Genomic DNA, 273818 nt, shown 5'->3' on the forward strand with positions numbered 1-273818 from the left:
TTACCCACCTGCAGTTTAGTCTTTTAATATGATGATATTACAAGCCAGCAAAAATTATAGGAATATGTGTAGTTAGGCATTCATTATTAAACAACCACAAGATTTATTTCCATATTGAATTTTTCCAAACTATACATGAGATCATTGTTCTCTTATAAATACACTGGGTTTTATCTGTACAATATGAGAGGCTCTACATATATATATATATATATATATATATATATATATATATGCAACATGTGTGTACATGTCTCACTAACTGGCAGCCAGAGACTATATAAGTGAATCTCTATTTCATTCTTACAAGTAACAGTTTAGGCTTGAACTATTATATTTTATGCAGCGACAATATTTTATGCAGCGACACATCCTGACTGCTGCTCAGTGCAACCCCCCCCCCCCCTCTTAACTTGGTGTAGGAAGTTCAGTGGATGGAGGAGTGGGTTATCCCATCATAACAATCAATAGTAGTCTGTCCATTCAAACTCCCACATTCCAACTATGATTACAGTTGATATGCAGTTGATAAATGCTAAATGTTTATTGCTGGAATATTAAAAACGTTGCAATATACTATTTTGATTACCTTGTTTACATTATACTGATAGGCAAAGACAGAAGTCTAGAAAAAACACTACTACTGTCTTGGAAAAACAGCTCCACCCCTGCCCCCATGTTGTGTGGTATTACAAGTCAGCTCCATTCATTTCAATGGAGCTGAGGTGCAAAACCACACCAAATCTGAGGACAGGAGAGGTGCTGTTTCTTTAAGAAAGTAGCCATGTTTTCTTAATCCTAGATAACCCCTTTATTTACTGAGAAATAAAATACATATAAAATGTCCAGGTTTTGAAAAATATCTTCTTAATCTGATCCAATACTTACTGATGTACGTTGTATTAAGCCGATCTAGGGAAGATTGTTTGGATTGGCAGTTTTCAATTATTGGAGGCTAAAAAGAAGAACATGCAGTGAACATAACATTTATGTATAAATATGATTTCATTTTCTGTTCTAATAAAAATAAAGCTAGAAGCATTTGCTGAATGTATTCTTACTTATTAGGGAGTGGCAAAAGTTATATACCTGTTATCAGAATGATTTACCGTTACAAACATGAGCACTCCACAGCAGATCAGAGCCTATTAAGACCTAGACTATCCCATGACAGCTTATACATGCCTGCAAAATATGTTGGCCTTAGAGGAACAGTCCTCACTATTTCCTTACTAACATGCATGTTTTACTGTTTTTATTGAAGCAGAACAAAATATCTATGATGCCGTAGACATTTGATCCTGTTGAAGTCGGAAAAATCGAATGTCTATGGGGGGCATTTACCATGTGGTGCAGAGTTCATTTTCTGGCACAGAGGGCTGAGATGCTAATAAATCTATTCGCAACCATTTGGCGGGATGTGGCCTCTGCATGCACCACATTTAACATTTTTGTTTTGCAATAAAATGTGCGCACAGGATCAATGTAGAAGCATTGCACCTCATACAATCACACATAAATCCTGTGAGCCTGTACACCGCAGTTATTAATAAATTCTCTGCTTATGTCTTGATACTCTCTAAGATTCACCCTTGTCTTGTGGCTTGTAAGAAATGACAGGAAGAAACCTAACACAGAGGAGACAGCCGGGAGCTGCATCATGTAGAAAACACTGAAGGGGAGATAAATAAATCTAGTCTAGTTCTTAGACAGTGTGAGCAGTGTAGACTAGACAGTCTAAGACTAAGGCCCCATATATAGGGGTCAGAATACCGAATACAGTATTCTACTGACTGGACCTCCGAGCTCCCTGCATCAGCATTCATGTGGGTATGGCCCCTAAGAATGAGCAATGGCTTGGGCTGTTTGAAATTTTTAAACTGTCTAGTCTGTTTAGACCAGTTTTATGTTCTCCTACTTTTAAGCCAAAAATGTCTGCTAAAGTCTGTTTAGTAATATTCACTAGCATTTTTGCGTAAACTGTGCTAAAATTCTGGTACTCACATGTTTATTTAGAGGTTTTTTTTTTAGATGTCTAGTAAGAGTTTGGGCACGGGGAAATGCAGCAGAAATCTAGAAGACAACTGTGTGAGGAGAAGACAATGGGAGATCGCAGATGGTTTTGTGAGGATCAGTATCAAGAGATTAATCAAATGCATAGAGGAGGCAGATTGTTGATGGCCTTGCAAGTCATTGTGAACACTTTAAACTGAATTTGTTGGGCAATGGCTCAGTTTGTCTATGTACATCTAATGCTACATTTTATGACCAATAAATCATCGTATCTTTTCATGGCCCTAGCCAATATGCTAAAAGTTCTATATCCTTTAGCATTTAGGTTATGATTAGTTTTAAGTAGAAATGAGCCCAACTCGGGCATGCTTAGGTTCGTCCGAGCCTGAGAGTTTGATATTTGATGATTTAGGACAAGGAGACACAAGGTCCCTTTCATATGTCTATCTGCGCTTTCAGAACGTAAAAATGCTTGTATTCTATAATACAAAGAGTCAAGCTTTCCTGAGCTCCTGAAATGCATTAAGCTGCAACAATCAAGCAGGGAAGTGAGGTGAGGAAGCATTCAAGCTTGTAGCTTTTTGAGTAAAAGCTGTATTACGCAGGCCAATATTCCGGATAAGTGAATGCCGATCTACTAGATTGGTGCTCACTTACTGAGCCTATTAAATGACTCAATAATCGTGCATACATACCTGTCCATATTCCCCAGTGTTCTCCCAGCTTCTGCCCTCTCCCCACAGCCGCCACTGAAACTTCAGTGCTGGTCTCTAAAGTGACAGGCTGCTAAGCCAATCACTGGCTGAGATGAGAGTTGTGATTGGCCAGTGATTGGCTAATCAGCCTGTCACTTCAAAGACCGACCGGAGTAGAAGCCTCAGTGGCGGCGGCAGCTTCATTAGCCATTGGCCATGCATTGCTATTACACTTAGCGATGTGCGGTTGGCTACCAATGATTTTTAGGCAGGACCAAAAGACACAATCAGCCAATGATCGTTTTTGTTAGCTGCTTGTTTTCTTTCTTACACTGAGCGATAATCTGCCAAATCGGCCTGATTCGACATATTTTTGCTCCGTGTAATGGGGTCTAAACAGCGAACAGTGATTGGATTTTAACAGTGTCTGGATTCTTTTTAGCAGGGCATTTTACAGTTTTCTTAAATGTCTAGTTTGCATACAAGCCATAGTATGACTCCTTATGCTATAGAACCGTGCAAGGCAGTTTCTAAGGCATTTAGGCAACAGGGCAAATCCTGATAAAAGCGGTTACTAGGAAGAAGCAGTTGTGTATTGGGTGTACCGTCCTATCCCCGGCAGCGAGCGTATAAGAGAACGCCCTGTGTGCCGGAGCTGGAACTTCCGGCACAGGGAGCATCTTTAACAAGCGCTCCCTGTGCCGGAAGTCACAGCCACAGGCACACAGGGAGCTCTTTGATGCACGCGCTGCCGGGGGTGTCCCGTTCTATCCCCAGCAGCGTGTGCATCAGAGAGCTCCTTGTGCGCCTGTGGCTGTGACTTCCAAGCATCAACCAGGGGCCAGTAAGAGCCGGCCTCTTGGGACACAAAACAATGCTTGTGGTCACAACAGAGTGTGGCGGCCGGCGGTCCGTTGCCCCTCCCCCCCCGTTGAACGCCGATGATGCAGATGCGGTGAATGCGCTGGGGCCACCGGGCGCCTCCAAGCTGTCAGCACTCCGTGCGGTCGCCCGGCCTGCCCGGTCCTGGAAACAGCCCTGGAAACGGCCCTGGAACAGTGATTGTAGTCCAAGTAGCTTAAAACCAAAAAAAAGGGGTACTCTGGGCAAACGTAAAAAAAACCTAGATGTGGATGTTAACATAATAATGAAGTTATACTTACCCGTCCTGGTGCCACTGCTTATTGTAACCCGCTGGTCTCCTCTATCTCCTGGTTCCTGTGCCATCACATCATAGGGACTATCCGTGCAGGCTGTCAGTGACTACAGAGGTGTCCTGTCTCAGTTGCTAACTGGCTAAGTGGGTATTTTTGGGTGTGGACGTGACATTACAGGAAAGGGAGATACATGTTATTTATGTTTGCCCAAAGTATCCCTTTAACTCCAAGGGGCCATTGTATACCTGTACGTCATGAAGCTCCTAAGGGGACACAGAAAGGGATCACGCAGTGACCCCGCTCTGTATTACACCTCTCCCATCTGCTATCAGAAGCTGGGGACTGTGGCTAATGGCTGTCATGGCACAATCACCCCGCCGACTAATTAACCATTTAAATCCTGCTGTTAAAAATGGTGGTCTAGTGGTGGGATTGCCCAGATGTAATGCGATCTCGAAGGGGTGATCCTTCCTACTTGCTGGGTTGGGCCTCAGTGATGCTATGTCACTGATCCACATAATTTAAAACTGCAGCACAAAGTCTGAACAAAACCTGATCAAAACTGCACTGTGTAAGAGCACTTTCAGGTAAATTATATTTTTTCAATAATTCTGACATGCATCCCTCATCAGGGATATGTGGTAAATAATTGCCATTATTTGAAAACAATGGTTTTGAAATAACTTGGAGGCCATTCACTTAATTTCAACAGTGTGTGAACAAAGGCTTTATGTATTTTCTGTACTATGTATCTTTGTAATACTAAGCAAAAATACTTTGTGGGAACAAAGGCTATGACAAGAATGGCTGTTGTTTTCAATTAAAACGATGGCCATTCTGTTCATAGTAAAATTCATTGCATTAAAGTTGATGCAAACAACATCTGTCGTTCACACAATGCATTGAAAAACGTCCGTAGTTTGAACCGGCCGTCGAAATAATGTGCATGTCAATTATTTCCACCCATTGTGGGCCCTGCCCCCCTGTCAGGGTACATAGGGCTGGAGACTGCAGCAAAGTGGTCTCCATCTATCAAGCCCATCTGGGGCCCTGTGCTACTGGGGGGGCCCACTCGGTCGACGGGTGCCACACCTTCCTTTTTAACTGAAAGCGATTGCAACAATCGCTTCCAGTAAATGTAGTGTTCTGATTGACAGCGTGAGAAGCCATGGCCTGTCAATCACTCTTGTGACCGCAAGCAGCGTTTTGCTTGCGATCACAAGAGTGTCGCCCCTGACAGATCAGCAGCTCCCTGGTGGAGTCCCGGTCAGCGTGTCGCCTCTGAGCTAACTGTGCATTGTGGCGCCTGAGACTTCCGGTACAGGGAGCCCATACCGGAAGTCCCAGCCGCCGCAGCGCACACAGAGCTAAGTGATGGCGCTTGCCGGGACTTCACCAGGTAGCAGCTCATCTGTCCGGGAAGAGAGAAGAAGAGACCCGCGACCGACGGGGTGAGTTGGTTGTAAGGTGAGTTTTGTTCTTTTTGGGTTTTTTTCAGAGGAGGACAACATAAGAGGGCTATATATGGGGGGTGGACAACATAAGGGCGCTATATATGGGGAAGGACAACATAAGGGGGCTATACATGGGGGAAGGACAACATAAGAGGGCTATATATAGGGGAACGACAACATAAGGGGGCTATATATGGGGGAAGGACAACATAAGGGGGCTATATATGGGGGAAGGATAACATAAGGGGGCTACTTATATGGGGGATGGATAACACAGGGAGGTCATTTATAAGGGGGACAACACAGGAAGCCATTTATAATGGGGACAGCCATCTATAACAGGGACAACACAGGGGGGTGTATACAATAGGGCATGCACAGAGGGCGGGCATCTACTATAGTGGACTACACAGAGGGGGCCATTTTCTATAGTGCAGGGATAGGGAACCTTGGCTCTCCAGCTATTGAAAAACTACAGCCTTAGCTTTGGCTGACCAGGCATGATGGGAGTTGTAGTTTTGCAACAGCGGGAGAGCCGAGGTTCCCTACCCCTGGTATAGCGGATGCACAGAGGGTGTCATCTACTATAAAGGGACTACTCATATGCACTAAATGCACATGGGACCATCTATATGGAAGACTGAGCAAGAGACCATCTAAGGTGTCTACACAGAGGGGGGAATATACTATAAGGTGGATATATATCATATAGTGTCAGGGTTACCCACTAAATGAGGGCTTAAAGGGACCAATACAGATGTGCAGTTTGTAAAGAGATGAAGATGGTGCTGGAGTGAGGAACCTAATATGTCTGTCTGGCACATTCTGTGGATTCGTGGTTTAGAGAAGTTCTTATGATGGCCCAGGGCAGATGGAGGAGAAAATGAAAAGGGAAAAACTCTAATCAGAGAAGACATCCCCTGTGAGTCACCTGATGTAACTGCACTGTAATGTATATAGTGTACAGAACCTGTGTAGAGCTGGGTCTGCCTCTATATGACTGTATGAGGTGATAGTAATCTATGTACAGTGGATGTTATTCAGTAGCAGTGGGGATGTTAGTCAATATGTGATTGTATTATTCGGAAGCAGCAAAGGTGTTAGTCAGTAAGCAGTGATATTGGTCAGTATGTGGTGGTGTTAGTCAGTATGTGGTGGTGTTAATCAGTATATGGTGGTATTAGTCAGTATGTGGTGGTAATATTTGTCACTTGTTATCTGGTACTGTGTTTTATTGGATTTAGTATACTGGATTTAGTCAGTAACAATATGGGGGTGATGGTAGTGCTTGTGCTGTGGCGGTAATATTTCTCCCATGTATACTGGTAATATTAGTCAGCACCAGTATGACAGTAATATGTATGGTGATAATATTTCCCTACTATATACTGGTATTATTGGTAATATTGGTCTTGGTATACTGGATTTGGTCAGTAACAGTACGGTGGTAATATGTGTGGGGATATTTGCCCTTTATATACTGGTGTAATTGGTAGCTGTATGATTATTGTATCTAAGTATAAAGTGTTATCATGCAAAGACAATTGCGTTATAGCCCGATTACACAGGTCAATTATGGGTAACAAGCGCTCCTAGGAAGCCCTATGTAAAAGTGCCAGAGATCAGCTGACAAGCAAGCAAATGCCCGATAGTCGGCTAATTTGATCTTTTGTGCAGCTGTAATAATCATTGCTGTCGGCCGCACATCTCTATATATTTATGCCCTGCTGATTAGCAATCGTTTGCAGCCCTAGACTGCCCCATATCACGCCGTGTAAATGGACCCTTATTAATCTTAACATAGATAAGTATGGTGGCTGAAGGGTGGGCCCCAAGAATGATTTCCCCTGGTAGGCCCAAGGCACTCCAGTCCGACACTGGAACCAGACCTAATACCAGCTGTACATTCAATAGATACAGCATAACGCCAACAAAAAAGCATGCCTTATGTCTCCTCCTGTACAAAGAAGAGCCGATTATCACTGTAGAACAGTACAATGGAACAAAAAGTAGAAGACATACATACTGTATCTACAAAACCAGGCCAATATGTTTGTAAATCTATAGAGGCACCTCATTGTCTGTGAAATCCTGGACATCTAGACACATCAGAAACTTGATAAGAGTCTAATATTGTATATTGTAAATTTACATATAGCCATCATCCTTGCTGCCATCTTATATAGTTACCAATATATTTCTTATTGGTAATGTGTAATTCAGCCCAGACATTGACTGAGCATAATTGTGCAGGCGATACTAATGTTTAGAAGTGCCCAGCAGATGTGTCTATACGTTACAATTTTCTTTATTTTGTATTAATTTTGGTTCCTGAAAAAAAAACTTTGTACATTTTTATCTTTACGTTATTTAATATCTGCATTACACTCCGTTCATACTATCACCATTCTGGATTCTTTTTCCTTGTTTTCTTTTATTCTTACATTTTAATAGACAAATTATGAATTATATATATATATATATATATTTTATTTATTTATTTTTTCTATTCAACCAGCATGATGTAAAAATATTTTGACCCATTTGAAACATGTAGTGGGGGATAACTAAGTGGTCGTAGGGGGTCTGACTCCAGGACCCTCTGTGATCTCGAGAGCACAGACCCGACTGTTGCTGCTAAATAGAGTGGCAGTGCGAACATTCCATTGATTCTCTATGGTAGCTGCCAAAGATAGACAAGCATTGTACTATGCTATCTCAATCAGCTGTAGAGAATAAATGAGGCGGTGGTGGGCATGTGTGACTGCTGCTCAGTTCTCAGAAAAGACTTGAGAGACTTGGTTCCCCATTCTAGAGATTGTGGGGGTCCTAGCAGTCAGACCGTCGCCCTTCTACTTGCTTAATTCGTTATCCCTTATCCTGTGGAAAGGACATTGATGTTGTGGTATAAACCCCTTAACTGTGGTGATGCTGCTGCCAACAGTGCCAAAACATAGAACCAGAACTAATACCAGCTGTACATTCAATAGATATAGTATAACGCCAACAAAAAAGCATGCCTTATGTCCCCTCCTGTACAAAGAAGAGCCGATTATCAATGTAGAACAGTACAATGGAACAGAAAGTAGAAAACATATATACTGTATCTACAAAACCAGCCCAATATGGTTGTAAATCCGTAGAAGCACCTCACTGTCTGTGAAATCTTGAAAATCTAGACACATCAGAAACTTGATAAAAGTCTAATATTGTATATTGTACACTACTGTTCAAAAGTTTGGGGTCACATTGAAATGTCCTTATTTTTGAAGGAAAAGCACTGTACTTTTCAATGAAGATAACTTTAAACTAGTCCTAACTTTAAACAAATACACTCTATACATTGCTAATGTGGTAAATGACTATTCTACCTGCAAATGTCTGGTTTTTGGTGCAATATCTACATAGGTGTATAGAGGCCCATTTCCAGCAACTATCACTCCAGTGTTCTAATGGTACAATGTGTTTGCTCATTGGCTCAGAAGGCTAATTGATGATTAGAAAACCCTCGTGCAATCATGTTCACACCTGAAAACAGTCTAGCTCGTTACAGAAGCTACAAAACTGACCTTCCTTTGAGCAGATTGCGTTTCTTGAGCATCACATTTGTGGGGTCAATTAAACGCTCAAAATGGCCAGCAAAAGAGAACTTTCATCTGAAACTCGACAGTCTATTCTTGTTCTTAGAAATTAAGGCTATTCCATGCGAGAAATTGCTAAAAAATTGAAGATTTCCTACAACGTGTGTACTACTCCGTTCAGAGGACAGCACAAACAGCTCTAACCAGAGTAGAAAAAGAAGTGGGAGGCTGCGTTGCACAACTAAGCAAGAAGATTAGCACATTAGAGTCTCTAGTTTGGGAAACAGACACCTGACAGGTCCCCAACTGGCATCTTCATTAAATAGTACCCGCAAAACACCAGTGTGAACATCTACAGTGAAGAGGCAGCTGCGGGATTTTGGGCTTCAGGGCAGAGTGGCAAAGAAAAAGCCATATCTGAGAGTGGCCAATAAAAGAAAAAGATTAATATGGGCAAAAGAACACAGACATTGGACAGAGGAAGACTGGAAAAAAGTGTTGTGAACGGATGAATCCAAGTTTGAGGTGTTTGGATCACAAAGAAGAACGTTTGTGAGACACAGAACAAATGAAAAGATGCTGGAAGAATGCCTGACGCCATCTGTTAAGCATGGTGGAGGTAATGTGATGGTCTGGGGTTGCTTTGGTGCTGGTAAGGTGGGAGATTTGTACAGGGTAAAAGGGATTCTGAATAAGGAAGGCTATCACTCAATTTTGCAACACCATGCCATACCCAGTGGACAGCGCTTGATTGGAGCCAATTTCATCCTACAACAGGACAATGACCCTAAACACACCTCCAAATTGTGCAAGAACTATTTACAGCAGAAGCAGGCAGCTGGTATTCTATCGGTAATGGAGTGGCCAGCGCAGTCACCAGATCTGAACCCCATTAAGCTGTTGTGGGAGCAGCTTGACCGTATGGTACGCCAGAAGTGCCCATTCAACCAATCCAACTTGTGGGAGCTGCTTCTAGAAGTGCGGGGTGCAATTTCTCCAGCTTAATGCTGTAATTGCTGCAAAAGGAGGATTCTTTGACGAAAGAAAAGTTTGATGTAAAAACAATGTTATTTCAAATACAAATCATTATTTCTAACCTTGTCAATGTCTTGACTCTATTTCTATTCATTTTACAACGTATGGTGGTGAATAAGGGTGACTTTTCATGTAAAACACAAAATTGTTTGGATGACCCCAAACTTTTGAACGGTAGTGTATATTACATAAAGCCATCATCCTTGCTGCCATCTTATATAGTTACCAATATATTTCTCATTGGTAATGTGTAATTCAGACCCGACATTGACTGAGCATAATTGTGCAGGTGATACTAAAGTTCAGAAGTGCCCAGCAGATGTGTCTATATGTTACAATTTTCTTTATTTTGAAATAATTTTAGTACCTGAAAATTATTCTAATAAATTTGAGAGATATGCTTTTGGGGCCAAAAGTTACAGCGAAAAATAGACATAACGTTCTGGTACTCACCATCACAGGAGGTTTCCCAGCTGTTCTGTTCACCTGTTGTCTTATAACGGTATATAATATTTTTGAGCAGTTTTGATTTTCCTTATCCAGGCTGGCATACTTGCTTTTCAACTGAGAGTAATTGCCATTTAGCCAGGCATAATCGATTGTCAGGTTTTGGTAGCGATTCTCTACACTCATCAGCCGACCTTCTGTGGTGGCATGGGCGTTTCCATATAGCATGAACAGAACTAGACCAAGGATAATTAGGAATTGGATTATAGATAGAAAAAAGAAGAAATATTTTGTATAATACCAGCAGCCCCTGTGCTTGGTTTTGAGAATATTTTTGGACTCCAATCCAAACTTTGCCATTGCATAGTTTGGGTCCATGGTTGGCAATCTGCAGTTAATCCTTCCTTACTGGAGACTTCTCACATTTGGCAGTCTGTACTCTTTATCTAGAAGAAGGTTGTGGGACAAGGCGGGGTCACTCACATTACATTTTCGTACTTACTGTTTATATAACTCTTTTTTTTTTTTTTAAAGTTCCCATGTCTGGCTCCTTCCTGCTGCTCAGGATGCACACAATTTCCTTGAATTTGTCATAACAGTCAGACCTGTGAAAAGACAATTTATTTAGAGTAATGGACAGCAAACAAGCTAACACTTTGGTAACAATTATAACCCAATAAAAAAAAAAAGAAGATAAATCTAAAAAAAGAAGATAATGGATCACCTTAAAATCAGCAATTTGATAGATCCAAACCAGCATGACATTACTGCAGGCAGATCATGTCAGACTAATCTCACTGATTTCTTTGATTATGTCACAAAAGTGCTGGATGAAGGTGGCGTTGTGGATATCACCTAATAGAGTTCCCCATAAAAACATGATAGAGAAGTTAGAAAAAATTGGACTTAACCCCTGGATAGTTCAGTGGATTTGTGGTTGTGATAGATATGTTATAGATATCAGAGGGTTGTTGTTAATGGTGTATATTCCGAACAGAGACTGGTTACAAATGGTGTGCCATAAGGGTCTGTTCTGGGTGCTGTTCTATTTAATATGTTTCTAAGTGACATTGGAGAAGGTTTAGTGGTAAAATGTGTCTCTTTGCTGATGACACAAAAGTGTGCAACAGGGTTTACATTCCTGGAGGTGTCAGTAATATGAAAAATGATTTGCTAGATAAGTGGTCCAAACACTGGAAATTGAAGTTCAATGCTTCCAAATGTAAAATAATGCACTTGGGGAGGAGCAATCCTCTATCCGAGTATCATATCGGCAGTTTTGTGGTGGCAAAGACTTCAGAAGAGAAGGATTTAGGGGTAGTGATTTCTGACAGCCTTAAAATGAGTCACCAGTGCTACTAGGCGGTGGGGAAAGCAAATGGTATGCTGGGCTAGAGGTATAACCAGTAGGAAGAGGGAGATTGTGATCCCGCTATATAGAGCTTTAGTGAGACCACATCTAGAATACTGTGTCCAGTTTTGGAGACCTCACCTAAGAAAGTGCAAAAGAAAAGCCCGTGGAGCCTCATTTAAGAGTCTCGAAACACTGGACTAGCCAGATATCCCTTCGGGAAGGACCCAACCAAGGGTTGGCTCCTGTAGGGAAACCACCAAAACCACCATATGAAGTGGCCCTATAAGTCAATGTAATGACGAGGAAAAAACAAAGGCCTTCATCAGTGTGGAGCAGGATTCTGGCTAGATGGGAGCAATGCCTAGTAGAGCCATAAGAGAAACAGATCACTGATCTCAAGGAGACCAGCCAAATGATAACACTGCCGGCTGCTAGTTAAACAGAATTTAAACATGCAAGTATAAAGTAGTAGAGTTTCAAAGATAAAGTGCACAATACTGGACAGTGACAACCAAAATGTGCAGAGCTATCCCAGAGTGAGTGATGCAAAAATAATCTAATGCAATGCACACTAAGCTTGGGTAATCATACTGTAGGCATGACACTAGTGAAGTGTAGTGTAGTGTAGTGGGACAGCAGCCCCCCACCTTCTGATGTCTCGTAGCGGAGCTTGTGTACCCAGTGTAACCAGATATTGGATGAAGAAAAGTGGTGGATTCAGTAGGTGCACAGTCCTCAACATAAGGCCGATAGATGGGTTCCAAATAAGTAGGAAAATGAACCCGGACAAAAACTTTAAAGTGTCAATGTTGTTATAACTTTCAAAATCTAAATCAGCAAGATGTGATATAAAGCAAGTTTGCAATTTACATTCATTATTTTTTTGTTTTGTTATCACGCTATGAAACAAAGCTGAACTTACTCGAAATCCAGGTCCAGTCTCCTGAAGGCAGATTTTTAGACTGCTGGTTGTAAAAAAACGACTAAAGACAGGTTGTCTGTAGAAGTGCAGAAGCACGAAACAGCTGTAGCAATCAGCAACGGGGTGTTGGCATGGACAGCCATCCGATGTAGCAAGCTACGAAAGTTGGACTTTTTTACTGTTTGATGTAAGAAAAATAAAGTTTACATGAACTACAACGATGAGTGCCCTCCTCTAATCTCTTCACATTTTCACATACAGTACATGTATCCCACCTGTGCAGCCACACACAGTACATGTATCCACGGCCGGACTGGCCATTTGGCAATTCAGGCAAATGCCAGAGGGGCCGATCCCCTCTGTGGGCCGGTCCCCACCCTCTCCAGGATGACTACTTCCTCCACCAACTAACAGCTGCACAGCCAATCATTTGGCTGTGCAGCACCATGAATATAACTCAGCACTCATCAGGCTTTTACTTATCTGGGATGTTCCCCTCTGTCTACAGGCCGCCTACTGTTGGGGGTGATGTGTAGCTGCTCTTTTTAGTCTCCGATATCACAACTCACACGTTTCCAAGGCAGCACCCCCCCCCTCCATATCACCGACGCTGTCCTCAGGTCCGCACACCTCACCAACACTCCTGCTCATACCTCCCAACTTTTGCAAAGAGCAAAGAGGGACATGTGCCCTGCGGTCCCCATAGCCACGCCCCCATAGCGACCCTCCATAGCCACGCCCCCATATCAACCCTCCATAGCCACGCCCCCATAGCAACTCTCCATAGCCATGCCCCCATAGCAACCCTCCATAGCCACTCCCCTACAGTCACCACATGCTGCTGACTGAATAGTGCCCTATACAGTATCCAATCCCGCCAAAAATGCCCTATATAGTATCCAATCCCCCATTATAGTGCCCCACATAGTATCCAATGCCCCCATATAGTGACCAACATAGTATCCAATCCCCCACATAGTGCCCAATCCCCCACATAGTGCCCCACATAGAATCCAATCCCCCACATAGTGCCCCACATAGTGTCCAATCCCCCACATAGTGCCCCACATAGAATCCAATCCCCCACATAGTATCCAATGCCCCCATATAGAGCCCCACATAGTAGCCTATGCCCCCATATAGTGCCCCACATAGTATCCAATGCCCCCATATAGAGCCCCACATAGTAGCCTATGCCCCCATGTAGTGCCCCACATAGTAGCCAATGCCCCCATATAGTGCCCCACATAGTAGCCAATCCCCATATAGTACCCCACATAGTAGCCAATCCCCCCATATAGTGCCCACATAGTAGCCAATCCCCATATAGTGTCCCACATAGTAGCCAATCCCCCATATAGTGACCCACATAGTATCCAATCCCCTCATATAGTGCCCCACATAGTAGCCAATCCCCATATAGTGCCCCACATAGTAGCCAATGCCCCCATATAGTGCCCCACATATTATCCAATCCCCCATATAGTGCCCCCATAGTAGCCAATGCCCCATATAGTGCCCCACATAGTAGCCAATCCCCCATATATGCCCACATAGTAGCCAATCCCCCCATATAGTGCCCACATAGTATCCAATCCCCCATTATAGTGCCCCACATAGTAGCCAATCCCCATATAGTGCCCCACATAGTAGCCAATCCCCATATAGTGCCCCACATAGTAGCCAAACCCCCATAGAGTGCTCACATAGTAGCCAATGCCCCCATATATGCCCCACATAGTAGCCAATCTCCCATATATGCCCCACATAGTAGCCAATCCCCCATATAGTGCCCCACATAGTAGCCAATCCCCCATATATGCCCCACATAGTAGCCAATGCCCCCATATATGCCCCACATAGTAGCCAATCCCCCATATAGTGCCCCACATAGTAGCCAATCCCCCATATATGCCCCACATAGTAGCCAATGCCCCATATAGTAGCCAATCCCCCATATAGTGCCCCACATAGTAGCCAATCCCCCATACATGCCCCACATAGTAGCCAATGCCCCCAAATATCCCCCACATAGTAGCCAATCCCCCATATAGTGCCCCACATATTATCCAATCCCCCCCATATAGTAGCCAATCCCCCATATAGTGCCCCACATAGTAGCCAATCCCCCATATATGCCCCACATAGTAGCCAATGCCCCCAAATATGCCCCACATAGTAGCCAATGCCCCCATATATGCCCCACATAGTAGCCAATCCCCCATATAGTGCCCCACATATTATCCAATCCCCCCATATAGTAGCCAATGCCCCATATAGCGACCCACATAGTAGCAATACCCCCCATTAGTGTGGCCCCAGCGGAAAAAACAATAAACCAGTAACTCACCTGTCCTCCGGTCCCAGCAGCTCCTCTCCCGGCAGAGCGCGCACTCCTGTCATCCTCCGGGGCAGGCAGCGGGGGTATACAGACACTGACTGTGCCGGAAGTGACTCTTGATGGAGGCTGCAGGTCACTTCCGGCACAGTCAGTGACTCTGTACTCCGCTGCCCGCCCCAGAGGATGACGGGAGTGCGTGCTCTGCCGGGAGAGGAGCTGCTGGGGCCGGCGGACAGGTGAGTTACTGGTTTATTGTTTTTTCCGCTGGGGCCACATATAATGGAGGAAAATACACAGCACTCCTTGGTAAGCTTCAAAAAAAGTGCGGTTTATTCAAAAGACTTGTGCAGCATACAAGCGCGACGTTTCAGCGGCTACTGCCACTATTTTCAAGCGTGCTCAGTGAAACACATGTGAGTTATTTATATCCAAACTTCATTCTGTGATTGGTGAAAGTTAAATTATACATTCATTACAGCTGTGATTAAGGATCACGAGGGTTGCTACAGGCATCCCCAGTGATTTACATACATCAGGTGATTGTTACGTGATCACTTGTACATAGTGTCCATTCCGTGTCCGTGATAGAATCGCTTGAAAGTTCATATAGGCAAATAGCCGTATTTGGGGCCACATATAATGCGGGACACGGGGGGCCGTTCCAGGACCGCGGGACAGCACCCCGAAAACGGGACTGTCCCGCGGAATCCGGGACGGTTGGGAGGTATGCTCCTGCTTGCTGTATCCCTCCCCACAGGTAGTCCCCAGGGAGCAAGGGAAAAAAGTTCTGTTTCTTTAACTCTCCCTCCTACTTCTCAGACTTGCTGGTCAATCCGGTCTCTTTTCAGGGTGCTGGTATGTAGCACGTAGAGGGAGATAAAGCTCCTCTGCTCCCCCTCCCTCTCTCCCCCGTCACTATGGTGCAGCACAGTGAGGAGACGTCTCTGCTTCTGCAGCTAGAGGCCGCTCCGTTATCTGGCCTCTCAGCTGCCCCGCTGTGGATGGATGACCTCTGACCCCCTCTCCTGCCAGGACCTCAGTGATGGCTCCTGTGTAAGTATATGCAGAACACTATCACTGATAAAGGGAGGGGAAAGGGGGCACTGGTGGCTGCTTACAACTGCTGCCAGCAGCATAAGGAGGTGGTTTAGTCCTACAGGAGCTGTGATAATGTAGGACTACAACTCCCAATGTGACTGCTGTCTGTGCCCTCTCCCCCCAAGAATAAAGGTTGTAAAGGACAAAGGCTGCATAGACAGACGACACTGGGAGTTGTAGTCTCACACAGTGTACAAAGTTTACCCTGTGACTTCAGCTTCACAGTATGGTGGTATTGGTCAGGTATGGTTCTGTTATAAAGTGACAGTATGGCGGTATTGGTCAGGTATAGTGCTGTTATAAAGTGACAGTATGGTGGTATTGGTCAGGTATGGTTCTGTTATAAAGTGACAGTATGGTGGTATTGGTCAGGTATGGTGCTTTTTTAAAGTGACAGTATGGCGGTATTGGTCAGGTATGGTGCTGTTATACAGTCACAGTATGGCAGAATTGGTCAGCTCTAGTGTGGCAGTGTTATACATTCACATTATGCTGTTATACAATGACAGTATGGCGATATTGTTCAGGCCTGGTATGGCGGTGTTATACAATGACAGTATGGCGGTATTGTTCAGGTCAGGTATGGTGATATTATACAGTCACTGTACGGTGGTATTGTTCAGGTCAGGTATGGTGCTGTTATACAGTCAGAGTATGGCAGTATTGGTCAGAAGAGGTATAGTGCTGTTATACAGTCACAGTATAGCTGTGTTGTTCAGGTCAGGTATGGCGCTGTTATCCAGTCACAGCATGGTGGTATTGTTCAGGTCAGGTATGGCGCTGTTATCCAGTCACAGTATGGCGGTATTGTTCAGGCCTGCTGTGGCAGTGTTGCAAATGTGCATGGTCTGAAGCTATTACCTACCAATACTGTGGTGGGAATTCCTTCAGACAATATGCAGAATATTCTGATCATTGATCAATGTGCACTTGTGTTTATATTTTAAGCATTCAAAACCACGATTCAGACAATGGGGGAGATTTATCAAACATGGTGTAAAGTGAAACTGGCTCAGTTGCCACTAGCAACCAATCAGATTCCACCTTTCATTTTCCAAAGAGTCTGTGAGGAATGAGTAGTGGAACCTGATTGGTTGGTAGGGGCAACTGAGCCAGTTTCACTTTACACCATGTTTGATAAATCTCCCCCAATGTATCTACATGTAGAGAAATACATGTGGCCAAAACCACGCTCCCATTTCTTCACCAATAGTTGTGTGATGTTACCAGGATTATTGGCAACGTGACTATTGTTTATCACATGGGGTTTGGTTTTATCTGCATGTGGTGGTGTAAATGTAGGAACATGGCCTGAGACCTTTTTCCCATGTTCCGCTGCAAATCATCCGTGCATATAATGGGTGCACAGAAGATTTAAACACTGGGCAGATTTAAACACATTCAGCTCTCTCAGCATCATAATAATACATGATGCCAGGAGTTCCGATACTCTGTTCTGTTGCACACCATCCGTATATACGGTGGGTGCACGGAACGTGGAAATAGGGCCTTGGACTGATCAATTTTTTAGCAAGAGCCGAGGAGGGGGAGGATAAAAAAAATAACATGCTCTTACCTCCCCCGCTCAAGCACTGGTGGCCGCATACCGCCTCTGGTCAGTGGATTTTTTTTTTTCCTTTTTAATTATTTTTGTTTGTAAAATTGAAATGTGGGGGTGATTTCAGCTTTTACTGGGGGAGGGGCTTTGTAAGCCCTCGTTGGCAGGGTCCTCTCTCCTCATGTACCAGTCTGCTATTTGCCTTCATGTAATGTGTTTTGATCGTGTAATGCTCCTGTTTGTCACCACTATCACTTGTATAGCGCTCTGGAATTATGGGCGCTTTATAAATAAATAATAATAATTTTGAAAGATTATCCTTATGGCCTGTGTGCTTTTGAAATACCAGGTCTGATTTTGAGTCCAAGTCCGGCCCTGCATGTCTCCCACCTGTGCAGCCCCACACAGTACATGTATGCCTTCTGTGCAGCCACATACAGTACATGTCTCCCCCTTGTGCCCCAACAGTGATTAAGGGCCCATTGGATCTCTCCCCTATTAGTGCTGTTCTGGGCTCACTTCCCCACTCTGAGCTATATATTCTGATCCCCCATCCCCCCTGTACAATGCACCTAGGACCCTCCAAGTACAACAGCTGCAGGCACTACAACTCCCAGCATTTACTGCAGTCCACAGCCCTCAGGATATGCTAAGATTTGAATTACAAATGAGTAGACAACTTAAGGGGAGTGTCCCCTCGGAAACTACAATTCCCAGCATTCTCTGAGAGCTTCATAAGTGTAAGGCAGTCTGAGAGTTGTAGTTATTGTTATTCCAGGAGTTGTTGTCACAGATACATCAGTCCAAGATGGAACAAGGTCTGCATGTCACTTCTCACGGGTTCTTTATTTCAGTGCCCCCCATGATCAGTTCTATTGGTTTGCCACAGGTACCCCAGTCCCACACTGGGGCCTGCATAGACCAGTAAAGTCCTTTAGTGGGCCCTGGCATCTGTTCTGTAGGGCCCTCCCGAGAAACCAGGACACATGTACTGGATACCTGGGCATATGTGTGCGCCTTTAAGGCAGGAAAGTTGAGAAATAAATAGCTTATGGGGGCCCAAACACATTTTTTGCACAGGGGCCCTTTGCAGTCTGTGTCCGCCCCTGCTCCTCTATATAGCCTCCTTATAATCTTAGGCCCCTCTGTGCAGTCCTCATATAGTATTAGGCTCCTCTGTACAGTCTTATATAATATTAGGCCCCTGTGCATTCCCAATATAGTATTAGGTCCCTCTGTGCAGCCCCATATAGTAATAGGCTTTATGGCACAACCCCCATTTAGTAATAGGCCCCTTTGTGCAGCCACCATATTTTAATAGACTCCTCTGTGCAGTAACCCTGTATAGCAATAGGCCCCTCTTTGCAGCTTCCAAGAACAAAAAAAAACCTCCCACACAACTCCACTGCTGCTCCTTTCTTTTCTGGGGAAGGCAGCATGTTATAGGGTTGCTGCTTGCTTCAGAAGTCCTTGTCATCCAGTCACTGATTTAATGGTGCGTGCATCTTAAGGCTGGGTTCACACTACGTATACAGTATTTCAGTCAGTATTGTGGTCCTCATATTGCAACCAAAACCAGGAGTGGATTAAAAACACAGAAAGGCTCTGTCCACACAATGTTGAAATTGAGTGGATGGACGCCATTTAATGGCAAATATTTGCTGTTATTTTGAAACAACGGCCGTTGTATTGAAATAATGGCAGTTATTTACTGTTATATGGCGGCCATCCACTCAATTTCACCATTGTGTGGACAGAGCCTTTCTGTGTTTTTAATCCACTCCTGGTTTTGGTTGCAATATGAGGACCACAATACTGACTTAAATATATGTAGTGTGAACCCAGCCTTCGGAAAGGCGTACATGGTCAAATGTTCACCATTAGAAAAAACTAAATGTTTTACCTTCATCCTTAATGCCATCTTTGTGCAATTAGAGGTTTAATCTTTGTGCTAATTAGGCATTTTGGTGCACTAAGGGACAACCCCCAGTGCACCAATTTGCCCCAGTCCACTCCGCTGATAATTATTAGAATGGGAGGGCCTGCCAGGGGTGGATCAGTGCACTTAGGGTGGTAGTCCTGCCCCCAGTGCACCAAAATGCCTAACTAGCATAAAGTTCAAGAGCAACTTGACCTTAGATTAACCCTTCCAGCATTTGGAAGAATTTATATGTGAATATGCGGTAGTGGGGCATTTTGGTATATATACTCACCTTGTTCTTCCAATGCCCATATTGTGTGGTAACATTGATTGTATAGGGATCCCACCCACAGGGCTGGTGGGAGATCCTTATTTACCTTGTACATAGTTTTTTTTTAAATTTATTTTGGTTATTTGAACACTTTTTGTGGTGTATATTAAAGCAGACCAATAAAAGCTATGTTTTAAGCACTATCCTATATTTTATACTGTACGCTTCTAGCGCTATAGTGTTGCAGATAAAGCTAGCCAGGGACTTGTTTACATCAGCTGTCCCAAAAGGGAGGAGGAGGGGGAGACAGAGAGAAAAGCTCATATACAGATTTTTGTGTCTTCAGCAGAAAGCAGCAGCTCAGAATCAAGGGAAGGAGACTGAATAGATATTAACAAGTATGGAGTGAATTGTTAGTCTCACCATGGGCAGCAACATATCAAAAGTTATGTTTGAGTGGAATACCCCTTTAATAGTAATTATTGGGATACTTAACCCCACTCCAGCAAGAGAAAGAATTTGGCACTCACCCATAGTGAGCCATGGGCGTCTTGTGTCCTCTCCATTGATACGTGTATATGAGTGCCATATTCTTTCTCTTGCTGTAGGACTATGTATCACTTGTTACCATTTATATAGAACACCACCAACTTATCACTATTGTCAGAATACTGTGAGTAAAATTAAGTAACTGCATATTGGAAGAATAGGAAGCATGGTGGAATGGGCAGCTACCATGTTCACAATGGATCATCTTGGTCAGTAAATCATCAAACAGAAACATAGTTAAGAGTAAAGAGATAAGTGTTTGCATGTAGTAATAGATACAGATACGTACAGTATATAGATATGTGCACACTTCCGCAGCTCGTACCCTCTCGCTGACTGTGTTGGGCGCGCGTCTCTGCTCGTGTCATAGACTCCATTTTATGCACAGGCGGACTTCGTTGTTTGCGCAAAGAATGAACAGATTCATTCTTTGGACAGAGGGTGTAATCCACCCGTGCATAGAATGTAGTCTATGACAAAGCCAGGTCATACAACATTCTACAACATTTTTTAGACTCCTTCTGAAAATCTCAATATTTTTTGTTCTGACTTCTTTATGCATTTGGCTGAATTCTTACATTTATTTTTTTAGATATTAGATATTTTTAGATATATAAGATATAGATATTTTACTTTTACTATTTTTTTGGACTACAGCAAAAAAAAAAAAACTAACATAAATTGGCTACTTTCAAATGATACTTTTTTAGATATATGTATGTCCCAAAATATATGCCAAAGTATGACTATTTTGGGGTTTGTTTTAAAAAGTAAAATGAACATTTTTGGCCCAAAAGCATAATATAAAGCCATCTTAGGGAAAGCCATCTGGATGACAAAAGAAAAGAGGTAAAATAGTAAATTCAAGTGGATACAGCTATGTGTGTTTTGCCATTTTGAATGTGACAAGAGATTAGTAAAATTACATTGCTTCATCATTCACTGTATAATTATTTTACATAAGTAATATAACATATCTTTGTATGACAGCTTATTCCCACCAATGACCATCATCTTGAACCTCGTGAATTGAGGTTGTTGAATTGTTTGAAATCGAATTCTCAATGAATACCCCTTCAGTTTTGGTGTGCTACTTCCATCTAGTGGAACACTCTGTAAATACATGCAGCTTTGTCACAAATGTAGATCTGGTTATAGCACAGTAAAGTCTTATTTCAATTTTTTTCCATTGAGTGGCACTCAGGGCAAAAATTTTACTGGGACATAAAGCTTTTCTTTCGGGAGTGGGAGGGGACATATGGCAGTGGTATTTTCATGGAGCACAGAGTATGACATTGTTATTTTCATAGGGCACACTGTGTGGCAGTGTTCTCTTCAGGAGGCACAATGTGTCGAATCCTTGTTTTTTTTTATTTTCATTGATGCTTTTTAAATTAAATAATGAAATGTTACAATTAAACCATAATAACAGCTGAATTCCCGATGAAAGAATGAATAACAGCACTTATTTAAAACTCTGAAAGAATCCTGGTGATTACAAAAATGAATTACAAATGCTGGGGGGGGGGGGGGGGGGGGGGAGGGGGGGGGGAATCAGCCACTATGTGGGGCACTCTGGGGGGGGGGACAATTGGCCACTATATGGGGCACTATGGAGGGGGGGGGAATTGGCTACTATTTGGGGCACTGGCTACTATATGGGGCACTATGGGGGGGGACTGGCTACTATATGGGGCACTATGGGGGGGGGAATTGGCCCCTATATGGGGCACTATGGGGGGGAGAATTGGCTACTATATGGGGCACTGTGGAGGGGACAATTGGCCACTATATGGGGCACTATGGAGGGGGGGGGGGAATTGGCTACGATATGGGGCACTATACGGGGGAATTGGCCACTATATGGGACACTATGAAGGGGGGGGGGAATTGACCACTATATGGGGCACTATGGAGGGGGGGATTGACCACTATTTGGGGCACTATGGAGGGGGGGTCGGGGAATTGGCTACTATATGGGGCACTATGGAGGGGGGGATTGGCTACTCTATGGGGAACTATGGAGGGGGGGTATTAGCTACTATATTGGACACTATTTGTGTAAATGTGTTGTAGCCCGTCTATGAGAGAGATTGCGATCCTCTGCTGCCGCCGCTCTCCGCGCATAGAAGTGCATGTCACTTCTTTGAGAGGGGAGAGCGGCGGCAGCGGGGGACCGCGCGCTCTCCTATAGACGGGCTACAACACATTGAGGCAGGCGGAATTCCGTGGCGGAACTATTTTGTGAATATACCCTTAGTGATGTTCTGGGTTCACCTCCCCACACTGAGCCTCAAGAGCACTATGTAATCTGATCTTCCACAAAGCGTCCAGTGTACAATACACCTAGGATCCTCCAACTATTACAGCTGCAGACATTACAACTCCCAGCATTTACTGACAGTCTGAAGCCCTCAGGATATGCTGGGAGTTGTAGTACATATGAACAGACAATCCTCTAACAACTGAAACTGTAGAGATTTAGTGCTGGACCTTTAGGGGCTGATGGTTGTACCAGGAGAAGAGGGGCAATATGGAACCATAATATCCAATAGATATATATTTTGGGATAGCTCTCATTACATACTATAAAGCATGTGAGAGGGCACTAGGTTTAAAGAAATACTTGGGGGCTTGAGACATCTCGTCCGGAGGTGAGCCGTGGCCGTCTTGGTGTGATGCCACAACCCACGACCGGATGGACTGCTAGCCGGCTACTCATCGGCCAGTGCTGTGTGCTTCCTCCCCAGGCTAAAATTTGCCAGCCAGCCCCTGATGTCTGACATGACGGTAGGTAGGATATGAATAGAAAAGGAGCTGCCTAGGCGACTGTGGACAACCACTGAGATGCTCTCTTCTTAAGGCTACGGTGAAACACAGAACAATAGACAAGACAGACTCACATACAGGGGAGATCATAGGACTGGGGTCAGAACTAAACAGGTAGCAAAGTATAAGAACAGGATCCAATAGTCAGGTAACAGAGCTGAGGTCAGGAAAAGCCAGGAAACAATACAGTAAAATATGCATGAATGCTATGCCTGTTTGATAAAGTCTAATAGCCAGTGTGGATATTAGGGCACTAATATACCTGATAGGAGGCCAGGGACCCAGTCCAAGACATGATTGGACCAGACACACACACACACACACACACACACACAGCAAGGGTGACTGGAAGAACCAGATGTCAATTAGATGTCTAACAGGTTAACTGTTAGACTATGTTCACACACAGTTTTTGCGTCAGTCTTTAGGTCTTCAGTATTTTTTCAACCAAAATTCAGAATTGTAACTAACAGGGCAAAATTATAATAGATAGATTTGCACAGCTTCTTTGTTTTTAACCCACTCCTGGTTTTGGTTAAACAAATACTGACGAAAAGACTGAAGAAAATACTATGTCTAAAATACTAGCCTTAAAGTGTAATGATAAGTGTAATTACCACATATGATAGTAGACATTAGAGTGACTTCAGTGTCAGTTGTAACAATAGAGCTGGTTAAAGATGTGCACAGTTTTGCTGTAGGTAATAAACCTATAATTCATATGGCTAATTTGATCATAGCTTTTTGCAAAATGTATTTTGTAACAAATTTTATGTTACAATATTTAAGGAAGAATGTAGAATTGTAGAATGAAGAATTTTTAAATAACGGACATTATTTGCTATTAAATGACAGCCATCCACTCAATTTGAACAGTGTGTGCAATTTCTGTGTTTTCAATCCACTCCTGGTTTTGGTTGAAAAATACTGAGCAAAAATACTGTGTTGGAACATAGCCTTAAAGTGTAACTGTCATTTAAACCCTTTTTGCAGAAATTAATAGTAGAAGTGATTTTAAGAAAATCTAATAGGATTTATTAGGCAAAAAATCCTCCCCCCCCCCATCCCTCACCCTTCACTTCCTATCTGTTCATTTTCAAAGGCACAGTCTTCTACATTGGGATATGATCATACTGAGCAAAACAGACGGAATCCTGTCTGCCTCCACTTGCGTCGCTCTCCGCTCAAAGAATTGACATGTCGATTCTTTGAGAGGAGAGTGGCGGGAACGGAGGTGCATGAGTTCTCCCATAGAGACACTGAGGTGGCGGGATTTAGCGGCGGATATTGGATATGTTGGTTTTGACTTTCAGTTCCCAATTAAATTATATTAGAAACATTGTACCTAAGTATTCACTTATGCTTGTGACTGATGTAAAACTTTATTTTGTTACCCCGCCCTTAGTTACATGGGTTTGAAATGGCTATATTGATTTTTTTTTTTTTGGTAGACACAGGAGAACAAAATACCAGCTACTCTATACAGCAAAAAAATAAAAAGTGTAACAATGAATTTATACTGTACACACGTGTGTATCTCTCTCTCTCTCTCTCTCTCTCTCTCTATATATATATATATATATATATATATATATATATATATATCTTCCTAAGAATGTAAGATTAAGCCAACTAAAGTTTCATTAGATAAGTAATCAAGACCTTCCCTCCTGCTCATAATAGGTTTTACCACTGCATGTAACCTACGGGCTTGTTGCGGGTAGAGATGAGTGAACCGGCCGAGGTTCGGGTTCGTATGAACCTGAACTCTCGGCTTCTGATGCCCGCTGTCTGCCCGCTCTGTGGAGAGGGTGGATGCAGCCTGAGGACCGCCTGGAAAACTGGGATAAAGCCATAGCCATAGGCTGTATCCCAGTTTTCTAGGCGGTCCTCAGGCCATATCCACCCTCTCCACGGAGCGGGCAGACAGCGGGAATCAGAAGCCGAGAGTTCAGGTTCATACGAACCCGAACCTCGGCTGGTTCGCTCATCTCTAGTTGCGGGTCCCTTGGGCACTTGTCACGGCAACCTGTAGCCGTAGTGGACCCACCCGGGATGTCGGTACCGCCACCCACAGAAAAGGGTAAAAAATAACCCAAGGTAGACGGTGGTGTGCGTATGGGTGCAGAACAGAGGAAACAGAGTTCTGTGCGTTTCGTATAAAAATATAACAGTTTACTGAATAACGCTACAGATAGACAGTACACTCTATGCAGATAAAGCAAAATCTTTGATAAACTTGGGTGTTGACAATAACGTAGACTTAGTGCTTTCAGAAATAGGTGTTTGAAGAAAGTAAGGACTTTGGTAGGAATAGTAGTGCTTTGTAGGGGTAGAGAGAAGAGGAGAAAAGTTGCCAGAGGAGCCCTTGCCCTATGTACATCCTGTACTCTGCCAGGACTAAAGAGTAGATATAAGTAGACCTATGTCTGACCGCTTCCTGCCCTCTAAAGTCATAGAACCCGTCCTAGGTGGGTAGCATGAGCCCCAGTCATCGGTTATCTGGGTGTAGCAGGTGCCCGAGACTTCCTAGTTGACCTGCACTGCGGCGGCAATGTTAGGAAGGAGGAGACAGCCCGGGTACTGCCTGGAATTCCGGGATTCAGCCTAGGTATTAGACATCCATTGAATCCATAGAGTGTCCAGCAGGGGGCGCACTATATATAGAAGTCAATGGTACTCATTGACTTCTATATATATTGCGCCCCCTGCTGGACACTCCATAGGGATTACAACTGATTCGTGATGTCACAGTTTTTGAGAGAATTTAAACACTCAATGATCTTCTAAATTAAGGGAAATAACAGTGTATGTGCATTTCCCATAATTAATGTTAGGAATTTGTCTAACTTTCCATTAGTAATTACATATTATAAAATACATTTTGGCCGGAGTTGTCCTTTAACCTCTTAGGGACATATGCCACACCCGTACGGCTTATGCCTGCAAGAGGAGTTCAGAGCGGGGCCGCGCGGCAACCCCACTCTTAACTGCCGCGATCCCAACTGCTATCTTTAGCACGGGACCGCGGTCCGATCGCCGCTCCCGCTAATTAACACCGTTGGATGCAGCTTTCAAACATGACAGCTGCATCTAACAGTGTTAAATGCAGCCCATCCCTGGTGTCTAGTGGCGGATCCCCCCCCCGCGAGGTGTCACATCGCGGAGGGGGGAATCCCTTCATCTTACCGGCCTGGCCTCAGCGACATAATGACGTCGATCCCGGCTCGTTAATCTATTGTATTGGCCTGCAGCAGGCCAAAGCAATAGAGCACCGATCTCAGAGATCAGTGTAGCTGTATTAGAAGTCCCCCAGGGAGACTTCAAATTAAAGTGAAAGTGAAAGAAAAAAAGTGTTTCCATTAATAAAAAATCCCTTCCCCTAATAAAAGTTTGAATCACCCCCCTTTTCCCATTTTATAAATAAATAAATAAATAAACAAACATGTTTGGTATCGATGCGTGCATAATCACGCGAACTATTAGTTTATCACAGATCTCGGACGGAAAACGGCAAAAGCGCAAAGACCCACCAAAGTGCAAAAATTTCGCATTTTTGGTCACATCAAATCCAGAAAAAAATGACACCTCAATCAGCCTCATACCAAAGGATAAAAGCGTTATAAGCATGAGAATAGAGCAATTTTAGGGAACTTTTTTGCTGTAGAAGGTTTTATTTTTTTAAAAGCCATCAAATAAAGGTTATGCAAGTTGCATATCGTTTTAATCATACTTGAGGAACATGTATAACTTGTCAGTTTTTCCATAGGACAAACAGCGTAAAAACGAAAAAACCCCAAAGAAAAAGAATTGCGTTTATTTTTCAATTTCACCGCACATATAATTTTTTTCTGGTTTCGCAGCATATTTTATGAAAAAATTAAGTCTGCCATTGCAAAGTACAATTAGTGATGCAAAAAATAAGGGCTCATGTGGGTTTCTAGGTGAAAAAATGCAAGTGCTATGGCCTTTTAAACATAAGGAGGAAAAAATGAACACGCAAAAACGAAAATTGGCTCCGTCCTTAAGAGGTTAATGCACAAGCCTGGAGAACAAAAATGGCTGCACATAGCACCCAGCTTGTTCAGCTACATTAAAAACCAACATCAGAAGTTAGTATATAATTTGATCAAACCATATTGCCTCATGTACCACATGCAGGTCTGTGATATACATAAGTCCCTACGCTAAACAACACTGTGGCGGTCAGCGAACGCCAACCCCGCAAAGCAAGTGCAAGTAGTGTATCAGAAGACCTGCACGTGGTAGATGAGGCAATATGGTTTGGTCAAATTATATACTAAGTTCTGATGTTGGTTTTTAACCCCTTAAAGACCAAGCCTATTTGCACCTAAAAGCCCAGGCTCATTTTTCAAAATCTGACCTGTCTCACTTTATGTGCTTATAGCTCAGTGATGCTTTAACGTATGCTAGTGATTCTGAGATAGTTTTTTTGTCACATATGGCACTTTATATTAGTGGCAAAATTTGGTCACTACTTTGTGTGTTTTTTGTGAAAAACATCAAAATATCATGAAAAATTTTAAAAAAATTGCATTTTATGAACTTTGAAATTCTCTGCTTCGAAAAAAAGAAAGTCGTATCACATAAATTAGTTACTAAGTCACATTACCGATATGTCCTCTTTATTCTGGCTTCATTTCATAAACATATTTTACTTTTTTAGGGTGTTACAGGGCTTAGAAATTTATCAGCAAATTACCACATTTTCGTGAAAGTTTCCAAAACTGATTTTTTTAGGGACCAGTTCTTTTTTTAAGTTGATTTAGGAGGTTTGTATACTGGAAACCCCCATAAGTGACCCCATTTTGGAAACTAGACACCTTAAAGAAATAATCTAGGGGTATAATGAGCATTTTAACCCTACAAGGGCTGGAGGAAAGTATTCACCATTAGGCCGTAAAAAAATGAAAAATTAAAATTTTCCAATAATATATATGTTTAGATTAAAGTTTCTCATTTTCAAAAGGAACATGAGAGAAAAAGCACCCCAAAATTTGTAACGCAGGTTCTCTTGAGTACTACGGTACCCCATATGTGGGCGTAAACCACTGTATGGGCACACAGCGGAGCTCAGAAGGAAGGGAGCGCCAATTAGCTTTTCCATTGCAGATTTTTCTGAAGAAGTTTCCGAGCGCCAGGTGCATTTGCAGAGCCCCTGTAGTGTCAGCAGAGAGAAAAAAACCCATAAGTCACCCCATTTTGGAAAGCACACCCCTCAAAGAATTCATCTTGGGGTAGGATGAGCATTTTGACCCCACAGGTGTTAGAGGAAAGTATTCAAAATTAGACAGTAAAAATGAAAAACTCAAATTTTTCCAATAATATGTTCCTTTAGTTTGAAATTTTTCAATTTCCCGAGGAACAAGAGAAAAAAAGTACCCCAAAATTTGTAACGCAGGTTCTCCTGAGTAAAAAGGTACCTCATATGTGGGCATAAACCACTGCATGGGCACACAGAGGGGCTCAGAAGGAAAGGAGCGGCAATTAGCATTTTCCGTGCAGATTTTTTTGAAGAAGTTTCTGAGCGCCAGGTGCTTTTGCAGCGCCCCTGTAATGTCTACAGAATAGAACCCCCCCCAAAAGTCACCCCATTTTGGAAAGTACATCCCTCAAAGAATTCATCTTGGGGTAGGATGAGCATTTTGGCCCCACAGGTATTAGAGGAAAGTATTCAAATTTGGCCAGTAAAAATGAAAAACTTGAATTTTTCCAATAATATGTTGGTTTAGTTTGAAATTTCTAAATTTCACAAGGAACAGGAGAAAAAATGTACCCCAAAATCTTTAACGCAGGTTCTCCTGAGTACAACGGTACCCCATATGTGGGCATAAACCACTGTATGGGCACACAGCAGGGCTCAGAAGGGAAGGAGTGCCAATTTGCTGGAGCAAAACCGCAGCTAGTAATAGTTATTAGAATAGCGCAGTTACTAAAATAAAATAAAAAAAAAATGAGATTACAGGTAATGTGGGGTGTTACGGACAATCTGGGGTCGTTACGGATAAACTGAAGTGCTAATAGGTAATCTGAGGTGGGTACCTGTAATCTGGCGCGGTTACGGGCAATCTGGAGGGGGTCACTGGCAATTTGGGGTGGTTAGAGGTAAGGTGCAGTGTTCAGAGGCAAGGTGCGGTGGTCAGAGGCAACCTGCTTTGGTTACGGCAACCTGTGGTGGTTACGGGCAACGTGGGGTGGATACGGACAACCTGCTGTGGTAACAGACAATCTAGGGTGGTTACAGGCAACCTGCTGTGGTTACAGGCAACGTGGGGTGGTTACGGACAATCTGGGGTGGTTACGGACAATCTGGGGTGGTTACGGATAAACTGAAGTGCTAATAGGTAATCTGAGGTGGGTACCTGTAATCTGGCGTGGTTACTGGCAATCTGGACGGGGTCACTGGCAATTTGGGGTGGTTAAAGGCAAGGTGCAGTGGTCAGAGGCAAGGAGCGGTGGTCAGAGGCAAGGTGCGGTGGTCAGAGGCAAGGTGTGGTGGTCAGTGGCAACGTGCGGTGGTCAGAGGCGACGTGCGGTGGTCAGAGGCAATGTGCGGTGGTCAGATGCGACGTGCGGTGGTCAGAGGCAACCTGCGGTGGTTGCGTGCAATCTGGGGGGTTACATATAATCTGGGGGTTACATGTAATCTGGCATGATTACGTGCAACCTGGGGTGGTTATGCGCAACCTGCGGTGGTTACGGGCAATCTGGAGGGGTTACAGACAATCTAGAATTGTTACGGATATACTGAAGTGCTTATAGGTAATCTGGGGTGGGTACATGTAATTTGGGGTGGTTACAGGCAATCTGGGGTGATTACGGATAATCTGGAGGGGGTCACTGGCAACGTGTGGTGATTACGGGCAACGTGCGGTGGTTACGGGCAACGTGCGTTGGTTACGGGCAACGTGCGTTGGTTACGTGTAATCTGGGGGGTTACGTGCAATCTGACGTGATTACGGACAACGGAGGGTTACGGGCAACCTGCGGTGGTTACAGGTAATCTGGGGGGGTTAGGGGTAATTTGGGAGTAAACAATTATTACTATAAATTATTACTAGTAATATTGCAATTATTACTATAATAAAAAGTGTGTGTTTTATTTTTTTCTATGTTTTTCACTTTTTGCACTTTTACACATTTATTTTCACTGTATTACTATGATTACTGTGATATTTTCTATCACAGTAATCATAGTTCAGTGACAGAGAACAAATTGGTCTCTGTCACTTTAAATTTTCAGAGTTGGCTGGTTGTGGAGCGCATGCGCACTTCATAACCAGCCATGACGTCGAGGAGGAAGGAGCTCCCAGGATCAGGTGAGTATATGGGGTGGGGGGGTGACTGGGGGACCGGGGTGACTGGGGGGTGGGGGGCGACTTGGGGGGGGGCACAGTATCACTTTTTATCCCCTGTCACAAATCATTTATGGTGACAGGGGATAAAAAGTGCTGGGGAGCACATGGCACAAGTGATGAGCGGTATATAGTATATACCGCTGATCCCTTGTACTGGGACCCCACAGGGGGTCCCCGATCACTGCCCCATGCTCTCCGCTACCTCCGGTGGCGGAGAGCATGGGGCTTTCATTCATTTTTACTTTAAATCACTGTGAACAGACATTAGTCTGTTCACAGTGATGGCGGCTGCCATCTTGGATCTGATGGCCACCGCGGGGAGGGGGGGGTTAGTTACTGGGGCACTTGGGTGGCTGATCTGGGGTCTGATTTTACTTATTTCACCTCCCCCCACCGTGGATTCACGGTGGGGGGGGAGATGAAATACAGCGGTGGCACCGGCCCATTAGTGACCGCCGCATCGGCGGTCACTAAGGGGTTCATGGGGGCTCAGCTGCGGGATCGCAGCTGATTCTCATTATCTCCGGTGCTGTACTCAGATGAGAGCGGGATCGCTATCCCTGCAGCGATCCCGCTCTCATCATTAACCCCGCCAGTAACAGGAACGTATATATACATTCCTACTGCACGGGGTATGTGCAATAGGAATGTATATATACATGTTACTGACGTTAAGGGGTTAATGTAGCTGAACAAGCTTTAGTATCAACCATGGGTGCTATGTGCAGCCATTTTTGTTCTCCAGGCTTGTACATACACCTTAGGGCTATGTTCACACTACGTGTATGTCCGGCCGCATATTTTTCGCGGCCGGACATATACGTGTAAAACTCCGGCAGGGATTTACGCAAGTTGCGGCCGGCTACGTACGGTCCACGAACTTACGCCCGTAAGCTACGTACGCTTCCCGAGCGGCTTACGTAGCGATCTGACAGCGGTATTTTACTTGGATATCTTCGGCTAGCCCCGGACACCCCACAGAACCTTTTGGATCGGCAAATCAAAGTGTAAAAATGAAGAAATCACTACTCCGTACGGGACCGCATGTTACGCTACGGGCGTAAGTTACAGCATTTCCATCCCGAAACAATGGTCTGGTTCATTTTTTACGGCGCTGCATACGATCCGGGCGTAAGTTCTTACGTAGTGTGAACTGTGCAGCCATAGATCCTATACTTTCCATTGTACGCAAACTACGTAAATCTCCAGCCGCTTATTCACGGAGTGCGCTACGGCCGGAAACTAGTAGTGTGAACCTAGCCCCGAAGCTGACCTGTCAGCAGGAAAACAGGGTTGTAAATTAGCAATTCTAGATTGGGCTTTCAAGTAATATATTAAAGTGAATGTACCATCAGGGTTTCACATGGATAGAATGGTGCCACTGGGAAGCTGGTCCTGTGGTCCTTTTTTTGAACCGCAGCCCAGTTCTCGCGTACGGCACTGTACTTTTCCCGGGCACCCGCCAGAGATGACGTGGCTCCATTAGAATCAATGGAGTCGCATCGTACAGGGGTGAGGTTTTCTTTCCACTGGGGACAGGCTGGCCCACCTCCAGTGCTTCACCCCTTGCCGCTGCCCGGTAATAGAACAGCTGAGGTTCAAAAAAAGGACCACGGCACCGGCTTCCCCGTGGCACCATTCTATAAACTGTCAAAAATGGTAGTGATAATGTGATGCAACCAGTAATTCTACCTTCTATGAGAATATTATGAAGAAGAATGTTGTAAAAAAAAAGAATGCTCAATGCTGTTTCAGTGGTGCCCAGGTTCTGCTAAATCCCTACTTCTTCCTGCTGCCATTTTGCTTGCTTGAGTATTTCCTTGTCCGGTGTGCAGGAACAGATGTGCCAGTGCTAAGTGTCTTCATATGGTCAGTCGGCACTGAGGCATTTTGCTAAAGGTTCCTGTGCTCCCTTGTACTGTAGAGCTGTAGTATTCACTCTTGGCCACATGTCGCCAGAGAATATTTCTATGTTAAAAATGCCAGCACATTAAAAGTCCATTTGGGAATAATATATTATATGTTTATGCTGTTTTATGGTGCCTGAGTACGATTGCCAGCCATGTCCTATCTTCATTGTCTATCACAGGCCTGTTCTAGAAAGTTCCCACCAATAGGACGTTAAGTTGCCTCACAGTTTGGCCCAGATTTAGCCCTTATATTTGGAGGTTGGTCAAGTGTAGGGAGTAGATAATCAATCTCCTGGATAGTGATTCTCACAAATGCTGCTGCGGTACACCAACACTTGCCCTTGCAAGATCCAACCCCTGGCTTACTACAATATACCACAGAATATTTATACAGAAGGAGGAGGAAGGAGTGGTGAGGCGTGCCAGAGTTGATATTGTGCAGCATCGCCTCCACGGACATAATAGCAAAAGATAACGTGCTACTACCACCTATTACACACTGGAGGAATAAAGAGAAAGGGGAAAATGATCAAAACCTTTAAAAAAGGTTCTGGAGGGAAGTGAAAGTGAGAGGTTACTTAGGGGAAAGATCAGAAGCAATGTAAGAAAGTAATGGGGGGGAGTGACAAGGCCTCTACCCTCGCCTCATTTATCATGATCCCAATCTACACTTGCTGGAAGGAGTGCGCCTCTTAGTAAATCTTGCCGAGGAAAAGGGGGCGGGACCTAATATAAGACCATTGTACTAGTACGCCAGTCTTCATAACCCCCCCCCCCCCCCCCCCCCCCGAACTCAAGTGTGATCATCTCAAGCTGAAAGTTTAAAGAAAGCAATATGGAGGCCCTTCGAGAGAAAAGTATGTTCAGTCATAGGATTTTGCTGGTCACAAAAATCCCACATGCAGTACTTTGTACAGTATTTTGTACTAACATGTAAGCCCTTCCATTATACTGGCTGCTTGACAACTAGTTTTTTTAAGGGCCCACAGTTCTTTGGTTAACTCAATTTCTGCTTACACTTTGTAAGAGAAATTTACCACCTCATTCTAGTACTACAGTAGACAGCCAAGGAATACTAATGCATATCCTAGAAGCTAATCCATTGGCTAATGTGCTGTATGCCATGTCCAGGACAAGCAAATTACATTTTTATCAAAGAATGGCAAAAACCCTTAATATTTAAAAATCAGAAGCATTTATATATATATATGTGTGTTTACCTTAAAAGTATAATTGTAGCTGGTTATGTGCACATATACTAACTTTGTTGTTAGACTCAGAGATCCTTGTGTTCTAAGGTTTCTGAAATCCCTATTGGTAGATCTGCCTTTCTCATTAGTACAAACATCCATATGGAGTGAACATATGGACCATCCATCTGTCTGCACTGTAACCTTATAAAACAATAGGGACTTTATTAGAGAGAGTACACAGAGAAATTTGTCACTGACCATACCAACTTTTAAATCCCACATTGTTCCCATGTCAGATCCACAAGTTCTTTGTTATATCAAAACTGACATTTGAATTACTAAATATTTCGTAAAAGATCTTCCAAAACATACTTTGAAACTTTGAAACACAGTATTACCTTATACTAATTATAAAATCATGGCCTTATGGTATTTTACAGAGCCTTTATCTCCCCAGCTGTGAAATTTAAAGTGTCCCCAGTCAGCTCCTATACTTGTACTAGGTGCTCCCATTCCTCTGCAGGTATTTTTCACTGTCTCTGGGATTGTCCAAGAATTGAAAGTGTGACTGACTCTTGAATTACTTTTATTGGTTATGCTGGTATATTAAAACTCAAACACTTTCCACATGCCTGCAAATCATTCATTGTTTCTAGTAGGGATGGTCCGAACCTGGTTCGGACAAACCCGAACCCTCCGCAATGATAACCGATGTCTGCCTGCTCCGTGCAGCGGGCGGATCCAGCGGGAGGGGTGCCTGGAAAACTGGCATATAGCCATAACCTTGGAGGGTTCGGACCATCCCTAGTTTCTAGATTATTGATTGTCAGGGGTGTAGCTAGGATGTATGGGGCCCTATAGCAAAAAAAACTGTACAAAACCCCATGAATCCTGCAAGGATCGTTATTTTACTGCTACTTAGTTTCCACTTAGGCCAAAACAAGCATTTTCCACACTGACATTTATAATTTTTCAATAAAGCATTTGGTAGCAGAGAAATAAACACACAGAAAACCACAAAGCAATGAAGTGTGAAGTATTTTCATGGCAAAGCTGCTAGTTAACTCTTCCAAAACATATATAGAAACTGAACGATTTGACAGTGTACAATAGAATAAAATCCTGCCTTCTTCTGTATACCTAACCAAAGGAGGTTAAGATCTATCTATCTATCTATCTATCTATCTATCTATCTATCTATCTATCTATCTATCTATCTATCTATCTATCTATCTATCTGTCTATCTATATATCCTTCTATCTATCTTATATATCTATATTGCTCAAAAAATTAATGGCACACTTAAACAACACAATATATTTCCAAGTAAATCAAACTTCTGTGAAATCAAACTGTCCAATTAGGAAGCAACACTGATTGACAATCAATTTTACATGCTGTTGTGCAAATGGAATAGAAAACATGTGGAATTTTTTGGCAGGTGGGGACCACAGACTACTTCTCTGTACCTATGCTTTCTGGCTGATGCTTTGGTTACTTTTGAATGTCGGTGGTGCTTTCACACTTGTGGTGGCATGAGACAGACTCTGCAACCCACACAAGTGGCTCAGGTAGTGCAGCTCATCCAGGATGGGACATCAGTGTAAGGTGTAGCAAGAAGGTTTGCTGTGTCTGTCAGCGTAGTGTCCAGAGGCTGGAGGTGCTACCAGGAGACAGGCCAGTACACCAGGAGATGTGGAGGAGACCGTAGGAGGGCAATAACTCAGCAGCAGGACCCCTACCTCCACCTTTGTGCAGGGGGAAATAGGAGAGCTGCCAAAGCCCTTCAAAATTACCTCCAGGGGGCCACAAATGTGCATGTGTCTGCACAAACGGTTAGAAACCGATTCCATGAGGATGGTATGAGGGCCCGACGTCCACAGATGGGGGTTGTGCTCACAGCCCAACAGCATGTAGGACGCTTGACATTTGTCAGTGAACACCAGGATTGACAAAATCGCTACTGGCACCCTGTACTCTTCACAGATGAAAGCAGGTTCACACTGAGCATTAGACAGGTGTGACAAAGAGCAAAGCGCTGCCTGCAACATCCTTCAGCATGACCGGTTTGGCAGTGGGTAAGTAATGGTGTGGGGTGGCATTTCTTTGGAGGGCTGCATAGCCCTCCATGTGCTCACCAGAGGTAGCCTAACTGCCATCAGGTACTGAGATGGGATCCTCAGACACCTTGTGAGACCATATGCTGGTGCCGTTGGCCCTGGGTTCCTCCTAATGCAGGACAATTCTAGACCTCATGTGGCTGGCGTATGTCAGCAGTTCCTGCAAGATGAAGGCATTGAAGCTATGGACTGGCTGCCCATTCCCCAGACCTGAATCTGATTGAGCACATCTGGGACATCATGTCTCACTCCATCCACCAACGTCACACTGGACCACAGACTGTCCAGGAGTTGGCAGATGCTTTAGTCCAGGTCTGGGATTGATACCCTCAGGAGACCATCTGCCACCTCATCAGGAGCATGCCCGGGCCTTGTAGGGAGGTCATACAGGCATGTGGAGGCCACACACAATAGTGAGCCTCATTTTAACTTGTTTCAAGAACATAACATTAAAGTTGGATCGGCCTGTAGTGTGTTTTTCCACTTTAATTTGAGCTAAATTGTGATGGCTTCTGGTAGAGATGGCTGTATCCATGTTTTCCAGGCAGACCCCAGGTGGTATCCTCCCCTTGCACAGAACAGCAAGCCTGAGGGATACGAGCGCAGATCAGTTTTGCTTTCGGACAATGCAAAACAAATCTGCTTCGCTCATCTCTACGTTGTGGACTGGGTGAGAGCGTCTCCAAAATGGAAGTTGTTGGAAGCTGTCCCTGGTTTGCAGTGGTTAGTACCTACAAATATGTCACCAGCACCAAAAAACGCATTGATGCATACATTATTGCAAGTAATCTCTAATGGCAGTTGTCCCTTTCAGTAGAGTGCACCCTTGAACTTTATATAATGTTTATCTAAATAACTGAGTAGCACTTACAGAGGGTCAGTTCCTCTGCCTAGGATGCCGCCCTGCACTGTGTAGAGAGGTTCACGGCGTGGGTCCGGGTGTTCTCTGACTTGTCCTTCTTAAGTGCTTAGCACTGCATCTTGATTGTAAGTGTAGCTGTTAGGAAAAGAGTCTCTGTGTTCTCCATACATGTGTCCACTATCACAGCTGGTGTGTCCTGGACAGGAAACCAGGGTAGGTGTAACAGTCCCTGTGGGTGTTGGAGAAGAGAGTGTGCAGAAGAGAAGAGAATAGAGATAGGTAAGAAGAGAAGAGCATCTCTCAATGGTGCACAGAATCACATAACACATTAACCCTTGAATGACTACAGCTGTGCAATTCATACAAAACGATACATAGTGACATCTTGTGGTGAAACCTACATACACCTTGATCACCACTTTTACTCTAAAGTACAGGGCTTTTGAGACAGGTGCCCAAACTAGAAACACCCGTGGTGGGATAGCACATAGGAATGTCTTTATGATGAAGGCATTGTTGCCATCATATGGCCTTCATGTACCCCATACCTGAATCCCCTGGGACATTTTTCAATGCATGTGACCCTGCCAAGTGACACCACAGATCAGGCTGTAGGGTGAGGTCTCTTTGTCAGTCATCAGGAACATGACCAGATGGTGTCAGGTTTCCTATGTTTACATATAGTATTTCTGTCAATCTTTTAGTCAGTCTTTTTTCAACCAAAACTAGATGTGTACAGATTCAGTGTTTTCAACCCACTCCTGGTTTTGGTTTAAAAAGGCTGACCAAAAGACTGATGGAATTACTATGTGTTAACATAGCCTTAACATTATGACTGCACTTGATGGGTTTGTGGTCAGTTGGAGCCCAGCCTTTTCAAGTTACACACCTGTTCAAGATTCAGTGTGTGTTTTAAAGGGGTTATCCAGCACTGCAAAAACATGGCCACTTTTTCCCCTCTCTTGTCTCCAGTTTGGGTGGGGTTTTAAACTCTGTTCCATTGAAGTAAATTGAGCTTAATTGCATACCGCACATGAACTGGAGACAAGAGAGGGGGAAAAGTGGCCATGTTTTTGTAGCGCTGGATAACCCCTTTAACCCTTTAGCGACCCATGACGTATCTGATACGTCATGGTGCCGCTCGGGGTGTTCAGAGCGGGGTCCCGCCGGGACCCCGCTCTGAACGGCGCTGATCCCGGCTGACACGTGCAGCCGGGCAGTGCCTCTATTAGCCGGCGCGGGTCCCATTGCCGTGCCGGCTAATTAAGCCTCTAAGTGCAGCTGTCAAACCTGACAGCTGCACTTAGAGGCTTCAGACCTCACGTCCCTGGTGTCTAGTGGGACGGATCTCCCCCCCGCGATGCGATCGCGGGGGGGAGATCCGTTCTTCTGCCCGTGCCGGGCCTCAGCGTCGGAATGACGCTGATCCCGGCTCGGCAATAGATTGCTATGGCCTGCAGCAGGCCATAGTAATCTAAGACCGATCTAATCGATCTTTGCTGTGTATATACACAGCATTGATCTCTATGAGAGATCAGTGCTGTCTATATACAAGTCCCCCAGGGGGGCTTCTAGTTACAGTAAAAAAAAAAGTAAAAAAGTGTTTTTATTAATAAAAAATCCCCTCCCCTAATAAAAGTCCAAATCACCCCCCTTTTCCCATTTTATAAATATAAATTAATAAATAAATAAACATATTTAGTATCGCTGCGCGCGTAATCGCCCGAACTATTAATTAATCACATTCCTGATCTCGCACGGTAAACGGCGTCAGCGCAAAAAAATTCCAAAGTGCAAAATTGCGCATTTTTGGTCGCATCAAATCCAGAAAAAATGTAATAAAAAAACGATCAAAAAGTCGTATATGCGCAATCAAGGTACCGATAGAAAGAACACATCATGGCACAATAACTGACACCTCACACAGCCCCATAGACCAAAGGATAAAAGCGCTATAAGCCTGGGAATGGAGCGATTTTAAGGAACGTATATTTGTTAACAATGGTTTGAATTTTTTACAGGCCATCCGATACAATATAAGTTATACATGTTATATATCATAGTAATCGTAACGACTTGAGGAACATGAATAACAAGTCAGTTTTACCATAGGACGGACGGCGTAAATGCAAAACTCCCCGAAATCAAAACAAATTCGTTTTTTTTTTCAATTTGACAGCGCAAATGATTTTTTTCCGGTTTCGCAGCATATGTTATGGAAAAATAATGCCTGTCATTGCAAAGTACAATTGGTTTCGCAAAAAATAAGCACTCATATAAGTCTCTAGGTGAAAAAATGCAAGCGCTATGGACTTTTAAACTTAAAATGGAATAAGCAAAAGCGCAAAAACGAAAATAGGCTTTGACCTTAAGGGGTTAAGGGTTTCCTTAATTTTCTGCAGAATATAAAAAATCTTGAAATCTTGTACTTTTCACACTAACCACTAAGGCTTATAATAGGCTGTTCTGTAATCATCACTTTTCAGTAGTCATCTCATCATCATCATCATCATCAACATCATCACAGGCTGATGATACAAGGGATCTCCCAGCAACTATAATCCCAGTAGCAGGTGTAAAACATATGTCTGAACACTGTTACCAGCAGTTCAGACAGGATTGCTTCCTTCATAATTGTGCACAGAAAACATAATTAAAACATAATTTTTTTTATTAGTATATGTTTTTGTTATGTAAAAAATAGATATGCTCCCTATAAAGACAGACTTGAACAGTTTCCAGAACCCTATCTAAGACAGAAATGCCTTATTTTTTAGTTGACAGATATATTGAGGCTGTGTGTTTAAAAGCAGTAAGTACTGCAAATGGTAGTATTGTCCATCTGGTACAATCATCTGACTTTTATGTTTTATCCTCTTCCCCATCCCTTCATCAAATGAATGGAACAGATGAATAAATATTACACTCTAATTTTGTCTGAATAACATTTCCTTTCAGTTACTCTGCCTTTTTTAGTAACTTTGCCCAGATTGGCCATTTAGGGTCCATTTTCACAAAAAGATTATATGAGATTGTCTGCCAAATATTTGAAGCCAAAGCCAGAAATGGATTTAAAAAGAGGAGAAATCTCAGACTTTCCTTTATGACCTGATCTTTCTTTATAGTCTGTTTCTGGCTTTGGCTTCAAATCTCTGTCAGATAATCGGTCAGATAATCTTTCTTAGGGTAAATGGACCATAAGGTTTTCTGATTATTATGTTTATGGAATTTTCATTTAGTATGTATGTGTATATCTTTTAATCGGGGTAAAACATTTAAAACTTCACTTTTAATTAATCAATAAAATGTAACAAAAAAATCTTCAGTATCTGGTCTCTATTCACTATGAAGGTCCAATGCTCATCAGGCTGCGACCATCCAGGGCTATTGGGTATCAGCTTTTCCTTGTCATACCCTAAATAAACAGTTACTACCCCTTCACTCACAGTATCAGTTGGGGCCGTATTAACAGCTACTGCTGCTGCCCTAGGCAGTGAACCTGAAGACGCCCCATCTTCACTCACCAATTAGGGTCATGATTTTCTAGTTTCTGAACGTCATATTGATATCTGATCGGTCCTAGGCCGTGTTCCCACATTTACTGTACGTCACCACATGCAGCCGAAACCAGACCCTCATGCAGTAACGTATATAACATGTCAGTTTTTCCATAGGACACACGGCGTAAAAACGACCCCCCCCCCCCCACCAAAGAAAAAGAATTGTGTTTTTTCAATCTCACTGCGCATATAATTTTTTTCTGGTTTTGCAGCATATTTTATGCAAAAGTTCAGCCTGTCATTACAAAGTACAATTAGTGAAGCAAAAAATAAGGGCTCATGTGTGTCTGTAGGTGTAAAAAATGCAAGTGCTATGGCCTTTTAAGCACAAGGAGGAAAGAACGAAAACGCAAAAACGAAAATTAGCCTGGTCCTGAAGGGGTTAACGGCTTAAAACAAACAAATTTCCACATTTGAATCAATGATTAGAGCAGTCTGCATATTGTCTGACGGAATTCTCACCACAGGATTGGAAGATTGGTAGGTAATAGCACCAGACGTCACATTTAACACCGCCACACCAGACCTGAACAACACCGCCATAATGTGACTAGATAACACTGCCACACCAGACCTGACCAATACTGCCATACTGTGATTGAATAACACTGGCACACCAGACCTGACCAATCCCGCCATACTGTGACTGGATAACACCGCCATACCAGACCTGAACAACACCGCCATACTGTGAGTAGATAACACTGCCACACCAGACCTGACCAATACCACCATATTGTGACTGGATAACACTGGCACGCCAGATCTGACCAATACCGCCATATTGTAACTGGATAACACCGCCATACCAGACCTGACCAATTCTGCCATACTGTTACTTGATAACAACGCCATACCAGACCTGACCAATACTGCCATATTGTGACTAAATAACACCAGCACACCAGATCTGACCAATACCGTCATATTGTAACTGGATAACACCGGCACACCAGATCTGGCCAATACCACCATATTGTGACTGGATAACACTGCCATACCAGACCTGACCAATACCACCATACTGTGACTGGATAACACCGCCATACCAGATCTGACCAATACCACCATACTGTGACTGGATAACACCGCCATACCAGACCTGACCAATACCGCTATACTGTTACTGAATAACACTGCCATACCAGACTTGACCAATACCACCATAGTGGTAGACACCAGATTTACTGTCTAGTCTGAATGGGAGATGGGAGACTAAAAAAATAAAAACAACCCAAAAAGTATTTTCCTTCTCCCTACTCCCTGGTACTGCTCCCCTGCAAGGAGCTGCCCTAGGCACCGGACCACAGGTGCCTAGTGGTGAATACAGCCCTTTGTAGATCCCTAAAATATGCTGCCTCACTCTACTAACATGACACATAACTTTCAGTGGATATAAAAAATATGCAAGGTCCAGTCACAAACCACACAAATGTTCTGGGTACCTGATAGACCATTGTGGTTGGAGCAGTGTCCCTCCCACTTATTAAAAGTTTCAAACTTTTGGCGTAAGTCTGCAGAGATTATGTCCAGTACAGGGGCAAACTCACTATGTAAAACAGGAACCGAAGCAGTTATTTTTCAGTTCTGAAGCAGTATATGGGACAGTAGAGGATATCAGCACCTTGTTACATTTGATACTGTGTTTTGCTATAGTCAAGGCATATAACTTGATGTAACTGGTACACCTATAGATAGAGGTGGATCCGTTTTTTAGGTGTTTACCTCAATTTGTTCTTTCTAATTGCTGTTAGGATGTATTCCACAGTGGCAGATCATTGATGACATGTATATATCTTGGTTTTCACATATCTTGGTGAAATATACTATAGGAATATGCAAATAAACGGTTGCTTTTGTCTCAACCCTCCCCATTGTTAGGAAATATAATATGAGAATAGTCCAGATGGAGTCAGCTATCAGTAATGGTCATGCAGGCCATCATGACGTACCAGCATGCCATTTGGGGTATATGGGGCACGTTCAGGCATCCTGCCCATTTTATATCTGGCAACTAATGCATAGAAAGATTGCTCTGTGCAGGATATTAACTATTTAAATGCCAATTTCAAAATCAATAGCGCCATTTAACCCCTTAAGGACAGAGCCTAAAATGGCCTTAAGGACCGGACCAAATTTCAGGAATATGACATGTGTCACTTTATCCATTAATAACTTCGGGATGCTTTTACTTATCCGGCTGATTCTGAGATTGTTTTCTCGTGACATATGGTACTTTATTTTTTTGGTAAAATTGAGTCGATACTTGTAGCCTATCTTTATGAAATACCCCGAAATAACGTGAAAAATTGAAAAAATTTGAATTTTTCTAGCTTTGAAATTTTGTGCTTGTAAGGAAAATGGTTATGCCACATAAATTATATATGAAATAGCATTAGCAACATGTCTACTTCATGTTGGCAGCATTTCTTAAACTTGCGTTCAATTGTTTAAGACAATAGAAAGCTTCAAAGTTTAGCAGCGTTTTTCCAAATTTTCACAAGAATTTCAAAATCTGATTTTTCAAGGGACCAGTTCACATTAGAAGTGGATTTGAGGGGGCTTTATTTCATGAAGCCCCACAAAGCACCCCATTTGAGAAACTGCACCCCCAAAACTGTTCAAAATCAATTCAAGAAAGTTTTTTCACCCTTTAGGTGATTCACAAAAATAAAAGCTAAGTGTGTGGGAAAATTGAAAATTTCAATTTTCTTTGCAGAAATTATATTGTGATCAAATATCTCTCATAATAGAAAACCTATTTTCAGAGAAATGCACCACAATTTTTATCGCCCCATGTCTGCAGTTTATAGAAATGTATGATATGTGGCCCTATTGCGCTGTTTGACGCAACCACAAGCCTCAGATGTAAAGGAGCACCTAGTGACTTTTGAAGCCTCCTTACAATTGGCCAATTTTCAAAGTACCACTTCTGGTTGGCAGAGGCTCAGGGGTGCCAAAACCTAACAAACACCCCTAAAGGGACACCATTTAGGAAACTAGACCCCTGGGGGAACGTAACAAGGGGTATAGTGAGCACATTGACCCCACTAGTGACAGACACAATGTGCCGTGAAATTAAAAAATTTAATTTTTTTTTACACTAAAACTTGGTCTAGCCTTAAATTTTTCAAGGGGTTAAAAGGGAAAAAAAAACATAAAACTTGTAGAGGAATTTACCCCGAGTACAAAAATACCCCACATGGGGACATAATGTATCATGCGGGCGCAGGACACGCCTCAAAAAACCACTCGGCTTTTGGAAGCTGGATTTGGCCAGAAAGGAGGACGGAGGCCATGTCGGGTTCGCAGAGCCCCCGTGCTGCCAAAACATTGAAAACCCCCCACAAGTGACCCCATTATGGAAACTGCACACCTCAAAGAATTTAACAAGGGGTATAGTGAGCACATGGACCCCACTGGTGACAGACACAAATGTGGAACAATGTGGGTGAAAATGAAAAAATAAATTTTTTACACTAAAACGTTGGTGTAACTTTGAATTTTTCATGTTCACAAGGGGTTAAAAGAAAAAATAAACCACTAATCATGTAGAGCAATTTCCCCCGATTACAGGAATACCCCACATATGGACACAAAGTGCAAAGTCGGCGTACGGAAAGCCTCCAAAGGGAAAGAGCAATTTGGATTTTGGAAGCTGGATTTGGCCAGAATGAAGGACGGAGGCCATGTCTGGTTTGCAGAGCCCCCGTGCTGCCAAAACATTGGAAACCCCCCACAAGTGACCCCATTATGAAAACTACACCCCTCATGTAATGTAACAAGAAGTATAGTGAGCACATGGACCCCACTGGTGAAAGACACAAATGTGGAACAATGTGCTGTGAAAATGAAAAATAAAATTTTTTACACTAAAATATTAATGTAACTTTGAATTTTTCATGTTCACAAGGGGTTAAAAGAAAAAAAACAACCACTAATCACGTAGCGCAATTTCCCCCGATTACAGGAGTACCCCACATGTGGACACAAAGTGAAAAGTCGGCGCACAGAAAGCCTCCAAAGGGAAGCAGCGCAATTTGGATTTTGGAAGCTGGATTTGGCCAGAATGGAGGACTAAGGCCATGTCGGGTTCGCAGAGCCCCCGTGCTGCCAAATCATTGGAACCCCCCCCACAAGTGACCCCATTATGGAAACTATAAACTGTGCATATGGACCCCACTGGTGACAGGCACAATGTACCGTGAAAATGAAAAATTTTATTCTTTACACTAAAATATTGATGTAACTTTGAATTTTTCCTGTTCACAAGGGGTTAAAAGAAAAAAATAAACCACTAGTCATGTAAAGCAATTTCCCCCGATTACAGGAGTCCCCCACATGTGGACACAAAGTGCAAAGTCGGCGCATGGAAAGCCTCCAAAGGGAAGCAGCGCAATTTGGATTTTGGAAGCTGGATTTGGCCAGAATGGAGGACTAGGGGTTCTCAGAGCCCCCGGGCTGCCAAATCATTGGAAACCCCCCACAAGTGACCCCAACAAACTCAGGAATCTGTGGCTCGTATGGGTTGGGGTCACTTGAGGGGGTTTGTGGGGCTTCCTGGGGCCTAGTCCTTGGGGGCTTATCATCACTAAATGATGATGACGATGAGGAAGAAGAGGAAGGCAGAAGGAACGAGAGATCTTCCTCTTCTCCCTCATTGGTTGTCTTAGTATTGGAGGCAATCCAGGCAAATGCCTTCTCAGCCGAGAACAACCTGTGGCCATTTTTATTTTTTTTTTCTTTAGGATGCCTTCACACACACCGGATCACGCTGTGGATTCGCAGTGAAATCTGCTGCGGATCCAGTGTCAGTGCATCCCTATGAGAATACATACTCGCAGCAGGAATGACATCCTTCTGCGTGTATGTAAGTTAACCCCCTGTTGGGCGGAGCATACATCACCTCCTTCCCGCTCCGGCTTCAGGGCTCCCGGTGTCTGCTTATCCTGCGCAGCCAATCAGTGTGCTGCCCCGCCACAGCCACTGATTGGCTGAGCAGGACGTCCAGCTGAGAACCCCCGAAGCAAGCCGTAGCAGGGAGGAGGTAATGTATGCTGGCAGGATGCAGAGGCTGGCGGGACACAGGGGTGGGGTGGCAGAACGCAGAGGCTGGCAAGATGCAAGGGGGGTGGCAGGACGCAGGGGGTGGTGTGGCAGGGGGTGGTGTGGCAGGACGCAGGGGGGGTGGCAGGGTGCAGGGGGTGGTATGACTGAGGGGGAGGGGTGGCAGGACTGAGGGGGGGTGGGGGTGGCAGGACTGGGGGGGGGGGGGGGTGGCAAGACGCAGGGGGGTGGTGGCAGGATTAAGGGGGGCCTGGCAGGACGGCGGCAGTGCAGTAGCGCAGGGAGGAGCGGCGGAGGAGGAGAGGGGAGGAAGCAGCCGGTACCGGCCGGCACCGGAAGGTACGAGAGGGGGAGGAGGAGGAGAGAGGAGGACGCAGCTGGCACCGGCCGGCACCCGAGGGGGCGAACCGCTACCGGGGTGGGGGAGGAGGAGGCAGAACAGGGAGATCAGCTAGCTAGCTGATCTCCCTGCAACCGGAGATAGTTCGGGGGGGGGGGGGGGCGGCCAGAGGAGGAGGCACCATGGGGGGAGGAGGCGCCCGGCACCCTCCAGGACCGCACCGGGTGCCGGGCACAGGGCTCACCCCCCCCATCATCACCTGCTGCTGATTCTCAGCAAGCAGAAAAGGTGATAATGGGGGTAGTAGTGTGGATCCCCCGTGATTGGCCGGCTGGCGGCAGCTGGCCAATTTGCAGGGTGCTAACACCCAGCACCCCTGCCAATCAGCTGTTCAGGACCCTCAGTACAGAGAGACCAGAGCCAGAAGAAATTTGACTCCATTCCCTGCGTAGGGGTATTGAAGTGAATGGAAACTGAGGCTGCCTATGAAGCAATTGCTTCATCCTGGACGACCTCTTTAGTAATGTTATATAATAATAATTATAGTGCTTGAAAAGCACTATATTGTAATCCGTATTCTTCTTCTTCTTCTTCTTCCAGCCATTTTTCTGCGCGTAATACAGCCCGAACCGCTTTGCGCACAGACTCCATTCAAACTGCGCTTCGAAGCCCTCGGCGGTGTGTGGTGTGCTATCTATTTTTCGTTTTGATCGGATTTGTCGCTTTTAAGAAATTTACGTTTAAAGACCCCGAATTTCCCATAGAAAATAATGGCCCATTGAAAATAGTGGCCACACTCTAACCGCTGACAGCCAATCACAGCACATATGCAAATAGCTGAAATATAGCAGCCAATAGGAACTCTAAGGTCTCGTCATGCATTGTATCACACCATCCACAGTCACATGTCCACTATTAGCCAATAGAAGATGTAATATATGGAAGGTCCTTAACGATTTTGTCCCTCTGACATGAGTAAGATTGTCATGGTAACCGAGCAATGATCTTTACCATTATAAGTAGCAGAGGTCAGTCAGTAAAATAGCAGAGCTGAGGCAGGCGTGTAGCAGGGACGGTACACAAGCCGCTCTTAAAGACACGGTACCCAAGCCGCTCTTAAAGGGACGGTACCCAAGCCGCTCTTAAAGGGATGGTAGACAAGCCGCTCTTAAAGAGACGGTACGCAGGCCACTCTTAAAAGGGATGGTACCCAAGCCGCTCTTAAAGGGACGATACCCAAGCCGCTCTTAAAGGGACGGTACCCAAGCCACTCTTAAAGGGACGGTACCCAAGCTGCTCTTAAAGGGATGGTTCCCAAGCCGATCTTAAAGGGACGGTACCCAAGCCGCTCTTAAAGGGGCGGTACCCTAGCAGCTCTTAAAGGGGCGGTACCCAAGCCGCTGTGTAAGAGGAATTACATAAGTCGCTCTTACAGGGACAGTACCCAAGTCGCTCTTAAAAGGACGGTACCCAAGTCGCTCTTAAAGGGACGGTACCCAAGTCGCTCTTAAAGGGACCCAAGTCGCTCTAATTGGGTCCCTTTAAGAGCGACCTGGGTCCCTTTAAGAGCGACCTGGGTCCCTTTAAGAGCGACCTGGGTCCCTTTAAGAGCGAAATATGTCCCTTTAAGAGCGAAATATGTCCCTTTAAGAGCAACCTGGGTCCCTTTAAGAGCGACCTGGGTCCCTTTAAGAGCGAAATGGGTCCCTTTTAGAGCAAAATTGGTCCCTTTAAGAGCGACCTGGGTCCCTTTAAGAGCGAAATATGTCCCTTTAAGAGCGAAATGGGTCCCTTTAAGAGTGAAATTGGTTCCTTTAAGAGTGAAATGGGTCCCTCTAAGAGCGACCTGGGTCCCTTTAAGAGCGACCTGGGTCCCTTTAAGAGCGACCTGAGTCCCTTTAAGAGCGACCTGGGTCCCTTTAAGAGCGACCTGGGTCCCTTTAAGAGCGAAATATGTCCCTTTAAGAGCAAAATGGGTCCCTTTAAGAGCGAAATATGTTCCTTTAAGAGCAACCTGGGTCCCTTTAAGAGCAAAATCTGTCCCTTTTAGAGCGAAATATGTCCCTTTAAGAGCAAAATATGTCCCTTTAAGAGCGACCTGGGTCCCTTTAAGAGCGACCTGGGTCCCTTTAAGAGCAAAATGGCTCCCTTTAAGAGCAAAATGGGTCCCTTTAAGAGCGACCTTGGTCCCTTTTAGAGCGAAATATGTCCCTTTAAGAGCGCCCTGGGTCCCTTTAAGGGACCCAGGTCGCTCTTAAAGGGATCCAAGTCGCTCTTAAAGGGATCTATGTAGCTCTTAAAGGGACGGGACCCAAGTCACTCTTAAAGGGACCCAAGTCACTCTTAAAGGTATGGGACCCAAGTCACTCTTATAGGGACGGGACCCATGTCGCTCTTAAAGGAATGGGATCCAACTTTCTCTTAAATGGAAGTCACTGGTAAAGGGGCGCTCTTTTCAAGCACTATGTATTTTCCTGGAAATGCAAATCTAGTTTTTATTGATATACAGAGGCTTTCTATAGGAATACCATTAGAAAACCTAACCTGCTCTGGACAGTTCCTGTCTCGGCCAGAGATGTCAGCAGAGAGCAGTGTGTCTGAATGTAAATAAAACAACATTTCCTGCATGACATACAGCAGCTGATAAGTATGGAAAGACTTGAGAAGTAAATTATATTATTCTTTATAACTTTCTGACACCAGTTGATTTGAAAGAAAAAGATTTTTGCTGGACAACCCCTTTAAGCTCCAACCAGCCAGATTGACACTCTCTTGTAATGCGTTTAAAAGGCGCAATCAATTGCACGGCTGGATGATCACTGTATTGTTTGTGCAGCCATTAACATGCCTTATCGGCTGTTTAGACAAAGACATGTGCGGCCCATAATGATGGTTTTTACAGACGCACAATGTGCTGTGAAAATGAAAAATAAAATTTTTTACACTAAAATATTAATGTAACTTTGAATTTTTCATGTTCACAAGGGGTTAAAAGAAAAAACCAACCACTAATCACGTAGCGCAATTTCCCCCACATGTACCCCACATGTGGACACAAAGTGAAAAGTCGGCGGACAGAAAGCCTCCTAAGGGAAGCAGCGCAGATAATCTGTCCAAGGAATACTTGTTAGCAATAATTGGCCCATGTAATGCTGCGTTTACATGGAACGATTATTGTTCGAATTTGCAGGATAACGATCGAATTCGAACGATAATCGTACGTGTAAACGCAGCGAACGATCAAACAACGAGCGAAAAATCGTTCATTTTGATCTTACAACATGTTCTTAAATCGTTGTTTATCGTTCGCAAAAAATTCGCAGATCGTTCCGTGTAAACAGTCGTTCACCGATTTAACCTATGTGCGAGATAGGCTTAAGCAATCACAAAACGATCGCAAAACGATTTTTCTGTACGATATATCGTTCCGTCTAAACGCTGATCGTTATAAAAAAAATCTGTTACTTCGAAATCATCGTACGATCGGGCGAATTATCGCTACGTGTAAACCCAGCATGAGATACCTGTATATATGTACTCAATTTATTGTCTGTTCCTGGCTTTGCATTCATTATTTGCTATTAAAAACCTAAGGATGTATTCACACAGTCATGTTTTTAATTGCAGTTATTGAAGCCAAAGTCAAGAACGAATTATAAATGGAGGACAGGTCATAAAGTAAAGACTGAGATTTAGTCTTTTTTCAGATCCATTCCTGGCTTTGTTTTCATTAATTGCAATTGAAAACGTGAATATGTAAACATACAATAAACACGAAACACCCTTAGGCCATGTTTAAACAGTGTATTTTTTAAGACAACGGCCGTTTTTGCCTTAAAATAAGGCATTGAAGTCTATGGGGAACAACAGCTGTTGTTCACACATTGTATTGAACAACGGCAATTGAACAATATGGCCGGGGAAATAATTGGCCATTGTTCTGCAATGTTCACACAATATATGGCCATTCTGATGGACATACATTGAATAGATGTCTATATTCAAAGGAGGGTAGTTAAGAACGGCACTACATGTGTATCCAACTAGGACTCGGGGCACACAATGCTTCTTGGCAAAATACAATTACTTCAGACTCTTCGGGTGGTGCTCTATGTTTAAATCAATACAGTTCTATACAGGTTCATAGAGAAAGCAAAGACATGGCACTCACCACTTGAAATCTTCTCTGTTTCTTTATTTAATGCATTAAACAAATAATAACGTGTCATACCACCTATGTTGTGTATGCGGTAATCTGCCCATGCCAATAATATTATATAGGGAAAACAAAAAGAAAATTGTACTACAGAATAAAAGAACATTTCCATTCCCTTATTACAGGCAAAGGCTCAATAAGATTTATAGAGCATATACATTTAACACATAATGGTGACAAAAATCTGCTTAAATTTGCGGAACTGGAAAGAATCCATACACCGGAGGGAGGCAGGGACAGACATACCCTGTTATTGCAAAGAGAAGCTTACCTGATAGCACACTTTGAGGCAAATGGACCTGCGGGTAATGATAGAAATGAATTAAGTGCCTTCATATAGTTGTTTTAATGGATTTTAACTGCACTATGTTTTTGTCTATGTAAATGAGTAGTTCACACTATTTAAATGCTTAGATACACGCAAGACGTCATTACGCAGCCATGACGAAGTGCCGGATAGGAATAAAACAGCTGTCGCTGTAACGCAGATGGCGTCCTCTCGCTTACCTGTCTGTACACCTTTTTGTATGCATTAAATATAGAAACAGAGAAGACTTCAAGTGGTGAGTGCCATGTCTTTGCTTTCTCTATAAACCTATACATCGAATAGACTTTTACAGTATTTTGCATTCCAGGCACCCCCAAATGTGCTCACAATCCAAATAAAATAAAATGATATGATAGTATCGGCCGCAGGAACATGTCAAAAAGCAAAAGTTGTCAAACAACAGCCGTTGTCTTAACACTCTGTGGCATTTTTTTTTGCGTTAGTCATGCTTTTTTTTTTTGCAGCAAATTGCGCAATCCTATTAAAATAGCATAATAGCACAAAATAAAGCCATGTTTGAACAAAGCCTTAGGCCATATTCACACTGTATAAGAACACCCCCACTTAAACTTTACTTGGAAAATATCTTCACTGCAATGCAAAAATGTAACAGTGCTTTGGTGCAATAAACAGTAGATATGTCAACAGTAGCTTTAAGGAAAGATAAAGTAGGAATAAACTGTAGCAGTAGATAGGGGCCGGATAGGAGCCCTTGCCTAAGTAGTACTGTGCTCTGCCAGGATGCGTGTGAAGTGTATCTCGAAGAACTCCTCGTACTCACGTTTAAATACGTCTGCGTTATCTGACCACCTTCTGCCTACACAGTATTGGTCATGGCCCTGTGAGACTCAGGGTGAAGCTAACTAGTGGAAGTTCTCCCACGTAGTAGAGTGTAGTCAGTAGAGAGTGGCTAATTTGCATCTGTGCTCTACTGCGGATTAGTCCCACTGCCTCTCTTGCCTAGGGGGTGACTGTCCTGAAGTGAAGACTCCACAGCCTTGGCAAGGGTTATTCCTGTAACTCCGATTACCCCAATGTTAAGTTTAGCAGCATGACTGCTGTAGTCTCTCACACTGGAACTGTTCTGACTACTCTCTCCCCTGACAGGAACTAGACTGGAGCTAGTCTAGCCAGGGACTATTCCCCAACAACCACTAACCAGGAAACCCCCATCTTATATAGGGCTGTGTGACAGGAAGCGTGTGTATGAGAGAGTGAAAACAGGCTAAGCTTTCTACCTGTACTGCAGCAGTGCAAAGAGGATGTGAGACACCTATTGACTGTTGTAGGGCATAGCAACTAACTAACCTAGCTGTGGCACCTAAGTGAACTAGTTAACCTGGGTGTGTGTAAGACAAGGAGAACCACCCACAGTGGGACACTACACTAGGGGCAGGTTACATCAGTTTCTAATTTATACACTTTGATAAATCTGAGGCATTTCTATATGTAAGGTGTATATAAGTACATAATAAGTGCATAATTTGAATATATGTGTAATGTCTACATACATGTGAATTATGTAAATAATATATATGCATCTGTATGTGCATATTTTATAGATCTGTATTATGTGTTTAACCCCTTAAAGACTGTGACCACACCTCTTATGCCATACCCATAGATCATTATTAGCTACAGTGCTATGAAGCGAGCTCAGCTGCCAGGTAATGACAGAAAGCTGCGATCGTGCTGCAGCCCATCAGTAACGCCTTAAACGCAGCAATAAGAAAAAGTCTAAAGATTAGAAAAGCAGTTTTACCCCCCAAAAGTTACAAAATTGCATTTTCTTTCAATATCCCCTCAAAAATAATATTTTTGGGGTTCCGCTCCACATTTTATGGTAGATTGAAAGGTTCCATTACAAAGTACACTTGATCCTGAAAAAATTAAGCCCTTGCAGATGGATAAAAAAAATCCTATAGCTCTTAGACGGCAAGAAGGATAAAAGGAAGATGCAAAAATGAAAATTGGTGCAGTGATTTAGGTCATTTTGGGCTGGATTATGAAGGGGTCAATGTATTTGCGTGTGTGGAAGATATATCTCTAGATATGCATGTGTATGTGCACAAAGGGAGTGGTGGCCCAGACACACTTTGGCACATGGCCCCTTTGCTGTTTTTTTTTAATTCTTTCACTCTAGTTATGGGTTTACAGTAACACTAATATATTCATGATTGACATTATATACTGCACACACAATCCATTTGCTAGAATATGATTTTTTTAGGATTGCAAAGACTACTAAAATGGCAAGCCACTGGAGAGATCTTGAATGTCGGCTTGGCTCTTGTTGGGCTCTATTGGGAGGTAATGTTTCACAGCTCAGCCTTAAAATACATTCAAACTGATTTCCTGATGTCTGTTGCAGACAAGTAAAAGGCTGTTGTCATTTATCTCAGAGGAAATGTGTTACTGCAGCCAGATGACTTGGCAGAAGTCATAAATGAAAAGGAATGTCTGTAGGTGTAGAGACTGAAAGACCAGTGATCATTGTGTTAATAACTGTATGAAAACATAATATTCATGTGTGAACACAGTCATATTTTAGGTTCATTATTTCACATATTGGGGCAAATGTATTAAGATTTGTGCTTCATAATAACTAAATTGTAGGAACAAATGTATCACTGTCTTGTAAGGTTATGCACTTTGGCCATAGAAAACATAAGAACAGTTATGTGCTAAATAATAAAACACTGGGTAAAGGTACTTCCGAAAAGGACCTTGGGGTTTTTGTGGACTCAACTTTAGTGATCAGTGCCAGGCAGCAGCTGCCAAGGCCTATAAAGCTAAGGGATGCATCAAAAGAGGCATAGACGCTAAGGGTGAGAACATAGTTTTGCCTATTTACAAATCACTGGTCAGACCACACATGGAATACTGTGTACAGTTTTGGGCACTTGTGTTCAAGAAGGACACCGCTGAACTGGAGCAGGTTCAGAGGACTGTAAGTACCAAGACAGATTATCAAGCTTGGGGCTATTTAGTTTAGAAAAAAAAGGTTTATCTGATCACAATGTACAAAGATACGAATGGACAGTACAGAGATCTTTCTAGTGATCTTTTTACACCTAGACCTGTAACAATGACAAGGGGGCAACCTCTACATCTAGAAGAAAGAAGGTTTCACCACCATCACAGACAGGGATTCTTTACTGTATGAGCAGTGAGACTGTGGAACTCTCTGCCACATGGTGTTGTCATGGCTGATTCATAAAACATGTTGTTTTTCCACTATTTTGCCATGAATTGCACAAATGTGATAAAATAGAACCATTTTGGTGCTATCATTCTTAAAGTGTGCAATTTGCCACAAAATTGTGGGAAAATTGCAGCAAAAACTGTACTGACACAGCTGCATGGGTGTATCAGTACAGTCCCTTGAACATTTAAACACTTTTAGTGCTCTAAACTGGGAGGTCTGTCATTCTACTGCTGGGAGGTCTGTCATTCTCTGGCTGTAATTTATTTATTTCCTGTGTTGTCATGTTCACAGTCTCTGTTTCTTGTTCCTTCAGTAAGAATTAAAGAGGTTATCCAGTTCTCCAAAATTTTGCTGCCATATTAGTAAACATAATATATTATTATTAAATCTCCGCGTTCCCCCAGTATCCCGATATGGTCTTTAGCGGTCCCCTATTGCCTGTATGTTACTTTGACGTTACTTCGAAGACTAGTTTGTCTCGGGTGTGACAACCTGCTCAACCAATCACTGACTGAGACAGGACACGTAATTAGCTGTGTGGGCTGTCACTCCCAAAAAAAGCTTGTCTTTGAAGTAACAGCGTGTAACGCCTGGAATAGTGGATCCACTGGACCGACACCAGCGATGGCACTAACCTCACCAGGGGGCGGAGTCTAAGGGGCCGCTGGTTTTCACCAGAGCCCGCCGCAAGGCGGGATGGACTTGCTGCGGCAGGCGACCCCCAGGTCGCTACCCCTGGCTTGGTTGCTGGTGTCGGCAGGCGAGGCGTGGCAGGAGATGGCACAGGCAATGGTCTGCAGGTGAGAGCGCACGTGACAGGCTGAACACGGGAACAGATGGAGTGACAGGGGAACAGGAACCAGGAACAGGGACTAGGGACCAGGTAACGGATAGGACTCAGGAACAGGGACTTGGGACCAGGTAGCGGAATAGGACACAGGAACAACAGGGGGCTGGGCCAACGCTATGGGAAGCATGTAGAGGCTCCAACACAGGGGACAGGGCATGCTGGGATTTATAGGGGAGTGATTGGGTGCAACTACCAATTAGGAGCGCACTGCCCCTTTAAATCTGAGACAGCCGGCGCGCGCGCGCCCTAGGAGGCGGGGACGCGCGCGCCGGCCGGCACAGCGAGAGGCAGGAGCGTGGAGAGGTGAGGCGCCCCCCGGGGCCGAAGTAATAGCAGCGCCGGGTCCCTGACTATGGACACCGGCTGCTGCACGGGGCAGGAGGCGGTCGCGGCGGCGGCCCGGAACGCGGGACGCCGCCGCGGCCGTGACAGTACCCCCCCCCTTTGGCCTCCCCCTCTTTCTTGCCTGCAGATGGCACAGGAAGCCACAAAGTCTTTGACATCTTGGAACAGACTGGACCACCAGTAGTGGCGGGAGATCCGTTGGCCGGTCTTACGGACTCCAGAGTGCCCGGCCTCCAATGAGGAATGTCCCCACTTCAAAATACCTCTTTGAAGCGCAGGGTGAACATGGGTCTTTCCGGGGGGTACTTTCCGAAGAGTAGAGGTGACGACTGGTACTGGACGATCAGGAGATATAACGTGGCTAGGGGATGTGGGCTTGTGGAAGAGATCCTTCTGAAAGTTCTCCCGGTGGTAATAGGACATAGAGTGCTTGGTGCGGTGCTGAGGTGACTTGAGACACTGGCTGGAACAGTCCTGACCCCAACTGAGAATCTCCCCGGTTCTCCAGTCCAGCTTAGGGGCATGTAATTGCAGCCAAGGGAGTCCCAGGAGAACGGTGGGGGTAGAATGGGGCAGGACGTAGAAGGATATCTTTTCTTAATGTAAAGGACCCACCTGGAGGACTAAAGGTGCGGTCTGGTAGTACACACGGTCGGTAAGAATTTCGCCCGTGACCGAGGAGATAGTCAGGGGCCTGGCTAGGCGGGTCACGGGTAGCTGCCATCTTTGGACCAATGTAGCCGCAATGAAACTGCCTGCAGACCCAGAATCGAGAAAGGCAGTAGTCTGGTGATTTTGTCCTGAGGGAGTCCGGATGGAAACTGGCATAGACAGACTTAGAGGGGTTGCATTCACACCTAGGGACACCTGTCCCACCGGACCTAGGTGCAAGCATTTTCCGGACGTTTTAAGACGTAGGGGACATCTCAGCCGAAAGTGACCAGAACCACCGCAATAGAGACAGAGATTCAACTCCAGACGACGGATTCTTTCATCAGGCGTCAGGTGAGCCCGTTCCACCTCCATAGGAATATCAGGAGAGGGCTGGGACATCGGAAAGTCAGGATTCTGGAAAACCGGCGCCAGCTGGGGATGGCGACGGGAACGGCTTAGTAGATGTTCATGCCGAACCTCCTCCTCCCTCTCCGAAAAACGAGTATCAACTCTGGCGGCCAGTAGGATGAGTTCGTTCAGGGAGGTAGGTAGGTCTCGGGCGGAAAGCACGTCTTTCACTTGACTGGATAGGCCCTTCTTGAAGGTGGCTATTAGAGCGGCTTCATTCCAGTCCAATTCAGTCGCCAGGGTACGGAACTGGATGGCGTAGTCACCAACAGAGGAGCTCCCTGGAGAGAGGTTGAGGAGAGCAGTCTCGGCTGAAGAAGCACGGGCAGGTTCCTCAAAGACAGAGCGAAACTCGAATAGGAAGGCCCGGAGATTGGCAGCAACAGGATCATCACGGTCCCACAGTGGCGTGGCCCAGGCCAGGGCTCTACCCTCCAATAGGCTGATGATGAAAGCCACTTTAGAGCGCTCGGTGGAAAACTGACTACTTAAAAGTTCAATATGCATGGTGCACTGAGTCAGGAATCCTCTGCACAACTTAGAGTCACCAGAGTATTTGCTTGGGAGAGCAAGTCGGAGTGTAGAAACAGCGTCAGGAGGTGGTGTGCGCTGTAAGGCGGCAGTGAGTTGCTGGATCTGCTGCGACTGTTTCTGGATTTGTTGCGCCTGTTGAGCGACCACTCTGGCGACGTCACGGAGATCAGGCACCTCGCCGGGATCCATGGTTGGAGCCTACTGTAACGCCTGGAGTAGTGGATCCACTGGACCGACACCAGCGATGGCACTAACCTCACCAGGGGGCGGAGTCTAAGGGGCCGCTGGTGTTCACCAGAGCCCGCCGCAAGGCGGGATGGACTTGCTGCGGCAGGCGACCCCCAGGTCGCTACCCCTGGCTTGGTTGCTGGTGTTGGCAGGCGAGGCGTGGCAGGAGATGGCACAGGCAATGGTCTGCAGGTGAGAGCGCACGTGACAGGCTGAACACGGGAACAGATGGAGTGACAGGGGAACAGGAACCAGGAACAGGGACTAGGGACCAGGTAACGGATAGGACTCAGGAACAGGGACTTGGGACCAGGTAGCGGAATAGGACACAGGAACAACAGGGGGCTGGGCCAACGCTATGGGAAGCATGTAGAGGCTCCAACACAGGGGACAGGGCATGCTGGGATTTATAGGGGAGTGATTGGGTGCAACTACCAATTAGGAGCGCACTGCCCCTTTAAATCTGAGACAGCCGGCGCGCGCGCGCCCTAGGAGGCGGGGATGCGCGCGCCGGCCGGCACAGCGAGAGGCAGGAGCGTGGAGAGGTGAGGCGCCCCCCGGGGCCGAAGTAATAGCAGCGCCGGGTCCCTGACTATGGACACCGGCTGCTGCACGGGGCAGGAGGCGGTCGCGGCGGCGGCCCGGAACGCGGGCCGCCGCCGCGGCCGTGACACAGCGGCTACAGATGGGGGGAAACCGACAACTGCATAGGGACAACGGGGAAGCATGGAGAGGTAAGCATAACATGTTTATGTTTACTAATATGGCACCAACATGTTAAGAATTTTGGAATGCTGCATAAACCTTTTAAAACAGCATGCTAACAGGGTTAACAAGCCAAACAGCAGCAGTATCTGTCAAGCTGCATGCAGTTTTTAACCCTCTCACGACCAATACTTTTTTGTGCCATAATCTAACGTTTTTATTGTGGGCAAAAGAAAATTTTTGACTGCTTTTTTGTTGTATAATAATAAAAAAAAATAATAATTCAGCAATCCTGGTGTTTTTTCCCCCTCCTTTTGTTTATGCTGTTCACTGAGTGGGAATATTTGTATTGTTATATTTTAATAGATCAGACAACTACACATTCTACCAAATATGTTTATTTTTTAATTTTTTTTACATACAGTGGTACCTTGGTTTAGGAGTAACTTGGTTTAAGAGCGTTTTGTTTACGAGCTCAGTTTTTCAAAATTGTGACTTGGTTTAAGAGCATTGCTTTGGTTTAAGAGCTCCCTGTACTGGGTGGGAGCGGGAGTGGTGGAGGGGCATGGTCTGCATAGCGGGGTCTACAGCCCTGTACTCTGACCCAGAAAGTCTCCCTCACCTTCCAAATCATGGCAGGTCCCTTAACGATTTATGCTCGTAATCCAAGGAACCACTGTATTTGTATTTGTATAATGAGATAGGTGAGGAATTAAACTTTTATTGAGGGGGTTATATATAAATTATGCCATTTTGTGTAATAGAGGACAACGATCAGCCGAGATGAATTATGTCTGTTGATGTCTTTCAACATGTTGAAAGACAAACAACTAAGATAACAACGATCTGCTGCAGCTGCACCGAGGAATAGTAGCGGCGGCAGCAGACTGCCACTATCTTCTACGGGCTGCCCGGACAATCTGGCGATCACCCGGGCCGCCCCGCAGCTCTTCTCAGCTCCCCCGACTCTTACCCACTTGCTGCTGACGCGTGTAATAGCGTTGGCAGCAAGCGGGGAACGAGAAGCAAGCCAGCGATGCCATCGCTCATTTGCTCCTCTACATCGCCCTGTGTAATAGGGGCTTTAGGGAGAATAATTTATCTGATGATCTAAGTTATTGACAGATGCTAAAGATGGTTGTAGATACTACCTAGTACGAAATTATGAAGGACCTCCACCAGATTCTTCACCTTTCATAATCAGGCCCTATCTACAAATCAATGAATAAAGCCCAAACTCTCTATGAGCCAAAACTGAAGGCCACTTTGTAGTTTTGAAGGCATCTATAGGGTCCCCAAGCTTGTGGCACTGATAAAATTCAAATAGATAAATGTACACAGTACAATGATGCAGTTTCAAATGTTTCTGTTTTAATATGAGTCTGTTACAGACCACAAATAAGAAAAAAATAAATAACAAGTATTGAAAAACAATATTATTGTTCCTTTATAAAATTATTCATTCATGTTCGTAGTTACAGTAAAAGCACCAGGAAACATTATCAGAAACACAGTTTTTATCTTATGTCACAAGACCCATTTTATCATACACTGATATTGCTTTTATTTAATTATTTACATTTTTTGGAAATCACACAGAAAATAAAACCTATGCTGTGTTTACACTATGCCAGGACATTACACTTAACATGTATAGCAAAGTGTTCTCAGTCTATTATATATGCCAACATGCCTATAGACTTGATGCTCAACTACACTTGTGAACTTCAAAAATAATGTACACTGTATATAGCATTTCTGGTAAATACCAAAAATGTTTAAAAAATATATATTTTGTTATATTGCATATACATTTAGGCTATGTTCCCACAATGTCTTTTTAGACGAAAGTTTTTTTTTATAATGCGACTATTAATTATGATCGTGATTATTATTTATGGCCACCATTATAAAATAGCCGTTATTTCACCTAAAAAGACGTAAAAACATAGCCTAAAAAATGAAACATCTGCAGATTTTGATTAAGAATTCTCATCCATTTGGTTTCTGCAGCGTGCATGTATAAAATATGGCAGTACAATCCAAGCTGCACAATGTCTTTCTATGTTCGTCATGCAAGTTTTTGGTGGCTCAGTCTGCAGCCTCTTTCTCTCTTCCTTGATGATATCAGATCAAATAAGATTTCAACTTACATTGGCATTCAGAGGAGGTGAAAGAAAACTGAAGATTTTGATAGAACAATAGCAGCATCAAATTGATGGAACCAACAGCAAATGTATTGTGTATTTCTAAAGTACATGTGGTGCAATTTAAAAAAAAAGTATGTCCAATGGTGTTCATAGCCTTAAGGCTACGTTCTCACAATGTAAAAATTAAGGCAAATAACGTCCATTGTCCGGTGCAGTGGGAGGGTACAGAGAATTTAATTAAATGGTATTCCAAGGACCTCGTTTTGTCTATAGCAGTTTTAAAATTCTAAATATTTATATTAACCATTAACATTTGTACCTATGTCTTGCCATTTGGAGCTTGCTGTTCAACTTTAAAATTTTTTGTCTGTATTTCAGCCATAGCTGCATGCACCTACATAGCGTGAATGATGGCATTGGATGTGCTGGCCATTTTCTTGTTTGTCTTTGTTATGTAGGTGGGAGTGATTGCTTCCATTTGGCTCATGAACTTCACCCGTCCAAACTCAAGAGTGATTTAAGCAGATGCTGCATGCCCAGTTGTAGAACTAATATTAGCCCAGAAGAGGCCAGTGTAGGCTGACTGTATTCTGTATGCGAGGTCACCTTAATGTGGTGGTACACACTAATTGATTAAATGGTATGCTAAGAACTTTATTTTTTCCCCTATTTTTTTCTATTGCAGTTTTGCAATTTTTAATGTCTATATTACCATCTGTCTTGACATGTGCAGCTTGCTGTTGCACCTTTCTTTTTTTTTGACATGTCAAAAGATTTTCTGAAATAAAATTTATACACTTTAAACAGTAATAGATCATTTTCTGACAGCAAATTCATGTTAAATGTTTACTAGGCAGTACTGCAGTATATTTCCTACATCTAAGCCAATGATTTTGTCTATCATTATGATTATATTATAGACTCCAGCTTAATTAAAGATATAGAAAATGTATTATTTGAAAAATTATTTATCAGGTTTAAGTAAAAAAAAATTAAAATCATTAGATAGGTTATATGCATAGCATGGCACCTGTACAGCTGTGCCTACACAACTAAGTATAGAGCCATACAGATTCCATGAGCTGTTGCACAGAATGTGTTTGGCTATGTTTAACTGTGTGTGTGTGTGTGTGTACAGTCATGGCCAAAAGTTTTGAGAATGACACAAATATTATATTTTCACATGATCTGCTTGCCCTCTGGTTTTTATGTGTGTTTGTCAGATGTTTTTATCACATACAGAAATATAATTGCAATCATATTATGAGTAACAAAAGCTTATATTGACAGTCAGAATGAGTTAATGCAGCAAGTCAATATTTGCAGTGTTGACCCTTCTTCTTCAGGACCTCTGCAGTTCTCCCTGGCATGCTCTAAATCAACTTCTGGACCAAATCCTGACTGATAGCAGTCCATTCTTGCACAATCAATGCTTGCATTTTGTCAGAATTTGTTGGTTTTTGTTTGTCTACCCGTCTCTTAATGATTGACCACAAGTTCTCAATGGGATTAAGATCTGGGGAGTTTCCAGGCCATGGATCCAAAATCTCAATGTTTTGTTCCCTGAGCTATTTAGTTATCACCTTTGCTTTATGGCAAGGTGCTTCATCATGCTGGAAAAAGCATTGCTGATCGCCAAACTGCTCTTGGACGGTTGGGAGAAGTTGCTCTTGGAGGACATTCTGGTACCGTTCTTTATCCATTGCTGTGTTTTTAGGCAAGACTGTTAGAGAGCCGATTCCCTTGGCTGAGAAGCAACACCACACATGAATGGTTTCAGGATGCTTTACAGTTGGCATGAGACAAAACTGGTGGTAGCGATCACCTCATCTTCTCCGAATCAGCTGTTTTCCAGATGTCCCAATCAGAAAGGGGATTCATCAGTCCTCAGCAGTCCACTCCCTGTACCTTTTGCAGAATATCAGTCTGTCCTTGATGTTTTTTCTGGAGAGAAGTGGCTTCTTTGCTGCCCTCCTTGAGACCAGGCCTTGCTCCAAGAGTCTCCGCCTCAAAGTACGTGCAGATGCACTTACACCTGCCTGCTGTCATTCCTGAGCAAGCTCTACACTGCTGGTAGCCCCATCCCGCAGCTGAAACACTTTAAAGAGATGGTCCTGGCGCTTGCTGGTCTTTCGTGGGTGCCTTTCTTTTTGGCAACAATGGAACCTCTCTCCTTGAAGTTCTTGATGATGCGATAGATAGTTGACTGAGGTGTAATCTTTCTAGCTGCGATACTCTTCTCTGTTAGGCTATTTTTGTGCATTGCAATGGTGACTGCACGTTTCTTTAGAGATAACTATGGTTAACAGAAGAGAAACAATGATGCCAAGTAGGGATGGTCCGAACCGAGTTCGGTTCGAGTTCGTACAAACTCGAACTCTCGGTAATGATTACGGCTGTCTGCCCGCTCCGTGCAGCGTGCGGATCAAGCAGGAGGACTGCCTGGAAAAGTGGGATACAGCCATAGCCATAGGCTGTATCCCACTTTTCCAGGCGGTCCTCCCGCTGTATCCGGCCGTTCCACAGGGCGGGCAGACAACGGGAATCTGATGCCGAGCATTCGGGTTCATACGAACCCGAACCTCGGAGGGTTCGGACCATCCCTAATGCCAAGCACTAGCCTCCTTTTAAAGTGTCCAGTGGGGTCATTCTCACTTAATCATGACAGATTGATCTCCATCCCTGTCCTCATCAAAACCCACACCTGTGTTAATGGAGCAATCACTGAAACAATGTTAGCTGGTCCTTTTAAGGCAGGGCTGCAGTGATGTTGAAATGTGTTTTAGGGGATAAGGTTCATTTTCTAGGCAAATATTGACTTTGCAAGTAATTGCTATTAAGCTAGTCACTCTTTATAACATTCTGAAGTATATGCAAATTGCCATTTTAAAAACTAAAGCAGTAGACTTTGTAAAAATTTATATTTGTATCATTCTCAAAACTTTTGGCCATGACTGTATGTGTGTATGGAGATGTTGCACCCTAGAGGCAAGACCTGTACATAAGGGGGAACATTTATGAATGCTGCACCACTAATATACGCCAGGGAGAAGGTGCAGATTCGCCCCTTCTTTCTGGTATACGTCAGCCGTATCCCCCTCTTGCTCGATCAGCAGGCAGGGGGGAGCAGCAAGGCGGGGAGAAGGTGTGGCCGCCTCCTGCACCTAATTTACTATAATTTACACCCGCTCGCAGGCATAAATCATGGCAGTAGTCTACACCTGCTCAGGAGCAGGTGTAGATTTTTGCACCCGCCGTTCAGCAGGCGAAGGTCAGGCCTGAATCCAAAGGAGCAGTTTGGGGCAGGGCCTAATTTAAGACCGGCATACGAGTACGCTGGTCTTCATAAATGTCCCCCATGGAATCCAATAAAGAATGCTGTGATTTTTTTCCCCCCTACTGTAAGATTTATATGCAATCTGACAAAATACTTTTTCTTTGAGCCTTTGTATAAAATTAGAGACACTCAACTAAAGTTTAGGGCTCACACAATTTTTTTGCCACAATAAACTAGTTTGTGTGAATTATCCCTACACATCAATAATGTATAACAAAATCAATCAAAGTTTCCTCTTTGGTCAATAAGTCATTTAATCTTTCACATTAAATTATATTTATCATTGTTTCTATGGCTGACGAGATCTTCTTTGGTTGGCAATAGGTTGCCTATTACGTCTAGAAGTTAAAGAACTAAATACTGGATAAGGTACAATGCGTGAAGACGTGTCTCTTTGTTCATTTTCCTGCATACTACGTCGAATCTCACTGAGAGTTCCACCTGGGTTATTAAGCAAACGTTGGAAGAAGCTTTCTCTTGTAACTGGTTTCTCCTGGCAACGAAATGTTAATGCAACACCAACCTGGGATTTCATTTCTCTAGAAAACCCATCTGAAGTACCATCAAAACACCTACCAATAGCTATTTCTTTGGCTAACTTTGGATTTTGATCTGTGACTGTGTAAATTCCATAGTTATGTCCAAGGGGATCAACTGGAGCCAACATATTAAATGCCCCAGTATCATTTCCAAAAGCCAGTGGTGGATGGCGTCTGAAGTAGTCTTCCAAAAGCCTGTTTACCTCAACAACACGACAACTACCTTGAGGAGTCACTGTTACTAAAGTGCGATCTAGTAAATCTTGATCATAAAGCTTTCCACTACACTTGAATTCCAGACATGCTGCTGAACTGCCTTCTGCTGACATATCCCTAACACTTCGAGTGTCCCTCAATCCATAGAGCTGACCGATAGTCTCTGTATGCATTCCCCCAACATTTCGTGATCGGATCATATATTCCTGTTGACCCTGTATCCGAACCTTTAAATAGCAGGCCCGAAACTCTTGTGGATTTGGCCACCAAGACAGATAACTACCAATCCATGAGGTCAAGTCTGTTTCAGTAAAAGGGACAACATTGTATTCATACTTGTCTTCCTCTACCCTAAAAAATCGAAAATGATTATCAGAGAATGGAGCTTCTTCACATGCTCGCAAGTTTCTGTAAGCATATATTGGACCACTTGTCTCTTCAAAATTATTTGGGTTTGGCTTGGCAATATTGAATCTGAAAGCTGTCTTTTTACCAGCAGAGTCTTCATGATCACTTCGTTGATAGTTAAGTTTTGATAAATAAGGCTGGGACACTCCTATTACATTAGGGTTTAGTTTAGGGGAAGAAGGGACGGCTTCTAGCTCTTCACCACCCATTGTTGCAGTGACATATGCAGAGTAGGCATCTGACTGTTGAGCATCACAAAAAGCCGGAAGACAAGCTCCATTCCTTCCAGTTATTACACTATCAAATCTACCCCAAGCTCTAGGGTTTGATGAGAATCCCGGCATAGGTTCTAGATTTATAAGAGTCACCACAACTCCTTCTACCTGTTCACTAGGTATAAACTTCTCATTCATGTAGGCACGTACCTTTACAAAACATCTCCTAAATTCTGGCACATCCAAGTTAAAAAGTCTTCTCTCTCTTATTTCTAACTGCCCTATTAGAAACGATCGTTCCTCTCTCTTCTTCCTCTTACCCTCTTCTGCCATATGAAAAGTACTTTCTTCCTCCCATAGTCCAGTGTGTGGGTTTAAAGACCAGAGTTTCATCTCCTTTAGATGTTGAGGCATCTTTATCTGTTCTTTATTCAGCCGCACCTCAATTTTCCCAGTTTGAAGCACTGAATTTGTTTCTTTCTCCCGGAAGTCCACAGCAAACATTCCATAAGTCCTGAGTGGAGAGAGATCTCCATTTCTGTTGACAAAATTAAGATCACTTGATGCAGCAGATACAGTGCTGATGTTTCTGGGGTCTAAAAAAGTTAAACTGGCCTTCACTGTTCCACTGTATGATTCTCCATTGATCCTAGTAAAAGAGTTTGGGGGTATTACTAATTCAGCAATTGGATCTTCCCTAAGAACTTCTCCAAGGGGAATTATATTTGTCACTGAAGGTTCAAGATTAACTGGATTTTTTTTCCTCATTATTTTTATATCCTGGAAAATGGTATTTCCTTTTGGATCTAAAGGAATGACTTTCATAGCGTCCACAAATTTATCATGAGAATCTACAAATGTAACTACCAATCTCTTTGTTCCAACTGGTACTTCCAAGGTAAACTCTCCTTTGTAACCTGTAAAGCCAATGTTTTCTCCATTCATAAAAATTTGACCAAACTGAAGAGGTGCCCCTGTGTCATATGCAGTCACCCGACCTCGCACCAAAAACTTATGCTGTATGCATTTGGCACATCCACACTCTAGAACAACCATAACTGGGAGAGTATATCCTGGACACTTAACTTCTTTCAGTTTCATTCGCTTGACTCCACAACAATAATCTACTCTATCTCTACACTGAAGGTCAGAACTCAGATGACCAGCACACTGGGAATTTGAACACTTGCCTACATTGTAAAAATAAGAGCCAGTTTTAGTTTGTAGACAGTCAGTTGGTAGCTTGATAAGATGTTCATGAGGGGACTTGTTACAGTTGGATTCACCTTTACCTAAAATAAAAACAAATACAATAAAAAAATAGAAAACTATAAAAAAAAACAAAAAAAACAAGATCTTATGGTATTTTTGGTGTATTACCTATGACTGTTATATAGGCTATGGAAGACTTGATAACCCCCAGTCCATTACTGGTTTTGCATTGGTATGTACCAGCCTGTGCTTTTTGAATATTTAGCAAAATTAGGCTTTTGTCATATTTAATTTTGGTTTTGTCCACTAATGTACCATTGTGATACCTGTAAATGAAATAAATGAAGTGAAATATGGCAAACCTATGAAGAGAAACTCAACATATTTTTAAGCAGTATAAGTACACACTACAAACTATTTTGTTAATATATAGCTACCATAGATAATGGTGCACCTTTCTTATTCTCATCAATACACCCTCTCATAACCATGTGGACCACAAATATGTATCTTCCAAAATCTGCAAACCCACCTAACTGTGGATACATCTACTTACAATTCAGCTTACTGCCTGCTATAGGAAGATTCAATTAATTTTACAAAATTAATTGATGACATGTATGATAATTCTTTCTCTTTTAAAATATAAAAAACTGCAGAACAGTATGCGTGGTATAAAACTACTGAACATTATATACTCACCCATCCTGGTTTACTGCAGCACCTGTACCATTGTTTCTGGTCCCCTCTTTCTCCTGCTTTCTTGGATGTAAAATTACTTCCCACTTACCCAGTCAGTGACTGAGGTGAGACACTGCTGTCACAGATTGGCTGATCGGCAGTTCCTGTGATGATGTCACAAAAAATCAGGAGATAGAAACCAGTGGGGGACCGGGAGCACAGGTAACGCAAGTCTAGTGGACCAGCATGGTATTATCTTTACACATCTAGATCCCCCGCCACCACCACCACCCAGATGCTGTCCTGCAATATTTTTTAGTTTCCGCTTCTTCCCAGACAACTTTTTTTTTAACTAGGGCCCTTGCTTGTTCTTTGCATATCTTTTTTTTTTGTGCCTTATTTATCACCCAAGCTCCTCCTCCCATTTCCTTTTACCCAACTCAACCGGTGCTTCTTCCTTCAGATCTGTGTAGATAATTGCAACTAAATTGTTTCGTTTCTCAACTTCCCAGTCAAATTCTTTGCATATCTTTTCTCCAGCGTGGGGAGAAGTATTCCATGGTGGCTGGTACAGCTGCCAAGCGAATTCCTTGCAAAAGCCCATTTCTAATTAAAGGAATACTCCAGTATAAGAATATTCCATTTAAATAAAACCCCAAGATATATAACTTACTAATATAATGTTATCACTAATAGTCCTGTCTTCAGCTGCTTTTCTATGCTGACCACTGACCCCTTCACCACTGACAGGAAATGGAAAATAGAAGGACAAAATTTGTAGTGTCCTCAGCTCCTCCCTTTCTCCTGTGACAACGTATCATCCTCTGCTGACACAGGAGGCCTGTGTAGATCTTTCCTTTGAGCTCCACCTCCACTCCTGAGTGGTGTCAACACCTCTGACCAGCTTCTTCAGCCTACATGACTATCCCCCGTCATATACACAGATATATCTTTATTGGGACATTAAGGATGTGTTCACACTGTTAGGTTTTTACTTGCAATTACTGAAGCCAAAGCCAGAAACAGATTATAAATGGGGGACAGGTCATAAGGAAAGATCGAGGCTCTTTTCAAATTCATTCCTGGCTTAGCTATTATTAATTGCAATTAAAAACCTAAGTGTGTGAATATACCGTGTTCACACGTACAGGATCCGCAGCAGATTTTATGGAACAGATTTAATGCTGTATTCAGTTAATTAGTTACATTGATATCCGCACCATCAAATCTGCTGCGGATCCTGTACTGCAAATTGCAGTAAAATAGTACCATTTTTGCTACGACTCTTTCATAATCGCAGAAAAAATGTGTGAATTCACTTAAGTTCTGTTATTTGTGGAAAAATAGCGGGAAAACTGCAACAAAAATGCAAGACTACATCATTTCATTGCAGTATATACTGTGATGCAGCAAGCCGAAGTGTGAAAGAGAGGGAGAGGGTGAGGAGAGGATGATGATAGTAATAGTTGTGTAACGCCCGGAGTAGTGGATCCACTGGACCGGCACCAGCGATGACACAAACCTCACCAGGGAGCGGATTCTAAGGGGCCGCTGGTTTTCACCAGAGCCCGCCGCAAGGCGGGATGGACTTGCTGCGGCAGGCGACCCCCAGGTCGCTACCCCTGGCTTGGTTGCTGGTGTCGGCAGGCGAGGCGTGGCAGGAGATGGCACAGGCAATAGTCTGCAGATGAGAGAGCACGTGACAGGCTGGACACGGGAACAGGTGGAGTGACAGGGGAACAGGACTCAGGAACAGGGACTTGGGACCAGGTAACGGACAGGACACAGGAACAACCGGGAGCTGGGCCAAACGCTATGGGAAGCATGTAGAGGCTCCAACACAGGGAACAAGGCAAGCTGGGATTTATAGGGGAGTGATTAGGTGCAACTACCAATTAGGAGCGCACTGCCCCTTTAAATCTGAGACAGCCGGCGCGCGCGCGCCCTAGGAGGCGGGGACGCGCGCGCCGGCCGGCACAGCGGGAGACAGGAGCGTGGAGAGGTGAGGCGCCCCCCGGGGCCGAGGTGATAGCAGCGCCGGGTCCCCGACTATGGACACCGGCTGCTGCATGGGGCAGGAAGCGGTCGCGGCGGCGGCCCGGAACGCGGGACGCCGCCGCGGCTGTGACAAGTTGTAAGCAGGGCTGTGGAGTCGGAGTTGGAGTCGTGGAGTCGGAGTCAGAGCTAGTTTTGGCTGGAGTTGGAGTCGGAGCTAGTTTTGGCTGCAGTCAGAGTCGGAGATGGAGTTGGAAAAAGATGTACCGACTCCGACTCAGCTTTAAAAAAATCTTTGTAGAATTGAATTTTGATAGGAATTTTATTTATGAAGTTTTGCTCATGAATATTTATTATGAGCAACATTCTAATAGGACTCTGGCCCTATTACATAAGGGTGGTCGGGGGAAAGTTGTTGATCACTATTTGGCAGTTTGTTTCTGAGCTGGAAGAGTCCATTGTGTGGGGGGGAGATCTGTGCTGTTCTCTTCCTGGATGCTGGATGACTGTATATGAGCAGCAGTGTAATATGGAGATATCCTGTGCAATATGTGTAAAGGAGTAGGAGAAGACATAAGTAGCGTAGTAGTAACCTCTGTCCTCAGTGTGGTGTTTTCTCTCTGGGAGAAGATTGTGTGTTCAGTGTTCTATGGCTGCAGCTGTGTGTATGTGTGTGCGTGATATGGCTTCAGTAGGCTGTGTGTGTATGCTATAGCCGCAGCAGGCTGTGTGTGTGTGTGTGTGTGTGCTATTGTCAGGGTTGATATTGATTATTGATTATAGATTATGATTATAGAGAAACATTTCAATTTGTTTTGTCTTAATAGTTAATTCAGATATGCTTCAACTCCAGACAGCTCGAGACAGCTCATGCTAAAACCGCAAGACCAGACCTCCAGAACTTCCTCTTTCTGGATGACAAAAAGAATCTTGACAGCTTGCCAATTGCTATATACCATATCAATGCAATAATATAACCATCCGTTGCGCACTTTTATATACTATTTATATCTGAAAATCAGGTTATCCAATCATGCTATACCAAATAGATACATGTGACTATGTAACCACTCCTGTGTTCCGCGATTATAAAATGAAACATTTTTAATAAAGAGGAAGTTGGTGTGTGCACACATCCGTGGTATCTGGTTGTTCTGCGTCTAAGCTTCTAAAGTGGGCTATCCGCTGTACCACCTGTAAGCTAATTAGGACAGAGACAGTTAATTGATGCAAGGTGACTAAAAATAGACTCTATGGCTGCAGCAGGCTGTGTGTGTGTGTGTGTGCTATGGCTGCAGCAGGCTGTGTGTGTGTGCTATGACTGCAGCAGGCCTTGTGTGTGTGTGTGTGTGTGTGTGTGTGTGTGTGTGCTATAACTGCAGCAGGCTGTGTGTATGTGTGCTATGGCTGCAGCAAGCTGTGTGTGTGCACCATAGCTGCAGCAGGCTGTGTGTATGTGTGCTATGGCCACAGCAAGCCGAATGTGTGCGTGTGTATGTGTGTGTGGTGTGTGTTATGGCTGCAGCAAGCTATGTGTGTGTGTGCTATGGTTGCAGCAGGCTGTGTGTATGTGTGTGTGTATGTTATGGCTGCAGCAGGCTGTGTGTGTGTGTGTGTGTGTGTGTGCTATAGCTGCAGCAGGCTATGTGTGTGTGTGTATGCTATGGCTGCAGCAGGCTGTGTGTGTGTGTGTATGCTATGGCTGCAGCAGGCTGTGTGTGTGTGTGTGTGTGTGCTATTGCATGCCCCCACAGTGACCTTCTATATCACTGTGTGACCCCTCTCTATATCACTATGTGTGACCCCACTCTATATCACTATGTGTGACCCCCTGTATATCACTATGGCTGACCTCTATATTACAGGTATCTGGCATTGTTAGCAGTGTTTTCTTAAGTATGGTGAATATTTAGTTAGAAACAGAAGATTGTCAGCAGGAAAAGACCACCTGCTCCATCTAGTCTTGTGAGTAGTTCAGGACATGAATGCTACTTTATATACAGTATTCCTTTATTCACTCAGAAGTCGCCCCAGGATCATGTAGGACATTAGGGAGAAGCTGCTGAGCCAGTGTGATAAATAACTCCCCTGCTGTCTGACTGGCCATTTATGAAGGACCAGGAGTCGGAGTCTGAGTCAGGAGTTGGAGTCGGTCCTGATAAAATTCAGGAGTCGGAGTTGGAGTCGGTCCTGATAAAATTCAGGAGTCGGAGTTGGAGTAGAAGCTGCGGCTTACTGACTCCACAGTCCTGGTTGTAAGGCCTGTAGGTGGCTAGGCCTCTCCTGTGTGTAGCTATGAGCTCTGGAATGAGGGGATGCACTGAGGGCTGTAGAAAGAGAGTGCTGTACCTGCAGGATGGCTGGGCCTTGTGGTGCATCACAGCCTTACTCATAGACTTGTCACGGTCTGAGGTGGGTACAAGGGCTTCCACAGAAACAGGTTACTCTCTTGCGCTTTCCTGTCTTTTTCTTCTGTGGGCTGCTGTAGAGGTTTTCAGGGGGCTTCACCCGTGTGCCAACACAAACATTACTGTCTGGCAATATGGCCCTTGATGGTGTGGTGCACGTGACCAGACAACAGGGAGACAAGGAGGGAGGCGGTGTAACAATAACTCCTTTACTGATTAACTTGCAGGCTCTTGTACAGTCCAGTTGCTTACAATTGTTAAGAGTGGCAGCCTTGAATGGGTAACTGTGCTTCATCTGGTGGGTTGTGGAGACAGTCTGCCTCAGACCTTAGCCAGTCACTATGTGGGACACTGGTGGGCACTGTGATCCTCTTCCCCTATAGTGCTTGAATCTTTCCCTCCATCAGCTAGGGAGCTTTCTGCCTAGTATCTAGGCTGGGCCGTAGGCCACAATTTGCAGGTCCTAGAAGTATTCAAAGGTCCTTGTTCGACCTCCATTTTGAATCCCGGAAAGAGATGGTACAGAGGCCTAAGTTACCTCTGCTACCCAGTATATTCAAGTCCACTTCCTTAGGGTATCCTGTCCTTAGGATTCCCACTAACAGTAGAGAAATACCTTATGTTTCTCTCTCACTTACAGCTTTATGTTATGAACATACCAGCTGGAAAGTGGGGAGGCGTCTAGACTGTCTGACAGGCATGCTGTCAGAGTACAGAGACGCCGGTCCAATCAGAGCTGATGCTGCCCCCTTACTCCCTCCCTGCTCTGATTTAAACAGGTGGAGGCTTCCATGCCTCGCCCATGATCAAGTCTTTTGGCTGGCTGACCTGGCCTTGATTGGCCTGCTCACAAAACAGCAACCAGATGAGATAGGCACTGTATAGCCGAAAGCAATAGAGTGCTGAGCCGGAATCAGCGCCATTACGGGTCAGAAACCAGGGATCGCCCCTCCACGATTGCGTCCCGGGGGGGGGGGGGGGGGCATCCAACCACTAGACACCAGGGAATTGGATGCAGTTAGTATTCACATGCAGCTGTCAACTTTGACAGCTGCATCTGAATACCTAATTAGCGGGCACGGCGATCGAACCATGCCCGCTAATAGCCATGGTCCTGGGCTACAAGCGGCACCCGGGACCGTAGCGGTTCTGAGCCACGCGGCTCCGCTCTGAACTCCCCTAGTGACGCCAGGACGTACAGGTATGCCCTGGGTCGTCTAGGGGTTAATGTTCTAAATAAAATTACAAGATTTTAATCTCACAGGAGCTGGATTGCATCTTCCATTTATTTGCACGCTTTAAAAATAGTTATAATCTGTTAGTCACTTAGATCATATTTTTATTATTGTTAGCATAATATATTGTTTTCATGCAGCAGTCTATGCCAAGTTCATCTAGAACAAATAAGGCATCACATGTTCACTTTAAATCACCAGTATACATCAAGATACTTTCCAAATGTTATAGCAATAATAGCGGGACTTTTAACATACTCCTGACTGCTGGAGAAAGCAGAGGAAGGCTCAGGGCTCTGACGCCACATCGTAGGAGAACAGGCTCTGAATAGACAAAGGTGACTATACTTTTATTTTTTATTTATCTTGCACAGCGGGGGCCTATACAATTGTATATAGGAAATGCTGCAGGGGCAAGGGGGAAGATACTGCAGGGGGAACTATTCTATATGGGGGATGCCGTGAAGGGGGTGCTATACTATGTGGGGGATCCTCGGGGGGGGGGGGGGTAGGGCTATACTTTATGGGTGATACTGTAGAGGGGGCAGTACTTTGAGGTTATGGGGGATGCTGTAGAGGGGAGGCTATACTATATGAGGGGTGCTGTGCAGGAGGGGCTATACTATATGGGCGATGCTGTAAAGTGGGCTATACTATATGGGGATGCTGTGCAAAGAGGGCTATACTATATGTGGGATAATGTGCAGGTGGGGGATGCTGTGCAGGAGGGGCTATACTATATGGGGGATGCTGCAGGGGGCTATACTATATGGAGGATGCTTTGCAAGGGGGGTTATACTATATGGAGGATGCTGTGTAGGGGGGCTATATTATATGGGGTATGCTGTGCAGGTTGGTGTATACTCTGTGGGGGATGCTGTGCAGGGGGGCTATACTGTATGGGGATGCCATAGAGGGGGCTATACTATATGGGAAATGCTATAAGGGGCTATACTATATGGAGGATGCTGTGCAGGGGGCTAAACTATATGGAGGATGCTGTGCATGGGAGTGTATACTGTGTAAGGGATGCTGTGCAGGGGGTTATACCGTATGCAGTATGCTATAGATGGGGGCAGCACACTGATTGTCTGACTGCCGGAAGATGCCGGGAGCCCCCAAAGCAAGCCGTAGCGGGCACCCAGTATAGTATGTTCCCAGGCCGCGGGGGTTAATGGCACTGAGTTTGACATGCTCACAGCAGGATTATAATGTCATGAGTATGTCAGCCCATTGAAGTAAATGGGCAAGTATCCGCAGCGGGTTCGCAGCAAAAAAATCCGCTGAGGATAGGTTACATGTGAACCTAGCCTTCAAGAGGTTTTCCAAGGTTAAAAACAGGGCTGCTTTCTAAAAACAGCATCTCTATTAACCCTTAGACGACCCTGGACGTAAGGTTACGTCATGGAAGTCTGTCCCCAGACGACCCATGACGTAACCTTACGTCCTGGGTGTTTTTCCCGCTATGAAGCGCGCTCCGGAGCGGAGCGCGCTTCATAGCAGGTGGGGGCCGGCTGCAAACAGCAGCCGGGACCTCACCGGTAATGACACGCTGCAGCGATCGCGCTGCCGCGTGTCATTAACCCCTTAAACGCCGCGATCGCGGCGCGACCGCGGCGTTTAAGTGTAAGTGACAGGGGGAGTCCCCTGTCACTTACCGATCGGGACCCCCGCAGTGTGACTGTGGGGGTCCCGATCGGTAAAACGGACTGCCGGAGGTCTCTTACCTGCCTCCATGCGGTCCGATCGGCGATCTGCTACACTGAGCCTGCACAGGCAGGCTCAATGAGCAGAGCGCCGATAACACTGATCAATGCTATGTCTATGGCATAGCATTCATCAGTGTAGCAATCAAAGTAATGTATGTACAAGTCCCCCAAAGGGACTTCAAAAGTGTAAAAAAAAAAAAAGTTCAAAACACTATTACACTACCCCAAAGCCCCTCCCCCAATAAAAGTCTAAATCACCCCCCTTTCCCATTATATAAATAAAACATATAAAAATGAATAAATAGATAAACATATAATATACCGTAGCGTGCGTAATTGTCCGATCTATTAAAATATAACAAGCGTCATTGCGACCGGTAAACGGCGTACACGAAAAGAGGGGAAAAAGTGCGCAGATTACCAATTTTATGTTACATTATATATTAAAAAAATCAATAAAAAGTGATCAAAACGTCCGATCTTCACAAATATGGTATTAATAAAAACTAGAGATCATGGCGGAAAAAATTACACCCCATACAGCCCCGTAGGTGAAAAAATAAAACCGTTATAAGCGTCACAATAGGCCCATTTTATTAATATTTAATTGCCAAAAAAAAGGATTTCATAAAAAAATACATATATAACATTAGAGAATCTGTGTAACCTGCATATGGTTGTGTTCGGGCTGACCTATAGAATAATAGTGTCACGTCGCTGTTACCATATAGTGCATTACGTAGACACAGGAACCCCCCAAACGTTACCATATTGCATTCTTATTTACGATTTCACCTATTTATATCTTCATAAATAATATATTTGGAATTCCATCATACATGTTATGGTAAAATGAATGACGCCATTACACAGTACAACTATTCCTGAAAAAAACAAGCACTTACATGGCTTGTAGATAGAAAACTGAGAGTGCTAGAGCTCTTAGAAGGGGAGGAGGGAAAAACGGAAACACTAAGATCAAAATTTGCGCGGTCCACTGGGTCATTTTGGGCCTGGTCCTCAAAGGGTTAAAGTGAATGGACCTGAAATATAATACCACACATAACCTGAGGGAAAGGGTGGTGCTGTTTTTGCAAGAAAGTGACTGTGCTTTTTCTAATCCTGGATAATCCCTTTAAGTTTTATTACTTGTATGATGCTTCCTTTACTTTGTATTGTTTGTACATTTATCTTTGACAGTCCTGCCCTAACAATTGACATAATTTCAATAACAGTTACAGTTTTTATGCTATGTGCCTTATCTGTGCAATTCCCATTACAACTTACCAGTAATACTTAGATGGAACTGGATTTCCAATAGCTTCACAGCACAATGTCACCTTGTGTCCTTCTCTACGAATTTTGGAGTATGGGTGCAGTACAATGTATGGTTTTTCTGAAAATGTGCAAATATAAATACGGAGTAAAAGAAGAAAACATTAGATTTGGCCCAGCCCTGCCCTGTTTCTAAACTAATCATCTTCCCTTACGACTTGCAGGTCGTGCTTTCATCTGTATGCCATTATGTGATGTACAGTACTCTGGTTGGGTTTCTATAAAACTGGATTACACATAAATTAATCATCTGCATTTAAACTACACATTACACTGGGAACAGTGAACTTGTCCCAACCGTTTAAAGAGGTACCCTGGAAAGAAAAGTTTTACAATTAACTTATGTCAGAAAGTTATGCAGAGTTGTATTTTTTTTTAAATAAACTCAAGTCTTCCAGTACTTATCAGCTGCTATATGTCTTGCAGCAAGTGGTGCATTCTGACACAGTGCTCTCTGCTACCACCTCTGTCCATGACAGGAACTGTCCAGAACAGTAGCAAACCCCCCTTGGAAACCTCTTTTGCTCTGGACAGTTCCTGACATGAACATAAGTGGCAGTAGAGAGCACTGTGTCAGACTGGAGGGCATACAGCAGCTGATAAGTACTTAAAGGCTTGAGTTTTTTCCAAATAGAAGTAACTTAGACATTTTTGTTTCTTGAGTACCTAAAGGAAGAGCAAGATAATCTGGGTGGCCATGTGGCTGGGAAAACAACCCTATGTAAAGTAATACTTAATTAATTAATTCTCATCCTAGAAACTAACTGAACATTGGTGCACAATTAGCTAAACTTGCAGGATAGTTGTACAATCATTGCACACATGGATAGGAAGCCAATTTTGACTGTAGGTACATAACTGTAAACATACTTTTTACATTTTTAACCCAGTATAGTTTAGCATATCATATTATTAAAAAAAATCCATATCCATATCCTACCTAATCTTTTTAAAACAGCCTTAAAATAAGAAATATTGGGCTTAGTTTTCCAGCTTTGTAAATTTCCAGTAGAAAATCCATCCATCGTCACTGTGATATTTCTGTACACTTCTTTGCAGACACCTTTCAAGGTGAACATCCCATACTGATCGGTTGTGCCATAGATCTTGCCATTCAAGAAAACACTGGCATTGGGCTGGACATATCCATGTGTACCTTGAACTTTACTCACCAAGGTATGATTGGCACATATGCAATCATGGCATGATGATTCTGAGTTATTAAAAAGAGGCAAAAAGGAATTAGTTTTCTATTTTTATGTAATACACATTATACAACACAGCAACAAAACAGGTTAAGGGTACGTTCACACTTACCAGATCCGCAGCAGATTTCATTTAAATAACTGAACACAGCATCAAATCTGCACCATCAAATCTGCTGCGGATCCTGTAGGTGTGAACGCACCGCCGGCGGGTGCGCTCACATGTACAGGATCTGCAGCAGATCTGCAGCAGATTTGATGGCGCAGATTTAAATTTGCAGCAGATCTGCAGCAGATTTGATGGCCCAGAATTGATTTGCTTTGAATCTGCAGCTTCAACTCGGCGCCATCAAATCTGCTGCAGATCTGCTGCAGATCCTGTACGTGTGAACGCACCCTAAATAGGTACTCCAGGCAAAGGTCAGGTCCGGCATAAGTAGGTGGCAATATAATAAAGAAGCTAAACCTATCTGTCCCTGTGCTCACATATTGTCACCGCTCCCAGTCACCCACTAGGCTCCTCAAAGTCTTAAGTTCCTGTTTCGTCATGGCCGCATATTTTTCGCGTCCGGACATTTACGTGTAAAACTCCGGCCAGGATTTACGCAAGTTGCGGCCGGCTACGTACGGTCCGCGAACTTACGCCCGTAAGCTACGTACGCTTCCCGAGCAGCGTACGTAGCGATCTGACAGCGGTTAAGGCCACCTGTTGAAGTGTGGGGAGTATTAGAGTAACTACCCTGGTGAGGGCTTGGTTTGTAACCAAGGGGGTCCCAGTTCTCTAGTGAGCTAAGTGTTGGCATTATGTCAGAGGTTCCTTACATTTAAGTGTCCATGAGACCTGTAACCACTTAGTTTATTGTATCTCTTCATGAGCTGTAACTGCAAAGCCTTTTAGCCACTGTTTAATCAAATGTTATCTGTTTAACTGCAACAACATTGCCATCTTCTGGAGTAGTCCTGCTTTCACCCTGTTTACAAGCTCATACTTTGTAGGCTGCACACTCTGTATATACAGACAATGTGCAACAGAACGGATTATTGGAATTTCCAGCATCATGTATCGTTTATGATGCAGAGAACTCTGAAACAGTTTAGGGCTGCGTTCACACTACGTATATTTCAATCAGTATTGCAACCAAAACCAGGAGTGGAAAACACAGAAAGGATCTGTTCACACAATCTTGAAATTGAGTGGATGGCCGCCATATAACAGTAAATAACGGCCATTATTTCAATATAACAGCCGTTCTAAAATAACAGCAAATATTTGCCATTAAATGGCGGCCATCCACTCAATTTCAACATTGTGTGAACAGAGCCTTTCTGTGTTTTTAATCCACTCCTGGTTTTGGTTGCAATACTGACTGAAATATACTGACTGAAATATACATATACTGACTGAAATATACGTAGTGTGAACACAGCCTAAATCTTTGCTGTACTGTACTGATACAGCCCCGGAACAATACCATGACTATATAGTGGTACAAAGTGGGGCACTATTATTATGTTGAAAGATTATTTGATATTGCCTCTAATTTTGAACTAAACTTTGCACAAAATTGATTCAGAAATTCCCCATATCAAACCAAGAGACCCCCTTCCCATACAGGACCACAATGAAATGATAAAGTACTGCAATTACTTCAGTAACACAATGAAACTGCAATGTGTGAACACAGCCTAGATGTTATGCAACAGATTTGGGCAGGAAATGGGCAGGGTGGGGGACTTTGATTAACAGCTGAGGAAAAGCATTGCATTCTGGAACCTGTAGTACTGAGCAACTGCTCAACCAGGAAGTACAGCCACAAAATACAGAACAAAGACCTCCAAAACGAATAGATTTTTGGTAGTTTTAAAACTGGGTTAGACGGATAAGTATATGCTTCTGTTTTATTTTTTTTTACCTCTACTTTGGGTTCCCCTTTAATAGGTTACACGTGTTTCAGTATCTGCCCATGTTTCAATCTGCTTCTATCTTCTAATTGTAATTTTTTTTTTAGTTTTTAGTGCATTATTATGTGGGTAAGCAATCTTGCTTGACCCATTTTTAACAGTATTTAGTGATATACTTTACAACAAGGCCCATGAATACAGGCACAATGAACATCTCCAGGTCCTATACTGTACATGGGACGAATGTGTAAGCAAGTTTTGTGATCTGTGTATTGGTGGTTCTACAGAAGGGGGAAGGCTGAGCTACTCTTGTTTTTCTGTCTACAGGCAGGGGCGTAGCTAAAGGCTGATGGGCCCTGGTGCAAAATTTTAGCTTGGGGCCCCCCCATCTCCCCCCGATCAGGCAAAGTCCTATCTAACGTTATATCCAATTACTCTAATGTGCCACCATGTTCTAATGCACTGCCACTGCCTCCACCTCATGTACTGCACTACTGCCCCCAATAATTAATGGACTGTATGTGTCATTGTCTAATCATTGTATTCCAATCTTTGACTCTACAGCTGAAAAACTACAACTCTCATCATGAACTGCCATTTGGAAACGATGGGGGTTGTAGTGCTGCAACCTGAAGAGCCACATGCTGGAAAACTACAACTCCCATTATAAACTGTCAGCAGGGCATGATGAAGTTTGAACTTCTGCAACCTGGAGAAGTCACCTGATATCACCTGCAGTCCTATGTAACACCACAGATAACAGTGATATCCCTCTGAGTAAAGATAATGTAGTAGTCATCTGCAGTCCTATGTAACACCACAGATAACGCAGTGATATCTCTGAGTACAGATAATGTAGTAGATGTCCCCTGCAGTCCTATGTAACACCACAGATAACACAGTGATATCTCTGAGTACAGATAATGTAGATGCAGCATAAGCTGGAGCTCAACGCGGTAAAGATACGGTCATAGGACATAGCTTGGGCCGCCAAGGCAGATGTCTGGAGGAGGGGGCGCTGGTACTTGCTGTCATCTGATTAGGTAAGAGGCCCAATCAGATGACAGCATGTGCCAGCGGGCGCAGCGGGACAGATTAGCGCAGTGCTTCCCAACCTTTTCCACCTCGGGGCACCCCTACTAAATGATGTTCTACAAAATAAGAAAACCGTCATACAGTGACTCACCGGTGACGTCTTCTTTGATCTGAGGCGTCACTTTCCCTTTTCCTCTCCATCCGGCCCAGTCCTCCAAGATGATTCCTTCCAGATACGTTTCATCCCCTTAGAACCTGCGAGACAAACAATTTAGGCTTCGCACATTTCTAGCAACTTCCTTCCCTTCCTCCCTCCTGTAGGCTCCCATAGTAACCGCACTGTTTGGTGTAATGTGCAGTAAAGTGAGTAGGAATGTGGGATGCCCCCTGTATGTAGGATTCCCTGCTGTGCCCGCATGAGCTAATAATGCCCCCAGAGGTGCCCCCATACAATAATAATGCCCCCAGAGGTGCCCTCATGAGCTACTTATGCCCCCAGAGGTGCCCCCATGAACAAATAATGGCCCCAGAGGTGCCCTCATGGGCTAATAATGCCCCCAGAGGTGCCCTCATGAGCTAATAATGCCCCCAGAGGTGCCCCCATGGACTAATAATGCCCCCATGAACTAATAATGCCCCCAGAGGTGCCCCCATCAACTAATAATGCCCCCAGAGGTGCCCACATGAGCTAATAATGCCCCCAGAGGTGCCCCCATGTGCTAATAATGCCCCCAGAGGTGGCACCCATGAGCTAAAAATGCCCCCAGAGGTGCCCCCATGAACTAATAATGCCCCCATGAACTAATAATGCCTCCAGAGGTGCCCCCATGAACTAATAATGCCCCCAGAGTTGCCCCCTATGAACTAATAACGCCCCCAGAGGTGCCCCCATGAGCTAATAGTGCCTCCAGAGGTGCCCCCATGAACTAATAATGCCCCCAGAGGTGCCCCCATGAACTAATAATGCCTCCAGAGGTGCCCCCATGAACTAATAATGCCCCCAGAGGTGCCCCCATATACTAATAATGCCCCCAGAGGTGCCCCCATGAGCTAATAATGCCCCCAGAGTTGCCCCCATCAACTAATAATGCCCCCAGAGGTTCCCCCATGAGCTAATAATGCCCCCAGAGGTGCCCCCATGAGCTAATAATGCCCCCAGAGGTGGCCCCCATGAACTAATAACGCCCACAGAGTTGCCCCCATGAACTAATAATGCCCCCAGAGGTGCCCCCATACAATAATAATGCCCCCAGAGGTGCCCCCATATACTAATAATGCCCCCAGAGGTGCCCACATGAGCTAATAATGCCCCCAGAGGTGCCCCCATACAATAATAATGCCCCCAGAGGTGCCCCCATATACTAATAGTGCCCCCAGAGGTGCCCCCAAGAACTAATAATGCCCCCAGAGGTGCCCCCATACAATAATAATGCCCCCAGAGGTGCCCCCATACAATAATAATGCCCCCAGAGGTGCCCCCAAGAACTAATAATGCCCCCAGAGGTGCCCCCATACAATAATAATGCCCCCAGAGGTGCCCCCAAGAACTAATAATGCCCCCAGAGGTGCCCCCATACAATAATAATGCCCCCAGAGCTGCCCCCAAGAACTAATAATGCCCTCAGAGGTGCCCCCATATACTAATAATGCCCCCAGAGGTGCCACTAAAAAAACAAACATCCTACTCACCTAATCCGCGCTGTGTAGCTGCAGGCAGCAGCTCTTCCTCCTCCTCTTCGGGCTCCATCTTGCGAGCCGCAGGGACGGGACTTCCGGCAGACGTGATGACGTCACATCCTCACGCCTGCCGGAGAGGTCACCGCCCGGCCTCCCATAGGCTGCTGGTATGAAGTGCCGGCAGCCTATGGGAGAGAATACAGGAGGAGGACGCTGACAGGTCCTTCTCCTGTATTCTGATCGCTTTAATGTTCCGCCCACTCACTGTGCGGGCGGAACATCAAATCGATCTGTGCATCCTGAGAAGCTGCGCGGCCGCAGCTTCTCTGGATGCTCAAAAACAAGTGGCAAGGGGGGGCCGTGCGGGCCCCCCTAGCGTAGGGGCCCGGTCGCCATGGCGACCCCGGCGACCCCTATAGCTACGCCACTGTCTACAGGTGTCACCTAATTCTGTGCAGACTACTTTCCAGCATCTCCTCCTTATTATTATGAAGTCTCAGCTTAAAGTGTCACTGTTGTTATAACTTTCAAAACCAACAGGGAATGTGAAGTAAAGCATGTTTGCAATCTACATTATTATTTTTTAGTTATCATCAGGGCCGATTTTAGCTTCTCTGCTGCCTGAGGAGAGGACTGAAATAGCGCCCCCCCCCCCCCCCCAATACTGAGATTAACATCATATCATCATATAAACACCAAAATATACACGTCCTGAACACACTACCCCTGCTTAATGTCTGATCAATACCGCCAGTACTGCTAATGAATAAAAACCACTGTATAGAGTCAAACATTACCCCCACAAAGTGACAGTATAGTGGTCAGGGTGCATTTACATCTAGGCACTCACAGGTGATGTCTTCTCTCATCAGAGCCATTCACTTTCTCTTTTCTTCTCCATTCGGATTCGGCTCCATCATTAAGACATCTGTTAGCCATGACTTGTCCCTGCAGCATCTATTGGACAGACATCGGACAGACTCCACAATTTACCAACACTCTCCTAACCCCTATACAATTCCCTATACATAGTGCCCCAAAATGGATAGTTCCCCTTATCTGACACCCACACAGTAATTAGCCCCTTCTCTTCCTCCATGCTATAAATATCTCCCATTTGCCTAGTCACTTAATGAGATCCCTTCTGCACCTCCACACTATTATAACCCCCTAATCCCCCCATGTAGTCATAATCCCCCTCCTATGTCCCCATGTAGTTATAATCCCCCTATCTCCTCATGTAGTCATAATTCCCCTTCTATGTCCCCATGTAGTCATTATCCCCCTCCCATGTCCCCATGTAGTCATAATCCCCCCTCCCATGTTCCCATGTAGTTATAATTCTCCTGTCTTCCCATGTAGTCATAATCTCCCATCCTGTGCCCCTATATAGTCATAATCCCCCCTGTTGTGTCTCCATCTCCTAATGCCCCTGTGTCCCCCAATCTTATCATAATCCCCCATCTCCTCATAGTCCTCTCTGTGTGTCCCATAACCTTATAACCCCTTCCTCCTGTGCCCCCCAATTTCCTCATAATCCTCCGTGTCCCCATCTCCTCATATATCCCCCGTGTCACACATCTCTTTATATTCCCCCTGTGTCCCCCATCTCCTCATATTCCCCCCTGTGTCCCCATCTCCTCATATTCCCCCCGTGTCCCCAGCTCCTCATATTCCCTCCTGTGTCCCCATCTCCTCATTTTCCCCCCTGTGTCCCCCATCTCCTCATATTTCTCCTGTGTTCCCCATCTCCTCATATTCCCCCCTGTGTCCGCCATCACCTCATATTCCCCCCTGTGTCCCCATCTCCACATACTCCTCCTGTGTCCCCATCTCGTCATATTCCCCCTGTGTCCCCATCTCCTCATATTCCCCCCTGTGTCCCCATCTCCACATACTCCTCCTGTGTCCCCATCTCCTCATATTCCCCCTGTGTCCCCATCTCCTCATATCCCCCCCTGTGTCCCCATCTCCTCATATTTCCCCCCTGTGTCCCCATCTCCTCATATTTCCCCCTGTGTCCCCATCTCCTCATATTCCCCCGTGCCTCCCCATCTCCTCCTAACCCCCCCTCATGTGCCTCCCCATCTCCTCATATTCCCCCCTGTGTCCCAATCTCCTCATATTCCCCCCTGTAACCTCATCTCCTCATATTCCCCCCTGTAACCTCATCTCCTCATATTCCCCCCTGTGTCTCATCTCCTCATATTCCTCCCTATGTCCCCCATCACCTCATATTTAACCCTGTGTCCCCCATCTCCTCATATTTTCTCCTGTGTCCCCATCTCCTCATATTCCCGTGTCCCCCATCTCCTCATACTTCTCCTGTGTCCCCATCTCCTTATATTCCCCCCCCCTGTGTCCCCATCTCCTCATATTCCCCTGTGTCCCCCATCACCTCATATCCCCCCCTGTGTCCCCCATCTCCTTATATTCCCCCCCTGTGTCCCCATCTCCTCATACCCCCCCCCCCTGTGTCCCCATCTCCTCATATTCCCCCATGTGCCCCCCATCTCCTCATATCCCCCCCTGTGTCCCCATCTCCTCATATTCCCCCCCTGTGTCACGGCTCAATGCATGCATCTATCACATGACTGCCTTATCTTTCAGCACAGATTATTGTGACTTCCTGTGTTTAGTCTTTTTTCATTCAACCAGCACAAGACATCTGCCTTCAGGAAACTGGACCTGCCTACAAGTAAGTATAGTCTTGTTTTAAAGCATGATAACTAAGAAATATATTAATTAATGTAGATTGCAAACCTGCTTTACTTCACATCTACTGTTGATTTAGATTTTGAAAATTATATCAGTGAGACTTTAAAAGGGTAAATATCTTTCTTTCAAATAAACTGGTTTAAGAAAGTTTTATAGATTTGTAATTTACAAATCTTCCCTTGCCTGTTAGCTGCTGTATGTTGCGCAGGAAATTGTGTTTTTTCAGTCTGACACAGTGCACTCTGCTGACATCTCTGTCCGAGACAGGAACAAATCCCCTCAGAAAACCTCTCCTGCTCTGAATAGTTCCCATCTCAGACACAGAAGTCAGTAAAGAGAAGGCTGCGTCAGACTGGAAAGAAAACATCACTTTCTCCAGAAAATACAGCAGCTGATAAGTATGGGATGACTTGAGATTTTTAACCCCTAGGCGACCTAGGACGTACCGGTACGCCATGGGGGACTATCCCCAGATGACCCTGGACGTACCGGTATGTTCTGTGCTTTGAAGCACACTGCGAAGCGGAGCTAGCTTCATAGCAGGTGAGGGCCGGCTGCAGTGAGCAGCCGGGCCCTGACCGTTAATGACAGGCTGCAGTGATCGGGCTGCAGCGTGTTATTAACTCCTTAAATGCGGCAACCGTGGCATTAAAGTATAAGTGACCGGGGCAGTCCCCTGTCAGTTACCGATCGGGACCTCTGCAGTGTGACTGCGGGGGTCCCGATTGCTGTATCGGACAGCCAGAGGTCTCTTACCTTCCTCCGTGCGGTCCGATCGGCTTTTTTGCTCAATGAGTCTGCCACGGGCAGACTAAATGAGCAGAACGCCTATAACACTGATCATTGCTATGCCTATGGCATAGCATTGTACAGTGTCTGCCATCTAATGATTGCAGGTAAAAGGCCCCCAAGGGGACTCAAAGTGTCACTGTCGTTAAAATTTTTATTGCAGAAATCAATAGTACAGGCAATTTTAAGAAACTTTGTAATTGGTTTTATTAGCTGAAAAATGAATTTTTTACATGAAAAGCAGTTTGAATATCTCCCCTGTCTTTATGGTTTTCCTATGGAGAAAGTAAAGGCAGCAAAACAGGACAACAAAGAGTTAATTTACATTCACATCACAGGCTCTCTCCTCTGCAGTCACCACTGACCTCTCTGACCTCTGAATAGCACTCTGAATAGCTCCCCCATTGTGTAATCCTTTGTTCTCAGCTCTTAGCTGCCTGCTTATCTCGCTCCTTCCCCCTCCCCCCTCCCCTCTTCATAGAACAGACAGATCTGATGAAAAAACAGTCGAGATTTCCTGATTCTGAGCAATGGATGACAGACCTGACAGCTGCATTGAAGTGCTTTACACTTCACATCCCTGGTGTCTAGTGGCAATGACGCTGATCCCGGCTCGGCAATAGATTGCTGTGGCCTGCAGCAGGCCAAAGCAATCTATGACCGATGTAATCGATCTTTGCTGTGTATATACACAGCATTGATCTCTATGAGAGATCAGTGCTGTGTATATACAAGTCCCCCAGGGGGACTTCTAGTTTATGTAAAAAAAAAAAAAAGTAAAAAAGTGTTTTTATTAATAAAAAAATCCCCTCCCCTAATAAAAATCCAAATCACCCCCCTTTTCCCATTTTATAAATACAAATTAATAAATAAATAAACATATTTGGTATTGCCGCGCACGTAATCGCCCGAACTATTAATTAATCACATTCATGATCTCGCATGGTAAACGGCATCAGCGCAAAAAAATTTCAAAGTGCAAAAGTGCGCATTTTTGGTTGCATCAAATCCAGAAAAAAATTAATAAAAAGTGATCAAAAAGTCGTATATGCGCAATAAAGGTACCGATAGAAAGAAGACATCATGGCGCAAAAAATGACACCTCACACCACCCCATAGACCCAAGAATAAAAGCGCTATAAGCCTGGGAATAGAGTCATTTTAAGGAACATATATTTGTTAACAATGGTTTGAATTTTTTAAAAGCCATCAAATAATATAAAAGTTATACATGTTATACAACTTGAGGAACATGCATAACAAGTCAGTTTTACCATAGGGCGAACGGCATAAATGCAAAACTCCCCGAAATCAAAACAAATTATTATTTTTTTTTTCCCGGTTTCGCAGCATGTTTTATGGAAAAATAATGCCTGTCATTGCAAAGTACAATTGGTTTCGCAAAAAATAAGCGCTCATATAAGTCTCTAGGTGAAAAAATGCAAGTGCTATGGACTTTTAAACATAAAATGGAAAAAGGAAAAGCGCAAAAACGAAAATTGGCTTTGACCTTAAGGGGTTAAAATGTGTTAAAAAAAGTAAAAATGTTTTTATAAGTACCTCAAAGCCCCTCCCCCAATAAAAGATAAAATCACCCCCTTTCACATTATATAAATAAAACATATAAAAAAATAAATAAATTAATAAACATATTATATACCGTAGCGTGCGGCCGGTAGTTCACAGCGTGTGAACATAGCCTAAAAATGTATGAGGAATGCACCAAATTAATTATGTCTACCTTAACAGTTATAAAAAGAGTCTAAAAGGGCAATAATAAACATTGTGACATTTATTTTTTTTGTCACACAATATGAATGTTCACACAACGTCTTTTTTTCTGACCGCCAACATATTGAGGTGAAAATACAGACGTATTATGATAATTACTGTAACGGCAGACGGGTAGCCTTCTGGACTAGCCAAAGGTGTTCCTGTGCTATTATACTGTGAAAGCATTCCTTTGATTCCACACCTGTAAATACTCTGCCTGGTGTTCCTGTACCACTGTCCTGGTTCTCATGTTCCTGTTAATGTTCCTTCTATCTAGCCTGCACTCCCAGTTGTTTCCTGGTTCCCGTATTTCCACATGTTCCTGTCCTGAGTGTGAATCTGATCCTACCCGTGTTCATACTAGCTACCCATTCCTGCACCGAGTGACCTGTATTGTGTGAGCTGCACCTGTGTCTTCATCTCCAGCATCTGGCACCTGCATCTGGTTTGTCCTGTGTCTACGTATTTGCCTTTACTGTTTGTTTGGCAACTCGAGTGGTTACCACCCTTGCCATCTGGTCTGCCTGGACCAACTGTCCCATGTTCCATATACCTCAAGAGGTAGCGGGCTGGCATATAATCCGGGAAAGCCTATCTCCACCATCAGGAGTATCTTGTGAAGAACGGAGGATATATTTAGACAATGCCCTTAGGGATAGATGAGCACGTGGCACAATGAGCTCACATCTGCGGATCTTCACAATTACAGGCGTAATTTTCAAAATATGTGAACATAGCCTATAAATGTACATGTGCTGGATTATATTCTTTTGACAGCCACCAAGGTTTTGGGTTTTCCTGTATTTTCAAAATACCTGTACATGGAGATTTCCCACACTTCTGAATTTGGAAAGAACGTCCAAGGCACAATGTTGTGTTACTTGGACATATCCGACGTCGCACAGTATTCCCCTCACCACATGTTTTTGTACAGGGTGTCCAAGTGCTCCATGAAGACCACTTTCCTGTAAACAGACAGCAATGAAATTATTAAAGAGGTTGTCCAGCGTTAGAAAAACATGGCCACTTTTTTCCAGAGACAATAAGACTCTTGTCTCCAGTTCAGGGGGTTTACAATTAATCTACATTCACTTCAATGGAATTGAGTTCCGAAACTCCACCCAAACTGGAGTCGTGTTGTCTTTGGAAGATAGTGGCAACATTTTTCTAATGCTGGATACCCCTTTTAAGTTAAGCAAGCCATACACAGTGGTGGAATATAATAGGTCCATTTTGGCTGGCCATCCGAGACCTGGGTTTCTGGGCTCCTGGGGGGGGGGGGGGGCTATGGCTACCCAAACAGACATATATGTTATATAGACTCTCTGCTGCAATTTTAAAATTATTTGCACAGAATTGTGGGAAAACTTTAAAAAGCTGTGTTTTAAGGCAATTTTTACAGATCACAGCAGATCTGCCCCATGGTGACAATTCAGCAATTTTAATGCAAACTCTGAAGGACCATAGACATGTGACTTCATCTACTGAAAAAGTGTGCCTTTATCTGCACTGTACAGTGCAGATCCGCTGACGCTTACCATGCAATGTCACCCTAGGTGTCAGCATTTATGGACTGAGGTAGGATGAAGGGCAGAAAGGCTTAAACGCCCCAACCTCCATGACACTGTTCAGTGTGGATAACACTTTTTCAGTGAATGAAGCCACAGATCACATAATAAAAGGTATTTTACCATATATTTTAATATTGGGGTGTTGTCATCATGTGACAGTATAATTTTAAAGCAGCTACTGTTCCCAGCTGCTCTCTATTGTGGCTCATAGAGGTGTCACTTCGATATGCCCAGATACAGGTGACTGGGTTGGGGATAGGGATTGTCTTTACCTTTACCTCCTTGTACTCCTTGAACCCCATTCCCTTTTGATTACCTAGGATACATGACTGAGTGGTGCATACTCTTCGCTCAGTGGCTTTCCCTTTACATTTCTTTAGGCTTAGTGACATTACAGGTTGTACATTGATGCAGGTACGTTGTCTGATCTGGATGCCTTTAGTTCCACATTCTGTCTGAGAGCAAGAACTCCAAGGAGACCAAAGTGACCAAAAGAGAGGATCTGCAATGGTAAAAGTAATATAAAACAAGTCTAAATTTTAACACTGGCTTTGATATTGCTACCATACACTGCACACGCAGTAAGGAGGGGATCTTTTCCATCTCTTTTTTTTTTTTAGTAAACATTAAAGGGGTTATCCAGTGCTACAAAAACATGGCCACTTTCTTTCTGAGACAACATGACTCTTGTCTCCAGTTCAGGTGTGGTTTGCAATTAAGCTCCATTCACTTCAATGGAACTGAGCAGCAAAACCCCGCCCAAGCTGGAGACACGAGCGGGGCTGTCTCTGGAAGAAAGTGGCCATGTTTTTGTAGCGCTGGATAACCCCTTTAAAGGAGAAGTCCAGCCACCATTTTAAATGGCAGGGGCATGGGGGAAAATAACAAAGGTTACTAACTCAGCTCTCCCCGTGCCTCTTCAGTGCCTGTTCACCACACTGGGACCCCAGCCAGGCTCTGGGATTTCCTGTGCTGCCGATTTCACAAGTCAGCTGATGAAGTGGCCGTTCAGGAAGTTAATGACTGGGTCAGGATGCCGCTCCAGTCACTGATTGGCTGAACGGACAGTTCATTAGCTGGGGAGGGCATTTTCCCCCAAGCTGTGACGTCATCACAACTTGTGGGAAAATGCCTTCTGGCGGGTTCTGGAGCCAACCACGTGGTGGATCGCAGGCATGGGGAGAGGTAAGTAATCAGTGGACAGCCATTTTCAGGTCTCTCTAGAGATGTTCCATTGGGGTCAGGTCAGGGCTCTCGCTGGGCCACTCAAAGACATTTATAGAGTTGTTCCGAAGCTATTCCTCTATTGACTTGGCTGTGTGCTTAGGGTCATTGTCTGGTTGGAAGGAATCTTTGGCCCAGTGTGACCAGGCGTTCATTAATAATCTGTACTTTCAGCTTTCTGCTCCATTTAGCTTTTCTTCAAACCAGACCAGTGTCTCAGTCCCAGCCACTGAAAAATACCCCCACAACATGATGCTGCCACCACAATGCTTCACTATAGGGAAGGTATTGGGCAGGTGGTGAACATAGCCTGGTTTCCCCCAGACATGTTAGGCTCTAATTATGTAAACAAAGAAATGCAACAAAACTGCGAATGCGGGAACACAGCCTTACTATGAGAAATAAAAAAAGTATTTTAATTTTTACCCTCTTGGCTATAATCATATCTTACCTAGCGGACACTGAAACCGGACATGGTAGTTGGAACAATTCTGTCCTCTTCTCTGCTCCTTGTTAATGCACCAAAAGCCCTTTTCTGGACTGGAATGCACAACTTCCATTGTGTCCCTTACAGTGGCCCATTCTGTGGTTCTAGCTTCAAGTGCAATAGGTCTAAGGCATAAACGCTGTGGATAATAGAAGCGAATAGCTTCTACTGTTTCATAATCTCCGTCACCTTCTGGGTGATCTACATTAAACCAAGATGTCCACTCTGTAGCACCTAATAAAAGAAGATATCAGAATTATTTAGAGTTTATGTGGACATCACAGTAAGGTAATACTTAAAATTGTGTATATACTTGTACACACAACATATTCATTCGAACTAATGCGTGTCATCAAGCTAGATCCTCCAGGGCACTCCCTGTAAAGTGTCTGACCTGATGTCTTCTTGGGTTGCTTGCAACGGTGTGATGCAGTCAGGAGGCCAAACACAGTAGTGACTTAAAGGGGTTGTCTAACAATGAAACGAACCTACATTTTCAACTGTCTAATTAATAAACATATTTTGATAAATAAGGTTACTTTACTACCACTTTTCCTTTGCAAAATGCCAAAACTCAGCTCACTCTTTCTGACTCCCACTTTGTTGGGGGGGGGGGGGGGGAGGTATACACAAGCAAGTATAGTGGGAGGGAGATATAGTGGTCCTAATTTCTAGATTTCTAGAGTGAGAATGTGAATATAGTTTTGCCTACAGGTATTGAGAATAAAATACCCACCACCTAATCAGGAAGTCATACTTCCAAGATAACAGCAAGGCGAGTGGAGCACAGGGGGAGCTATGAAACATGATATGGAATCTTTTACAAATCAGATGTGTACAAAGGTACTGTACCTACAACTTGTGCTCTAGCAAGTGTCTCTTATCACTAGACCTTTCCCTAGTGACAATTGTATCCTAGTAAAACTCTGAGATAGGTCAGACTTTCACTTGTCTCCCCAATAATATATCTCCCATTTGTGGAGTGCCTGACAGTTGAGGACTGTTCACCATATGTCGTAGTACAATGACACAACATTTAAAATGGTTTACCCATAATCCAAGAGTCAAAATCAGGCATGATATGTCTATTAAACAGTTCTGAAAACAACTTAAGAATTCATGCATAGATTTTTTTTTTATTATTTCTTCTCGCCTAAACGATTCAGTCTGTAAATGTTTGAAGAAATGCGTAAAATTTCTACTAGAATATAACAAAATCTGTCTATGCAGGAAATCTGACTGACTTTCATGCAGACTGTTGCATGTATTATTTGTTACAAAGAAACCTGTAGTGAAACTGTGCCAATGGATACATTAGCCCTGCCCCAACATATTCTGCCCTGTCACAAAAACAAACACCTATATGTTACAAAATATCTTTGCATAATACAGCAATGCATTTACTAAATATTATCACTATATAAGGCCTAAACAGTAGCTCCACACTATGGCTACATATATTTCCTACAAAGGCAAATACAACTAATAAATATGTGCCCTTAAAGGTGGGGACATTCTCTGGCTCCTTGCAAGATATAATCTCACTGATCATCTTACAAATGATATTACAATGTTGTTACATCCAGTGACTCACATGGCAAGTCTTCTGTGATGGGAGTTGTTCTTTATTCTTTAGACGGCTGTAACCCCCCATCCCCTGCTAATGATCTCTCCCTAACTATCCCTGCTCAGTAATGACCTCACTGTGCTCTCACTGTGTATTAAAAATCAGAAGAAAAAAAAATCTTTCTAATCAACTGGTGCCAGAAAGTGCCAGAGTTTTGTATTTTACTTCTATTAAAGGATCTTACAGTACTTATCAGCAGCTGTATGTCCTGCAGGAAATGGTGTATTCTTTACAGTCTGGAGAGCAGGAGAGGTTTTCTATGGGGATTTGCTTCTGATCTCAGCGGTTCCTGTCAGGGACAGAGGTGGCTTCACAAAATATTGTGTCAGACTGAAAAGACTACACCACTTCCTGCATGACATACAGCCAGCTGATTGGAAGTATTGGAAGACTGGAATTTTTTTAATATAATTAAAGCTAGGTTCACATACAGTATATTTCAGGCAGTATTTGGTCCTCATGTCAGGTCCTCATTGCAACCAAAACCAGGAGTGGATTGAAAACACAGAAATTCTCTGTTCGCACAATGTTGAAATTGAGTGGATGGCCGCCATATAACGGTAAATAACTGCCATTATTTCAATACAACAGCCGTTGTTTTAAAATAACAGCAAATATTTGCCATTATATGACGGCCATCCACTCAATTACAACATTATGTGAACAGAGCCTTTCTGTGTATTCAATCCACTCCTGGTTTTGGTTGCTATGAGGACCTGACATGAGGACCAAATACTGCCTGAAATAAACTGTGTGTGAACCCAGCCTAAATTTACAAATCTCTCACTTTGTGGCACCAGTTGGGTTGAAAATTATTTTTTTTTTTTTGCTGAACTACCCCTTTAATGCTTAATGTGCTCACACTTTGCCCTTTCCACTCAAGGCTACCTCCAGTGTTCACTGTAAGCTGCGCAGTGCACGGCCACGCAGCCCAGAGGGAAGCCCTGTTCACTGCCGCCAGCCGCCTGCTCAGCAGCACAAAGTGTGTGACAATGCGTACTTTGTACGCATTGCCACTCACTACTTTAGAGTAGAGTGGTGCACGTCTTCTGCGGGCAACGCTTCCTGATGTAATTTCATCAAACGCTGCCTGTAGGAGAAGACCTGGAAGCTGCAGAGACTAGAGTGCCTAGAGTTTTTGGGGGAAGGGGGTGGGGGGAGAAGGGGGTCATTTAATATACTTGGTGCATCCAAAGGGGAGGGGGGTTATACCAGGGGCATCCTGAAGGGAAGGGGACTACAATACTAGGGGCATGCTGAAGGGGGCAGGGAGTTCCCCTACAATACTAGGGGCATCCTGGAGGGGGCAGGGGTTATGTACATTACTAGGGGCACCCTGGCAGTCAAGGGATTATATACATAACTAGGGACATCCTGTCAGTGAAGGGATTATATACATTACTAGGGGCATCCTGTCAGCGGAGGGGTTATATATATTACTAGGGGCACCCTTTCAGTAGAGGGGTTAACTCAGAGGCGGACATATCACTTGTGCAGCCTGCTCAGCTGCACAGGGGCCCATGCCAATAGAGGGGCCCGCCAGGCTCAAATTCTAAAGTGTCAGCTCGGCATGGCACATGTTTGAAGTGGGCCCCTTAGGTGGTGTCAGCAATTGGGAAGTGTGGACCCCCTGCTCCTGTGGGGCCCACTTAGTCAATGAATGCTTTTCCCGGCTGGGTCTGGTTCTTCTCTCTTCTCCTGCACACTGCTGCTGACAGCCCCTCCTGTACTCCACTGTCCGGTATACCTTGTGTGAGTAGGAGAGGAGAGAGTGTGTGATAACAGGGGCTGGAGGGATCCTACAGGAGGGTTATGGCTGCCAGGGACAGGACTGTGAAAAGGAGCAACAGCAGCAGCTCTGACAGTGAGTGATTATTGTCAGTGTGTCTGTCAGGCTGCTGGAAGTTGTAAGATAGAGAGTGGAAGAGAAAGCTCCCCCGATGCTGATGTTTTATTGTACGTTTATGCCTTTTTAGACAATATCTGTGCCCCCCTCCCCTCTGCAGCACGGTTGTTTTTCTCTTTCATCTCCCCCCAAAGCAGCCACATACAGTACATGTACCCCACCTGTGCAGCCACATGCAGTACATGTACCCCACCTGTGCAGCCACATACAGTACATGTATCCCACCTGTGCAGCCACATACAATACATGTATCCTACCTGTGCAGCCACATACAGTACATGTATTCCACCTGGGCCCCAACAGTGATTAAGAGCCCAAGTGTTCCATAGCCTATTAGTGCTGCTCTGGGGGTCACTTCCACACTCTGACCTATATACTCTCATCTCCCACACAGCATACAGTGTATAATGCACCCAGGACCCTCCAAGTACAACAGCTGCAAACACTACAACTCCCAGCATTTACTTCAGTCTGCAGTCCTTAGGATATGTTGTTATTTGAAGTACAAATGAGTGGACAACTCAAGGGGTTTTCCCCTCGGAAACTACAACTCCCAGCATTCTCTGAGAGCTTCATAAGTGTAAGGCATTCTGAGAGTTGTAGTTATTGTTATTGTGGTCACAGATACATCAGTCCAAGATGGGACAAGGTCTGCATGTCGCTTCTGACAGGTTCTTTATTTGGGTGCCCCCCATGATCAGTTATATTGGTTGGCCACAGGTACTCCAGTCCCACACTGGGGCCTGCACAGACTACAGTACAGTTTTCTATTGGGCCCTGGCATCTGTGCTGCGCTGTAGGGCCCTCCCGAGAGACCAGGACACGTACCAAATACCCGGGCTTACATATGTGCGAGAAAGGCAGAAAGATGGAGAAACAAATAGGTTATGGGGGTCCAAACACATTTTTTTCTCAGGGGCCCTTTGCAGTCTGTATCTGCCCCTGGGTAAACTATAATACTAAGGGCATCCTGGATGGGGCAGTGGTTATTACATTACTAGGGGCATCTTGGAGGGTAACTATAATTCTAGGGGCATCCTGGAGGGGGCAGGGGTTAACTATAGTATTAGGGGCATCTTGAAGAGGGCAGGGGTTAACTATAATATTAGGGGCATCCTGGAGGGGGTGGGGGTTAACTATAATACTAGGGGCATCCTGGCAGTGAAGGAGTTAACAATAATACTGGAGGGGGGTGCTTAACACTATATAGGAGCACAGAGGAGCTTAACTAATGTATGTGCTGGGGCAAGAACCCTAAAATGTTTTTCTCACAGATTCTGGAGAAAGGATTCATGGCCGGGAGATGTCTGTAAGATGGCCTGGTTGGAAAGGAAAAGTGAATGACTATTCTGAGAAGACGCCCCCACGTGAGTAACTGGATGTAACTGCACTGATCTGATGCTGTGTAAATGAATATAACTAAATTTCTAAATATTGCATTAAATCTGCAATAGATGTCCATGTGAATGTACACTAACTGTTCCACTAGAGTTAAGCTTAAAGGGAACAATGGGTGCCTTCTATGCACCCTTCTCAATAATAATGTGTCCTTTACCCCCAATAAGTAATAATGCCTCCTGTGCCCCCCAAACATGTGCACTAGCACCCCAGCCCATTCTGACAGCTCTTCTGATTGATTTCTCCTGACAACTCTTGTGCAGACCAGTGCCTGGAGCTGTCAGATATTGAGACAGCAGATATATGACCAGCTCTTGTCAGGGATTTGACAGTGTTCTCCCGCTCTGTGTGTTCTGTTTATTCTGTATAAACATAGGCCAATGATAGTAATGATTCAGACGCTTTTCACACATTAGTATTGTTTCTTTTCTGTCTGTGTCTAGTGTCTGCAATTTTTCATCTGTGTTCTGAAAAAACTCATCTGCACTGCAACTGTATTGTATCCATATTTTGCTGTTCTACAAAATAGTTGCCTAAAAAAGAAGGAAAAGTCAGGCAAAATGTGGATACTTATTGACACCAATTTGTAAGGTGTCTGCAATCTGCACAATCCTTGTCACAAAAACAGACAGTGCAATGGCTTTTTTGTTGCATGGATTACGGCCCCAGCATAGGTCAGTAGTAGGGATGAGCGAAGCAGCTGTGAGCTTCGTGAATTTTCGGTTAAATTTGTTAAAATTTGCAAATCGAATCTTAACGAATTTCATTAAAACCAATTCAGCCAAAACTATTGTCAGGAATGTGCGGTGAGCCTGGTGTGAACTGGGCCTGTGTCATGAATGCAACTTTGGCGCAGTCCTCGGTGCGTAAGGTACGACCGAGACTGCGTTTTTGGCCATAATCTTCTATTTATTCTGTGTTTTGTTTGCCTTTTGTTTTTGCCAGTCTGAACAGTGTCTTTTTCCTTCTGGTCTGCTCCACCCATGTCTGTTCTTCTAAGCTTCCATGGTCATGTAATGGTTAACCTGCCTTTGCCTCAGTGATTGACAGCTGGTCCCTCCTATCATCTTCTGGACTTGGTTCCTGGTGTCCTATTTAAGATTTCTGTTTCTGCCTGTGCCTTGAGGGTTTTTGACTAAGGGCCCTTTTACACAGAAAGATTATCTGACAGATTATCTGCCAAAGATTTGAAGCCAAAACCAGGAATGGATCTGAAAAGAGGAGAAATCTCAGGCTTTCCTTTATTACCTGATCTCTGTTTATAGTCCATTCCTGGCTTTGGCTTCAAATCTTTGGCAGATAATCTGTCAGATAATCTTTCTGTGTAAAAGGGCCCTTAGTCTCTGCCTGCTTGTGGTTCTGTTTCTTTGCTTCTCCTGATTTCTGCCTTGTATCTTTTGACCTCGCTTGCTTGCTGCCTGCCCCCGACCATATTGCCTGTTATTTGACTACTCTTTTGGATCCTGATTTTGTACCTTTGCTGCCAGACTGTTGTGACCCGGATTGCTGACCATTCTTATTGTGTTTGTTCGTTTTGTCTTGTCTATTGTTTCACGTATCCAAGCCAGGGATCGCCACCAAGTTGTCCGCTGCCATTTTAGGGCAGATTGCGGCAATTAGGTAGGGACAGTGGGAGGGTCTGAGCTCAGGGCTCACTGTCTCTGTGTGTTTGGTGTGACTGGTCCTGACAGCCTGTTTTTACTTTTTGTCTGACACTTTTCTTGCAGCCTCCTGGCAATGCAGGAGTTACATTGCTCACTGCTAGCCTTGATCGCTGCAGCTGAGCAGTGTTTTTGATTGACAGATGCCTCTGCCTGTCCGAAACCTTGAGGATCACAGTGCAGGTCCAATTGGGTTCCGGACCGGGGTCATGATCCTCATAAATGTAAGCTTAGACAGTTTTTCCCTGCTGGCAATTAAGGTTCATACCCTGATCCCAGCTCCCCCTTTCTACTCCTGCGATCCCCGTTCCTAATTCCTCTTATTGCTTGACTCATTACCTGACCTCCCGTCTGACCTTTGACTATCCGTTTGTTCTCTGATTTTGTACTGCGTTGCCGTTTGGTTCTGACTTGGCTTGTTGACTTCCCTTTATTGTGTTTGTCTGTCTTGTTCTGTGTTTCACTGTGTTTCTGTGTTGTACAAGGAATGTCTTTGTGGTTGCCCGCGGCTGCCTAGGGCCGATTGAGGCAAGTAGATAGGGACAGTGTGTGGGTTCAGGCTCAGGGCCCACTGTTTTATCTTGTCCCTACCTCTCCATCCTGACAACTATAGTAGCTACAATACTGGGACTACTACAGAAGGTCGAAAATGTTACAGCATGTTGTTGTAAAAGATAAATGTAAATGTAAAATTGTAAAAAAAAAATGTCATAAGCCAATCAATCATCCAATTTCCACCATTCCTCTGCCCTGCTCTAATCTAACTGCTTTCGGCAATCCTGCTCTTTCCTCCACACACAGCCAACTGGCCACCTCTGTTAATCAAGGGGAAGGTGCTGACATAACCCACAATCAGCCCTCCTTTCCTCTCCTTTCTGTCCCTAAATGGCCCTGATATTCTCTCCCTGCTCTGCTCTAACCGCCTGATGTGATCCTGCTCTCTCCTGCACACACAGCCGACTGGCCACCTCCGTTAATGAGCCGCCTTATATAGAGGGTGAGGTGCTGACATCACCCACAATCAGCTCTCCTATCCTCTCCTTTCCTCTCCTCTCTGTCCCGAAATTACTCTGTTAGTCTCTCCCTGCTCTGCTCTAACTGCCTGCTGCAATTCTGCTTTCTTCTCTGCACACAGCCAACTGGCCACCTCCGTTATCAAACCGCCTTATATAAAAGGTGAGGGGGAGGTGCTGCCATCGCAGAGGGGATCATACTTGCGTATTTCCTCAACAAATCAACAGGAATTTGCTTCGCAGAGCAAAGCGAATTGACACCGCGATTCACAGCAAACCTTGATTTGCCAGATTCGCTGCACTCATCTCTTATCAGATTTGAAAAATGGATTGCAAAAATGCAGTGTGAACCCAGCCTAAGTGTAAATTTGTACACTAGACTAGACCCCTAGAGCAGACAGCTAAACTGTTAGATTAACAGCAGCATTTCAAAAGGTGGTGCATTTATTTTACACAAGCAAAAACCACAATATTTCAATCCCTTGCTTGAAAAAGATCCAAGTCAGAGATTAAAACGTTGTGGGTTTGCGAAGGTGAAATAAACATGCCATAGAGTGCTACGGTGTTGTCAGAAGACATCTGTGGTACATCCGAAGACATGTGGAGCACCTGAACCCAGGTGAGGCGTGTCCTGAGTGGAGGCTAGCCACTGTCTAGGAGTTCAAAAAAACAAGGAGTAGGGCTTCCTAAGGGATCTCCAGACTGACCGTACTCGATTTGTTGTCAGGAGATCAATAAAAAGGGACTACCTCCCGGAGTTAATGCATAATCTTGAAGGTGGAGTACACTCCTATGCAAGGACCGCGTAGTTGGTGGGTTGCCACACTCATCCAAGAGTGTTGCCCCCAGAACCTTCCTCTTTCCACATGGGAAGGAGTGGGAAAAAGATCCTCAGCACCTGTGTCAAGCACTGACAGGCAGAGAGTCGTGTCTAGGACACTGCCTAGATGACTAGTCACGGATCTCTTCCTGATTGGTTCCCTTCAAAAGTTAAATGGGTACTCTGTAACATATTGGAAGCTGATTACAAGTGTTGTTCACAAGTTCCTCATGAGAGTTTTTCCCATTGGGCAGAAGCCCATTCTACTTTATGAGTTTTGTTTCTATTTATTGTGATATTTATTCCTATTGCACTATATTTGTAAAAATTAAGCTATGATACTATTCTATTACTTATGAAGTATATGTGTTGTATTTGAGGGATAATTTAGCACTTATTGCTATTAGTATTTAGGTCTAACATTTAAAAGTATAAATTAGGCTCCAGGATCCATCCTCGACCCAGCCAGCCACCCGTGGCCAGCCTTTTTTTCAGAGGGGGAACTTGCAGTATACTGACTGGTTAAGTTCATAAGGCTGGGCCTAGTATGGAACCTGTGTTAGATATTTAGGTGTATGTTGATGTATGTTTAATTCATTGTATACAAGAGAAATGGGTCATCTTTATCACATCTATCACTTGATCTGTCCCATTAGTATTGGCAGTTGGTTTTCACTTCCCATGCAAGCAAGGGGGATTGTGGGAAAGTGTCTGCACTGTTGTATGGCAACAGCAAGATCACAGTTCAGAGAGGAAACCAGGAAGTAATCAGATACATAGAGAAGAAAAATGGTGCAGTGAGGTAAGCATATTTGTTCTCCTTTACATATATGTATGTTGTACACATCACATGGGAGATCTATGGTGCTGAATTGGGGGTTGTCTATATATGGAATTCATACTGGGGGGGTATGCCAATACAGATTGGGGTGATGTGATGCACATCAGTGGAAAAAAAGAGACACAAATTAAAAAACTGATGCAATCACAAAAGGTTTTTCAGGGATCACAGATCTACTGTATCTAGTGGACTTAAATAGTCCTTAAAATTAACTGGACATGTGAATGAGGGCTAAATACACTTGTTTATTTTGTGCCTCCCTGCCTGCTGGAAAAAAAAAACATTTTTCCATAGACTTCTCTTTTAGTCCAGTTACTGCCCTACTTCTGCTATTCCTCGCATAGTACTCATAGTCCTCTACTAGTCCCACAGGATGACTATATTAAAATATGAGGAATTCATGTGTCAGTTTTATAGGGCTCGAAGTTACAGGATTATGTAAGCACTATATAAAATGTGGAAATACTGATGACTTGATTTTATGTAATTTATTTTCCACATGCAACCAGGTTATTATTTTTTTCAAGTGCTAAAAATACACACAATGCCAGCTCACTAAAGGTCAAAAATATGAGTATTCCAGACTATTTTCTCATTGTGGTGTTTAGGCAGACCAAAGGAATCTAAAAAGGAAGGTGTACTGACAAAATCAGTGGGTGTGGAGGCCTTTTAGGCTTAACTAATCCATGTTCCATTTTGTTATAAAATCCCCCACTCTCGAAATGTGGCTGTGTATCGTCTCCTGCTTTACAAGTAATAACATTGAAGATCTTTACCTATTTACCTATTATAAATAATATCATTAAGAAAACTGTTTTAGACTATGTTCACACGTAGTATTCCATCAGTCTTTTGGTCAGTCTTTTTTATAACCAAAATCAAAAGTGGAACTGACAGAGCAAAATTTTAATGGAAAGATTTGCATAGTTTCTGTGTTTTTAACTCCCGGATTTGGTTTATAAAAGACTGACCAAAAGACAGACGGAAATACTATGTGTGAACTTAACCCTAATGATTATATGAAATCTTTATACAGTGGTACCTCGGTTCTTAAACTGCTTTGAACTCAAACTATATTTTCAAGGAAATTTTCTTTGGTTCTCAAACTCTTGCTCGGTTCTCAAACACTTTTCGGGCTCCCAGTCTTGAAGTATTTGGTATTTGAACGTTTTTGCAAGCGTGGATGGTGGGCAGGCCCGGACTGGTAATCTGGCAAGCCGGGCAAATGCCCGCTGGGCTGGCCAGATTACCAGTCTGTGGGCCGCCTGGGCTGCATAAAAAAAAAAAATCACCGCCGCGGCCCGTTTCTCTTTCCGGTCCGCTTCTGCCCGCTCCGGTCACTGCAGCCCGCTCTGTCCGCCACCTGTCACCGGATCACAGCCTCTGCCCGCTCCGGTCACTGCAGCCCGCTCGGCCCGCCCCTGACGTGCTCCGCTAATCCAATCAACGTGGAGCAGCGTGTGGCCGCTGCGGCCGGCCATGGAACGCGCGTTACGTGCACCGCAGGCCCCACGCTGCTCCACGTTGATTGGATTAGCGCACGTCAGGGGCGGGCCGAGCGGGCTGCAGTGACCGGAGCGGGCAGAGGCTGTGATCCGGTGACAGGAGGCGGACCGAGCGGGCAGCGGTGACCGGAGCGGGCAGAGGCGGGCTGCGGTGACCGGAACGGGCAGAGGCGGGCTCCGGTGACAGGAGGCCACAGGAGCGAGCTGCGGTGATAGGAGGTAACAGGAGCGGGCTGCAGTGACCGGGGGCCATCTATAAAGGAGGGGGGAGAAGAAAGAGGGGGACATCTATAAAGGAGGGGGGAGAAGAGAGAGGGGGGACATCTATAAAGGAGGGGGGGACTTCTATAAAGGAGGGGGGAGAAGAGAGAGGGGGCACATCTATAAAGGAGGGGGGAGAAGAGAGAGGGGGGACATCTATAAAGGAGGGGGGAGAAGAGAGAGGGGGGACATCTATAAAGGAGGGGGGAGAAGAGAGAGGGGGCCATCTATAAAGGAGGGGGGAGAAGAGAGAGGGGGGACATCTATAAAGGAGGGGGGAGAAGAGAGAGGGGGGACATTTATAAAGGAGGGGGGAGAAGAGAGAGGGGGGACATCTATAAAGGAGGGGGGAGAAGAGAGAGGGGGGACATCTATAAAGGAGGGTGGAGAAGAGAGAGGGGGGCACATCTATAAAGGAGGGGGGAGAAGAGAGAGGGGGGCCATCTATAAAGGAGGGGGGAGAAGAGACAGGGGGGACATCTATAAAGGAGGGGGGAGAAGAGAGAGGGGGGACATTTATAAAGGAGGGGGGAGAAGAGAGAGGGGGACATCTATAAAGGAGGGGGGAGAAGAGAGAGGGGGGACATCTATAAAGGAGGGGGACATCTATAAAGGAGGGGGGAGAAGAGAGAGGGGGGCACATCTATAAAGGAGGGGGGAGAAGAGAGAGGGGGGCCATCTATAAAGGAGGGGGGAGAAGAGAGAGGGGGGCCATCTATAAAGGAGGGGGGAGAAGAGAGAGGGGGCCATCTATAAAGGAGGGGCGAGAAGAAGAGAGGGGGCACATCTATAAAGGAGGGGGGAGAAGAGAGAGGGGGGCATCTATAAAGGAGGGGGGAGAAGAGAGAGGGGGGACATTTATAAAGGAGGGGGGAGAAGAGAGAGGGGGGGACATTTATAAAGGAGGGGGGAGAAGAGAGAGGGGGGCATCTATAGAGGAGGGGGGAGAAGAGAGAGGGGGGCCATCTATAAAGGAGGGGGAGAAGAGAGAGGGGGGACATCTATAAAGGAGGGGCGAGAAGAGAGAGGGGGGACATTTATAAAGGAGGGGGGAGAAGAGAGAGGGGGGACATCTATAAAGGAGGGGGGAGAAGAAAGAGGGGGCCATCTATAAAGGAGGGGGGAGAAGAGAGAGGGGGGCATCTACAAAGGAGGGGGGAGAAGAGAGAGGGGGGACATCTATAAAGGAGGGGGGAGAAGAGAGAGGGGGGACATCTATAAAGGAGGGGCGAGAAGAGAGAGGGGGGACATTTATAAAGGAGGGGGGAGAAGAGAGAGGGGGGACATTTATAAAGGAGGGGGGAGAAGAGAGAAGGGGCACATCTATAAAGGAGGGGCGAGAAGAGAGAGGGGGGACATCTATAAAGGAGGGGGGAGAAGAGAGAGGGGGACATCTATAAAGGAGGGGGGAGAAGAGAGAGGGGGCACATCTATAAAGGAGGGGGGAGAAGAGAGAGGGGGGACATCTATAAAGGAGGGGGGAGAAGAGAGAGGGGGCACATCTATAAAGGAGGGGGGAGAAGAGAGAGGGGGGACATCTATAAAGGAGGGGGGACATCTATAAAGGAGGGGGGAGAAGAGAGAGGGGGCCATCTATAAAGGAGGGGGGAGAAGAGAGAGGGGGGACATCTATAAAGGAGGGGGGGAGAAGAGAGAGGGGGGACATTTATAAAGGAGGGGGGAGAAGAGAGAGGGGGGACATCTATAAAGGAGGGGGGAGAAGAGAGAGGGGGCACATCTATAAAGGAGGGGGGAGAAGAGAGAGGGGGGGACATCTATAAAGGAGGGGGGACATCTATAAAGGAGGGGGGAGAAGAGAGAGGGGGGACATCTATAAAGGAGGGGGGAGAAGAGAGAGGGGGGGACATCTATAAAGGAGGGGGGAGAAGAGAGAGGGGGGACATCTATAAAGGAGGGGGGAGAAGAGAGAGGGGGGACATCTATAAAGGAGGGGGGAGAAGAGAGAGGGGGCACATCTATAAAGGAGGGGGGAGAAGAGAGAGGGGGGACATCTATAAAGGAGGGGGGACATCTATAAAGGAGGGGGGAGAAGAGAGAGGGGGCCATCTATAAAGGAGGGGGGAGAAGAGAGAGGGGGGACATCTATAAAGGAGGGGGGGAGAAGAGAGAGGGGGGACATTTATAAAGGAGGGGGGAGAAGAGAGAGGGGGGACATCTATAAAGGAGGGGGGAGAAGAGAGAGGGGGCACATCTATAAAGGAGGGGGGAGAAGAGAGAGGGGGGGACATCTATAAAGGAGGGGGGACATCTATAAAGGAGGGGGGAGAAGAGAGAGGGGGGACATCTATAAAGGAGGGGGGAGAAGAGAGAGGGGGGACATCTATAAAGGAGGGGGGAGAAGAGAGAGAGGGGGGACATCTATAAAGGAGGGGGGAGAAGAGAGAGGGGGACATCTATAAAGGAGGGGGGAGAAGAGAGAGGGGGACATCTATAAAGGAGGGGGGGGGAGAAGAGAGAGGGGGCCATCTATAAAGGAGGGGGGAGAAGTGAGAGGGGCCATCTATAAGGGAGGGGGAGAAGAGAGAGGGGGCCATCTATAAGGGAGGGGGAGAAGAGACTGTATGAGGTGATAGTGATATATGTACAGTGGAAGTTATTTAGTAGCAGCGGTGGTGTTAGTCAGTATGTGATGGTATTAGTCAATGTGCGGTGGTATTAGCCAGTGTGCGGTGGTATTAGTCAGTGTGCGGTGGTATTAGTCAGTGTGCGGTGGTATTAGTCAGTGTGTGGTGGTATTAGTCAGTGTGTGGTGGTATTAGTCAGTATGTGTTGGTGGTGTTAAACTGAGCACAGTGACCGAGGGCAGAAGCAGTCTGTCTCTGTACACTGTGTAGTGGTGACAACCTGTAACTGCAGCTCAGCTACACAGTACAGAGACAGAAGCTTCTGACCCCATTTACTGTGCTATTATCTGTAATTCCAGTCATGGCCGTGATGATACAACATGTAGCCGCGCTGCACTCACAACATCGTCTCATAACCTATCACCGCACGGCGAGTGGGCCTGTGTGCTCGGAAATGCCAGGGCTGATTTTTAGTCCCAGTCCGGCCCTGATGGTGGGTTGTACCTGGTGAGTTTTTTACTGGTGAGGCTTCACATACAGTAAAGTACTGTATAAGACTGCTGGAGTGCATATACAGTGCAGTAGTAGTACCGTCAGTGCACCACCATCTCTCATACATTAGTGTGGGGGTGGGGGGGGACTCTATACAGTAATGGATAAATGAGGAGTTAGTGACTACTGTAATATAATTGCAGGTTTTGTTGAATATTTCTTGTGTATAATGTCCTGTACAGTATATAGTGCTGCTCTGAAATGTCCTGTACAGTACAGTGTTGCTCTGTACTGTACTGTAGTGATTAAACTGGGCACTTATCAATGTAATATATGGGTACTGTAGGTAATTATTAGTGGGTGCTGGAACCAATTAAACACAATTACATTATTTTTTATGGGAAGACATTGCTTGGTTCTCAAACTGCCTTCCGGAACCAATTAAGTTTGAGAACCGAGGTACCACTGTATAGGCAAACAAGGCAACATATAAATTAGTAACCCATAGTTACTAATATGGTATGTTCACATATTTCAGCATAATTGTTGTAGAAAAATATATATATATATATATAGTAGATACATGCCAATAGGGATGCTTCTTCAAGATATACATAGATTTCTGCAAGCACTATTCAGTTCAATAGGCAGTTGCAGAAATTTCCACAAATCTGTTACATGTGAATACATCCTAATGCCTTACTGCCTTTCCAGAGTAACAGGTGCAAAAAACAAGTAGCAAACAACTACACAGAATGTACAGTGACCATGTACTGTAAGTTGTAGTTTGTGTTTTTGGCTATGGTCCCACACAGTATTTTTGCTCAGTATTTTGCAACCAAAACCAAGAGTGGATTGAAAACACAAAAAGGCTATGTTCCCACACTGTTGTAATTGAGTGAATGACCATCAATTAATGGCAAATAATGGCCGTTATTTCTAAACCAAAATAAAAGTAATTATTTGTCATTAAATGGCAGCTATCCATTAAATTTCAACAGTGTGTGAACATAGCCTTTCTGTGTTTTCAATCCACTCCTGGTTTTGGTTGAAAAATACTGACCAAAATACTGAGCAAAAATACTGTGTGGGAACATAGCCTTTGTAAGTATTTCAGATTTTTCCAGTTAAACATTTAGTACTTCATTAAAAACTACCTAAACAACCACCTCATCAGCCTACAACCTACAATAACCCCACTACACTACCATATAATCAGCTTCTACCTTCACTTACTGTCTCCTTCCCATTACCTCTAAGCATTAGTGGACAGGGTCCTCTGTATCATTCTGTCACTTGTTTTTGTCTTCAATCCCCCTTTCCTATGTGCAGCATCTTGGAATTAATGGTGCTTTAAACAAAATAAGTAAAAGGTAACTCTGCAAGATGTGATACATGGCAGATCTTTCAGAGGCTGAGTGGGTGTGAGAAAAGTAAAAAAAGGAAATTGAGTAAAAATAAAATGTTTTCTTTTACTTACCAAAAGTGGCAGAGATGTTAACAAGGACAACAAGTAGCAGGGCAGGATGGAAGGCTGTCATGTCTGCCTTTAATAGAACACATGAACCTTGATCCACTTCTCTCTGGTGTTGAACAGGTAGTGATCTCAGAGAATGCTGAATATAAAGCCTCTTCCAGTCCCAAGTAGAGGGGTCTACATGTGAGAGGTGAAATAAGAACCCAAATAGACACAAAAAGGAACTGGAGACAACTCAAATTGTAAAACAACACTAACAGTTTATGTGTGTGACTTTTTTTTTTTTTTTTTTTTTTCATTTTTTAGTTACTTGCTATAGACAGCTTTTTTCCCCCCTTCTTTTGCTTCCCTGCCTTGTTTTGCATGCCATCCTTGTTTTCTTATTCCTATATGAGAGCTCCTAATTCACAGATGTGCCACTTACTGTTTTACATGCAAATGCCATCATAACTCTTTTTACTGGGATTTTACAACGTTTATCACAGACACCTGTGAAAGCATTCTTTTTTTATAACATTGTACTCATTTTGGTTTATTTATTTTTTTTTTTTCTGTTAATTGTTCTTTCCCTTTTTCTTCTGTAAACTGAATGTTTTTACATGCACAGGCTGCTCTGTTTGGCTTGGTCCATCAGAGAAGGTGTCTGGTGGCTCAATTTCTATCTCCCTTCCTTAGTCTTCAAGTTGATCACACACATTTCTGGTGAGTACCGCCATTTCTTTATCTCTTCACCTTCCTACACTGACAGACTCACTTTCTCTGTTCCATGCCACAATTAATTGTCTAAAATTTCCTAACACATTATGATAAGATATATAGCTGTCTGTGGATGGATACCTTGCTTAGGTGGTTTCCTTAATTGGAGACATTCCTTGGCTTGGTTGTTCCTTCCCGGAGGAAGGTCTGGCTAGTCCACTGACGTCGAGACACGTGATGGTGTCTCTGCAGTGTTCTTTTGCATATTTGATTTCCCAGGGGGCAATGTTCAAGAATACACTGACGTTGAGACACATGATGGTGTCTCTGCGGTGTTTTGGTTGATCTCCCTGAGGTCAACCAGCGTCCTTTTGCATTTCATGATGACAGTCATGATAATACAATTAATGGGTGTTGGTATGAAATACCATTTGTTATTTGGGCTCAAAATTATATCAGTAAACGAACAAAAAAAAATGTTGTGTGAACATAGCCCTATACTGTAATTCTAAACATTCCGCTTACCTTTGGCCAATGCCAGACTGGGTTGCCATGAGGAAATGAGTAACCCAGACTGGGTTGCCACCAGAGGAAATTATTCTCAGGGTGCATCCAATTCCTGTACAGATAGGGCGCCATGTATGAAACTTTGTAAATGCTGCCCTAAAAATAGGGATGGGGCTTTATTTAACCCCTTCAAGACCAAGGTCATTCATGCTAGGATGACAGGGCCAAACTAGTGCAATGTTCCTCCCCGCCTTCTAAGAGCCATAGGGCTTTTATTTTTCCACCTACAGAGCTGGTTGAGGGTGTCATATTTTGCGCCATGATCTCTACTTTTTATTAATATCATATTAGTGTAACAGAAAATTTTTGATCGCTTTTTATTATTTTTTTTTAAATAATTTTAAAAATTAGCAATCCTGGTACTTTTTTTTTTTTTTTTTTTACTACACTTTTTTTTTTACACTTTTTTTCACTTGAAAACATGCAATCATTAGATTGCATATACTGATCTATGCTATGCCATAGCATAACATAGATCAGTATTATCGGGGATCTATGAAAGCCTGAAAGCAGACCCTATGCACAGATCGCCAAACCGTCAGGATGGAGGTAAAAGGATTACCCCCGCCCATCGGTACATGCGATCAGGACCCCCACCGCATGGCTGCAGGGGTCCTAATCACTCAGTGACAGGAGTTTCTCCTGTCACTGAGTACCTATATCACAGCATTTAAGGGGTTAATGAGAGGCAACTGTGGGATCGCAGCTCCTTTCATTATCCTTGGCTCCCTGGACACTGATATGCGGGACGGCTCTCATTGCAGTGGTCCTGCATACATCTACAGCCCCTTCAGTCAGGAACGTGGATATATACGTTCCTGCGGCACTTGGTATGTGCATTAGGAATGTATATCTACATATTGCTGACGTGAAGAGGTCAAGGTCGGAGTCTTTGTAAATGTCCCTGAAAGTGTGCAACATGCATACTGTACCATATGAGCACTAAGGTGTCGGTCATCTTGTTCTCACTAAACTAAGGCTGAACTAAAAAAAAGAATGAAAAATACAGACTAAAATCCATGTGCTCCATTTTATTCAGGAGCTTTAGATCCATGTTTCCAGCCTTCTTTTGAACCATAAAACGTGTTATAAAAAGAAAAAAATCATATCATCCTCAATACACACAATTTCCTTATGTCACATGGCTGTTATTAGAGATGAGCGAACTGTTCGGACTTTTGGTACGAAAGCAGTTCGCTCTCTCGTCATGCCTGTGATCCCGGCTGCATAGCTGCGCTCCCGGGAATATGTGGTCAGGATATTCCAGGGAATCGATGTTGAAATCACTGAAATATCCTGGCTGCATATTCGCGGGAATCGCAACTATGCGGCCCGAATCACAGGCATGACGAGAGAGCGCCTATACCGCCGGACCAAAAGTCCGATGGTCCGCTCATCTCTAGCTGTTATATCAGCAGGTTCTTGTTGCTGTTGGTGGCTTGCAGAATACAGCCACCCAAAGGACTCTAATTAATAATTACAATGAAAACACCAGTTTTTTTGTCAGGTTTCTCTTTAATATCAAGATATAGAAACATTTACTCTTATATTTTGTAATGTTTTACAAAGGCTAGTTGAGTCCAGAGATAGTTGCTACCTGTTCTATATCTTCCATTGTAAGTTTAAGAAGATCATCTTCTGCAGTGGGAAAGTTTGAAGCTGGATGGGGAGTGTAGCTCTTAGACAAGTGCTTCCTCCAGCTCTTATTGTTCAGACCCTGATCAATCAAAACATTTGACAAGTTTCTAGGAAATAAAAACAAAAAAAACAATGGCCAAAAAACGGTTAGCCACGGCAGCCTGCGAACTGCACAGTGTGAACAAGTGTTAGTGGAGTGCTGGCTATTTCTTAAAGGGAATCTGTCAGCTCCTGGGCCCTACCTGAGATGCTGACAGTGTGTTGTAGCTGGCAGCCCCCAGTGAGCTTGGTGCCTTTTTGGTAATTTTCCATGCAGCGGATTATATACAATTTTATGTTTCCTACTGTACTAAAGAGTCAAAGAGTAGTTGTTCGTGCCACACTCTGTCATGCCTCCTCCTCCCTCTTCATGAATAATCAATGCTGGCTGGCCTCCTGCTCGCTCAGCTGTCAGAATGCAGATCAGTCCTCTGTAGGCAGTTTATGTCTGAAAGAAACACTCAGGTATAATTGAATCTCTGCTCTCAAATATGTTGGAGCTGTGGTCTAGGGGTAACTCAACTGTCTAGAGACCTGGCAGCAGTTTATTCTCTGGTTCAAATCCTCTGATGGCAATTAAATAGATGTCTTTTTTGTCTCATTATTGTTTCATTTGAAGGCTATGTTCACACGCAGTATTTTTGCTTTGTATTTTGGTCTGTATTTTGTAACCAAAACCAGGAGTGGATTGAGATCACAGAAAGGCTATGTTCTCACACTGTTGAAATTGAGCGGATGGCCATCATTTAATGGCAAATATTGGACGTTGTTTTAAAATAACAGAAATTATTTGCCATTAAATGGCAGCCATCCACTCAATTTCAACAGTGTGTGAACATAGCCTTTCTGTGTTTTTAATCCAATTCTGGTTTTGGTTGCAAAATACTGACCAAAATACTGAGCAAAAATACTGTGTGTGAACATAGCCTTAAAAATTATACAATAATGAGGAAAACATAAATAAATATATTTCATTCCCACCAGGGGATTTGAACTGTCTAGGTCTACTAGACAGGATAGTTACCCCTGGACCACAGCTTCAACTATAGCTGAGTGTTTCGTTTAGACTTAAACTTCCTACAGTGGACTGATCTGCAATCAAAGACACTGGCTGACAGCTGAGCGAGCAGGAGGCTGGGCAACACTGATTAGGGAGGAGGAAGGAATGGTGAGGTGTGCCAGAGTGTGGCACAAACAAGTCCTATTTGCATCTTCAGTACAGTAGGAGATATGAAATTGTGCATAATCCACTGCACGGAAAATTACCAAAACGCACCATGCTCACTAGGGGACTGCCAACTACAGCACACTTTAAGCACCTTAGATAGGGCCTGGGAGCTGACAGATTCCCTTTAAGTCTCTAGGAAATTTCAAAACTTTTTAAAGTGGCAGGGACACTAAAAAAAATTCAGGAAACTTTCATTGCACAAGTGAGTCATATATACTTTTTGCCGTACAGTGTGTAGAATATGAGATATTGCAGCAATCAGTCATGTAGTTGAGTGTATTTAGTATCTTTGCCTTTACAAAAATGTGCATTATTATTGATGTGGTCCTAAATAGAGATGAGCGAACCTTGAGCATGCTCGAGTTCATCCGAACCCGATCGTTCAGCATTTGATTAGGGATGGCTACTGAAGTTGGATAAAGCTCTAAGGTTGTTTGGAAAACATGGATACAGCCAATGACTATATCCATGTTTTCCACATAGCCTTAGGGCTTTATCCAACTTCAGCAGCCACCGCTAATCAAATGCCGAACGATCGGGTTCAGATGGATTCGAGCATGCTCAAGGTTCGCTCATCTCTAGAACATACCCATAGATATAATCTCTCTAGAACCCCCTTTATGAGCTGCTCAACAAGAAAAGATTCTACTTAGAGATGAGCGAACTTCGAGCATGTTCGAGTCCATCCGAACCCAATCATTCGGCATTTGATTAGCAGGGGCTGCTGAAGTTGGATAAAGTTAAAAGGTTGTCTGGAAAACATGGATACAGCCAATGACTATATCCATGTTTTCCACATAGCCTTAGGGCTTTATCCAACTTCAGAAGCCCCCGCTAATCAAATGTTGAGCGCTCGGGTTCGGATGAACTCGAGCATGCTCGAGGTTCGCTCATCTCTAGTCCTAAAGATAAAAAATATATTCATATGACTCCTGCAGTTTTTACAGACTTGAAATTCTTAATAATTTTATTATTTTATTTCCATTTCTCTAGCTATGTATACTGCTATTTTATTTTCAAGGCTGGCTACACATTAATGACAGGATGGCAGTGTGTGCCACCTACAGTAGGTAGTAGACTGGTCATTGGCAGTGACCTAGTGACATTTTAAACCTGCATTTCTTTATACATTTCCTTTTGGTTGTATATATTCCAAACTGCACAAGCCCAATGCCTTCTTTTTTATTAAAAACACACCATATAGAGCATAGTACAGAAATTTGCATTACATTTATTAACAGGTTGAAGTTTTGAAAGGTAGTTTATTCTAAAGCTCCTTTACATATTCTGTCCCAGGAAACTTTGGTAGGTTCAAGTCAAACTTCTTCTGTATATCATAAGGCAAAAATCTCCCAGCGATAAAGTGGTGCTTCCCGGAAAAATGAATGGCACACATCTTGGGGGCAGACAAAGAAATGAGTACTTCAGGATTAATGCCCTCAGAATTTCCAGCCTCTACATCCCATCCTGCCAGACATACAGATCAGCATTATTAATCAAATACTACAAATACAGCACAAATGTGTGCAAACATATATGGATGGACAGATGGATGGATGGATATTAAATATATAGTTTAATTTTGGAAGGATATATCCCCTTCAAAATAAACAATACAGTCTAGTGTCTTCTTGGGTTATAACTAGAGAGGAGCGCAACTTGATATAAAAAAAAGCAAGCAAATACATTTCGTTGAATGCAAATTTAAACAGAATAGAAATATAGCAAAGCAAAAAATAAGTTGCAACAAAAATAAGTATAGATTCTATGAAGAACTATATTGATTTAATCACTGCAAAGATTGCTTTCCTTTCTTGCCAATTCCTTTATGTAGCAGTAATGTGGTACACTGTTACTATATCATTCTTTATGGTATGTAGCATGTGTTTCTCTGCTCAGTACAATATAGTTAGGTAGAAAAGGAATTCACAATCCTCTTTTGCCCTTAGATTCTTTGGATCCATCTTCTGAATTCACCCTTTCTTCCTGCTCTTGAATGGATTTCCAGATGCAGCCTGGCAAGCGTTTGTTTTCTCATGACATCATGTCTACTGCCTCTCTTCTCATAGCTCATTACTCCAGAGAGTGCCATCAAAACCAGAAGGACGGACCCCATAATACTGACCTGTGCTCTCCTAAATCAGTAAACTTGTAAACATCAACTTTTTTCCTAGTTAGGTCATTTAACAAACCATTAAGTTTAGGTAGCTATAGAGGAAAACATGTTGGGCCTTGCACACTTGGGCCATTGAGCTCTTTTTACATGGTTAACAATATTTTAATCTAAGTAGAATATCTCAACTTCATTTTAAACTGTGAAAAGCTAAATTGGGAAATGTTTTCTTTCGCTGGTAGAATAAACTCTCCGTCTATGGCTAGTTGCCACTGCCTCAATAGCTTGTATGAAGCTGAGTCTATATAAAAAGATCACTATTTATCACAAGCAAAGTTCTTTAGTCAAGCACACGTAAAATGAAACAAAGAGCAGGGGTGTGACCGAGCAAGCAGCCAGGAAAGACGTGCTTTACCATCTCTCTTATCCTCACAATCCCATTCTTCCCACACTTTCCATCCTTCACCATCTCAAACCTCCTTAATCTTCTGCTCTGTACCCCGTCAAATGACAGTGAGAAGCCGGAGAGACTCCCCAAACCGGACTACTGCTGCAGCCTACAATACCTCTGGATTATGGTCTCTGGAGAGTGGTGGTGAAAGGGCCTTTCCAATTTGTGTGTTTGACAGGATTATCCATCTAAACTCTCTAGAAGCAGCCCTGGGAAGCTTCAAGAATGAATTGACGGGTAGCAGGTTAGCAGTGCATTATACTCATGGACTATATTCCTTTCTTCAGCAGGAACTCCTCCACCTGAAGGTAGCTGCTGTACTCCTCATCATTAGAACATACTTGCCATCTTACACTACTGCCCCCTAAACTGATGAAATACCATGTGAGTACCCAAGCAGGACCTGCCCTGTAATACTGACCAGTACCGTAACTGCCACAGAGGCAGACCACACCACTGCTTTTGGGGCCAGCGCATCAGGAGGCCCAGTAACTGGCTTCTCCAATAGACGGGGCCCCCGAGCCTGCATCATTTGCCTCCCCCCGATGCTGCAAATCTCTGCAAATGCTCCTGACGAGTGTGTTGTGTCTCCAGCCACAAGAGGCCTCTCTCCCTCAATGCTTTGGCCACCAGAGTACTGAGGGACGGAGGACTGAACAGCGAGAGAAGATGCGAGAGTCAAGTGATTATGAGTCACTCACAGAAGATGTCCCCTGTGAGTCACTGGATAAAAATGCACTGTATGAGGTGATATTGGTCTTTCTACTGTGGATTTTATTCAACAGTGGTGGAATTAGTTGGTATGTGGTGGTATCAGTAATTATGTTGTGGTAATATTTGTCTCTCTGTTGGCATTATTGGTCTTAATAAACTGGATTTGATCAGTAACAGTAGTGGTCATTGTATGACAGTAATATCTGCCCCATGTATACTGGTATTATTGGTCTCTTTATGCAGGATTTGGTCAGTAAAAGTATGGTACTAATAATTATGGTCTCAATAGTTGATCTTTATTTACTGGTATTATTTGGTAGCTGAATGACTAATGTTTTCAATGTTATTATGCATGGAAAATTGTCTTATCTTTGTTGAGAAGGGTCCTTTTAAAGGGAATATGTTATCAGAAAATTACTTTTTGTTTAAATAATGTTTTATGTTAAATATATTAAGAATTTTTATGACATTTTATGACATTTCCATTTTTCCATCTATATTATAAAATAATCCTAAAATCTTCCCGTTTTCAGTCTCACCACTGGGGCTAAAACTAAGCTGAGACTTCCTGTTGTGTAAATGGTTATAGGAGGAGGTAGCTGTAAAGTTATCTGTACAGCATTGCAACAGCATGTGACACCAGTAGATAGAGGAAACAATAGCAGCTCCCTGTGCAATGGCCTCTTCAAAGGTCATAGAGTGCGCTCAGCAATGTTTCACATTTATCTTAAGGGGACAGAGTTTGTCTATTGTTGTCTATGGCCATGAGGCTTGCTGTCAAGCATATTACTAAATAATGTTAAAAGGAGCTTAGGCAAAATGGCAGCCCTGAGTGGCAGGCATGATTCTGATTAGAATAAAAGAACAACTTGTTTGATGTAAGACCCACCGAGGCTCTGAGATACTCACAACCAACGTCTAAAAGAAAAACTGTTTTTCTTGTCTATAGCAACCAATCAGAGCGCAGCTTGGACAAGTGAGGCCCATTTACATCAACTTGTAATCTAAATCTATTTTATTTTATTTTAAATCTAATCTAAACGTAACACTACATTAGCGGAGAAGAAAGATGCGGGGGCACTCACCGTTTAGATGCGTAGACTTTATTTCATGTGTGCTTTAAAATACAGCAGGTAACATCTGAAGCGGGTGCAGACGCCAAACACTATACACACGAGCTCGTGTGTATAGTGTTTGGTGTCTGCACCCGCTTCAGATGTTACCTGCTGTATTTTAAAGCACACATGAAATAAAGTCTACGCATCTAAACGGTGAGTGCCCCCGCATCTTTCTTCTCCGCTAATGTAGATTTGTTAAAGTACCGTTTATTTTCAAAAGGGGAGCACCCCGTGGGCGAGACATCTCATCCAAAGCTTCAAGACGTGTTAGCCTGATAATCCACCTGTGCCCAGTGAGTAGTGCCGGTACTATATGCCTATAAGAAGGTTTTTAATCTAAACGTAAATCGTAAAGCGATCGCTGACCGACAGTGTGGAGATAGTGTAGGGACCCATGTGAACCAGGAGACCGGCATGTGGTACATGGGGCAATATGGTTTGATCAAATTATATACCAACATCCTGGCATTGGTTTTTAAATGTAGCCCAGTGGCATTAGTGTCAGCCATAGGTGTGATGTGATGAGCTTCATTCTCTCCATGTCGTAAATCTGAATATTATAACTTTTTACAATGATATCTTGTATTAAAAATGTTCTTTTCACATCGTACAGTGTTTTGATATGGATGGTAAAATAAAATTTCAGCATCTCACCTGAAGGAATGTCCAGACTAATAATTGGGATCTTTATCTGTTTAATTGTTGCCAAAATTGTTACCCATGGTTCTTTCAATTCCCCAGTGTCTTCTTCAATGCCCAGGACTGCATCCACCACCAAATTGTATGCATCATTGATTAGCTGCACCTGAAAAATAAAATATAAGAAGCAACTGCCCATACTTACAATGATACTCTTTATTTTAAGCGTTTTTGTTAAGCAGTTCGACAGCTGTCTTTGTGGACGGCCATGATTTTAAGGTCCGTAGTTTCAAAATAACGTCTGTTATTTGATCTCAAAATGATGGCCATCAATAAAGACAGCCACCTAACGGCTTTTAAAAGATGTGTGAACCTAGCCTAAAGTAATTGTATGTGAAATATTATATTATATTATTGTTATTATTATTATTATTATTTTCATCTCATTCTTACTTCTGTTGGAAGGTAAGACAGGAAAGGAATGTCCATCTTCTCACACTGAATTGTCAAGTCCTTGTAGACACTATCAACAGATCTCTTAGGATAGAATATTGTTGGTTCATAGTCCTAGAAAAGAAAATCTCAAGATTTTATTACAAGTAAAAAGACAGCAGTTACCATCCCTGCTGGTGTCCAACTACATAATATAATTATTCAATTAAGAGGCAAAAATAGATGTTCTATGTTAATGAAGAGCCATGTTATATGCCTGAAACCCTGCGGACATGTAAAGCAGTTTAATTAGATTTAGACATTTGTCCTATGGAATGAATAAGCAATGAACAGCAAATACTTTAATTATTTAAAAATAAAACGAAGAGAAAAAAAAAAAAACTGTTTTGTGCAGTACGGAATGTTGCTACCCAATATAGACAGAATTATTCCCACTGCTGAAAAACATTGATAAGTGTAGCTATTAAAGAAATTTGAAACTCTATAACAAAAACTGAAGGTGGAAGACTGTATAGATTTCCTGGCATCATGCTAAAAAGGACATTTAGAAGGGTCATTCTGAACTGCACTCAGACCTCAATGCTCCTCCTTGATGCCCTCCCAAATTACAGTTTAATCAGTCAATCATTTTATTCTTTATAGGCATTCTATACATTGTATGGTTTAGAAACCAATTTTCAAATAAAGGGGAGATATATATTGTTGACTTTTTATCAATGCAGCCAGAGCAGGTAGTAGCTACATTGGGTAAAGGGAACATCAGACAGGGTCGGTACAATCAGGCAGGCAGGCAGGAGATGGCCTAGGGCGCCATCTGGTGGTGAATTACAGTTGGCGCTATTCTATCCACCACATAGGGGCCTCCACAAGCCTGAACCCGGTAGCCGGGTTTGTGGTAGAAAAGCAAACAGTATAGGATGCACAACATCACTTACACTGTGTGTATCGTCCACTGTCTGCTGCTGTCCCTGAGGTTGCCCTGGCTGTCGGGTCCGGGGGATGGGGTAGGAGAGGACACACAGCACAAGCCTGTACAGCGTCATCAACAGAAAGGCCCCCTGCAGAGCTGTCTCCACTGCCTGACTATGGCTGTCCTTATCTGAGGTCCTGACCCTGCACAGCCAGGATGTCTGCCAGTGAGACCAGTATCAAGGAGGTTAGTGTATAACTGAGCATGTGTGTGCATGTTTGTGTGAGTGAGTGAGTGAGTGAGGGTGCATGTATCTATGTATGTATGAGTGTGTATGTATGTATGTATGTGTGTATGTGTGAGTGAGTGAGGGTGCATGTATCTATGTATGTATGAATGTATGTATGTATGTGTGTATGTATGAGTGAGTGAGGGTGCATGTATGTATGTGTGAGTGTGTGTGTGTGTGTGTATGTATGTGTGTGTGAACAAGTGAGGGTGCATGTATGTATGTATGTATGTGTGTATGTATGAGTGAGTGAGTGAGGGTGCATGTATGAGTGAGTGTGCATGTATCTATGTATGTGTGAGTGAGAGAGTGAGGGTGCATGTATGTATGATTGAGTGAGGGTGCATGTATTTATGTATGAGTGAGTGAGGGTGCATGTATGTAAGTATGTGTGAATGAGTGTGCATGTATGTATGATTGAGTGAGGGTGCATGTATGTGTGTATAAGTAAGTGAGGGTGTATGTGAGTGTATGTATGTACGTATGAGTGAGGGTGCATGTATGTATGCATGGGCACAATTTGCCTTCTTTGCCTAGCGCACCAGAACTCCTTGTCCCGACCCTGATATCGGATTGGTTATGCTGTTCTAACTGAGGGTCCCATAATACAGCAACAGAAACAATCTTTTCACCTGTCTGTAACTTATGCTAAATGTAGGATACAAACACTTATGCTTAAAAGTGCACAGCACATTGTTAGCATTGCTGCTCTCACCCATTTGTTGATAATTGACAGATTTCTCCCTATGTATAATTTACAAGTAGAGGTAAACAAACATGATTGTTTGAACTGACTATTCACTCGAATATCCCAGTACCTGAAAGTACTTGAACAAGTACCGCATGCTCAAATAAAATTAATAGTCTCCTCCCTGCATGTTTGGCGGCTTTAAAGGAGAAGTCAAGTGATGGGGTAAAAAGTAATTATGGACAGGCTATGGTGGGATAATAAAAAAGACACTATGCTTACCACTTTCAGTGCCTACACTGCACGGCATCACAGAGCTCCTGGACCCCGCTGGCTGTCATCTTCTTCCCAGTTCTGGGCATGTCACGACCTGGGTTCCACATCACAGATGGGTAGAATTTAGCCCGCTCAGCCAATCAGTGACTGCAGCGTTGTCCCACCCCAGTCACTGACTGGCTGAGCGGGACATCCGTCAGCCAGGTCATAACGTAGCCAGTGGGAATCTCAGAAGGCAGCCGGCGGGGTCCAGTAGTGGGACACGGCTCTGTGCAGGCACCGGGACAGATGACTATAACTTTTTTAATTCCCCCCCCCCACACTCCCTGACTGTAATGATTTTTTACTTCTTGGCTGGACTTCTCCTTTAATCAGCCAATAAACATGCGGTCTCCAGATGCTAAAATCGCGTGTGGTCTGTTAGCTTACAGTGGACAGAGAAGGTAAAGGGCATAAATTGGCTAGTAGTCCATACAATTCCATTTAATATACCAGTATTGTATATGGCAAACAGCTCACTGGTCTCAGGGACACCAGCCAAAAAGACACGGCTGGTATTTCCCTGGTCATATTATCAGACCCGAAATTGAGTTGTATATTGACTGAAGGGGCCACTTAATATGGTGGTTTTGGTGGTCTCCATACAAGAGCCATTCCTTTGCTAGGTCCTTCCCTTAAGGGATATCTGGCTTGTGCCATGTTTTGAGACTCGTAACTGAGGCTCTCCGGACCTTTTTGCACATTGATGTTTTGCAGGGGGCAATGCACATAGGATTTCACTGTATTGAGCACTTTAACCAGCCATAACAATCTAAGCAGTGTCATAGTGTGACAGTCTAGTGGCGGCGACTAAGTATACGACATGTAATCTGTGTTAATACAACACAATACCAAAACATGGGAAAAACGAATGTAAAAAGACGAAGATGTGGGCATATTGATGAGGGTGCAGGCACAAATCATGGGCGTGTTGAAAGAGAGCCTGCTGCTGAGGCACAACAACACCATGGCTTATGCTCCTGGTTAGCAGGGGAATGCAGTGCACCACTACTTAGTGCAGAGAAGCGCAAGCAGGTGTTGATGTGGCAGGCCATAGCAAGTGGTCCTGCAAGTGTTGCCTGGAGCACCGCTCACGGAGGAGGAGGCTTTCTGCAGTGTGGCATTTCTTTGATGAAAGTGCTGAAGACAAACTATTTTGTAAATTGTGCCGTTCGAAGATAATCAGTGGAGCCACCATCATCAGGCTGACACCACCAGCACGCACCGTCACATGTCAGCAAAGCACAGAAGTAGCCGGAATGTAGGCCATTCTCCTCAATGAGCACTTTTCTCCCGCCTTGCACCCACAATTTTTGAGAGGGTCACAAGAAGCTCTCACCCCCACAATTTTTGAGAGGGTCACAACAGACTCTTATCCACAATTGTTAACAAGGTCACAACAGGCTCCTACCCACAATTCTAATGAGGGTTACAACAGGCTCTTACCCACACTTATAAGGTGGGTCACAACATGCTCTTTTCTACAATTTTTACAGGGTCACCACTAGGCTCTCTTCCCCAATTATGAAAAAGGTCGCCACCAGGCTCTTGTACAAAATTTTTACAGTATGTGCATGAGGCCCTCCTTTATGTGTAATGAAGGGTGTATGGGATTCCTTTTTTTCTTTCAATTTTTGACAGCCCTTGCACTTGATAGTTACCAGTGGGTGTAGTTTGAGTTCCCCCTTGTCTATGGCATATACAGTTGTCAGAGCTGACGGTTGTGAGAGGGAACTAAGGTGAGAGATGGGACAGCTTTTCCTTTCCTTTTTGGGTCATATACAAGTAAATGTCCAGGAAAGAGTGCTTCCTCCCTTTTTCCCACTTTAAATTGGACTTTATCTTGGGTGTTGGTGCACAATAGTGTCAGTATGTAAAAGGGGCATAATTCAGGGGCCTGGGAGTCTTCAGTGTGTCCATGCATGCTCCCCCTTTTGTGCCAGGTCCATTTCCATGGTGTTGACATCACTTTCTGTGGTTTTCAAGTGCACTAGACACCCTCCTCTCTGCCTTGAGTCTTGAGTCTTTCATTAACTTTAATTGGGTTCGTTACTAGGATCAAGCACTTCAGCTCCAGAAAATACTTGACTCGCGTAACGAGTTTTGGAGCATTTTAGTATTCGCTCAGCTCTGTTTACAAGCAATAACTAACATCTAGTACACAGGTGTCAAACAGTGGCCCTCCAGCTGTTGCAAAACTACAATTCCCATCATGCCTGGGCACCTAAACCTTTGGCTGTAGCTGTCCAGGCTTGAGCTGTCCAATGGGAATTGTAGTTTTGCAACAGCTGGAGGCCCTTGAGTTTCACATCCCTGATCTAGTAAATGCTGTAATATACTGTATGGCTCCAAGTTTTGAGCTAATAATGAAGCGGGTATGGTAAAATTTTGTACAATACATTAGAGATTTTGACTCATTTGGTCAAGTACAACTGTATTTTATCAGTTTTCTCAGTTTGTGCCTTTAAAAAACTATTTACTCCCCACAAATAATTATGGTATTGGTACAATAAATTAAAATGGAGTGGATTATAAATGACTAAATAAATATTGTTAAAGCGGTTTTTATTGTTTAAAGCTAAGAAGAATTTACAGATAGAACAATTAAATCATTTTCAATCCTAAACAGAACCCAAATAATTATAAAGTGATTGACAATAATTTACTACTAAAATTGTAAAGCAAAATGGTCAAACTTACAAAGGTTCTAAAATTAGAGATGAGCAAACTTTTAAAAGTTTGGTTCAGCAGGTTCGACAAACTTTGAAGCTAATTTTGGCTTTGTCCGAAAAACAGATAAACGATTGCATGCATTTAGCTGTTTAAGTGTGGTTTAGCAAGTTTGCTCATCACTAGAGATGAGCGAACCTGGAGCATGCTCCAGTCCATCCGAACCGGAACTTTCGCATTTGATTAGCGGTGGCTGCTGAAGTTGGATAAAGCCCTAAGGCTATGTGGAAAACATGGATATAGTCATTGGCTGTATCCATGTTTTCCAGACAACCTTAGAGCTTTATCCAAGTTCAGCAGCCCCCGCTTATCAAATGCCGAAAGTTCGGGTTCGGATGGACTCGAAGAACCCGGTTCGCTTATCTCTACTCATCACTACTTACAGTACTTGTCCACGCTGCCCTGGTGTTCCCCACTGATCACAACCACTTCAACTTTCCGACTTAGACGACAGTGACAGAGTGCTCAGCCAATCACTGGTCACATTGCTATCCTGTCTCCGTCAGTCAGTAATTGGCTGAGCGGGCTGTCACTCAGAAGATGGCTGAGCAGGCTGTCATTCTCTGCTCAGTAAGAAAGTAGAGGCGGCTGCAACCAGTGGGGGACACCAGAGACCCGTAGATGGACACTGGGGTAAACATAGGTCCTTTTTTTCTTTTCTATTCGTATAAGGCTATGTTCACATTACGTAAGAGACCAGCTGTTCCATGACCCCGCCAGGTCACGGAACGGCCGGTCTCTGCAAAGATCATCCCAACCGGTACTGCAGTACCGACCGGATGATCTTTCCGGCCGCAATGTTCTGATGCGGGCACATCAGCGCGCGCCTGCAACAGAACACTCATAGCACACAATGAAGCCAGAGCCACTCGTTTCATTGTGTGAACTGACAGGTCTTTCTGCCGCTGCAATTCACTAAATTGCGGCCGCAGAAAACTGACATGTAAGTTCTTTGCAGTGCCGCATGGGCCGCAGTATCAAGTGTAAAGTATTGTATCATAGCAAAGCTATATAATTTGCTACCTGCTTCCAGTAACTTAAGAGTAAACAAAACTTTATTTATGCTAAAGAGACTCTGTCACCCCACCACACATATAGTAATAATGCCTCTATTGTACCCTCCATATAGTAATAATGTCCCTATTGTGCCCTCCATAGTAATAGTGTCCCCCATACATTGCCCCAACACACACACAAAAAAACAACAACATTATACTCACCTAATCCTGCAGACAGGGAGCCGGCCTTCCTCTCTTCTCGTTCTCTTTTCTTCTCTCCTGCCTGTCAGCTGCCGGGGGGATGCCCCAGCAGGTGCAATGATGTCATCACTGCGCCTGCTGGGGGATCCCTTTGCTGAAGAGAGCTATGTGAGGTGAGATCCGGAAGGGAGGAAAAGGTGGAGGAGAGGGCAGTAGAGGGGGGACGGGTGCTTCGGGCGGCCTAGGGAGATCAGAGGGGTATAGAGGGAAGGAGGGTGGTCCTGGCTGGTGCTGACATCAAGTCCAGGGTCCATTCTACTGCCGGTTGGGGGGGGGGGGGGTTTGCGGCGAGCCTACAAGTGCCCCTGCAAAACACATAACTGCAACAAAATTATCAGATTCATGGGACAATTTCTTAAACTCCAAAAAACATCTTGCATGGATTGTAAAAAGCAGAGATTTTGGTTCCCGGCTGGACTATAACATGTAGGGACTGTAAGGCTGATTTCACACGATCCAAACAGAACACAGACATGGAATGCCTGTGGGGGAACTGTATGAATATGTGCCGCGCTGTAATGAAGCAGCCACGTGGTTGGGTATTTGATAATTTAAAGTGAAGTGATATTTTGTACACTATACTGTATCAGATATAAGGGTTTTATTTTGCCAAGCCACAGACAAGCTAACTAATTTTCAAACATTTCCTTACATGCATTTAATCTACCAGACAATTTACTTATATATGTGTTATTTACATAATAGTGACATATACTACACTTTAGATTTCCAATCTATTATAGCTGGAATTAAAATCAAACACAATAGCATTACCAGAGCACTGACGAGATAGATAGGAATGTTATGTCTGCCAGTCAGTGTGTCTGTTTCTTCAGTTATTTTTCAACACAGAAAAATTAAAATAACTTAATGGTCATGTTCACACACTGTTTTTTTTTTCAATAAATAATGTCTGTTGCAGATTACAACACCAGCTGCTATTTATTGACAGTGTAGGTGAACATTATTTTCTATGGAACACCGGCCGCAGTGTATACACACTGTATACCCTACAGCCGGGATTCCGTGTAGCCTCACAGAAAACCCACATGTCTATTTTGTGCGTCTGCTATTCAGTGAACAGAGGCCGCACAAAATAGCGCGTGCACACAATGTAAAGTACAACTCACGGTCGTACTTTACATTGTGTTCTATGGTTAATTGGAGCCCGGGCACACCCGAAAGTGCCAGCATTCCAATTAACATGAAATGGTGTTCACCCAGTCAGTACTGCAGTACTGGGCAGGTAAACATCACAGACAGTGGTCGTTCTGTGACACGGCCATGTCACAGATCGGCCACTGTTTTTACAGTGTCTGAACGTGGCCTAAAGGAAGGAGTTGTTATAATAAAAAGTACTGCACAAAATGTTGACAATAGAAGCACACAGCTAAAAATACAGATGTTTGGTATGTCTTTTTCTTTTTTGCATGTCATATCCCTGTTTTAAAAACATTAAAACAAAGTTACTGATTTTTATGGCAGAATTAGATAAAAGGTCAGTGTATTTCACAAAGGTAAAAAATTACTTTGTATAGAGTTAAACTATTCAAATATAGTATATTTTCATAAAGGTTGAAGTGTGTTAAAAATGGATTGGAAATATAAAGGAAGGACTTTAACCTGTTAATGAGGCAGGACGAGTATACAGAGAGGGCTCACAATGCGGTCACGGTTGCTATGTGCAGCTGGGTAGCGCGTGTATTAGTGGGTGCGGACGATCGCTGCTCCCGGCTAATTAACTATTTAAAATGCAGCGGTCAAAGTTGACAGCTATATTTAAATAGTGTTTGTCCCCCATCACTCGTGTTTAGTGGCGGGGATCTCCCCTTCCCCCCGGGCGCGCACTGCGGTCACGTAGGGGAGATCCTTTGTACTGTGCCGGCCAGTGCTCAGGGTTGGACTGACGCTGATCCCGACTCGGCAATTGATGCATCTGCAGACCACACTAATACAGCACTGGATGGATATAGGGATGGGAATTGAGCAATTTTAAACACATTGGGGGACATTTATCAAGGGTTTTGTTCCTAATTTTTGGTGAATAATTGCATTTTTCACCCATTTTTTGGTCTAAGCTAAAATTATTATGTTAATTTGTTTTCCCTAAGACCCATTGGCATCACAACATATGGGGTAAATTCGCCCCTGCGAGCCCCTGGGACGAAGGAATATTTAATGAAAAAATAACAATTAAATTTTAATCCCCTCCTCCATGAGGTATAAATAGGCTCCACCTCCCCCTAGACCTCAGTCTAATTATAAAGAAACATAAAACACAGGGAGGGAGTCTTGTGATGCCAATGGGTCTTAGGGAAAACAAATTAACATAATAATTTTAGCTTCCCTTACGTCCCATTGGCATCACAACATATGGGGAATTAGCAAGCATTATCCCCAGTGGGCGGGTTATTTATTACGTCCGCATTAAGAACAGATCTTGCAAAGGTTGTTCTTGACAAGAAAGAAGTATCCAGCCTGAAATATCTCACAAAGGTAGTCAAAGACGACCAGGTAGCTGCCTGGCATATGTCCTCAAGTGGCACAGCGGCACGCTCTGCCCAAGTGGAGGCCACAGCTCTAGTAGAGTGAGCCCTGGTAAATTCTGGTGGATCCAGATCAGCAGAGGAGTAACATAAGGCAATGGAGTCACAGATCCATCTGTATATTGAAGGTTTTGAAGCCTTTCTCCCCTTGTTCTTTCCTGCGAAAGGGATAAAGAAATTCTCGTCTTTACGAAAATCACCTACTCTATGTAGATAGATCTTGATAGCTCTGGATACGTCCAATAAAGAAAGATCCAAGTCTTCTTTAGATGATCCAGTAGGAGAAATACAGGCAATACTATTGGCTGGTTGATGTTGGCAAATGAAGCCACCATAGGCAGGAATCCTGGAAGGAACCTAAGGATAACTTTGTCTTGAGAAAAAAAATCACGTATAGAGGTGCGGAGCCAAGGGCTTGAAGTTCTCCAACTCTCTTAGCAGAGGTAATGGCTAGTAAAAGAGAAACTTTCAATGTTAACTTGAAGTCTACTTCCTCCCAAGGCTTAAAGGGAGGAAGACACAGGCGTCTCAACACAAAGGATAAGTCCCATGGGTCTACCTGCTTTACCAGGTTAGGCATAGTCTAGCCTTAACAAAATTCTTTACCTCCAAGATCTGAAAGAAACGTGAGTTTAGGTGTGCAGAGAGGGCTGCTATCTGCACCTTGATGGAACTAGGTTTTAATCCTTTATAGAAGCCTTCCTTTAAAAACTCCAATGACTGTGGAGTAGAAGGTTTAAGTCCATCAATACTCCTGCTTGCACACCAATCTTGAAAATCTTCCAAATACGTGCATAAGATTTATTTGTAGTGCTACTACGAGCGTGAGAAAGAGTATACTATACCTTCTCAGAAAAACTAGAGTCTAATATGGTCCTCTCAGTCTCCAAGCTGTCAAGCTGAGGCTGGAAAGATTCCTGCACAGATGTTGACCCTGGAATATTAGATCCGGATGCAGAGGTAATCTCCAAAATTCCCCTCTGCTCATATTCATGGGCAGGGTGAACCATGACCCCTTCGGCCAGAAGGGAGTTATTATTACTGACGACTGATCTAGATTGATCTTCGTCAAACTCTGGGAATCATGGCTATGGGAGGAAAGATATACGCCAGCTGGTATGTCCATGGTATTGTCATTGAGTCCACTACCGTGGGATTGTCTGCCCTGTAAAGGGAACAGAAATTCCTCAAGTTGGCATTGCTTGCTGATGCCATGAGGTCTCTCTGAGGAAGCCCCCACCTCTGGGTTAACTGAATGAACACTCTCCTTGAGAGAGACCATTCCCCCGGTAATGTCAGGCCTCGACTCAATCTGCCAATATATTGTCGACACCCCTGATATGAATCGCAGAGAGTCTGGTTATTCTGGTTTCTGCCCAACAGAAAAATCTTCTCTACTTCCCTGAGGAGAGAAGGGGATCTGGTACCTCCCTGTTTAGGTACGCCACACAGGTCCTGTCGTTCATCCGGATTCTGACTGCTCTCTGTAAAATAGGAGGAGAAAAATGAAGAAGAGCTAGGTAAATCGCTCTGAGCTCCCTCACGTTGGAGGGCAGAGCGGATTCCTGTTGACTCCAAGATCCTGCAGTCGTGATGACTGTCAGATGAGCTCCCCAACCTGTTCCTGAAGCATCTGTCGTGATGGTTATCCAGTGTGGTTCTGAAAATAAAACTCCATGTTTAACTTGTCTCCACCACATTAGAGAATGTCTTGTTTGAGTCGATAGAACATCATCGCATCCAAGTCCTTCAGTCCTCGGTTCCATAGTGTTAGTGCTTCTCTCTGAAGAAATCTCATGTGCCATAACGCCCATGGCACCGCGTCCGCAGCTGAGGCAAGGAGCCCTAGAAAGCGCATTTATGTTCTTATGGATACCTGACGAGGAGGAATTAGGAATTAAGTCTGATTTCTCTATGTTGATAAGCCAACCTAATTGTTGAAGTATGTCCTGGACATAGTTCAACTGAACTCTCAGAAGATCCTGAGTCTGAGTCATAATCAACCAATCGTCCAGGTAAGGGATAACTTTATCCCCTGTAAACGGAAGCGAACCATCATGTTGACACTACCTTTGTGAAAACAAAGGGTGCGGAGGTATTCCGGATGGAAGGACTTTGAATTGTAAGTGTCTTACCTTCCCCTGGATTTGGATGGCGAAGGCTCTCCTGTGAGCCTTCAGAATCGGTACATGAAGATATGCATCCGGTAGATCTATGGTGACCATAAAATCTCCCTCCTGGAGGATAGATTTTACCGATCTTATGTTCTCCATGTGGAACGTCTTCTTTACGATGCACCTGTTGAGATATCGCAAATCTATAATAAGCCTCCAATTTCCGGATGGCTTCAGCACTAGTAACACTGGGGAGTAAACTCCCTGACCGATCTCAGATAGAGGAACATCCTCTAGAGCCTCAATGGAAAGGAGGTAAAGAATTTCTGTCTCTAGGACTAAGTGTCTTTCTGGCTTAAGATTTCTTGACAGAAGAAATCTTGGAGGAGGAAGAGATGATAAATGAAGGACATAACCATTTTGAATAATATTTAACACCCAGTGATCTTTTCTTAATTCTTCCCAGGCAGGGAGAAACAAACTCAGAAGTGTTCCCACTGGACAGCTTCTGCGTCAGAAGTCTGGTTTCTTGTTGGTGTCCTTATTCTGCTGCTTCCCGGAACCTCTTCTGGAATAGTTTCTTCCTCGACCTCTGTACTGGTATCTCCCTTTGCCTCACTGAGGAGATTTTGCTCTGCGAAAGGAATCACCGCTCTTATAGGACAATGGTAGGGACTTCCCCTCCTTGTCAGACAATTCCTCCATTAATTTATCCAGCTCAGAGCCAAACAGCCTACCTGGCTGGAACTCCATATTACAGAGCTGAATTTTGGAGTTAGCATCTCCAACCCAGGGTTTTAACCATAGCGCCCTTCGGCAGCGGTTGAGAGCGTACTAGTTTTTTTACGCTAACCTGGTTCCCTGAGATGCATCATCGCAGAGGAAGTCAATGGCCATAATGACCTTTTTTAAGGAGCGAAGGACCTTGTCCCTGCTAGCTCTACCTTCTAAATTTTCCTGGACCTTGGTCAGCCATCTTCTTAGGCTTCTAGAAACCTCAAAGAAGAAATGGAGACTGCCCCTTGGGCTGCCGCTGCCGTATATGATCTCTTGAGGGCTACCTCCACCCTTCTATCCATCGGATCCTTAAGATTGGATCCGTCCTCCGCAGGCAGCACAGTACATTTTGACAGTTTGGCTATGGCCGGGTCCACCTTTGGAGGCTCATTCCAGTCCTTACATTGTTCTTCCTTGAGAACATATAAGGTCTTAAACCTCTTGCTCAAACCCGGAGCCTTTTCCGGTTTCTTCCATTCCGCCTGTAACATAGACAATGAAGTCTTACCCACAGAAAAAGCCCTAGGCTTTTTTGAGGAGGACCAATCCTATCCTCTTCTATTTCCTCAGGGTGTATTTCAGCTTGCACAGCTTAGCAGAGCTTGTGAATTCTATCAGCTGTGAAATACCCCCTGAATAATTCTTTCTCATCTTCAGAAGTAGAAGAGGTTTCAGAAGAAGATGATGAGTTAACTTCATCAATCACAGTAAAACTGAAAATGACCATAATCCTACAGCCATAAAGTAATATACTCAAAGGCTGGGAGTAGAGAGAGAAATAAATTTGTTCTGAAACTTAGGACACGGGCGGCGAATCTCATTAGCCGCTAAAGTCTTTTGCACATAGTCCTTGACCCATACAACTACATCCTGAACATCAGGCTCCTCATAGGTTTAGGTCTGCATGAAGGACAGCGTACTTAGGCATTATAAATATTTTTTATATCTGGAAAAAATGATCCTCCTACGGTATCCATAGCCGTCAGGTAGTGGAGTCTCACACTCGGCACATGAAGTGCTTCCTTAGAAGGTCTTTTGCCAGCAGCAGGACTGGTCTCCATTTCAGACATCTGCAAATAATCAATGTATTACAATACATATAAACCACTAGCCTGGCTAGAGTGATATCGGAAAGAGACACTAGGTGGCAGCAACACTTACTTTTAAGTATATAGAAGAGAGATCACAGCACTTTGCACTCAGATGTTTTCTATTAGATCCAAATGAGCCACAGAAAATCCTTCCAGAGGAAGACAGCCAGACCTAGAGGTAGCAACAGCTTACCTTCTGCCTTGAACACACAGCTAATCCGGCATGCAGAGAGGGCGCGCCGCTGCCGGCCCCCGGAAGTGACATGACGCTGATGCCGCAGTGCTGAGACGCACGCAGCGCCGATGCGTTCCACAGTCGAACGCGACTGGAAGAAAAGCCAGCCGCTCGGGTGACACGCAGAGTGCGTTCCAAGACGCTTTAGGTAAGAAAAATTTAAAAGCTAAGACCTGTAGAAGCAAATATCAGGATACTACCTGGACACCGGCTCCAGCGGCATCCCAGCAATCATTACCTGGAGAGAAAACCTGAATGCAACAGGTTAACAAAGCATAAAAACGGAGGAGGGACAAAGTCCCCTAGGGCTAACAGCAACGAAGTAAAAAAAGACTGAGGTCTAGGGGGAGGTGGAGCCTATTTATACCTCATGGAGGAGGGGATTAAAATTTAATTGTTATTTTTTCAATAAATATTCCTTCGTCCCAGGGGCTCGCAGGGGCGAATTTACCCCATATGTTGTGATGCCAATGGGACGTAAGGGAAGTTCTATTTATGAACCAGTATTCGACAGGTGAACATTTTTAGATGCGCCTTTTTTTTAATCTGCCTGTTTTAGGTATTCACAAAAAAGTTCGCATAATCCGGCATTAGCAAGTGCTATGGCCTTTTAACCCCTTAACGACATTGGGCGTAAACTTACGCCCTGGCGCCATGGTACTTAGCGCATCAGGGCGTAAATTTACGCCCGATGTTTCCCCGATCGCTGCGTGTTCACACACAGCGGTCGGGGAAGATGGCCTGCTATAAATCATAGCAGGCCATCTTAGCTTCACGGCACGGGGGGTGGTTAACACCCCCCGTGCTTACGATCGCTGCTATAGGCTGATCAATTCAGATCAGCCAATAGCGGCGATCGGAACCTTTCCGGGTCATCGGTGACCCGATGACCCGGAAAAAAATGGCGGTCGGTGCTGTCCGAGGACGGCACCGACCGCCATTACTGTAAAAAGTAATGTTGATCGCCGTGCCACCGGCCCGATCGCCGTGAACGGCCGGCCGGCCGTTCACGGCGATCGGGGCCGGTGGCACGGCGATCAGAGTCCCACAAAATAGTAAATACCTGCCCTGGACCCCTCAGCTAGGTAGCCGAGGGGTCCAGAGCAGGTATTTGTACATTACTCACCTGTCCCGGGCTCCTGATCGGCGTCTTCCGGGTTCGCGGCGTCCTCCGTCATTCCGTTCGGTCTTCGGGTCTTTCCGGCGGTCCCCGTCGTCTTCTTTCGGCTATTTTCGGCTCCAGCCTCGTCATTTTCCGGATTTTGCGCTCTGCTGCCCCCTAGCGGCTGATATGTGTAATACACTTATCAGCAGCTACAGGGATATTCAGAATATAAAAAAAATTATTTTTTTTTCCCAAATTTTTTTTCTTCTATTTTCCGCACCCTATCGCCGCTGAGTGTTGATCAGCATCGCACGAAAGTGCGCTGCTAATCAGCAACTCCTCCTTTTTGGCGTAGGGTGTTTTTTTTCTATATCCTACTGCCACGGTCTGCTTATAAGTGCCGCACATTGCGGCATTTATCAGCAACTCCTTTGTTGGCGTAGGTTTTTTTTTTATACTTACTGTAAAAAAACACGTAAAAAACACTACATTACACCACACTACATTGAATAAAGTTTGACACTACACCACTACATACCCCATATACTAGTCCCCGTATAAAGATGGCCCCCAGGGTGTTTTCGGCGTCAGAGGGATACGTTATTATTGCCTCCGACACCAAAACAGCCAGTGAGGATGAATGGGGGGATCCTTCTTTCCTCCATTCATCCTCATCATCCAGTGACGTGTCTGGGGGTAGCGTAGTGTACGCTGCCCCCCAGACACGTCTTTTCCGCCAGTACCGTCCCAATAAGAGATGATGGTATGGAGTGAAATTCTACACACTCTGTGAGAGTACCTCAGGGTACACTTACAGATTTAGGGTACGTGCAAACTGCGGAATGGCGAAGGATAACCCTTTGTGCATTCCGCAGCTGGCACCCACCGGCGGACTGATGCGGGCGCATGTCTCCACCCGTGTCATAGACTCCATTCTATGCACGGGCGGAATCCGTCGTCCATCCAAAGAATGAACACGTTGGACGGAGAGCGGAATCCGCCCGTGCATAGAATGGAGTCTATGACACGTGTGGAGACGTGCGCCTGCATCAGTCCGCCGGTGGGTGCCAGCTGCGGAATGCACAAAGGGTTATCTGTCGCGATTCCGCAGTGTGCACGTACCCTTAGAGTGTATGTAGGAAGGGACACCCGAATCCAGCCCCCAGATGCCCCCTTCCCCCCCATCCTTGGAGTTAGTGGGGAGATCGTCCGGGAACTGATCTTCCCACTGCTGGATAAAGGTTACCACCTGTACGGGATAACTTTTATACCAGCACCCCCTCTTCCAGTCCCTCGCTGCCCTGTAGCTTGCGGCACGATCCGAAAATATCAGAAGTAGTAATAGAGCCCTAATATTTAGCAGCCATGGAGCGGACCCAGCGCTTCTGGATATGAAGGACCCCGTATCGCACCAGGACAACATTTTCCAGGTGACGTCCCCCACACTGGAGAAAGGGAGACCCCAGAAGAAGTGCAGAGTGTGGGGTAACAGGGGGATCAGGAAGGACACCATTTTCCAGTGTGACACCTGTCCTGATCCCCCCGGCCTCTGCATACAGGATCGCTCCAAGGCGCACCACACGTCACTGGGGTTCTACATTATCTAAATTCTGTCCCTTATTCCTATTTCAGGGGTCACGTTGATCCAGGGATTATTCTGATCGCCATTATGGAGTCAGGAAGGAATTTTTCCCCTGTGATGAGGCTACTGTCGTCTGCCTCACGAGGGGTTTTTGCCTTCCTCTGGATCAACACAGGTTGAATTTGATGGACACCTGTCATTTCCAACCTTATAAACCAATAATTGGCCTAATACCCCCAAATAAATTAGAATTGTCCCTTTTCCCCAGCTAAATAGGTATGGCCGCCATTCCCATTAGAGGAAGCCATGATGCAATTACAAAGCCTCTGTGCGGCCAGGACAGTAGAAACCCCCCACAAGTGACCCCATTCTGGAAACTACACCCCATAAGGAATCTAAGAAGGGGGGCAGCGGGGATATGGCCCCCTGGTGACGGCCACATTTGGGACGTGAAAATGAAAAAAATTGTATTTTTTATTTTCTCGGCACATGTTCTACGTAAGTGCCCGTCACCAGTGGGGTCCATATGCTCACTGCACCCCTTGTTAGATTCCTTATGGGGTGTAGTTTCCAGAATAGGGTCACTTGTCGGGGGTTTCTACTGTCCTGGCAGCACAGGAGCTTTGTAATTGCGACATGGCCTCCATCCTCCATTCCAGCCTCTAAATGGCGCTCTGTCCCTTTGGTGACTTGCCCTGTGCCCATATGGCACATTATGCCCACATGTGGGGTATTTTCGTACTCAGGGGACACTACCCTACACGTTTTGTGTTCATTTTCTTTTTTAACCCCTTGTGGAAATGGAAAAAAATCAAGGCTAGACCAACATTTAGTGTAATTTTTGTAAAATTTTTACTCTAAATTATTAATCTTGTCATGTTTTTTCATTTTCACAAGGGGTTAAAAGATAAAAAAAAACATTTAATATGTAGAGCAATTTCCCCTGAGTACGGAAATACCCCACATGTGGACATAAAGCGCCATGCGGGTGCAGGGTGAGCCTCCGAAGGGAAGAAGCGCCATTTGGTTTTTGAAGGCTGGATTTGGATGGAATGGATTTCGAGGGGCCATGTTGCATTCAAAAGGCCCCTGTGTTGCCAAGACAGTTGAAACCCCCCACAAGTGACCCCATTATGGAAACTGCACCCCTCAAGGAATGTAACAAGGGGTGTAGTGAGCATATGGACCCCACTGGTGACGGACACAAATGTGGAACAATGTGGTGTGAAAATGAAATATTACATTTTTTACACTATAATGTTGGTTTAGCCTTGAATATATCATTTTCACAAGGGGTTAAAAGAGGAGAAAAAAACAAAATGTGTAGCGCAATTTCCCCCGAGTCCGTAAATACCCCACATGTGGACATAAAGCGCCATGTGGGCGCAGGGCAAGCCTCCGAAGGGAAGGAGCGCCATTTCGTTTTTGAAGGCTGGATTTGGATGGAATGGATTTTGAGGGGCCATGTTGCATTCAAAAGGCCTCTGTGTTGCCAAGACAGTTGAAACCCCCCACAAGTGACCCCATTATGGAAACTACACCCCTCAAGGAATGTAACAAGGGGTGTAGTGAGCATATGGACCCCACTGGTGACGGGCACAAATGTGGAACAATGTGGCGTGAAAATGAAATATTACATTTTTTACACTATAATGTTGGTTTAGCCTTGAATTTATCATTTTCACAAGGGGTTAAAAGAGAAAAAAACACACAATATATGTAGAGCAATTTCCCCCGAGTCCGTAAATACCCCACATGTGGACATAAAGCGCCATGTGGGCGCAGGGCAAGCCTCCGAAGGGAAGGAGCGCCATTTGGATTTTGGAGGTTCGATTTGGCTAGAATGGATGATGAACGCCATGTCGCATTTACAGAGCCCTCGTGCTGCCAGGACAGTGGAAACCCCCCACAAGTGACCCCATTCTGGAAACTGCACCCCTCAAGGAATCTAACAAGGGGTGCAGTGAGGATATGAACCCCTTGATGACGGGCACATTTGTGCCATGAAAGTGAAAAAATGAAATTTTTCCCTTTCACGTCACATTGTTCCACATTTGTGCCCGTCACCAGTGGGGTCCATATCCTCACTGCACCCCTTGTTAGATTCCTTGAGGGGTGTAGTTTCCAGAATGGAATCACTTGTGGGGGGTTTCCAGTGTCTTGGCAGCACGAGGGCTCTGTAAATGCGACATGGCCCTTGAAATCCTTTTCAGTGAAATTCAGCTTCCAAAAGCCAATTGGCGTTCCTTCCCTTTGGAGGCTCGTCCTGCGCCCCCTTGGCACTTTATCGCCACATGTGGGGTATTTCTGTACTCGGGAGAAACTGCGCTACACATTTTTTGTCTTTTTTTGCCTCTTATCCCTTTAAGAAAATGAAAAATTGAAGGCTAGAACAACGTTTTAGTGTAAAAAATAAATTTTTCTTTTTTCACGCCATATTGTTCGGAAAATCTGTGAAGCACCTGTGGGGTCCAGATGCTCACCGCACCCCTTGTTACATTCCTTGAGGGGTGTATTTTTCTAAATGGTGTCCCTTTAGGGGTGTTTTTTAGGTTTTGACACCCCAGAGCCTCTGCCAACCTAAAGTGGTACAGTCAAAAATGACCAAATATAACGGAGGCGTTGAAATTCACTAGGCGCTCCCTTATATCTGAGGCTTGTGGTTGCGTCAAATAGCGCAATAGGGTCACATATAGGGGATTTCTATAAACTGCAGAAACGGGGCAATAATTATTGGGGTGCATTTCTCTGGTAATAGGTTTATAATTATGAAAAATATTGGATTACAATAAAATCTCTGCACAGAAAATTAAAATTTTCAAATTCCTTACACACTTCGCTTTTATTTCTGTGACTCCCCTAAAGGGTTAAAACACTTTCTGGATGTGCTTTTGCAGAGTTTGGGGGGTGCAGTTTCTGAAATGGGGTGCTTTGTGGGGCTTTCTAACATACAGGCCCCTCAAATACACTTTAAACCTGAACAGGTCCCTAAAAATATCTGATTTTGAAATTTTACTGAAAATTTGGAAAATTGCTGCTAATGTTTTAAGCTTCCTATCGTCTAAAAAAAATGAAAGATAGTTTAATAAATGCCGCCAACATAAAGTAGACATGTTGCTAATGCTATTTAATATATAATTTATGTGGTATAACCACTTTCTGTATACGCAAAAAAGTTTCAAAGTTGGAAAAATGCATTTTTTCACATTTTTTCACATTATTTGGTTTTTTTTCATAAAGATTTGTTATGAGTATCGACTCCAATTTACCAGAAATGTAAAGTACAATATGTCACGAGAAAACAATCTCAGAATCAGCCGGATAGGTAAAAGCATCCCGAAGGTATTAATGACTAAAGTGACACTGGTCATATTCATAAAATTTGTCTCTGTCATTAAGGCCATTTCAGGCTCTGTCCTTAAGGGGTTAAACATGAGGAGGAAAAAAATGAAAGCAAAAAAATTTAAATAGGCTTGGTCTTTAAGGGGTTAAAGTCTACCTATCATCATAAAAAAAAAATTGAGACGTCAGAGAGACATGTCAAAAGTTTTTATCTGTCAGGGCTTGACTGATTAGTATAATGAGCTGCACGCAATCCTCTCTCCACTCTATGTGACTTATGCTACGTTTACACGAAACGATAATTCGCCCGATCGTACGATTAACGATGTCGGAGTAACGATTTTTTTTTCATAAAGATCAGCGTTTAGATGGTACGATATATCATACGGAAAATTCATTTTGCTATCGTTTTGCGATCGCTTAAGCCTATCTCACACATTGGTTAAATCGTCGAACAACTGTTCACACGGAACGATCTGCAAATTTTTTGCAAACGATCAACGACGATTTGAGAAGTTGTTGAAAGATCAAAATGAAAGATTGCTCGCTCGTCGTTTGATCATTCGCTGCATTTACACGTACGATTATCGGTCGAATTCGAATTTGCACGATAATCGTTCCGTGTAAACGCAGCAGAGGCGTGTCCCATAGAATTAATTACATTATGTGGCCTCAGCTTGTGACAGAGAGCCCAGAGAGGAATGCACTGAGTGTCACTTCTCGCAACTCATTCTCCCGATCAGTTATAGTCTGAACACTCAGACCCTGACCAATCAAATCCTTTGACATTAATACAGGACATATTTTGTGCAAGAATAAGCGTTATTATTCAGCAATGATATTTTTATGTACAAATTCTCATGTACCCATTGTAATTCATTACATGACTTTCTTGCCTGTATGTTTTACATAAAATGTTAAAAATTCTATAAAAATATGTTTTAAAAAATGTTTTGCCATGTCTCATGTCAAATGTTCTTTTTTCATGACTCTTTCATTTTTTCCCCCTACCGGGCCATTTGAGGGCTTGTTTTTATCAGGAGCAGGTGTACTTTGTAATGGCATTTTTCAATGGGGGGCTTCCACGTTTACGTAATCCACTTTGCGGTAAAACTGGCATTTTTCCTTTATTCTATAGGTCGGTCTGAACACAGCGATATGCATGGTTACTAGGTTTTCTTATGTTTTACTATTTTTATTAGCAGTAAAGCTTTTTTTTTTGCAAATAGGCATATTTAAAATGATCCTATTGTGACTCCTATAGCGCATTTATTTTTTCACCTACGGGGTCGTATGGGGTGTAATTTTTTGCGTCATGATCCCTAGTTTTTATTAATAACATTGTTTTCTAGATCAAATGTATTGATCGCTTTTTATTACATTTTTTATACATAAAATGTCATTAAAAAAAGCAATCTCTGCAAATTTTTACCGCTTTTTTTTCCGCTACGGTGTATAATATGTTAATTAACTTTATTACCTTTTATGTGTTTTATGTATGCAATGGAAAGGGGGGGTGATTTACACTTTTAGGCTATGTTCACACTGCGTATATGTCCGGCCGCATATTTTCGCGGCCGGACATATACGCAGTAAACTCCGCTCTACGTAGCGATCTGACAGCGGTCTTTTACTTGGAAAGCTTCGCCTAGCCGGACACCCCACAGAACCTTATGGATCGGCACAAAAAGCTGCAAAAATGAAGAAATCACCGCTACGTACGGGACCGCATGTAACGCTACGGGCGTAAGTTACGGCATTTTCGTCCGCAAACAATGGTCTGGTTCATTTTTTACGGCGCCGCGTATGATCCGGGCGTAGGTTCGTACGTAGTGTGAACTGTGCAGCCGTACATCGTATACTTTCCATTGTACGCAAACTACGTAAGTCTCCGGCCGCTTATTCACGGAACGCGCTACGGCTGGAAACTTACGTAGTGTGAACATAGCCTTATATGGGGAGGGGCTTTGGGGCACTTTGTAAAACGTTTATTTATTTATTTTTTTACACTTTAATAGTTCCCTTAGGGAACTATCACTTACACATATTGGATCAGTAACACTGATCCCTGCTATGCCATAGCATTGCAGGGATCATTGTTATCTGTGATGTTCTGATTCAGCCTGCCTGTGGCAGGCTGAATCAGAGAACTGAACCGAGGTCTGCACGGAGGTAAGGAAAAGACTTTCGGTAGTCAGGAAAAGCGATCGGGACTCCCGCAGACACGCTGCGGGGGTCTCGATCGTTAAGTGACCGGAGATGCTCTGGTCACTCACACTTAAATGCCGCAATCGCGGTGTTTAAGGGGTTAATGGTGGGCAGCCGTGTGATCGCGGCGGCCCGCCATTGAGGATGAGGACATGGCTGCAGATAGCAGCTGGTCCTTACCCGGTATGGGGCGGGCTCAGCTCGTGAGCCCCCTCCATAGTCCGGGACCACGCCAGGGCGTACATTTACGTCCTCCTGCATTAAGTCCCTGGCGGTGAGGGTGTAAATGTACGCCCTTTGTCGTTAAGGGGTTAAAAATATCTACTATACCAAGAGCAGTATTTCACTCATACACTGACCCATACAGCGGTAGATACCAATGGTACAGAATCTCTGCACACCATATAAGTGATTACAGTGCAGTTATGTCTACTCTAATCAGAGTCATACATTTTTTTGGTTCTTCTCCATCTGACCTGGGTCATCATGAAGACTTCTCTTGGTTCTGACTTGCCTCGGCAGGACCTGTCAAACATTTTATGTTTCTTGATCCAGTGCCACCTCTATACAAACTCCCATTCTGTATTGCTCCACCCAGTATGAGTATGCCCCATATAGTATTTAGGCCTAATTTGGACCCTCAGTAACAGTCACTGCCCAGTTCCTTTCTCATATACCGGTGTGGCTGAATGCTTGCAATTCGTAGTAAACAGTATCCAATAGTGAAAATGCACACCAAGCAAAAATACTTTGTTGCAAACTTTTTCTTTTTTAAATGTTTAAATGCAAAACTGTACTTGGCAAAGCTTGAAAAAGAGAAAAACTACAAAAACTCCCACAATTGATGTTATCACACGCTATAGAAACATAAGTTGTACCAAAAAGAAAAAGAGCGTGTTGATAGTATATAAAACAAAAGATTTTATTCAAAAATATAAACCCACACAAGAAAAAAATTGAAAAACAATGGAAACAAAAAATACAAAATATGCTGAAAAAATAATAAGCATACACAACAACAATGGAATATGAACCCTACATACAGCAAAGAAATACAGGACTCTTATGACCAGTAAAAAAGCTCAGACAGTGAATGTAAGTAAAGACAGAGGCAGACTACCGACATATGCTAAAAGAATCATAATGAGGGACCAATCCAAAAGAATAGTAAGCACATGTAAAGAGAGAAAATAGTTCATAGAAAAACCATGGTCTAACGTGTAATAAGCAGAGTAATGATAAAGAATGGAACAATGTGAGTGCAAGTTCCAGGCATAGTGATAAGGTCTCCCAGTAACAAAAAAGCACTGTCGAAGTCAAACTTGCACTGTAAAAAGAAGTAAAGGGAGATAAAACGGAAGAGAGGTTTGGAGCCCCGAGACCCGACACTTGTTTCGCTGCCAGGTGCAGCTTCTTCTTGACAATCATAAGTTTAAAAAAAAAAAAAAAACTTTGTAGATGTCAATGCTCATTCCATCTAAGCCGAAAAATGACAGCAACTCAGCTCAGGCATTGAGCGGTTATGGAAGGTTTCTAATCTCGAACTATGCATCAAGATGAAAACATGTACTTTGTCGTGAATATAACCTGTACGGTTTTGCATTTAAAAATCTGAAAAGGATAACATTTGCAACAAGGTATTTTTGCTTTGTGTGTATTTTAACTATTGGATACTGTTCACTAATTTGGACCATCAAATAGTACTCAGGCCCCTCTGTACCTATATATATATATATATATACAGTATATATATATAATGAAACCTCTATGAGCCGACCACCCAATTTTGCACAAGAAATGGGCTTTGATGGTGGTGGTGGTCTGGTCAAAGGACAAAGTATAGGAAATGCAGAATTAAGAGTCTATTTGAAGTAGGAACATGTACAGCATACATGTATACATAAATAATGGTGAAAGAGCTCACAGTCATGTATTTTATCATGTCTGTAATCCCATACAATAGGTCGGTCTCTCTACGCCCCCATATAGTAGTTAACCCCTCTCTGCCCATATATAGTAGTTAAAGTCCTCTGTGCCCCAATATAGTAGTTAGACCATTTTTGTGCCCTCATATAGTAGTTTGCCCTTCTGTGTCCCCATATAGAAGTTAGGCCCCTCTCTGCCCCAATATAGTAGTTATGCCCCCTCTGTGTATCCATATAAAGGTTAGGCCCCTCTGTGTCTCCATATAGTAGTTGAGCCTCCTTTGTGTATCGGTATATTAAGTAGGACCCTGTTTGTCTCCATATAGTACGTAGGTCCCCTTGTGCATCCATATATTGGTTAGGACCCCTTTTTATGTCCATATAGTAGTTAGGCCTCTCTGTGTAGGTAACCCCTTGCCCCCCCCTCCCCCAGTTGGAAAATCCCCCATTTAGCTATTCCCCTGTAGTAAGTCATTTCAAAAGGTAGGTACCAATGTAGGCATCCCCCTGTAGGTAATTTTCCCTGGTAGATAAACCCCCAAGCCTTCCACCCACCTAGTAAATAGCATCCACCTGTGCAATCCACTGGTAAGATATGAAATGTCCAGAATATTAACTTAAGAATGGTGCTGAGTAATCCTTATATAAAAAGGGAGTGACAATATTGCTTTAATTACAATGATACACTATAGATTGCACACTGTTCATGAGGTTGTTAAGGTTGTGTTGTAGTAGAATGGAATCCTTTATTACAGGAGCTATTGCGGTTATGATGGATTCATTGTCTAATGCTAACAGATCCTGAGAGCTCCCACTGACTTATAATGGATCTGCCAGGCTTCCTTTTACAGGAAATATTCGTGCAAGAGACTTTGCTATACTGGCTGTCAATGAGCAATGGAAATAAGAAGCAGGAATGGACCCTAACAGTAGCGTGGACTTTTTTTTTATTGATTAACATTTACTAGAATTAATTTTTTTTATTTTATATAGGTTTATATATCTTGTTTAAACAGAAGCAATGAATTATCTAAATTGTATACATGCCACTGTATTATCTCAATCTACAGATAGAAGACAAGCATGTTTGTCCACTGCACACTGTTGTTGATTGTTAATCCAATTTTCTGTGTAAAAATGTGAATAAAAATGAATCCATTTCTATACATTTACATTCTACCCTACCGTATTACAGGATGAACAGGGCATGAATCAGAATCATGAGATGGGAAGCAAGAATGGTAGTTAAAAGGAAATATTTTTCTGTAAGAGCCACTACTCACATGCCAAACACTTGAATCATACATTCCAGTGCCATGAACTCTTATTTAAGCAAAGTAGAAAACAACATGATCTGTGACCCTGTAATGTCTAAAGCAGGCATCATAGTTCTGTAAATTTTAAGTTCAAGCGTAATGTGAGGAGAAAAATCCAAACAATCTGTAGAGGAAATATCTGTGTGACCAAGACTGCACTTTAATGCTTCATTAGAATAAATTATTTTGTGAAAATAACTCCCCAGGGTATAGTACTGTGCAATACGGTACTAGATACACAAAACAAGATCTTCCAGCTGGCATCCCATGGAGACTGCATCTGCTGTCTGAAACCTCAGGTGTGTGGAGGGAATTCATACTGTGCCAAGAATGGTTACTTAACTATTTCAGTAATACTGAATCACATATAACATTAAATTACTTAGATAAGTGAAAAAAATTTAGATAAAGTGGGTTAGGTAAGTGAAAAAAAATAGATAAAGTGATAACATGAAAAATAGAGCAGTGAAAGTTGAGATTATAATAAGGTATTATAGAGAACAGACTCTTCTTACAAGGAACTTTGAAAGGCTTAAAAATATGTTTGCAGTTACCTAGTCCAATGACAAACTATTGGGTTTCTTGTCTGGAGAAGTTAGGTTAGTGCAGCTGTAATGGCCCAGAACGGTATTTATTATCAGGCGTATGGAGGTATATTGTTGCCATTGGCAACCCTAGACTGTCTCTATTGGGGCCTATGTATTTGCTTCTTTTTCCTAGCTCTCTTTTAGTGATATTGTTTTCTGCCATATATTTATTTAATATGTTGTTATATATTATTCTCCAATGAAACAACTGTTGAGCTTGATCAGTGCTCCTCCCCTGCAACCTATCAGACTCTAGTGATTGGTCAGGGGAAAGCTAGCTCCGCCCACCTTCTACCCAGAGGGCTGTGCGGGTCTTGTCAGTAGGCAGTTGGGGATCTGGCTCTGACAGAGCCGCATCTGGCTCCCCTGCGTCACCTCAGTAATCCTGTCAGACTTCATATTTAGAGATAAGCGAACCGGGTTCGGGTTCGAGTCGATCCGAACCCGAACATTCGGTATTTGATTAGCGGGGGCTGCAGAACTTGGATAAAGCTCTAAGGTTGTCTGGAAAACATGGATACAGCCAATGACTATATCCATGTTTTCCAGATAGCCTTAGGGCTTTATCCAAGTTCACCAGCCACCGCTAATCAAATGCCGAAAGTTTGAGTTCGGATCGACTCGAGCATGCTCGAGGTTCCCTCATCTCTATTCATATTCAGTCTCCTAACCTGTTTCCAGGCAGCTATAAGAATCAATACGTGTCCTCAAAGTCTCAGCAGGACATTCTCTGTATTTATTAGTGCCTGCTGTCGGATAGGTGAGATGTTGGAGGGTCTCCCGCTCACCGTCCACATCTTCCTGGCTTCCAAGTCAGTGTGTTCATGCGTCTTCCTCCTACATGCTAGTGAGCGTCGACAGCGTCAATTTCTCTCAAGACAGTTTGTGTGTCTTTCTCCTGCAAGTCAGTGAGTGTTGGCAGCGTCATTTTCTCTTAGTAATTCAAGTATCTATTCACACGTACCTTATAAAGGCTGGAAACCACAAAGTCCCTGGAACAGGTCTGCCTACTTGAAATCCTATCTATCTATCCACCAAGTCTAAGTTATAGTAACCAAGGTAACCCCCCCTGAAGCTAAGGACTCTGATCAAGCTAACATAAATTCACCATCAGATGCCCCTGTATTGGATTGCACAAAGTTATCCCTCAAGTAAAGTTTCCATATATTTTCAGCGCTACTGTGTGAAGACTTTTATTAAAAATATTCCCTATTTTTCTTGGCGTCACAAACAGGATTCGAACTGTAAAACTGTAAGAAACCCCAAAAGTACATTTAAAGGCTTATTGTTGGAGTACAAGTGTTTTAACCTCTTAAGGACAGAGCCCAAAATGGCCTTAAGGACCAGACCAAATTTCAGGAATATGACATGTGTTACTTTATCCATTAATAACTTCGGGATGCTTTTACCTATCCTTCTGATTCTGAGATTGTTTTCACGTATACTTTATATTTCTGGAAAAATTGAGTCGATACTTGTAGCCTATCGTTATGAAAAACCTCAAAATAATGGGAAAAATTGAGAAAAATTGCATTTTTCTAACTTTGAAATGTTGTGCTTGTAAGGAAAATGCTTATGCCACATAAATTAGATATTAAATAGCATTAGTAAGATGTCGACTTTATGTTGGCAGCATTTATTAAACTTGTGTTCAATTTTTTAAAACAATAGAAAGTGTGTGAGAAAATTAAAAATGTAAATTTTCTTTGCAGAAAATATATTGTTATCCAATATCTCTCATAATAAAAAACCTATTTCCAGAGAAATGCACCAAAAATTTTGTTGCCCCATTCCTGCAGTTTATAGAAATATATGATATGTGGCCCTATTGCGCTATTTGACGCAACCACAAGCTTCAGATGTAAAGGAGTGCCTAGTGAATTTTAAAGCCTCCTTATAAATGGTGAATCTTCAAAGAACCACTTTTGGTTGGCAGAGGCTCAGGGGTGCCAAAACCTAACAAACACCCCTAAAGAGACACCATTTAGGAAACTACACCCCTTGGAAGCTGAATTTGGCCAAAATGGAGGACGAAGGCCATGTCGGGTTCGCAGATCCCTCGTGCTGCCAAATCATTGGAAACCCCCCACAAGTTACCCCACTATGGAAACTAGACCCATAAAGGAATCTAACAAAAGGTATAGTGAGCATATGGACCCCACCGGTGACAGACACAAATGTGGAACTATGTGACGTGAAAATGAAAAACTAAATTTTTTAAACTAAATTGTTGGCGTAATTTTTCATGTTCACAAGGGGTTAAAAGAAAAAAATAACCACTAATCATGTAGACAAAATTCCCCCGATTACAGGAGTACCCAACATGTGAACACAAAGTGCCAAGGGGGTGCATGGAAAGGCTCCAAAGGGAAGGAGCGCAATTTGGATTTTGGAAGCTGATTTTGGCCAGAATGGAGAGCGAAGGCCATGTTGGGTTCGCAGAGCCCCCGTGCTGCCAAAAAATTGTAAACCCCCCACAAGTGACCCCATTATGGAAACGACAACCCTCAAGGAATGTAACAAGAAGTATAGTGGCCATATGGACCCCACTGGTGACAGGCACAATATGCTGTGAAAATGAAAAATGTAAATTTTTACACTAAAACATTGGCGTAACTTTGAATTTTTCATGTTCACAAGGGGTTAAAAGAAAAAATAAACCACTAATCATGTAGAGCAATTTCCTCCGATTACAGGAGTACCTCACATGTGGACACAAAGTGCAAAGCCGGCGCACGGAAAGCCTCAAAAGGGAAGCAGTGCAATTTGGATTTTGGAAGCTGGATATGGCCAGAATGGAGGACGAAGGGTTCGCAGAGCCCCTGTGCTGCCAAAACATTGTAAACCCCCCACAAGTGACCCCAACGAACTCAGGAATCTGTGGTTCATACGGGGTGGGGTCACTTGAGGGGGCTTGTGGGGCTTCCTGGGGCGGTGCCTTGGGGGCCTGTCATCACTAAATGATGATGAGGAGGAGGAGGAGAAAGAAGAGGAAGGAAGAAGAAACGAGGGATCTTCCTCTTTTCCCTCACTGGTTGTCTCAGTATCGGAGGCAATCCAGGCGTATGCCTCCTTAGCCGAGAACAACTTGTGGGCCATTTTTTTGTTTTTTCTTTAGGATGCCTTGACACACACCGGATCTGCAGCGGATTTAACGCCGTGGATTCGCAGAGAAATCCGCTGCGGATTCAGTGTCAGTGCATCCCTATGAGAATACATATGACATCCCGCTGCCTGTATGTAAGTTAACTCCCCCGCTTGCCGGAGCATACATCACCTCCTCCCTGCTCTGACTTGCTTCGGAGCTCCCGGCGTCTGCTCATCCTGCGCAGCCAATCAGTGTGCTGCCCCGCTTCAGCCACTGATTGGCTGAGTGGGACGTCCTTCGAGAACCCCCGAAGCAAACCGGAGCAGGTGATGTATGCTCCGGTCAGCGGGGGGTAAACTTACATACATGCAGCAAGATGTCATTCCAGCTGCGAGTATGTTTTCTCATAGGGATGCACGGACACTGGATCCGCAGCGGATTTCACTGCAAATCCACAGCGTTTAATCCGCTGCGGATCCGGTGTGTAAAGGCATCCTTAGAGAGGGTGTGTAAGTGTTATACTTTTACACGTGTAAGTGTTAGTGTGTGTGTTTTATGTACTGTTTTTACATTTTATTTGTGTGTGTTTTTGACTTTTTTTTTTACATTTGTGGGGCACGCATCCAAATTCCAGTAAAAAAAAAAACAGGGGGGGGGCGGGGGGGAGAGGAGGACAGATGCAGGGGACATTAAATCACCACTAATCCAGGAGAGAGGCGGCAGAAAAGAGGGGAGAGGGTGGCAGGAGAGGGGCGGCATGACGGAGGGCAGAGGGTAAGAGGAGAGGGTGGCAGGACAGAGGGTGGCAGGAAAGAGGAGAGGGTGGCTGGAGAGGAGAGAGGGTAAGAGGAGAGGGTGGCAACGGACAGGGAAGAGGGTGGCAGGAGAGGGGTGGCAGGACGGAGGGGAGAGGGTAAGGGGAGAGGGTGGCAGGAAAGAGGAGAGAGGGTAAGAGGAGAGGGTGGCAGGACAGAGGGTAGCAGGACAGAGGAGAGGGTGGCAAGAGAGAGGAGAGGGGCAGCAGGATGGAGGGGAGAGTGTGGCAGGACAGAGGGGAGAGGGTGACAGGAGAGGCGAGAGGGGCGGCAGGAGAGGGGAAAGGGTAAGAGGAGAGAGGAGAGGTGGCAGCGGAGAGGGGATAGGTTGGCAGGAGATGGGAGAAAGTGGCAGGACAGAGGAGAGGGTGGCAAGAGAGAGGAGAGATTGGCAGGAAACAGGAAAGGTTGGCAAGAGATGAGAAAGGGTGGAAGGACGGAGGGTGGCATGACAGAGGGTAGCAGAAGAGAAGAGAGGGTGGCAAGAGAGAGTAGAGGGTGGCAGAAGAGAGGCGGAGGGGAGAGGGCCGGCAGGGCGAAGGGGCGGCAGGAGAGGGGCAACAGGTGGGGCAAGAGGGGCGGCAGGACGGAGGGGAGAGGGTGGCAAGAGAAGAGGGTGGCACGACAGAGGGGAGCAGGGTGGCACGACAGAGGAAAGCAGGGTGGCACGACAGAGGGGAGCAGGGTGGCACAACAGAGGGGAGCAGAGTGGCATGACAGAGGGGAGCAGGGTGGCACGACAGAGGGGAGCAGGGTGGCACAACAGAGGAAAGCAGGGTGGCAGGTAAGAGGGGTGGAGGGGAGCAGGGTGGCAGGACAGAGGGGTGGAGGGGAGCAGAGTGGCAGGACAGAGGGGTGGAGGGGAGCAGGGTGGCAGGACTGAGGGGTGGAGGGGGGTCTGGGTGGCAGGACTGAGGGGTGGAGGGGAGCAGGGTGGCAGGACTGAGGGGTGGAGGGGAGCAGGGTGGCAGGACTGAGGGGTGGAGGGGAGCAGGGTGGCAAGACTGAGGGGTGGAGGGTAGCATAGTGGCAGGACTGAGAGGTGGAGAGGAGCAGGGTGGCAGGACTGAGGGGTGGAGGGGGGTCTGGGTGGCAGGACTGAGGGGTGGAGGGGGGTCTGGGTGGCAGGACTGAGGGGTGGAGGGGAGCAGGGTGGCAGGACTGAGGGGTGGAGGGGGGGCTGGGTTGCAGGACTGAGGGGTGGAGGGGGGGCTTGGTGGAAGGGGGGCGCAGAGGAGGGGGCTGCACGGGGGAAGGAAGCACCCGGCACACTCCCGGACTGCAGCGGGCGCCGGGCACAGGACTCACCACCCCATCATCACCTTCTCTGCTGCTGATTCTCAGCAAGCAGAGAAGGTGATGATGGGAGTAGTACTTAAGATCGCCCGTGATTGGCCGGCTGGTGGTTACCGGCAAATCACGGGTGATCGGGAGCCGGCACCCACGGGCAGGTGATACCCAGTCACAGCTGTGATTGGTGCTGTCTCGGACAGCACCAATCACAGCTCTGTACCGGGGTCCGGTCCCGGAAATACAGCAAATTGCTGTGATTGGCCGAAGAGAAGTAATCGGCCAATCACAGCGATCGTTGTCACGGGGGGGCAGGGAAACTGCCCCCTACGTGACAAAGGAAGATGGCTGCTGAAAGAATCAGCAGCCATCTTCACCGGAGCGATTTCGCGCGGCGCCTGTTTAAAGGGCCTGCGTACCGGTACGTCATGGGTCCTTAAGTGACAGTGATCCATGACATACCAGTATGTCATGGGTCCCTAAGAGGTTAAATGCTTTGGCGCAATTTCGCGAAAATTGAACACTGTCTCTTTAAGAAGTGCGTTTTTACTGCGGTATCACAGAGCCGACCGCTTATCGCTCAGCTACCTTGTGGATTACAAATAATACCCCAGAGACTGTGGGAAACAAGCCGGGGAGTGGATTTGTTTGTTGTTACCCAGGACAAGTAAAAAGCGGGGAAACAGATCATCTTTATTTTATTACCCTGTGGATTACAATGTGTATAGCTGCAGTTTCGATACAGTGCGTCAGCGCAGCACTGCTAATTTATGCTGCATTACACACTTCTGTCCGCCCCAGGAGAGGTTAACGGCTCTACAGTGGAAGCACGGGAAGAGCCCAGCACTGTTTGTGACAGAAGTGACCGTTGGTGCTGCTGCCCTAAGAGCGGAACTAAAAGACTTACCCCAGCATTGTGCCGGGAACCGGAAGTCTGCTGCACCTTCCAGAGGATCGCATGGCGGCAGCTATTTTACTGGAGCCCATCGCCATAGACTACACCGCCATTCCTCAACTCCACCTACCAGAAGTTGTGATTCCCTCCTCACTTGCTTCTAAGATGGCGGAGGAGATGCAACATGCAGTCGAAGCTGAAATTCAAGCACTGCAAAACGTAGCCGGAAAGCTGTCCCAATTGCCTCTTGAACAGCGCTCATGGGCCACAGAACATGTGGAGAGGCAAGTGCTGGCCTCGCTGGTTGCGGCAGCACCCCAGCAGGTGATCACACCACCACCGGCTGCCGTCTGCTCACTAGATCCGGAGATGTCCGCGGACGCGGCATCCACTCTTAGTTCACTGAGCGGCTGCTCTCACCGGACGGGAGAATCGGAACCCAACTATTGGTTCACGGACACTGACGCTGCCTCAGACATCGATGTATCGGCGTCAGAATCAGATTGGGCTCAAAGTAAGCCCTTGACAGTACGTCCTCGATCTCTGACGGTTCTGTACTGGTATTTCGGAGATGAATCGAAGCTTCAACAATGGATCAAAGAGCTCCCGCCACTGCCTAAAACACAGCAGCGTGCAGCTGTGGAACCTCCTTCCTGCCCCGACATGACGGTGAAGAAGGAAACGGCAAAGTCTTCCCCATCACAGGCGATTATTGTTGAAAAGGAGCGAGATGACATTAGGTGCTGGAAGTACCCACTGCCAGGTGAACCACCACTTGAAAGGCGCTGTGGAACAGCATTAAAATTTGACATTCAGAGAGGATTTGGCCTACTACAGGACAGCTATACGGGAGAGTCCATACCAGTGTGTCGGAGGGCCATCAAGAGAGATTATTTGCCCAGGTCAAAATATAATCTCCGGCCCACGAAACCCCAAACAACATCCTTTCCAGCCAGCCCCATCTGATAACTGGGAAGAAACATGGGAAGACTACTACCAGCGAGGGGACGCTGGTCTGAGGTCACTACTATACCTCTTTCCACTACCTCTCTTTCTACTTCTGCAGCAACTGAACCAGCCACGACCGCCTCACTGGATACTGATAAGCCGTTCAGTGGTTACCGCTTCTGCAACGCCTGCAGTGAAAACTGCCTTATTAACCCCCATGGTTTCTGCAAAGTATAATTCTTTATCCGTGCCCTCAACTCCTGCAGTGAATACTGCTTCTCCAGCCAGTACTGCATCGTCAGCGTCCACTGACACATCATTGCCATGAGGGGGACCCAGAACCGCCAGAGTCACTGAAGCCTTTCTCCCAGGTACAAACATCAGAACCCTAGCGTTTCACTCTGAGAGACATGGAACATTGTATCTGGATCCTTTCTGGCGTTTGTAAGTAACTGAGTGCAAAGAGACGCTCCGCTGATTCAAAAGTGGACTAGGCCACGCTGGCCATAAAAGGTTATGGGTCCAGTTGACCATTATGTTTTGCTTGTGTGACCCCCATCCTGCAACGTTTAAGACCCTGTGCCCGGCCTAGCCGAGATCCCCTATTCCCTTTTTCCCCCTTTCTTGTGAAAAAGGACTCATATTGTTCTTTAACAAAAGGACTGACGCATAGTAGCCCAAGAGGTGCACATGGACTGATGCATCCAGTTAGTTTAATTCCAGTTATTTGCACTATGGACGATATGCTCTTATTGCCCACTGCATTTTAAATGTTTGCACTTTAGAGAAAGTGGTATGCAATCTATATCTTGTTTGATATATATTCTATGCAACAGTTACTTATTTATGTGACATTAACTCCTTTCTATATTTAAGTGTTATTATTATTGCATTGTTTTATTATATATGCTTAAATATGTGGTTTATTATTCAAGTAACCCTCCGCCTGCCAAAGGTCGCCAAGGACGGCTCATTCTTAGAGGGGGAGCATGTAATGGCCCAGAACGGTATTTATTGTCAGGCGACTGGAGGTATATTATTGCCATTGGAAACCCTAGACTGTCTGTATTGGGGCCTATGTATTTGCTTCTTTTTCCTAGCTCTCTTGTAGTGATATTGTTTTCTGCCATATATTTATTTAATATGTTGTTATTTATTAATCTCCAATGAAACAAGTGTTGAGCTTGATCAGTGCTCCTCCCCTGCAACCTATCAGACTCTAGTGATTGGTCAGGGGAAATCTAGCTCCGCCCACCTTTTACCCAGAGGGCTGTGCGGGTCTTGTCAGTTGGCAGTTGGGGATCTGTGACTCATATCTAGCAGTCGGCCATATTGAGAGATTTTAAGCACAAAGAAACTGTTCAAGTTATATACTTCTTATGCAATAAAAGTTACTGTTGTACCTCACTGCCTCGACTCCCTGTTGTCTACATTTATCTGCACCTTATCACCATCAAGGGCTTCCCTCATTAACCCCTCAGCTGTGCAATGTTCAGACAGGAGAAAATGTTCTAGGGGCATTCCTAATGATGAAGACGGTGGGAAGGAGCGATTGAGGGGTGGTGCAAAGTTAGGACACAGATACTCCAAGCCACGGGGGCACAGGGCTGCAAGTTTAAAAGTTGTTTTTTAGGACAATAACTGCATCACCTGCCGAACGGACCCCAGGACAGATCTTGGATTAAAAGCAGCTATCCGAAGGTACAAGTGGTTTGGGGGGGACAGATTGTAGGTACAGAGTCACTTTAAGAAAGCTGTTTCAGTGATGCAAAGTGCAGGTATGAAACCTCTGTACACTAGGATTACATGAAAACTTTGACCCTTCACTACAGGCAAAACATTTGATATGACACAGGCTGTAAAGTACTTGCAGGTAACATTTAAGATTTGGTCAGAGTTCCCTTTATCAACTGCTCTTTGAGCAGTTTTACTGGAATACAGTCTCTGGGTGCAGTGGAACACTTAATGGGTTATCTAGGTTAGAGATGAGCAAACCAAACTTCCTGTACCAAGACTCTTTCTGAAGTTTGCAAAAAAAATTGATTTGGGAACATATCAAATTTTTTGAAGGTTCGTACAAAAGTTTGTCCAAAAGGGAGGCCGCACATAGTGCATTACATTACAGCAAAAGTGCAGGTGCAAGGGGTTAGCCATAATCCCTTGCAGCTAGGCAATGGGTGAGTAAGTCAACTGTACAGTGATCTGAAAACATACATTTACACTAGCTAGCGCGAGATAGCTAGAGGCAGCGAGAGGGAGAGTTAGAGAGGGTTATAGAAGGTTAATTAGGTATCAGACACAGATAGAGGATGGTGTGAGGGTAGTAGTGTAAGATGTTTAGCTGTCAAATGGTTCACCTGTCAAGTTACCTCAGATGGCCGGTTCTAACATCGTGTCTGGCAGTAGCATATATGTCATTGCCAATTGCCAATGACAGTGACTTTAAAAAGTCTTTTAACTGTGGAGTACCTTAAAAATGGCCACCAGACAGAGATGGGTCAATAAATGCAGATTTCCCAAGGCAACACACCCAGCTGGGTGGTGTCAGCAGCCCACCATTCCATGCATTCATCACAACTTTGGATCTAGGTCTGATTGAGGTATGAGCCACCTTCATCCCTTAGACATTACATGATATTTTAGGAAATAGATATAGCCATGAATAAATTTAGGAACTGGTTGCTAAATCTCCATCGCCACTACCTCACTGAATGGTTAAATATAAAGTTAATGATGTGCTTTTACTCATTTGGTAAGTCACTTACAAATACACGCAGATTTCGGGCACAGACCAGACCAATAGCACCATTCTGCTCTGGACCACAAATGATCAGCACGGTTGGCTGCTTTTTAGGAAGTGTTCTTAAGGGATACACCTGTCAAGAAAGGAAAGTTGTTACTTTCTATATAATCCAATATACAGCATTTATATAAATCTCTTTAGATAAAGCAAATCCAAGCAAAAAAAAGCATGCAGAGGGAATTGTAATTTTTTTTCCCCCAGATCATTGTGAGGTTGTTTACAAAATGTATTGAACTTCAGTTGACCTACATTAAATTGATATAAGAAGCTGCAAACTGGTGTCAATATGATAGCAGTTTTTCAGTCAATAAGTGAATTGTAATATTACAGTAGAAGGCATTGTTATGATCTAATATCAGGGATACATGCACCATGGAAAAAAATAGCATAGCCCCTTTAGTGGTCTGTGGCCTATGACAGAAAGCTAACAGCTGTTTACCCTACAATAGCATTCAGCTGTATCTTTATACTTCAGATGCAGTACGGTTGTGAATAGTGGTTTCATAGAGATCTAGAGCACCAAACCAAAAATGCCTTGTATTGGGGATGACCCTACTGATAAGGCAAATAGATGCACTAAAGAGGAGCGCCAGGTATCAGTGATCTGGCCTGCTAAGGATTATGTAGATGACCATTCATACACCCTTGGTTTATTTTCATATTTAGGGTACAAACCCACTTGACGTATTTCCTGCGTGAATCAGTCTTAAAAATAAGCAGGCAAAATGCAGGTTGGCTTTATACGATTGTTCTGCATTAAAATACGCAATTGCGTATTTTTGAAGCGTGAAGCTTGTTGTTAGCAAAGCATCAGTTGTTAACAACCTGTGTGAAAAACACATGTAGCTTCACGCTTCAAAAATACGCAATTGCGTATTTTAATGCAGAACAATCGTATAAAGCCAACCTGCGTTTTGCCTGCTTATTTTTTAGACTGATTCACGCAGTAAATACGTCAAGTGGGTTTGTACCCTTAAAGGATTTTTTTAGTATATGTTGAAATTGTATCATTGGGCCACCTTGCTTTTCTAACACACCCTAAACAAGGCAAAAACTTTTGTACAATAAAATCCCTCTAACAATCCAGACCTTGGTTACTGCCATTGCACAGCTGTGTCCTAATATCTCAATAAGTTGTTGCTTCCCAAAGCGGTAATCTTCCAGTAATTCTGTTTCTAAGGCTTCAGCTTCCTGTTTACTGAAGAAAAAAGACATAATAATTAACATTCCAAATGCAGGAGCTATTTTTGTTTCAGACATTAAAACAACACCCAAAGTAGATCCGCTAATAAAACTTAACTTTTTTTTTCTTTTGGCTATCCCAAAAAAACTCTAAATTGTACTACAGATGAACGTTGTGCATCCATATCAATGTAAACTGGTTAATGTGAACCAGTTTGTTGAAAACCAGTTAGACAAAGGAAGGAAGCACTAAAGTGTCCTTTGCTGCCCGCTTCAATAAACACAGAAATCCTTGAAATTTATATATAGATAGTTATAAATAGCAGAGCTGCAATGTATTTTATAGATTACAAATTACGGTGTATTGTCTAGTTATCCATTTTCTGTCAGCTGTTGGGAAGAAAAGGTTCATCAGGAATTAAAACAGCTATTTGTATTGCTAGAGTGATATTACTGTTTATCTACATGTCTTTAGAATTAAAGGGGTGTGCCCAGGCCTCATTTAGCCTGGGTGTTGCAACCAAAGGTGGCCCCAATTCCAAAAATAGCCAGCAAGCTGTAATTCTGCTTCCAACACTGTTAAATAGTTGTTAGAATAAGGAGACACATGGTGCATTTATATATCAAACTGTGCATTCAAAATGTAGCACAAATATTTTATTCTCTGGCATAGAGAGGCTTTTCCAAGCTCCTGAAAAGCTGCAAGTTGGAATGCTCGCTTTCCCCGCTTGATTGACAGCCGGAGGCAGGGTCAGGTATAGGTAGGGGAAGTTAAGGGCTTACAGCTTGCGGCACTTTAGAAGCTTGGCAATGCTTCTTTGTACTAAATAATAAAATTTGAATAAAAGCATTTTTCTATGTTCTGGAAGCATAGATGGATATATGAAAGGTACCATGTGTCTCTAACAGTTAACAGTGTCAGCAGTTGGGTACATGAATTGCAGATCCCCTTTAACTACAACTAATAGAACAAAAACTCTTGTGTTTTCTTCTAGCTGGAAATAGGAAAGGGTGATAGAATAAAGCATCTATTAATATCCCAAGCACAAAAAGGACATGTCCTGGTGCGGATTGTGATTGTGGTACGGATTACCAATAAATGTCTACGGGATCTGTAATTTTTATGGACATCACGGATGTCACATCCGTGACATCTGCAAAAAACACGGATCAAATCCATGCAAACTAGTAATATTCACATTTTACAGAAACGGATTCAATTACGGATGGAAATACGGATGAATTTATATGGACCACAGAGAAAAAAAAAAACGGTTTAGCGGTCCAGAAAAATTACTGAACGTGTGAATAAGGCCTTAGTGTTAAGATATCCCATAAATAAGTATTGCCTAAATAACTTAAAACAAATTATAGAAACAAACAGAAACTTTTCGATGTGCCCTCATTGGTGATTTAAGAATAACTGGACTTTCACCCAAGTTAACAATTTATATAAACTGTGCATCAAATACTCATAAAGTAATTTAAGTTTTGCTTAAAATTTATTTATTGCCATTAAAGTTTAAGTTAGTTACATGTAGTCTTTTGAAATGAAACATCTCCCTCCAGTGGCAAAGATGAGGAACAGCATACAATCATTCGCCTGTATTAGAATGCAAATATGCCAGAAGGCAGACGAGGACACGGCATGGCAGGAGAGCTCCAGCAACTATAGGGGGACCATTTACTATAGGGGCAATTTACAGGGAGCCACCTACTACAGGGGGCCATCAACTATAGGGGGCCTACACAGAAGGCCATCTATTATAGGAGGATCTACAAAGGTGGCCATCTACTATTGAGGGACTATACAGAGAGCCATCTACTATAGCGGGACTTATACATGAGGCCATCTACTTTAGGGGGACATAAACAGCAGGTCATTTACTATAGGGACACTATACAGGGGGCCACCTACTTTAGGGGGAGTCTATAGTATACAGGTTTGTACAAAGGGGCCTATACTATATGGGGGCCTGCACACAGAGGGGGCTCATACGATATAGGGGCTACGCAGTGGGGCCTCATACTATATGAGGACTGCACAGAGGGACCTAACTAAGTAGAGACTGCATAGAGAAACTTATACTATATTCAAACTGCATGAGAGCATACCTAACTATTATGTGAGGGCATGGGGGGAGCCTTAAAACTATATAGGGGTACAGAAGGGCACTACTATATGTGCTGGAGCAAGAAACTTTAGATGTTTTCAACATTCCTGTGTTTAGTTTTTGGTTTGCCCAACTTTTCTTTAACATTGCCCAGCTCTCTTGCTATTCAGCTAAGCAGTGGTGGAGATGGACAGTTTCAAGAATGTGATGGCGGCGGCAGTCCTGCAGTAGGTCAGCCAACACTACTTTTCTAGGTGGGCCATCCTTCACCTGCACCAACAAGTTCACGTTACCACCGATACATGGACCAGTAAGCACAGTCCAGTCAGGGACATTACATCTCCCTAAGCTGCCCAATGGGAATTGTCTTGGCACATGACCTACCACCACCCAGGTATGCTGGACGGCAATCCTTGCATCCCACTGCCTCCTCCTCCTACCCTGCCTCCTCCTCTGCCACCTACTCATCTGGCCAGTGCAGCCCATGCACCACCAATTTCAGCACAGCTAGGGGGAAGTGACAGCAGGTGGTGCTGAAACTGATCTACCGGGGGGACAAACCCCACACTGTGCAGGAGCTGTGGGCAGAGATAGAACAGTAGACAGAAAAGTGGTTGCTGCTCCTGAACCTGAAGCCCGGCAAGGTGGTGTGCAACAACAGGCGAAATTGGGTAGCAGCTCTGGGCTAAGCCGGTTTGATGCACATCTCTTGCCTGGTGCATGTACTGAACTTGGTGGTGTAGAGCTTCCTGGAACATTACCCTGCAGTGCAGAACAGCACTTTACAACAAACAAGCCACCATGTGGGACATTTGCTCTGAGTTGGCATGCTTTGAGTACGCCACAATGATGGTAAGTGCTGAAGACGCCATCATCATGGCTGATTCACTAAATAAGTTTAAGGAAGGCCTGTATGTTTTTCTCAATAAATATAATATTACACGTATGATCACTAGATTTCATGTTATAGGATGTTGATTCAGGGCTTTATTAGGATTGCCATAGTGGAGTCTGTAAGGAATTTTTCTCCGTTTGATGGGACAATTGACATCTGCCTCATGATGGTTTTGGTCTCCTCTAGATCAACACAGTAGGGTTGTAGGTTGTACTTGATAGACTCTTGTCTATCAACCTTATTAACTATGTAACTATGAGAGCTGACCCCAGATTCTTAATTGGATCAAGGTCTGGGCTTTGACTAGGCCATTCCAATACATTTACACATCTCCCCTTGAACCACTCTATTGTTGTTTTAGCACTATGCTTTGGGTCATTGTCCTGTTGGAAGGAGAACCTCTATCCCAGCCTCAAATCACTGACAGACCAAAACAGGTTTTGCTTAAGAATATCCCTGTATTCAGCACTATCCATCCTAATCCCTGCTGCTGGAAAAGCATTCCTACAGCATTATGCTGCTACTATCATGTTTCATTAAAGGGATGATGATCTTGGGGGTGATGAGATATGTTGTTTTGCACCAGACATAGCATTTTCCTTGGTGTCTGAAAAGTTCAATTCTGGTCTCATCTGACCAGAGCACCTTCCTCTATATATTTACTCAAAATAAGCCTTTTCATTTTTACTGCAAGTAAAGGCTTTATTATGATCATTCTTCCATAAAGCCCAGCTTATTGTGGTAAGATGTACAGATGGGAACTCTGCAGCTCCTTCAGGATTAACTTTGGTCTCTGTGCTGCTTCTCTAATTAATGCCCTCCTTTCCCTCTCTGATTGTTTGGGTTGGTAGCCCTCTCTTGGTTTGTTGTGCTACCATGTTCTTTCCATTTAATGGATTTGATGATTTTGGACATTTTTTTTATAACCCAACCTTGACTGGTACTGGTCATTTACTAGGGTCCTTTCTACTATTCGGATGCACAGAGTGGGCCTAAAGACATTCAACCATCCTAGCTGCCTCAGAACCTTCTTCAGCAATGGGAGTCCACTCTTTGATGTATAAAAGGTGGTGAGGAGATGGTCTGAGGTTAGGTTAGAGAAGTTCTGAGTTGCTGCCAGAAACTCTGCTAGTCTGCACCCAGATAGCAAGTTGCCCTCTAGGGGCCTGTCATGATACCAGTACCTTCCCTGTAATGATGCTGACCTGTTCCCGTGTTCCTGAGTACTAGCCATGTCAGGCTTGTACACTTTGGGTGTGACTTGCCAACAAGGTTTAAAGATCTGTCTACGCTGAGGTGGTTACTCAAGCTCTCTAAGCCCTGCATTCCACAGTGAGCTTCAGTCAACAGATAGCATATTAGAGAAGAGCTTATGTGTCTGTAGGTTCCTGGTGGGCAGTTCAGTTTAGTCAAGTCAGTATAGAGAGAGAGTATACAAAATACACACAAATAGTATACACAAATAGTGTTGTTCCTTCAGAAGCTTACTCCAGGGCCTGGAGGCCAGGTCCCCTCACAGGGACTCTATGACAGATTCAGTATTTTTCTTAAGTAAAATTCACAAGTACTATGTAGTGCTAAAGCTAAAGGTGGGGTAACTACCATCCAGAGCACACCTTGCCTACAGCTGGAATGACTATGCTTCTACTTGTGTAAGTCAGGACGTTTCGAGCAACAGTGGTTCGTTTGCAGCGGAGCAAAGAGCAGATAAAGCCGAAGTACTCTGTTGATCTTCGCTCGGCCATCTTTGGGAACCTTGAGTAGCTAACTACACCCGGTTGTGCAAGCTCGGGCCTCGAGCTACTACAAATGGCCCTCCATGATCTTTCTGGCAGGAGGAGGTGGTATTCTCTTTTAAATCATGAGTACAAGTACTGTATCTTCTATCAATATTTCTACAAACCAGTCACCTGACAGAGTTCTACTACTATATAGGCAAGGCCCCTTAGTAGGCCACTAGCCTTCCACAAGTCAAGCCTAACCAAGCTTTAAACTAACCTACTAAGCCAAGCTCAAGTACACAGACATCCCTATATATATATATATATATATATATATATATATATATATATATATATGCCTATATACCTTAAGTACCCAGTTTTGTCTGTACCTTATTGCCAAGTTACTACTATTTTTCCTCTATTGCACTGAACTTCAGTAAACTGTTTACTTGTTTATGTACTGCACTCTGTGGTTACCTGGCTACACACCTACACCTGGTCTACTTTTTAAAGTTGTGGGTCAATATACCCAGGGCTGCGCTTACCACTCCTGGCCTTTGTGACAAGTGTCTGGTTAGGGCACTAACACCTAATCCAACACCTGGCAACCCCAGGTTCCTGCACCCATGCTTCTTGTTATTTTTAGTGCCATCCTCCTCCTCAGCCTCTATGCCCTCCTCCATACTCCCCTCAGTCTTCATACCTTTCTCCATCCTTGTCCTCAGCCTCTGTTTCCTCCTTCATTCTCCTCCTCAGCCTCTATGCCCCAGCCATCCTCCTTCTCAAACCCCATGCCTTTCGTTTTCCTCTGTTCTCTCTTCAGCCTCAGGGCCCTCTTCCATCCTCCTCCTTAGCTTCTGTGCCCTCCTCCATCCTCCTCTCAGCCTGCATGCCCTCCAACTTCTTTTCCAGCCTCTCCTCCTTCCTCATCTTCAGTGTAATTGCCATCATCCATCCTACTAATAAGATTCCTTACTCTCCTCCATCCTCCTCCTCTGTCATCATGCCCTTTTTCATTCTCTTCTTCAGCCTCCATGCCCTCCTCCGTTAATTCTCCTCTGCAGCCTTTATTTCCTCCTCCCTCCCTTTTACAGACTCCATTTTATTCTCCATCTTCTTCCTCGGTTTCAAAGCCCTTCTTCCTCATCCCACTCCACAGTCTTCATGACCTCCTTCTTCCTCATCCACAGCCTCCATGTCTTCTTTCCTCATCCTTTTCTGAAGTTGCTGAGCTGCTTGACTCCTACCTGCAGCCTACAAATAAGGTGGAGTAGGCTTTGGACTTTTTCCTGCTATGTCTGGCCCTCTTGTCACTTGACATTTATTAAAGCCAGACATCAATAATTGGAAAAACTACCTAGTGGGGGACTTGTCTACTTAATTAGGGAACCTACCTACCTACCTACCTACTTTAATGTGTATAAGTGTGAAGTATAGAGTCTTTGGCAAAAGACTAGTCATAGGTGGAAAAAGTCATCATGGCATTCTGGGCCTGAATGAAGAAGGTGTGGGAAAGAGAATGACTCTTATCAAAGAACAAGGCCCATATGATGCACTGATCAGTTGTTTTGTATATTTAGAAGATAAGGTTAAAAATAAATACAATAAAGACAATGAACACATTAATTGGTTGGTTTACATTTGGATTAAACAGATTGAGTAGCTGATCCAATGCAAAAGACATTACCTGGCATCAGCAGCTGTAAACATAGCTTCATAATGAAATTACTATTACATGTAATTTTCATCTGCTCTGCAGTTGTGACTCCTAACTATATTCCTAATGATTTCATTGAAAATACCCTCAGCACATAGTAGTTACTAAACAACCAGCTGCAATTTAGTAGCACGTAAATCCTAACCATTCCTAACCAAAGTTAAGCTTGATTAGCAAAGAGCAAGTTTTATCTTTATGTTTTGTCCTGAGCTCAAATGACAAGAGAATACTGAGAAGCAAGGGTTTTTCTAGAATTATTGAAAGTCAGTTGTTCTTCTAATTATATTATCTGGCAGCCCTGAAAACGATTGTCTTCACAAACATCAATCAGATGAGGCTATACTGCTTTATTAGGCCATTTTCACCAAATGACTGTGATTTACTGTGTAAGGCTAACATTAGGCCAGCTGGCAGCGCAATAGGCACTGATTCATATTATTTTTCAACAGATGTATATGTGCATGTGTGAATGCATGCCACACACATGACTCACATGCTGACAAGTGTGCCTAACCCCGAAACATAACTCACAATATCACCTTCCAGAATTACATGGACCTATTTCTATTCCTATTCCAAAAGCAGGCCAGACAGGGGAACTATAGGACCATATGCATTGGAGGGTCAAGGTTAGTAATATCTATGGCACAGCCTGTTTGCAAAAGGAATGTAAGAATGCCAAAAGCTTTGCCTCTCCCCCTCCTTCCTACTTTACTATAAAGCAGCTAGAAGTGATGTAGATACTGTTGGGTCCCAGCTCCACTCCTGTTGTGTTTTGAGGCTCCACTCCTAGTTTCTCATCCAAACATTTATAATGTAGAAAGGTGGCACATTGAGTAAATATAGTGAATTTACTTGATAATGGTATTAATGAATGAAAAGCACATGTCCACAGCAAGAGTGACGTAAAATGTGACAAACACATAATCTGCTCCTAGATCATAAGAATCCAGAGCCCTTACTGGCAACAGCAGGTAATATTGTATAGCATGCAAGCATTCAACCCAAATCAGGAAATAAAAGAGCCCTATTACACGGTCAGATATTCCAGATAAGCTAGCGCTGATCTACTAGATTGCCGCTCGCTTACTGAGCCTATTACAAGGCTCAATAACCATGCAGAAAGAGATACATGGCCATTGTTAGCGTAAAGTGTAAAATACTGATGATAGGCTGATCATTGTCTTTCAACACCATCGGAAAAGCATCGCTATGTTTATTAGTGCTGCACATCCAAAGCTTATAAACTTCATACATACCTTTCCACAATACTCTGCGTTCTTCTAGCTCCTACCCGTTCCCCACAGCTGTCACTGGAACTGTTGAGCCAGCCTCTAAAGTGGCAATCCGGTTAGCCAATCACTAGCCAAGACGAGCCACAACCAATTGGCTAAGCAGCCTGTCACTTCCGAAACTGGCTCAGAAGTTCCAGCGGCAGCTGTGGAGAGTAGACAGATGGTAAAAGCTAGAAGAACACCAGGGAGCGTGGACAGGTATGTATAAAGTTAATTATTTTCGTTACATACTCATCGGCCGTCGGATGCACAGTGCTAATACAAGCAGTGATGCGTGGTCGGTGGCCAACGATTTTTCAGTGATATTGAAAGACAATGATCAGCTGATGATTGTTTATTTGGCCGACAGTTGTCTTTATTACATGGAGTGATAATCTGCCAAATCCATGTGACTGGGCAGATTATTGCTCCATGTAATAGGGCCTTTATTTCAGAGAGGGGATGTATACAGAATGGGGGAGGAACTACAGAGGGGGAGGTATACAGTGTGGAGGCCTAACTACATTGGAACTTACAATATAGGAACCTAAAGGGCCTTTTACACAGGGCGATTATCATCCAGGGCTGTTGCTAGAAAGGCTCCACCCATGTAAAAGTGACAATGATCAGCTGAGTGTTCGACTGATTGTTCATTCAGAGCAGGCTTCAAAATTTCTCATCATCGGCCATCTTGCTATGTAAACAGAAGATATGAGGCCGATAAGGATAAAGGCAAACTGACACCACACATATACATCTATTTGTGCTGTAGTTTCCAGATCACACAGCAGTTGCATACTTACCTAGTGTGCTGCTGCTTGTGATCCGGAATCCTCCTCACCGGCTCTCCCATGCAGCTGCTATCCTCAGGCCCCGCTTACTCTGAAATTATTGACATTTGGAGGAGGCAGGGCCTGCAGACAGCAGCTGGACAGGAGATCTGAAGAAAAGGATGCCAGATCAAAAGTAGCAGAGCACTAGGTAAGTATGCAACTGCTGTGTGGGTTTGGCAAACATGGATCATTCATGCAGCCCATCCAACCGACTTCTTATGCCATATAAAACGGCCACGGTATAGGTTTCCAAAAATAAACCTTAGCCATTCTTTTAGAGGAAAAAAATAATATAAGACCCTGTCTTATTTTTAGAGAAACACAGAATGTTAAAAAAAATATTTAATACTTAAGTAAACACATAAACCTATACTGAATTTTACCATAAAAGCCCAAGGGGAACAGAGCTAAATGAATGTGAATTACTAACTCTCTAAAGGCTAAAAACACACCTAACCATGTATCTGTATAAGTGTCACAATGTTTGCAAAATGAGCTTTTAATGGCATTACTACCCACACACATTAACAAGATTTCAGATGATTACACAGACACTTTGTGAGCCCCTCCGGAGAAAAAGCAATATTATTTTTATTTATCTGTGTTCATTTCCCCAAGGCACACTTACAGTACAAAGGGCTTGCACTAGAGCAGCATCTGTGCTGTGGTTTTTAGAGATGTTGAATAGATTAGAGTATGTTATTAAAATGATCTTTTCAACACTGCCATACACAGTGCAAGCCCAAGCTGTGTACAGTAAAATAAAGGATGTGTTCCTAATGCTAGCATACATAGTATTCCTTGCAATTTATTGTCAGAATCACTATTACATGAATTGATTTAATGAATGTGTATCCAGTTCTAAATTTCTTCAATTCTATTTGTACTTTATGGATGGGTTACAGGGCAGTCAAAGCAGAACATTTATTAATAGCATCATCTGCCTCATGCGTAGGTGTAGTAAATAATAAACAATAATAATAATAAAATAAATAATATTCATTGTAGAAACCTAAACTGGAGCAACATAGATATTACCTCATGCACATGTGTAGAAAATTAGCGGCACTACAGGTACACAGTGTGGATATAGCTACTTGCTCGTGTCAGTTGGGGTTTGGCTACTACAGGCGGTGCTAACTGTATATAGCAAAATATGATCAACAAAAAAGAAAAAAGCCAGTTGCACTCACCAACGCTTTATTTTTCTCTTAAAAGCATGGACATGTGCGGACACAAGGTGAGCAGACGCTAGGTGAAAGGAGTGGTGACAGTCTGTTTCACGCTCACGGCGCTTCTACGGACCTCGAGAGCTTTAGAAGACAACGATAGATATTACCTCAGGAGACAAACTACCCCAAACTGTTGTGGTTATGTCACATAGAATGCAGCTTAATGGGTTCTCCGGGCACACAGCTTTTATTATATTTTGCTGTTGTTGCACAGAAAATAATAAAGAAAACATACTCACCTAATACACTCCCTCGGTGGTCCCCCTGTGATATCTTCAGGTCCCCCGCTGAAGGTTCCAGCCACTACTTCTGAGACTAATTTGTCTCAGCAGTGACAGCCTGCTCAGGAAATCACTGACTGAAATTAGACAAAGCTGCAGCCAGAATCAGGTAGACATGCTTTAACCCCTTCAGGATCGGGCAAATTTTCAACTTTGCACCTTCGTTTTTTCCACCTCTTGTTTAAAAGGCCATAGCACTTCCTTTTTTCACCTAAATACCAATATGAGCCCTTACTTTTTGCGCCACTAATTGTACTTTGCAATGCCAGACTTAATTTTCCATAAAACCGTAAAAAAAATTATTTGTGTGGTAAAATGAAAAATAAAATGCAATTTTTTTCGGTACGATTACAGTGAAATTAAACTTGTATAACTTTTATTTTGTTTTAAAAAATTAAAACCTTTTAGAAAATTTAAATGTTGCTTAATGTTGCTTCTTATAACGCTTTTATCCTTTGGTCTATGGGGCTGTGTGCAATGATCTGTGCAATGATCTGTACTTTCTATCGATACCTTGGTTGCGTGTATACAACTTTTCGATCACTTTTTATTGCAATTTTTCCGGATTTTATGTGACAAAAGATCATAAATTTTGCACTTTGGCAGTCTTTTGCGCTTACGCCATTTACCGTGCAAGATCAGGAATGTCATAATTTATTAATTCAGGCAATTATGCATGCTGGGATACCAAATATGTTTATTTATTTATTATTATGTATAATATATGAAAAGGGGGGGGGTGATTTAAATTTTTATTAGGGGAGGGGATTTTGTATTAATGAAAAAAGTTTATTTTTTATTTTTTTTTACACAGTGTATATAACACAGCACTGATTGATCAGTGTTGTATTACTCTGGTCTGCTGCAGACCAGATCTGTCAATTACTGAGCCAGGATCAATGTCATTCCGGCGCTGAGGTCCAATGCGGTAAGTTGAATGGATCGCCCCTCTGTGATCGCATCGCGGGGGAGCTATCCCCCCCCCCACTAGACCACCACGGATCCAGGGAAATAATTATTTAAATGCAGCTGTCAGTTTTGACAGCTTCAACTAAACAGCTAATTAGCGGGCACGGCGATCAGACCGTACCTGCTAACTCCTGGGCTCCTAATAGCAGCTCCTGATAGCAGCTGGGATTGCAGTGGTTCAGAGAACTCCCCTACCCGACCCAGGACGTACAGTTACATTCTGGGTCATGAAGGGGTTAAAGATGGGCTTTACAGATTCCTTTATTAAGACTCAAACTATGCAGATCCTGAACTCCTGCCACATCTCTCTCTTAAAGCCCATGTTTCTTAACCGCTTCTCGAGGAAGACCATCTCTGCTCCCTCACAAACAGTCTTTTCAGACATCTATGCCGTCAAAGACGTCCTGACCATGAAGATATTTGGAGGGCGGTGGTATTGGTGGACTGAAAAGATTTTGGTCCAGAGGAGAGGTCCTGGGAGTCCAACATTTTAGATCGAGGCCTCATCCAGAAGTTCTTAGAGGCATGAAGGAAGGCGAGGCCAAAGGGGGGGGTACTATCACGGCGGTGGCTCCTACCTTCTGCTGCAGTCGTGCTCCTGGCCACGGTTTCCCCATCCTCCGGCCAGTGTCCCTGGGTCCCAGTGCCCGCAGTTATGCCTGTGTTCCCAGCTGTCCTCCTTTCTGCCAGCATCCGTGGGTCCCGGGGTTCAGTCTCCTGCACATCCTGCCCCCTCCCCCACTCTGCAAGCTGGTGCATGAGCGTCCCTGCTCCCACAATATAATTTATGGGGTGAAATTGGGGAAAAAATGCTATTTTGTTTCCGTGTTTACATAATGCACTTTACCGTTAAACTGACATGATATCTTTATTCTATAGGTTAATCTTAATATATATGCATGTTTACATAGCTTTTCTAATGTTTTACTATTTTTTTAGCAGTAAAACTTTTTTGCAAATAGGTATGATTAAAATGGCTGTATTCTGACTCTTACAATGCTCTTAGTTTTTTACCTAACGGGCTGTATGAGGCATCATTTTATGCGTAATGATCTCTAGTTTTTATTATACCATATTTGTATATGTCGGACATATTGATCACTTTTTATAATTTTTTTTTATTTAAAAAATGTAATAAAAAATCAGCAATCTTTTTTTTTTACCACTTGTTCACATGGTTTACCGTGTGGGAACAATATCATTTTACTTTAATAGATTAGACAATTACGCATGCTGCGATATATTATGTTTGTTTATTTTATTATTTTTATGTGTTTTATTTAAAAAATGGGAAAGGGAGATGATTTAGTTTTAAAACATTTATATTTTTAGTTTTAACATTATATTTTTAAAAACATTTATTTTTAACACTTTTTAAGTTCCCCTAGGGGAGTATTACATGCAATCATGCAAAAGGCTACAACCTTCTGCAGCTGACAGCCAAAGTTAATGATTGCAACTGCAGCATCTAGGTGGTTAGCCACTGGTCACTTCTTCTGAAGATCTCTTTGACTGTCATATTAAGACAGCCTGCTATACATATGTATTGTAGTGGACTGTACAATCAATGACACAGTAACGGTCTCTATAGCAGTAATTTTCAACCAGTGTGCCGCGACACATGGTCGGGTGTGCCGCGGGGAAAGTTCCCCAAACTATGGTGCCCCTGTGTTTTGTTCCCCGGCAATGCGCAGCGATCAGTGGCAGGTTATAATGTGGGCGGTTGCGTGGTGCGCTGCGGCGGCCAGTAGGTGAGGCGACCATCTCAGAACAGGTGAGGAGGAAGGGGGGGAGAGAAACCTGGGGATGGGGGAGAGAAACAGCGGAGATAAGCAGGGGGGAAAGAAGTTTGGTGGAGAGAAGCACAGGAGAGAAGCACAGGAGAGAAGCATGGGGGAGAGAAGCAAAGGAGAGAAGCATGGGGGAAAGAAGCAAAGGAGAGAAGCATGGGGGAAAGAAGCACAGGAGAGAAGCATGGGGGAGAGAAGCAAAGGAGAGAAGCATGGAGGAGAGAAGCAGGGGGGAAAGAAGTTTGGTGGAGAGAAGCACAGGAGAGAAGCATGGGGGAGAGAAACACAGGAGAGAAGCATGGGGGAGAGAAGCAAAGGAGAGAAGCATGGGGGAGAGAAGCACAGGAGAGAAGCATGGGGGAGAGAAGCAAAGGAGAGAAGCATGGGGGAGAGAAGCAGGGGGGATAATTATGGTGGAGAGAAGCATGGGGGAGAGAAGCACAGGAGAGAAGCAGGGGGAGAAGTATGGTGGAGAGAAGCACAGGAGAGAAGCAGGGGGGAGAAGTATGGTGGATAGAGGTACAGGAGAGAAGCAGGGGGGAGAAGTATGGTGGAGAGAAGCACAGGAGAGAAGCAGGGGGGAGAAGTATGGTGGAGAGAGGCACAGGAGAGAAGCAGGGGGGAGAAGTATGGTGGAGAGAAGCACAGGAGAGAAGCATGGGGGAGAGAAGCACAGGAGAGAAGCAGGGGGAGAAGTATGGTGGAGAGAAGCATGGGGGAGAGAAGCACAGGAGAGAAGCAGAGGGGAGAAGTATGGTGGAGAGAAGCACAGGAGAGAAGCAGGGGGAGAAGTATGGTAGAGAGAAGCACAGGAGAGAAGCAGGGGGGAGAAGTATGGTGGAGAGTAGCACAGGAGAGAAGTAGTTGGAGAAGTATGGTGGAGAGAAGCACAGGAGAGAAGCGCAGGGGGGAGAAGAAAACAGGCCCAGGTTTCACACTAAATGAGTATAAATACATTTAGAATCTATATTATTAACTATATGTATAATATGTACTGTTTTATTGTCATTTTGTGCCATTTTGGTTGGTGGTGTGCCCCAGGATTTTTTAAGTATAAAAAGTGTGCCGGGGCTCAAAAAAGGTTTGAAATCACTACTCTATAGACTAAGGATTTAATGGGGGGGGAGGATGATAAAAATTCAAGTCAACCTTTTCCCTCTTTTAAAAAAAACAAACAAAAAAAACAGTCCTGTCTCCAGGACAAGCAATCATATGGCTCTTTCAATGGAGAATTAACAAGCAAAAATTAAAATAGTACAGGTCTCTTTCTGTAACCTCCTAAGAAGTCCTCTCTGTGCATTAGCATGCCCATTTTGTGGGCTACGGCTACGTTCACACGTAGCAAAACTAGCAGAGTTCCGCGGCAAAATTTTCCGCCGTGGAATGCCGTTAGCCTCCCTCTCATAATGGGAGTCTATGGGAGGCACGCGCTGCTGCTCTCCCCGCGCTGAAGAATGAAGACGCTGTGAGAACAGCAGCGTGCGCCTCCCATAGCCTCCCAGAACTCCCGGAATTCCGCTAGTTTTGCTACGTGTGAACGGGCCTTACAGTGGGGAAATGCAAAAAGAGTAGAAACTAAAAATGACAAATTTGTAATCAGTATTTTTTATCTTACTTACAGATTACTTTAGTTTTGGGGTGGAGGGGTATGGGATATGGCCCAATATAAAGGACAACATGGTAGAGTAGGTTTGTGAATCAGAACCATTGAGCCACTGTCTTGAGGTAAGAAGGAAGATGAATGAGGTTGCACAGTAACCCACTGTAAACAATTACCCCTATTTCCAGCCAGGGCTTGGTACTGGAGTAAGGGCTTCTAATTAAACATCTCTCAGGCATTCATCTGAAAATGCTGAATTGCATTGCAGCTCTATACATCAGTGCTTTGTAAATGTAATCTGTAACATATAAACAGATTCTAAATCGAGCAGTCTACCACAGTAAATTAATTTCTAGGATTTCTACCCATTACTAATGCTCCATGCAATCTGAACCCATTACTGAGCTTGAATTCCAAAATCAGCCATAAGAACAAAAAACAGTGTTATACCCTAGCAGCTGTAAATATGTAAATTAAAAGCATTAATAACTTTATGCAGTACTTCAGTCCCTGGACTAGAGTACCAGAGTCATTTTTCAATTTTCAGTATATTTAAATGGGATATTGGATGAATGAGCAAATTTTATATTAAATTTTAGAAGGTTAGGAATCTTTTAATTAAATCTTGAAAGTTGCAACATACCATTTCCATTACCTTACAGTTCCATTGGCTTATTGTAACGTATAGCTCAGGGACCATAGGATAAACATAGAACGGATTAGTGTGTTTTTACGGAGGGTTAAACTTCAACTGTGCCATAACCCCTATTTTGCCTATTATTGCCCTAAGCAAAATACTGCCACATTTCTGCCAAGTATTATACTGTTTCTTGCTGTATTACAGTTTACTTCTCCCTTTTGTTTACTGATGCCCTTCCTTTCAGGGTACACTACAGATGTTTTGTACAGATGAGAATGTTTTATTGTGCCTATACTCTTTGTGCTCATAATATTGCAGTATCCTGCTACTTATTTGAGTAAAGCTGAATCTAAGGTAAGCAGGGTTCACATTTCGTTTTTGCTGTCCATTTGATGGATCTGTTTAATGGAGGGGGGGGGGACTGATGAAAAAACCAATTGTGTTTTTTTTTTATTATTATTATTTTAGCATACACAAAAAACGAGGTTGACCAAGTTTTTGTATACGCAAAAAAAATCTGATCCATTTTGATGCCTATTTTATGTAAGTGTGGAAAAACACCACATAAATGCATCAATTTTTTCCATTAGACGAATACATTAAATGGACAGCAAAAATGCAGTGTGAACACAGACTTAGTTTACATGCTACAAATTGGAACATCAAATTTTCTAATGTTTGAATTGTACTTTACTTTATTATTAATAATAATATTATACTGTATAGCACCAACAGATTCCACAGCACTTTGACCTTTGCACCATGTGCTTGCAGTTTTGGACGTGCCTAGGGCCCACAAGTGAAATTGATTCTAAGGGCCCACCCTACAGTTACTGTACATGAAAGTATTATTTCATAATTTTTTAGGTCTCATGTACAGGGCCGTATTTACCATTAGGCACCTGTGGTCCGGTGCCTAGGTCAGCACCTTGCAGGGGGGCAGCACCAGGGAGCAGGGGGACAGAAAAAACTAATTTTTTTGTTTTTATTTTTTTTAGTTTCCCTCCTCCCGTTCAGACTTGCCAGTAAATCTGGTGTCTTTTTCAGGGGGGTGGGGGGTATGGTGGTTTTGGTCAGGTCTGGTATCGCCAATAGGTGCGTGAAGATGGGTCTTCAGGTTTAGTGCCAAGGGCAGCAGCAGCTGTTAATACAGCCCTGCTGATGTAAAAACACATTTTGCAAAATGCAGTGTGTAAATCAGACCAGTAATGTTCATCTCCCTATATCAAATACGTTTTCCATTACTGCCACTGGGCAGGGCACACACAGCTTTCAGTCATAATGTGCTGTGTGTCAGCTCTGTGCTGCCACCCCACTTCGACTTCCTCTCTGAATGGACACACAGCAAGCAGCTGAGGAAAGCTAGGGGATACATCCTTCCCTGCTCTGCTGCTGTTTATTTTCTTTGTGCTTCCAGAATGTAGAAAACTGCTTTTATTCTCTGTTACAAAGAGTCAAAAGAGGCTTTTCCAAGCTCCTGAATAGCTGCAAGCTGTAATGCTTTCTCTCTTCCGTCCCTGATTGATTAACACCTCAAAGCTGAGTTCAGGTATGGGAGGGGCAGTAAAGAGGTCTTACAGCTTGCAGAAGATCAGGAGCTTGGGAAAGCCTCTTTGACTCTTTGTACAAGAGAATGAAAGCATATTTCTACATTCTGGAAGCACAGACAGATTTTAACAGCTATTTAACAGTGTCATTAGTTTATAACATGATATGCAGCTGGCAGATTCCCTTTAAGGACAAGATACTGTTAGTAAAGGCCAGCATGTATAAATGTAGGAGGGGAATGAGCCTTCCCCAGTGGTAGATACAGGTAGCAAAAATGTTATCATGTTCCTATGGCTGCGTAAAGGGGAGCACAGAAAAAAGGTTCTGTCTTCATTAGGAACTGTGGTCCTATTGCCACTTCTTCCAGGATAACATTTAGTTACTTAAAGCAAGCATCAATTCAATGATAGTTCCCCAAACATAATCCATAACAGGAATGAATCCAGTGCACTGTAAAGGCCTCAGATATCAATCCAGTAAACCACCTTTGGGGTATAGTGAAACGTTAACAGGGATTGACAGCATAACTGTGCACATGATAAATCAAAGTCATTGTTTGATGCTATCATGTAAAAATGGATCTGGATCTCTGAGGGATATTTCCAAAGCCTTCTGGAATCCATAGAAATCCATGGCAATCCAGGGAACATAAAATAGCTTTCAGGGGGCTCCTACCCAGCACATATGCCTGTGTGTGAAGCAACATACAGTGCCCTTATTAATATTAAGCAGATGGTATGTCATTACAGTTTTCATGTAATCTGCTCCTGATCTGCTGCGTTTAGACATAAACACTCAGCAGTGATGTTTAACATGAATGAATTAAACCGCTTCTCCTGCTGAACATATTCTATTCTGCTGTCTGTTTTATTAAACCTCTGCCTCCGGTTTTCTGAATCATCTCAGTTGCAATGCTCTGAGCCAGAGGAGCAATGTAGCCATTGTAACCTTTAAGGTGAATAAATATAGGTCGATTGGCCTCCATGTGTCAAACAACATGCTAATGCTTATGTTCAACTGTTGCCTCTAGACAACAACCACTTGCGCTCAAACTTACTCTCACGGAAAGAGATAAAGAATAAATCAGATGTAAAAGAAAATGTTCCACCAGAGAATAAATACATATCAGTACTAGATAAATAGAGAAATCTTTTTTGTTTTAATTTTTTATTCCTTGTTTTATTCCTTGGTTTCTAAGAGCCATAACTCCTATAGTTCCATCTATAGAGACAAAAAGTGCTTGTTTTTTTAAAGGACCAGTGGTATCTTGAAATTATAAATTTCATTGTACCAAAAAAAATTTACAGCAAAACAAAATAAAATTATCTGTGGGGGTTAAAATAAGGTCCTATTCACATATCAATAATCCTGACCGCAAATAAAGACCCGCAACAAGATTCTGATGTGTATCTGTCCCCGTCGGCATTTGCACAAACCCGTTAATAAAAATGAGTGTATTTTATGTGGCATGGATCATTGCCCTTTCATGGATCTATAGCAACTACGGATGTGTAAAAAGGTCCATAGTAATCAATAGGTACTATTAGAGATTAGAGATAGCGAGTGAAGCACTTCGCTATCTCTGCAATCCGCTCATCAGCCGGTTGCCTTTTTACTGACTGCTTCTCTGTGCTGATCCTCCTGGGTGCTGGGAAAAGCTCAATCCAGTCCTGGGAAACTGGCAAATCCAGGACTGGGAGCAGCAGTCAGTTAAAAGGCAGCAGGCTGATGAGCGGATTGCAGAGCTAATGAAATGTTTTGCTTTTTTATTACTGTAAATGTATTAATCCCTAGGTACTGTACTGTCCACAATGACAAATCATAGTGAAATGTGAAAGGGGCCTATACATTTTCAAAAAGTTTCAATATGAGGTACAACTGACACATTGCTTTATTCTGTGAGTCAGAATAGTTACAGTGATGTCATATTCATGTTTTTGGTATATTTTCCTACTTTAAAAAAATGTAAATCTTAAAAAAAAATTGTATTTACTATTCTATGCAGTTATTTGAGGGTTTATTTTTTATGTGATTCTGGCATTGTTTTTTTTTTTTTTATGGTGTTCAATAATGTTATAATATTTTAGTTCAGACATTTCTGCATGTACAATTACCACATTTAATTTTATATATTTATTTATTTATTTTTTGGAGTTTAGCCAATGGTAGTTGATTAAAATATTTATTTGGGGAAATAAGTTTTATATTTTTAGGAACACTTTTTCCATTTTTTATAGTTTCCATCAATTATACAGAAAACTGCAATACTGTCGTAGCAGCTGACTGGTATTGGGGTCATTTCCAATGCGGGTCATTAACGGTTATTGTCCGCTGCTGATAGCCAATCTAAATTAAGAGTAGCTGTGATATTAAGCAAGTTTGCAATTTACATTTAATATTTTTTTGTTATCATGCTGAAAAACAAAGCTGAACTTTCCAGAAATTCAGCTCCAGTCTCCTGGATGCAGATTTTTAGTCTTGTGCTGGTTGAAAAAAAGAGACTAAACACATGACATCACGGCTCACTGTGTCCATCAGTTAAATTACTGCCTTCTCTGTGAGCACCCAAATGACCTGGGAAACACAGGACTTCCTGTGTTTAGACTCTTTAAAAAAGAGTCAGAACACAGGAAGTGCCATGTTTATATCACATCTACTGTTGATTTAGGTTTTTAAAGTTATAACGACAGTGACACTTTAAGCCCACCTAACAAGCCCACCTATACAGGAAAGTTATTAAGACCAAGAAAAGTAAATAACATTAATTATCTCATAGTATGTGTCAGGATATATTATGCAATAAGTCGACAGTCAGTTTTCAAAATGAATGGGTTGGAAGGAGGAGAATGGAAGATGAGCAAGCATGCTCTATTGAGTATAGTATTCACTCGAGTATCCTCAGCTAATCCGGAAGATCGGGTCTCCATGGATATGGAGACTTAATCAGATGATAATGCATCATCGTCTGACAGCATCTACATATCCATGGAGACGGGACCTTCCGGATTAGCAGAGACTCTCTTCGCGGTTCTGGAAAGTTCAGTTGTTACAGGTATACTTTAAATCACATGGGAGAGGAACGGGGAAAATACACTCGCCGGATCGGTCATCTTGCTGTCTTCACTATTGATGCTCAGCCAATCAGCGGCTGAGACAAGACTGCAGCTGCTGATTGGCTGAGTGGATTTTGCTGAGCGGATTCCACTGGGCCATTCAGCAGCTGCAGCAGTTGTGGTTGTCTGCACGGAACTAGTGAAACAGATTGTCACTTTTAGATTAACCAGGTACCCACCGTTCTTTGGAGCAGGGGGCTCCTGGTTAAATATTTGAATCTCCCATTGATTTATGAAATAGGGAGCATTACTCGAAATGAGCACTCAAGTACTGAAAAATCCTTGAGTAATAAGCATTTTGAAGCTCACTCATCTCTACTAGGGAACTATGAAAAGGTCAGAATTGTGTTGACTAGACGAATGGGTCAGAGGATCTCAAATAAAGGCGGTCTTGTGGGCTCTTGCCATAACACAATTTATGGGAAGTAGGACAGCTGGTGATCTGGCTGCAGAGTCAAGGGCACCCTAGACATAATGATGTCTAATCAAATCCGCCAGACAAGTTTTCTTAAAACTTTTGTGTCTGGCAACCCCTGCCTTCTTCTGGTCACCTTTGATTTGATCATATTTGAGCTTTAAAGGTACCTACCTCTTTGTGCACAAAATCCCTGTTTTGGTAGGTCCATACTACACTCTCTTTTAGGATGAAGTATAAAGCTGCAGTAGTTTTGAACAAGGATCCTGCCATGCACACAAAGTGGTAGGTACCTTTTAAGTGATAGTTCAGGAAAACAGGATGGTCTGGAGACCAGAATTGTCAGATATTCTGATGGGTTTGAATGTGCGTGATACTCAGCATTTTCAGCCAACATGCACTAAAGTGTGCAATAGGATTAATATTCCTGAATATATTTGTAATATTGAAAATTATTTAGCTTTACTAGATAAATGGTCAAAACAATGAAAACTGCAGTCCAGGGGGGATCCTTAATCTGAGTATTGTATTGGTAGGTATGTGTTAGTGAAGACTTCAGAAGAGAGGGATTTAGGGGTGGTGATTTTTTACTAATGCTGTATAGTCTTGAGGACAGGGGAACCTGATTGAGACCTTTAAATATTTTTAGAGCCTAAATAAGGGCCAGGATGGTAGTATTTTTAAAAGAAAACTAAACACAAGAACAAGAGGACACAATCTGAGGTTAGTTGGGGGAAAGATCAGAGGCAAAAGGAAAAATATTTAGAAGAGTTTTAGAGAGTAAGAGTAGTAGATGCTTGGAATAAACTTTAAGCAGATGTGGTTGCTAAATCGACAGTAACTAAATGTAAATATGCCTGTGATAAACATATACAGTATCTATCCTAAGAAAATCATAAAGGAAATAATATAAGGACAGATTATATGGGCCAGGTGGTCTTTTTCTGCTGATAATCTTTATGTTTCTATGTTTCATAGAAAATACTCCCAAAGGTGTTGACAGCCTTTAATTCAATATAAATACAAATGTTCATTTCTATTTCAGTGCCCCTCTTGGTTACTTAAATAAAACTAAATTCTCCAGCAACACACACTAAGGAAAAAAGCTTGCTGGCTCTCCTGAGCACAACTGTTTTCTATGAATGAGTTATTAAAATACGTTTTTTCATCCAAAACCCAGCTGCTATTATTCTGCTGCTATCGACAGCATAAAATGTATGGGTACGCAAAAATAGACAAATTCATTCAAACTATGCAAATGCAAGCTAGATTGCAAAATAACAATGAAGCACTCAAATCTCGGCATGGAAATGCCGGACTGCGCATATTTCTATGCGTAATATTCGTATACTATATTGCATGGACTGAGAGTTTACTCTCTTTACCACACTGCTTTCCCATTTTGCCACCTTTGAATAGGGAACAAGTTAGTTTAAGGTGGACAACCTCTTTAACCCTTTGAGGACCAAGCCCAAAATGACAAAGTGGACCGCGCCAATTTTCTTGTTTGCGTTTTTGTTTTTTCCTCCTCCCCTTCTAAAAACTCTAGCACATTCATTTTTCTATCTACACGGCCATGTAAGGGCTTGTTTTTTTCAGGAATAGGTGTACTTTGTTTCATTCTACCTTAACATGTAACATGAATGCAATATGGTAACTTTTGGGGGGTTCCTGTATTTACGTAATGCACTATACGGTACAAGTGACATGATACCATTATTCTATAGGTCAGCCCGAACACAACCATATGCAGGTTTACACAGATTCTCTTATGTTATAGATTATTAATAAAATGGTCCTATTGTGACACTTACGGGGCTGTATGGGGTGTCAGTTTTTTGTGCTATGATCTCTACTTTTTATTAATACCATATTTGTGTAGCTCAGACGTTTTGATCACTTTTCACTAATTCTTTTATACATAATGTAACAAAAAATCAGCAATCCTGGCGCTTTTTTAGTTTTTTTCGTTTACGCTGTTTGCTGTTCGCAATGCCGATTGTTATAGTTTAATAGATTGGACAACTACACACACTACGGTATATAATATGTTCATTCATTTATTTATTTATGTTTATATGTTTTATTTATAAAATGTGAAAGGGGGTGATTTTAATTTTTGGTGGGAGTAGCTTTTGGGTATTTTTTTTTACACATTTTAAGTTACCCTGGGGGGCCTTTTACATGCAATCATCAGATTGCATACACTGTCCAATGTTATGCCATAGGCATAGCATTGATCAGTGTTATAGGTGCTCTGCTGATTGAGCCTGCCTGTGGCAGACTCAATCAGCAGAACGCCGATTAGACCACACGGAAGAAGGTAAGAGAGCTCCGGCAGTCCATAAAGCAATCGGGACCCCCGCAGTCGCACTGCGGGGGTCCCGATTGGTAAGTGACAGGAGCTGCTCCTGCCACTTACACTTAAATGTCGCTTTAAGGGGTTAATGAAAGGCTCCTTGTAATAAGGATAACAATCAGCCAAAGAAACGATCATCGGCTGTCCATTGTCATTTAAACCAGCATGGGCTGGCGGCTGCCCATGGCTACATGTAGTGGTGCGCAGCCAACAGCTGATGAAAGTGTAAAAATAATAAATATACATACCTATTATCCCTCGTTGTCTTGCAGCCTTTGCCTGTGTTCCCTGCTCACTGCTAAAACTTCTTGCCCCATCTCTGCAGTGAAAGTCAACTCAGCCAATCACTGGCCACAGCACTGCCCCATCTCGGCCAATATTTGTCATTGAAGAGATGAAGCCAGAAGCTTCAGTGGTGAACAGGGAACACAGGCAAAAGGCTGCAGAAAACTAGGGGAGAATAGGCAAGGATCAAAATTATTATTTTTCATGGAAAAGGCAAGGCAAGCACAGACATCACTAACAATGTCTTTGCAGCCCTTGTTGAACAATAATCGAGCCATGTATGGGCTCTACAAGCAAGCAACGATCTAGCAGATTGGCGTTTGCTTACTGTGAGGTGTCGGGCCATGTAATAAGACCCTAAGGCTAGTTTAGTTCAATAGTAAAACAGTGGAGGTCAAATGATGGAGAGAAAAAACACCACAAACTGTCTGGAAAAAAACAGCACCTACAGCATTTTATGTTTTAAAAAAACTGGCTGACCCACTGACTCCCTAAAGAAACTGGCCAAAGTAAAGATAAAGGCGCTACTAAAAATGCATTGTTTATAGCGTGCCCTTTTGCATTTCAGCTAAAATCTGGCTGCAGCATTTATAAGCAAACACTTAAAGGGGTATTCTAGAGAAAAAATATCAAATCAACTGTCAAATAAGCTGCTGTATGCCCGGAAGAAACCATGCAGTTATTTTATTCCCACATAGTGCTTCCTGCTGCCACTTTTGTCCTTGTCAATTCAGGGTAGCAAACCTCTCCTGCTCTTGACAGTTTATAACATAGAACACTTCTAAACACATCTAAATAATCTCCTGCCACCAGTTCATTTGAAAATATTTTTGTTCTTCAAGATAACCCTTTCGACTTCCGGTTCTGGCGCTGCTATGTAGGGACGCAGTGTGGAGAGCTCCCGCACACCCGTCATCTCCACACCGGCAAAATTTAGCGGCAGACTCACCGTGACCCTCCTCAGCTACACCGGGGAAAGCGGAGAACGTTCCTGTGCGGTGCTGCATGGATCGGTACGTCCTTCACAGCACAAAGAAGCTTTTACCAGCCGACACTGTGGACCCCCCTGCTCCGTCTCAGCATTCCAAGATGGCGGGACCCAGTCGGGCCGCACGGAGGCTGCTGACCCCCCATTAGCCTCAGCTCAGCCCCCACTCACTGTGGACTACCACAAACTAGCTGCTGAAGTAGCCATGCGGCTCTCCCCAAATATCCAGAAAATGGTCAAAGCCGCCATCATAGCTTCCCTCACCCAGCTCCAGTCAGACTTAACACAAACCAGTGTCAGGGTGGACAACTTGGAAGCATTGGTGAACTCCCTACGGGGATTCAATAATGACACACAATGTGAATTGGCCCAGCAAAAGCAGGAAATATCCATATTGCGCTCTAAACTGGATGACCTGGAAAATAGGTCCAGACGCAGCAATCTTCGCCTAATAGGGCTGCCCGAATCCGTGCGCAGCAATGACTTGTTCAAGATCTGTGAGAAGGAGCTACCAGAGGCGCTGGGACTGGGCTACTACTGCAGAGTGGAGAGAGCACATAGGGTGGGCCCTGGACCTGCTAGAGGCAACCGTGCTTATTCTACTATGTCCACAAGGCCACGCCAAATAATTATGAAGTTGCTGGATTATAATGATAAAGTGGCAATGATCACAGCCTTCAGGAGGAGGGATAGGGACATCACAGTGAGAGGTTACCGCATCTTATTATTTGAGGATTTTTCAATGGACGTTGTCAAAAAGCGGCGCGCATTCAGTGGTGTCTGCACATCTTTATACCGGAAGAAACTGCGCTTCCAACTCCAGTACCCAGCGATCTTGCGGGTTTTCCACGACAACGGAGATGTGGACACTTACACCTCGCCAGCCGACGCAGAAGACGCTCTGCATTCATGGGAGCAACGCGACCCCCCATCTCGTCGTCTTGCATCGTCCTCACCTGAGAGGGCTCCCAACCAGACCCGAAGGTCACCGTTGCCTCCACGGTCACCCCACCGGAATAGAAGAAACATGTCCCACCGTAACCTCATGGAGGAAGAAAGGCCTCGCTGTCTATAGCATCTTACGAGCCTCCTTACCTCAACCTGTGCCTGGGACCCTGGGATAGACGTCCCATACACCCGGTGTGGCTACTCTGATTTACATTATACATGCTCTTTTGCAGGAAATGGACTCTGGGGCTGAAACTCTGCCTACAGGGTCAATGTCATTTGGTTTGGGCGTTTTTATATCGCTCCTAGTTACCGTTGATATCCCCCCCCCCTTTTTTTTTTTTTATTTGTGCTAAGGGTCGGGTGTTAATTACTTTAGAGATGATGGGTCTCCATGCTGAGCTCTCATAGTAGAAAAAAGTGCAGAGCTCGATATCACCACTCGCACTTGTTGGGGTATTAGTGATAGAGCATTTTGTGTGTCAGTTATACTGGTTATACTTAGTGTTAATAACATTACATTGGTACTATAATTCCATTGGGCCTTTGGCTTAGTAGGGTCTTCTATCTTTTTTTCTTTCCCTTTCTCTCTTTGGTATTGTCTTGTACTGTCTTGTGAGTGCCCCTGTAGTGTCTGTATTGTGTTGGTGTGTGTCTTTTGTCTGTCTAAGCTCTCCTCCTTGCTGACCTTACTTACTAGACCACTGCTCCCTAGCCCTTCTGTGAGCGGATAGTCATCAAAATGAGGATTATTTCTTGGAACGTGAAGGGCTTACGCTCCCCCAACAAACGATCAGCTGTGCTGAGGCATCTTAAACGTCTTCGCCCAGACCTTGTACTGTTACAGGAGACGCATCTTGTTGACAGTGAATTTATCCGGTTGCAGAGGTTCTGGGCAGGTAAAGTGGTTGGCTCTCCTGCGAAGGAGGGGAAAGCTGGGGTAGTCATGCTCTTTCACAAGAACTTTTCGGGCACAATGCTTAGCACCCAAACTGACGACGAAGGCAGATGGATCCATACATTATTAGAAGTGGAGGGATCCCAGTATAGTATATATAACCTCTATGGTCCGAATGGGGACAATAAGACGTTCTTTCATGACATAGCAGTGTTACTTCAGGCTGATACAGGCTGATACAGGCTGATAAACTACTGGGTCCCTTTTTGGACTCCCATCACCTGTGCGACCCCTGGTGTCTTATGCATCCGGATAGCAGGGAATTTACCCACTATTTGAACGCACATAGCTCCTGGTCTCGCATAGACTATCTACTGGTTAGTGACATGCTATTAGGTAAATTGTCTCACTCAGATATGCTTGACATGGTAATTTCTGATCACGCCCCTGTACAAATCGACCTCCATGATTCTTTCCCGAAAGGGACTGACTTTTTATGGCGCTTCCCCTCCTATCTCGCCAAGGATGACGGTTTCCTTGAAACCATGAAGGGATGGTGGATAGAGTTTGCTGCCAATAACGCGCAACAAAGGGACAATCTACCACTATACTGGAGCACAGCGAAAGCTGTTATGAGAGGCAATCTTATCAGCTATGTTTCCTCACTACGCAAAAAAGTCTCTCATCATTATGCAGAAGCAAGCAAAAAATTAAGCAAAACATATACTGAATTCTTGAACAACTCCACTGGTCCCTTTATGGAGGCATGGAGGCGGGCTAAACAGGACTTTGACCTTTGGCTGGATAGGAGGGAAAGAATGCACTGGTCCTATTACCAGAACGAGCTATTCAGGTTTGGCAACAAATCGGGTAGGTTACTTGCCAGACTGGCAAAAGGGAAAACTCCTGTATCCAACATAATGGCACTGCGTTCGGATCAGGGACACATAGTCTCTGACCCAAAATTGGTAAATACAGTGTTGAAAAACTTTTATTTCAACCTGTACGGCTCGACCCCCAGATCCCAGGCAGACAGGGACAGTTTTTTGGCTACTCTTAGGTTGCCCTCCCTCATGCCAGAGTAATTGGAATGCTTGAACGCAGATGTGACGGAGCAGAAAGTGAGGGCAACTATAAAACTGCTGCATAATGGCAAGGCCCCAGGCCCGGATGGGTATTCGAGGGAGTTCTATAAGGCTCTCCTGGATTCCGTAACGCCGGTGCTTACTGAGCTGTTCAATCACATCTTGCACACTGGGGAACTGCCATCTCACTCTAATATAGCTCACATTAAATTGCTGCTAAAATCTGGCAAGGACCCCCTGGATCCCAACTCATATAGATCGATCTCACTGATAGATCAAGATGTCAAAATCCTGTCAAAATTAATGGCAGAAAGGCTTAGTGCCTACATGGGTGATCTGGTGGGTCCTTCTCAGGTAGGGTTCATAAAAAACAGATCTGCAGTTGCCAACATAAGGAAAGTCTTAACGGTCCTGGATTGGACACGTCTTCACCCCCAGCCAGCCCAGTCCCCTATCCTTTTAGCACTAGATGCCGAAAAGGCCTTTGATAGCGTGGACTGGGACTGGCTGGGGGAAGTACTGAACAAATTTGGAGTAAGAGGCCAGTTCCGTACCTTCTTGAATGCCATTTACTCTAATCCCACAGCACGAATACATACCTCAGGCTTTTTGTCCGAGCAATTCCAGTTGTTCAGGGGCACTCGCCAGGGGTGTCCCTTATCGCTTCTTTTATTTGATTTGGCACTGGAGCCCCTGGCGAGATCTTTGGAGGAGACTGATATCTATAAAGGGATCATGGTGGGTGTTCCCTGCTCACTGCTAAAACTTCTTGCCCCATCTCTGCAGTGAAAGTCAACTCAGCCAATCACTGGCCACAGCACTGCCCCATCTCGGCCAATATTTGTCATTGAAGAGATGAAGCCAGAAGCTTCAGTGGTGAACAGGGAACACAGGCAAAAGGCTGCAGAAAACTAGGGGAGAATAGGCAAGGATCAAAATTATTATTTTTCATGGAAAAGGCAAGGCAAGCACAGACATCACTAACAATGTCTTTGCAGCCCTTGTTGAACAATAATCGAGCCATGTATGGGCTCTACAAGCAAGCAACGATCTAGCAGATTGGCGTTTGCTTACTGTGAGGTGTCGGGCCATGTAATAAGACCCTAAGGCTAGTTTAGTTCAATAGTAAAACAGTGGAGGTCAAATGATGGAGAGAAAAAAACACCACAAACTGTCTGGAAAAAAACAGCACCTACAGCATTTTATGTTTTAAAAAACTGGCTGACCCACTGACTCCCTAAAGAAACTGGCCAAAGTAAAGATAAAGGCGCTACTAAAAATGCATTGTTTATAGCGTGCCCTTTTGCATTTCAGCTAAAATCTGGCTGCAGCATTTATAAGCAACACTTAAAGGGTATTCTAGAGAAAAAATATCAAATCAACTGTCAAATAAGCTGCTGTATGCCCGGAAGAAACCATGCAGTTATTTTATTCCCACATAGTGCTTCCTGCTGCCACTTTTGTCCTTGTCAATTCAGGGTAGCAAACCTCTCCTGCTCTTGACAGTTTATAACATAGAACACTTCTAAACACATCTAAATAATCTCCTGCACCAGTTCATTTGAAAATATTTTTGTTCTTCAAGATAACCCTTTCGACTTCCGGTTCTGGCGCTGCTATGTAGGGACGCAGTGTGGAGAGCTCCCGCACACCCGTCATCTCCACACCAGCAAAATTTAGCGGCAGACTCACCGTGACCCTCCTCAGCTACACCGGGGAAAGCGGAGAACGTTCCTGTGCGGTGCTGCATGGATCGGTACGTCCTTCACAGCACAAAGAAGCTTTTACCAGCCGACACTGTGGACCCCCCTGCTCCGTCTCAGCATTCCAAGATGGCGGGACCCAGTCGGGCCGCACGGAGGCTGCTGACCCCCCATTAGCCTCAGCTCAGCCCCCACTCACTGTGGACTACCACAAACTAGCTGCTGAAGTAGCCATGCGGCTCTCCCCAAATATCCAGAAAATGGTCAAAGCCGCCATCATAGCTTCCCTCACCCAGCTCCAGTCAGACTTAACACAAACCAGTGTCAGGGTGGACAACTTGGAAGCATTGGTGAACTCCCTACGGGGATTCAATAATGACACACAATGTGAATTGGCCCAGCAAAAGCAGGAAATATCCATATTGCGCTCTAAACTGGATGACCTGGAAAATAGGTCCAGACGCAGCAATCTTCGCCTAATAGGGCTGCCCGAATCCGTGCGCAGCAATGACTTGTTCAAGATCTGTGAGAAGGAGCTACCAGAGGCGCTGGGACTGGGCTACTACTGCAGAGTGGAGAGAGCACATAGGGTGGGCCCTGGACCTGCTAGAGGCAACCGTGCTTATTCTACTATGTCCACAAGGCCACGCCAAATAATTATGAAGTTGCTGGATTATAATGATAAAGTGGCAATGATCACAGCCTTCAGGAGGAGGGATAGGGACATCACAGTGAGAGGTTACCGCATCTTATTATTTGAGGATTTTTCAATGGACGTTGTCAAAAAGCGGCGCGCATTCAGTGGTGTCTGCACATCTTTATACCGGAAGAAACTGCGCTTCCAACTCCAGTACCCAGCGATCTTGCGGGTTTTCCACGACAACGGAGATGTGGACACTTACACCTCGCCAGCCGACGCAGAAGACGCTCTGCATTCATGGGAGCAACGCGACCCCCCATCTCGTCGTCTTGCATCGTCCTCACCTGAGAGGGCTCCCAACCAGACCCGAAGGTCACCGTTGCCTCCACGGTCACCCCACCGGAATAGAAGAAACATGTCCCACCGTAACCTCATGGAGGAAGAAAGGCCTCGCTGTCTATAGCATCTTACGAGCCTCCTTACCTCAACCTGTGCCTGGGACCCTGGGATAGACGTCCCATACACCCGGTGTGGCTACTCTGATTTACATTATACATGCTCTTTTGCAGGAAATGGACTCTGGGGCTGAAACTCTGCCTACAGGGTCAATGTCATTTGGTTTGGGCGTTTTTATATCGCTCCTAGTTACCGTTGATATCCCCCCCCCCTTTTTTTTTATTATTTGTGCTAAGGGTCGGGTGTTAATTACTTTAGAGATGATGGGTCTCCATGCTGAGCTCTCATAGTAGAAAAAAGTGCAGAGCTCGATATCACCACTCGCACTTGTTGGGGTATTAGTGATAGAGCATTTTGTGTGTCAGTTATACTGGTTATACTTAGTGTTAATAACATTACATTGGTACTATAATTCCATTGGGCCTTTGGCTTAGTAGGGTCTTCTATCTTTTTTTCTTTCCCTTTCTCTCTTTGGTATTGTCTTGTACTGTCTTGTGAGTGCCCCTGTAGTGTCTGTATTGTGTTGGTGTGTGTCTTTTGTCTGTCTAAGCTCTCCTCCTTGCTGACCTTACTTACTAGACCACTGCTCCCTAGCCCTTCTGTGAGCGGATAGTCATCAAAATGAGGATTATTTCTTGGAACGTGAAGGGCTTACGCTCCCCCAACAAACGATCAGCTGTGCTGAGGCATCTTAAACGTCTTCGCCCAGACCTTGTACTGTTACAGGAGACGCATCTTGTTGACAGTGAATTTATCCGGTTGCAGAGGTTCTGGGCAGGTAAAGTGGTTGGCTCTCCTGCGAAGGAGGGGAAAGCTGGGGTAGTCATGCTCTTTCACAAGAACTTTTCGGGCACAATGCTTAGCACCCAAACTGACGACGAAGGCAGATGGATCCATACATTATTAGAAGTGGAGGGATCCCAGTATAGTATATATAACCTCTATGGTCCGAATGGGGACAATAAGACGTTCTTTCATGACATAGCAGTGTTACTTCAGGCTGATACAGGCTGATACAGGCTGATAAACTACTGGGTCCCTTTTTGGACTCCCATCACCTGTGCGACCCCTGGTGTCTTATGCATCCGGATAGCAGGGAATTTACCCACTATTTGAACGCACATAGCTCCTGGTCTCGCATAGACTATCTACTGGTTAGTGACATGCTATTAGGTAAATTGTCTCACTCAGATATGCTTGACATGGTAATTTCTGATCACGCCCCTGTACAAATCGACCTCCATGATTCTTTCCCGAAAGGGACTGACTTTTTATGGCGCTTCCCCTCCTATCTCGCCAAGGATGACGGTTTCCTTGAAACCATGAAGGGATGGTGGATAGAGTTTGCTGCCAATAACGCGCAACAAAGGGACAATCTACCACTATACTGGAGCACAGCGAAAGCTGTTATGAGAGGCAATCTTATCAGCTATGTTTCCTCACTACGCAAAAAAGTCTCTCATCATTATGCAGAAGCAAGCAAAAAATTAAGCAAAACATATACTGAATTCTTGAACAACTCCACTGGTCCCTTTATGGAGGCATGGAGGCGGGCTAAACAGGACTTTGACCTTTGGCTGGATAGGAGGGAAAGAATGCACTGGTCCTATTACCAGAACGAGCTATTCAGGTTTGGCAACAAATCGGGTAGGTTACTTGCCAGACTGGCAAAAGGGAAAACTCCTGTATCCAACATAATGGCACTGCGTTCGGATCAGGGACACATAGTCTCTGACCCAAAATTGGTAAATACAGTGTTGAAAAACTTTTATTTCAACCTGTACGGCTCGACCCCCAGATCCCAGGCAGACAGGGACAGTTTTTGGCTACTCTTAGGTTGCCCTCCCTCATGCCAGAGTAATTGGAATGCTTGAACGCAGATGTGACGGAGCAGAAAGTGAGGGCAACTATAAAACTGCTGCATAATGGCAAGGCCCCAGGCCCGGATGGGTATTCGAGGGAGTTCTATAAGGCTCTCCTGGATTCCGTAACGCCGGTGCTTACTGAGCTGTTCAATCACATCTTGCACACTGGGGAACTGCCATCTCACTCTAATATAGCTCACATTAAATTGCTGCTAAAATCTGGCAAGGACCCCCTGGATCCCAACTCATATAGACCGATCTCACTGATAGATCAAGATGTCAAAATCCTGTCAAAATTAATGGCAGAAAGGCTTAGTGCCTACATGGGTGATCTGGTGGGTCCTTCTCAGGTAGGGTTCATAAAAAACAGATCTGCAGTTGCCAACATAAGGAAAGTCTTAACGGTCCTGGATTGGACACGTCTTCACCCCCAGCCAGCCCAGTCCCCTATCCTTTTAGCACTAGATGCCGAAAAGGCCTTTGATAGCGTGGACTGGGACTGGCTGGGGGAAGTACTGAACAAATTTGGAGTAAGAGGCCAGTTCCGTACCTTCTTGAATGCCATTTACTCTAATCCCACAGCACAAATACATACCTCAGGCTTTTTGTCCGAGCAATTCCAGTTGTTCAGGGGCACTCGCCAGGGGTGTCCCTTATCGCCTCTTTTATTTGATTTGGCACTGGAGCCCCTGGCGAGATCTTTGGAGGAGACTGATATCTATAAAGGGATCATGGTGGGGCGGACCGAATTAAAACTCGCCCTTTTTGCAGATGACACCTTGTTGTTTTTAGCAGACCCCAAGGCTCATTTAGGGCCACTGATGACTTTCATAGCTCATTATGGTTCCATCTCCGGATATCGCATCAACTCCACAAAGAGTGAGATCTTGGAACTGGGGAAAAAGGTACCCGCACACATTTGGGTCTCACAGGGACTAGGCCTTCACTCGGTAAAACCGTATCTAACATACTTGGGCATAAAAATTGGGAAGGAACCTAGCTCTTTATACACTCTAAATTATCCGCCACTTCTAGACAAAATAATTGGCGAATTGCGAAGATGGATCCATCTGCCTTTGTCCTTCATGGGGCGTTGCCACCTCATAAAAATGATGAGTTTCTCCAAGCTCCTATACCCCATGCAGACGGTCCCCATCTTACTGAAACACTCTGATGTCCGTCGTCTCAACACTGAATTTACAAAATTTATATGGCAAGGAAAAAGGCCCCGAATTGCATTACAAAAGCTAATGCTCCCCCGAATGGGGGGTAGGGTTTCCTAATATTAGAGGCTATAACTTAACTTGCTTATTTCGACACGTATTTGACTGGATACATGCCACCAGCCAGTTTTTTAACACACAACTGGAGTCGGAATTGGTGGCCCCCTGGAGCCTGATGGCATGTCTCCATTCAAAGGTGGCTTCTCTCCCTCTCCCTATAAAGGGATCTCTGGTCATTAGAGACACCGTAATTGCCTGGAGGGAAATTAGAAAGCTATTTAATCTTCCCTACTTAATAACCAAAAATCTCTCACTGTGGGATCATCCCGATTTCCCCCAAGGCAGAGAGGACCGTCAGTATGCGATATGGAGGGACAAAGGCATCAATACCGCGTGACATCTTATGAATATCTCGGAAAAAAGGTGGATGACTACCACTGAAATTCGTGACACATATGACTTACCTGCTACGCACTTCCTCCAAATTTTAAAAATATATCCTCTTTTTGTAAAAGCAGGTTAAGGAATATAACAAGGGAAGCAGTCACTACCACTTTTGATGATATCATAGGCTCACGGCCCAGACAGATCTCATTGTCGGAACTGTATGGAACATTACGCACAGATTTCTTGAAAATATCTGCCTCCTCTGTTTTTTCCAAATGGATTGATATTGTTCATGATCCTGATATTGGTGACAAAATTAGGCAGGGGTTGCAGAAAGTCAGAACATGTGTGGTTAATGAGAGATGAAGGGAGACCTATTTTAGAATAATCCATCGGGCAATTTATGGTTTCAACTTCCCAGCCTCTCCACATTTCCCAGACCGCATTACTGCATGCCCCAAATGTAATGAGAGCGCCACTGACCTCTGGCATGGACTATGGTCCTGTCCAAAATCACAAGAGTATTGGCAGCAAATTATGCTGTACATTAATGCTCACTGGAAAATTGAGCAGAAGGCTAAACCACAATCTATGATTTTCCATTCTATTGACCCCGCAGAAGGGGTGAGTGCACCGGTGACTAGTATTCCTATTATAGTCCATGTGGTCCTGTTGACAGCTAAGAGGCTTCTGCTCAACCACTGGCTACAACCAGATATCCCAGCTACCGCTGAACTGGTTAATCAGCTCAAAATCCTACTGGGTATTGACAGAGTGGAAACGGAACGCCATAAGGAAAAAGGTGCTGCAGTCTTCTTTAAAAAGTGGAGGACATTTATTCAGAACCATAACACGACCACAGAAATCCATGACATAATGCGGCTGTTTAGTTACACTGCCTGGTATCTAAAGGCAGATCTCGCGGGCTCTTTAGGCCCGTTACGCTTGCCTCCCCGTAGACCTGCAAGGGATGCAAGTGTTGTTCATGTGCCGACACCTCCAGACTTGGATGGAGTTTAGACAGGAGGACTCAGAGGCGCTCTCATAGGAGTGACAATGAATTGTTCCTGGTAGAATCAACAATAATCTTTATCAAGATATATGGTTATGAATAGGAGGTTGTCCTCCCCCCCCCTTCCCGTTACCTCATTCCTTTTGTACTTCCCCTATACTCACCTCTCTCCCCCCCTTCCTTCTGTGTACTTCCCCAGCCTGTGTTAAATGTAATTTAAATGTGGAGCCTTTTACTATAGCACTTCTGCTGCAGGGTCTCAGACCCTGCCTTGCCCATGTTGGGCGGTTGAATATACACTAGCCATTTTAAAGGGACAAGCCATTTGAACTTGATATGTTCACTTTGGAACACTGCTTTCTATAGTGTATGGAACATTTGTTTATTTGTATTGTTTATTATATAAATCAAAATTGCTAAATCTAATAAAAAGAATTGTAAAAAAAATAAAAAAATAAAAAGATAACCCTTTCACTTACAGAGTTGCTATGTAGTTGTAAGTCCAAGCCAGGGTTGGATTCAAAAAGAATAACAAAAATAAAGAAAAAAGTTCACACTGCATTGTTGCCCTATTTCACGTGATCAAACACGTCTTTGTGTATGTTAAAAAAATAAAAATGTTAAAAAAAATCCCTTTTGATAATTATTTTTAAAATTAAGTCAATGGAAAACAGATCTTGCAGTATGGCATACAACAGCATCAGTTTTTTTCCTTTAAATGTATATGTTAAACAGTGTTACCCTAAGGCAATACTGGGATAATCAAATGAAATATTCTACTCTCATGAGTTATCAGTTTGAAAATCTAAATAAAGCCTATTGCCTTAGCTCATCTCAGACATATTAGATCAGTGAGCAGGTGCCAAGAAACCGGAATCCTTCTAATAAGATACACGTACATAAAGAGGGGAAGATATGCATTAATTATATATTCAATTTCCAGACATCACATAGCGATGGATGGGGAGAGGAAGCAACTTCCTTTCTGCCATCTCCGACTGAGAGACAAGGCTCTGCGTGTAAGCAGTGAAGGAGGGGTCCAGCCTCCCATCTGTATTTATAGGGAGAAAATCCTGATTCATATGCATGCCCCATAACACCTGGTGGATATGAGTATAGGAATAAGAACACATTCAGGCAGCAGTATTTATACAAGCCAGCATCCATCCAACAGAAGACTATAACCAAGCAGAGGTGCTTGCTTTAATAGGTGTACTCTATCCTTAGGCTATGTTCACACAAAGTAAAAGTACAGCCATTGTTGCCAACGGCAACAATGGCCGTACTTTGTACGGTGTGGAACACTGCCTATTCTTGTATGGGATCCTGGCCGGAGCGTATACAAATCGTATACGCTCCCGCCAGGATCCCATGCGGCACCGCAAAGAACTGACATGTCAGTTTTCTGCGGCTGCAATTCAGTGAATTGCGGCCGCAGAAAACTGTCAGTTCACACAATGAAGCGAGCGACTCCGGCCACTTGCTTCATTGCGTGCTATGGGAAGTTCTGGTGCGGTCGCTCGCTGATGCGCTCGCTGAATGTCACGGAACGGCCGGTCTCTTACGTAGTGGGAACATAGCCTTAAGCTTCAAGGAAAGTTGTCATTTGCACTTGAAGCAAACCATTTCATTGTGGTGCTCTTTGTGAAACACTTGCATTAACTCCAGATCTGCTGTGACATTATTACACATGGATATATTATCTTTTATTAGTTTTACACAGGGTAAAATCACTATTCTGTATTCAGATGGCTCCATAACAATTTTACAAGTGCAACAATAACTCAATGATAAGTCAATGATCTAACTAGCCATAGTATTCCACAGTGCTATTAAATATAACACCAGTTATATATTTTCTTCATACAACACTAACATATTTTTTACAGTCAGACCAGCAGACTAGCACAGATCTTATAAGTAACAAATACTGTTACCACAGATAAAACCTTCTAGACGAATCGGAACCTAGAAGATGCACAGTATCTTAGTAAATCCAAGCATTATTATGTGACTGCCAACAACACACAGCGTTTATCCCTACACAGCTTTTGCATTGTAAGAGACACTTCCTCCAACTCTGGGTACCATTGAAGCGGTTTCCATGGTAACACGTGTAATTACTGTACGCATTCAAGCAGGCGGAGGTAGACTAAAACAGAGGAGAATGCTCCCTGAGGTGTCTTACAGTAACTAAGTGAATGGGTCATCCCCACCTACCATAAAGCTATTTTTGATTTGCTGTTTATCCTACTTTTAAACTACACGACTGGGGGGACATTAACTATGAGAGCAGAACTTATGAGTGATACAGATGTAGAGATAGCACCTTTATAGATGAATTTTAGGGAGTGCTAAACCCTGATCATACAGTGTTGGACTTGCAAGACCTCAGTAGGCAAGAAGAACAAGAAGAAGTACAGGGAAATCCCAAATCAGACCATTAAGAATGATCTGAGGTCAGGTCAAATTTAGTATTGGCACCTCATGGTATCACCCCTCCCCTCCTTCATGTCCTTCATTATTTTAGACTGGTCTTATGGTCATGTTTATTACATAATATTTAGTTCTTCATACTATGTGGTTTATTTCATGAGTTGTCAATAGTTGTATATTCCTGAGATAGAGCCCCCCCCCTCCAGTCCTTCTTGTTGGAAAATGTTGATTGGTTAAACCAGGGATGGGGAACCTTTGGCCCTCCAGCTTTTGTGAAACTACGATTACCATCCTGCCTGGACAGCCCTTTAGCTTTAGGATGGGAATTGTAGTTTCACAACAGCTGGAGACCGAAGGTTCCCCATCCCTGGGTTAAACGGGGACGTTGCCTAATGGCGTGTGTAGGTGACAAGCAGGGGCGGTCTTGGCATTTCACACCCCTGTGTGCTACCCCAGTAGTATATAGACCCCCTGTGTGCTACCCCAGTAGTATATAGACCCCCTGTGTGCTCCCCCAGAAGTATATAAACCCCCTGTGTTCTCCCCCAGTAGTATATAGCCCCCCTGTGTTCTCCCCCACTTGGATATAGACCTCCTGTGTGCTCCCCCAGTTGTTTATAGACCCCATTATGCTGCCCCAAGTAGTATATAGACCCCCTGTGTGCTGACTCAAGTAGTATATAGACCCCTCTGTGAAGCTCCAGTAGTCTATAGCCCCCCTGTGTGGTCCCCCAGTTATATATAGCCCCCCTGTGTCTTCCCCGTTATATAGCCCCACTGTGTGCTCCCCCCATTTATATAGACCCCGCTGTGCGCTCCCCCAGTTACACAGGCCCCTGTGTGCTCCCACTCCCATATAGTATATAACACAATAAAACAAACACTTATACTCACCTGGGTCCGGGCGTCTCCTCTTCTCTTCACTCTTGTGGCCGCGCTCCCCTTGTCCTAGCGCCGATGCTCCAGTGATGTCACTGGAGCACCGACACCACAAGGACAGAGCGGCCACTTGTGACCGCAGGGAAAACACTTCCTGCGGCCACAAGAGTGACTGACAGGAAGGGAGCCAATGGCTCCCACCCTGTCAGTGCTGCTGCTGCATGTAACCAGGGCTGTGGAGTCGGAGTCTGAGTCGGAGCTAGTTTTGGCTGAAGTCGGAGTCGGAGTTGGAGTCGGAGCTAGTTTTGGCTGGAGTCGGAGTTGGAGTCGGGAAAAAAATGTTCCGACTCCAGCTTTAAAAAAATCTTTAATCAATTTAGAATTGAGTTTTGATATGAATTTTATAAGTTTTGCTCATCAATATATTTTAAGCAACATTCTAATAGATCACTGGCTCTATTACATAAGGGTGGTCAGGGAAAAGTTGTCAGCCACTATTTAGCAGTTTGTTTCTGAGCTGGAAGAATCCATTGTGTGGGGGGAGATCTGTGCTTTTCTCTTCCTGGATGCTAGATGATTGTATTTCAGCAGTAGTGTAATATGAAGATATCCTGTGTAATATAGAGGAGAAGGTGAAGACATAAGTAGTGTAGCAGTAACCTCAGTCCTCAGTGTGGTGTTTTCTCTCTGGTAGAAGATTGTGTGTTTTTCTTCAGTGTTCTATGGCAGCAGCTGTGTGTGTGTGCGCTATGGCTGCAGCAGGCTGTCTGTGTGTAAGTGTGTGTGTGTATATGTATGTATGTATGTGTGCTATGGCTGCAGCATGCTGTGTGTGTGTGTGTGTGCTATGGCTGCAGCAGGCTGTGTGTGTGTGCTATGGCTGCAGCAGGCTGTGTGTGTGTGTGTGTGTGCTATGGCTGCAGCAGGCTGTGTGTGTGTGTGTGTGCGCTATGGCTGCAGCAGGCTGTGTGTGTGTGCTATGGCTGCAGCAGGCTGTGTGTGTGTGCTATGTTTGCAGCAGGCTGTGTGTGTGTGTTATTGCTTGCCCCCACAGTGACCCTCAACATCACTATGTGTGACTCTATCAGTATGGCTGACCCCTCTGTATCACAGGGATTTGGCAGTGTTAGCAGTGTTTCTTTGTGTATGGTGAATATTAGTTAGAAACATCGAAGATTGTCAGCAGGAAAAACCACCTCCTCCATCTAGTCTAGTTGTGAGTTGTTCAGGACATGGAGGCTGGAGACTGGATGAATCCTCTGCACACACAGGAGAAGCTGCTTTATACACAGTATTCCTTTATTCACTCAGAAGTTGCACCAGGATCATGTAGGACATTAGGGAGAAGCTGCTGAACCAGTGTGATAAATAACTCCCCTGGTATCTGACCAGCCATTTATGAAGGAGCAGGAGTCGGAGTCAGAGTCAGGAGTCGGAGCCGGTCCTGATAAAATTCAGGAGTCGGAGTCGGGAGTCGGTCCTGATAAAATTCAAGAGTCAGAGTCGGAGTTGGAGTCAGAGCTGCGGCTTACCGACTGCACAGCCCTGCATGTAACTTTGAGCGCTCATTACGAGTGCTCATAGTTACAGTTCAGATCACAGCAGCGAGCGGGGCAGCGGCCCTGTCTAGTGGTCTTGAGCACAAGAGAAGAGCGGGGCAAGGGGGCCCCCCTGGATGTTGGGGGCCCCAAGCGATTGCTTGGGGTGCTTGGTGCCAAAGACTGCTACTGGTGACAAGCAGGTATCTATGGAATCTCCAAGGGGAAGACTTTGTTGTGATTGGCTGAGGCTATTCTGCCATGAGTAGCAGCACATGCTAATTGGATGACTGCCTTTTAGAGCGGGAGTTTCTAATATAAAAAGGGGCTTAAGCACTGTGATTCTTCAGTCCAATCACACCACTACTGGGGAGAGGATCTGCACGCCCTGCCCTCCTGCCCATTTCTTATGCAATGAACTGTTACTGTCATGCTTTTTATTATAGGGGAAGTCGCCGACCTAGGCTGGGCAAAGGATTCAACTGATGTGCTAGTTTTATGAATTATGTGATGCTAATATATGTTTAGTGGCCAGTATTTTATCCCTTAATAAAAATACACAGCCACTATTTATGTTTGTTCTAATAATTAATACCTGCTTGGGTTTGGTTGGGTGATAGGTACTATACAATGACACCATGCTCAGATGATCAACCTCCGTACCCACACCTATCTTCAGATCGTCCCCCAGCTCCCTTGTTATGAATACAGCCATGGGTATGGCACAAGACTGGCAGCTCTATCTATTACTATGGAGCTGCCGAAAAGAGGCAAGTGCTGACAGCTGCATTTAAATGGCTTACCATACATGTTATTGGTGGTCCAGTGGCTATATTGGTCCCTCACAGCAAGATCATGGGGAGCTGATCCGTTATACAGGCAGCACGGGTCCTTTCTATTTTTTTATTTAAAAAAATAATAAACAAAAAATTCACCTATTGTTGTTTTTGGAATCACCCAAACTATGACATTTTTACATTCCTGACTTTCCACGGTAATAAGCGTAAGTGCAAAAACCTGCAAAGGGCAAATTTGATTTTTGGTCACATCACATCCCAGAAAAAAGTTATCAAAAAAGTTATCAAGTTATCTAGCGATTGTTTATGCATGTGGCCCAGCCGCACAATTGGTTGAGTTAAAGCTCTGTGAACGAGTGCAGAACCTATTGATACTGCTGCCAATCGGATAGTGTAAATAAATCCTAAGAAAGAGGGAGGTGCCTTCTGCTTTCTCTTCAGCCTAGCACACCAAAAGCCTCTCCCTGCAACAAACAAGTATTTTAGAACTACATGGGGGCACCTGGAGATAACTCACTGACTCTAGCAAAGCACCTAGTCATGCCAGTAAACTCACCAATCCTAATTTGCCCTAGACTCAGCTGGTTTGGGCCTTAAAGCTCAGTTGTTTTTTGTTTGTTTTTTTAATTTGACCTGTCTCACTTTATGTGTAATGCTTTTACTTATCCATGCACTCCTGTGAATTAGGGGGTCTTCTATTTATTAGGGTGTTTGTCATACACAATGTTGGGTTTGCACAGGGCAGTTTCTAGGTCATTTTGACAACAGGGTGACTCTTGATAAAAGCAGTGTGAGTATTACGGGATAGAGCAGTTTTGCACCCCTACCAAATATTGTTGAACTACTGAATATTGTTGTTCTACTGAATACAAAAATGTCATTCAGCCCTGGGTTTGCATAAGAGTTGAGGTGCTAAAAATAACAAATCCCCCAAAAGACCCCATTGTAGAGACTACACCCCTCGAGAAATGAATGTAGGGGAGGGAGGGAATGCCTGGAGGTGGCTTGTCTACTATATGGAGGCACAGAGTGACCTGACTACTATTTGGAGACACATAGTGGACATAACGGTTTATATGGGGGCACAGAAGGGGCACTGATACTGTGTAAAGCAATACACTGGGGAGTTTGTATAAAGATTAGGATAATACTGAACCAAAATACCTAAAATATTAGTCTGGCACATTCTGCCTAAGCAAGTTATGACCAGAGAAGTCTTCATGATGGCCTGAGCCAGGCAAAGAAAAGGAACAGCTCTGATTAACAAAAATGTCTTGTATACAGGTATTTGACGTGCACCGACCCAAAGGGGCAGAGACAATGTGGCACACGCACCAGGCAACTGAATCACTACAAAAGACAGGGACAGGAGCACAAGCGAACACTGAATGAGAGCTGCGGCCAGAGAGTGAGGTAAACGAGCTGGCAGGAGCATGGACTGCACGCGCAGCCTTGACAATATCCCCCCCCCCCCCCATTTGGCCTGCCCTGGCCTGTATGAAATTTTTAGAAAGATCCTGATCCACGATGTTAGGCTGACTAGGATCTCTCCTCAGAACCAAACCTTTCCCATCGACCAGAAAGTAAAGTTTTCCCTGGACTGTCTTCATGGCAAGAATGTCCTAACAGCAAAAACATTTATGGTGTCCACTTGAGGAGATGGAGAAATAAGCCAATAAGAAATAAGCTTGAATCAAGATGATTATAGAGAATTCTGCTTAAGGTAACAAACTGGCTCAATCATCCTGTGGAGCTGACACAAGATGGCATTAATAACATCCCAGGATCTGATTCACCTTCTCCACCTGACCATTCGACTGGGGATGATATGCAGAGGAAAAGCCCAACTTCACTTGTAGGTGGTGGCAGAGGCACGCCAGAATTTAGAGACAAATTGAGTTCCTTGATTTAAGGTGATGTTGAGAGGTAATCCATGCACGAAAGGCGTGTTGGAAGAAGAGACTGGCCAGCTAAGGTGCAGAGGGAAGCCCAGTGAGAGGAAGGAAATGAGACTCTTTAAAATGAGATCTTTGAGAACTGGTCAGTGACCACCCAAATGACTGAATTGCTCACTGATGAGGGAAGGTCTCTAATAAAGTCCACAGCAATATGAAGCCAGGAAGTATCTGGAGCAGGCAAGGGTAGGAGTAGTCATGCAGGTTTTTGCCGTGAAGGGTTATTGGGAGCACACAAGGAACATGAAAACTTAAAACTGTTAACGCCCTTAAACTAGGTTGGCCATCAGAAATAATGGGAGATTAGGTGAGTGGATTTGCATATGCCAGAGTGCCCCGCTGGGCTGTCTGAAGGTACAAGAAATTCTTGTGGTCAGTAAAGATGTTGATAGAATGTCTAGCACCCACCAGAATATAATGCCACTCTTCAAGTGCCAGTTTGATTGCCAAGAGTTCACGATTCCCAGTAGTGTAGTCCCTCTCTGTTGGAGAAAAGGTCTTAGAGAAGAAACCACAAGTTCAGATCTTACCCCCAGCATCCTTTTGGGTAAGAGATGCCCCAGCACCTACCGAAGACACATCCACCCCCAAGGAAGAAAGCTTAGCAGAATCTGGGCGTGACAGGATGGGAGCCAAGGCAAATGCTGATACCTATGATTTGGAGTGGGGGGCAGGATACACTGCAAAAATCCTGCCGGCTGGGGGCGTCAGTTCAGGCGCCAGCAAGCGATGGTCTTCTTCCACCTCAGCATCTGTCTGCATTGTAAGTGTATGCAGCCAAAGGCCGAGCCGGAAGAGCACCCAAACGGACAGTCCGCCGGCAGGATTTTTGCAGCGTATCCTGCCACCCACTTCAAATGATGGGTACCCTTTGAAGGTGACAGAAAGCCTCTTCTGCCACTGGAGACCATGACCTTGGGTTGCCATTCTTTCAGGTAAATGCTACTATAGGTGTTACTACTGTGCAATAATGTGGAATAAACTGACAATAGAAGTTGGCAAAACCTAAAAAAAGAATTGCCCAGAGGCCGATGGGACGAGGCCATTGTAGAACAGCTAAAAGCTTAGCTGGATCCATTAGAAGGCCTTTGTCAGAGACAATAAGACAATATAGCTGAGGAAAGAAAGACCGGACTGATAAAACAGACATTTTTCTGGTTTGGCGTAGAGGTGATTCTCTCTAAGATGCTTGAGGACCAAACATTGTTGATATAAGGGTCCAAGTTGTGAGAGAAGATGCTCCGGAACTAAGACAGGAAGACTTGAAGGTCAGAGGTGACAGGATCATCCTGATTCCACAGAGATGTAGCCTACAACAATGCTTTTCCAGAAAGAAGGCTGATAACAAACGCGACATTGGACATCTCTGTGATGAATTGGTTAGCCATTAGTTCAATGTGCATGGTTCACTGCATCACAAAGCCTCTGCATAACTTGGGATCCCCTTTATATTTGGAGGAAAGTGCCAGGCAAAGATTAGGCCCCAGGGTAGACTCTGTAGGCTCTGGTGGAGATAGAGGTGTAGGAGGGGACTGCGGAGCCACAAGAAGCTGCTGTATGATAGCGGAAGAGCTGTTGCATCTGCTGGGATTGCTGTGCAGTCTGTTGACTCTGCTGAGCGACCACTCTAAAAAATGTCACAAATATCTTGCACCTTTCTGGGATCCATGGTCAGATCTTACTGTAATGGCTGGAGTACAGTGGATCCGCTGAACCTCCACAAGTGATGGTGGTAAGCCGTACCACAAAGCAGAGTCTAAGGGGCCAGTGGTCTTCACAAGAGTTCGTCGCAAGGCAGGATGTACTTGCTACGGGAGGTGACCCCCAGGTCTTTAGCCCTGGCACAACATGCTTGTTTATGTGGCAAGGTGAGGCGAGGTAGAGAAACAAGGCAATAATAACGTGGTTGGGGACAAGCAGCAGACAGGAACGGAGTCAAGGATGTAAGCAAGAAGAACTGGTACTCTGTAACAAGACTTCAGACAAGGAACACTCTTTTAGGCTAAGAGCACTAACGATCCGGTAACATGGAGCAGGAAAAGTAAAGCTTTCTTGGGAGCCAGGGAAAGGAAAAAACAATAATCGGAGCACTGGCCTTTTAAGACATAGCAGAGACAGAGTGGTGCACAGACACGGCACCCGAATCAATACAAAAGACAGGGGCAGAAGTACAAGCGGGGACTGAAGAGCCATGGCCAGGGAATGAGGCGGGCAAGCGAGCAGTCAGGAGCACAGACTAAATGTGCGGATAGATATTAAAAGGGAACAGCAATTAAAAGAACACACCATTAGTGGCTCCCCAATGTTTTGTTGCATCCGCAGAATAATCAGGGTTTTCATATACACTGGCAAAGGACATTTATTTAAAAAAAAAAAAACACTTCTGGTCTTCTGTTCTTTTAAATCTATTCTTGGCCTAGGATTTAAGAATGGCATCTAAGAACCTGAACATTAGAACAAACCATAACAGTAATAGCCAAGTGCAAATAACAATCATAATGTCATTCTATTTTAAGAGACAATTATTTCCAAATTCTCCTTAAAGTTTTTAAGCTTTCCAGTGGGTATCAGGTGGAGGTCAGAAAATGATAAACTCAGAAAATGCCTGGGTATTTTGTGTAAAGTACTTTATGGGTATTTTCTGACTACACTCCTGCATTTTTGAATACTACACATGATCATTGTAGCGCTTCTCCTGGTCCTGACTCATGGATAACTTCTGACTCTAATCCCATTCCTTGGTTTGATTCATCCTGTTTGCTCTGTTTCTGACCATGCCACAGTTCCAGCAGCACTACTGCCTGTAGCCTTTGACTGTTCAGAGAACCACAACCTGGGAATCATTCTGCAACACCTCTTTGCAGGGTAGAAGGGTGAATCACAGCTCAATGTGTCCATCAATTACGCGACTGCCTTCTCTTTGAGCGCGGAAATGACCTAGGAAACACGGGACATCATGTGTTTAGACTCTTTGAGAAAAAAAAAAGAGTCTAATCTTGGGAAGAGCCATGTTTTTCATGATAAAAAAATGTAAATTGCAAATATGCTTTATATCACATCTACTGTTGATTTGGATTTTAAAAGTTATAATGACAGTGACACTAAAACATAAACTTTTAAACATTAAGTCATTTTCTGTAGACACATTCCCTTTAAATTCTACATCTAGTCTAGTCTCCACTTATTTTGTGGCTTAGAGAGTTCACATGCCAATACATGACTAAAACAATTTGAACTAAACATTGTTTGATACAATCCATGAACGATAAAAGACATGGCACTCACCCCTCTTGAAGTAATCTTCTTATTTCTTTATTTCATACAAAAGTTACAAACAGCAGACAGACATGTGAGAGAACGCCTTCAGCGATGCAGCTACAGCTGTTTCATGCCATTACAGCACTTCTTCAAGGCTGCTGTAATGGCATGAAACAGCTGTAGCTGCATCGCTGATGGCGTCTGTCTGCTGCTTGTAACTTTTGTATGAAATAAAGAAATGAGAAGATTACTTCAAGAGGGGTGAGTGCCATGTCGTTTATCTTTGATGGAGTGTATTGAACTGTTGCTGCTTACATAGAATACCACCCTGAAGTGACACATTGTTGAATGTTATACCTCTCAGTTATTCTGAACTGCCACTGCATTGTATCGGATTTGCCAGTAGTGTCGGACTTTCTCATTTGTGTACTAAACATTGTTTGGCTATAACATTAATACCACCCAATATTGTGTAGGTTCAAAACAGCTTGGATTGGCTGAGGATCAAACTCCTACTCTGAATGAATCCTGTGGTGTCTGACTCCAAGGCGTTTGCAGCAGATCCTTTACGTGCTGGAATTTGCAACAAAAGGTCATCAGCTATGAAGCAATATAAAAAAATATATAACTACACGGCCCAGTTGTGCCATTCATGTGCCCATTATGGACATGGGACACCATAAGCACTCTGTATGATTAAGTAGCACCAAATACAGTAAATTTGTAATGGAGTGTTTATTCTGACAACTTTATATTATTGACAACAATACATTTTTTCAGCATGTTGTGCTACAGTAGCTTTCCTGTGGAGTAGCCTTCCGGCATCACGTGCATCATTGAGTCTTTGGATGCCCGTGATCCTGGTACCATTTCACTGGTTGCAATTTTTGATATGTATGACTTCATACTGGACCTCATCTAGCCATAAAAATTTGACCTGCCATTAATTTTAATTTTATGGCAGTTTGATGTATAATAAGCAGCAGAGTGTATGCTTACTGTATGTTTACTGAATATAATCTTTTAGAACAAAATCTATTTTTCCTGTGGAGGAGATCCTATTTCTAGTAAAATATTAATGTGGTCTGAGACTCATGATGCTAATATTGTTTGCTGCACTATTCCCCCAGCCTTGAAATGTACACTGGTAACAGACTGTTATCTTTCCAATTAAAATGCCACTGCTATGCATGTTAGATATGACAGAAATAATTGGTCTGTGGAAACAACAGAGAAAAACGAGAGTGGGTGCCCTTCTTGGTTGAAACTGTATCACTGGTCATCGGAAATAGAGCAGAGTTCCTTAAAGGGAATGCATTCTCGGGAAATAGAGATTTTTTGGTGTTCTTTCTGACATTCAATTTCACTATCTTTAGTTTAAAATAATCCTGAAATCTTACAGTTTTCAGTCTGCCCACTAAGTCTAAGCCAAATAACAAGCTGATGCTTCCAATTTCATAGAGAAACAACACTCTCCTCCTTATCATCACATACAAAATTTATAAAAGGTGACTTGAATATATAGATAAGACAGGATCAGGCCACTTAAAGTAAACGATGATCACAATATTCCTGTTGACTTCTGCAGGGGTCACAAAGCATGCCTAGAATACTCTCCCATAGGAGACAAGGGCTCAGCTCCAGTCTACTGGTTTCTGTACAGAAAAGCATATGTCTAAATGCTATGCATCAATATGGCAGGTCACATTATAATGTACACAAAATTCAATTTAAAAAAATCACTATAAAAAATAAAAACAGATTAGGAAAAGAAAGAACATATTTTAGTATATGTCTCTAATCGGTAAGAGTCTAGAGGAAACATTCCCTCATTCCTTTTAATGATAGCACATCAAGGTTTTATGGTCAATCTTAGAGACCCACAGGCAGTCCTGTGTGTTGCTTTATAGAAGTTATCCCTTCTGTAATAAGTTATGAAATGGGGCAAGTTATTAAAAGTCAGAATGATTGTGGATTCTTATAGACTTATTGAGAAAACAAACCTCCTTGTTAATATAAATGAAAGGCATGGGAAGGTACAGTAGGGGTCACATAGCTCTAGTAATAATTCATAATGTGACTAGGTGCATAAAGCTTTAGATTAGTTTAAATTAGTTGCAGAAGTACCTTTTTTATTGTGCCACAACAGCAACATGCTGAGAGGTGTGCCATGCCATGTAATGCCATGTAAAATCAAAATAAGTTGGAAGGACTGGAAGGCAGGTTACAAATTTAATAGTTATTTTTCAACAAAGTACTTGACTGCAGCAAGTATAGAATGAGAGAAGCTGGCTTGCTGTAGTATAAGGCTGCATTCACATGTTCCGGCAAGTTGTCCCTGCTCACGGATCACGGAAATTTTACAGACCATTGCTTTCTATTGAGCTATTCAGACGTTCTGTGATTTCACGGATCCGTGATCCATTCCGTTTAAAAATAGGACATGTCATAACTCGGAACGGAAGCACAGAACAAATTCCCCATAGAAATCAATGCGATCCGTGTTTTTCTAACGGATGTACACAGATGTGACATCCGTGTTGTTCCGTGAAAAACACGGATGTGATGTAATCAATGGAATTTAAAATGCTGTAAAACAGATCTGTGAAAAAAACGGACACCGATGCAAAAGGGATAAAAAACGGACTGTTTTGCACGGATCACGGAGGTAGCTACCACCACAATCACGGACCGGGAAAATCACTGAACGTGTGAATGCAGCCTTACTTAAGCATTTTTGATCCACTCAATGTAGAATAGAAAATATACTTCCAGAATACCATAAAGGTGAATAATCATGTAACCCACATGTTACAGTCTCTGTACTTCATAACAAGATTGTATCTTCCAATACACAGAAACTTTTTTGTAGATTGTGCCCAAATGGAAGAGCTGATTGTGCCAGCTGGAAGCAGCATCCCACTTTGGAGCAGGAATATGGGCAGTTATTATGTTTATTTATAGCTATAATAACATCATGGAGAGGGATGGGATTTGGGGTGAAAGTATGTATTCACTTCAACGCAAACAAAAGCATCTCAGCCCTTTTTGCTTGTTTCATATTGCCAGCCTGTTTCCATTCATTTTAACACAAAGAAGGGATTAAGGGCCACATGTATCATCCTGCGAACGGATGATTTTCGGCAGAAAGTGCCGATTTGCGTATTTTTTTATATGCAAATGGCCGATTTGCGAATAAAATATTCGCAAATCGGCACTTTCCGCCGAGTACGCCAGGGGGGCGGAAAAGGGGCGTGTAGTGGGCGGAACGGAGGGAGCGGACTCAGAGTCCGCGCGATTTACCATCCGTTCCGCCCAAATATACGCCGAAAACCTACTCCAGTCCTCAGCTGACGTAGGTTTTCGGCGGTGCGCACCGGCGCGCATGGGATTTATGTAGAGGCAGTCCGCCTAAGGGGGGCATTTATTAAGTCCGGCGTTTTTTACGCTGGACTTAAAAATGCCCCCGCAGCTCCGGCGCTACGGAGATTTATGTAGAGGCGGACTGCCTCTACATAAATCCCGTGCGCGCCGGTGCGCACCGCCGAAAACCTACGCCAGCTGAGGACTGGAGTAGGTTTTCGGCGTATATTTGGGCGGAACGGATGGTAAATCGCGCGGACTCTGAGTCCGCGCCCTCCGTTCCGCCCACTACATGCCCCCTTTCCGCCCCCCTGGCGTACTCGGCGGAAAGTGCCGATTTGCGAATATTTTATTCGCAAATCGGCCATTTGCGTACAAAAAAATACGCAAATCGGCACTTTCCGCCGAAAATCATCCGTTCGCAGGATGATACATGTGGCCCTAAGTGTTTAAATGAAATAAGAAAAAAGCATGCTTTTGCTATTAGGGTATCATGAACAGACTGCTGTTGGCAGATCTTCTCTTTGCTTCTTCATGTTCTGCTGTGAATAAACTATGCAGATAAATACATAAACTAGGCAGAAACAAAACTCTGTAGTTCAGTAGAGCTAGTCTGAAGCAGAAACTACATGAAGAATGAACATGTTGCATAGTATATTATCTGCAGCATTATTTGCAGAGATATTTCTGGAGCATGTAACTGCAACATAAAAAATAAACACAGGCAACAATTTACAAAGCAAAATGCTGCAGAATTTTGGCTCAAACTGCTCACAGATTTATTATGTGTCTGTATTATGTTTTAGACAGTATTTGTGCATTACTTGCATCTAGAAAAGGGACATGGCTCAGAGGAGTCTTAAAATATGTCGGATTGATGGTGTGTGTTTGCATTTCAGCATTTTTGAAAAACCTCTACTATGTGAACATACCCTAAAGTTAGGACAGCCTCTCACAACACCTCTGATGATGAACTGACCTAGCCCTACTATGGTATGTATTGGAACTATTTGAAGTCAATGGCCCATCTGTGAATACATAAGTGAACCAGGTGATTTGGAGGGAAAGCTATTTTTTGTTGCAGCTTTCTACTAAGGTTAATAAAGGGTGCCCGGAGTGAGGACCTCCAATACATCTATATACCCTAAAAGCAGACAACTTATTTAAAGCGAATATGTCAGATGCAAATTACATTCCAAACTGCTGACAGTGTTAGGGTCCTATCGCAAACTAGATTGTTTATCGTTAACCTGAAATTGTTCACCATATTACACAGAATGATAGTCGTTAGTTACGATCGTTATTGCGATTGTTACTATGGTCGTTTATTCCTTCTGATCCTAGAAAAACAATGAACAATGCGCAATTACTCTGAACGTTAATGAAAAAATGCGGAACTTGAGCGAACAAATGTGGAATTACAGCGAACGATTAACAATAATTTTAGGTTCAGATCAATGACATTCGAACAATTTTTCGATCGGTGCCTGTAATTCCACAGAACAATTATCATTTAAATTCTAACAATATAACGATTTTTGCACAATAATCGGCCCGTGTAATAGGGCCCTTAGATAGCTGCTAGGTCAAAGAGACACATGGTTCATTTTATATATCTATCTGTGCTTCCAGAACATACTAAAAATAATTTTATTCTTCAGTGAAAAGAGGGAGGTGGTGTTACAGCCCTCAGGAGAGCAGGAGCTTGGGAAAACCTACATTCTGGAAGCACAGCTGGTACCATGTGTCTTCTTGACCTAACAGCTATCTAACAGTGTCAGCAGTTTGGAACGTTATTGCAGCTGACAGATTTACTTTAAAGGGAATCAATCACGCAGAAAATCACCCTAATGATAAGGAAACATGCTGGCACATCACCCAGCACAGTTCCCAAACATCCCCCTGTACCCTCCGTGCCCCCCTCTATTAGACCGTATTCTTACTTTTATGATGTCCCGTGCTGTATGTAAATGCCAGACAATTAGTCCCGGTGGGTGGTCCTGGGTGGTGGAATAGCTGTAATCAAGCCCAGAGGGGCATGATTGAAAGACCTGCGTTCTGCCAACGTCACCCGCGGCCTGCGTTCCACGGCGGTGGCATGCCAATGTCTTTAGGATGACGCGCATGCGCAGTGCATCAGAATCTTCTCCCGCCGTACAGCACATGTGCAGCGTGCTAAAGACGTTGCCGCGCCGCCGACGTGTAACGCAGGCCCCCGGTGACGTTGGCAGAACGCAGGTCTTTCAATCACGCCCCTCTGGGCGTGATTACAGCTATTCCACCGCCCAGGACCGTGACTAGATGCGCCCAGGACTGCCCACCGTGACTACTTGCCCGGCATTTACATACAGCGCGGGACATCATAAAAGTAAGAATACGGTCTAATTGAGGGGGCAAGAAGGGTACAGGGGGATGTTTGGGAAGCGTGCTGGGTGATGTGCCAGCACGTTTCCTTATCATTAGGGTGATTTTTTTGCATGATTGGTTCCCTTTAATACTCACTGTAGCCTCTTTGTTAGCACTTAGTACAAGTATTGGGTATTTATGTGTTCATATCTATTTAGCTGTTCAAGTATTAGGTAGTTTAGCAGCAAGGTTTAATCATATCCATAATTAGAATAAAAAATAAACCTTGTCATGCATAATGTATTGCCTGTATGCATATAAAAATGTCTGTGTGGTTACTATAAGGATGACACCAGGTTCACTTACACAGACACCATAACGTTTGTATGCCAGAAAAAGCATGAAACAGCCTTAACCCACATATGCTTGCAATGAATTGCAGAGCTCCCACCAGTGAATACTAACAAGTCCTCAAAAACCCTGGTTTATATTCTGCTTTTTGGTAAAATGTAACTTAAAATGCTGCCCAGCGGGGTATACCAATTGACTAAGATCATCTATGGATCATCTGGGGTTGTCAGCCTAGCTGCCATCAGAATGCAATGTTAACCTTACTGTGTGATGGCCTTTGGCTGAAAGCCACTATTCTGTTCACTGAGCAGATTGGAAATGTGTTCTGACACAATATTAAGGTGAGGAGTCCTCTCTTAATTTGGAGCTTTACTTTTTTCCCTACATACATGCATAGTTGCCAACAATTAAAAAATTTTTGGTGTGGTCTGTGGGGCGTGCTCTACTGTGGGTGTGTTTTGCAGGGGTGTTGCTCATCATCTGGATTAACTTTTTAAATGAATTTTCCCTATATTGTTTTCATTGTATGGACCTTACAGTTAGAACCATACACATGAGTACAAGATGCTGGAAAGCTGGGTGATTCCCATCATACTGAGTATAGGATGCTGAGAAAGCTGGGTGACCTTCATTACACTCATTATAAGATGCTGGAAAGCTGGATGACCTCCATCATACTGAGTATAGGATGCTGAGAAAGCTGGGTGACCTTCATTACACTCATTATAAGATGCTGGAAAGCTGGATGACCTCCATCATACTGAGTATAGGATGCTGGAAAGCTGGGTGACCACATCATACTGAGTATAGGATGCTGGGAAAGCTAGAGTTTCTGCATTTTCACCATCCTTTTTTACCACAGTTGCTGTCAAAATCCCCACCACCAAATCCCCTCTGTAGGTTAACCCATTCCTCCTTTAGAATAATCCTCCTCATGTGGGTATCCTCCCATTAGTAAAAACAATAAAAGAACAACAAACACACATACTTACCTAGTTCCCTTCAGTACCCCATCTTCTCTTTTTTTCAGGCTCTGCTAACCACTCCAGTGACGTTCCTGACTGGTCCTGGAGCTGAGAGGAGGGAGCGGCCTCTAGTGGCTGGAGGCACAATACAGCCTACTGCCTAAAGCAGTTTGCATTTAACTATAATCCTCATTAGGAGTGCACATAGTTAAAAGCATAGAGTGGTTGGCACAAGGGGCAGGGCTTGATGTCACACAGACAGGGCTTGCCAGGACATACCTGGGACATTAATTTGCCGGAACTGTCAGCTCAAAACCGGGACAGTCCTGGAAAATCCAGGACTGTTGGCAACTTTGTACATGTTATACTTGCCCACAGAAGTTGGTATTTGATTGTTTAACTCAGTGCTTCTCAAACTTTTTCCATTGGAGCCTCGTCAAAGAGACATAATGATGCCTCGGCCTTATCAGACCAAGAGGATGCTGGGGCCTCACTATCTATGGCGGAAGTCCATTCAAATATGAAAACTATTGCTCAGTCTACCCTTCATTTGTCTCCTAATCTCTGTATGACATTAAAAAAAAAGTACAAAACCAGTCAATAATGTTCCTAAACTAGAGATTGTTGTAGCCAGGGATAAGACAGCACAGACTGCACAGGGATGTGCAGCTTATAGTCACTTCTGTGAAAACTACCTCCCCAGCTGTGCCTCACCAGCAACTAGGGGGCGCCTCACTGGTGAGGCCCGCCTAGCAGTTTGAGAAGCACTGGTTTAACTGATTGCCTTATATATTAGCCTGTGGGTCTACTAGTGTCCATGGACCAAAGAAAGTCCAGAAGTTCTTATAAGCCTAGAGCTTCTGGATCCTCCTCTGCTTCAAGTTACCCCAGCACCCTATCACTTGCCCCCACCTACTAGCCTATTTTTACTTTCTTCACTAAGTGGTATACCTGAGCCCTCCCATGTAATGTACGGCCACCACCCCATAATATATCTACAGGGGGGTCTCTTACTGATCAGATCGAATTTATCCAAAATAACTCCGCTACATAGAGAACTGTGCTTTTAGAATATCACTTCTCTTGAGATGGCACATATAAAAAGAGAAATTAATAAGCAGTGAATTTTGAGGCTAATTGAATAAAAAACAAACTAAATGGTATTCAAATGTGAAAATTCAGTGAGACTAAAATAAAATTCTAAAACTTTCGTTTCATGCTTTTCAAGTACACAAAAGGCCTTCCATATTATACTTTTGATAGCTCTGCTTTAAACATGACAGATCTGCATAATCACTTATTATTTGTTCCATGGCTGGTATTACAAAATATGTCCTGAGCCCATCTGTCATGCCTAAAGACATGGTGCAAGGCTCTGAAAAATAGTATTTGAAGTGTTATAAGCTAAGCTGAATCTGAACCTTTCTTCTGTTACACATTCTTTTAAATTCAACTATCTTCTAAGGTTTTTTTCAAGAGTAAAAAAAATACTGTCAGAAGTATATAAAAAAAAAAGACATTTTACTCTGCTTATAAATTGACTGCCACTCTTACACCAGTGCTTTTGCCTCACGTTTCAGTCTGTACAAGGCAAAGCGGCGATGATATGCCATAATGTCCAGTGACTGAAGTAAATTAAATAACTGCATAAAATGTTAGGACAGTAATTGTCAGAATACAAATACACATGGTAAAGGGCGGCTAGGCAGTTCATTCGGGGTGGGTTTTCTGGTTATTGTATTGAGCAAAGATTCTGAATCCAAGTATGCTGGAGGCTTTTTAAGCATATGTCATGAACTAGTCGCTCTTGGTCACTGTTATAGAACTGGAACATCCACTTAATGACTCCTCGTGTGCGATCTAAAAGGGTTTGTCATCTCCTATCTTAGGGCAGCACCTTGCAGGGGGGCATCACAAGGGAGCAGGGGGAAAGAAAACATTTTTTTTTTTCTTTTAGTCTCCCATCTCCCCTTCCGACTTTTATGGGGGGGGGGGGGAGTTCTACATGTAGAGAAAAGCTCCCATTTCTTCCTTAGTAGCCATGTGCTGTGACCAGGCCATTGGCCATATGCCTATTACCACATGAGGGTCTGATTTTAGCTGCATGTGGTGTCTAATGCTACGTTTACACGAAACGATTATCGGGTGAATTTTCACGATAACAATCGAATTCGAACGATAATCGTACGTGTAAACGCGGCGAACGATCGAAAAATCGTTCATTTTGATCTTTTAACATGTTCATAAATCGTCGTTCGCCGATCGCTCCGTGTAAACAGTCGTCGCGCGATAGTCCGGCCGCGCGCCGCCCGCAGCCCTGCCTGCCGCCCGGCCCCCCGCTCATCCGCAGCCCCCTGCGCTGGCTCGATCAAACTGATTGGCTAAAGAGGGGAGCCGGGAATTTCAAACGGCTCCTCTTCAGCCAATCAGTGCTGCCTTGCATTGGTTGGCTGAAGAAGGGAGACGGGAATTTCAAACGGCTCCTCTTCAGCCAATCAGTGCTGAAGAGGAACACTGATTGGCTGAAGAGGAGCCGTTTGAAATTCAGCCAATCAGTGCACTGAAGAGCGGAGGCGGGGATGTCAAAGACCTGCGACGCGGAGCAGGTAACGTATGCTCGTGGCCGGGGCGGGGGCGATCAGAGCTTCAGCGGGGGGGCAATCGGAGTGGCGGCGGCGGGGGGCGTTTGGAGCGGCGGCGGGGGGCGATCAGAGCGGCGGCGGCGATCGGAGCGGTGGGGGTGGCGATCGGGGCGGTGCAGGGGGCTGCGGTTGACGGTGGGGCCGGGCTGAGGATGAGGAAAGCCTGAGATTTCTCCTCTTTTCAAATCCATTTCTGGCTTTGGCTTCAAATCTTTGGCAGATAATCTGTCAGATAATCTTCTGTGTAAATGGACCCTAAGGCTGATCAGATATCAATATGATATTCAGAAACCAGAAATTCTAGAAAACACTAGGGATCAAAGAAGAAGCACCCAACATATGTAGGTGGCACATCACATTTAAATACATAACCATAAACGTCTAAGAATACAGGTACAGTAACTAACATTACATGAAACATGCAGAAAAACTGGTAAATCTAAGCAGAGAATTGTGGACATGACAAACAAACAACCCAAAAAAGGGATGGTAAGGCAAAAAAAAAGGTCAAAACTGCAGCAAGAGTCAGCAAGAAAGAGCAAAGTCAGAGAAAGCCAAAGGTCAGAAGATGAAAATAGCAAAAGGTAAGGGCTAGCCAAATCTAGAAAGACGTCCAGTATAGCAAGCTGACTTATATGATGTCAAGGTCCTGCTCTGGGGTGTGATTAGACCAAACTTCTAGCACTCAGACCATGCAGATAGCAGGCTAGTGGTGAGGGGATCTTTTAATCACATCCAGGTTAATGTTCTGCAGCTTAGAACAAGATCAGGTAACAGACAGGTGTGGTGGAATTCAATCAACACTGCAAGGAAGTAATGGTGGTTTTACACGGAACAATGTATCGATTCGAATTTGCACGATAACGGTCGAATTCGAACGATAATCGTACGTGTAAAAGCAGCGAACGATCAAGCGACAAGCGAAAAATCGTTCATTTTGATCTTTCAACAAGTTCTCAAATCGTCGTTGATCGTTCACAAAAAAATCACAGATCGTTCAGTGTAAACAGTCTTTCAACGATTTCCCCTATGTGTGAGATAGGCTTAAGCGATCGCAAAACGATTGCAAAACGAATATTCCGTACGATGTATCGTTCCGTCTAAACGCCGATCGTTATAGAAAAAAAATTGTTCATTCAAAATCGTTAATCGTGCAATTGGGCGAATTATCGCTCCGTGTAAAACCCCCATAAGAGAGCAGTGTCCAGATCACACACAACAAGGGTATAAAATGGGAATCATTAGCGCTTCCTCTGCTACACACCACAGATAAAGGCTTGCACTGATGCTCACTAGGGTACTGTCATTATAGATATTGACGCAATGATTTTTAACGATTAACGACTAACGATAAACGATCGCAAACGAGATTGTTTATCATTAACCTGAAATTGTTCACTATATTACACAGAACAATGATCATTAGATGCGATCGTTACTATGATCGTTTATTCCTTCTGATCTCAGCAAAACAATGGGCAATGTGCTATTACACTGAATGATTAGTGAAAAAATGCGGAACTTGAGTGAATGAACGTGGAATTACAGCGAACGATTAGCAAACGATTAACGATAATTTTAGGTTCAGATCTAAATCAACGATCAACAACATACGAACAATTTTTCGATCGTTGCCTGCAGTTACACAGAACGCTTATCGTTTAAATTTTAATGACATAAAGATTTTTCGCATGATAATCGTCCCGTGTAGAAGGGCCCTTAAAGGGATTAACATGACCGACAAAGTAGAGATAATTGTAACTACTTCCTGACAAAAGACATGAATGGGGGGGGGGAGTGGAGGGAGACTGGGGCAGCAAAACCAATAAATAAGACTGGTAGATTATATTCAACTGCACTAGTTTATTATTTGCAGCCGGAGAGACATGAAGGTCAGATTCCATACTCTCCTTCGAGTCATTATGATGATATAATCAGCACAGGGTGATATTCATTACACCCCAGGGGCATTTCGGAGATAAAACCTGTACACTTTCTTAACCTGTTGCCAGACTAATGTGGCTAGTTTGTTGAGTGGAAGAAGTCTAGTAGGATGCCTAGAGTGATCTAAATCAAAGAAACCCAATAGGCACAGAGTATGGGCCCTTGCAGCCAGGGCTGTGTTTACCACTAGGCACCCTTGGTCTAGTGCCTAGGGCAGCACCTTGCAGGGGGGGCAGCATCAGGGAGCAGGGGGAAGGAAACAACTTTTTTTGTTTGTTTTTATATTTTGTAGTCTCCCTCCTCCTGTTCAGACTTGCCAGTAAATCTGTTGTCTTTTGGGGGAGAAGTTCTACGTGGGGGGGGGGGGGGGGGGTGTTATCTAGTCATAGTATGGTGATATTGGTCAGGTCTGGTATGGCGGTGTTAAATGTGACGCCTGGAGCTATTACCTACCAATCCTGCGGTGGGTCATCTTCAAGTTTAGTGCCTAGGGCAGCAGCAGCTGTTAATATGGCCCTGCTGCTGCAAGGTCATGAACCCAGCTGATGAATTGCCCACTCAGCCAATCAGTGACTGGCAGAGCAGGCAATCCATCATAAGGTCTGTACCATTGCAGCAGCAGAAGCTAGGGCTGTGATGTACCAGGAAGCTGGTCAAAAATTACATCCATCGGCTGTCTGGGAGCAGTGAGACCGGCGTCACAGAGGTACAGGGATGGGTAAGTATCCATTCTATATTATGTTTCTACACCACCCCTGCCTGCGATTTTTTTTTTTTTTCATGGGACTTCTCCTTTAACTTATGTCTAATATTGCCCCCAAATAAAATGGATGGGAATAACATTTGGATTTTTAAAGAATCATTCTGAGACAATGACAGTGCTATGTTGTGCAACATAGAGAATTTTGGGTAATATTTTAGTCACACATTATTGCTTATTGATCAGAAAACTTGGTCATATACTTTTATACTAACGGGTCTCTCTGCCAGTGACTTATCTCCGCAGAGTGCGCTGACAGGCAGAAAGCCATGACTAGTCACACAGCCCCTCTCCCAGCCTTGCCTGCTGGGATAAACCTCTTTTTCCACAGCGGGTATGCTCGGGGAGCTTCACAATAGATCTATACTTTGAAGCTAGTAAGGATCACTGGCGGAACTACCGCCGTAGCAGCCGTAGCGGCCGCTACGGGGCCCCGCCGTATCGGGGGCCCGTGGCGCGGGCCCCCGGAGCTCACATAGCCTGTAGCACCCGGCGGCCGAGCAGGCCTCCCGGGTGCTACAGCTGTTTGGGGTCCAGGCAGTGGCCACGAAGGGGGGCCCGCGGGGCCCTCCCGATCAATCACGCTTGTGACCGCAAGCATTGTTTTGCTTGCGGTCACAAGAGTCTGGCTCCGTCTTCTCCCCGGCTGCTGCGCGGCTGCCAGGGGTGTCGCGTCTTATCCCCGGCAGCCGCGCATCCCAGAACTCCCTGCGCGCCTTGGGCCCTGACTTTCGGTTCCGGCGCGCAGGGAGTTCTGGGATGCGAGCGCTGCCGGGGATAAGACGCGACACCCCCGGCAGCCGCGCAGCAGCCGAGGACAGACCAGGAGAAGTGAGGATCGACGTGGGAGCGTGTTGTCAGGTGAGTTAAATTTTGTTTTTTTATCAGCCTGCAGGGTGGGGGGAAAGAGGGGGGCATCTATGAGGGTGGGGGGGAAAGAGGGGGGCATCTATGAGGGTGGGGGCATCTATGAGGGTGGGGGGGGGGAAGAGGGGGGCATCTATGAGGGTGGGGGCATCTATGAGGGTGGGGGGAAAGAGGGGGCATCTATGAGGGTGGGGGGAAGGAGGGGGGCATCTATGAGGGTGGGGGGAAGGAGGGGGGCATCTATAAGGGTGGGGGAAATAGGGGGCATCTATGAGGGTGGGGAGAAGGAGGGGGGCATCTATGAGGGTGGGGAGAAGGAGGGGGGCATCTATGAGGGTAGGGGGAAAGAGGGGGCATCTATGAGGGTGGGGAGGAAGAGGGGGGCATCTATGAGGGAGGGGGGAAGGGGACCATCTATAAGGGAGGGGGAAGGGGGCCATCTATAAGGAGGGGGAGAGGAGGCCATCTATAAGGGAGGGTGGGGGGAGAGGGGGCCATCTATAAGGGAGGGTGGGGGGAGAGGGGACCATCCATAAGGGAGGGTGGGGGGAAAGGGGGCCATCTATAAGGAGGGGGGAGAGGAGGCCATCTATAAGGGAGGGGGTAGAGGAGGCCATCTATATGGAGGGGGAGAGGAGGCCATCTATAAGGGAGGGTGGGGGGAGAGGAGGCCATCTATAAGGGAGGGTGGGGGGGAGAGGGGGCCATCTATAAGGAGGGCAACATGGGGGGAGAGGGGCCATCTATTTGGGGGGGGGGGCAACATAGGGGGAGAGGGAATACACAGAGGGGGGCATATATTATTAGGGGGTCACATAGAGTCAGGGCTACCCACTAAATGAGGGTGTAAAGGGGACAGTACAGATGTGCAGTGTGTATAGAGATAAGGATGGTGCCAGAGTGAGGAGTCTAATATGTCTGTCTGGCAGATTCTGTGGATTCGTGGCTCGGAGAAGTTCTCATAACGGCCCAGGACGGATGGAGAAGATGAAAAGGAAAGAACTCCGATCAGAGAAGACGTCCCCTGTGAGTCACTTAATATAACTGTACTGTAATTTATATGGTGTACAGAACCTGTGTAGAGCTGAGTGTGTTTATGGCGTAGTGGTCGATTGAGGGGGTTGGGGCCCCAATCAAAAGTTTGCTATGGGGCCCAGCCATTTCTAGTTACGCCCCTGGTAAGGATATCAGCACGATGCTGATTGGTTCCCTTTAAACATGCCTGGGGTAAACATATATCTAATAATAAGAAAGAGCAGACTAGATGGACTTAGTAGTCTTTTTATGCTGGCAACCTTTTATGTTTCTATGCCTTCATTTCTCTACGCAAAAACAGGGTCTGTGGAACCTTAGTTCCGAGTCTCAAATCAGAGGAATAGCCACATATCCTTCCTGGTAAGGGGTTGCTAAGGGGTACCTCCCAGTGGGGAGATCACCAAACAACGGGTTTCCTTTCCAGGAGGGATATCTTGGTGTTCCCGTTTTTTGACTCATGAATGAACTCCACGGACCCTGTTTTTGCATACTCAAATGTTTCAGGGGGCAATGTATCAATGGAGACTCTTGAGTACTCCATTGGATTTTGTTTGCTGATCTCCTTGAGCTCAGTGATTGCTGCGTTTTGTATGTCTTCTTTTCTATTTACATGAGAAAGTTAAATCATATAAATAAAATAGTATTCATTTAGAGCATTGCAAGTGAGTGTATGCCTATTTAGAATACTGTAATGCCAGCAGTTTGCATCAGTGTTTTACCTCCAAGTTAACTGGTCTGGGTTTGCTCCTTCATGGCTGCATTTCATGGGATGTCCCATAGATGCCATGTCCATGCACTGATTGTAAGCTAAAGTGCCAGTGTGTACAGGGTTAACATGATCCCTGATGCAACAATTGTGCTTCAATTGGAAGGTTGAGTTAAACGTGTCATTGTGATCAAGTTAACACAGGCTACATCTGTATGTCTATAATGTCTCTAATTTTCCCACCTATTGCTTGCTAGCATTATTTAGGGTTCTCCGCCAATTTACCTGTAACTTAGCAATATTGTGGTTTGGCCATAGCGAAGGTGTTTTGCTCCTGATCTGCTATTCTTTATTTGACTTGTGCCTGTTTATTTGATGTTTCCTCTGCCTGACTCTTATGTACAATGTTGATCCTCCTGTGCATAAGGAGGGGAAGCATTTGTGTCTAACAGATAGATAGATAGATAGATAGATAGATAGATAGATAGGAGATAGATAGATAGATAGATAGATAGATAGATAGATAGATAGATAGATAGGAGATAGATAGATAGATAGATAGATAGATAGATAGATAGATAGATAGATATAGATAGACAGACAATATATTAGATATATGTGTTTCTTATGTTTGCTTCTACTGTTGATCTAGGCAAATGGATAGAAATATGAAACTGTAAATGTAGAGGTATAGCCCACTCCATCTCTTATGCAATACTGTTTCCCTTCTTGATCTATATATCTGTATATGCTTAGAAGAAAATTTGGGTTAAGGAAGGTACAAAAGTATGTTTCACTGCAATCATAAAGCATAGTATAAATGCACTAAAGGAGGGTCCCCAAATTCTTACAGTGTCTATCAATGGTCAGCTAATCTGCAGTAAGAAAGTGGAAAACATTAGAGGACCGAGAATTATTGACACATGAAGATCTGGACAAAATGAAAACCACTACTTCTTCTGTACCACCAACATCCATTTAAAGTCTTGGTTTAAAACTAGTATTTCAGAGTAAACACAGTTGTTTATATTGATATTGATATATATTGTGCCATACTAGATTTTATACTGTTAGAGCTTGAGTGGCATATATCTCAGCCCCCGTTTAAATACAATCTAGATTTTATATTATGAATGAAAGCTCTTGTTATATTCTAAGCTATGTTTTGGATGTGCCGATATCAGCCATTTTGCCTTACTATTTAGTATACTTTTATAAAAATTGCATTTCAATTCTAAAAATGATCAGGTTGGATATGTATATTAGTCAAATGAAAATAAATGAGAAATGTCCCATCTTCTTCCCTTTAGCTTCGGGCACCTATAAATATGCACCTGCAACTTTTTATTTGTAAATGAGTAAACTCATAGCATATGGACTGGTTGATGTAACCCAGTGGCCACATCTGTTGTTACGAATTTTTTTAAACCAGAGTGTACCTTTAAAAAAATGGACTTGTATAAATTATATATGAGTTATAGCTTGTTACATAAAGAATTGCAGATCAAAACTGTATTTGACTACCTAATATTAACTCCTTGATCAGCTTTTACTGCCTCAAAATGAATAATAAATAATTAAAGTTAATATAAATATTATATGCTATATGCCAGAGAAGTCATAAGCAGTAACTACGATGTGTAGAGCAGTATATATTATTCCAATGTCATGGACACCAAGGATAAAAATCACTCTTCTATGGTCTTATTTCTCCATTCAGACATTTTCCCTTTAAAAAATTAGCTATAATACCTGTTAAAAATACCTGAAGGAAACATGCTATAACTAAATATGCCGAGACGCTTCAGTGCTAATAATATTGCTTATCTGGGTTTGTGGAAATGAGAAACTTGTGAAAGTGACAGAACTTAAAATATGCACCATGTGTGAAGCTTTACTGAACAGAAGAGGATCCCATGAACCGCCGAAAGTGACAGCAGCCAGATGTATTAAATACTGTAACTCAAACACTTTTTGAGATGCTTATTTACAATTCCTCTTTTGAAAGCCAAGACCTATCAGGTCCGTTTAAAACAGTGAACGGTATTAACAGTTAGCAGTTATGGAGATATCTAAAAGTTTATATTGTACACAATGCCAGAACTAATGACAGCTGTATATCATTGTAAACCTTAAGCCAATGACAGTTTTGACTCATGGACCTCAGGGATTTCTGACACTTTTCGTGGTCACGCTGAGCCAGTATTATAGCAATTACGGTATGTATGACATATCTCACAAAGTGGTTTAAATAATAAAAGGCTATACTGTTGTTGACATACTGTACCTATAAGGGAATAGTTTATAATACAGAAATAATTGCTGACAGTCAATCATTCCCCAAAACTAACAGCATGGGCTCACCAAGTGCACCGCCTAATTATTCATTTCTAAGACACTTGTAGAGTCATTGTCTTATTGTTCATTTCACCATGAAAGCTAAAAGTGAGGATGACAATTAAGGCTGGTAGCCCCAGTAGCAGAATAACATTATTATACATTACATACTGAGGTATTGTTTTCATCAGCGGTACAGTACACAGATATTCAATGTACACAATGACTAGTTGCTGACTGATTTGCATTGATGGGAAAATCCTTTAGAAAAGATGCACATTTGCTAATATAAACCCACACCCTGTGAATTAGCTCCTAGCAACTGCATCTCTACAAATTCATGCACAAGGCTTCTTACAGGTGGCAGCTAATAAACATCTTACCTGATATACTTCAAAGGTTCTTGTCCATCCTTGTTTTCAAACCCTGAGTTGCTCATTTTCCGGTATTGTAGCTTGCTTAATATATCTCTTGGTGTCTAGATGCACACAGCTGACTGTGTCTGTGTGGCTGTGTGTAGAGATACAGGGAGAAAAACCAGCCAGTGAGCAGCCAGCATCTCAGTCTGAATTCCACCGGATTGGATCCTACTTGCAGGTACCCACTGCTCATGATCATTTAACCCTTTAGAAGAAATACAGCTAACCCTTGGTTCATTCAGCTAGTCAACCACATAGCAGCTAGAGACGGAAAAAGGAAAGAGGCTTCAATCATTCATTTCTATGTAATTGAAAAAGACAAAGATGATGCTACATCTATGCCATTCATGATGGTTAGAGCACATTGAGGCACAGTAGAGAACATTACAGGGAGGTAATTTAGTTGCATATAAACATAATTAGATATTTGTTCTAATCGGTATGGCAGTTCCCAGCATAAAATTCTATTTAATAACAGTTACGTGGATTTATAAAAAGATATGTTATTTCATCTGTTCTTGTACAAATATATATAGATATATATATTTTTTTAATTTATTTATTTTTTTGAAGAGTAAACATGGTACTGTGCCTCATCATAGTCTGGGACGGAGTTCTTACATGCACCATAATTTCACAACTATGTTTCTTTCAGCCCATAAAATCGAAAATCTAGTTTATAACTATACCCCTACGTATTGCATTTTATGGACAGAATGTCCTCACATTGTACGCATATGGTATATAGGCTCACAATGTAAGCATTTCCTCTCCCAGCATCCAAAGCAGGAAGCATTATGCAGATTTTTTTTTCTGCATATATTCACATAAAAGATACACATGCATGTTTAGAGTATGGTTTCTGACACCTGGAGTCCAGCAAAAGAGATGTTCACATGGGAGTGAGCAGCTGTTCGCTTAGTGTTACCATGACAGAAGGCAAAAAAAAAAACCAATACATTTGTGTCTGCTTAGGCCTTGCGGCTGATGCACAAGCATTTGTTTTATTTGGCAATTTGATCATTAGATCTGCAAGTTGATCTGTTTTACAGCAAGCTGATCTGTTGCCTAACTGCATCCTTGGACTGGTCCAATGAGAAGATGGTGAATGTCACCAATAGAGTGGAGTGAAGTTGCCTACCTCAACCAGTAGCTGGCATCCATTCACCAAGGATGTCACCATCAGAAACACTGCATACAATCCTATCCTATTGAATTCAATTGCTGCATGGAAAACTGTGAAATGACTAGTACCAGAAAGGATGAAAAGCACACTCAAGACATTATAGCATATCATCACTGGCAGCCTAAAATAACAAAGACTAGTGGCAAATCAGCACTAGATTCTGTGGAGTCTCAATTAAGAGTTTCAAACACAGGGCTAGCCAGATATCCCTCCAAGAAAGGACCTAGCAGAGGGGCGGCTCCTGCAAGAAGACCACCAAATCCACCATATTAAGTGGCCCTTTCAGTCAATATCCAACTCTAATACAAGTCTAAAGACATGACAAGGGAAATACCAAAGCCAGATATCCATGCACAGACAGCTGCTTCGGGGTGTTGCCCCCCATCAGTGTGGAGTAGGATTCTGGCTAGGTGGTCGCAATGCCTATTGGACCACCACAGCAAAATGATCATTGACCAAGGGACAGCAGCTAAAGAAGACACTGTGGGTTGCTAATGAAAGTGCTCAACACACTGAAAACCTAGGTGCATTGCCTCCTGGGAAATATTTGCAAAAGAGTCTATGTCAGTATATTGGCATCTCTAGTACAATACAGCTCTACCTATAACAAAGCATTTAATAATTTAATATAGCTCTAGGTTGGACCCCCAGAATAAATCCTAATCCAATATTGATCAAAGCTAACAGATGCATTGACTACTTCATAATAGAACAAGACATGTCCATTTTACTGAACCACATGGCAACAGCAGCGGGTTTTGTACAATAGATATGTACAAATTGATTAGCATCAGCAGCATTGTCTTATGTACTTCCCAGGCACTAGAAACACAAGGGAGACACGTAATTATGTATATACCTGATCAAATAGTCAATCTTAGATGATATGCATGTTCTAAAGCACGGAAAGCTAACGGAGGTCAGCTACACTCTTGCCAAGTCAGAAAGTCTCTAGACACATAAGTACCATAAGCAGCTTGTCAAACAGAGCTTTAATAACCTTACAGTAATTATGCAGTCAATATCACTCGTGTATTACTCTCTACAGTCTAGCTTATGGTAGACATTTTTATAAACTATATCAGTTGTGGATTATATGTGCCTTTTGGACGCCCACCTGGGGCTCAGGGCTTCAGGGGGGTCCATGGCGGCAAAACAGATATATTCTTTCATTGCTGTTAGTCTTCCCTACTTTGGTTCTGAAAAGGAAGGGGGCCCAAATTTTGTGAACAGTCCAGGGCCTTTTGTACATTTAATATGTCACTGGAGTATATACAGAGCCAGTGGGATACATCCAGATATCAAGATAATTCTGACATATTCTGTAAAAAACATGGCCATTTGGCTTCCCTTTTACCTGCCACTGCCATTTGCCCTAATTCTAAGAAAGTTATCATACCTATCCAACAGCTCTGAGATTAAGGGCCCTATTTCACGGGACGATTATCGTTCGCATATTCGTAAACGATAAACGATCCAAACGACCGATATTGTGAAAGACCTGAAATCGTTCACCCATTTACATGGAACGATAATCGTTACTTATGATCGTTCTTGCGGTCGTCTTGTCGTCGCTATTGCGTTCGTCACTACTTTGAACGACCGAACGACGTCTTATTCAATGCGAATGATTTGCGAACGAGCAATGATATAAATAGGTCCAGGTCTTATTAAGTGATCAACGATTTCTCATTCAGTCGTTAATCGTTAACTGCCATTCAACCGAACGAATATCGCTTAGATTCGAACGATTTAACGATAATCTGAACGAAAACCATCCCGTGGAATAGGGCCCTAAGGATGACATCTGATTGATCTGAATGGGTTAAATGGGTTAAACGAGTGCATTGATAGCATCAAATAATAATTTGTCATCCTTTTTTGCTATGTATATGAATTCTGGCTTTGGGTTCATGTATATGTGTATGTCTGTATGTATATAAGTATATATATATATATATATATATATATATGTGCATACTTATGGGTTAATATCTTGTTGTCTGGTGATTTATTATGTTTTATATATACTTTGTATCCTCCTACTTGTGATGTCACCTCCTCTTGTTGGATTTAAATATGGCTACTTCTCATTGTATTAACCAAGCATCTGATGAAGAGACCAGTGCGGTCTAGAAATGCCTAATGCTGAGCCTTTTATACATGTTTTTATTATTTTAATAAAGCAGTTTTATACTTCATTTGTCGGGAGTAGCTGCGCCTGTTATACCTGCTGGAATTTGGAGAGGAGGACTGCATCTTGTTACGGCCCTGGCGTGGGTTGGCAGGAAGGCTGCACACTGGTTCCCTTCTTGAGGAGAGTTGGAGAGTTGTGCCTCGATTTTGCTCAACCTAGCCAGGTGAGAGAGGAGCCAGTTTCACTCCGGTACTGAAATTCTATACATCCCATTGCATCTGGTCCTGCACATGGAGCGCTGTCTTTGTTCTCTTTTACTCTAGCTATCTGATTGATCTGGCATGATATGCAGTAGACTCAGCAACAAGTCACAAAAGTTAAACATCAATCTCAAAGATGGAAATAATAATGCATACCTCCTAGATCTGGTCGACGTATAGATATATAAAAGGTAGAGATTAGAGATGAGCGAACCGGGTTCGGGTTCGAGTCCATACGGACCTGAACGTTCGGTATTTGATTAGCTGGGGCTGCTGAACTTGGATCAAGCTCTAAAGTTGTCTGGAAAACATGGATACAGCCAATGACTATATCCATGATTTCCACATAGCCTTAGGGCTTTATCCAACTTCAGCAGCCACCGCTAGTCAAATGCCGAAAGTTCGGGTTCGGATGGACTCCAGCATGCTCCAGGTTTGCTCATCTCTAGTAGAGATATATAACAGGTAGAGAAATTCTTCCAGTGCTTAGATGGGCAGGGGAACAGATTGCAGTGCCATAGCCTGAGATTTGATTGTCTGTCTGGATGTGCTGCTCACCCACCAACATGTTTCATGTAAACAAGGACTTCGTAAATTTGAAAAAATGCTAATTCAAATATTTCCACTAATAATTATATTTTTACTCCAAGATTCAATGCACATGGGCACATCCTTTTCTTCTAATCTGCTTCTATTTTCTGATTGTCATTTTTTATAATTTTATTGTACATTGTTATGGGGGTTGCTAACTTGCCTGAGCTGTTTTTACCAGCATTTAGTGATATGTTTTACGGAAAGCCTCATGTACATAATAGACAGGACCTGTCCCATTGAGATGAATGTCAAGCATTACTGAGCATATTCTGTGGCCTTTGAAGAGGTCATTCCACAGGGGGCTGCTATTGTCTTATACTGGTGCTATCTATTTACTGGTGACACTTGTCGCTGTCATGCTGTGGAGATCACTTTACAGCAGCCTCCTCTTATCACCACAGGCAAAACAGGAAGTCTTAGCTCAGGACTAATGAGAATAAAAACTGCAACATTACAGGATTATTTTATAATATAGACAGTAAAATGGAAAAAACTAGCCCCCTTCCATAAATTGTATACTAGGAGGAGGAATGGCTTCCTCTCCCTATCCTGCGAGAAACTGACGGGTGCTCTTTTTCCTACTACCGAGGTGGTTGAGTGATACTCTATAATGTACCTAAACAATGCTAATTTTTCCTTCTTTTAGCCGTGTCTTTACAGGGCCTTATAGGCTGTGCTTCAAAGGCCTTTAGTCTTTCTATTGTTTTTTGGATAGAGGCATGTTGAGATTGAGGCTAACTGAGATTAACTTTAACTTACATATAATAGATGACACGTATGTTTAATATTGTACAGGGATAACTATTGTAATATTTTTGCCCCACGGTACAATAAAATAGCCCAGCACTTGGATAAAACCATACATAGACTTTATTGGAAATCCAAATAAAGGTGCAAAACAAATGGCAGTACATTGCAAATGACTACATAATTCTTAATCTTGGCAATTAAGTGACATCATCAGCCCCACCACAATCCTACCAATATTTTATTATTATGCATTATTACATGTGTTATCACTAAAGATTCATTTTAATCTATTAATCCACCAGTTGCTAGTGGGATAATTGATCCCACTGCTACCATATGCATTAAAACATTACAGTACTATAAAAATTGGCCATATATATTAATGGTGTACATATATGATTACAAAAAGTGTTTGTACAACACGTTATATTGTGATCTTAGCACACAATGGTAAATTAGTTAATAAAAAGCATGTAAAAAATCAACAGTGAATTCCACTCATTCAGATCCAATTGGGGTTACATGCATTTCCATCATGGTGTGTTCATAGCCATGGATACTTTTATATCCATCAGACATTTTATAAAGCATAAGTAAAAAGTACAATGCACCTAAGAGCAGTATACAGACCGACAAAAATAATGCACAAATACTGGGTGCTCCAATTGGCGGAAAGGTAAGACGAACACAAAATTATACGAGCAATACAATTCCTCCCCTCCTAACCCCCCCCCAGGCTCATGGATATGGGACTCTCCAGCCCCCAGAGGGCTCCAGTGCAAGAAACTACCCTCAAGTGTGCTCATCAGGGACAGGTAACTGGCTCAATGAACCTGCTGCGTCCTTTCTCAAGTACTAGGCTGTATTCTTGAAAGCTCGAACCACCTCCTGAATTTGCAAAGGCTCTAAAAAGGCTGTAAGGAACCATTTCACTTTCCGTTTGCCATTTTCTCCCTAGCAGGTACTGTCTCTAGCTGGTGCATATGTATGTATTGCTTGACCTGTTTAAGAACCTGCTGCACCCTAGGCATTTCTGGGACTAGCCAGAGAGAGGGTAGACAGCGCTTTGCTACCAGGATAAAGATATGTGTTAAATTAGTGATTTAATGAAACAGTGACATGTAATTTAGAATTCAGAAATGCCATTAAGTTTTGCCAAAGCGCATGAGAAAGTGTATAGGCCATGATATAGATTAATGCCATATTCCGAACGATTTGGACATGAGTCAATCCTATTTGGGCGCAGCTCTATTCTGGGAAAACTAAAGCCATATGTGGCGTGGTGCATTATAGGGAGTCTCTCTCCACTGTTCATTGATGACCGCCTGTCTGATAGCACCCCAGCCCTTCAGAATTTGCTCACTTAGATCAGGTAAAGGGAGTTTTCCCCCCAATAAACATTGTCTGTGATATGCCCTTAGTAACAGCATTTTGTAAGATGATGTACAGGAAAGACACAGTGTGGGTAGAGTTAGATGTTACCACATGCCTTGCCAAGGGATTAGAGGTAGGTTCCCTATTTAGATCTCGAAACCAAGAAAATAAGAAGGTGTATTCCTGGTGATAGGCTCAAAAGTGACCTTGGCTGAGAATGTCAGATATTTTTGGGATGGCACTTGCATCAGGTCTATCGCTTTCATTATTCCCACCTCCTTCCACTGGGTAAAAGCAGCATTCCAGATAATCAGTTTTAACTAAATGATCAATTCTACTTTTCAGAGAAACTTACTCTTCTATAACTCATACCAAGGAGGAATTGTATTTTTGCACTTCTGGTGCAGAACACCTTTTTTATTAGATAGGAGGTGTCTAGGTTCCAAAAACTTAAAGGGGTATGCCAAAATTGAGAGTTATCCAAGATTGGAGGTCTTTTGTCTTAGAGGCAAGGCAACATAAGTGAACACGCTTGGCTAAAGTGTGAATAATGGGGGAGATTTATCAAACATGGTGTAAAGTGAAACTAGCTCAGTTGCCCTTAACAACCAATCAGATTCCACCTTTCATTTTCCAGAGTCTGTGAGGAATGAAAAGTGGAATCTGATTGGGTGCTAGGGGCAACTGAGCCAGTTTCACTTTACACCATGTTTGATAAATCTCCCCCATTATTCACACTTTAGGACATTTCTGAACATGACCAAGTACCTTGGCTTTTTGCAAGTAAATGGAGCATGCATCAATCAGCTATGGATAGGGAATAACTTTTACTCTTGGGATACCAGCCTTAAAAAAGAAACTGTTGGCAGTTTGCAAATATTTCTTATTACCCCAAGTGAGGATATATAACTCTTTAATCTGTTGCTCCAGTACTGAGCTATAAGTTTAAAAGGGTAGTGGGGCGTTTAACTTTTATTTACTAAATAACACACATTACAAAGTTATACAACTTTGTAATGTGTGTTATTTAAGTCAATGGCCCCCTTCCCTGTGTTCCCCCCACCCCGGAAGTGTTGGTGCATTATAATTACGTATTCGCTGTCGACCCCGGCCGCCATCTTGTGTCGACGTCATCTTCGGGAGGCCGGCTGAACCGTTCCAGCCGTCCCTCATGCCGCCCCCTTCTGCCACGTCATCAGTTGCTCAGCCGCGATTGGCTGAGCATAACTGTGCACCCCTTAGCAACAGGTTTCCTTCCCAGGAAGGATATGTGGCTATTTCTCTGATTTGAGACTCGGAACTGTGGTTCCACAGACCCTGTTTTGCATATAGAAATAAAGACATAGAAACATAAAAGATTGTCAGCAGAAAAAGACCACTTGGTCCATCTAGTCTGACCTTTTAGTATTTACTAGGCATGCTTAAAGGGAACCAATCAGCACAATTGTGTTGATATGCCTAGCTGCAAAGTATAGAGCCCCCCGAGCATATCTGCTGCGGGAAAAGGAGTTTTATCCCAACACGCAAGGCCGGGAGAGAGGCGGTGTGACTAGTCATGGCTCTCTGTTTGTCAGCGCGCTCTGCAGGGTTGAGTCGCTGGCAGAGAGACCTGTTAGTGTAAAAGTATATGACCACATTTTCTGACCAATAGGCAATAATGTGCGACTAAAATATTAACCAAAATCCTCTATGTTGCACAACATAGCACTGTCATGGTCTCAGAATGATCTTTTTTTTTATCCAAATTTTATTCACATCCCTTTTTTTGGGGGGGCAACATCAGACATAAGTTAAAGTGTCACTGTTGTTAAATCATTCAAAATTTTAATCAACAACAGTAGATGTGATATAAAGCAAATTTGCATTTTACATTTCTTTTTTTTTAATTATTATGGAAAACACGGCACATCCTATTTTCAGTTTTTTTCTCAAAGAGTCCAAAAACAAGAAGCCCCATGTTTCCCAGGCCATCTGAGCGCCCACAGGGAAAGCAGTCATGTGACTGACAGACACATTGAGACGTAACTCTCTGTACTGGACGGAATTCCTGTGTTTAGCCTGTTTTTTTCCACCAGCACAAGTCAAAAAACTCTGCCTTCAGGAGACTGGACCTGGATTTCTGGTAAGTATAGCTTTGTTTTACAGCATGTTAACAACAAAAAATAATGAATGTATATTGCAAACTTTCTTCATTTCACATTTACTGTTGATTTAGACTTTGAAAGTTATAACAACAGTGACACTTTAAAGTGACTGTACCACCAGGCCCAGGCTGAAGCACTGGAGACGGGCCGACCCACCCCCAGTGGGAAGAAACCCTAGCCCCTCCATGACGTGACTCTGTTGGCGCTATACAAATATTATTTATTGTAAATTTTATAATGCCTTTAATACTACGTAATGTGGAAGGAATGTAAACAAAGAAGCTTTCAAGGCTTAAAGCGACTCTGTACCCACAATCTGTACCCCGAAACCACTTGTACCTTCAGATAGCTGCTTCTAATCCAAGATCTGTCCTGGGGTCAGTTTGGCAGGTGATGCAGTTATTGTCCTAAAAAACTACTTTTAAACTTGCAGCCCTGTGCCCAATGGCCGTGGCGCTCAGCACGGCTTTTTCAGCCGTAATGCTTCACATGTTTTTCACATACTCAGCTCTGCTGTTCTTTGTTATAGCAGAGGCCAAGGTTTCACTCCCCTGGCTGTTCAGCATAGGTGTTGGGTGTGTGCACTGATTATTGATTGACAGCTGACTTACCAGTTAGCTTTCTGTATCTGGCAGGACCTGGAGCCTCAGCCCCAATCAAGTCTGGGGCTGGGACTCCAGGCTGAATAAATATACCGACTTCTTTTTCTGAATAAATATCAGACCTGTGCTCTCATTTTTTGCCTGCGATAGAACCTGGTTCCTCCTGTGTATCTTGACCTAGCATTACTCTGACTTTGTACTTCCGATACCTGACCTTTTGGCTTGGACCTCGACTATTCTTTGGATCACGATTTTGTACCTATACTGACTGGCTGTTACCGACTCGGACCTCTGACTTTCCCCTGCTTGTTTGTTAGTCTTGTCTCTGTTTTTCGTGTATGCACTTTGCCAGGTTAGGGAACGCCGCCCAGTTGTCCGCAGCTGTTTAGAGCTGTTGCGGCAAGCAGGTAGGGCCAGCTGGGGTGGGTGCCAGTTCTAGGGCTGCACTCGTCTTGTTTTCCCAGACCCCCGACCTGACATTATCGCAGGCCATTACCTAAGTCACTCCCGGCGGTTCGGCATGAGTACTGATACTACAGTCGCCGACCACCTTGATGAGTTGACCACCCAGCTCAAGGGCGTAGCCGGTTTAGTGGCTCAGTTGTCCAGCCGGGAGGACAATCTGTCTGAGGCTACGTCTACGTCTCCTGTGACACAGACCCCTGTGACAGCACCGGTTCAGGTAGTACAACATATGACCAAAATGGTACTACCTGACCGGTTTGATGGAAATACGGACAAATTTCGGACTTTCAGGGAGTCATGCTATCTGTATTTCCGTTTTAACCCTTTCGTCTCGGACGCCGAAAGGGTTGCTCTGGTCATTTCCCTCCTTCAAGGTCCGCCCCAGGATTGGGCCTTGCTCCTGGGGCTCCGGAGTGGAATTCTGTGGAAACATTTTTTTCCTCCCTGGGCCAGATATATGATGATCCAAACCGGGTCGCCGTGGCAAAATCCCATCTTTTGACCATCCAGCAGGGACGTCGCACCGCGGAAGAATACTGCTCCGAATTCCGCCAGTGGTGAACCCTGACTGGATGGCAGGATTCTCCCTTGAAGACCTTGTTTCGACAGGGTCTCTCTGACCCCATAAAAGATGTCATGGTTAGTCACCCCACCCCTGACTCCCTTAGTGCTTACATGACACTAGCCATAACCATTGACCGGAGACTAAGGGAGAGGAAACGAGAAAAGATGGGGGTGACTAACATACAGTCCCAAAGTGACAGAGACATCTCCTCCTCCTCCCATGACCTCTGATGAGCCTATGGTCTTGGGATCTGCCTCGGCCCGAAGGAGATATCGCCTGGAGCACTCTCTCTGTTTATACTGTGGGAAACCGGGTCACTACTTGAAGAACTGTCCGTCCAAGCCTCCACAGAAGTCGGGAAACTCCAGTGCTTGAGTGATGGTCCGGAGGGTCACTCAAGCACACAGGTACCTCCCAAAAAATTTGATAAATTTCTTCTGCCTGTGACTTTAATGTCTAAGGATTTTGTTTTTTCGTGCTCTGCTATGATTGACTCAGGTGCCGCCCTTAGCTTCATTTGTACCTCTGTAGCGGAGTCGCTAGGTCTGGACTTGGTTCCACTATGCTGTCCCTTCACAGTGGCGGGTGCGGATTCCCTATTTAGGTCCTAAAGCTCGCAACAGAGTGAGGACCTGAGGGACTACGTATCAGGGTGGTTTGGTGCTCTCCCCACTAGGAGGCACCCCTTGGCAATGGGCATCCTTCTCTGGAGAGAGGGATATCTGGCTATTCCCGTGTTTTGAGACTCGTAACTGAGGCTCCACGGACCCCTTTTTTGCATATTTAAATTTTGTATGGGACAATCAATGGAGACTCGTAAATGAGTACTCCATTGGAATTTTTCACTGTTCTCCCTGAGTTCAGTGATTGTTGTGTTTTGTTGGTCTATTTATCATTGCCCCAGTAGCCAGAATCCTGCTCCACACTGACGAGGGGCAAATACCCCGAAACTGCAGTCTGTGGATGGATGCCTAGCCTTGGTAACCCTTGTCTTATGTCGTTATACTCGCCACAGAGTTAGACTTTGACTCACAGGGGCCACCCTGGTGTTTCCCTATTTAGGTCCTAAAGCTCGCAACAGAGTGAGGACCTGAGGGACTACGTATCAGGGTGGTTTGGTGCTCTCCCCACTAGGAGGCACCCCTTGGCAATGGGCTTCCTTCTCTGGAGAGAGGGATATCTGGCTATTCCCGTGTTTTGAGACTCGTAACTGAGGCTCCACGGACCCCTTTTTTGCATATTTAAATTTTGTATGGGACAATCAATGGAGACTCGTAAATGAGTACTCCATTGGAATTTTTCACTGTTCTCCCTGAGTTCATTGATTGTTGTGTTTTGTTGGTCTATTTATCATTGCCCCAGTAGCCAGAATCCTGCTCCACACTGACGAGGGGCAAATACCCCGAAACTGCAGTCTGTGGATGGATGCCTAGCCTTGGTAACCCTTGTCTTATGTCGTTATACTCGCCACAGAGTTAGACTTTGACTCACAGGGGCCACCCTGGTGTTTCTCTATTTAGGTCCTAAAGCTCGCAACAGAGTGAGGACCTGAGGGACTACGTATCAGGGTGGTTTGATGCTCTCCCCACTAGGAGGCACCCCTTGGCAATGGGCTTCCTTCTCTGGAGAGAGGGATATCTGGCTATTCCCGTGTTTTGAGGCTCGTTACTGAGGCTCCACGGACCCCTTTTTTGCACCTCTAAGGGGTGGATCAGTTAAATTTCGTACTCCTGAGATTTCCATGCAGCTTGGGTGTCTTCACCGTGAAGAAATTTCTTTCTTTGTTTTAGATAAGCTAGCCCTGATATCATACTAGGATTACCATGGCTACGTCAACATAACCCGGTATTTGACTGGAGGACCACCGAGCTAGTTAAGTGAAGTAGCTCCTGTGGTTCTCATCTGTTTCATGTTGACCCTGTTGTCTGTACTGTGAATGATCATCACGTTCCAGAATTTATCTCTGATTTCTCCGATGTGTTTGATGAGGCCATTGCTGACGCCTTGCCTCCCCACCGTCCGTATGACTGTGCCATCGATCTCGTTTCAGGGGCCAAGTTCCCTAAAGGCCGTATTTTTAACTTGTCTCCCCCTGAGCGAGAGTCGATGCGCCAGTACATACAGGACAGCCTGAGGAAGGGTCACATTCGGCCCTCGGTGTCACCCATGGGTGCTGGCTTCTTCTTCGTAGAGAAGAAAGATGGTGGTTTGCGTCCCTGTATCGACTACAGGGAGCTAAATAAAATCACCATAAAGGACCAAAACCCCCTTCCCTTGATCCCCGATCTTCTGAACCAGGCGGTAGGCGCTCGTTGGTTTTCCAAATTAGACCTACGGGTGGCGCCTACAATTTTACCCGGATCAGGGAAGGTGATGAATGGAAGACGGCATTTAACACTCCCGAAGGGCATTTTGAATATCTGGTGATGCCCTTCGGGTTGAGTAATGCCCCCGCAGTCTTTTAAAGGTTTGTCAATGACCTATTTCGAGATTTGTTTGGCCAATATGTAGTCATTTACCTGGATGACATTCTCATTTATTCCCCCGACTGGGAATCTCATGTTAAACATATCCGTGAGGTGTTATCTAGGCTTCGGAAAAACTCTCTTTGTGCCAAGTTGTCTAAGTGCCTGTTTGGTGTCAAGGAGGTTGCATTTTTAGGGTACATTTTAACGCCAGAGTCTGTACAAATGGACCCTAAAAAAGTGTCAGCGGTTCTGGAGTGGGCGCGGCCCACCACCTTGAAAGAGGTGCAAAGGTTTTTGGGGTTTGCAAACTTTTATAGAAAGTTTATCCGAAACTTCTCACTAGTGGTAAAACCTCTCACAGAGCTGACAAAAAAGGGTGCAGATCCAACCTCCTGATCTCCTGAGGCAGAACAAGCCTTTACTAAACTGAAAAAGAGTTTTTCATCCGCTCCCGTATTGGTCCATCCTGACCTAGATCTGCCATTCGTGGTAGAAGTGGATGCGTCTGAGACGGGGGTCGGAGCAGTGTTGTCTCAGGGTAGAGAGCCGTTTACTAATCTGAGACCAGTTGCATACTTTTCCAGGAAATTCTCCACCTCTGAAATTAACTACGATATTGGTAACCGGGAGCTGTTGGCCATCAAGTGGGCCTTTGAGGAGTGGAGACATTTCCTGGAGGGGGCAAAACATCAAGTAACTGTTTTAACTGACCATAAAAACCTGCTATACCTAGATAAGGCAAAGAGGTTAAACCCACGTCAAGCCCGCTGGGCTTTATTCTTTGCCCGTTTTAACTTTATTGTCACATATCGTCCTGGGTCAAAAAATGTCAAGGCGGATGCCTTATCTCGGAGCTTTGGTGTTTGTTATGTGCCTGAGAAGGAACCCGAAAACATCCTATCTCCAGGTATTGTGGTTGCCAGTGTGTCTGTTAATCTTAAAGAGGAAATTTTGAGATCTCAAAATGATGCGCCTGCTGATCTACCTTCTGATAAACTGTTCGTCCCTGTACACCTTAGATTAGCAGTATTAAAGGAGATACATGCGTCTACACTGGCTGGCCACCCAGGGATAGCTGGGACTGGTTATCTCTTGTCTCGTTCTTGCTGGTGGCCTTCGTGGCAGAGGGATGTACGGGAATACGTTAAATCCTATGGCGTATGTGCCTGAGCAAAAACCCCAAGATCCCTGCCTGAAGGTCTGCTCCAGCCTCTGCCATTGCCGACTCGCCCCTGGTCCCATCTATCGATCGACTTCATAACCGATCTTCCCGCCTCAAAGCGTAAGACTGTCATCTGGGTGGTTGTAGATCGATTCAGTAAAATGTGTCATTTTATTGCTTTAAAAAAGTTGCCTACTGCAAAAACCCTGGCCAAACTGTTTACTCGTCACATCTTCCGGTTGCACGGGATACCTACCAACATTGTCTCGGACCGAGGGGTACAGTTTGTGTCCAGGTTTTGGAGGGCCTTCTGTGAACTGCTCAACATATCTCTGTCATTTTCATCTGCATTTCATCCTGAAACCAATGGCCAAACTGAACGTACCAATCAGTCCCTGGAACAATATTTAAGATGTTTTATATCTGATAATCAACACACGTGGTCTGAATATTTACCCATGGCAGAGTTCGCTTTAAACAACCATGTCAACACTTCCACTCAACAAACCCCCTTCTATTGTAACTATGGTTTTCATCCTAGGTTCTCTGCGGTACCTAATCTAGAGTCACACTTTTCTTCTGTCCAAGAACTGACCAAAAAACTGTGCACAGTTTGGGCGGAGAGTCTGACGACTTGCGTCTACGAGTACCTTCAGCCAAATTCGCCCCCAGGTATATTGGTCCCTTTTCTATAGTGGAAATCATAAATCCTGTATCTTTTAAATTACAGTTGCCTCAGTCATTGAAAATTCACCCAGTATTTCATAAAAGCCTGATCAAGAAGTACATTCCTCCAACAGTTACTAGTCCTCCGCCTCTTCCAGTTGTAGTCCAAGGTGAACTCGAGTATGAAATAGAAAGAATTTTAGACTCAAGAAGGGTTCGCAGAACCATACAATATCTGGTACACTGGAAGGGGTACGGCCCAGAGGAGCGCACATGGGTAACTGCACGAGATCTCCATGCCCCGGATTTGATAAAAAAAATTTATGATAAGCATCCCACCAGACCTGGAGGTCCTCGTGAGGGTCCGGAGGCCCCTCCTCAGGGGGGGGTTCTGTTAGGACTCGGGTCGTGCGCTCGGCTCTGCTTTTTCAGCCATAATGCTTCACATGTTTTTCACATACTCAGCTCTGCTGTTCTTTGTTATAGCAGAGGCCAAGGTTTCACTCCCCTGGCTGTTCAGCATAGGTGTTGGGTGTGTGCACTGATTATTGATTGACAGCTGACTTACCAGTTAGCTTTCTGTATCAAGTCTGGGGCTGGGACTCCAGGCTGAATAAATATCAGACCTGTGCTCTCATTTCTTGCCTGCGATAGAACCTGGTCCCTCCTGTGTATCTTGACCTAGCATTACTCTGACTTTGTACTTCCGATACCTGACCTTTCGGCTTGGACCTCGACTATTCTTTGGATCACGATTTTGTACCTATACTGACTGGCTGTTACCGACTCGGACCTCTGACTTTCCCTTGCTTGTTTGTTAGTCTTGTCTCTGTTTTTCGTGTATGCACTTTGCCAGGTCAGGGAACGCCGCCCAGTTGTCCGCAGCTGTTTAGAGCTGTCGCGGCAAGCAGGTAGGGCCAGCTGGGGTGGGTGCCAGTTCTAGGGCTGCACTCGTCTTGTTTTCCCAGACCCCCTACCTGACACAGACATTTCAATTAGGGATGACCCGAACCCTCGGTAATGATTCCCGCGGTCTGCCCGCTCCGTGGAGTGGGCGGATCCAGCGGGAGGACCGCCTGGAAAACTGGGATACAGCCATAGCCATAGGCTGTATCCCAGTTTTTCAGGCATTACTCCCGCTGTATCCGCCCGCTCCACGGAGCGGGCAGACAGCGGGAATCTGCTGCCGCGCTTTCGGGTTCATACGAACCCGAACCTCAGCAGGTTCGGACCATCCCTAATTTCAATTATTCATCCCCCCAATCCCTAAAAGCAACAGACAGCTGTTAAGCACTAAACTGTGTGTTGGGCACAGAGTCTGTTCCTTTCTAATTGTCCATCTGGTCAGGTTTACATGACGTTTTGTGTCTCCAAGAGACATGTCAGAATCTGAAAATCATCTGTGCACATGTCTGTGTTCAGATCACCACAGTCCCCATTTACTTCAATGGCCCAAAATGGCCCATAAACTCATATACACCCAGTAAATGACCCAATCATAGTCACTAGCTGACTACATTCGATCCATCTATATGAACAGGGGCCAAGGTGAGCACAGATACAGCAACAATATTCAGATTTTGCTGAAGTTTCTGTGCCTCAGAGGCACTAAATGGGATTTGAACCCATCTTTAGTGTGCTGAACATATAAAAGTTATTTAAAGGAACAAAATTTTACCTCAAATCCACTGAAACCTGTTGTTTATTATCCGTGCAATGTTTGAGACTTTATAGGCTGTATTTTTTTGGAAGATGGTTACTACATTCTCCCTGTGAAGCGTCACCCTCAGAAGGGATGTCTGATGATTCAACATTAGAAGAGCCAAAACTAATGTGATGTTTCGTTGTAGGTTTGCATTGAAATCTGTTCCTTTTTTTCAGGATCGAATTTGGTGTGCCAAGAACTCACTCACATATTCCCCACTCATTTGCTTCAGGAATAATAAAATAAATCTCATTAGGATTGTGTGAAATTCTAGTTACTGATTCTTCCAATTTTGCAATATTACCCTGAAGCTTTTGTTGTTCCTGCACATAAATTGGCAAATCAATATATTTGTACGGCGGCTTTACAACTTTACAGCATCATTTCCCCACCTGCTTCTAACTTTTGCCCAGAACGGGATGAAGGAGAGTGTATTAAGTGTTCTCCCCACTCACTGTACTATTTTGTTGTGTGTAATCCTAACAAATTTCAATAAAACAGACAAAACTATAGTAGCTACAGTACTGGTACTATTACAGAAGGGCTAATGTGTTAAAGCATGTTGTAAAAGTGTCAAAAATTGGAAAATCACAATAAAAAAATGTGATGCTTTAATGCTTTTCTTTTTTTATTGATTGTACTGTTTTACTACATTTTGTGTCAATAAAGGATATTTTCTATATGGATAATATGTGTATGGACAAGCAGTGTATATACATGGTACACATCTTTTGGTTTAAATTATGTTGACATTGCATTAGAACCTTCCTTTGTAGGTTTCTGTGGCAGGAGCCCTGACTAGAAATGAGCAAACTTACATTTAGCTGAACCTGATCATTTGGCCATTTCAAACATACAAGCACTTCTAATACTATATTTTTGGGGGTTATTAAGTATCTCTCAATGTATCTGCTTTCTTTTAGTAACATGTTGCCCTTTGTTACAACCCACCTGTGGGCATCCACTAAGGTTCACCAAACATGCTCATTTCAGCTACAATCTCCAAAGCTGTCATATATGCAGTTGGTCTCCACTGCACAAGTAAGCAAGGAGGTTCTGGGAAAGTGTGTGCTGTGTTTCATTACATCAGCAGGGTCACATTTCAGAGAGTAAGTAAATCGGTGAACGGAGCGGCGTCCCGCTCCAGTCACTGACAGGCTGAGCGGCCAGTCCATCAGGCAGGTTGTGACATGTCAGCGCTAGAGATCCCAGAGCCCGACAGGGTACCGAAGTTTGTACTTGTTATCAAATTCCCCCCTCCTACTGGCTGCTACTGGACATACTTCTCCTTTAAAGGGGTAATCTGGGCAGGGATTTTATGAGATAAGCCTGGGGATGGGTTGTTTAAAAATAAAGTACCCTCACCTCTCTGTCCGCCACTAGTATTTTACCACTCTTTCCACTGTGTGGTCACTATAGCCTGCCTACTCAACCAGCGACTACAGTGGTGCCCCACCATAGTCCCTCATTTAATTGGCTGGGCGGGCCTGCAACATCAAGCTCCAGAACCAGGCTCACAGCGGGATGGAGCAGTAAGGCAACGGCAGCGGCGCGGAAAACAAGGAGGTGAGTGTGCGTCATTTTTAAACAACCCATGCACGGGAATCAGGGCCGTTTTAATACATTGGTGGGCCCAGTGCACAGCCCTCAAGAGTGCACCCCCCCCCCCCCCAACCCAGCGTTATCAGAATCTGAGCTCCACCCACAGTGTAATGCCCTCAAAATGCACCCACACTGTATTAAGAGCCCCAATACATACGGTAGTTACCTTATAACCTTGTAAAGATATCACCAACGATACCATTACATAATACCGCCACACCATGACCACTATCACTACAGACCCTATAACAGTTACATCCATTTACTCACAGGGGGCGTCTTCTCACTCAGAGTCTTTCACTCCATCCATCGTGGGCCACCTTTAAATCTTCCCCCGGCTGTGAATCTTCTCTTCAGAATCTGCCAGAGAAACATTTTAGGCTCCAACACATACAGTAGTAGGGGCCCCTGTACCCCTATATAGTAGTTACCCCCCTCTGTGCCCCTATTTAGTAGTAGCACCCCTCTATGCTCCCACTTATTAGGTATGCTTTGTGCCCCAATATAGTAGTAAGGTCCCTATATAATATAGGCACCTCTGTGCAGCCCCAATGTTAGTATAGACCCGTGTGCTGCCCCCAGTAGTATAGACCCCCTGTGTGCTGCCCCAGAAGTATAGACACCTGTGTGCTGCCCCCAGTAGTATATAGATCCCCTGTGTGCTGCCCCAGTAGTATATAGACCCCCTGTGTGCGGCCCCCAGAAGTATATAGACACCTGTGTGCTGCCCCCAGTAGCATAGAAAGCTGTGTGCTGCCCCAGTAGTATATAGACCCCATTGTGCTTCCCCCAGTAGTATATAGACCCCTTGTGTGCTGCCCCTAGTACTATAGACCACTAGGTGCTGCCCCAGTAGTATATAGACCCCTTGTGTGCTGCCCCTAGTACTATAGACCGCTAGGTGCTGCCCCCATTAGTATATAGCCCCCTCTGTGCTCCCCCAGTTATATATACCCCCCCGTGCATCCCGCAGTAGTATATATATGCCCTGTGCTCCCCCCAGTAGTATATAGTCCCCCTGTGCACCCCCCAGTAGTGTATGTATATGTATATATATATATATATATATATATATATATATATATATATATATATCTATCTATCCCCTGTGCATCCCTATATAGCCCCCGTGGGCTCCCCGACATATATACCCCCTGTGCACCCCCCTTTATATATAATCCCCCTGTGCACCCCCCAGTTATATATATATATATATCCTCTGTGGCCCCCCCCCGGTTATATATATATATATATACCCCCCGTGGGACCCCCTGTGGGGCCCCCCCCGTTATATATATATATATATATATATATATATATATACACACACACACCCCCTGTGTACTCCCCAAGTTATATATACCCCCTTTTATATAATCCCCCTGTGCACCCCTCAGTTACATATATATATATATATATATATATATATATACACACACACACCCCCTGTGTACTCCCCAAGTTATATATACCCCCTTTTATATAATCCCCCTGTGCACCCCTCAGTTACATATATATATATATATATATATATATACACACACACACACACACACACTACCTGTGTGCACCCCCCTTTTATATAATCCCCCCTATCACTGTGCGCTCCCCCAGTTATAAATATACCTTCTGTGTGCCCCCCCAGTTATATATACCCCCCAGTAGTATATAGGCCCCCCCCCGTGGTACCCCTAGTTGAATAGACCCCCACTGTGTGCTGCCCCCCGTTATATAGCCCCCCTTTGTGCTCCTCCCTCCCATATAGCAAGTTACAAAAAAACAAACACTTTATACTCACCTGGGTCCGCGCGTTCCTCTTCTCTTCACCACATCCTTGTGGCCGCAGGCAGTGCTTTACCTGCGATCACAAGAGGCCGCTCTCGCCTCTCGCGGTGTCGGCACTGAATGACGTCACTCAGCGCCGATACCACTGCGGGAAGAGAGGCCTCTTGTGACCGCAGGTAAAGCACTGCCTGCAGCCACAAGGATGACTGACAGGGAGGGAGCCAATGGCTCCCGATCTGTCAGTGCCGCTGCTGCCTGTACCTATGAGTGCTCGTTACGAGCGCTCATAGCTACAGTACAGAGAGCAGCAGCAGGCGGGGGGGGGGGGGGGGTGTCCTGCATGGGCACCATGAATGGGTAACTTACCCATCCCGATGACACACCCCCTGGCAGGCTGGTGGTCAGAGCCCTGTGCGACCGGAATGGTCGCACAGAGCAAAGGCGGTCCTGCTCAGGGTGGGCCCCTTTAACCAGTGGGCCCGATGCACGTGCACCATGTGCCCTCTGGTTAAAGCGGCCCTGGCGGGAACGTCTCAAAAAGGTCCTTGCTCTGAGTTTCCCTGTAAAGGGTGCCTATCACTTTGCTGGTTTGGCAGTATATACTGTGAGAAGGACACGAAGTGGGTGTCTCTTCTAGCACAAGTGAGGTACGGGAACTGCCAGAAATGCCATAGACTGCAATGTAAATGCATTACAATGCAGTCTATAGCGCTTCCAGAGTTCCCATACCTCACTTGCATCAGGAGAGACAACCTACCTGCCAGCATTTTCACAGTGTATCCTGCCGCGCTTTTGAATTAAATAGGTGCTATTTAATTACATGTAACATTATTACAATATATCGATTTTCCAGCCTTCGCATACCTTCCAGCTTAAAGTGACTGATATAAGACAGCAACAGTATCTGTAAAGAATAGAGGTGGTTACTTGATAAAGTCCTACAAACAATCAGGGCAAGATTTTTTTTTTGTATTGTTAGAGAAGACTGAAAATTTGGAGGTGGTTTTATTTCCAAGCTTAAATACATAGTCCAAATGTGGCTCAAACATGCCAGTTGAAAGCAGACTTTGCCTTTATCATTTCCTCCCGTGGGCGGAGATTGTAAAGTTCATTTAGAGTGGGAGCTACCCATCGGTCCGTGTGAAAAACAGATTCTCCAACCTATCAAACACAAAAGCATATTAGGATTTCACTAAAATCGACACAAGGGGAATGAGGAAAATCCTCAAACACTGCAACACTGAAAATAATGTAAGGATGGGTTCAGACTGAGGAATTCTCGCGGAAAATGTCCCCCCCACACGGGCTTTTCCGCGGGCTCCATAGACACCATTCTATGGGCTGGCGTATTCCGCGATCCGCTGAAAGAAGTGACATGACACTTCTTTCAGCGTATAGCGGAATACGCCGGCCCATACAATGGTGTCTACGGGGCTGGCGGGAAAGGCGCCCAGATGTGCGGGCGGATAGCTGACGGAATTCCGCAGACATTTTCCGCGAGAATTCCTCAGTCTGAACCCACCCTAACAGAAGAAAATTGCTTGCTATAATTAAAAAAAGGGGTTGTCCAGGACACCTGGCACTCCCACCAATCAGCTGTTCAAAGCCTGCACTACACTGAGTATGGAAAAATCAGACGTTGTTTGCTCCATACTCTGCATACTCGTGTACTGAAACTCAGCTACTATTGAAGTAGATAGAAGCAGAGGCCACAATACCCTGGCGCTACTGCTACGCCAAGTACAGAGCTAACCGCTGTGGTGTTACCGCTAAATAGCTACCAAATGATTTTTTTTCTTGGAAAAACCCCTTTAACTCCTCAAATGGATTGTGTAATCAGAAAACAACCTATTGTTTAAATTATGTTATCAAGTTTAATATATTTTAAGAATTTTTGGTGATTATTTTTGTAACTTCCCATTTTATGATCTACATTGTAAAATAACCCTGAAATCTTGTAGTGTTTGTTCTGGCCACTCTTATTTTAGACATAAGTTTTTGATACACAAGTTGAAAGTCAAGAAAATAGCTATTCTATTCAAGAAAATTCTACTATACCTTTTATAGCTTGAATTGTGGACTATTCCTTTTTTTTTACACTTTAATACAATAATAAAGAATACCTGCCATCAAAAATAACTTTTGACATGCCATCACGCATACAAAAATAGGAAAATTCTGAAGCAAACTGCAGGTGTCAGGAATCACCACTTATACTCTCTCTCTATCCATACGATAAGAAGTCTATTTTATTCTTTATAAAAAAATAAGTTAGGTTCTTAGTAAACCATTTGATCAAATAGAATGTACCAACTCACCACATTAAAGTGACACTGTCACCCCTTTTTGCATTATGACTTCTCTACACAGGTGTAAAAGGTAAATTTAGCAGTATTCATCCCTTATGTTATGTTACCTTACGCCATGGTGCTTGTTCAAGTAAAAAGTCATCTTTTATCAACTGCAGAGTGTGCTAAGCGGGCAGGGCTTCACTGCAATAGTGCCACTTAGCCCCGCCCACAGCACCACCAGTGACAACGCCCCTCTGTGATGTCATCAGCACATAGGCCCCACCCTCTCACTGACCATTGGAACAGGCTTGCCTAAAGGTCTAGTCCCCACCCACTCCAGGTCAGCCCATACCAATGACGTCACGGATGTGGGGCCAACAATTGTGCTGTGGGCGGGGCTAAGTGGCACTACTGTCGTGAAGCCCCGCCCACTTAGCACAATCTGCAGTTGATAAATCACTTTTTACTTAAACAAGCACATGTGCTATAAAATAAGGTATGAGAACTGCTAAATTTACCCTTTACACCTGTGTAGAGAAGTCATAATGCAAAAAGGGGGTGACAGTGTCACTTTAAGGTGACCCCACAGAGCTGGACCCTATACCTAGTTAATGGCCTCTCTTGGATTATAAGTCTAAAAAAACTGGGCATACATATCAACTAAACTGTGTAAAACAACCAGGAGCTGCATGGAGTGCATGGCTAAAAGGAGGTAGCCACCCCCCATATGTGACACAAAAAGCAAACGAATAAACCAGCACTCCTCTAGCACTTGTTCACACTGTCTAGTTTACACGCTGTCGTGGCTAACATACTGGCAAAAATAGAAAAATGTTTCACCGTATATACTCCCTCCAGCGTACATACGCTAAAAAACATGTTCTAAAGTGTTTTTCTTTACATTAAAAAAATTAAGGGTTCTTAGTTTGCTAAAAAAAAAAAAAAAAAAATAGTTTTTTTTTAATAGAAGGTTAAAAAAAACACGTTAGAACTGGTTTTTATTGTATGTATGCTGGAGGGAGTATATGTGGCAAGTCCGGACACTTGCAGTTTGCTGCAGCATTTTTTAAAATTTTTGTCTGTATGTTATCCATGACGTGGAGTGCTGGCTAATTGCTGGCTTTTTATGTCATCAGTCATGTCAAAATTTATTGATCACAGCAGGTCTTGCCACTTAGACAAGGAGAGAGCGAGGAAGCAGCGCAATCCACTACTCAGCCGACAACTAATTCCTACAATGTAGTCTCATAGACTTACATTGTTGAAATTGGCCATCACGGTGATACAGTCAGGGAGTGAATGATATTGCTGCTGTTCTCTCTTCCCAGCTATATTTTCTGATCACAGTGGGTCTCAACAGTAAGACCTGCTGTTATAAATAACCTTTGACATGTCTGTCAAAAGCTATCTTTGATGACAGGCACTCTTTAACTCAACAAGACATTCAGTTACAGACTGAACATGTAAAGCATACAGGCATTTAGTGGAGACTTTTGTAATGACAGTGTCTAAATTTTTACTGTTGGCCTGTATTCTAATCCATGTTGGGGTTGGCAATGAGGTGACAATAAAGACCACTCTCAATGCAGTATGAGCTGCATGGATCCTGGTGCAGAAAGTGGTAAAATGGCCAGGGTCAAAGTTTTTCCTACTCCCATTAGTGCTGGAGAGTGATTTCCACAACAGTTTCTGTAGTTCATATGATCACTATCATGCACATCAGGAAGCAGGAATGGGACCTTTCCCACCGTATACATGCACAGGAACAAAACAATGAAGGAAGAGGGGTTAAAGGAGATCTACCAAATAAATTATTGCAGGGCTCTTTAGTTTAATATGACACTGTAAAACATGTTTCACTATATTCCTTATATGCGGGCATATGACTGACTGTAGGTTTACTGACCAAACTCACAGCATCATATAAATATGAGAAATTTAACATGCAGCCAAACCACTTCCCTTAAAGTGTACCTGTCATTATATTTGCTGAACAGCTCCTGCTGGGGGAAGTTGGGGTAATTATGGATATGACCACATCCGGTCAGTTCTATTCAATAGGGCTCATGCACAGAGCCAACCCAGAGTGATAGAATCCATAGTTACCCAAATTTTCAGCAGTAGGTGCGACTGTATGTTGATGGAGTGAGAGAAAATGATGACAGGTATGCTTTAAGGGAAGTGTCAATACATGACCCTTGGGGGTTTGTACTACCAACCTAACATTATATATTATCCCTCATAAACATTCATAAAATATTCTTACCTTCCAGCCTGGGACATCTTTCATGATAATGGCCTCTTGCTCCAAGTTCTCTCGCAGGACTCGTAATGTCCTTTGGAAGGAAATGAAGTTATATTTCTTATTATTTATTTTTTACCCTTTATACCAGAATGCTGTACAAATAAAAAGGGTTAACATACAGAATTACACAAAAACAGTTTATTCTTACCATTCCACGCTCCCCCAATTTCATCCTACGGCATGTTCAGGTCCTGGTCCTCGCCGCCTCAGTCAGACGGACTCATCTCAGGGTAACACCCCGCTTAGCCAATTAAAGGCCGAGACAGGGCCGCACCATAGCCAGCGATTGGCTGAGCGGACTGTCACCCTCAGACCATCTAGAAAGTGCAATGCTATACTGTTCACAATTTAATCATTGCTTATGAATGTTTCCTAGGGGTACAAAAAGTTTAAAAAAAAAATTTTTTGAGCATGAAAAAAAATCCCTCCCATAGGGCTGGGTGGTATGGCCTAAAAAAAATCTGTTTTTTTCCAACACTGTGGATGATTCTTCAATAACTTTCAACTTTAAAAGAAAAATTGCTAGATAAACATTAAATTTTTCTCCTTGCAGGAGATTTTTCAAAAATAAGACAGGGTCTTATGTTATTTTTATGTCTGAAAAAGGGGTTAGGACTTGTTTTTGGGGTAGGTCTTATTTTTTCCCATTAACAATCATGAGAAAATATTTTTCCTTCAAATCAACTGGTGTCAGAAAGTTATATAGATTTGTAGTTTACTTATATTAAAACATCTCAAGTCTTCCTATACTTATCAGCTGCTGTGTGTCTTGCAGGAAATGTTTTACTTTTAGTCTGACACAGAGCTCTATGCTGACATCTCTGGCAGAGACAGAAACTGTCTACAGCAGGAGGGGTTTTCTATGGGGATTGATAGAAAACAGAGACTCGGCCAGAGCAGGACATTTCCAGCAGGACATATAGTAGCTAATAAGTATGGGAAGACTTGAGATTTTTTAATAGAAGTAAATTACAAATCTATATAACTTTCTGATATCAGTTGATTTGAAAGAAAAAGATTTCCGCTGGATAACCCGCGTTAATTAGAAGACCCCCTGGGGGACTTCTAATACAATAAACTGATCTATCATAGAGATCAATGTAGTATACATAATACATCACTGATCCATTAGATCGGTATTGCTCTGGTCTGCTGCAGACCATATCTATAGGTTGTCGAGCCATGATCAGTGTCAGTCCGACGATGAGGCCCAGCCAGCTTAGAAGAAGGGATCTTCCCTTCATGACCATCCCCAAGGGGCGATTAGAGGCAATTAAATGTAGCTTTCAATTATGATAGCTGGCTGCAGACACAATGTACAGGTACGTCATGTGTCCTTATGGGGTTAAATTATCAAATTTCTGATCTCAAATAGTAAACAGGATAACTAAGCACAAAAACCTGCCAAAAGTGCAAAATTGCTCTTTTTTGGTCACATCGCATTTAGAAAAAAAATTATATAAAAAAGGTCAAAAAGTCACATATACACAAGTGCAAATCACGTTGCAAAAAATGACACCTTTAAACAGCTCTATAGACCAAAAATAAAAGCGTAGAGCAATTTTAACCCTTAGAGGACCAGACTAATTTAAATTTTAGCGTTTTCGTTTTCCCTCCTTGTGCTTAAAAGGCCATAGCACTTGCATTTTTCCACCTAGAAACCCACATGAGCCCTTATTTTTTGCGCCACTAATTGTACTTTGCAATGACAGGCTGAATTTTTTCATAAAGTACACTGCGAAACCAGAAAATTTTTTTTAAGTGTGCTAAAATTTAAAAAAATTAATAAAAGCATTTCTTTTATTTGTTTTTTATTTCGTTTTTACGCCGTTCTTCCTGGGGGAAAACTGACTTGTTATATATGTTCCTTTAAGTCGTTACGATTACAACTATATGTAACATGTATAACTTTTATTGTATCTGATGACCTGTAAAAAATTCAAACCATTGTTAACAAATATATGTTCCTTAAAAATCGCTCCATTCCCAGGCTTATAGCGCTTTTATCATTTGGTCTATGGGGTTGATTGAGGTGTCATTTTTTGCTCCATGATGTATTCTTTCTATCGGTACTTTGATTGCGCATATGCGACTTTTTGATCGCTTTTTATTACAATCTTCTTGGATTTGATGCGACCAAAAATGCGCAATTTTGCACTTTGGGATTTTTTTGCGCTTACGCCATTTACCGTACGAGATCAGGAATGTGATTAATTAACAGTTTGGGCGATTACGCACGCAAAGATAACAAACATGCGGACCGTGCCCGCTAATAGCCGCGGTCCCGGTCTACGAGTGGCCCCCGGGACCACGGCCCCGCTCTGAACGCATGGAGGTGGCCCTGGACGTACGGGTACGTCCAGGGTCACCTAAGGGTTGAACACATTTTACTTTTTAAAGTTTACATTTTTTAACAGCAGAAACCCAAAGAGAAAAAAAATCTGCCACAAAATCATTCATTTGCAATTCAAATAATAAACATCAACCAAAGAAAAAATTGCAGAACTAGTAAAGGAATAAAGCAAAAAATTTTTTATTTAGACCAATAATAAATAACATGATGAAGTGAGCGAAATGTAGGTTGGGCTGTCTGTGCTGGAGAGTGGTAAGATGTCAGTGTGGTAGGTGGTGCACACTCTCTTCCTTTTTGTCTGTTTGGCTTTTTTACTTTTCATTCCTTCTGCTTAAATTCAAATTAAATTGTACTTATTTGTTGGGCAAATTAGTGGGTTTACTTTGTTCCACTATATACACTTGTTTATTCTGCCCTGTTTGTTGGCCCAGCACATACAGGTGGTCATTCATTTATATTCATAGCTGTGCCTTACACGGGGTGTTCCCCTTTAGATTGCTTATTGATATAATTTGTTTTAGTCACATATACCCCCACTGGCATCCATTTCCCTCTCGAGTTTTGTACTTCTGTGTATCTTTTTATCTCATGGTGGTAATTATGTTATTTATTATTGGTCTAAATAAAGAAGTATATGCTTTATTCATTTACTACTTTTGCAATTTTTTCTTTGGTTGATTTTTTAAAAGCAGTAAAATTAAAGTTATATAAAATCATGCTGACTTGAGGAACATAGATAACATGTCAGGGTTACCACAAGATAAACGGTGTGAAAACGTCAATTTTTTCCTCAGTTTTGCAGCACATTTTATGAAAAAAATGAAGTGTGTCATTACAAAAAAAAAAACAAAATTTTGCTTGGTCACTAAATGGTTAATCATCAGAAGTAAGAACACAGCACAAACTTGTAGTAAAAGAGGAGCATATGAAAATGTATAGTACAATTAGACTAGCAGAACTTTACAAGAAAATATTTAATCAACTGATAAGTAATATTGTCACCTTCGATCTGACTCTGCCCGGAAAAGGGGGAGCAAAGCCACACGGGTCTCTAAATCTTCAATATAGAGCCGTCTGTCAAATAAAGGACAACAAAATAAGAGCATTTTATACTACAAAAGAAAAGTTGTTGTTTTTTTTTGTTTTTTGTTTTTTAAACAAAGGGCAAATTAGAGGAAACATATCAGCAGGTTAGTACAAACGAACCAGCTGATAGGTACCTGTACCGGTCGAGCTAATGATTCCGGCACTGGTTTTCTTTCTTCCCTTAGTTTAATCTAAAGTGTTAATCTTAATGTAAGGTGTTAATCTAAAATGTAAATTTCTCTGTTCCCTCGGCCCCTAAGTGCACTGTCCCACCCACCGGCTCCTAGCATACGTTCCCTCCTACTTACGCATAGATGAATATGTATAAGTAGAAGGGGACACAGAAGTATAACACGCACACAAAGAGAATACAAGGGGTGGAGAAAACTTGGAGGACAACTCACACTGGCTATAAATAGTGGGGAGCAGATACAAGGCAGTCTGCAAGAGACAATCACTTCGGCTGTTTACAAGTGAATAGCGAATGTAGAGCTCACACAGCAAGCTGCAGAGGTTCCAGAAGCACGTGTGATAACATATTTAATATCTATGAGGAAGATTTTCTGCACCATAATAAGTAGAAAGCAAAAAAAAAAAAAATAATAATATTTTTTTTATTTTTTTTTTCAAAAGGTGTCCATAACCTGTAAGCATTCTAGCTCAAATATAAGTAAAGCACTGCAAATTCTCAAACACTTTAAGGGAATCAATGACTAGAAAAAATGGCTATGCAGCTATCCATATCTCATTATAAAGCCCCTACAAAATAAATATATGACCGCTTCCCTCATAGCCCCATAAAAACAACCTAATCTTCTCTAATCACACCTCTTTAGAAGTAAAAGAGCCTGCAGATGATGGAGGGGCCATCATGTAAGTTCCCCTGAGCGCCAACATCATTGCTGGGCAAGACATGCAGAGTACATGAAACACTGAGCCGGGATTTCCCCCGAGCCAATCCTGATTCAGTATTTCATGTACTGCACACGTCAGGGGAACTTACTAACAGGACAGCCCCTCTGCGATGCTGCAGGCTCCGCCATTACCAGAGATGCACAATAAGAGAAGATTTTTTTGCGCCAGCCATGACTACTTTGCCGCTGAGGGCTGCCCACATGCCTACATAAGGGCCCTATTATCTGACAGATTATTACAGATTATCTGACAGATTTTTTAAAGCCAAAATGCTTTGAAAATAGGAGAAATCTCAGTCTTTCCTTTAGTAGCTGTTCTCTATTTATAATCCATCTTTGTCTTAAAAAAAATTTGTCAGATAATCTGTTGATGTAATAGTAGGGCCTTAAGGGTAATTTACATACAGCGTCGGAAACTTTCAGAGTTGTTTTGGGACATAGTTGGGGACTATGAATGTGGCCGATAGCGATCTTACAACTTTTGAAAATCGTGCAGGTGACTTTATAACTAGAAAGGCAGGATGAAAGCTGGGGACTGTATCCTGTAAGTGTACATGGGGGTGACATCAACCAAAGAAACTGGAATTTTATTTCTTTGCAATTTCTTGAAAGAAATTACACATCTACAACACAGCAAAATATGTGATGTGAATTTATTTAGGTTCACACGTACTGTATCCGCTGCGGATCCGTTGTGTGTGAACCCACCCTTAGGGCCAGTTCACACTGAGCAAGAACGTCGGAATTCCGCCGCGCTCAGTGGGCTGCTCTAAGTGAAAGAGGGCACGGGCTCGTCCGCTCCCTCTCCTCTCAAAGAACTAACACGTTAGCTCTGTGAGCGGCGGCAGCCGACGAGCGCGCACCCTCAGCATTCACTTACAGCGGCACACTGAGCATGGAAATCTCCGCCGCAGAATTTCGACGTTCTTGCTCAGTGTGAACTGGCCCTTAGGGTGTATTTACAGGTGTCAGATTTGTAGCAGAAATTTATGTGACAGAAGATCTGTCCCATACATGTAAGCTCAGTGCACCCCAGTATAGGGATGTATGTCTCCACACACTATAATCAGGATGCCTTGTTATAAAAACAAGCTATACAAACATGGGATTTTTCACTCAACCTCCTCACCTTCGCTCCCGGTTCCAAATGCCTATTCTCCAGTAGCCAAATATCATGGCACCAATGCCAATAGCAAACATGGTGTAGCCTGTAATAAAGATAACCAGGAAAAGTTCACTAATATTTTGTTATTAAATACACATGGAATATCTGCTCTGTGCTTTACATAAGCTCTATAGACTTAGTGACTGTACCACCAGGCCCAGGCTGAAGCACTGGAGGCGGGCCGACCCACCCCCAGTGGGAAGAAACCCCAGCCCCTCTATGATGTGACTCCATTAGAATCAATGGAACCCTATCATAGAGGGGCTAGGGTTTCCCCCCACTAAGGGTGGGTCGGCCCGCCTCCAGTGCTTCAGCCTGGGCCTGGTGGTACAGTCACTTTAAATGGAGAACCCAAGAAAAAAACAACTTTTAACATGTCACAGAAATATGTCAAATGTCAAGATGGAGATGATCAATAAAAACCTTCCACAAGTTCAAAGTTTTTTGTTTATTTTTTACTTAGGAATGACAGACATTGAGCCTATAGAAATTGATGTCCAATTCAGAGATAAACCATCAATACTAGATCATGATGGCATCCACCTTAGGCCCCATGACCCATCAGCAGTTTGAGGAGACCAGGACCTCATGAGAGCCTCTTTACTGTTTACTTACAGCAGTCCCAGCATTACTGTACAGTAACCGCAGCATTGCCTTGGGGTCAGGTCACACTTACTATGGCAGGGTACCTGCTGTATGCAGATGGGGCCAGGGCTGCTGTCAGAGCATCTAAGAGTCTTTATTGTCTTCCAGGAGGTGTCAATCATACCTGTGGTACAGTCTATATAGCGCATATACTGCCACTGGTGTGAATCGCATTCACTCCTCACTAAAGCCTGAGCGTTTCTCTATGTAGTAATAAATACCGGCCAGCTTCGTGACTACCGCCCGTCCCCAGACACCCACCACTGAAACCACGGCGGGGAAGATTCCTCTTATAATCCACCGGACCGTAACCTCCTGGAGGAGGCATGTCCTGCTTCACCTTGGACGCCGCCATCTTCCCCAACCGTAGACCGAAGCTGCTGTACGTGCAATATGACGCACACAAGGAAAGACCGATTGCGTAGGCACGTCGCCGCCATCTTGTGTGTGGCACGGTAAGTCTCCTACAGGCAGAAGACGCTCGATCCTCCTGTGATACCAGGTGACTGCCGGTCGGGGGCGTCTTCTAACGATGTGGACTCTGAACTGTAAACTACCCATAGCAGTTACATTGTTAAAAGACAAGTTAGGGAATACGACTGAGGATACACTTGTCCTTAATGGGGAGTATATATATATATATATATATATATATATATATATATATATATATATATATATATATATATATATATATTGTAGATGAAGGAGTGAGGGGTGCGCTTTACAATCACATTGGCTCTTCATGTGGAATTGTATGACAGGCTTTGCTGTAGTCCAGCTAGCTCAGTGATGGCTAAACTTGACTCTCCAGCAGTTGCAAAACTACAACTCCCATCATGCCTGGGAAGCCAAAGCCATATCTTTGGTGGTTTAGGCATGATGGGGATTGTAGTTTTGACTTTTGCAACAGCTGGAGTGTCATCACTAAGCTAGGCCATCCCCATGTCACCACCCTATTCCAGCCGCAGTAACTGTACAGGAGCTCTGCAGACCTAGGCTTCTCCAGTAAACCATATTGATCCATAGACTCCCATGTTGCCAACAGAGGCCAGAAGGGTCACTGATCGGGACCTATGCATCAGGATTGCTAGATAGAAAAGCTGACTCTTTGCTATTGTGTTGAGCAGGATCCCATAAATAAATGCATGCCAGGCTGTACAGTGTCAGCAGTTTAACACCTGAATTGCAGGTCACAGATTCCCATTAAAGGGTACATGATGTTTGCTGAGGTGACTGGCGGGCAGTCACTCCTCCTGCCAGAAATTTGGGTAGCCATGGATATCCAGGTTAGTTTCTGTCATTTACAAAGGCCTGCATACTTAAAGCGACACTGTCACCCCTTTTTGCATTATGACAGGTGTAAAGGGTAAATTTAGGCGTTTTCATACCTCATTTTATATCATACGTCATGGTGCTTGTGTCCAGTAAAAAGTGATCTTTTATCATCTGGGATTTTGATACCTGGGCGGGGCTTCATGGGCGAAGAGCCATGCCCCCTCCCTGACGTCATCGCCGCATAGGTCACGCCCCCTCAGCAGCCATTGGTGTGGGCCAATCTAGTGGGGGTAGGGCCTAGACCTTTAGGCCGGCCCTTCCAATGGCTGCTGAGGGGGTGTGGCCTATTTGGTCATGATGTCACAGGGGGGGCGTGGCTAAGTGGCACTTTGGCCGTGAAGCCGCACCCAGGTATCCCAATCCCAAGATGATAAAAGATGACTTTTTACTGGAACAAGCATCATGATGTATGATATAAAATGAGGTATGAAAACTGCTAAATTTACCCTTTACACTTGTGTAAAAAAGTCATAATGCAAAAAGGGAGTGACAGTGGCACATACCGGCTGCGGCTGCAGCAGGAGCTTAATACCGGGGAAAAATGACTTTTATTGCCCCGGCTCGTGACAGACACGGCCGGGGAAGTAGTCATCTGGCCGTCTCCCGCCCGTGTCTAGTCAAAGCACTCTGCCTGTCAGCACGCTCCGTGGGAATGATTGACAGGCAGAGAGGTCCGTTACTGGCCTCTCTGCCTGTCAATCATCCCGTCGAGCACACCGACAGGCAGAACACTGTGACTAAACATTGGCAGGGAGCCTCCCAGACGACTACTTACCCGGCCGTGTCTGTCATGAGCCGGGGCAATAAAAGTCATTTTTTCCCGGTATTAAGCTCCTGCTGCAGCCGCAGCCGGTATGTGCCGCAGCTGCTGCAGCAGCTTTATACGTTGCTCCAGGAAACCACATCAGCCCATTTGGGCTGATTGGTTCCCTTTAAGAGGTGCATGCATCTTAGTAAAGCCAGTGGCCCCGCACCTGGCACAGGCTTTGCGCAACAAATCTATACCTGCTTCCAGGCATATATCATGATAAATCAGGAGCAGGAGGAGGCTATGCCCATCGGGCAAGCAGGGGATGCCGCAGGCGTACACCAGGGAGAAGGGGCAAATCTGCGCCTTCTCCCTAGTGTACATCAGTGGTGCAGCCTTTGTAAATGTCTCTCTTCGTATAAGACCCTTTTCTGGTTTTGAATGAAAATGCTGAGCAATGTACTGTGTGTGAATTGTGGATAAGTGATAGGTTTTGATTTTAGGAAAGAGATTACAGCTTATTGCAAGAGATCAAATTGCAACACATTGGCCCAGATGTAGTAACGGTAGCCGGTGTAAACTAAGGCCTTCTTCCCAAAGTGTGGTGTCAGAACTGCAGATTATATGGAGTGTTCTTGGAATAGTGGTCAAAGAAAGGCTTGATAAAACCAGTAAGAGGGTGACTGGCACCCTTGGTTCATGGACTTTGATGTAGAGTGAAGATTAAAGGGGTTGTCCAGCAAAAAACTTTTTCATTGAAATCAACTGGTGTCAGAAAGTTATATAGATTGTTAATTTACTTCTATTAAAAATTCTCAAGTCTTCCCATACTTATAGCTACTATATGTCCTGCAGGAAATGTTTTATTTTCAGTCTGACACAGTGCTCTCTGCTGACATCTCTGGCCGTGACAGGAACTGTCCAGAGCAGGAGAGGTTTTCTATGGGGATTCATAGAAAACCGAGACAGAGTTCCTGTCTCAGCCAGATATGTCAGCAAAGAGCACTGTGTCAGACTAAGGGTATAAACACACACACCGTATACGCAGCAGATACGCAGCAACTCTGCAGCAGATTTGATGCTGTGTTCAGTTATTTAGATCTAATCTGCTGCGTATTTGTTGCGTATCGCAGCAGTAAATACGCTGCGTATACGGTGTGTGTGTTATACCCTGAAAATAAAACATTTCCTGCATGACATACAGCAGCTAATAAGTATGGGAAGACTTGAGATTTTTTAATAGAAGTAAATTACAAATCAATATAACTTTCTGACACCAGTTGATTTAAAAGAAAAAGGTTTTCGCTGGACAACCCCTTTAAAGTGGTTATCCAGTGTAAGAAAAACATGGGCACTTTCTTCCAGAGACAGTCTGACTCTTGTTTCCAGTTCAGGTGCGGTTTGCAATTAAGCTCCATTCACTTCAATGGAACTGAGATACAAAACCTGCACCCAAACTAGAGACAAGAGCGGTGCTGTCTCTAAAAAAAAATGCCATGTTTTTAACATTGGATAACCCCTTCAACCTTTCTGATTCAAACCCACAGAAGAGCTACAGAAAGGGGAACCATTTACGCCAATGTTACTTTGACACATGCAACTTACCTAAATATCATTGCAAACCAGGTCCAGTCCTTCATGGTTGCAGTATTCTCTAATGGCAGTGGCTTCTTTCAGCAGGATGAGTCCTGCCCCACTGCAAAACTGTTTAGGAATAGTTTGAGGAACAAAAAAAATAAAATATCCCAATTTTCACCACAATTCCTAAAATATTGCACCAAAAACACAGCTAAACCACACTGGTTTTTGCACCTGCACCCACACACAGTGACCAGTGCCAGAAACCCTGCATAGTCTAATGTATAGGGGTGGTGCAGGTTCCTGCAGCTAAGCTCCTATTGAACAGTAGCAGAGCTGTAGTAATCCATGCTACCACTACACAATAGACAGCTCAAGGCTTCTGGTACCATTCACTCTGTATAGGTGCTGATGCAGCAACTCCCCCGAACAGCTGATCGGATAGGCCACCATTATTATGAACACAAGCACAAACTCATTGCCTCACTATGTTAGTTCCATTACAAGGATGAAATGAGCAGGGATCCACTGTAATGAGTGATGTCATTAGTTTGCACAGTTTTTTTCATTGTTTGGTGTAAAAAAGAGCTTATTTGCAGGTGCTGTAAGGTATACCCACCGACTAGTGTTCAGTGGACTTGCCAAACTCTTCTGGATGGGCAGCGTTCTCCGAACCCTGAACATTCGGCATTTGACTCCCGGTTAATGAAGAAGTTGGATGCTGCCCTAGGTAGTCCTGAAAAACATGTATACAGCCATAGGCTCAGAGAATGATGCAGAACCAAACAGCTCGTCAAGTCCACTCAACACTACATAAGAGCCAAGGTAGTATAATATTTGGACTAGGGCCAAAAAACTAAATTTCAGTTTTTATTTTTTTTTTCTCAATTCTTGATCTCAAATCTCATTATTATTATTATTATTATTATTATTATTATTATTTTTTGCTAATGATGATGGGTGTAGAAGTAGAGGTATAGTGGATGAGGGGTGTAGTAATAGTAGAGGTATAGTATATGAGGGATGTAGATAAGGGTAGTAGCTGTAGTGGGAGTAGTGGGAGTAATAGTAGCATCAGGAGTGGGAGTAGTAGTAGCTTCACTAGTGGGAGAGGTAGTAGCAGCAATAGTAGTAGTGGGAGTGGTTGCAGTAGTGGGAGTAGTTGTAGTTGTGGTGGTAGTAGTAGCAGAAGTAATATTAGTTGTAGCGGGAGTAGTAGCACAAGCAGTTGTGGGAGTGGTAATAGTTGTAGTGGGAGTAGCATTGGGACTAGTAGTAGTAGCAGTTGTAGTGGCGGGGCAATGTGCCGGGTTCTCACCCGCTCTCTGGTGATCTGGGCCTCTCCTGCCCCGGGGGCTCCTCAGTGCCCAACTGCTGCTGCTCCTGGAGTATCTGCTGGGTACGGGCAGTGGGGATTTGCTGGGTGGGAACACAGCAGTCTGACCTGCAGGAGGAGTAGCTGGAAGCTCAGGGCCCAGTCAGATTCTGTGTTTAAGCTGGAGGCCGCTGGTAACCGTACTGCCCAGGCCTTGAGCCCCACTGGTTCCACTGCAGGCCAGAGTGCTGATTTTATTTTATTTTTTGGGAAATCGAATTTGCGATTTTTAAAAAACATCAAATTGACTTTCAAGTTAAGGTAAAATTTAATCAAATTAATTTAATTAATTGCTCAGCCCTAACTTGGACCCTGGAAGTGATCCCTATATAATGGTCACTGGATGGCCATTTGATGGCCATTAATGGCCATTTGATTTCGCTAACCTTTAGTAGTGGATGCAAAATGCATAAGTCTCATCACTAAAATCCTGCAGTATAATCCTGAGAATTGGCCCGATATCTTTATACTAATAAAGTGCAGCTGGTCACTAGCAGAATAAAACCATTCAAATCCATCAATAGAGATAACGTTTTAACAAAGTAAAGATAGTCTTATTTAACCCCTAGACAAGCTGTCTTGTACAGGTATGGCACAGGTGCCTGTCACCAGAAGACCCATCTCATACCCATATGGCAATAGTTTCTACAGCGCTATGAAGCAAGCTCAGGAACTGAGCTCACTTCATAGCGGGTGATGGATGGCTGATATTAGCAGCCAGGCCCTCACCTGTAATGACATTGCTTGTCATTACAGCTTGTCATTAACCCCTTAAACATTGCAATCACAGTGTTTAAGTGGATGTGACAGGGTCAGCTCCTGTCACTTACCAATCAGGACCTCCGCACTGTGATTGCAGGGGTCCTGATCATTTTCCCGGACTGTTGAAGTTAAACTGCTTACCTCTGTGCGGTCCAATGCTATGCTATAACATTGACCAGTGTATGCAATCTAATGATTGCATGTAATAGTCCCAGAGAGAATATTAAAAAATAAAAATGTTTTAAAAATATCCTAAAGTCCCTCCCTAAATACAAGTCAAAAACACCCTCTTTCCCATTATACAAATAAAATATTTTAAAATAATCAAACATATATCATAGCTTGTGTAATTGTTCGATGTATTAAAATAAAACAATAGTGTTTCTGTACTGTGACCAGTGTAAACACAAAGAAGGGGAATAAGCCAAGATTGTTGATTTTTTGTTACATTATATAGAAAAAAAAAATTGAATAAAACATGATCAAAATGTGTGATCTACACAAATATAATACTATTAAATAAAAACTAGAGATCATGGTGCAAAAACGATTCCATACAGCCCTGTAGTTGAAAAAATAAAACCGTTATAAGAGTCTTAATATTGATTTTATAATTTTATTAATTTTATTCATAATTAAAAAAAAAATGTTTTACTGTAATAAATTAAACATGAGAAAAGCTATGTAAATATTGTGTTCAGACTGATGTATAGAATAAAAATATCATGTCAGTTTTACCGTTAAGTGCACTACGTAGACAAAGGAACCCCCCAAAAGTTACAAAATTGCTTCCTCCCTCTCCCAATTTCACCTCATAAATAATGTTTTCGGACTTCTCTCATTTTATGGTAAATTGAAATGCGCCAAAGTACAACTGTTCCTGAAAACAAGCCCTTACATGGCCCTGTAGATGGAGAAAAGAGCTATAGCTGTTAGAAGACGACGAGGAAAAAACAAAAATGCAAAAATGAAAATTGGCCTGGTCATTTAAGGCCATTTTGGCCCGGGTCATTACGGTGTTAAAGACCACTCTAATTTTGGCGTCTAAGAGGTTGTCCGACCAGTTTTTCTTATTAGAATATTGCAACATTTGTAATCTGTCCCTTTCCCTGACTTGTTTCTTCCAACTTTTATTTGCCTCTATTTCCCTGGACATGCTCTGTTGCTGCTTTTTGGATTTGTGTTTTTGTTTATTTACATAAAGAACATCAAGGTCACAGGGGTCAGCAGTGCTGACATCACAGCTCTGCAAGCCTTTTGCTCCACCCCCTCCTCTCCGAATCTAGCTCCACCTAGTCGTGAAGGTGACCATAAAGGTGATGTTACTTTGGATAAAAACATTGTAATCCTTAAAATTGCTTCAGCCTTGTATTGTGCTTCTGGAAGAAGGAAAGGAATGCTGGCAGCACGCCCATGAGCACAACACCTTGAACTTACATCCCAGCCACAATACAGACACAAGAGAGAGACATTGTTATATAAACAATATATGGTAAACAACACGTTGTACCAACCTGACTGCGCAGGACAGGAAACTGAATAAACTCCAAACCCACAGGCCGTAGCCCGGGGTAAAAAACCCCTTTAATTATTATCACCCCCCTAGTAAAAGTTAACTTTTATTACGTATCTTTAAAATAAATATGTGAACTTCTTTAAAACCACAACACACCCAGTACTCCTATCACTAGCTAATACTAGATGATATATAGGGATATAACTATCCTCTCTAACTAACTATATCAACGCAGTATTCCGATTGGCCAGTATCTCAGGGCCCGTCGAAACTGCTCTGAAGAATCCAAATTCCAGTTGGAATGTAAGAATTTGTATAAGAGATTTAAGAACAGGGGCTATCCTAGTAAACATCTACGAAGGGCATACCGTAGAGCATGTGATAGAGATAGGACCCATCTCCTACACAACACTCGACCTGTGACCAACAAGAAAGAGATAAGATGCATTGGCAATTATGATGGACACACTGATCAAATAATGGCAATTTTGAGACGTCACTGGCATTTATTGGAGGCAGACTCTGATCTAGCCCCAGTGATCAGTAGACATCCTAGGGTGACATTCCGTAGGGGTCCTAACCTTAGGGATATGCTAGTGCACAGCCATTTACAGATGCCATCTGTCCCACGTACTTGGCTAACAAGTGCAGTAAAAGGTTTCTTTCCATGTGGCCATTGCGGTCTATGCAAGTACATGATTAAGATCAAAACATTTGAGAATCCAGTAGACCAGAGAACCTATGAAGTTAGACAATTTTTGAACTGCAGTAGCAGTAATGTTATCTACATAGCGCAATGCACATGCCCGCGCCTATATGTGGGTAAGACGACTCAGGAATTAAGACGTAGAGTGTCCAAACACATAAGTACCATTAGAACTGAATCGGACATGCCTTTGGCTAGACATATTCGCCACCGACACAGTGGGAGAATTGAGGATATCAAATTTTGGGGACTCTGCCAGCTGAAATTAGGACCGAGAAAAGGGGACATTGACAGATTATTATTAAAAGAGGAGGCGAGATGGATTTTTCGCCTCCAGAGTCAAGCACCTCTTGGATTAAATGAGGGCTTTTCATTTGCTGCTTTCCTCTAAGTGTGTTATAGACTTAATACTTTCAAATAATGATGATGAACGATAAGTGACTGCTGGCTGGCTAAGATTTTTGGTTTTTTAGACCCTAGAATAACAGTTTGTTTTATATCCACCATTTGATACTTACCTTTATACACTATTTGATACTTACCCTTATACATATATTTATATATACTATCAGTGTAACAGCTTGATTTATATCCACTATTTGATACTTACCCTTATACACTTTGATACTTACCCTTATACATTTATTTATATATACTATTAGCGTTGTTCACTGTCATGCATTAATTTTGTGTACCATTTTTCCATTGGCATATATTTATAATATTGCATGAATTCCTAACCCTGTGAACATTATGGATCTTTGATTTTATTTAGCTGATCCACCTTTTATAACCATTATTATATACATAGAACGGGGTTGCCAATGGAGTTTGTGTCATGCGCACTGACTATGGAGTGTAATTTAGCACCAAGTCAGGTGTCATGCGCATTGGATATAGTCTAAGTGCAGTGACATGCGCGATGACACAGTGTAATCACATGACACTGGGAACCCGGAAGTGATTCCGCGATAGTAGCGGTCATGTGAGTGTATTAGATCATGTGACGCTGAGACTCAGATGACACAGCGTAATCACATGACACTGGGAACCCGGAAGTGATTCCGTGATAGTAGCAGTCATGTGAGTGTATTAGATCATGTCACGCTGAGACTCAGATGACACAGCGTAATCACATGACACTGGGAACCCGGAAGTGATTCCGCGATAGTAGCAGTCATGTGACTGCAATGGATCACGTGACGCTGATACTCAGATGATGCAGGGTTGTGTCATATGGAGATGATTGGAGGGTGAGTAGGTGGGCGTGTGTGTCCATTTTAGCCCACCAATCTGATAGAGGGGGCGAGTCTCTTTATAATAAAATAAGATCTTATTGGTGTACCATGGTGAGTGTTTGGGGCGGTACTATGATACTAGCTAATTGGATGTGGATATAAATATCGGCCAGTACCAGCAGCAAGTGTTGCCTAATTTTTCTCCTGATGACGTTGCTGTGGCAACGAAACATGTAGAGAGGGGGCACTATTTGTGGTTTTAAATAGCAGACATCCAGTATCTCCTAGTTACCTTCTATACAGGACTGCAGACTGTGATAGTGATTGATATAGTTAGTTAGAGAGGATAGTTATATCCCTATATATCATCTAGTATTAGCTAGTGATAGGAGTACTGGGTGTGTTGTGGTTTTAAAGAAGTTCACATATTTATTTTAAAGATACGTAATAAAAGTTAACTTTTACTAGGGGGGTGATAATAATTAAAGGGGTTTTTTACCCCGGGCTACGGCCTGTGGGTTTGGAGTTTATTCGTATTAAGGGACCCCTGACCCTCCAGAGAGGGCTTAAGTGTGTATACAAAAGGACAGGAAACTGTTGACCATCTATGGATTCACCTATCAGAATGGGAAATGTATGTGTCTTGTGACTTGAAACCCTGCCTGTATTGAAAGATTACATACACTACCGTTCAAAAGTTTGGGGTCACCCAAACAATTTTGTGTTTTCCATGAAAAGTCACACTTCTTCACCACCATACGTTGTGAAATGAATAGAAAATAGAGTCAAGACATTGACAAGGTTAGAAATAATGATCAATAACGGTCAAGCTGCTCCCACAACAGCTCAATGGGGTTCAGATCTGGTGACTGTGCTGGCCACTCCATTAACGATAGAATACCAGCTGCCTGCTTCTGCTGTAAATAGTTCTTGCACAATTTGGAGGTGTGTTTAGGGTCATTGTCCTGTTGTAGGATGAAATTGGCTCCAATCAAGCGCTGTCCACTGGGTATGGCATGGCGTTGCAAAATTTAAAAGTGATAGCCTTCCTTATTCAGAATCCCTTTTACCCTGTACAAATCTCCCACTTTACCAGCACCAAAGCAACCCCAGACCATCACATTACCTCCACCATGCTTAACAGATGGCATCAGGCATTCTTCCAGCATCTTTTCATTTGTTCTGCGTCGCACAAATGTTCTTCTTTGTGATCCAAACACCTCAAACTTAGATTCATCCATCCACAACACATTTTTCCAGTCTTCCTCTGTCCAATGTCTGTGTTCTTTTGCCCATCTTAATCTTTTTCTTTTATTGGCCAGTCTCAGATATGGCTTTTTCTTTGCGACTCTGCCCTGAAGGCCAAAATCCCGCAGCCGCCTCTTCACTGTAGATGTTGACACTGGTGTTTTGCGGGTACTCTTTAATGAAGATGCCAGTTGGCGACCTGTGAAACGTCTGTTTCTCAAACTAGAGACACTAATGTGTTTATCTTCTTGCTTAGTTGTGCAACGCGGCCTCCTACTTCTTTTTCTACTCTAGTTAGAGCCTGTTTGTGCTGTCCTCTGAAGAGAGTAGTACACACTGTTGTAGGAAATCTTCAATTTCTTAGCAATTTCTCGCATTGGAATAGCCTTAATTTCTAAGAACAAGAATAGACTGTCGAGTTTTAGATGAAAGTTCTCTTTTTCTGGCCATTTTGAGCGTTTAATTGACCCCACAAATGTGATGCTCCAGAAACACAATCTGCTCAAAGGAAGGTCAGTTTTGTAGCTTCTGTAACGCGCTAGACTGTTTTCAGATGTGTGAACATGATTGCACAAGGGTTTTCTAATCATCAATTAGCCTTCCGAGCCAATGAGCAAACACATTGTACCATTAGAACACTGGAGGGATAGTTGCTGGAAATGGGCCTCTATACACCTATGCAGGGCCGATTGTTGGTTCTATGCTGCCTGAGGCGAAAATTGAAACTGCGCCCCTTCCCCCGCAAACACAACTATATACCAGCAGTGAACATTGCATAAACGACTACATACCAACAGTGCATACAGAACTATATAACAGAAGTGCATACACTAAGGGTATGTTCACACTGAGTAAAACAGGCGGAATTCCGTGGTGGAACTCTCCGCCGCAGAATCCCGCCTGTCTCACTGTCCCATAGCCCGTCTATGGGAGAGCGCGCGCTCCTTTGCAGCCACCGCTCTCCGCTCGAAGAAGTAACGTCTCTTCTTTGAGCGGAGAGCGGCGGCTGCGGAGGAGTGCGCGTTCTCCCATAGACGGGCTATGAGACAGTGAGACAGGCGGGATTCTGCAGCGGAGAGTTCCACTGCGGAATTCCGCCTGTTTTACTCAGTGTGAACATACCCTAACATGTATTAGTGCCAGTCTTAGTGGTGGTGACATATGGGGAGCCAAGTGTTAGAGACCCCCTAATAGTATAGGTCTCAGACTGCCTAATACTGCCAGCTTCAGACACTCAATAATACTGTTAGCCTCAGAGACCACCTTACCCATATCATAATACTACTCCCCCCTTCATCCTCCTTCCCCCTCCATCATCATACTCCTCCCCCCTTCATCCTCCTTCCCCCTCCATCATCATACTACTCCCCCTTCATCCTCCTTCCCCCTACATCATCATACTACTCCCCCTTCATCCTCCTGCCCTATCATCATACTACTACCCCCACCTTGATCCTCCTCCACTCCATTATCATACTATGACCCACTTCATCATCCTCCTGCCCTTCCATCATCATAGTACTACCCCTCTCATCCTTCTGCCCTTCCATCATCATACTACTTCTCCCTTCATCCCCCTCCTGTCCCTTCATCATCACAGTACTACCCCTCATCCTCCTGTCCCTCCATCATCATACTACTACCACTCTCATCCTTCTGCCCTTCCATCATCATACTACTTCTCCCTTCATCATCATACCACTAGCCCATTCATCCGTACTTAAAACAAAAAAAGCCATACTCACCTCACCAGTATGGACCCTCTAGTCGTCCATGGACTCTGCTCTGCATGGGTGACATCACTCGTGCCCGGCAGGGGGCAGGGCTTCCCGCGGGAGGGGGCGGAGCCTCCCGGGACATTGTTTTGCCGGGGCTGTCTCGTCAGAATCAGGACAGTCCCGGCAAAACCTGAGGGCCCCCACCTGCTCCCCTCCTCACCATCCGGACCGGGATCCACCACTTCTCCTTTCCCTCGGTGACAGGAGAAGACGCCACACTGTAATCTTCTCCCCTGTACTGTACGGCATCCGTTGGGTGACAGGCCCCTTCCCCAGGCCAGGTCACAGCGCCGTACACGCTCTGTTGTACAGCATTGTGACCTGGCCTGAGGGTGGGGCCTGTCACCCAGCGGATGCCGTACAGTACAGGGGAAAAGATTACAGTGTGGGGGGCGTCTTCTCCTGTCACCGAGGGCCCCGAGTCTGACGGCAGTGCATCCCTAGAAGCTGCAGAGCTGTAGCTTCTAGGGATGCAGAAAGGGGGACAACTGAGCGGGCCCCTGTGCAGTAAGTCAGATGACAGGGCAGACCCCAGAATCTGCCGTCTGAGGCGGAATCCTCATTCCGCCTCATGGCAGAAGCGGCCCTGCACCTATGTAGATATTGCACCAAATACCAGACATTTGCAGCTAGAATAGTCATTTACCACATTAGCAATGTATAGAGTGTATTTGCTTAAATTAAGGACTAGTTTAAAGTTATCTTCATTGAAAAGTACAGTGCTTTTCCTTCAAAAATAAGGAAATTTCAATGTGACCCCAAACGGTAGTGTATTTCATGTGAAACCAAATAGAGCATGAGTGTGCACTCCTAACTCAGCTGAGAGAGGAGGTTATACCATCTTTTTGCCTGGTATCCTCATCGCAACGCTCAGCTTACTTAATTTGGACAGGAATAGTAATTTGGGGAATAAGGTGGATTAAAAGAAGATCCATACTTGACAGTGGTATCTTCAACAACTGCAGTTTCTATTAATAACTTATATTATCAAAGTAGAAACTGTACCCGGTGCTGCCCGGGTATAAAGTGCCAGTGTGTTAATTAGATTTGTTCTAAGGTGCCCAGGAGGCCAAGCTAAAGGTATTGTTTCATCTGAGTTAATCAGTGGAATTAGTGTATACCTGTAGTGCATAGTTGGAGGGGTTCTGTATACCCACAATGTATAGTTTTTAGGGGTCTCGCATATCTATAGTGAATAGTTGGGGGGTTCTGTATACCTGTAGTGTGTAGTTGGGGAGGGGGCTGTATACCTGTAGTGTATAGTTGAGGGAGGTCCTGTATACCTGCAGTGTACAGTTGGTGAAGGTCCTGTATACCTGTACTGTATAGTCCAGGGGTCCTGTATACCTGTAGTATATAGTTGGTGCTGTATACCTGTAAAGTATTGTTGGTGGAGGTCTTGTATACCTGTAGTTTATAGTTTGAGGGTCCTGGATACCTGTAGTGTATAATTGGTGGAGGTCTTGTATACCTGTAGTATATAGTTCGGTGGTTCTGAATACCTGTAGTGCATAGTTTAAGGGTCCTGTATAACTGTAGTATAGAGTTGGTGGTGGTCCTGTATACCTGTAGTGTATAGTTTTTGGGTCCTGTATACCTGTAGTGTATAGTTTGGGGTCCTATATACCTGTAGTATATAGTTGGTGGAGTTCCTGTATACCTGTAGTGTATAGCTTTGGGGTCCTGTATACCTGTAGTATAGAGTTGGTGGGGGTGCTGTATACCTGTATTATATAGTTGGTGGAGGTCCTGTATACCTGTAGTGTATAGTTTTGGGTTCCTGTAAACCTGTAGTGTATAGTTTGGGGTCCTGTATACCTGTAGTATAGAGTTGGTGGAGGTCCTGTATACCTGTAGTGTAAAGTTTGGGAGTCCTGTATACATGAAGTATATAGTTGGTGGAGGTCCTGTATACCTGTAGTGTATAGTTTTGAGGTCCTGTATACCTGTAGTGTAAAGTTTGGGGTCCTGTATACCTGTAGTATATAGTTGGTGGAGGTCCCGTGCATCTGTAGTGTATAGTTTTGGGGTCCTGTATACCTGTAGTGTCCTGTATACCTGCAGGGTCGTATTTACCATTAGGCACCCATGGTCTGGTGCGTAGGGTAGCACCTTGCAGAGGGGCAGTACCCTCCCGTTCAGACTTGCCAGAAAATCTGGTGTCTTTTCGAGGGGTGTATGGCGGTATTAGTCAGGTCTGGTATAGCAGTGTTATCCAGTAACAGTATGGCAGTATTGGTCAGGTCTGGTATAGCGGTGTTATTCAGTCACAGTGTGTTGGTATTGGTCAGGTCTGGTATGGCGGTGTTATCCAGTCACAGTATGGCGGTATTATTCAGGTGTGGTATGGCAGTGTTATCCAGTCACAGTATGGCGGTATTGGTCAGGTCTGGTATGGCAGTGTTATCCAGTCATAGTATGGCGGTATTGGTCAGGTCTGGTATGACAGTGTTATCCAGTCACAGTATGGCGTTATTGGTCAGGTGTGGTATGACAGTGTTATCTAGTCACAGTAAGGTGGTATTGGTCAGGCCTGGTGTGGCGGTGTTATCCAGTTACAGTATGGCGGTATTGGTCAGGTCTGGTATAGCAGTTTTTTTCATTCATAGTATGGTATTGGTCAGGTGTGTTATGACAGTGTTACCCAGTCACAGTATGGCGGTATTGGTCAGGTGTGGAATGACAGTGTTATCCAGCACAGTATGGCGGTATTGGTCAGGTCCGGTGTGGCAGTGTTTTCCAGTCACTGTATGGTGGTATTGGTCAGGTCTGGTGTGGCAGTGTTACCCAGTCACAGTTTGGCGGTATTGGTCAGGTCTGGTATGACAGTGTTATCCAGTCACAGTATGGTGGTATTGGTCAGGCCTGGTATGGCAGTGTTATCCAGTCATAGTATGGTGGTATTGGTCAGGTCTGGTATGACAGTGTTATCCAGTCACAGTATGCCGGTATTGGTCAGGTGTGGTATGACAGTGTTATCCAGTCACAGTATGGCGGTATTGGTCAGGTGTGGTATGACAGTTTTATCCAGTCACAGTATGGCGGTATTGGTCAGGCTTGGTGTGGCGTGTTAAATGTGACGTGTGGAGCTATTACCTACCTATCCTGATGCTAATTGGTGAGTGAGGATGGGGCATCTTCAGGTTTAGTGCTTAGGGCAGCAGCAGATGGTAATACTGTCCTGTATACATGTATTGTATAGATGGAGTAGGGGGTCCTGTATACATGTACTGTATAGATGGAGTAGTGGGCCCTGTATACATGTACTGTATAGATGGAGTAGGGGGCCCTGTATACATGTACTGTATAGATGGAGTAGGGGGTCCTGTATACATGTACTGTATAGATGGATTAGGGGGTCCTGTATACATGTACTGTATAGATGGAGTAGGGGGCCCTGTATACATGTACTGTATAGATGGAGTAGGGGGCCCTGTATACATGTACTGTATAGATGGAGTAGGGGCCCTATATACATGTACTGTATAGATGGAGTAGGGGGCCCTGTATACATGTACTGTATAGATGGAGTAGGGGGCCCTGTATACATGTACTGTATAGATGGAGTAGGGGGTCCGGTATATATGTACTGTATAGATGGAGTAGGGGGTTCTGTATATACATGTACTGTATAGATGGTGTAGGGGGTCCGGTATACATGTATTGTATAGATGGAGTAGGGGGCCCTGTATACATGTACTGTATAGATGGAGTAGGGGGTCCTGTATATACATGTACTGTACAGATGGAGTAGGGGGTTCTGTATATACATGTACTGTATAGATGGTGTAGGGGGTCCGGTATACATGTATTGTATAGATGGAGTAGGGGGCCCTGTATACATGTACTGTATAGATGGAGTAGGGGGTCCTGTATATACATGTACTGTACAGATGGAGTAGGGGGTTCTGTATATACATGTACTGTATAGATGGAGTAGGGGGTCTACCAGTTATTACTGTGGATGTTGTGAGGCAGCTTCCCTAGCAACCACAACTCCCTGTGAAAATGAAAGCAGTAATCCTATTGGTTGCTAAGGCTCCCAACTGCCGTTTTCTCTGGGCAGCTGCAGCTAATTATGTGTGTGCAGTGTGGAGATTTTCCAATTCATCTCTATGGGGCGCCACTCTTCCCCCTCCCCCTCCCCTCCTGTACATCGGCGGGGACGGGACCTTCACTAAAACCTTCCCGGGCACCCAATGTATCTGTGTGCCAAATTTGGGGTCAAACGGTTTAGGCGTTTGGAAGTCTATATGGGACAGACAGAAGGACAGACAGACAGACTTTCATTTTTATGATATAGATAAACTACTTTCCTTGAGTTCTGAATCTTTTAGCTGGTGTACGACTTCAAACCCCACCACACAGGTACATGTTAGGAGTGGTAGTCTTGGATTTCATACACATTACAGATTGTCATCCTACAGGTGGGTGGGGTTTCCTTGGGGCGGGGCTTAAATGAGTCACGATTTCCTGGTAGTTATCCTTGGTAGTATTTGATCCCAGGACTTCAACACTACAAAGCAACATGGCTAGCATGTGAGCCCCCACAACATAGGTATAAGCTCCTGGTCTCCTCCATGTCATGCTGCCCTTACTGCTGCAGTTTCTTTTGGATTCAGATGTTAGCTCCTCTTACAGGGGTGCTCTACCCACCTGATGACTCTTGGTTTCCTCACGTGAAGGAACAAGAAACAGACAGGAATCATGACATCCCAAGAAATAAAGAAAATACTGACAGAGTGGTCATGTGACTCTGAGCCTGAGAACACAATAAGCGCTCTAAATAAAATAAAAGTGTATACAGAAAATACAACACCCACAGAAGTCAATGCAATGCTAGTTGATTGAAAAATCTTGGACAACCATTTTAAAAAACCATTTTTTTAAATCTGACCTGTCTCACTTTATGTGCTAATAATTTTTGATACTGCTCTTAGATCACCATTCCAGCCCAGTCCCCTAATAATCATTAGAGGGGGGTGGGACAGCCAGGGGCGGATCAGTGCTCTGCGTGTGGTAGCCCTGTCCCTAGTGCTCCAAAAAGCCTTACTAAATGCAGAATTTAATTACAAACTGTGCATGAATGGTGCAGAGGATGATGGTAGGAGACATACCTTCAACCTCAGCACCCCATGCGCAATAGGGAGCTATCAGCAGGTTAGATTTGTCTAACCTGTTGCTAGAATCACTTGGAGAAGTTTAAAGAGAAACAGATTGTTTTGTCATGACACATTCTGCTTTAGGTTAGTGACAAATATTGGCCGATTTTATTTACAATATGTTTATGTTGGCATCATTTGGTAAACATCATTTTACTTTATTAGGACAATAGTTTTCACATTTGATTTTCTAAGGGACCAGTTTATTTATTAAAGGGGTACTCCAACAGAAATAAAATTCTTTCAAATCAACTTGTGTCAGAAAGTGCCAGAAATTTGTTATTTACTTCTTTTTAAAAATCTCCAGTCTTTAATTACTTATCAGCTGCTGTATGTCCTGCAGGAAGTGGTGTATTATTTCCAGTCTAATACACTGCTCTCTGCTGCCACCTGTGTCTGTGACAGGAACTGTCTAGTGCAGCAGAGGTTTCCTATGGGAATTTGCTTCTGCTCTGGACAGTTCCTCTCATGGAGATGACATCAGAGAACATTGTGTCAGACTGAAGAGAAAACACAACTTCTTGAAGGACACACAGCAGCTGTTAAGTACTGGAAGGCTGTAGATTTTTAAATACATGTAAATTACAATTATATGTTACTTTCAAACACTACATTGAGTCGACCAGTAAATATGAAATGCAAAGCTAAAAGACTAAATGAGGACAAAATAAAGTCAAATTAAACAATGCCCTTTAGGGCACTAACATTCCAGCCCGTCTTTCATAGCGTAATAAACTGTTACAACAGATGGGCCAACAAAAGGTAGAGTAGGTGTGATTGAGATAGTTGTTGTCCACTATGTTCGTTGTAGTATCTGGTTGGAGTACCCCTTTCAGTCCCAGTGCCTAAAGCAGCTCCAGCTGTAACTATGGCCCTGAGTGCAGGTTGTATTTGCCACTCCTGCATTATCAAGATGTTCTATAATTATTAGATGATAATTGTATATGTTTGATAAAAGAGTAAGTTGCATACATTATGAAGAGAATGTTTTTTATGTGCTTTACCTACATATAAATAAGCAACAATTCACTCTAAAAAGTGCAATTTTGCCCCATGGCCACTACATGTGAACTCAGCCTTTCTGCAAAACGTCTTGATGTGGCCCTCCAAAAGTGATCAACATATAACATAAATGTTACCAGATTTATGCTGTCCTATACAAGGTAGCATAAGTTTGTTTATAGATTATCCCTAAAACGTGCAGGGACTGCACATAGCTGCTCTCTAATGCCATCTAGTGGCACATTTAAATTACAGTTTGGATTCCATTCTGATCCATTGCAAAACAATTAAAGCCTTTCATGATTCATAATTTTCTATTTCCAAAGAAAAAGCCCTAATGAATACTTCCAATGGATTTGCTAGTAGATGTCTCGGCTGAAAACCACTCCATCATTATAAATGTAGAAAGAAAAGTCGTGCATAACAATCATAATTAACCCCCCCCCCCCCACACACACACGCACACACGTGCAGAGAAATAAAAAATTAAAAAATTCTTTATTCCTTCCTCCTCTCACTGTCCACTCATGTAGTCTCTTGATCCTGTATATCTGGTTCACCTATTTTTGTTTCGTTGGTCCTTAAACATTCAACCAGTTCCTTAGAATAGTTAACATAGCCAGAAAGAGTACTGTATTGATTAACCCTCTGTGTTCCTTCATGTCCTTATCTTCGACAGTACTGCCCCTTCAGTAGTTCTTTAAAATTCCCTTCTATAATAACTCCTCTGTCACTTCTGTCCAAAATATTTTAATTACATTGCATGACCAAAATAAATGGTATAACCCTGCATCTTCCATTCCACATGTAATACAGTGAAAATCTTCTCCAATTCCTATTTGCTTCACTAGGGCAGGAGTGTAATGGACCCTGTGAATGATCTTAAAACTGAGTTTGTGCTCAGGGTTAGTTGAAGCTCTAGAGATACTGTCCTGTACATTATTCCATCTCTCCTCTGTCAAGGGTCCTATCTCCTGCTCCAATTGTTTCCTAAACCCTTCCGTAACAGTCATATTTTTGTGCCAACAAAATCTTATAAAGTTTAAAAACTAAAGTGTCTCGTCCCCTGTATTCTTGTGATATTGTGAATCCCTTCATTATAAGTCATCTTAAATAGACCCTTATCTAGTGTTTTTTTATAAGCACCTTTTAATTGTAAATACCTAAATTTGTGTCCCCAACTTCTCCTCCCGTCCTTATCCAGAATATCTATTTCCCTCAAACCTCCATCGAAGAAAAAAAATCACTTACCCTAGTGTAGTGCTTCCCCTTCCAGTACCCCTGTGTAGGGATCTTGAAAAATTCCTCAAAATTTTCATTATCCCAAATTTCCGTAATCTCCAGACTACTTTAAGGGTCCCTTTACACAGAAAGATTATCTGCCAAAGATTTGAAGCCAAAGCCAGAAACAGACTATAAACAGAGATCAGGTCATAAAGGAAAGCCTGAGATTTCTCCCCTTTTAAAACCCACTTCTGGCTTTGGCTTTAAATCTTTGACAGATAATCTTTCTGTATAAATGGACCCTAATGTTGGGTTTACACGGAACGATTATCGTGTGAATTTGCACGATAACGATCAAATTCGAACGATAATCGTATGTGTAAACACAGCGAACGATCGCACGACGAGTGAGAAATCGTTCATTTTGATCTTTTAACAGGTTCTTAAATGATCGTTCGTCGTTCGCAAAGAATTCGACGATCGTTCCGTGTAAACAGTCGTTCACTGATTTTTCCTATGTGCGAGATCGGAAAACGAATTTTCTGTACGATATATTGTTCCATCTAAACGCTGATCGTTATAAAAGAAAAATCGTTACTTAGAAATCGTTAATCGTACGATTGGGCGAATTATCGCTCCGTGTAAACCCAGCATTAACCTTAATTATTTTAAGCTCTTTCCATATTTTGTGAGAGTGCCACCCAAACCAGTCTTTACCTACTGAGCTCACTTGTATCCCCACTGCTGCTAATTGCACAAACAAATCTTGTCTGCCAGTAAGGCTATGTTAACATCTTTATATACCAAGATGATAGTAATCAGAGATCCTCTAGGACAGGGGTCCTCAACTGGCGGACCGCGGTCCGAACCCGGACCGCGGAGGCCAGCTGTCCGGACCCCTGGTCAGACCTCCTAACCGCCCCGGGTCCGGTCCGTCCCGCTCCCCACCGCACTGCCTCCCACCCCATAGGCGTACTGTCCTTAGATGTCAGTACGCCTGTGGGGCTGGGGGCAGTGTCGGTCCGGCCCCCGGCTGATACGCGCTCTCTGGGGATGTCCCGGGGATTCCCCAGCAGAGCGCGCACCACAGACCTCAGTGTACGCTGCCGGCCTGTCCTTCCCGGAAGTGCAGGCCGGCGGCGTACGCTGAGGTCACTAATGCGCGCTCTGCTGGGGAATCCCCGGGACATCCCCAGAGACCGCGTATCAGCCGGGGGCCAGACCGACGGGAAGAGACAAAGACAGCCGCAGCGGGGAACGAGGTGCTAGGTGAGTTGTTTTTGTTATTTTTTTTTCTGTCTGGGGGGCATCTATAAGGGGAGAGCGCACAGGTGGACTATATACTACAGGGGGGACCTCACAGGGGGCTATATACTACTGAGGGGGCTATATACTACTGGGGGGAGCGCACAGGGGGCTATATACTACTGAGGGGGCTATATACTACTGGGGGGAGCGCACAGGGGGTTATATACTACAGGGCGGACCTCACAAGGGCTATATACTACAGGGGGAAAGCACAAGGGGGGCTATATACTACTGGGGGGAGAGCACAGGGGCGCTATATACTACTGGGGGGAGCTCACAGGGGGCTATATACTACAGGGGGACAGCGCATGGGGGGGCTATATACTACAGGGGGAGCTCACAGGGGGCTATATACTACAGGGGGGAGCTCACAGGGGGGCTATATACTACTTGGGGGGAGCTCACGGGGGCTATATACTACTGGGGGGAGCTCACAGGGGGCTATATACTACAGGGGGAGAGCACAGGGGGGCTATATACTACTGGGGGGAGCTCACAGGGGGCTATATACTACTGGGGGACAGCGCACAGGGGGCTATATACTACAGGGGGAGAGCGCACAGGGGGGCTATATACTACTGGGGGGAGCTCACAGGGGGCTATATTCTACAGGGGGAGAGCGCACGGGGAGGCTATATACTACAGGGGGGAGCTCACAGGGGGCTATATAATACAGGGGGAGAGCACACAGGGGGGCTATATACTACTGGGGGAGCAACAGGGGGCTATATACTACTGAAGGAGAGCGCACAGGGGGGGCTATACACTACTGGGGGAGCAACAGGGGGGCTATATACTACCAGGGCAGTCACCCCCTTTGTACCTAATATCAAAGGCCTGGTGAGAGAGAAAAAAATGCCAATTTTCCCGCTAATAAGCAGCAATTCTGTATATAAATAGTTGAACGTTTGTAACAAAGTAACAAAACACGTTTCCTACTGATGTTCAGCTCGGACCTTCACCTGACAATAGACCCCGGTAAGTGGACCTTCACTAAAAGTTGTTGAGTACCCCTGCTCTAGGAGGAGCCAAAAAAGAGAAAGGGTTCTAGCTACAAACTACACCACCAATAATAAAGAAGCTGAACCACTCGAAAAATATCAAAACAACTGAAAGCTTTTTTTAAAATTTAAAAACATAAAAATATAAATGTCCAAATGTCACTCATGATGTTCTGCAAATGCTAACACAAAAAAGGGAAGGGGGGGGGGGGGGGTTGGGGCTAGAGGTGGAAAGAGCACTGCTTGGCTAGGTTCACACATTTTTTGTTGCTGTTCAACGGCCGTCTTTGTGGACGTCCCTCATTTTTAGGTCAAATAACGTCTGTTATTTTGAAGTAATGTCCATAATTTCAAAAAATGGATGTTATTTCACCTGAAAATGAAGGAAGTCCACAGATGGCCATTGAATGGCCAAAAAAATATGTTGCGTGAACCTAGCCCTCCAAGTATAAGTATTCTTTAAAGTGCAATAGTGAAGCAGCAAAAATACATATAAAGTAATAATACAAGTAAACATATCAATTCTCAAATACAGGAAAAGGCATATATCACAGTGCAAGTGCCAGTAATATAGATAACCAATGTGTCAGCTATACCTGTAAAGCGTTATGTTATGATCCACACACAGCCCTGCCCCTTATCCTCTATGCTTTTTGTATTATGGTGCGTTTACACAGACAAATTTATCACAGATTTTTGAAGTCAAAGCCAGAAATGGATTTGAAAAGGGGAGAAATCTCAGTCTTTCCTTTATGACCTGTTCTCTGTTTATAGTCTGTTCAGGATTTGGCTTAAAAAAAAATCTGTCAGATAAATCTTTCTGTGTAAACGCACAATTAGTGATGGAGTCGCTCCTTCAGAGGCTTCGTCGAGACGGGAGGATTAAGGGGGTGGAGTTGGGGGGTAGGGAGCACCTAGCCGCTGCCTTTGCTGATGATTTGTTGATAATGTTCTCTGAACCAGCCATCTCTCTCCCTCAGACACATAAGATATTGAAGCAATTTAGCATAGTGTATAATGTTAAGATAAATGCACAGAAATCCCCAATTTTGCTGTTTAAAATTCCCGCCCAAATGCCCAAAGCCCTCTCTGTGGTTACCATATATGTGATCCCTGTCTGGTATCACTTTTCTAGGTATTAAGATCAGCAATGATTTATGAAAATTAATTGCTCTGGACTATTTACTGCTACTGAATAACAAAGCATCCATAGAAAAACTGAATCTCCCTCTCCTGTCATGGTACGGTAAAAAAAAAGGGGCAATGTCTTTGCTAGTACCCTGTCTGACATATTCGATGCTGGTCCTTCCACTATTATTACCTACCATTTATCTATCGTCCGTTCGCTTGATGATAAACGCATAATGGATAGCACACTGGTATCTCATTAGGCCCCAGAATTGGGGAAGGATTGGCCTTGCGGCTTTGGAATTATATGCAAAAGCTTTTGTTTTATCCAGAACTATAGAATGGCTTAGGGCTAGACATGAGAGAAGCGAATCTTGCGAATCCAGATTCGCTGCAAATGGCTTTGCTAATTCGCTTTGTTTTGTGAAGAGAATTCACAGCTATTCGTTACAAAATTCGCTAAACATGGCAGCCGCACATGTTTGCTTACAGCACGGTCACTCAGCGGGAGCAAGGGATTATCCATAATGCCTTGCTGCTGTCCAATCACCTCCAAGCCCCACTGTGAGGTCAGTACCCCCCCTCTATATAGGGTGAGCTACTTCCTGGAGGCGGGCAGTCGGCTGTGTGTGTAGTGGAGAGTAGGTTGCAGCAGGCAAAACAGAGCCAGGAAAGAAATAGAGAGATAGGGACAGAGAGGAGGGGAGAGGATAGGAGGGAAGATTGTGGGTGCCTTTCTGTGGGAGCTGTCAAACCAGTGTCCAGTGTACCAAGTAAAACTGTGCTGGGGGTATATTATACTAAGTAATTGGGTGCTGGTTGTGTACTATACTAAGTCACTGGGTGCTCTGAAGACAGTGTTCCATCTAATAAATCACTGGGTGCTGTGATTACAGTGTGCATTCCGAAAAAAAGAAAAAATCTTTAATTTTCTTTACAATTAACCAAAAGATGTAAAAAAAAAATCTGTCCCTTCTCAGGGTATGGCCAGTGTCAGCGGCAAAGGTGGCACAGAAGGTGGTCCCAGTGAAAGACTCGTGGGAGTTGTGATTAGCTGTCTGAGACCCAATTCAAATTACTAGTGCCATGAGCAAGAGAGCTTCAGGCAAGCCTAGCAGATTCCCTGGACCATAAGAAGCTGGATTTTAAGGATCTTTTTGGGGAATCTCTTGAGAGGAAGAAATTTCAAGAAAACTTTGAGACTCCCGGAGTTGACGTTGACATGCCCCAGAGCAGTCAGGAGAGCCAGGCATGGGCAGCTTCTGGCCAAAGTACAGGATCGTATTGCATAACTATGTAGCATGAGAGCTTGGCAGAGGACAAGTTTGTCCCAGACTTACAATGATGATTGTAGTGCAACCCATGTCTACAGATGTCATCCTCAGCTTCATCATCAGAGCATGAAGCTATGTCTCTACCACTGACCCGGCGTCAAGTCCCACAACAGATTCTGGGTCAGGAGGAAAAAGGGGTAGCCGTACAGCGTCATCCAAAAGACATCTGGAAGGCCCTGACACTCAACGGGTACCACAAGGCAGCAGCGGCGGCAGTGCACAATAGGCTAGGCCACCTGCTCAGAAGAACTGCCCACTGAGATCAGTGGTCTGGCAGTTTTTTTGTCTTGGGGCGGAAAAGACTATTCTGCCACATGTAAAATCTTTGAACATAAAGTGGGTCGGAATTTGGGTCCAAACCCAGGCACTGCTTCTATATGTGTTAGCATATGGAGCGCCACCACCCCACTGCCTGGAAGAACCGGGACCCCCAGGGCACGAGCCAGTCTCCATCCAAATAAAGTCCCCAAAAAAGCAATTACCCAGCATAAGTAATCTTATTATTTTTTTTTACATACCAAGTAATTTTAGCCCATCTGTGGACGTCAGGCACTCCTACCATCCTCATAGAGTCCCCATAACTATGGTTCATAAAGAGGGCATTTCGCTTGTTGTTAACCATAGCCATGGGGTTTCAACCCTGGCACTTGTGCCAACAAAACTTACTATTCATGTCCCATTTCTTCAGGACATGCACGGTAACTGGACAATAACTGTTCTTAGGGTTTTTAAGATATCACAAAGATACTTAGACCTCGGACAATGGTTTCTAATAGGGTGCTTGTGTGACATTTTAATGGCTCTTGTGGTTTAAAGCTAAAGGAAGGGTTCTTGATGGAGTATATATAAGAAACTTCTAAAGCTACCACCAGCAGCTATCTGTTGCTGAAAGGCATGTTACCTTCCCTTATTTATAGTGGATTCATCAGAGAATGGTTGCTTTTTGGTTTCTGCTGCCTCGAACCCTCAGGGGATGCACAGCCATTTTTGAGCCACCTTTCAGTACTATAGGGGACAGAGAATACAAAGTTCAGCACAGAACTGACTAGTTCAACTGAAACGATATATTTCACAAAGTCTACATAGTCTTGCCTTGTATAAAGATTAGAGATGAGCGAACCTGGAGCATGCTCGAGTCCATCTGAACCCGAACTTTCGGTATTTGATTAGCGGTGGCTGCTGAAGTTGGATAAAGCCCTAAGGCTATGCGGAAAACATGGATATAGTCATTGGCTGTATCCATGTTTTCCAGACAACCTTAGAGCTTTATCCAAGTTCAGCAGCCACTGCTAATCAAATGCCGAACAATCGGGTTCGGATCGACTCGAACCCGAACCCAGTTCGCTCATCTCTAATAAAGTTATATATATGAAGCTAGTGGGCACCACTAATAATCATGGAGTGCTAAACCAATGCATATAAGTAGTACATCATCCTCTCAAAAGAAAAAAAGCATATGCACAAAAAAATAGTAGCACATCACAAAAATCTTTATTATAACACTGACATAGATACAAAGTACCACATAAATAAGTGAATGTACAGGAGTAGTAAAATGTCACCATAAGTCCTGCTGGTGTACCAGCCAGGGCTAATCTACCACTCTGACTCTGGACTGTATGTACAATAACAAATATCCAACATCTCTACCTAGACAGAGACCCAGTAAAACAAAATATAACCACAAATAATGGAGCATAGGGAAAAAAAAAAAGGAAATTGGAAAAGATCACCATATACAGTCCAACAGAATGAGAGTCAGATGGGATAAGGAATCACCCCACGCGTTCCGCCGTCTAGCGGCTTCCTCAGGGATGTGGGCAGTAGAGTGAGGGGCATAGTATATATACCTATACAACATGTGAAAGCAATTACAGATTAGATGAAAAAAATATATCATACCATGTGCAGGAGATGTTTGATTCTGTTTGATTTTCCCTATGCTCCATTATTTGTGGTTATATTTTGTTTTACTGGGTCTCTGTCTAGGTAGAGATGTTGGATATTTGTTATTGTACATACAGTCCAGAGTCAGAGTGGTACCAGCAGGACTTATGGTGACATTTTAGTGTTTTTAATATAGAGCAGTATTTGGGGTGTTGTCTCCCTCATTTTACTACTCTATGTCAGTGTTATAATAAAGATTTTTGTGATGTGCTACCATTTTTTGTGCATATGCTTTTTTTCTTTTGAGAGGATGACATCTCTAATAAAGATCCATTGATGCTTTTACGCAGCTCTGGAGCGACATGTGAATGCACCATTAGGGTGAGGTTTTTTGGGAGTGACCAAAGCGAGGGTGGGAGGGTCACCCCCATCCTCATCAGGGGTATCCCCCTTCCCTGTTCATTTAAGCTGGAGACAGATTAAACACCCCAAGAGATGCATGCATGGGTTGTGTCTTGCACTTTGTCGAGTAAATAACCTGGTGTTGATATGTATGAATGTCTTAGGGCCCTTTTACACAGAAAGATTATCTGCCAAAGATTTGAAGCCAAAGCCAGGAATGGATTTGAAAAGAGGAGAGATCTCAAGCTTTCCTCTATTACCTTAGCTCTGTTTATAGTCTGTTCCTGGTTTTGGCTTCAAATCTTTGGCAGATAATCTGTAAAAGGGCCCTTAGAAAAAGCCTGAGGCCCAAATTCATTATGATTTTTAAACATATTATTTCCATTATATTTATTTTTTAAGAAAATACAGTATAGTGGGAAAATTTTCTCCAACTCAAGGTTGTTGCAAAATTTGCCACTTTTATTTAATATATTCAGTGTAAAGCCTTCTTGAATCTGGGCTGATCTCTATTCCATTCTGCATCACATGGTACACGCTTTTGTTGGGGTTTTCTGGACTATTTAAGTGTATCCCAATTGACTAGGTTTTTATTTTCATTCTTAAACAGTTGAATGGCCCATTCAGCTCAATTGTCATATATTTATAAAAAAAATATAAGTCCGACTGCAATTACCACTGTCTGTTCTAGGCCCCGAATGCTAACGCTGCTACCTCCCAGTGTCTGCTCTAGAGCCTTCTAGAACTAAGACAATGCCCCTGATGGAGCTGCCGCTTTAAAATGTCTACTGCTGTCCGGGGAGAAAGTGTCATTTAATGCTGCTGATCCACCGGCATGCAATATAGGTATACACCGCTGATTCACCAACATCCATTACTGTCCGAGGAGAAAACTTGATGTTCACTGCTTATCCACTGCTGTCCTGTCAGAAAGTGTCATTTTACGCCACTTATTTACCAATATCAACTGCTGTCCTGGAAGAAAATTGATATTACACTGCTGATCCACCAGTGTCCACGGCTGTCCGATTGAACAACTGACAGGCTAATTAACTTTTTTTTTATTGGTATTTTTACAGTTTTTGATACTAATACATCTGTTGAAAAAAACATTACTCTGTAATAGTCCCACTATTTTAGCTACTTTAGATTGGCTGTTTTAATGAGATTTATTTGTATGTGATTTATGAATCAGACCCGAAATTTGCAAACAACGGAAATTTTTTTTTTCGATTTCTTCGCTCATCTCTCCTCTCCACAAAGCATGGGTGGCCATGCAGGTGGAACTTGTAGGCACTTCTTTAACTCCTTCAAGACCAAGCTAATTTTCATTTTTACGCTTTCATTTTTTCCTCTTATGCTTCGTTTACACGTAACGATTATCGTGTGAATTTGCGCGATAACGGTCGAATTCGAACGATAATCGTACGTGTAAACGCAGCGAACGATCGAACGACGCACGATAAATCGTACATCGTGATCTTTCATCAGGTCAGCAAATCGTCGTTCATCGTACGCAAAAAATTCGCACATCGTTCCGTGTGAACAGTCGTTTGCCGGTTTAACCAATGTGTGACATAGGCTTAAACGATCGCAAAACAATCGCAGTGCGAATATTCGTACGATATACCGTACCATCTAAACGCTGATCGTTATAAAAAAAAAAAATCGTAAATCCGACATCGCTAATCGTACGATCGGGCCAATAATCGTTACGTGTAAACGCAGCATTAGTGTTTAAAAGGTCACAGTGCATGCATTTTTTCACCTACAGACACACACAAGCCCTTATTTTATTTATTTTTGCAACACCCATTGTATTTTGCAAAGGCAGACTTAATTTTTTTCGTAAAGTATGCTGTGAAACCTTAAAAAAATTATTTGCGCAGTGAAATTGAAATTTTACTTGACTGCTTTAAAAAAAAAAATTAAACCTTTATAAAAAAATTTAAAACATGTTTAAAATTGCTCTATTACTATCCTTATAATGCTTTTATCCTGTGTTCTATGGGGCTGTGTGAGGTTTCATTTTTTGTGCCATGATCTGTCCTTTCTATTGGTATCTTGCATGCGTATATGTAACTTTTTGAGGTCAGCAAGTTTGCACTGTGGCAGGTTTTTGCATTTACGCCATTTACTGTGTAAGATCAGGAATGTGATAACTTAAAGGACAACTCCGGCGAAAATTTTTTTTGGCTTATTTAACACACATTACAAAGTTATATAACTTTGTAATGTGGTTAAATACCCGGTCTGGCCCCCTTCCCCGACTTTCCGACCCCCGACCCCCCACCCCGGAAGTTAAAGAATATATACATTACCTATTATGGTCGTCACGGTCCTCTTCTCTGGTGTCGGGTGATGTCAGAGCTGGGGGCGGTCCGGGTCTTCTTCCTCCTCGGCGTCTTCATTGAGAGTGAATGGGAGAGAAAAGGCTGCTGGTGCACATGCGCACCAGCAGCCTTTTTTATTGGCTGGAGCGCATCACATGGCTTCCAGCTTGCTCAGCCCTGATTGGCTGAGCTTGCTGGAAGCCATGTGATGCGCTCCAGCCAATGAAAAGGCTGCCGGTGCGCAAGCGCGCTGGCAGCCTTTCTCTCTCATGGACCCGGAAGAAGGAGACATTGCTGGACGGCGGAGGCAGGTGACGGTGAGGCGGCCGGCGGCCGAATGGAGTGGCGATCGTCACCGGAGGGATGGTGAGTATTGTGTCTGTGTGTGTCTGTGTTTTTTTTTTTTTGGGGGGGTCCCGCCGGAGTTGTCCTTTAATAGCCATGCATGCAGTGGTACAAAATATGTTTAATTTTATTTATAAAATGAGAAAAAGGGGTGATTCAGTACATAAAATTACGAACTGCACCGTATATATCCAAATGGTAATTCTCACCAAAAGACTTCCACCATGTCCTTCTTAGCCCAACATGTTATGCAAAATAGTGAGAAAAAATGGTGTTAAATACACCTGTACCTGTGTACTTCAAGAGCATAGTCCTCTATGCTGCTGGATCCTCAATGGATGCTTGGGTGAATGTAGCAGCCTGTGAGCTAATTTTTGTCCCAGTACTTTGGAATAAAACTTTCTAGCATGGATTTATGGCCAGAGTTCGTGGATTTCTTCCATTGAGGATCCAGCAGCATAGAGGACTACAATCTTGTACACAGGTACAAGTCTATTGAACATCATTTTTTTTCTAACTAAAAGGGATGATTCAAACTTTTATTAAGGGAAAGGACTTCTAATACAAATAAACTGATCTCTCATAGAGATCAATGTAGTATACATTATACAGCACTTAATTAAATCAGTGTTGAATTACTCTGCGCTGCTGCAGTCTTGATCTGTGGATTACCAAGCTACCAATTGACACTGAGGCCCGGCATGGGGGGGGGGGGCAGATAGCAGCCAGAATTGCGATGGTTCAGAGCAGAGTCACCGCACAACCCCTCTCTGAAGCCCCCCCACTCGCAGCAGGATGTACATTTACGTTCAGATGCGGAAAGGGCTTAAAGGGGTATTCCCCCCAAGAGCTAAAAAAATGAAATTCTCCCAAAGCTAGCTGAATTTACTCACCAAGTCCCCTCCGAGTATTTTGAGCCGGTTCCCCTCTTTCTAGCTGCTGCCATTCCTGTGTTACAAGTTTTTCTAAAAATCCAATCTATATCCAAGATGGCGTCGGCCAAGAAACTACATTTCCCAGCATGCATTTCTTCTCCCTGATTGGTCCTGATGTAGCAGAGCTGATGCTGCAGCATAGGTGTGGTGCTGCTTGTCTCTGCAGTACATGAACACTATGCTGGGAAATGTAGTTCCCTCAGCAGCTATCAGTAATATGAAGCTCTTTCTACAGTCATATTACTGATATTTGCTGAGGAACTACAACTCCCGGAATAGTGCTCAGGGGGATGGGGGGGCTTCAGAAGGCTGAAGTCGGGGGATGACAGGGTGCAGCGGCAGAAGGTTGAAGTCCGGGGAGCGGGTTCTTCAGCAGCCGATGACAGGGGTAAAGGGGGGGCATGTCAGATTGCAGAGG

General features: G+C 43.8%; 4 protein-coding genes across 4 annotated transcripts in view; all 4 read right to left on the reverse strand.

The window, feature by feature from the left end:
- The window catches only part of PLVAP (plasmalemma vesicle associated protein), a 20337-nt gene extending 9486 nt beyond the window's left edge, over positions 1-10851 (reverse strand). The window contains exons 1-2 of the mRNA XM_069962230.1: positions 10389-10851; positions 889-955 (exon numbers count right to left, since the gene is read on the reverse strand). Coding sequence (XP_069818331.1) covers positions 889-955; positions 10389-10760 — 439 coding nt within the window. The 5' untranslated portion in view covers positions 10761-10851. The remainder of the gene's footprint in view (positions 1-888; positions 956-10388) is intronic.
- A 51833-nt stretch (positions 10852-62684) lies between these two features.
- CILP2 (cartilage intermediate layer protein 2) lies at positions 62685-104375 on the reverse strand. Its single transcript, XM_069964403.1, has 8 exons — positions 104317-104375; positions 88919-89188; positions 87560-87745; positions 86488-86637; positions 75514-75786; positions 74526-74634; positions 65379-65536; positions 62685-65290 (listed from the first exon to the last, which is right to left on the reverse strand). The coding sequence occupies exons 1-8, from the start codon at positions 104324-104326 to the stop codon at positions 62910-62912; spliced, it is 3537 nt and encodes a 1178-aa protein (XP_069820504.1). The 5' UTR covers positions 104327-104375; the 3' UTR covers positions 62685-62909.
- Positions 104376-109928: 5553 nt separating this feature from the next.
- On the reverse strand, positions 109929-212848 carry YJEFN3 (YjeF N-terminal domain containing 3). Its single transcript, XM_069963501.1, has 6 exons — positions 212793-212848; positions 150144-150252; positions 149017-149127; positions 114197-114310; positions 113759-113909; positions 109929-110175 (listed from the first exon to the last, which is right to left on the reverse strand). Exons 1-6 carry the CDS (start codon positions 212846-212848, stop codon positions 109976-109978), a joined length of 741 nt encoding a protein of 246 aa, XP_069819602.1. The 3' UTR covers positions 109929-109975.
- A 20431-nt stretch (positions 212849-233279) lies between these two features.
- On the reverse strand, positions 233280-243445 carry NDUFA13 (NADH:ubiquinone oxidoreductase subunit A13). The gene is made up of 5 exons (XM_069962231.1): positions 243314-243445; positions 242372-242450; positions 240245-240316; positions 236851-236920; positions 233280-233454 (listed from the first exon to the last, which is right to left on the reverse strand). Exons 1-5 carry the CDS (start codon positions 243405-243407, stop codon positions 233335-233337), a joined length of 435 nt encoding a protein of 144 aa, XP_069818332.1. The 5' UTR covers positions 243408-243445; the 3' UTR covers positions 233280-233334.
- Positions 243446-273818: the final 30373 nt, after the last annotated feature.

Source organism: Dendropsophus ebraccatus, chromosome 3, assembly GCF_027789765.1.
Source record: "Dendropsophus ebraccatus isolate aDenEbr1 chromosome 3, aDenEbr1.pat, whole genome shotgun sequence".
Lineage (NCBI taxonomy): Eukaryota > Metazoa > Chordata > Amphibia > Anura > Hylidae > Dendropsophus > Dendropsophus ebraccatus.

Bases quoted from the DNA above. Each gene is read 5' to 3' on its own strand.
- CILP2 (XM_069964403.1), bottom strand. The intron at 87,746-88,918 runs GTAAGATATGAT...TTACCATTGCAG, and splicing joins CCGGTTTCAGTGTCCGCTAG to ATCCTCTCTTTTGGTCACTT. The intron at 75,787-86,487 runs GTATTTTGAAAA...TTAATAACTCAG, and splicing joins TGGGAAATCTCCATGTACAG to AATCATCATGCCATGATTGC.
- YJEFN3 (XM_069963501.1), bottom strand. From the start codon at position 212,848: ATGAGCAACTCAGGGTTTGAAAACAAGGATGGACAAGAACCTTTGAAG. The intron at 150,253-212,792 runs GTAAGATGTTTA...TTTTTTCTTCAG, and splicing joins GAACCTTTGAAGTATATCAG to TAAACAGGAAGCTGAAGCCT. The intron at 114,311-149,016 runs GTAAGTGACTTA...TTTCTTTTCTAG, and splicing joins CCCGAAATCTGCGTGTATTT to GACTATGAACCAACAATATT.
- NDUFA13 (XM_069962231.1), bottom strand. From the start codon at position 243,407: ATGGCGGCGTCCAAGGTGAAGCAGGACATGCCTCCTCCAGGAGGTTAC. The intron at 242,451-243,313 runs GTGGGTGTCTGG...TCTTTATTACAG, and splicing joins TCCCCGCCGTGGTTTCAGTG to GCTACACCATGTTTGCTATT. The intron at 233,455-236,850 runs GTAAGAATATTT...TGTGTTTGATAG, and splicing joins AAGATGTCCCAGGCTGGAAG to GTTGGAGAATCTGTTTTTCA.